Below are 288,358 nucleotides of genomic sequence, written 5' to 3' on the forward strand. Positions count from 1 at the left end.
ATCATCATCAACTCACACGACCACCCTTTTTACTCACAAACTCTTCGTTAGCTCAACACTATAAGTTTTAGGGTATTGGCACCCGTCTAGGAGGGGAGTAATCTTATACGACATGTCACCATGCAGCCAAAACAAAGCAGAGGTAAACCAAGGCAGCCCCAGTCAAAAAGTGAATGAAAAAGCTCATTTGGAATAGTGCAAGAGAAGGCAAGCTCAGAAAAAAATATGAGGGATCTCCAACTACTTTGGTGAGGTCCTCTCAAGGATGAGGGAGGTCCTATCAAGGATGAAGGATGCTCTCTCGAGGATGACGGAAAGCACCAAAGATTCTAGTAAGGTGCTCAGAAAGGATGGATATAAGCACCAAATATTCTAGCAAGGCTTTGTCGAGGATGAAGGAGAGCCTTCAAGGGCTCTAGCAAGGAAAGTGTGAGGTGCAATGTAATTCATTTTATCAGCGTGCCAAATGGATATCGGTAAAGGGATAAGGCAACTTGAAGGGAATAAGGAAAAGCCATGTTAAGAGCACATGGTAGGGCAAGAGGACGGATCTGTCTAACACCATGGTCAATTTCAAAAATAGATCCATCCACCAGCCATTCTCCAATCATGGATTTTTCCGACACAATCTTCAATTTCAAGGATAGATCCACCCACCGTCACCATTAGTGAGGGACCAGGCCCAACACGGTCTTCAATTTCAAGGGCCGATCCATCTAGCACCATCCCCCACACGAGCTTGTATACAAACTCAAAAACGTTATCCAGCTACAATCATCCCACCTTTCAACTACTACCCATCAATGCCATGGGATTGTCACTAGGCTAGGAGGGGGGTAATGTTAACCTCAATGCAAGAAGAAAGCATAAAAAGTGGAAGAGCACAAGTGAGGACCTAAAAGAGGTGGACAGGAAGAAAATAGAACACAACCAAAAAAGTAAGAAGAGAAACGGCCAAAAGCACAAGGGCAGCCTCAAAAGCTAAGTCAAAGGCAAAATCACATTTTTAAATGCAAGGCGCCCCAAAAACTTTTTGTAAAAGAGTGTCAGGCTCCCTCTTGTGAAAATTGTAAACGTAGATGGACGGTAGAAAGAAAGCTAGAAAGATAGGAGGACAAGGGAAAAAAGGGCCTAGGCCATAAATAGCCACATAAAGAAAGGGAATAAGAGGATGACCGCCCAAAAGGGATTTGGGGTTTTGTATATAAAGTTAAAAAGTGAATGAGGAGCTCATTCTTTGGTGTGTGGTAAAGCGGATTGATATTCTTCTCTCTTTCTTGCTTCCTTGTGTATGCTTGAGAGAGGGAGTGTGAGAGTGTAAGGGTGAGGGATCAAGGAGAAGTAGCTCTCTATCATCTCCTATCTTCTTCTCTTGTCTTGTCTTGTGCATGGCTATGGAGGATGGAGCTTGAAGGTGGATACTTAAGGTTTCTTGAGCTCGCATCACGAATCGTCACTACAAGTAATTGGGCAATTAGCGACGCCGATTAGCGACGGCGGATATCGACGTCGCTATTGGCGTCGCTATTTGCGTCTCTATTGGCATCGCTATTTGCGTCGCATTTAGCGATGCCAATAGCGACGCCGCAGGAAAAAAAGCCCGGTCGAAACCCGAGCGTCGTTTTCATTTCTTTTGCTTCGACTTTTGAGAGCAAGAGCGAGGGAGGGAGCGAAGGCTTTGTGAGAGAAGAAGAGGAAGAAGACTTGCTACCACCGCCGCCGCCGCCACTGCCGTTGTTCGCGAAGGAGAGGAGGAGCCCTCATTGTAAAGAGAAGCCGCCCCACGCTCCCCATATCTCATTGGTGAGTCTCCCTCTCTCTTTCTTTTGCTTGTTGAAGGTTTAAATCGTTCTCTTTTGCTTGTTTAGGAGAGGAAATGAAAGAGAAGGAGAGGGAGAGGGAGAGAGAGGGAGAGAAAGAGAGGGAGAGGGAGAGGGAGAGTGCATTCTCTCTCTCTCTCTCCCTTTTGCTTGTTTAATGTTTAAATTACTTTCTTTTTTGCTTGTTTAGGAGAGGAAACGAGAGAGTAAGAGAGAAAGAGAGGGAGAGGGAGAAAGAAAGAAAGAAAGAAAGTTATATTAATGTCTTCTAAATACCAAAACTAGCCAATGAGACAAACTGTGGTACAACTGATGAGGTCCAGCTATCCAAAATAAAAGTGCTGAATGAAAAGCTAAAAACTGGAAACTGAAAATACGGTGCTGTGAGTGTGATAAGATAATAGACTTATTGATAATGGTATGCAATGTACTTTGCCATGGGCCACGTACATTGGTAACTCTTTAAGATGGCTTAAAAATGGTCAATTCCTTCATAATGTCCAAGTAGGGGATCTAATTGTGATATGCATAATTCATTGTTTTTGTATTAACTTTATAGGCATGCCAAATTAGAAATCATGCCAACTAGTCAACGGAAGGACTAAAAGAAAATGATACCCTAGCTAATGGTCATTAAGATACTTCATCAAAATGAACCCAAAAGTATTGTTATAGAAGAAGAAACCCTTAAATTGAGTATAGGATAATTTCTCTCAGGTCTTATGACTATGAGTAGAATTGATTGAAATAAATTTTATTACTATAGTTATTAAATTTCATAGATGGCGCGCATTAATTTTAAAATGGATTACTTATACTCAAAGCCGAGATATAACAAATAATTATCTACTGGGACAAACAAATCCTTGAGCATGATACAAGGCCGAGATATAACATCGGAATATCTCTCAACTACTATATACAATGCAAGATTTATGGTCAACTTGCAACTTGACATACATCTCCATAAAGCTATCCATTTAAGCCTCGTTTGCTGTAATGTAGATAAGATGGAAAACGAAGAAGGTCTTATTGTTCAAGACCGCGAGACGTATCTTAATCAGCGTGTCCCATGTCCTTGCTCTCAATGCAAGTTGGCAATTAGACGAAAACGCCGATTGTCTATAGAACACGTACGATGATTTGGCGAGTTTCAATCTGAGATCATTGATCAGGCGATTGCGGATTTTCAGCAAACGGTAATTTGAAGTTAATATTAATCATGCATTGTACTCTCAAGCTAATTGAAAACCATACACAATAAGATTGGGTCTTGTTGGCAAATTTTCTATCCAGGGGGGTGATGTCTCGACCCAAGGGGGAGTGCACCCTTTGCGGCCAATTAGAAGAGTTCCTGGACGTGCAATGGATGGATTGCAGGAGCCAATCGACCACTCGCAAGGCCCATCTATACTGTCAATGCCAGAGGAGACAAACAACCTTCCCGACCTGCCTACAATCTTGGAGCCTGAGATGGAGGCAATGATAGATGCATTGATTCCCATGGATGTTGAGACATCTGACCCGCTTAGAGAGGAAGCATCCATACCATTATATGATGGGTGCCGAGTATCTCGGTTGAAGACATTGCTTGCACTCTTAAGTGTGCAAGCAAAATACGGTTGGAGCGATACGAGTGTGACTGAGTTATTCAGGTACCTTGCACACAGGCTTCATTGTTTTTTTTTTAACAGTATTATTGCAAACATTTGTGTTTTTTTAAGGTGTGTTATGATTTTTTTCAGGTTATTGAAATATCATATATTGCCACTTGCAAATACCATGCCTGAGTCTCGTGATGATACACGACATGTTTTACGGAGGCTTGGCATGGACTACAATAACATCCATGCATGTATCAATGACTGCATATTGTTTCGAGATGAATACGAGACTATGGAGACATGTCCAAAGTGTGGTGCTCATAGGTATCGACAGGACTTGCAAGGGCAAACCATCCCTCAAAAATTTCTCAGACACTTTCCGCTCATCCCCCGCATAAACCACATGTTTCGCATGTCTGCCATGGCAAGCTTGACAACGTGGCATGTGCAGAATAGGTCCACGGATGGAGTTCAACGAATATCAGCGGATTCGCGTGCATGGAGCCACATTGACTCTACCTTCCTAGGCTTTGCGCGAGAGCCAAGGAATCTTCCGCTCGGTCTCGCCATGGATGGTGTGAACCCATTCGGTCTATGCTCGACTTCTTACAGTGTGTGGCCTATAGTGCTTGTCAACTACAACATCCCTCCATGGCTTTCTACGAAGAAAGGACATCTCATCCTTAGCTTGCTTATCTCGGGCCGCTACAAAGTTAAAAATATGGACGTGTATCTTCGTCCATTAGTCGATGAGCTTAAGATTTTGTGGGAGGAGGGGGTCACGGTGCAAGATATGAGCAGGCGCGATGGTCGACGGTCAGCCAACATTCGAGCCATTCTCATGTGGACGATGCATGACTTTCCGGGATTGGGAGAGTGCTCAGGTGAGCAGACCTTTGTTCTCGCTGGTAATATCTATATTTTATTTCATTCAATCAAGTATTCACTAGGTCGTGGATTGCCTTACAGGTCTAGTTACCTCAGGTTATCATGCATGTCCATTGTGTGGGCCACAGTTAGACTCCCGACGGTCACGAACCATGAAGAAGATGGTATATCAAGGACACGCCGCTTTCTTGCCGGAGGATCATGAACTCAGGGAAGGTTTTCTTGGACGACCTCCAGCACGTATGAACGCTGCAAGCTGGTATGAGCTGAAAATGGTAAACCCAGAATCACATCCAAATGGAATGCGACGATTCTTAGTTTTCTACGAGTTGCCATATTGGACCCACTTACAGGTCAACCACTTGTTGGATCCCATGCATATTTTCAAAAATGTGGGCAGCTTGCTATGGGACCACATCACAGGAAAGAGAGACACTATAGGGTCACGAATGGATTTAAAGGAGGTAGGTAAGATGGAGGCGCTTTGGCCACAGTCGAGTGCTGAAGGGGGAGTGCAGCTTCCTCGCGCTCCCTGGGTTTTGTCTACCAAAGAAGAGCGCATTGTGAAGCAAGTAATCAAGTCTATCCACACTCCGACGGGTATGATGCGTTCTCTCAGGTCCGCATTTTCTAAATATGACCAAATGCCTGGGCTAAAATCCCATGATTGACATAAGATATGTCAGGTTTGTGAACAGAATGGATTGTAATTAGCGTGGGCATTTTGCAATTTGAAAAGTGGCCATTATTCATAATGCTTTCTCATTTGTGGCAGTTTGTCCTACCGATCGCGATCGCAGGATGCCTTACTCCAGAAATTTGCGGGGCCATTTACAAGTTGTCAACTTTGGTGCAATGGATCTCAAAGAAAGAGATTAAGACATGCTCTATTGAATCCGCAAGGCGGGGAGCAGTTGAGATGGTCTGTCTCTTTGAGAAATACCTGCCCACTAGCATGCTCACAATACAAGTTCACCTTCTTGTGCATCTTGTGGACGAAGTGGAGATTGCTGGACCTGTCCATACGCGATGGATGTTCTTCTTGGAGCGCTTCATGAAAACCCTGAAAGGCTTTGTGCGACAACGAGCTCGTCCAGAAGGTAGCATGGCAGAAGGTTGGTTGGTGTCAGAGGCGTTAGCGCATATCTCATAATGGCTACCAACAGTGGAACCAGACAATGAAATGCTATGGACGCTGAAGGACGATGATAGGCTGACTGGAGATGTGGTGGTTGGAAATGGGGTAGAAAAAATAATGGATGCCTCAATGGAAGAGAAGGTGAATCGCTTTTGTATGTTGCACCATGCCTCCATGGAGACGTGGCTCGCCAAGTACCAAATTGCAAGGCAAGATCGAGAGGAAGCGCGAGCTGAATTCCGACGCAGTACGCGTCACCGACCGATTTGATATCCCAAAGGCATGGAGGAGATGCCGCGGTTTATGTCAACACGATGGTTGCATGGAGCCTTGACCGCAACATCCAGCGAAGGGACAGAGGTCTCAATGGAGGAGTGGGAGTTCTTGAGGGGATGTAGTCCAAAGGTAATGAGGGGTTTAGAATGTGCCGTATCTAAATTTGCTTGCTACATCTAATTTGAGTGTTTCAATGTGCAGTACAAAATATATAGTGCAGCGTGGTTGCGCGGACGACATTTTTGGGTGGAGCGTATTGACAAAATGCGCTCCACAATGGATTGTGGTGTCATTTCAAGGTTTGAGCAAGAGAGCCGGCGACGAGCAACGGATCCGAACACGGTTGTGGATGAGATGGAGTATTTTGGGAACTTGCAAAGTATTATTACGCAGGATTACCGTAGCTTCTCCATGATACTATTCTATGTGCAGTGGTTCAAAGTGATACTTGGAGGAGCTGGAGTAACAGATCGACGAGGTCCATCTGGATTTCTCAAAATAGATTTCGAAAAAAAATGGACGGATTTGCGTGACACCTTTGTGTTGCCGGCCCATTGTGAACAGGTACAAACAGTCATTTGCTTGCTAATTGTAATACAACATGGTTTATGTCACAATGGTTTGAACTCGCTTTGTAAGTGTTTGTGAACAGGTAATCTTCTATCCAAACCCTCGACAACCTTGATGGTGGTATGTTATACCTTCAACTCCTCGAGGTGCGAGAGTGTATGATCAAAGCGATGTTCCAGTCCTAGATGAAGAAAATATGCAAATAGAGGGATCGATATTACAAGGGGTGGAGGCCACCGCAAGCTTGGAGCCTGCATCGGCTAACAATGATGGAAATACAGAAGTCGTAGAATTTTTTTAGAACGAGGCAGACTCGTTCTTTTGTGGTAACATGTCTATCGACCTTCCAGTGTATGCAGAGTTGTGTCAGGAGATTAACATGGGACCATAGAATACTTCATTCTTGGAGAATTGTATTACTCAATTCGTTGTTTAGATCTTCCATAAAGATAGATAAGATATGCATTTTATGAGGGATTTTTCAAAAATGATTTATATTAATGTGCTTTGTATAGTTTAAATTGATTATTCTAACATCATTTTTTATCTGTGTAGGTATCGACATTTTCAGGATGAGTCGAGGGATGAGTGATGAGGAGTTTCAGGACATGATGGCACGCATGTCTCCAAATCAGCTCGCGAGATTCAGAGAGATGGCAGATCAGGAGCTGTCTCGTTCATCGCCAGGGCGCTCTTCTAGATCAGCTTCAGCACGATCAGATGCTTCAGCTTCGAGCAGACGATCTCGATGCTCGCGACTTGGGCCAGAGGGAGGGACTGCGACTGCAGAAGGATCAGGGGGGTGCTGTTGTGGAGACATGGACGTGGTGTCTCAGTCTCGTCGTTCAGCTGGAGCTGCGTCACCTCCAGGATTTGTCACACCTGTGGGGACGTCCACTCCAGTTACTCCGGCTTTTGCGCAGCCATTGGCAGATGGCACGCCTTTTGGTGGCACTCCTTTTGGTGGCACCCCCTTTGATGGCACCCCTTTGAGTGGCACTCCGGGAGAGGGTACCCCCATCGGTACACCGGATGTACAGGGGTCTCCTGGATATGCCTAGGAGCGTGGACGGAGATGGGAGAGGGCCCATCTTAGGCATACTCCTAGGGGTTATGGATACCTAGTGGATAGCAGGTCAGGAGCCATCATCATGAATGATGAGGGGAGGAGGGTGATGGCTCGCATAAGGGAGTTGTGCCAACAAGTTTTTCGGCACAACGTCCTGGATCATTGGAGGAACATACTGGAGGGGAGCAAGGACTACATAGTAGCATCCTTGCACGAGGAGTTCCCGGTGCCAGCCGTAGTAGATAGATTCTCTATGGGTCGGATGATGGATTGCATGCGTGCATACATGTCACATAGACGATCCAACGCACGCAAGGCAATCAAGAGTGGGGCTCCAAAGCCCGAGTGGTTAGATGCAGATGACTGGCGCCGACTGAGGGAGGAGGCTACAGATTCGCCAGGACGTTGGAGCCAGTAGCAGCAAGAGGCAGCGAGGCCACGAATCGAGGCTGGATTGATGCATCATCTTGGGAGTGGCGGCCACATGACATATTTGGAGGACTTTGTAAGTTTCTCTTTTGTTTTGCTTATTTGTTTTTTTGAGATATTCTTTGTACTGACAATCATGTTTCTAACAGTTAGCATTTTGTTTTCTTTGCAGCACTCCATTACAAATCGTGATCCACAAGGCCTTGAGACTCGATATGCAGAGAGGCACGGTCTCAGGGCATTGATCGACCGATTGTATAGACGCGGCGGCCCTGTAAGTCACTCATCTTTCTTGTCCGTAGTTACAATGAGATATTTGAATGCATTATTGTATGGTGGATTGATATGTTGTTTCTTTTTCTGCAAAATCCGTTTGATGCTCCTTTGCAGCGGGACGAGCTTTCGGGGGACGAGGATTTGTAGCTCGCCCTTGGATCCTTAGAGCTCACACACCTTTAGTTTTTAGCCGCCTGATCTATGTAGACATTTTCTATGTATTAGTGATATCGTTTCATGATTGTACCAATTGCATTTTATGCGATCATGTATTTATTTCATGTATCAGTTTTATGATTTCAGTATACATTCTTTTTGTTTGCAAACGCTTTGTATGCAGCAGTGCAGAAACTATTTTGTATGGCTCTCATACAGCACACAGTGCTATATGTGGCAGGGCAGCTTGCTACCCTGCCACAAATTTTTTTTTTCTCTGTTACCGTCGCTATTTGTGTCGCAAATTTACTGCTCGCGTCGCTATTGGCGTCGCTATAAGCGTCGCAAATTCTCTGTAACCGTCGCTATAGCGACGCCTATAGCGACGGTTCTATGGCGTGTCAATAACGACGCTTTTTGCGACGACGGGGGAAAATTTTGTTATTTGTATTTTCGTCACTTTAAACGTCGCTATAAGGTCTATATCTTGTAGTGCGTGAAGCTACAAGTGTGCTTGAGGGAGGAGGCAACTCATTTGGGCATCAAGGTAACCTCACTATACCTCAATAGGATTGAAGGTGCATCGGCTAGGTGAGAGATAGCCATAGATGTTCGCTTGAAATGCTTGAAAAAATAAGCGGTCTGTGGGTCTTAGAAATTGAGCATGAGCTCACCTATACACCCCCTACAAAGTAACCTCTCAATATGAAGGTTGGTCCAAACTCTCCAAAAGGCGAAAAAGCTAATCCCCCTTGGAAAAGAGACCCACAACTAGCCTTGGGGGAGGTCTAGGATGCTTTCCTTTATCATGTTGCAAACTTAGTACATTAGGATTTTGATTCAATTTAATCAGCTTCCTAAGTGCATCAAGTTAAACTTGTAAGCACTATTATAAGCACAATCAATTGTCTCTCAAGCAATATTTCTACACAAATAGGGAGGTAATTAGAGTAAGATCTTAACCTAGTGGCAATTCTTTCCAACTTGGTCCTCTTCCTAGCTTCTAGGATTTCTCCTAGTTTCCTTTCTGATTTTCCTTTTCTAATTCTCCTTTTTGAGATCTAAATTTTGATTACTCTTTCTTCATTGGATGTTTCCTTGGTTATCATTAGTCCTTGTTCGCAATCTTGCACATAACCCTTATTTAAGGTTACTTATTCTTGACTATTTTCTTTCGACTTCTATAGGTTGGGAGATATTTAAAATTTTTCCTAATTTGTGGAATTACGTTAGAACCTTGGAATCACAATTGTTCCTCTTGAAAGATACATGAATCAATAAGGCTAGTATTTTCCTTAGGAATTTTAGATTTCTATTTTTCTCAAATGAGAATTATATCATCCTTTTTGTTGCTTCATGACTTAGGGTTTTTATTTTGATTTGATCTGGATACCCTAGGTTCTAATAGTTACATACTCAATTTATTAACTTCTAATGACTTTGTATGCAATTTAATAATATTTGACTTAATCTTAATAGTGGTGAAATTTTGTCTAAAGAGGATACTTCCAATCAATAATTTTAATTACCTACTTTAATTATATTGAATTACTTTATATGGTTTATAAATACTAGGAAAAACTATTTTTAAAATAATTTTATATATTAGTGACTTTAAAAATACAAAAAGAAATTATTAATACAATTTTTTTTGCTTTTTCTATAGCTAAATAAATAATCTTAATGTATTTTCACTTTTTCTTGTAGCTAAAGAAATATACTTGATGCAAGTTCTTACTTTCTAATTCTCACTAAAAATTGTTGTAGCTTTTACTAATGATCCTTCTTGAGTAAACAACCGATTTCCTTGATGCACTTTATTTATATGTAGCTAGAGATAATTTATTCAATGCATTATAATGCCGTGCAATTTATCCTACCTTTCGAAATTTAAAATTCTAAATTAACAACCCTTATTTGTTCTAATATTTCTTTCTTGTTAGATTTCCATTAAGCTATAACTTCTTCGCTAAATAATTAACTCTTTTACTTAGATTCTTATTCATATATTAATAAATGATCATTTATTTGTGGACTTGGTTTTGTGTTGCATGTGACAACATATTGACCATGTTCATGATCATATTCGAAACTCCCACATTTCAGAATACTGTCTCCTTCGAAGGTATCACGAGTAGGGAGTCTGTGTATGCTATTGTTGAATTTGATGGTCTTGATCAGGAGTCTTGAATGGCTATTGCGTAATACCACAATAGGGTGAAATTATCATAGACTGAGGAGTACATCTTGGGATTGTTGATGATGGCATCCTCTTGCTCTTTTTCGTCTCACTTTTTGTCTCCTTCTTTCACTCCTTATGTCTCTCTTCTCCTCCTCTTCTCTTCTTCTCCACCTTTTCTCTTCTTCCTTTGTCTCTCTTCTCCTCCTCTTCTCTTTTTCTCCACCTCTTCTCTTCTTCTTCACCACCACCACCACCACCACCACCACCACCACCACCACTACTACTACTACTACTACTACTACTTCTTCTTCTTCTTCTTCTTCTTCTTCTTCTTCTTCTTCTTCTTCTTCTTCTTCTTCTTCTTCTTCTTCTTCTTCTTCTTCTTCTTCTTCTTCTTCTTCTTCTTCTTCTTCTTCTTCTTCTTCTTCTTCTTCTTCTTCTTCTTCTTCTTCTTCTTCTCTCTCTCTCTCTCTCTTTCTCTCTCTCTCTCTTAGCAATGAGTGGGTGAAAGGAAAAAGAGCCATTAGCCTAAGCTAAGACTAACCTACTATAGGCTAATATTTATTAGTTTTAATGAAGATATCTTCTTATTGAGAGCTGGCATGGTTTACCTAGGAATAAATGCATTGTGGTAGATTTGTTGATGCTTGTCATGTATTTGAGAAAGGTGACGATTACAGTGATTTCAAGGAGGATTGCACAGTATGGCAGCAATAGTGCCTTTGTCATCTTCTTCTTTTTTCCTCCTATTTTTTTCCTTATTAAGGTTACACTTTATTTCTTTCACTCCTCTCTTATAAGCCTTGTTCGCATGGTTTGGGGTACTACATCCTCTCCCCCTTTAGAGGAATTGGGATGTTTTCATCTTGAGGGAACTTAGGATTGTGGATTTTAGCATAAGCGAAAATCATAGAGCTTGTGGGTTAAGACTCATTAATGCTTCTATTATGCTACTTTGACAACCTACAATACTTGAAATTTAAGAGTATATGGGCAAGATAGAATATTCACTATAAAGCAATTCTTATTGTAAGAATGGGGTTTGCTACATCTCATGAAGCACTTTCTAGGATTTTATTCAATCCTAGTCCTTTATTACAAAAGACACTAGGAATGTTGTTTACATAGGGTGTCCTCCTCCATCCACGTGGCATTCTCCTCAGGATAGACTTTCCATTGGATGAGATATTTCTTAATGGTTTTGCTTCTAAGGATGCATTCTCTTACATCCATTATTCTATCACGTTGAAGCTCAAGGACTCCTTGGCTTGGCATTATACCTTGTTGATCATCAAGAACATGATCAGGATTGGGTGCATACCTTTTTACAAGGCTAATATGAAATACATTGTGAACTTTTAGATGTTTGGAAAGTTGTGTAGCTTATAAGCATTGAGTTCCAAACACTCAAGAGTCTTGTTACCCCAAGTATAAAGAACCCTTGTTAGGACACACACGAATAAAAACTATGTCTCCTTCTTTGAAGACCCATCCTTGACTTCCTAGATTGGCATATGCGTTTTGTCAATCCTTGGCAACTTGGATATCATGTCTAATAGCCTTAAATTGTTCACCCATCTCTTCCAACATATTCCTGGAAGCTTCTACTTTTAGGGTAGGGACAAAAATGCTTAGTGGGGTAAGGCATTCTTGTCCATACAAATCTTGGATGGGATGATCTAGATGTTTTTTTAAAAAAAATCACCAAAGTTAGGTATTATATCCAATGCTTAGGTTTGTTAAAGTAGTAAGTTATAAATATGCCTTTTGATGACTTAGTTGACTCATTCAGTTTTCCCATTAGTTTGAGGATGATAGGTGATACTGAAATAAAGTTGATTATCAATGGCCTCAAATAAACTCTTCCAAAAATGAGAAGTGTAAAGAGAATCACGATCACATATGATCCTTGTAGTCTAAAGATTTCCTTCACAAAGATCCTCGTAATATCTGAAGCCTTGTAGTTGGTTTTAATTAGCATAAGATGAGTAACCTTAGTTAGTATATCCACAACTAATAAGATTGAATTGTGTCCTCCTTGCACAAAGGGTAATCCAACTATAAAATCCATGCAAATAAATTTCCTCTTCATTTGTGGGATGTAAAGTGGTTTGAGCTTTCCTAGCATCTTAATACACTTAGCCTTTGCAACTCAAGCATTCACTGACATATTTAAGCACATCTCCTTTGAGCTATTTCCAATGAAAGATTCATCTTATAGTGTTTATAATCTTTGCATAGCCACGATGTCATAAGAAAGGAGAATCATGGCTTCCTAAAGTATCTTCTTTTTTAGGTCATGACTTCTTGGGATACACAGTCTCATCTTGAAGTAGACAAGTCCTCCTTCTATAGAGAATTTCAAGTACCTGAGCTTTAACTTATGGCCTATCTCCCTGGATATGACTTCTTTTATCATCTATTGATACCTTGAATCCTTACCCACTTCCTCCCTACCCATTTTTATGATTGGACTACTAGGCATTAACACCATTGCTATTAGAGATATTTCCTTAGAGGATTCTTCTAAGATAAGGGTGTTGAGAAATGCTTTGTGGCTTAGAGCATCCACAATAGAATTTTCCTTAATTGGCCTATACTTGATCTCAAAGTCATACTCCTGCAAGACTTCAATCAATTGTCGTTGTCTCATGTTTAGGTCTAGTTGAATAAAGATCCACTTGAGACTCTTAGGACTGATGACTAAGGTGAACTTACTACCAAGAAAATAGTGTCTCCATATTTTGAGAGCACAAATTATATTAAGTAGCTCTAGATCATGGGTAGCATAGTTTTTCTCATGAATCTTTAGCTCCTAGAAGAATAGGTTGTTAGATGGCCTTCTTCCATGAGCACACAAACCTAACACAAGAGAGCTTGTATCGATGAAAACTTCAAAATTTTAGTTCAAGTTGGGTAGTTCTAGAATAGGAGTTGCGATTAACCTCCATTTAAGCCTTTCAAAGATAGATTGTTCAATGGGAGTCAATACAATGGCAATTTTCTTCTTGAGTAAATCAGTTAAGGATGCATAATCAAGGCACAGTCCTTGATAAAAATAATGTAACATCCTATCAAACCCAGCAAACTTTAGACTTCCCTAATTGTCATTGGGGGTGCCCAGTCTTCTACATCTTTAACTTTGGGAGGGTCTACCATGATCCCTTTGATAGAGACTATAGATCTATGGTACTCAATGTGCCTCTTAAAGAAGGCACATATCTTCTTCTTAGCATAAAGCTTATGCATCCTCATTATTTCAAGGAAAAATCATTTATGATCTTCATCGCTCTTTAAGTAGGTTAGGATGTAATCAAATAAGACAATAACTAAGTCATCAAGATAGGTCCAAAAGATATCTTGCATCAACCTATTAAAGGTTGTGGGTGCATTGGTTAATTGAAAAGACATCACAATGAATTTGTAATGGTCGTACCTTGTGTTAAATGTAGTTTTTGGAATGTATTCTTCTTTGATCCTTATCTGATAATAGCTTAATCTTAGATCAAATTTTGAGAAGATCCTTGCATCTTAAAGATGGTTAAGTGACTTGTCTATCCTCATAATTGGATATGTTCTTGATTGTCACCTTGTTTAGCCCATGGTAGTTGTTGGGAGCTCACCCTCAACTGCCAAGACCCACGGACCGCTTATTGTTCATGCATTTCAAGCTAAGCACTAATGGCTACCTCTCACATAGCCAATGCGCTATCCCCCTCTAAGAGTATAGTGAGCTTACCTCTATGTTGGATTGAGTATCCTCATCCTTCAAGCACACCAATAGCTCCACGATTCTTGATGCGAGCTCAAGCCTCCACCTTTAAGCTCCATCCTCCATAGTTGTGTGACATGAGATAAGAGAAGAGAAGAGAAGAGAAGAGAAGAAGAAGAGAGGAGATAATGGAGAGCTTTTTCTCCTTGATCCCTCACCCTCACACACTCACTCCCTCACACTCCCTCTCTCAAGCACACACAAGTAAGCAAGACGGAGAGAAGAAGAGAAGAAGACAAGTCCACTTTGCCACACACCAAAGAATGAGCTCTTCATTCACTTTTTAACTTTATATACAAAACCCTAAATCCCTCTTGGACAGTCATCCCCTTTTTAACATGGCCGGCCCTATTTCCCATTGTCCTCCTATCTTCCTAGCTTCCTTCCTATCACCCATCGGCCTTTACAATTTGCATAGGAGGGAGCCTAGCACTTTTTTATAATAGTTTTAAGGATGCCTTGTATTTAAAAATGTGTTTTTACCTTTGAATTAGGTGCCTTACATTTAAAAATGCGCTTTTGCCTTTGAATTGATTTTTAAGGCCTTCCCCCTTATGCCTTTAGCTGTTCTCCATCCTATTTCTTCTATTGCATCCACATTCTTGACTTTTTTTTCTTCGATCTCAAACTAGGGTTAACATTACCCCCTCCTAGATGAGTGCCAGTCCCATGGTACTTGTGGGGCTTTTCTTATGAGGGCTTGGTGCTTGGAAGGGTGGTTGTCGAGGTGATGATGGACCTTGTGTGGGTGGGTATTGGGTGAGAAGTTTGGCAAATGATTGTGTTGTTAGAGGCCTAAGATATGTTGCATGGATGGTAGGGCCTCTAATGTTGGTGCAGCATCCGTCATTACCTGAAAGAGAAGAAGTGCACTATACTTAGGGGGTGTGTCTACCTTAATGTGTGGTGAATTGTGCTTGTGTAAGTGGAACTGGGAGCTGGGTCTTACCATAGGTAAGACTAGGTGGTGTCTCACACTTGAGGACCCTGTTCGTGTATAAGGGATATGCGGTGGGTGCGACTTAGGGAGATAGGTCTAACTGTAGCGAGTGTGACCTCCCTAGGTATGTCCTACCCTTGATGTTCCCTAAGCATGTACATTGGGGAATCAAAAGGGCTAGGGGCTTAGGGACAGAGCCAACCGCCAGACTCAAGCCACTAGATATACCTAACTTGAGAACCCCTAGATGCAGTGCTTGTGGCCTATGTGAAGTGAGGTGGTCTAACTGCTTGCTTATGAGATGCTTTTCTTTCCTCTTTTTTTTTTCTTTTTTGGAATTAGATAGTCATGATGCGAGCTAGTCTTTGTCATCTAAGTGGGGTGGAGATGGAGGCCTATGAGATTTATTCAAGAATTGCCTACTCTACAAGTACCTTTTGAGGTTCAAGCGGACTTGCAAAGTGATAGTAGAAAGAAATGGATGATTGCAATGCGTAAAGCGGCTATCATTCATAACTTCGAGAAGGGAAAAGCAAAATGAAGGGAGAAGAGTAGCTCGCATCATCAATTGAGTCATGGCATAGATATCTATGGCATTGGGATCAAATAGAGGGGTTAAAGGCCACATTATTGTGGAGTGGGATCTTGTCTGAGTAGTATTCTAAGTAGTCTAAGGTAATTACATGTAGTGATGAAAGTAGGGTTGGGGCAAGAGAAGAATTCATCTACAAAGTGGACTATAGAGTCATACAAATATTTGGATGTGAAGACAAGGGCCTCTTCAAGTTTAGTACAATTCACATTGTAGTTTATAGGAAAGTCATATCGATCGTGGACATTGGTGTCAAAATCCACCCCTACTCCTCGAGGGTATAGCATGAACATTGGGTTGTTTTTCTCGAAGGACAGGATGTTATAAAAAGCCATCCAAGTGTCCATATTCACATCATAGATGTGCCTTCTCCATGTGGGTTGGCACTTGTAGCCAAGCACAGATCTAGGCACTTCAAAAACTTTATTCTGCCAAAATTGGGAAACTTCTGTGCCCCATAAGGTGGGGTTCTACTCTCTTTCAACCAGCCATTTCTCCCCGAGCCTGCTTCTGATATTAATCACTTCTTCCACCACCTTGATTGGCAAAACCCTACGCAAGTTGGCGGGGAATTGGAAACTAAGATCAAAGGGGTTTCTAGGAGTTTCCTATTGTCCCCAGATTATCAGGTCCGAGTGAAAGCTTGTTGGGAAGTCGTCCTAGCTTGGTGGCATAGGTGAATATGGACCTACAACTGGTTTAGCAGTCAGTCTCCTCCATGCTTCCTCTACCATTTTCTTCCTCTTTTCTCTAAGTGTAGCCTTTCTTTCTATGGAGGTGTCTGCTTGTTGCTGGTCTTTTGGCCGTGGTGGGAAAGGAGGCTGTGGGACTAGTTTCTCTTCTTAAGGTCCCAACTCAAAGCTTGGTCTAGCCCCTTCTCCTTGTTGGTCTCCTTGTATTTCTCTCTCTGTGAACCCTAGTTCAAGCATGCTTGCAATAGGTATCTTAACTGCTCTTCAAGGGTTAAGCTAACTCCCACGAGTTGCAGTGGCATTTACATGCCTACTCACAAGGGCCTGCATCATGCAATCCCTAGCATTTTCTTTATGGTGTCAATGGCATGTCCTTCCTCTATCTAAGTGATTTCCAGCAAGGTGTTAAGGAAGGTGCATTGCTGGGTTTCAAAGCCCACTTGGGTGGCCTTTGCTCTATTCTTAGCTAGAACTTTATCATTTTCAACTTGAGCCAGACGACACTTTCATGGGATTCCTTGCCCATGGTTTAAAAATGAGACTTTTATCTTTTACATGTATCACTTAATCAGACATGCTACATAAAGACTTGCCTAGTGCAATAAATCTTAAACACCTAAGTCCACCAGTTTATGACATGGTGTTAGTACACATGATAATTCAAGTGACTTAGTGAGGTACCATAGGCTGTGTTTTCATTGAGCATATGATATTCTTGTGCAATCATGACATTCAAAGTTTACAAGTGTTTTGATAAGAAGATTCGCAAAGAGGTTAAATTTGATTAAGTTGGATAAGTATAAGACATTGTATATGGTGTAACCCTTGCCTATATGACTTAGTCGTGACCTTCATGAAGTGCAAGATGAAGCCCACTTTTTCTATCACATTTTACGGGTTGGGACAAGCTAAAATAGGGTGCAAGCTGAGAGAGATGGAAGGAGCTCATAGACTACCACACAAAGGGAGATGGAGGCATAAGACCACAAAGGAGGATCAAGCCATCAAGGGGCTGCAACACTTGGCATGTAAGTGCATCTTATTTCCATACATTTGTTGCTTCCATTGCCATAAGTGGCTTCCCAAAAGAGGGCTAAATTGTTTATTTAAGGGCATTCTTGAAGAAGGTTTATTCTTGACTTGTGTATTCATCTATATGTTGAGTATGATCTCTCATGCCAAGAGAGGAATCAAATTTTCTCTCTTGAGTACTTCAAGTGTTAATTGAGGACTGCTATTGGCTGTCCAAAGCTATAATTTGAAGGACTGAAGCTCATCTTCTTGCATTCTCATCTAGACATCACACCAAGGGGCTCATTCTTGCTCCTGGAAGCTAACTGCAATCTACCATTGAGAAGCTTGAAGAGAGGAGTATCAAGAAACCTTCTTAACTTGATTATGTAATGAAAGTGGGATGAAATAGGCAACCCAAACAAAGTATTGTGGGAAGCCGCACATATCCTTCTCTTCTTGAAGATTCATGATCAATTATTGGACTTACTTGACAATGATAAGCTTGATGCAAGTTGACATTGCATAAGAATTGTGAAAGGGGTATCGAGAGAGCATCTTGATTGCTCTATGTACATGCTTGGGGCTGAAATAGGTAGCCAATAACAAAGTGGACAAGGGTAGTAGGATCTCCTTCTTCTCTCCTACTTCTACATGCTTATTGCAAGCTACCTATTGCTTGTTACGTGCTCTTGAATATAGGGGTTGTTTTTGTACTTTATCAAAGTGTCTTCTTGGAAGGTTGATGCCATGTATATGGACTGAAATAGGCAGCCCACACAGTGATTTTGTGGACAATAGGTTCTTTTTCTTCTCTATTGCTTCATACGGTGTGTTAGACAATTGTATTTGGTTGATCTATGCACTCCGTGTGATAAGGGAAGTTTATGCTATCATCAAAGGTGAATCTCAAAAGACATTTGGGCTGATTAAAGGATGATATCTTCAGCCATAATTAGAGAATTAGCAATAGTAGTGATCTTTTGATTTATTTCTTGCCCTACAGAAGACGTCTTGACAAGATATGCAAGTCTTATGTGCCCCTATGGCAGGACAATGCTTGTAGATCATTCATAGATGCTTTGAGTTGGATTAAGAGGAGCATTTTCTCTTTATTTCTTGGCTATAATAACCTAACCTTATCAAGAAATCTATTTGAAGCTTTCTTGAAGCAAGTCTCTTTTGCTCTATAAGCCTTGTAATTGACTCATAATCTTTTGTCCCTATCATTCTACATTGAATGTAATCATGCAAAGTTGATTCATGCTTTGGCATCATGTATGATTGATGGGATGCAAAGTTGTTTAAGATACATGGTAGCTTATTGTACTTGAATACATATTTTGTGATTACTCTTACAGTCAATAAAACAAGCTTGATTTGAGTTAGATCTTACGAGGTAATGCTCTTGTGATCATTGCTAAGTACATGCAATCAAAAGCTCTATTAAAATATTTGAGAACTTGGCTTGAAACCTTCAACCCTTCTCTTATCTCTATCATCTCCAAACTCTAAGCTATTGAGGCCCCATACATTCTTCTCTCTCAAACCCCTGTGGTTGACCTTCAACCCTACATGCTCTGACAATGTGCCAAGGTTTTGACTCTTCTCTCATTGTGGTTTGCCTAGGATTTTTCTCTTTTCTTAATTTCCTCAAGGCTTTCCCCTTGCCTCTGATCTAGTACAATTAGCCTGTACTCTTGATCTTCAATATCTCTTTTCAATATCTATTGATCCTCCTACTCTGAGGTTGCTTCCTGTTTCAAGTTTTCTATTTCTGTGTGTAATCTAAGGGTTTGCTCTTTTCTATATGTTTTTGGTGTTGCCATGACATCCCTGAGATTTGCCATTTCTGCCTGTAGTTCTTTACATAACTCTCCCAGCTCCGTAGTGTTTTTCTACATCCTCATGAAGTTCTGTTTTTCTTTGGCCTAGTCTTGCCTCCCAGTATCCTTCTTGTCCTTCCTTTGCTCTGAGCTCTTCTCTATATCATATATTTCCTTTTGGCACATGGCCACCTGTCTGGTCTTCTCCAACAGCTGAAAGATAGTCACTGACTCCTTCTCAGCTTCCAACTCAACCACTATTATTTTCTTCTCCTCCTTATCTTTCTGTAACTATGAGAGCAGCTCTTTGACATACTCATCGTATTAGTAGTTGACGTCATTGTTGTAGGGATGGGAGTCATGGGAGGTTTCCACTTTCCATCGTTTTGGATCTTGTCTTGACTCGGCGTCTACTGTTGTTGGTCTCCTTTTCCCAGCAATTGTGGTTTCCACGCTCTTTCCCTGTGTTAGTTCCTTATTGACAAAGTATTACACCCAAGCCATGAGATTGCTAATATCTACAATGGCCAAGGTGCCTTGAGTAGATGTTGCTGCTATGGTGGTGGGTATCAAGAGGGGTGGGATGGGGTCGATAGGGGTCTTGCCCTTGCCCTTAGTCACTACAGATGGTGTCATTTCTGGTACATGTGCACTCAATCCAGGCCTTCATCTCTTCGCAGGCCCAAGGCATCCAACTCTTCTTGCCTGCTTGTTGTTCGATGAGCTAGCGTGCAGCTAGCGTGATGCCCTCCTCTTCCCTTCTCTTCCATTCCTCCTCCTTTTCATTAGCCTTTCTTTTTCTCTCCTCTTCAGCTCTTTTTGATTCTTCTTCCAATCTCTCAAAGTCTTCTTTCTCTTTCTTCTTCCTTTCCTCTGCCTCTTTCTTCAACTCTTTCTTAGATTTTTGCAAGTCTACCTTCTCCTTTTTCTTCCTTTCTTCTTCTTGCTTCTCATGCATCATCTTTTTCTTATGTTTTTTTTGTTTTCTTTTGCTAGAATGGGCTTCTGGTTCTCCCTCCTCCTCCTCCTCCTCACTAACTGTTCTCATTCATGATGGGGAGATGACCTTCTAGGTGTTTTATAAGCTCTTTTCTCTCCATCATGTGCCTCCTTTACTACTTCTTGGATGAGAGCATCCAAAATTTCCCCATATTTGATCAACGAGGATTTCGACGACGGTTTCTTTCTCTCAGCTCCCTTTGATGTCAGGGATTCTCCACTAGCCAACTTGCTTCCTGAGGCTAGTGCCTTGGCAGATTGATTGATGGTTTTTTGCACATAGCCATTCTAGTCTTTTTCATCCAATGTGTGAGATGCCAAGCTCTCTAGCGTGGACACACTAATTCTATGCATGAGGGAGTTGTATCTTTGGTTGGAGAAGAGGGAATGGAAAACTTTTTCCTACATTCTGACTTTTGGGTGTCGGGGATGTCTTGAATGCTTACGCCATCATTTGTCAAGACTTGATTCTTCTTTATGTTCAACATGGCATAAACGTCTCACTTCTATCTCCTTTCCACCTTGGATTATAGACCTAGTGCCTTCTCCTCCAAGTTCTCACTGAGTTGAATCTAGACTTGCTTAGCTCCTTCTCCCCACCCCATAGTCACTGTTCCACACATTCCCTGTCAGGATTGTCGGTCCCCAAAAATTCCACACATTTGGTGTGGTCAGGCTCCTATCCAAATTTCTAAAGGTACTTGGCTAGGTTGCAATGCTCCACAACCCTTTTGGTAGCCTCCTTCTTAACCACCACCTCTTCAATATTGTGAATACTTCGGAACTTGAGCTAGTTATAGGTGTGATTTTCAAGGGAAAGGCCATACTTTTCTCTTTTCTCATCCATGAATGAAAGATGGTGGGAATGATCCTATTGTACTACCATCTTCAACTCCTATCATGAAACCATGGTTCACCATTAGCGTTCTTAAGACACTTTCTTGCTAGAAGATAAGCATGAGCTAATCATGCTTTTATGGAAAGAAGAACATGAGTAAGTAGAAAAAGAGAATTTTCCCTTGAGCAGTTCTATTAATTTCCAATCTATTTTTGGACGTTGATTGAGACTTTCAAATTTTCCTTATGTATTTGATTCACCTTAGATATTGGATCTCACTTTACTTTACCTTACCCCCTCCCCCCTTGGGAATGAGAAGAATCATTCCTAGTATTAGAGGTTAAGAGGTCAAGGGCATTCAACACATGTTCTTGCTACTTTACTTCCGCATGAGCCAAGCATAGAAATTTGCATTTCATTCTAGATCAGCGTAGTGGTCCATGTCGAAAGGATGGATGCCTACTTGAGTGATGTAGATGAGAGCATCCATGAGGAAGTCATGGGAGTCTACTCGACTAGCAATGTGTAACTCCTCCTCACCGTCAAAATTAGATCTAAATACGGGTGGGTCAGAAGGTGCTCTTCTAGGGGTTGGTTACGAATGATGGTCAATACCTTGTATGAGAGGTTGGAGCTATATAAGTGGGATTATACTCCGAGGTTTTGATGGCACATCATTGCTCACCATTAGTCATGATTTGGTTGCCCTCTAGCTCCCATTGAAGTCAGAGAGCATACCATTTCCTCAAGAAAGAGGAGTCATTGTCTATGAGCTGTTTTAACTCCTCGATTTCTTGGTCAATGTGGTAGCAAAGGACAATTCTCTTATCATAAGACGTAATGAGGCATTGCTTTCGTGCGTGTTCTTTGGAGATCTTGTTGAATGCTGAAATGATTAGATTTTTTTGACTGCTTTTTTGTTGTTTTTGAAGTCTGAATGGTTGATTTTGATGGATTTTGAGTGATGATTAGTTATTTTGGAGATGTTTGAAACTGTTTTTGGATGATATTGATCATGTTTTGGATCTCAGTAGAAATATGAAGCTTTGCTATGTTTTGGTAGGTTCTGTTGAGATTCTAATTGGTTATGATACCTTCTATTTAGCTTCTATTTTGTTCGGATTTTCTTTTGTGTGAAGTATGGATTGATGATTGATGAAGGTTGAGGTCTTTTGAAATCTTATTGAATATTTTTTGATAGTTTGGAATGGTTTTAGTATGAGCTATGAGGATCTACTATTCTCTCTTGACCTTTTGTAACCCTATGTAACCTTTTGTAGAGCCTCTGTCTCTGCTTTGTCTCTGCTCTGTTTCTGTTCTGTTCTATAGTTCTTCCGTAAGTGTTTTCTAAATTTTGTAAAGGATGAATCTAAGTTCAAAAGAGCTAAAACAAATGGAAGAAGTACCTATTGAAGACCGAAGAGTAGACTGAAGTGACAGAGACATAAGTGAGCTATGAAGAGAAACTGTATTGGCTCTGGTGCCCTTTCATACCTCCCATGCCTCTTGGGAGGTGCATCCACAACCTAAGAATGATTATTATGAGTTATTATTGAGTATTTTAGTGAGGAGAGGATGTACTATTGATTGAGAGAGAGAGAGAGAGAGTCAGAGATAGCCAATTCTATCAAAACAATGTATCTATCTATGAGAGATTGAGAGAGAAAAATATGAAGACAATGAAGATGAATACTATGTGATTATTTACTTTCAAAAGTGGTGTTTTCTTTTATGTTCCTTGTTCTATTGATAGATTTTATGAAGATGTTGAAGATTATGGTTGATTCTATCAAATCCATAGGAGATATCTACTATGACATTGTGTGAAGATTTGTTCTTTTCCTTATTGTAATTCTCTAAAGGATGAAATAAAAGATTGTTGATATCACAATATTTTCTTGCAGTAGAAACCTCTTTTCCTTGGTGTTCCTCTTGGGACTCCATGTTTTTGGTGCGTAGCCAAGGAAACTTGCCATAAACAAGCATCAGAAGAGACTGAAAATGAAGGAAATGGCATTTAAACCAAGAAGAGGAGAATTCAATGGATGCTTGCAAAGTTTCTTCTTCCATTGAAGAGTTGGAGATTCTTATTACCAAAGCCACTTTCTACAAGAAGTTTATCCCACAATGGCGGAAACATATTATCATCATGATGCAAACTCTATGTGGTGGACTATTTCCTCTTCCTGTTGAAGCAACAAAGACGTGCATCTTGGTGGCAAATTATTTGGGAACAAACTGAAGAGTATAAATAGAGAGAATGACCATCCATGGAAGATTTGGCATTCATTGAGAAGTTTCCAAACATCATCAAGTGGGATATCATGAAGAAGCTTCAGGAGTCGTGGTCTGTGGAGGTTCACAAAAATAAGAAAGATAAGAGTTGGAGTTTGTCTGTGGATGCTCAACAGCAAGATATGTGGGATGCTTGGTGCACTGACAACCTCCTGTTTGTTCAATTAGCAACCCACTGGAAGTTGGTAGACATAGTGTTTTTCACAATATACTCTTTTGAAACCAAAGAAGAATGAGTTTTGATACTTTCAGAACGGAATATCTCCCTCTTTGTAGTGGTTTGAAAGATGAATTCAGAAATGTTGAAAAGAAGGAAGTAGAAGAGATGTTGGCAAGAGAATTCTCCAGAGACTGAAGCCCCTCTTTGATTCTTTTTTGTTGAGTACAGACCAACTGATTAATACCAACCCCTTAATGAATGACGCAATTAAGAGGCAAGCACTAGAACAAGTCTAGAGGTACGTGAGAAGAGAGAAGGCAAGAATCAAGGCTGAGAACGAGCTTGCACATCAGGAGCCTCCTTTGACGCCCTAAAAGAACTCTTTACAGAAGTCCCCGTGGTGACTCAAGGTCCTCTTCCTAGTCAGATTCGTCTTGGAAATATTGATGACAGGCCAATAAATGTAGTCCCATTTCCAATTTTATAAGGGAGAGTACCATGAAGACCCCGATTTTCATGTAGCAAAATTTATGGTAGCATGTGTGGCAAACAATTCCAGAACACCTAAGCATTGGTTAGCAATATTTCCTTCAACTTTCAAGGGCACGGCGTTTCAATGGTATAAGAGACAGATAACATGAACTTTTGGCACATGGGATGAAGTTGGCCTTCCTCACTAAATTTAGACGTGAAGATTTTGAAGAGCGGATGCAAGAGGAGTTCATGAACCTAAATCAGTCCTATAGAGAAAGAGTAGAAGCTTATGTTTCACGAATAGAATCCATCCTGAAGAGATGGACCAACCATCATTTGGATGAAGGCATCCAGAAAGGAGTGTTCCTCAGAGGCCTACAACTGGAAGTTCACAAGTTCGTGGAATTGTACCCAAAAACCAACCATTCTTGGAACCTTCTATTCATACTATTTGAAGAAGAACCATATAGAGGATATCTGCTCTTTGAAAGAGATGCACGAATGAAGACACAAAGGTGAAAATGCAAGATTCAACTTGGTAGAATCCAAAATGACAATGCAAGACATTAGACCAAAGCCTAGGGAGTTTGGTCCTAATTTCGATCCAAGGAGGTTTCCCTCTCAAAGTTACAGAGGATGATAGTCTGAGATCAGAGGTGGAATGTTATAGATGTGGAGAAAAGTGTCATATCTCCCCAAATTGTCCAAACTCTAGAAGATCTGTGGATTACAAGCCCTTATGCAGCTGATGAAAAGAAGAAGGCCATACTACAAAAGATTGTCCAAGTCTAGCCCCCATGAAATCTACTTTTGATACCCAACAAAAGACCCAAGAACATGCTTCCAATTTGGTGGAATTAGAATGGCTACAATAATGCAAGCAAAGAAGGGAGAACCCGTAGTTCCAAAAGAGAACGTTCCTTCTACAAATACTGTGAAATTCAACCTTCCTCGAGAAAACCAGAACAATGCAATCCATAGTAAGGAAGTACATAGCACTATAGAGCCATAGAAAGCTACAGAGGTAGAAGCAGAGATAGGACCACAGGTCCAAGAAATAGAGGATGCGGAAGTATCTCCTCATGATGAAGAAGCACAGATGTTGTTGCTCCTAGAAGAAAAAGGAAAAATAAAAGTGGGCGTGGCCCCATTTCCTAGTCGATTGGAAAAGCTTGTGGATCATATCAAAGAGTATGATTTGGTCAAAGACCTAGACACCTTTAAACCAAACCTAACATTATTATGATAGTTGTTGATGCTATCTCCCAGCTGTCGAAAGAGATTTAAAATCATATTGACAAGAAGGCACGGCCTAAGGATTACTTGCCCAACAACAACAAAGTCCAACAGATCCTTAGAACTCGCAAAGGAAGTGGATATGGCTAACACCTTCCTAGATCCTGGAACCCCAGAGACTAGTGTATGGATAGAAGGATGCTTTATTTCAGATGCATTGATTGATGGAGGCTCATCAGTAAACATAATGAGGGATGTGAAAATGAAGGATCTAGGTTTGCAAGGAATTCAACCTGCACAGTGGCTTATCATATTGGCAAACCAAAGCAGAATTAAACGGTTGGGCATCCTCCCATACATAAAAACAACCCTGGCCGGAAGAGACAACCCTAGCCGAAAGAGACCCTGGCCGGAAGAGACTATTGGCTGATATATTTGGTGGTCAAACCAAATTCTTATGGGACCTCATACCCTCTGCTCTTAGGAAGACCTTGACTTTTTGAAGCAAGAGCCAGGACAGACTGGTTCAAAGGCACCCTAACCCTAGGTAGAGGACCCAATAAAGTGGTGTTCAAATTGTATGGATCGCAAAAAGACAATGGATCCACATCCATTGAAGTCATAACAAACTCCTCCAATGAAGTGATAGATGGTACATTAGGAGACGAAGAGGCTATTAAACAAATCTTTCCTAAGAAAAGAGAGGCACAGTCCCTAATAGTGGGCAATGTAAGCCAATTACCAAGAGAAGCAAAGTCTTTGTCCATGGGAGAATACCTCCTGCTTCAATTTGAATTGAATTATGAAATCACCTATGATAGCGAGATAGAAGCATGGATGTACTGTTCTCCCTGTTACATGGCAGTTGTAAAGACAGAAGCAGAGTCAAAGACAAGGACAGAGCCAGAGATAGAGACAGAAGCAGAAGCATACGCAAAGATGGAGGACATATTCTTCTCTTATAGAGCCTCCAGTGAAAGAGAATGAAATTGATGAGGAAGAAAAGAAGCAGGTTGTGGAAGTGCAGTTGAAGAAGTTCCTCTGGTAGCAGATGATCTTATTGATGCCCCTACAGAGACCTCAGAGGCCAAGGATCTCAAGGTGTTGGATGGAATGACTAGGGTTCCATTTGGATTGACCAATGGACCACAAAGTATGCAGAATCTGCATAAACAATGGATCAAGGATATAAAAATTAAGTTTATCAATGGCTCCTATCGCCCTCACCACTTATTTTGGAGAAAAGATGATAATGATGCCCCTTGTTTACAGAAGCCAAATCCATCAGAGCCACAGATTATAGAAGGTCTATGCTATATGACATTCCTAGATGAATCCTTTGAAGATGAATCCCTAAGTCCACAAGAAATCACCACTCACACAGAAGCAAACAAAGCTCTGATACCCTTCCAGCAATCGCAAAAGACAAATGATTCATTTGTTCTGAAGGAGGACACTGGTTCTAGTGGAATATCAGACGATGACACTACTCCCTTAAAGGAGTTAGACCTCTATCCAGAAGCAATCCGTGGAACATTTATCCACGAAGTGAAAGTGAAAGGCAAGTGATGTTCCTGGATACTAACGGTACTGAATGTCACCTGAAAGTGGATCTCAATCTTCCAGAAGAAGAACTAGTGTTCTTGCAAGACCTACTAAAGGAGAACTTAAACGTGTTTTCTTGGTCATATAAAGATCTAAAGGGGATTGATCCCATAGTATACCAACACCACATCGATCTAGAGCCTCATGCCAAACTAATGAGGTAGAGACAAAGACGTATGAATCCCAATTATTCTGCTCTAATGAAGGCTGAATTATTGAAGCTCCTTGAAGCAGAGCTCATTTATCCCGTGGCTAATAGTGAATGGGTTTCGCCCATTGTGGTCATACCCAAGAAGAACAGGAAACTTCAAATATGTGTGGACTTTCAAAAGCTCAACTTGAAGACAAAGAAGGATCATTTCTCTATCCCTTTCACAGACCAATTGTTGGACACAATGGCTGGCCATGAGTTGTATTCCCTCTTGGATGGATTCAGCGGATATAACCAAGTCCAAATCATAGCGGAGGACCAATCCAAAACAACCTTCACAACAGAATGAGGAACCTATGCTTAAAAGTGATGCCGTTTGGGATCTATAATGCTCCTATCACCTTCCAACGAGTAATGATGGCTGCCTTCCAAAACCATCTGCATGATCTCATTGAGGTGTATCTCGATGACTTTTGTGTCTATAGCCTAATCCGTGAGCATTGGGGACACCTAGAGCAATGTTTTGAACAATGCCGAGATTATGGAATCTCTCTCAATCTTGACAAATGTATCTTTGGCATCTCACCAGGAGTTCTTCTAGGCCATATTGTCTCTACACAAGGGATTGCAACAGACCTGCCGAAGATTGAGAAGATTGTTGCCTTGATAGCACCAACAAACCTTAAGCAATTGAGAGGATTTCTTAGCCATGTGGCCTACTTACAGAAGATTTATTGCACATTTTGCAACCAAGGCAGCCCCTCTGCACAAGCTCCTAAGGAAAGATGCAGATTTCCTTGGATTGATGATTGCAAAGAAGCCTTTAATACCCTAAACAGTTTCTTATCAGAGTACCCATCCTGCAACCTCTTGATTGGACAAATGAGTTCCATGTGCACATAGATGCATCAGTTGAAGGGCCAGGTGATGTCTTATGTCAAAAGGGCCGTTCTAAATTAGATCAACCAATCTATTATGCAAGTCAGAAAATAACTGACCGAGAGTGAAACTACACAGTGACAAAGCTTGAGTGCTTAGCAATGGTGTTTGCACTGGAGAAGTTTCGACACTATCTATTGTCAACGCATTTCAGGTTCTACATGGATCATGGAGCCCTATCTTTCATTATGAACAATGTACATGTCAAAGGACGACTGATGAGATGGTTGCTCCTATTCCAGGAGTTTGATTTTGAAGTGGTTACTAAGCCTGGCCGTTCTCGTGTCCTAGCCGATGATCTATCACAAATCCCTCAAACTGCAAAAGAGGAACAAGATGATCCAAACCTTCCTGATGCTTCCTTGTTTCTAGTTGACACTGTTACTCCATGGTACGTAGACATAGCCAACCTCTTGGCAACTCAACAATATCCCCCTGGCATTTCAAGTGGTGAGAAGAAGAAGCTTCTGTTGAAATCAGCCCCCTACACCTTGCTAAGCGGTGCACTGTACAAGAAAGGAAAATATGAAGTGTTGTGAAGATGTGTTGTAGGAGACAAGATCGGGATTACTCTTAAGGCTTGTCATGACGAACCATGTGGTGGACGCTTTGCAGGAGAAGCAACAGCCATAAAGGCTTTGTTAGCGGGATACTGGTGGCCAACCCTCCACAAGGATGCATATGAATACTGCAAGAGATGCGATACTTGTTAGTGAATGGGAAAACCCACCAAGACCATTGCCATGCCACTGCAACCTATTCTTCCCCTAAAGCCATTCGAGAAGTAGGGGACTGATTTTGTGGGTCCCATTGATCCTCCTACCAAATGGAAGCAAAACAAATACATCCTGATATGTACGGATTATGTCACAAACTGGTGTGAAGCTAAACCTCTAAAGCGAGATGATGGTAATAGCATAGCCCTGTTCATGTAGGAGAATATTATCACCCATTTTGGCAGTCTCCTCGAGATGGCCAGTTAGACAAAGGTACTCATTTTCTTAACAAGATCATGGAAGAGTTGACGGAACTGTATAAGATCTGCCATCGCAAGTCCACACCCTATTACCCCAGAGCCAATGGCCAAGTTGAAGTCACCAATCACATCCTTTGCTCGATCCTGACAAGGATGATTGCTACACATCGTCGCGATTGGGATGATCGACTTACAGAGGCCCTCTATGCATACAGAACCTCTTATAATGCAGCTACATGACAAACTCCTTTTCAATTGGTGTATGGCACATAAGTTGTCTTTCCTGTTGAGCTGGAGTTGCCCTCGTTCCGAGTGGCAGTTAAAGAACACCTCAGAGATGATGAGTCCCTCCAACGCCACCTATTGCATTTGGAATGTTTGAATGAGATTCGGCAGATGGCCCTACAATGCATAGAAACCACTCAAGCGCGATGCAAGGCCTATCATGACAACTTCATCAAGCACAAGGAGTTCAAAGAAGATGATCTTGTCCTGGCCTATGATTCACAATTTGGGAAGTTTCCTAGAAAGCTTCAATAATGTTGGATGGGCCCCTATAAGGTGCTTGCTGTCTATCCCAATAGCTCTGTCCAAGTGCAATCCATTGATGCCTCTAATGATCCCTTTCTTATCAATGGCTATCGCCTGAAGAAGTAATTCCCTCCTCCCTAGGGATCCTAACAATCATAGTTGACACACCCTTTCCCTTGTGGGTGTTACACTATCCTCCTCCTTATACTTCTGATAGCCCTTATGATCTTCCTCAGGAGGAGGTCTCATTGTGCTAGCCCCTCCCAAGTACCTCCCATCCTTACTATGTTCTCCTCTCATCTAATCCAGTTGATCTAGCAGTGGTAATGTGGATGATCCTGCCACATGGTATTTCTACCATACTCTTTATTTTTTTTATCGATTAAAAAGAAAAAAAACAAATAAATTATTATGGGAGAAAAGGAAGCAATTTCCTATCATAGCACGCCTCGTTCCAAGAAAAGGTGGCAAACACCCTTGCATGGGAAGCTGGCTATGGAAAAGGTGGTAACACCCAGTAGTCTAGAAAGTTGATCTATCAGTTGACATCTCCAGGACCTAGTTCCGAAGCTGCCTCCCTTGATATGATGTGTCTTGCGCCTCTCTGCTAAGCGTTTGACGGGGTCTTCTAGCAGACGATATGTTCTATATCTGATACACAATTCCAATCTATTGGCTACCTCCCTGGGTATGCCTCTTCATCAACAGATGAAGTGATCTTCATCGACAATCCCCCTTGAGTGATGTGAGTTTTCATCCTAACCAGATGGGGATGTGAGTATGGTCTACCCTCTATATCTATCAGTGAGCGTGAGACACAGGGTGGGGTGAGTGACCAGTCCTTTCCCTTCAATTCAATTGAGAGGTGCAAGGTGTGAATGGTGCAAGGTGCCTCTTAATGCACAAAACACAATCTGTTTTTGTGCATTGTACTACAAGGCTCCCTAGCTTTCCTTCTCGCACCGTATGCCGGCACAAGGTGGGATGCACAATTGCACCATCAATTGCATACAAGGTATATAACAATTCTACACAAGTGAATGTGAGGATTACATCAATGGGTGTAAAGAATGGGATGCCCTTTGTATATTTCAACAGAGTGTAAGACAGAGGGTGAGCTGAGTGTGATTGGTGTTTCTCCTAAATCAATTCCAAGTGGTAAGGTTGAGAGACGTTACAACAATTGGAGTCAGGTACGTTTCTATTTCCCTATGCATACATGGGACGGGTCTTTGCCATCGTCACAAGACATGTCACCATGTTTTCTGCACACCGCACTATAAGGCTCCTTAGCCTTCCTGCTTGAACCTATGCTAGATGGGTAGAATGCACGAATGCACCATCAAATGTGCACAGTGGCATACTCCCTCCCAATCAATTTCTCATTGTTGAGTTCTATGCCGACCATGAGTTATGGGATTTCATGATTATTTATTGAGCAATGTGTGTCATGTTGAGATGACAAGCTCAACGCATACGGACATTAATGATGGACTGCCTGGTTAGATGGTTCCACACGTCTAAACTTAGTACGTCGGTGGTCATTATGACTCTCACATGGCCACTCACTCATTACTTATTATATTCATGTTGTTACACCTATTTACAGCTGGCATAGTTATAGTGCCAGTCGACTAGTGTAGTCGGTTATGCATTGTTTCACTTAGTAGGCCACTTTTCTTTATGTTGTATCTTATTTATACTTTGTGTACATTGTAAAGTGTGTGGAAAAAGAAGAAGAAACCAACAAGAAAAAGTTTTGGCCTCCATCTCTCTTCTTGTCTCTTGAGTGAGCTTCTCCTTGTGCATTCTGTGTGTGTTTGGCGCAACAGCTCAAGCAAGTCCCCCCATCACGCAATTCTTGACATGGTATCAGAGCCACGCCACTAAGAGAGGCTGATTTCGAAGGCTGAAGTGAAGAAGAAGAAGCAAGGTTCGAGCAAGCAAGCCACGAGTAAGAAGCTCTCCCATCCTTCCACTCTCCCTCTTGGATAGTGCCTGTGGAGGCACCGGAAGCAGGGTCGAGCAAAAATCTCAGATTGCTATGAGATTTGGTGTGCGAGTAAAGCATTCTATATTCTGAAAATGAGCCCTTTAGGATTTCCCTGCAGTTATTTTGGGCATCTGAAGCCGTTTTAGGCCCCGTTTTAGAGCCACAAGGTTGCAGACAACAGTTGCAGGATACACCGTGATCTTGGCTGTATTGACCGAAAGTGGGTGCACATGTTACATATTGCGAATATGTAATTTTTGAGGTGTTTGTAGGAAACAAACATAAGGTTTATCTATAAACAGGTTGCAGATTACACGTACTGTTGAGCAATCAGTGAAAAAGGTTGCTTGGTGTATTACTGTGTACGTATTGTGGAAGATTGCAAAAGACTAGCTTGTTATGTTGTATCCTTTTTTGTGATAATGGCAAAGAACAATGGAAATCCCATTATTGAGAAGCTCGACAAGAACAACTATCCTTCATGGAAGTTCCGTGTGACGAACTTCCTCATTAGAAAGGGCGTTTATGAGTTTGTCTCAGGTGAAGAAAAGGAGCCAAAGCTGGGTATCCCTCTGACTGCAAATGAGTTAAAAGCATAGAAAGAGTGGAATGCAAAAGACAAAAAGGTGATGTACTGGCTATCTAGAGTAATTGATAATACTATGCTGGGACATATCAGGAATGCAGAAACTTCACATGCAACTTGGACAATTTTTGAGAGCATGTTTTCAGTAAATACAAAGGCACGAAAGATTCAACTCAAGCAAGAGTTGAATGCCTTGAAGAAAGGGAAAATGTCTGTCAATGAGTATGTGTTGAAGGTGAGGAGAACTGCAGATACTTTAGCAGCGATTGATGCAATACTGGATGATGATGATTTGGTTTCATCCACTCTAAGTACCCTTAAGAATGAGAAGGCATGGAAATCATTTGTTACTTCAGTATATGTACGGAAGCCATATCCAAATTTTGATGAGCTGATCTCTCTCATGATTACTGAAGAGATCAATATGCAGGGTGATTCATCTAAGAGAAATGGTGAACAGGTCCAAGAATTTTACTCAAGTTCAGGAAGGGGATGTAATAGATCCTCTTCGAGAGGTCATGGTATAGGACGTGCTGGCGATAACCAACAAAACAGGTTCAATCAACAGTTTGGTGAAATGCAAGTTTCTGGAGGCAGGGGGAGCTTTAGAGGAAGAGGTGGATGGCATAACAGAGGTTCTAGCAACTGTGGTATTGTATGTCACTACTGTGGCAGAAATAGGTCATATTGCAGCCCAATGTTATGCCAAGAAAGATGATATTCGCAATGGTAAGTTGCAGCAAAGAAACTATGCATTGTCTTCACGATAGAATGAAGACAAAAATGAACGTCTATTTGTTATGCAGCATATGCTGAATGCTGTTACAGGAAAGGAAACACATTATGATGTTTGCTATGTTGATTTAGGTGCATCCAATCATATGACCAGCCATGCAGAATGGTTTGGAGAGTTGTAGGATTTGCAAAATACAGGTTACGTGCAGACGGGTGATGATTCATGCCACCCAATTTCACACATTGGAAAATTTCCCTTGTCCTTGCATGATGGTAAGATAAAGAGTCTTGCAGATGTATTACATGTGCCATCTATTACAAAGAACTTGGTGTCAGTAGGTCGGATGGTAGAGCAAGGGCTGCAAGTCAGATTTAATGTAAAGGGCTGCTTTGTAGAAGACTTCAATGACAACTGCAGGTTGGTTGCAAAGGGAAGTAGAGTTGGAAATATGTTTACTCTGGATGTTGGAATTCCTACCATGAATGCTGCTATGTATGCTAAAGGAAAAGGCGTTGTTGCAGATATTGACACTTGGCACAAATGCATTGGACATGCAAATGTACAAAGGCTGAAATTAATGCAGTCCAAAGGGTTGTTTGCCTACATTTAGAATTGTAAAATTTCATAAGGTATGCGAAGCATGTCGATTTGGTAAGCAGGCAAGACAACCCTTTTCACATGATAGAGATGTAGGCAGAAATATCCTTGATGTTGTGCATACAGATATTTGGGGGCCTACACAAAATGTATCTCTTGGAGGCAGTTCATACTTTGTCACATTCATTGATGATTGTTCTAGAAGGCTGTGGGCATATTTTATGAAGGAAAAGAGTGAAGCGTTTGAGCACTTTAGACCTTTCAAGGCTGCAGTTGAAAGAGAAACATGCTTGAAAGTAAAGTGCTCAAGGTCCGATGGAGGGGGAGAGTACCTCTCGAATGAGTTCAGTGATTTTCAAAGGTCTCATGGGATAAAGAGACAGTTCACATGCAGGTATACCCCACAGCAAAATGGGGTTGCAGAAAGGAAAAGCAGGCATATTGCAGAAGTTGCACGCGCCTTGATAGCTGAAAAGAATATGCCTAAGCATTTTTGGTCTGAGGCTCTTCATACTGCTATTTATATTATGAACAGAACTCCCACAGTTGTAGTTCATGGTATGACCCCGGAAGAATGTTTTACAAGTAAGAAGCCTGATGTCTCACACTTGAAAGTGTTTTGTTGTATTGCATATGTTCATGTGCCAAATGAGTTGCGGAAGAAACTAGATCCAAAGGCTGAAAAGTGTGTCTTTATTGGATACTCTTTAGAGTAGAAAGGGTATCGCTATTATAACCCTATCACATGTAAGTTCAGAGTGAGCAGGGATGTCATCTTTGATGAAATGAGTAGTTGGTATGCATCTAGTGGTGATGCATTGGATGATAATGATGATCATTACACTCATGTGCAGGATGAAAAGTAAGAATCACGAACTCTTAGTGGACCTAGTAGCACTATAGATAAAGACAAAGGAAATAATAAAGTGTCAGATGGCATTGATGCAGTTCTTGATGGAGACTCCAGTGGCTCAGAGAGCTTGGATGATAAGCTTGGTATTTCTTCTGTCAAGAAACCAAGTGTACAAAGAGCTCATAGTAATGTAAAGGCTCCATTGAGTGATCCGGTGGTACGCAGATCTAGCAGGGTCAGATACCCTATTAAAAAATTTGGTTTTGAAGGTTATGTAGCTCACCATTATGCTTATATGGTGAAACTAGTTGAGGATGTTGAGCCCACATGTTTTGAGGAGGCTGTTGGTCATGCTCATTGGGATGTAGCAATGGATGAGGAGATGGCTGCATTAAAGGCCAATAATACTTGGGATCTAGTATCATTGCCGAAGGGCAAGAAAGCTATTGGATGTAAGTGGGTTTATAAGATTAAGCACAATGCAGATGGTTCTATTAGTAGGTACAAAGCTAGGCTGGTTGCAAAAGGCTATGCCCAGACATATGGCATAGATTATGAAGAAACCTTCAGTCCAATTGCCAGGATGGCAATTGTCAGATATGTGATTGCTTTGGCAGGAGCCAAAGGTTGAAGGTTATAGCAAATGGATGTGAAGAATGCCTTCTTGCATGGTGATTTGTAGGAAGAAGTGTATATGGATCAGCTAGCAGGTTATGAAGATTTAGAGCATCCCACATATGTGTGCAGGTTGAAGAAGGTGCTCTATGGGCTCAAGCAAGCACCTAGAGCATGGTCTGACAAGATCAAAGAGTATCTTGTCAATATTGGCTTTTATGTTTCTGATGCTGATCACTCACTTTATGTGAGAAAGGGAGATGCAGGTTTGGTCATCATAGTCATCTATGTGGATGACTTGATTATTACAGGTGATAGTGATAGTGGGATTGCTGAAGTCAAGGACTTTTTGAAGAAGAAGTTTGAGATGAAGGACTTAGGTGAGCTAAGGTACTTCCTTGGCATTGAGGTGATCAGATGTGATGATGGTATATGGCTGTCTCAAAGACAGTATGGCTTGGATATGTTGTCCAAGTATGGTATGACAGCATGCAAACCACTTTCAGTCCCATTGGAGCGGAATGTAAAGTTGAGTGCTGATGTTGGGGATGAGATAGAAGACCCTACTATGTTTAGGACGATAGTGGGGAGTTTGATCTACATGACAATTACAAGGCCAGACTTGAGCTGTGTTGTTGGTCTTGTGAGTCAGTTTATGCAAGTTCTTAGAAAGCCACATTTGGATGCAGTCATACGCATTTTGAGATATGTGAAGTCCACATTACATTACGGACTTTTCTATGAGGCAAGTACAGATGTACAGGTGTTTGGATACACAGATGTAGATTGGGCTGGTAGTATGTCTGATAGAAGATCTACCAGTGGATACATGTTCTCTCTTGGTAGTGCAGCAGTTACTTGGAGTAGCAAAAAGCAATCTACAGGTGCTTTGTCGAGTACAAAGGCTGAGTATAGAGGTGATGCTGTTGCAGCATGTGAGGTAGTATGGCTGCAAAAGTTATTGGCTGATTTAAATGTGCAGGTGGAAGGTCCAGTTGTCATTTATTGTGACAACATGAGCAATATACAGTTGGCTAGGAACCATATACGAAATAGGCCAAGTGTTCCTAACTCTACCTTTCTGTTTGCAAGTGCATGTTATGTCTTAAGTGTGGGGACGCTAGTGTCTAGTTGGTTGACAAGTTTGTAGCTGTGTCGATCAATCAACCCTAATCAGTAAGGTCTTAAGTGTGCAGACGTGTCCATGCCTGTCTGCTGTGCATACCCCCTGCATATGTTGTTACCCAATAATGCATGTCTACCATGTACTAGTTCTGCCCTAAAGGGGTCCCTTCCTCACCCACCCACCCTCGTACCCCCTGTCATCGAGGCCGTTTCCCTTGTGGTTGCTTTTATTGCGTAAATTTTCCCTTTTCTATGTGAGCATACCCTACATTCACCAAAATTCTAATCCAATCTTGTAGTCTTTTTTGTCCCTTTGAATGATACACTTTTTCTTTTTACATCCCCATGTTCCGGATTACCGTTTTTGTGTTATTCATTTTTGAAGCTTTTCCCTCACAATTGGATGTATTTCCATGCGAACACGTCCTTATTGCTTCAGAACAGTGATCTAACATACCAGCCTTGTCCTATGATTTCACTTGGATATTCTTTATTTTAGTCACTTGTCATTCTGCCATATGGTTTGTCCGTAATTATTTTTTGTGTGGTTTCGTGCCTTTTTCGCGTACGTTTTTAACTTTTTTCCATGTGAACCTACCCTATTCTCCTCAGAATTCAATTTTGACTAAATAGCCTTGTCCGGCCCCCTTCCTGCCCAATTCTCCTTTTCCCTTTGCCATGTTTCACCCTCTGGATTTTTTGTTATTAATTTTTATTGGTGTTTTTGAGCTCCATTTTTTGGTTTTTTCCATGTGAACACCTCTTAATCCCATCCAAACTGAGATTTAATGTGACCGCCCTGAAGATTATATATGTTCTAACATTTTTCCTTTTTACTACCCTTCATTCCGATGCACGAATCATTCAATATTAATTTTTAAATTTCGTTTCAGGGTTGATTTTTTGGTTTTCTCCACGTGAACGGGTCTTATCTTCGTCGGAACTATGTTCTGACATGATAGGCCTTTTTGGCATGACTTTTCTCACACTTTTTCTTTTTCTCATGTTTCATTTTGGCGAACAACTTTTTTGATATTAATTGTCGTCCTGTGAACATCCTGTCGTGTTCTCAGACACCCCATTGCCCTTTTCCGTTGTTTTCCCCTCCACTCTCGGCACCTTTTTCCTTCTTACCACATTGTGTTCCAACTCATGATTTGCATGTTATTAAATTTTCTGTGTTTTGCCGTGTCCCTGCGCACCTCGCCTCGCGTGTGAACGCGTATGTTTTTGCTTTTACGTGCCTTGTGACACCCCTGTGGCATCCGCGCCTTCCCTGTCACCGTCCGGTCCCCCGTTGCTTCCCGTCACCGTCCGGTCCCCCGTTGCTTCTCGTCACTCTTCTTTTATTTTTTATTTTTTATTAAAAAAAACCCATTAACACTTTTAAAAAACACCTAAAACCCTTAAAATTTTATTAAAAATTAATTAAAATTTAATTTAAAATAAAAAATAGCTAAAAATTTCCTCACTAAATTGGAAATTTTATGGTTTATCTTACTGGTTATAATACAAAGAATTAATTGCAGAAAATTTAAATCCTTCACAATTCATTGAAAATTGAGGAAAAATCCATAAAAATCCAAGTTAAATGCAAAAAAATCATTGAAATTTCCATTAATGCATTTGACTACTTTTGGAATATTTTAGAAGCTAAAAACACCTTGACACATAATTACCCTATTATTTTAAGGTCAAAATGCTAAAACTTTTACCTAAATTCATAGAAATTTCATTTTAAATTCCAAAAAAATGCCAAAATTTTACTAAAAAATATAGATCCATTGTTGAAGTTTAATGGTTTAATTCTCACTCAAGGTTGATTGCAAAAAGCTAGTTATTAATTTTTTTAAAAAAAAACCATAATAAATTAAACATTTAAAAAACACATAAATAATAATAATAATGATAATAACACCTAAATACTAATCTGAATTAACTAAACCAAATATGACCCTACTAACCTCGCCTTCATATTTCTTTTTTTTAAAGAATAAGGTGTTTCATTTTTTTAAAGTAGTGACTTTTGCTTTTTTGTTGGACTCATTGCATCTTGGGATCCATCCGTGCACCCTCAATCTCTTGCATACACACCCCTGCCAGGTATTTATATTTCTTACTTTTTTTTTCACCCCTTAACCACGGTTAATTGTTAAAATAAACTTAAATCACCCACTTTTCCTTGCGTACTCGCGCCAAACACACATTTTTCTAAACAATTAAAAATAAACCAACCATTCAATTAGCACGCGCTTCGTGCGCTACAGACACATCTATGTTTATTAAAAATGAGCCTGCCATCACAAGTGCACTCACTATACAAAAAGTGCTATACACACTTAATTTTTAATCAATGAATATCCATATTTTAGATTGCACATTAGCTTTACATGCTTTCAAACTTGATTTAATTGGCTCAATTTGCAGCCCATAGGTAGTTGCATCAATTGCCACATAGCCATTCTTTACAGCTAAATCTTCTAATCTTTTCTTCATTCCACCATTGCCAAATTTTGGCTCCAGTGGAAGATCAATTTTGACCGCATGAATTTTTCCGTCTTTCCAAAAGTTTAGCTTTTGTGCTTCAGCCTCATGGAAGGCAAAACACTCCCTCTTGTCATATTGTTGGCTGTCACACCAAATACAACGCCTCTTAAAGCCTTCTCTCATGGGTCTTTGAGTTGATGCTCGTCCTCACTCTTCGACTTTGACATCCAGCTTCTCTACTTTGGAACTAATTTTTGTAAGATTCAGATGAAGGTCACGCATGCTTTTAATGAGTTCATCCATTACATCATTTTTAGAAGGAACAGAAGAAGAAAGAGTTGGTTGATTAGTCAAAGGAATGGGGGATTTTGAAGGTGGAACAAGCTCCATCAATGGAGTTGTTGAAGTTGAAGTAGAGCCTAATCTTACTCGCATCCGCTCTCTTCAAGTAATCATGTTAATTGCATCAGTAACATCCGTCCATACAGTCTTGACTCATGATTCGGAGGTAGCATCTTCTAGGCAATCATCAAGCTCCTCTTGTAGAATGGGATCTATAGCCTTAAGGAATAACTCAATCTTCTGACCTTCCATACTTTGTTGGTCTTCAGCATCAAGTTGTCCAAATTTACTTTCAAACTCATGGTATAGAGCTGTTGCAACTAAACCTTTGTTGGGTTTTTCAACCCATTCAATGAAACTTTTCTTCGTCATAAGGCCAGAGTCTTCTAAGAATAATTCTTCGCTTAGGGCTTTTTTGAATGCATTCCAATCCACATCTTGTTGGAAAAGACCATGGATTCTTTCTTGAAGACCATGCTTGGCTAGTCTGGCAAAATAATGGCTCCATGCATGTTGCGGTACACCAAAGAAGAGTATTTTCTCAATATACAAACGAATGAAAACAGAGACATTTTGACCATTAAATTGTTTTAATTCATGCCCAACTTCTTCTAGGGCCTTAATAGCTGTGGAATCAATCTTCTCTTCTTCTTGCTTTTGTTGTTGTTGTTGTAACATTTGGATTTATTGTTGTTGAGTGTGTTGCAGTATGTGCACCAATTGTTGTAGAGTATCTCTTGAAGAGTCCCCCATCTTGGAGTTCTCTTACACCGACCTTCATGTTAGGTTCACTAATGTCGTAGCGCGTAGGGTTGAAGGTCACCATACGGGTTTGGCAAGAGAAGAATGTATGGGGGTTCAAGAGCTTAGACTCCAGAGATGGTAGAGATAAGAGAAGGGTTGAAGGTTTCAAGCCAAGCTCTTGAAGATAAGAGACAATAGGCAGGGTGTAGGTAGATTCAAGGAGAGGAGTATATGGAAGAGAAGGGGTTGGAAGAGATTGAAGATGTAGAAGAATACTCCCAAAAAGAATTAGAAAATATAGAAGAATACTAACATAGATGAAGCCTGTCAGTTTCTTTCAGCATTATGAGAAAATATAACTCTAATAGACAAAAACGTGTACAAAATAATACATTCCTCTATGTTGCTTAGATAGACAATCTGATGCTTTCAATGGCTCTGAAAGGGGGGCAAAATACCAAGACACCTGGCTAGAATCCTGCCAGATCACTCCTTCTTCATCTCCCACTTTCAGAGTGCTGTTCATTGCCTGAAAATAACGATCGCACGTCACGTGATTTTGCTAATCTCTTTTTTTTACATAAAATCCTCTCAAATTGGCTGAAAGCTACATGCTTTCTTTTACATGTCCTCCTAATCTAGAAGTTATCTATAGTTTTATGGATTTTTACAAGAGATAATATCTAGAATATCAAAAATTGACTAAAAACTTGTCCAAAAAAATCTAATATTGATGCCAGGAGGCATATTCCACGGTGGATTCCGCGAGGTTTTACGGTGGATTCCGTAAACTTAGATGACCGGGCCTCATACGCAAAGAAGATTCTTTGTGCGAGAAGTTGATGGGGACGCCTGTCCTTTTCGGGCGTTTCATTAATTTAGTGTGTACATGGGTGATTCCATAGCGGGTGATTCCGCAAAATGCATATTAAAATTAATAAACGTTTATGAGTTTAGAGTGCGCACTCGTAATAAATTAAGGTTAGGATTTATTTCTAACCAGTTGATTTATTTATGTAGCTGAAGACTGCTAGGTATTCACTTTTGTCGGTTTAATTGTGTTATTTTACTAACGATTGTGAATGCTTCAGTTGATGTGTAGAGATAGCAGCAGTGGCGGAGGAAAGCATTGGAGTCTAGCGGGTTTTCGATCTTTGGACTATATTTTGATAGGCGCCACGCCTATATTTTGTTATGTCTATAGAGACATCGATTATTTATTATTATTTTGAATGCGCTTATGCGCCTGGATATATTATTTCTATTTGGACATTGAGATTGGGCGTGCCAAACTCTATGGGCACCGTCCATTAGCTTTATTTTCCTATTTTTGGTAGAAAGCAAACTCAAAAGCTAAAAGCTTATCATATTTTTGTAATTGGGCTATTTTTGAGCATAAAGATTGGAAATATACATTAAATACATGCTTTGTGAAGCGCTCACACAAGGCATGGGGGAGATTGAACCCAATTTGTCTCTTGTCTCATGTCGTGCTTGCTTTACATGGGTTTTTGTGCTAAAAAGTAGAGTACTTTGTTCTTGGGAACCTTTGGGAATTCACCACGCGAGCTATCTGCAACCGATCTGCGCACCAAATATTTTGAGTCATGGACACTAATATCAATGCCTAAAGTGGCATTGGCTCTCTAAATCTAAAAGGAAGCCACACTCTAGATTTTTTTAACACGGTATGCTTGTAGTGGTACGACACCACCCAAATAGAGGTGCTTGAAATAGCAAATACCAACTTAGACTAGAGCAGAAACCAAATTCAACACCTTAATGAGCAATTGGTCCAGTCACGTTCTTCTTCACAAAGCCCTATTGTGCGGCCACTTCATTCTTTAATCCCTGTGGACTTGGTAGTTCTCTAGAGGCAGGCCACATTATGTTCATTGTTTCAAGCTAAAGTGGAAAGATTGCAGTCCAAAATGGATTTATTATGGTCTACATTTGAGCAATTTCAAGAGTATGTTCCTCCCAACCATTTCTTTTTTGTCCACTATCATTGCAGAAGTTAGCATTCTATATTAAGCTCTCAACAATGGATCTACCTCTTCCAGAGGATGGTTGAAGTGGAGCCTAGTCTTCTGATTTGTTGACAGAAGTTGTCTATATGGTCTTTGAATATTTTGTGACGTTGGATACAATGCTGATGTCTTATATGTATCTAGGAGGTAATCTATTAATTATAAATGATGTATATCTATCTTGTTATGTAGGGGATGTGGTCTTACAAGTTGCCTTTTATATCAACCATTTGGAGTTGAGGATAGATGAAATGTTCCAGTGCTATTCTTCTAAAGTGGTTGTTTTCCCTGACACTTTATGGCATTCAATGATTGATTATGTAGTCCTGAACCAATGACAGAATAGAGCCTCTACTCATATGTAGAACACTAACCAACTGAGGGTGGATCTTTTAGCTTATCTTTCTAAGAACCATCCATTTGATTCATCCTTCTTTGATGCCTACCATCGACGATCTATTTTAGGTCCCTTTGTTCCTAGCTTATTTTATTATCAACAAATGGTCCATTGCTTTTTCCCTTTATCAATCTAGCTTAGCAACCATCTTACCTCTCCTTTTCCAACCTTAGGGTGCTCCTCAAATTCCAATCTTTACCTATTATTCTTTCATTGAAGATCGAGTTTTTTCCCCTTCTCCACCTTGTCCTTCCCCATCTATTCATATACCTTCTACTTTTTCTAATTATTAATTAACACCTTTCTTAATTGATTGGCCTAAATTTTCAACTAATCCTTCTTTAGCTTATTCCTCATTTTATGATTTTGCCTACCCATCTCTTCGTGCACTTTTACTCATTCCTCTTCCATCTCCTACCACTTCTATTTCTCAACCCCCTCAGTTGGTTAGTGGTTATGAAGGATTTGATTAGCAGATTCCAAGAAGAAGAGGATGGAGCTCAACTAATTCTCTTACAGGACCACAAATTAATTGGCCATTAATTTTAGGGGACTGGACAATTGCTAGTCAAGCATACCAAAATTATCTCCATTTTTTCCAACAATATTCACAATCTCTAGATCCTTCAATGAAATTGACAGCCCATTTTGCTTGGTCCTTAGTATATATGCATAGGCATTCCCATAACAATAAAAAGGCCATTCCCAAGCTTTGTATGAATGTCAATGTGAACATTGATTCCCAACAACTAGATGTCCTATATTTCATGCCCTTTGTCTACCTAGCAGATACCTTGTCTTGCGGATGTGCTGCCTTCAATTCTTTCAGAATCCTCCAAAATCTTTTGTAGATGAATCCTTATCCATGGATCGTTTTCGTAATCATCAAGCTTTCAAAAGGGATCATCTTCACTGATACCCTGGATGTATCTTTTATGCTTCTTAATGCTATATCTCTCTTTTAGAGGTTCCATTCAGATGGTTGTTTTGTGTTTGTGATGTATTAATTTTTATGTGATGAGTTCGTTGTCGAAGGGTTTGTGAAGGCAATGTCGCAACAATGTCGTAACCACAGGGGACCTTGATTAATTTTAGGATAGAAGATCAATCATACAAATAAGCAAGATGAGTGGATTTGTGAGCAATAATAGATTTGCCAAGCTTCCAATGAGACTGCCACAATGGCTGCCACTCAAGACGATATCAAAAAGTGCCAGTTGCAGCTCAAGTAAATATAACTATTCTCTACCAAGAAGTCACAATACCTTAATTTTAAAGATGCAACACAGACGGAAATAGCTACACTTGAGTCAGATCATGTGCCAACCAAGATGCCTGCACGCAATCATCTGAAGGTCCATGTGCATTGAGCTCAAGAAGAAGATAAAACTTTTTATCTCACAGGAGTCCGAGATCCACTTTGATAGACTCACAGTGGTGGTTCAACCAATTTGTTTATTAACATGTGATCATGTCATCACCTTCACCTTTTGCATGAAGACGGATCATGCAACTTGTGTTTCCGACGAGTTGCAGCCTGATCCGTCTTCATGCAAAAGGTGAAGGTGATGACATGATCACATGTTAATAAACAAATTGGTCGAACCACCACTATGAGTCTATCAAAGTGGATCTCGGACTCCTATGAGATAAAAAGTTTTATCTTCTTCTTGAGCTCAATGCACATGGACCTTCAGATGATTGCGTGCAGGCATCTTGGTTGGCACATGATCTGACTCAAGTGTAGCTATTTCCGTCTGTGTTGCATCTTTAAAATTAAGGTATTGTGACTTCTTGGTAGAGAATAGTTATATTTACTTGAGCTGCAACTGGCACTTTTTGATATCGTCTTGAGTGGCAGCCATTGTGGCAGTCTCATTGGAAGCTTGGCAAATCTATTATTGCTCACAAATCCACTCATCTTGCTTATTTGTATGATTGATCTTCTATCCTGAAATTAATCAAGGTCCCCTGTGGTTACGACATTGTTGCGACATTGCCTTCACAAACCCTTCGACATATTTGGTGAACCCGACGTGAAAGCGTCGCAGAAATTTCAGGATGGGAGACACTTCAGCCTCTATTTCAGCTTCCTCTACAACTCCAGCTGCCTCTACTTCAGCTCCCTCAATGACTGCTGCGTCAAGTACTTCAACGGAGGATCTAAAACAGATTTTGCAGAATATGTCCATGTATATGCAGCTCCAAAATCAGCAAACACAAATGTATATGCAGCAGCAACAACAATTGCATCAACAACAGTTGTCTCAGCAAAGGCAACTCTATTCGGAGCAGGAGAATGCAAACAGCGCGACTAAGGCTATTGAAGCAGTTGAGAGTGAGAAGAAGCTATTTGATGGGCGTAATGTTTCAGCATATTTGAAGACATATGAGATCAAGATGGGGTTTTTTGGAGTTCCTGCTGGACTTATGAGTAAGTACTTCCTTCGTCTTGTCACACCTGCTTTGAGGACAAAGGTGACTGATTTATTTATTCAAAATACACATTGGCAAGATTTTAAGAAGGCTTTAAAAGAAGAATACTTCCTTGAGGACTTTGGTATGGCTACTCGGCAGTCATTCCGAGAGTGGGTCTACATGCCAAACAAAGGTCTTGCTGCTTCGGAGTTGATTCGAGAATTTGAGGAAAGGTATAGTCAGCTTGATGCCATTGAACAAAGAGCATTGGATGTTGAAAAAGTTGAGCTTTTCTTGCAAGCTGCAGATCCTGCTCTTCAAGAAGAATTGGGTGAGCTTCTTGAAGATCGCACGAAGCCTATGGGTCTTAAAACTGATTGGCAGGATGCTCAGGATGCAGTCTCGACATTGACCAAGAGGAGAATATGGAAGACTCGCCTACAGAATGGTTCCATGACACCTACACCATCATCTGCTCCTATGCCTACTTCTATCCCTGTTATTTCTTCTCCTCCTCAGCCAGTTTCTTGGCCTATGCCAGTGCCTACTGTTTCTACTCCACCTATTCCTCCTGTTCCACGACCGATGCCTACACCTTCTGCTCCAAAACCATCCGCTCCATCGGTGCCTATACTTCTCTTGATGACATAATCAAAGGTATCACAGATTTGACACGAGTCAGTCAAAGCGGAGTTGGTGGGTAAGTTGAAGGAGCAGTTTGCTTCAACTGCGCCTGCTACTTCTTCTAGTGCTCCTATTGCACCTAGGAGTGCTCCTAGTGCACCTAGGAGAGATCGGAGATGTATTTGGTGTGATAGTACGGAGCATCAGCATTGCAGGGATTGTGACTCTTTCCAGGATGCAAGGAGGCAGAATTTGGTATATTGGGGGCAAGATGGTAAGATTTGGTTGACTGAGACAAGAGCTCCACTTGCTACCAACTTTGGTAAAGGTGTAATGAAGAAGTTAGTGGAGGACATGGCTGCGCGTACTTCTTATGTGACGGCTAGAGGTGATGCTTCTGCATATGGAGTAGAGATTGAGAAGGGATCGGAGACTCAGTCCGCACTATGGACTTATGCTATGGAGACTGCAAACAAGGGAAAAATTCAGCAAACTGTTTTGACTAGCGCAGGCTCTAGCATCAGATCAGAGACAGGTTGGGACTCGCCTGTTGACAGGTATTCTATTTATGCTTATTTGGCTAAATCTCATGGTGCAGATGTATTTGTTGAGGAGAAGCGTAAGAGGGATGAAGAAAATCCAAGTGCAGCTAAGAAGACTAGAGGGGGTGAGTTTGTTACTCCACCTACTGCAGGACCGTCTTCAAGACCAGGGCCAGATTGACAGATGGAGGATGCTCAAAAGAGAGAAAAGAGGCAAGAGCCTAGAGAGAGAAAGCAGCCAGGATTTAGATTGATGTCCGACATTGAGACATCAACAGACATGAAGAAAATCTTTAATGATAAGATACTTGGCAGTGAGGTGACTTTCACTATTTCTGAGATTTTGGGCATCTCAAAAAGAGAGTTTCAGGATCAGTTTCAGGAGGTCCTGAAGAGGAAAAGACATGCATTGGCTACCACTGACACACAGGGAGTTTTGATTGGAGAGTTGGATGAGGATGATGATGAGGTTATGGTTGATAATGCTTCTGTTTTGCCGCAGGTAGAGAAGAGGGTTCAGCCTATGCATTATGCTGAAATTGATGAGCCTGTTTTGATACCGCGTAGTCACTTTTCGCGGAGCCATTGGGCTAGGGCAACTACAGAGACGATGGTAAAGATTGGAGAGAAACAGGTGCCTTATGTTGCATTGGTTGATCATGGTTCAGAGATTAATCTCATTATTCGTGGAGTTTATGAGAGTAACAGATGGCCTATGGATGTAGAGCATGGGTGGCGTATGAGAACCGCCAATAACACTGCAGGTGATTTATATGCTGCTTGCCCTAGTGTCAGGGTTTCTATTGGTGATGTAGAGGAGGATTTTCATTTCTTTGTGCAGGATTCATGCTCTTATCCCATAATTCTTGGTCAGCCATTCATTACAGAGATGCGCATGGAGACAAAGGTCATGGATGATGGATCTGCTTATGCACGGATTCGCAGTAAAGATGGTATGAGAGCAGTTCAGTTTATGACTGTATGTGTGAACCATGTTAGAAACAGAGATACTCTCAGAGATGCACCCTTACCCACTATGAGGGATTCGGGTTTTCATTAGGTACCGCCGTTTCGCGAGACGACGGTGGTACAGAGGAGAGGAGATTGGAGTTCTCGCCTCCTGGCAGCAGTGTTTTCTCCTCCGGTTATGTTGGGATTTCAGCAAACAGTTCGATGAGCTATCAGAAGACTTCTAGATTGTCTAGAGCTGCCAGGCAGTATATATGCAGGAAGGAGAAAAATTTGAAATATGCAGGAATTTTGGAGGATGATGAGCACATAGATGGTATGTATGACAGTGTGATTTGTACAGATACGATGACAGAGATGGGAGATATGCTGAAAACTGATATGCTGAATTGTCATGGTAATGTATTAGTGCAATCCCTGGACATGTTTCATGAAATTGCAGATTTTATGTCACAGATTGAGTCAGAGGCTGAGGTAACTCAGCAAAGAGTGTTGAGTGCTGAAGAAAATCAGCAAAAAGAGTTTCCAGCTGGTTATGATCAGCTTTCAGAGAGACAGAGGGCTGAAAATTTTCAGCCAACAGAGTTTACTGCTGAAATATTTCAGCATTCAGAGTTTGGGGCTGTTTCTATGCAGTCCATAGAGCAGAGGGCTGAGAATATTCAGCCATTGGAATGCAGAATTGCTGATTTACAGCAAGGTTTATGTAATGCAGAAGAGCATAATGAAGCCAGGGTTGACACGAAATACAAAACTGTGGATAAGAAGGTGAAGCCGGTTGCTGTACCACTTCCACCTGACAGTGATCAGCAAATAGAGAGGGCTGCTAAACAGCAAATTTTGAGGAATCCGGAGCATATTGGTCATAAATTTTCAGCAGAGACACTTGCTGAATTGAAAATTGGAAATGGTGATTTCTTGTTACCCATGGAGAAGCAATGCTTTCAGGAGATGCTTGAGCGTCATGGAAGGGGATTTGCTTTTGTCCCACATGAGATTGGATGTGTGAATCCTAATATTGTTGCTCCTATGGTCATCTTTACTATTCCTCATATTCCATGGAATCTCCGACCTATTCCAGTACCTAAAGCACACTTGCCAAAGCTGATTGATTTATTGAATGAGAAAATCAGGATGGGAATCCTTGAGCCTTCATCTGCACCATAGTCAAACAGATGGTTTACAGTTCCAAAGAAGAATGGTACTCTTCGATTTATTCAGGACATGCAGCCAGTGAACAGAGTTACTATCAGGAATGTTGGTATTGGTCCAGTTGTGGATGAGTTTGCAGAGGCATTTGCTGGACGTGCCATCTATTCTTTGGGTGATTTGTATTCAGGTTATGATCAGTTTCAGCTGGCTTTGGAAAGCAGGGACATAACCACCATGAGAACCCCTATTGGGCTTGTCAGGATGTGTACCTTGCCTCAAGGTGCCACTAATTCTGTCGCGCATATGATGAATGCCATGCATAAGGTCCTTCGTGATTACATACCTCAGCTTACTATGCCTTTCTTGGATGATGTGCCCATTAAGGGGTGTGCAGAAGAAGAGAAGAATGAGAGCCTAAATGAGCAGGGATGCAGGTACTTTGTGGCTGATCATATTTCAGCATGTGAGAAGATTTTGGCCAGGTTAGAAGAAGTGAACTTGACACTTTCAGGGCAAAAATCTGTTTTTGGAGTGAATGAGGTTGTCATTGTTGGGCATATGTGTGGATATTATGGCAGGAAACCCTCACCTGATAAGGTGAATGCTATAGGCAAGATTGCAGAGTATTGTTCTACCACTTCTGAGGTACGGAGATTCATTGGTGCTTGTGTGTTTTATATGATTTGGATACCTCATTTTGCACACATTGCAGATTATTTGTATCAGCTGCTTCGAAAGGGGCAGAAATTTTATTGGGATGAGAGCCACACTAGAGCCATGCGGAAATTGAAGAAGTTATTGCAGAATGCTCCTACTCTTAGAAAAGCGGATTATAATTGTGATAGGCCTATTGTATTGACAGTTGACACTAGTCCAATTAGCATAGGTTGGGCTGTGGGTCAAGATGATGCAGATGGAAATAGGTATGCTATTCGGTTTGGGGCGAAAGTTCTAAACGAGAGACAGAGGAGATATCCGCAAATCAAGAGGGAGTTATTGGGGATTGTCACGGCTCTCAAATGTGACAAGGAGTACTTTATTGGGGCTTCAGTTGTGGTAGAGACAGATTGCTTGCCATTGATTGGTATGATTACGAGTTGCTCTACTCCGGATATAGCCATGTTGAGATGGATTGCATACATCAAGTCATTAAATCCGGAATTTAAACACATAGCAGGGAAGGATAATCCAGTGGCAGATATGTTGTCTAGAGCCCGGTATGATGATGAGGAGACTCTACTTGCAGAAGAGGATGATGCAGAAATTTTAGCCACTATGGTTGATCATGTTTGTCATGTCTTTGATATTATGGCTTTTACAGAAGAACTTTATGTTGGAGATTGGTTGCAGATTGGCAGGTACCTTAGTACACTAAGCAAAAGAGATTAATGGACAGATGAAGAGTTTAAGAAGATCAGAAGGAAAGCCTATGGTTATTTTCTCAAGGATGGATTTCTTTGGAAGCATCCGAAGAAAAGAGGCGGATTACCTTTGCGGGTTGTCTGCAATCGAGAGACACAGTTACAGGTGATGAGGGAGTTTCATGAGAGTCCTTGGGCTGGTCATAGAGGAGTATGGGCTACTTATGAGACAATCAGGGAGAAATATTGGTGGAAAGGCATGTACAGAGATGTTTCTCACTTTGTTGAGACTTGCAGAGACTGCCAGATGTATTCAGTAGTGCGTCATAGAGATGAGCTTCATCCGACTTATCCGCTATGCATTCATTATAAGTGGGTAGTTGATTTGGTTACCATGCCTATGGGTCTATGGCAGATGAGATACATTGTTTTGGCTAGAGAGGATCTTACCAATCATGTTGAGGGCAGATCTTTGAGAACGAAGGCCACTAGTGCAGTGTGTAAGTTCTTATTGGAGGAAATTTTCTGCAGGTATGGTTGTGTGGGTAAGATCACTGCGGATCGTGGTGAATTGGATGCAGATGAGGCTAGAGAGTTTTTCTCTCAACTAGGAATCAAATTGGCTCTAACCATAGCATACAATCCAGAGGGAAATGGGAAGAGTGAAAGAGGGCATCCGCCAATAGTGAAAGCATTAGCCAAAGCATGCAGAGGACGGATTGGAGAATGGCCAAGACTTCTACCATTTGCTTTGTGGGCTGATCGTACGACTCATAGTGTTACCACAGGATATATGCCTGCAGAGTTGATGTATGGTCAGAAACCTGTTATGCCGATTGAGACTTGTGCTTTGACTTGGTCAGTTTTACCTTGGCAGGAGGATTTGACAAGAGAGGAGCTCTTAGCTCTTCGGATTCGACAGTTGGAGAGGAGACCTGAGGATATTCAGCTAGCTATTGACAGGTTGAAAGTTGCTAGACTAAGGAACAAGGACAGGTTTGATAGCAGGCATCGCTTGCAGCCTAGAGCAATAGAAGAGGGAGATTGGGTATTGGTCTTTGATAGCAGCCTTGAAAATCAGCATACTGCACTTCGGAAGATGGTGAAAAGATGGTTTGGGCCATACATAGTTAGACATGTTTTTGATAATGCAACATATGAGCTGACTGAATTGGATGGGACAGTGCTTAGAGTGCCTATTGCTGGAAAAAGAATCAAGATTTTCAAGAAAAGAGATGATGAGGATTATGCATTGGAAGAATTTTCAAGAGAAGAGCAACGACAAGAAACTCCAATAGAAGGGACAGATGATATGGCTGAAAATCTTGTTGATCTACCGGAAATGCATAACGAAGAGATTGATTTGTTTGTGGATCTTGATGATAATGATCATGGGTAGTTGGCCCATCCAGAGGATGCGCAGGATTAGAGGGGGTGGATGTCGTATTGCTGCATATTTGAGGTGTGAAAACCACCCAAAAGTTGTGCATGAGATTTGTTACTTTGTACATACTTAGTTGTTATGTTTGCTCTTTCATTCTATGCCGAAGATGGAGAAGAATAAGGAATTTGGTAGACTGGTAACTTGAGATGCAATCTCATGGGCTACACTTATTTCAAGATATGCCGATTATGGAACTTTGCGAGGGAGGAGAGTTGTTGGATCGCATTCTCTCACAGGGCGGAAGATACTCTGAGGAGGATGCAAAGGTTATTGTGGTGCAAATTTTGAACATAGTATCCTTCTGCCACTTGCAAGGTGTTGTTCATCAGGGTCTGAAGCCAGAGAATTTTCTTTTCACAACGAAGGATGAAGCTGCATCAATGAAGGCTATTGATTTTGGTCAATCGGTTTTTGCCAAGCCAGAGGAGAGACTTAATGACATCATGGGAAGTGCCTACTATGTTGCACCTCATACAGCACAGAGGCTGATGTTTGGGAGCATTGGAGTTATTACTTATATTCTTCTTTGTGGAAGTCGGCTTTTTTAGGGGGCTTGCACTGAGTCGGGGATATTTCGGGCTGAAGAGAGCTTTATGGGCTGTTTTTTGCTTTTTCGGAGGACCTTAGCTTGGAAAGGGGGCTTAATCAGAAAATAGGAAAATGACGAACAGGGCATAGGAAAAACAGAGGATTCGGTGGTGCAGAAAAAAATTGGGCAATGGTGGCTAATGAATCGATCTGGGGGAGAAGAGGGACGGTACTCTGCGGGTTGAAGAAAAGAAAGGAATGATTGTGTTTTCAAAAATTTGGGGAAAATCAGAAGGTGAAAGGAGGAGCGATTCGGTTCCTTAAGAGATCAGGCCATAGTGAAAAACGAAAGAAAAATTCAATATACAGGCTTCTGGAGGGAGCGACTCGGCTTAGATCACTCCTCTCACATTGCTCCTCTCACACGCCCGCGCAGTTCGACATGTTCAGACAATACTTTTGTTTTTACTGATCAATCGATGGGAGAAGACTACGAGAAGAAAGGATTGAAGAGGAAGCTGAAACTGAAGCCGAAGCCGAAGTTAACGAAGCCTGCAGACAACGTAGGAGGATGCACTTCGAAACCACAGCATGGCAGAAGGTGACAATGTCAAAGCTGATGCCGAAGCAGGAGGAGTAGAAGAAGTTTGTGCTCGGGTGATGATTCATCAGTCCTGACTAAAAGAGGACGAAAGGAAGCACAACGTGGACACTACTGCGATAGAGAGTCGATGAAAGTTGGTGACGAAGAAGGAAGAAAAGCTGAGGTATGAAGAAGGGATGTATGTCGAGTCTCCTGTGATGTAAAAAGCGCTGACCTGCTCTCCCACCCTTGCCTCTCAGAAGCTGCCCCGCCTACATGAACATTGATGCTTAAATGAAGACGATTCCACGGAGTCGAATTGGTTCTCTATGTGACCATTGATTATGTAGAAATCTAACTCTCTGGATAGCTTCTCTTTTGTAATTGTAGCAAAGGATGATGATGATGAAGAGCACCGTCACAGTGTCTGAGGCATTCTGCATTAAAGGAAGGGCCACTTTGCTGCATAGAACATTTGCAAGGACCGGTGGTGGTTCATAAGGAAGTGAAGTAACAAAAACTCAAATCTATGGAAGTGGATAGTAAAAACAGTTCAGTTCCACAAACTTCTTCGTTCGTATTGCTAGTGACTACAGGCTGCAACTTGTCGGAAACACAAGTTGCATGATCCGTCTTCATGCAAAAGGTGAAGGTGATGACATGATCACATGTTAATAAACAAATTGGTCGAACCACCACTGTGAGTCTATCAAAGTGGATCTTGGACTCCTGTGAGATAAAAAGTTTTATCTTCTTCTTGAGCTCAATGCACATGGACCTTCAGATGATTGCGTGCAGGCATCTTGGTTGGCACATGATCTGACTCAAGTGTAGCTATTTCCGTCTGTGTTGCATCTTTAAAATTAAGGTATTGTGACTTCTTGGTAGAGAATAGTTATATTTACTTGAGCTGCAACTGGCACTTTTTGATATCGTCTTGAGTGGCAGCCATTGTGGCAGTCTCATTGGAAGCTTGGCAAATCTATTATTGCTCACAAATCCACTCATCTTGCTTATTTGTATGATTGATCTTCTATCCTGAAATTAATCAAGGTCCCCAGTGGTTACGACATTGTTGCGACATTGCCTTCACAAACCCTTCGACAACGTACGGGAGAAAGTTGGTGTTAGGGCCTTGTAGACTCATAATTTATATGCAAGAAATTTGGCATAGTGCCGTGGCAAGTTTTGTGCCTTGTTCAATTTTGGGGGCTCCAACTCTGACATTGGTAGCCGTATTGTGGCATTTGGACCCTAGCCCCTCCCAACAACTTCACCTTCTTCCCCACAAACCCTCAGGCCACTATTGCGATGAATGCCTTGTTATTGATTTCATAGCTCAGGAGTTGGGATTTCCTTAATTAAATGCATATTTGCAATCTATGGGATTGGATTTCAAGACAGGGGCCTTCTAGAGTTGACGAGTGCTTCATCACCTGGACTGCCTAGGGGTTTAAGTGGACCTCTCTCCAAGTGCACCAATTCTTGGTGGGGGACTTAGAAGTATTGATATTTTGAGCTCAACACTTGTTGGAGAGGCTCCTTCCTCCAATGGAAGTGTTCTTGGAAGTAGCTCTAGAACAAGTATTCATCGTGCAAGCAACTCAGGCTTGATGCCAGCTATTCTACTGTGCATGTTCATGTAGCTCTTATGATAGCCTTGAACATGGCTGAGGCTTTGACTCAGAACCCTCCTCAAGTTTGGACACCTCCTCAATCAGCTGTGGAAACCCAAAGATTGGAGGAGCTTACCTTGAAGAAATCCCAAAATTCGATTCCGGTGACTCCAACTCTACCTAAGGCAATGAGTTTGGTGGATAAGAAAAAATACAAGTCTTTGTGGCTAGTTGATTCAGGGATGAAAATTCTCATCAGGTCAAGCTCTATTGAGATGAATTCTTCTCACCGACCTTTTATCCTTGGTAGACCATATACTCCCAAAACTCCCCGAGGGAAGCTACTATTATGGAAGTCTAATAAAGATGGTGTAACAGTTTCAGCAACCCCAAAAACTGACCAGAGTAATGGTTCGCAAGTAAGTTCACATGGAGTTGCAAATGCTAACACATAGGTAACAAATGCTATGGGAATATGAAGCCAGGGTCAATGGAGAAACTTACAAGATCAAAGACAATGAAGAGCAAGTGGGATGCTACATCTGGAGTAAGATTAAAAGATATTACATAAGATAAATGGATTTCTATAAAAGCCCCAAACAAAAGTGATTTTTTCAATGCCCTTAGAAAATAAAAAGCAACCACTAATAGGAATGCTTCCTTGAGTGCCAATAAAGCCAACTCATCAATTCAAACAAAGGCAGATGCAGTGAGCATAAGCTGCGGAACTAAAACTGTAATACATAATGAGGCTACTGCTAACCTATGCCATGGCTCTAATGTGAAAGAAAATGTAAGAACACAGGCTGCTCTCTCTAGCTAGATCTCAATCGTGATCCACAATAACATTTATTTAAATGGCAATCCAGTGAATGGGTCTATGATGAATGAAACAATTGGTTCATTGAAGGGGTCTTTGGATGATGAATGCCGATAGGAGATTAGTACATGTGTTCCTTTACCTGTAGACTCAGAGGAAGAGGTAGCAGCTTTTATGTGGTCTCTTGGTGCCTGGGAAGAGAACACTGAAGGTAGTGAGTTGATAGATAGGATGACGACAAAGATGATGAGCAAGATGGCGACTTTGATGATGTAGGTGAAAAGGGCATCATATCAAGCGTTTTAGCTTTTAAAAGTTATCCATTAAAGCTTAAGATTTAAATGCTTAGCCTTAATGTTTTAAAAGACAAACATATTAAAAAAGGATTCATTTTTTTTAGAGGCCAAAATAAAAAAACCCAACATCAAAGTAGAAGAGAATATCTATAAAAGGGAGGTAGTAGGAGAGCCTTGCATCGCCATATTGAGGGAGGGGGGGGGTCACCTTATAGAACATGTAATATACCATGTGAGTTCCATCCACTTGATTCTCCTCAAGTTAATTCGAAGGTACGCAAGTCAATGGGCAGCTATGTAATAGATCCTTGAAACATCCATCCATCTCCGTTCCACGTACACAGGTGATGGATTGTAGATATGATCTAGGATGTTCATCATTTCAACCCTTTGTCGATAATCTAGGGAATGCATCGCAGTCATAAACATGACTCGGAACACTAAGAACCTGTTCCATGCTCCATAATTCTGCAAGACAACATCGAAAGTAAGGAAATGTTCGAAACAGCAATATTTGCTTTACTTCATCTTATTAAGATTTCTTAAAAATAAATCCTTTGTTGGTTTGCTCTGATACCAACTGTAACGTGTCCACCTATTCCCTTCAGGACACATCTTAGCAGTCCATCGGAAAGGGGATCTAGAAAGCTCTGCTTAGCACTCTCATGGAATGTCACGGGGTTTGCGATCTAGGACTTTCCACATCTGCCACGTAGCGGAAGTATTTTGGCCGTTCCCACTTTAGGACCAACCTGAATCAGGGTTTTCCCTAACGGGCATTTCCTAAACAGCAACCAACGTCGAACTACTTTACGCAGAAATGCTAGGGCCGAAGCAGATTCACGTTGCACTTGGTTTAAGGAGAATGGGAAATGAGAGGGATGCAAGGCTCGACCTCTCTGCCATAAGGCATAGTCCCATTCCGTTCCCCTAAGACATCATAAATCGGGATTATTATAACTTAGACTCTAGGTTAGCGCCCTTGCTGTTCGTGTCCTTTGAAACGATCTTCTTGCTGTCCATCATGATTGAGAAAATTTCCTGGCCAACTAGGACCACCCATTTGTAGGACGGACCCATGGCCACATCCACTGCACTTTCCTCAAGTTCTTTTAGTTATCTAATTACCTACCACATTTAGTTGGACATGAATCAATTAGCTTCCTTAATTAGCCTGTTAGGCACCGGTTCCTTCACGTAATCATAGCACTTGACATAGAAAAGCAATGTCAAACAAGTTCTTTTTCAACAAGTTATCATATTTATCTTTGAAATACATTTATAAAGTCCAACCTATAGGCTTATCCATAATCCGTCCGAAGGCTATATAGCAATCCACAGGGATTACTAATCCAAGATTCTACCCGTAGACTAGTATGCGGGCCCCGAGATCCAATTGCGAGTCACGTTGGCCTCTTATGCAGGGCCCGGAAGGCGAGGGATTTATGGCCAGAGCCCCCCTTGGCACCCAAGCATCCTCTTGCTCTAAGTAGCGCTCAACGGAGAGACCTCTCGCGGCGTGTTCGATCCACCTTCCCAGCACGGTTAACAACCCCCTTGGTTAGGGTCAGGCAGACAGTCGGGGGTAACTAAAGCTGCCTCTCCCTTCAGGCCTTCAACCTGAAGCATTAGATATCTTTTCATCCATTAATTCTTTGAGCAAACAAAGAAAACAATGCTCTCTAAACTATTACAAGCACAATCATTTCCAGTGGTCGTTATTTTGGCCAACTGCTAAGGAGTGAATCCTTCTTTCCGAATGCATCTAGCACTCGATCCAGGTTCAATTGCGACTTGGCAAGATCCCCATGGGTTTGTTTGTTAACCCTTATATCCTTGGGTTAGGGTCATACCCTATTAACCCAACTTAACCAATACCTTAAGTTTTATTAGCAGTAACTATGTTATTCCAAATTAGTGATTGGCCTTTTGCTTCCAAGCAATTATCTAATCCCCTCATCTTGGTCACTTTTTCCAAGAAAGGTGCTATGTCAGGATGACTACTCATCCTCTTGCAAGATAAACTTGCGCAAGAATCTGCCAATCTCATTCCAAGGAATTGGCCATTCCCTTGTGATCAAATCACAAGATCATGCGACTCTGCAACTTGTTGCACAAGTGTCGCATCTAGTTCATGGGACTATTTTACCCATCAAATGACGTCTTCTAATCACAAAATCATGATTAGATAGGAAATAGGGTTAGGGTGTCTTCATAACAATCCGTTCCTAATTGCACTAGGCTGACATTGTCGGTCCTAGGGCTCCGAATTCAACCCAAGTTTCATCTTTTTAGCAAGCAATCCTTAGGGTAGAAACCCTCGATCGTTTCTCGCAAGTATGTCCTACTGTCCCTACATTCCATGAATGTGGGCAGATCTTTTAGGGTATGAGAGTTTTAGCTCAGCAATAAGAGTGACTAGGTCATGTCCTCAACGTGCTAAATCCTAGTTAGCTCTTGGATATGTTGCATCGATTTAGCCATTCCTAAGCGAGTCCCTCGCATTTTAGATGTTTAGGTTAAACCAATTTACTTGTCTATTCTTGAAGATATTTACAATACCATTTTCGTAATCACATGATTCATTGCCTATGTATGAGTAGATTTACAAACCGTAACTTTTTTGGTTAAGATCAAACCATATGTTAAGTTATGGCATAATTCCTATTGATCCTTCTATAACATGCAATCAAGATTCGTGCTACTAAGCTTTAGGGTTTTATGTTTAAAACGAACCATGCATCCTTTTTCTAGTTTCATTTCTGAATGAATTATTTGCATGTGGAATTTACATAACCATTCGTAACTACTTACGTAATTGATTGAGATTTATGTCAATTTCCTAGAGATTAATCTACTTCATGCAGCCCTAGAGTCATTTCCATGCCTAGCAAATTCCTACGGTTATTAGCAACCTTCTTTAATGAATCATTTCGAAGAAAAGTTGTCTAATAATGCGACATGCGATTTATTCTTTCCATGCCTAATCGAAGTGTACTACCATAATTTCGATTTGTAAAGATGATCATTAGTTGATCTAAATTTGTTACTTTGCAATGCATATAAACAAATTACTAAGAGTGCATAGACGTCTTATGTCCTTTCATTCGTTTCTTTTGAAAAATACAAATGACTGATTCCTTGATTGTGAGTTATTTTCTCTAAGATAGCCAATGTTTTTAATCGTAAAGGTGCATCTTACTTTCGTGAATTAACCATGCATAATTACGATATTATGATGTAAATCAAAAATAGGAAGAAAACCTGGACTTGTGGATTCGGTGAAATGTCCACATGGATTTTAGGAGATTATCCTCCTGCAGTTGCGCCTTGTGCCTTTTTAGGGGCCATCGCATATTCGATCTTCTCGCCTTGGTCACAGACTTATGATCTTGGCCAGTCTCCTTCACACACGAAGCTCCCTTTGTGATTCGACTTCCTTGACTGATTGCTCCGTCCTTCGGAATCTGGCTTTAGAAGGCCTTATAGGCTTGTGGGAGTTGCAATAGGAAAGATGGTTTTTGATCCGGCGGTTAAAGTGAACTTGAGGAGAATCAATGAAAAGAGGGTTTACAACTTGCTAATACGGCTTGAGTGGGAATGTCATGGGAGTCTTTAAAGAAATTGTGGGGGAAATCCATGGAAATGGCTTTGTGGAAATGCTGAGGAGAAGTACTCAATTTCCGAGGATGCAAGGGAAAAGGGTGCTTAAGTCCCCGATTTGTAAAAAACCCGCTTTGTAGGGGCAATGGAAAAGGGTCCACGGGAAGGGGGTTTAAAACCTAGCGTAATGTGAGCTTATGGGGGATGTAAGGGGAGGAAAATCCATGGAAGGGGAGTTTAGATTGACTTGGGTGGAAACCCCATGGGAAGGGAGTGCTTAAATCTCAGAGGGGGGGGTTATAAAAACCCACTTGAGAGGCAATAGGAAAGGGGTTTTAAGAAACACGGGGGTTAAAAGTTGCCAAAAAAAGGGATTTGTATGGAACCACATGGGAAGGGGGGGTTTTAAATGGACTTGGTTGAATGAAAAAGGGGGAAAATCCACGGAAGGGGGGTTTAAAGATCGCTTGTGAAGGGGGCTTATGAAAGTCCCCTTAGAAGCTTTTTGAAGCTTCTGTAGGCGTGGAGAAGCCATGTGGAGGAAAGGAGATGATTTTTAATGGCAGCATGTTGGCAGTCAGGGCCGAAATGATGGAAGCAGCAACATTTTTGTCATCCGACGGCAGCGTTTTGTCCTTCTCCACTCCACGACGAACTTCGGCAGCCTCACGACCCTCTCTGCTTCTCCTCAACAGTCTTCAGCAAACTTACGACTCTCTCCTTCCGCCTTTCAGTTCCCCCTCTCCACCCCATAGTGATGGTTTTTATAGCAAGAGGGATAGGTACCTCCCCTCCCCCATGCGGCCTGATGCATGACCTATCCCCTTCCACGAGCTCCAACAAACCAGCTTAGTCATCCGCGCCTACTCCCTCTCCTCCAGCACAGCCTTCGACTGGATAAAGAAGGGATAATTAAAGAAAAATTTTCCATAAAATATATCCTTATCCTCTTGATCTCCTCCCAAGAGGAGGTTCATATGAGGATATTCGGTTTATTTTTCTTTGGTCTTGTTTATGCGAATGGAGATTGTACAATTGCATTGTCCGTATATTCAATGCCGTCATGGTCATTGCGTGAGACTCACGTGTGTACGTAATATTTTTTAGTAGGAAATATTACACTCATGTTGTCACAATAAATGGAAACTGGACCTTCCACCTGCACATTTAAATCAGCCAATAACTTTTGCAGCCATGCTACCTCACATGCTGCAATAGCAGCACCTCTATACTCAGTCTCTGTACTCGACAAAGCAACTGTAGATTGCTTTTTGCTGCTCCAAGTAACTGCTGCACTACCAAGAGAGAACATATATCTACTGGTAGATCTTCTATCAGATATACTACCAGCCCAATCTGCATCTATGTATCCAAACACCTATACATCTATACCTATCTCATAGAAAAGTTCGTAATGTAATGTGGACTTCACATATCTCAATATGCGTCTGACTGCATCCAAATGTGGCTTTCTAGGTACTTGCATAAACTGACTCACAAGACCAACAGCGTAGCTCAAGTCTGGCCTTGTAATGGTCATGTAGATCAAACTCCCCACTATCCTCCTGAACATAGTAGGGTCTTCTATCTCATCCCCAACATCAGCACTCAACTTTACATTCTGCTCCAACGGGACTAAAAGTGGTTTGCATGCTATCATACCATACTTGGACAACATATCCAAGCCATACTGTCTTTGGGACAACCATATACCATCATCACATCTGATCACCTCAATACCAAGGAAGTACCTTAGCTCACCTAAATCCTTCATCTCAAACTTCTTCTTCAAAAAGTCCTTGACTTCAACAATCCCACTATCACTATCACCTATAATAATCAAGTTATCCATATAGATGACTATGATGTCCAAACCTGCATCTCCCTTTCTCACATAAAGTGAGTGATGAGCATCAGAAACATAAAAGCAAATATTGACAAGATACTCTTTGATCTTGTCAGACCATGCTCTAGGTGCTTTCTTGAGCCCATAGAGTGCCTTCTTCAACCTGTACACATACATGGGATGCTCTAAATCTTCATAACCTGCTAGCTAATCCATATACACTTCTTCCTCCAAATCACTATGCAAGAAGGTATTCTTCACATCCATTTGCTGCAACCTCCAACCTTTGGCTGCTACCAAAGCAATCACACATCTGGCAGTTGCCATCCTAGCAATTGGACTGAAGGTTTCTTCATAATCTATGCCATATGTTTGGGCATAGTTTTTTGCAACCAACCTAGCTTTGTACCTACTAATAGAACCATCTACATTGTGCTTAATCTTATAAACCCACTTGCATCCAATAGCTTTCTTGCCCTTCGGTAATGATACTAGATCCCAAGTCTTATCGACCTCTAATGCAGCCATCTCATCATCCATTGCCGCATCCCAATGAGCATGACCAATAACCTCCTCAAAACATGTGGGCTCAACATCCTCAATCACTTTCACCATATAAGCATAATGGTGAGCTGCATAACCTTCAAAACCAAATCTGTTAATAGGGTATCTCACCCTGCTAGACCTGCGTACCACTGGATCACTCAATGGAGTCTTTGCATTGACGCGTGCTCTCTGCACACGTGGAGTCCTCACTGAAGGAATACCAAGCTCATCATCCAAGCTCTCTGAGCCACTAGAGTCTCCATCAAGAACTGCATCAATGCCATCTGACACTTTATTCTTTCCTTTGTCTTTACTTGTAGTGCTACTAGATGCACGTGAAGATGTAGAGCTACTCCTTAGTCTCCCAGACCAAGGACTATCAGATGATGTCTCTGGTCCACTAAGAGTCTGTGATTCTTGCTTTTCAGCCTGCACATGAGTGTCATGATCATCATCATCATCCAATGCATCACCACTAGATGCGTACCAACTGCTCATTTCATCAAAGATGATATCCTTGCTTACTCTGAACTTACATGTGACAGGGTTATAACAACGATACCCTTTTTGCTCTAAAGAGTATCCAACAAAGACACACTTTTCAGCCTTTGGATCCAATTTCTTCTGCAACTCATCTGGCACATAAACATATGAAATACAGCCAAACACTTTCAAGTGTGAGACATCAGGCTTTTTACCTGTAAAACATTCTTCAGGGGTCATACCATGAACTGCAGGTGTGGGAGTTCTATTCATAATATAAAAAATAGTATGAATAGCCTCATACAAAAAATGCTTAGGTATATTCAAGGCGCGTGCAACTTCTACAATATGCCTGTTTTTCCTTTCTGCAACCCCATTTTGCTGTGGGGTATACCTGCATGTAAACTGTCTCTTTATCCCATGAGACCTCAGTCTTGATAGTTCTAAAGTGCTCAAACGCTTCACTATTTTCCTTCATAAAATATACCCACAGCTTTCTAGAACAATCATCAATGAATGTGATAAAGTATGAATTGCCTCCAAGAGATACATTTTGTGTAGGCTCCCAAATATTTGTATGCACAACATTAAGGATATTTTTGCTTATATCTCTGTCATGTGAAAAGGGTTGTCTTGCCTGCTTACCAAACTGACATGCTTCGGATACCTTATGAAATTTTGCAATTCTAAATGTAGGCAAACCTGTAACAACCCTTTGGACTGCATTAATTTCAGCCTTTGTACATTTACATGTCCAATGCGTTTGTGCCAAATTTCAATATCTACAACAACACCTTTTCCTTTAGCATACATAACAACATTCATAGTAGGAATTTCAGCATCTAGAATAAACATATGTCTAACTCTACTTCCAACCAACGAGCACTTGTCATTGAAATCTTCTACAAAGTAGCCCTTTGCATTAAATCTGACTTGCAGCCCTTGGTCTACTGAACTGACACCAAGTTCTTTGTAATAGATGGCACATATAATACATTTGAAAGACTCTTTGTGTTACCATCATGAAAAGTACAAGGGAACTTTTCCAATGTGTGAAATTGGGTGGCATGAATCATCACCTGTCTGCACATAACCTGTATTTTGCAAATCCTACAACTCTCCAAACCATTCTGCATGGTTGGTCATATGATTGGATGCACTTGAATCAATATACCAAACATCATCATGTGTTCCCTTTCCTGTAATAGCATTCAACATATGCTGCATAACAAACAAACGTTCATTTTTGTCTTCATTCTGTCTCGTGAAGACAATGCATAGTTTCCTTGCTCCAACTTACCATTGTGAATATCATCTTTCTTAGCATAAAATTGGGTTGCAATATGACCTGTTTTTCCACAGTAGTGACACACAATACCAAAGTTGTTAAAACCTCTATTCTGCCATCCACCTCTTCCTCTAAAGCTCCCCCTACCTCTAAAGTTACCACGACCTCCTGAAACCTACATATCACCAAATTGTTGATTCAATCTATTTTGCTGGTTGTCACTACCGCGTCCTGTACCACGGCCTCTTGAAGAGGACCTACCACGTCCCCTTCTAGAGTAGAAAGCTTGGACCTGTTCACCACTTTTTTCAGATGTCTCACTCTGCATGTTGATCTCTTTAGTGATCATAAGGGAGACCAACTCATCGAAATCTGGAAATGACTTTCTGACATATATGAAAGTTACAAAAGACTTCCAAGCCTTTTCATTGTTAAGTCCACCCAAGGTAGATGACACCAAATCGTCATCATCGAGCATTGCATCAATCGCTGCCAAGGCATCTACAATGCTCCTTACCTTCAGTGCATACTCATTGATAGACATCTTCCCTTTCTTCAATGTATTCAACTCTTGCTTAAGTTGAATCTTTCGTGCCTTTGTATTTACGAAAAACATACTTTCAAGTATGGTCCAAGCTGCATATGAATTCTCTGCATTTCTAATATGTCCCAGCATATTATTGTCAATTACTATAGACAGCCAATACATGACCTTTTTGTCTTTTGCATTCCATTCCTTCCCTGCTTTTGCCTCTTCTGCAGTTGGAGGATCACTCACCTCCAACTCTTTTTCTTCACCTGAAACAAACTCGTAGAGGTCTTTTCCAATAAGGAAGTTCGTGACACGGAACTTCCATGAAGGGTATTTGTTCTTGTCGAGTTTCTCAATGATGGGGTTTCCACTATTCTCTGCCATTATCACAAAACTAATACTAAACAACAAGCAAATCTTCTGCAACCCTCGACCTGTAGTGCACATCAATATACCAGACAGCCTTTTTCACTATTTTCTCAACAATACATGCAATTTGCAGCTAGTTTGTAGATAAAACTTGTGTTTATTCGCTGGTAAACACCTTTGAACTTACAGATTTGAAATCTGCAACCTATGCACCTGTATACGACAGACATAGCTGAAATTGCAGGATACCTCGAACTACTGTCCATAACCTTGCGAGTCTAAAACGGGGCCTAAAATGACCACGGATGGCCAAAATAGCACCGGGCAAGCCCTATAGGGCTTATCTGCGGAATACATAGCACTCTTCGCGTACACCAAATCTCATTGAAATCTGATATTTTTGCTCTGCCCTGCTTTCGGTGCCTCCACAAGCACTATCCAAGAGAAGAAGTAGAGAATGGAATAGCTTCTTACCCGTTGCTTGCTTGCTTGAATCCTTGGATCCTCTCCTTCGCTTTAGCCTTCAAAACCAGCCTCATTCAGTGGTGCAACTCTGATACCATGTCATGAATCGCGTGGTGGGGGGACTTCTCAAGATGCTATGCTGAACACACACATAATGCACAAGGAGAAGCTCACTCAAGAGACAAGAAGAGAGATGGAGGCCAAAAAGTTTTCTTGTTGGTTTCTTCTTCTTCTTCCACACATGTTACAATGTACACAAAGTATAGATAAGATACGACATAAAGGAAAGTGGCCTATTAAGTCAAACAATGCATGACCGACTACACTAGTCGACTGGCGCTATAACTATGCCAGCTGTAAATAGGTGTAACAACTTGAATATAATAAGTAATGAGTCACTAGTCTTGTGAGAGTCATAATGACCACCGATGTGCTAAGTGTAGATGTGTGGACCCATCTAACCAGGCGGTCCATCATTAATGTATGCATGTGTTGAGCTTGTCATCTCAACAGCCAATCCTTCCTGAAGGTCATGTGAGAAGATGCTCCGCTATCCACGATCCAAGGCTTCTCCTAAGTGGAAGAAGATAGGGATGTATCCTCCTCAACAAAGACATGCACAAAGGCAGACTCCGTCGTGGTGGGGGCTGCCTTTGAGTCCTTCTCCTTAGGCTTCAGATGAGGGTATTTTTGTCAACACTTCTATGACTTTGCTTCCATTATTCATTGCCTTTAGAACCCTCAATCACAAAGAAAGCTTTGTTTGAACTATTATGCTTTAGGCTTCAGTTGCAGCAATCTTACTAGGACATAGCTCAGTGGCAGCAGCCGATGCTGTTGTGGAAATTGGATCTATTGTCAATAAACTTGTTGCAAACAAGGTTTAACTTCCACTGTTGCACTTCATTCTATGCCATTTCCAATCCTATTGCTCATAGATCCAAGTACCAATGGGGAACTTGCACCTTTGATGGCAAGCCACACTATAACCTACAGCAGCAGTTCTTACAAAATGAAAGCCATTCTCGAATGTGTGCACAGGTGACAACTTAACAACATAGGAACATGCATTGACTGAAATGAAGATTGTATAAGTAGGAAATTTTATATAAGAAATGCTCAAAAGTCAAGGTAACTCTCAAAATTGTGAGTATATGTGTTGTGGTAGTTGGGCTCCCATATGCTAAAGTGGCACCAAAGAAAGCATCATTGTGCCCTGAAATGACTGAGACACTCTGATGTTTGTTCAAAACCTTGGTTCAATTTGCAAAACTCTGGTTTTTAACAACTTTTAATGAGTATGGTGGTTGATGTGTTTGATTTAGTCTCTTGTTTGTGATTTTCATCATCCTAATTGTATGGAAACTCATTTTCTTTAGATTCTAGTATTCCCTTCCACATCTTGTTTGTGGAAGGAATGGTTTCTTTATATTTTAGTGCTCCCTTACACATCTTTTTTGTGGAAGGAAGGCTTTAACAAATACTATTTCTGTGCTGTTGGGAGGGTTTGTGGTCTATGTGTGTTTTACACTCATTGGATAACTTTGTTGAGAAATATTGAGTGAAAGTTCATGCTATGCCAACAACTTAGTGTACAAGTTGGCCACATGTTTTCTCAAAGAGATTTCTTCATCTTGCTAAGTTCTTAGTATTTGACGTCTTTGGTTCTATTGAATATTTATACACCCCCTTACACTCAAGTAATTTCGTTCCTTGGTGCAGTGGTGATGAAGAAGAAGAAGAAGAAGGGGAGATTAATGAATTTGAATCTGGATTTGGGAATGAGATTGTTGTTGATACTTTTCCAGTAGTTGCTCCAGAAAAGCATGAGAAACTTGAGGGTGTGGAGATGATGGCCTTTGGATGCCCAAGGATGAAGAAACTAAAAAGACTAAAGGCTGTGCTTTTATAGAGTATACAACGCCTCAGGTCTAGCTAGACTCTCAGATGTGAATGCCAATTTGTGGATTGTTGTTTGACTTTTGTTTGTGTGGTATACATAGAAGTCGAGGTTTGGATCATACATTTGGTCTTTAAACTTATAATTCATACAATTTTCATGCTTTCAGGAGGCTCAATTAGCTAGAGAACAAACTAATGGCTACAAATTGGATAAGTCCTATGTTTTTGTAGTGAACATGTTTGATGAATTTGACAAGTATATAAAAGTGCCAGATGAATGGGCACTCCTAGGGTCTGCATGTAGCTACTCTTGCAGGTGCATCTGTACCATTCTAGACTGCTTAGGTATGATCTCATCCTTATTTACGTGTATGCAATAAACTATTTTAACTTGGCTAACAGATGAACAAGGTCAAGACCAGTTTGCCATTTGGTTTGGATCATGGACTGAAGTTTATTGGAATGATGCCAAATTCGGGAAACCCAACCCTGTTTACCACCATTCTGTAAAATGATTTTATGCAGTTTAGATAGTTGTAGCAGAAGAACATGTTGTATATTGAAAATTGGCTTTTGCAATAGTTTTGGACACAGAGATTTGTGCAATGGTCTCCCCTTGGGTCTTACCTTGCCACAATTCATAGACAGTGCCTATATGGGGTGGTGCCTAGACCTTTAACCGAATAGTGTGATACATTAGTCCTCAAGTATGACTCATCTTCTCTAGTTTATGGTTTGTAAGTTGGAAATGTTTTTGAATATGAATGTTGGATCTTGTATCAAATTTGTGATTTGCTCTTTCAGGTTAGGCCGATTGACTTCTCTCCAAGAGAGAAATATATTGTGACATATAGTAGTCATGAACCAAGCAACCCCAGAGACACACATGTTATTGATGAGTTTTATTTGTTCTTTGGAAAATGGCATGCACAAGTGTTTACTGATGTCTAGATATGTTTATCTAGAGGGTAACACTTAATATTTATGATGTGAGAACAAGGAAAGTGCTTAGAGAATTTAAGGGAAGTACAGATGATTTTGCAACTAGTGGAATAGGGGGTGCAACAAGTGTCTCTTGGCCAGTGTTTAGGTATAGTTATTATCTACTTATTCCTTTTTTATTTGTTATCATTTTAAGTTAACTGAGATTAATGGAGTCTTTCTTTTTGCTGCAGATGGGTGGGAAGCAGATATGATAAGTATTTTGCTCGGATAGGCAAGAATGCAATGAGTGTGTATGAGACTGAGATCATGGGTCTTCTTGATAAGAAATCTTTGAGAGTAGATAATGTCGTGGACTTTAGTTGGTCCGCCACAGACTCTATCCTGGCTTTATTTGTTCCTGAAGGAAATGGAGGAAATCATCCTGCTAAAGTGAGTGCATTTGGCCTTATGCTAAACTTTCATAAGATGGATTGTTTCTAGAAGTCATAATTGTTTATTGTGCCTTCCTATTATGAATGGTAGTTTTTTGTGCTATGCACCATTTTTTTCTTCAAGCTCATTGCTACTCTATTAAGCTGGGTGTCCCCTTTATCTTTAGCATTGAAAATAGTGTAGTTTTGGAGTGTCTCGAATGGAGTTGCTACTTTAACTGGCTCTTGCATAACTTGACAGGTAAGTCTAGTGCAAATGCCCAGTAGGGAGGAGCTTAGACAAAAGAACTTGTTCAACGTTAGTGATTGCAAAATGTACTAGCAAAGCAAAAGAACTTGTTCAACGTTAGTGATTGCAAAATGTACTAGCAAAGCAATGGGAAGTATTTGGTTGTGAAAGAAGATAGGTACACAAAAACAAAAAAGAGTACGTACACTAGATTTGAACTGTTCAAAATCTAGGAGAAAGACATTCCAATTCTCTAGTTTTGGAACTGGAAAACAAAAATGACAAAATTATTGCATTTTCATGGGAGCCTAAAGGTCAGAGATTTGCCATCATTCACGGAGATGGACCTATGCTAGATGTTACATTCTTCTCTATGAAAAGTCCAAAAAGTGTGGGGCGAGTAACAAAGTTGACAACTTTGAAGGATAAGCAAGCAAATGCCCTTTATTGGTCTCCAATTGGGCGATTTATCATTTTGGCTAGACTGAAGGTGTACAATGGGCGGTTAGAGTTCTACAATATTGATGAATTGGAAACAATGGCCACAACTAACCACTTCATGGCCACAGATGTAGATTGGGATCCAACATGAAGGTAATGATTTTTAGAACTCTCATGGTTCTAGTTCACAGGATATAGGAAAATATAGTAGATTATAGAACAATTACCATTTACTTCTAAGTAGTGTGATCTATAATCTTTGCATTTACTTGTAATCAGGTTTGTGTCAATGTTAGTCACATCTACACATCAAATTGAGAATGGTTACAATATCTGGTCTTTTAGTGGAAAATTGCTTTATCAACTTCCTATGGATAGGTTTTTCTAGGTAAGGAGAATGGGTTGAATTTATCTAGCTGACTTGTACCTCTTCGAGTAGTACATTATGTGTTACCATTTATTGGAAGCTAGTGTTTGGATTTAACAAATATGTGCAGTGCAAATTGGAGTTGACCTAAATTGATATGAAGTTTTAAGTGTTGCCAGAGCAGTATGGGTTGAATTTGTACTTCTTGACTTATGAACGGAGTAGTGGATTACGTGTTTTCATCTAACAGAATCTGGTGTTTAGAATTAAAAGATATATGCAATGCAAATTGGAGTTGAGAGGAATTGTTATGGAGTTTTAAGTGTTTGGAAGTTGTTGTTTGGAAGTAATAGTTATACGCAGTAAAAATTGGAGTTGACATGAATTACTATTGAGTTTTAAGTGTGGCCTATTCTTGCATGCAGTGCTTATGGCATCCTCGCCCTCCATCACTACTTAGTGCCGAGAAAGAGGAAGAGATAGATAAGAATCTGAAAAATTACAACAAAAAGTATGAAATTGATGATGAAAGTCCCTCACTTGCGATAAGTGCAACAGACCTGGAGCATAGAAGGAAGATATAAGATGAATGGAAGGCTTGGGCCACTGAATGGAAGTATCTTCACAAGGAAGAAAACCCTCTGCGGATGGAGCTACGTGATGGTGATGCTAGTGATGAGGAGGAGGAACTTGAAGTTGAAGAGGAGGAAGTTGAAGATATCTTGAACATTGATGAAGAAATAGTGCCCTTTGGTTTTGAACAACTAGACTGATCGGCGTAGATTTCATCAACAAATGCTCTTCTTTGTCGATAATTTTCCTCCAAAATGAGGTTTGTTACTACATCAGTCAAGTTGAATGTTTGAAAGGGGGTAGAATTTGTGGTGTTTGTTTTTTTATTCTTTATCGAACATACTGATCCTCAACAAAGTCCGTGGTTCTTGTCCAGGGTATGTTAAAATCTTACTTGTCAAAACAAAATTCATCATGCACTTGGTGCCTAGTGTTTCAATATTGGTATTAGCAAAATCATAGTTCAAGTTAAAGCAGCAGCTTGCTACCTCCTGGCCTTGATTCACATATTCGAGCAAATCTAACTATAGTACATTGCATAAGCATAATATGTAATATTAGAGGAGTACAAAAGAAAGAATTGGAGATCTAATAACTAGGGATTCTGTATTGTCATAACGATGCTAGTTGTCTAACAAGGACTGACTTAATTTTTAGTATCAATAGCCTACAATTGGGTGGTCGAGGTAATTTGAGTACTGTTACTACTCTTGACATTTATAGTTGCTACCAAAAGTAGCACAAAATTACTTATTGCTAGATAATTACCCACTTCCCCATTGATGTAGAGATGCATCCTTTCTATTTTTCTATTTAGGCCTTGATTTTTCCAAGAATCACTTGAAACCTTCCACTCAATACTACCTATTTCAAATGAGCATACTATTTAGCTAACTTGTAGAGATTTGCTTTTGTTTTTCATTCACAAGGATGATATTAGTCTTCCCCAAAATGCAACTTGAGGACTCGAGTCTTGGCTATGCCAACAATTGAGCTATAAAGCTCGAAGTAGTAGTTCGGTAATCGAACTAGATAGTCTATACTATCCTCATATCTTTGTAGACTTCTTTACTTATTAATGCTAGCATTTTTGTAGCAAACATGTTGAATTGAAAGGGATCAATTAGGAAGGGAGAACCGTTTGATTAACTAGAAAAGTAAATTTATTTATGTTTCAAAGATGGATTTGTGACAAAAGAAAATAAGAATGGGGCTAAGTGTTATTCTTGCCATGTTGATACCTTAAAAGGAGATGATTTTTGCACATATCCATTTGGACAAATGCATGTTGAGGCATAGAGAATAGATCTACAACCATCTTGCAAAAAATAGTGAGCTCTTTGGATCATGTATCCTGATAGGATTAGAAAAACTCCATAGGCTCATTGTTTATGGCAAGAGCTTTTTTTGATGACTGTGAAGGACTATATATATTAATTGGCTTTTGAAAGTGAACGTTTTTCCAAGATCAAGTTTCAATATTCTCTAGGGTCAAATCTAATTCATTTGAATAGAGGAGGTGTGGGTGTTAGACCTAATTGTCTAGACATACAGTTAAACATTGATTTTACATAGGACTTGAGCTTTAGTAACTAATGTTTTGCCTACGCACTTGGATGCAAACTTTGTCACACAGTTTAGCTCCAAGTTTTATGGTTTGTTGTTGTGGTCCTTTCCACACATTCCCTTAACAAAATTGCATCAATGGCTACACGTTGTCAAAGAGTTTATTGTTTATAATATAAATCATGGGATTCTTATGAACACAGAAGAACTTCACTAGGAGTTATATGAGGAATTTGCACACAAAATTCAGTCATTGTTACCCAATAACCAACTTAGTTACATAAGTTCTCTTGTATTTAGCATATAATTTTCAATTGTACCATGTATATTGATGAAAAATAAGTCTATGGGAACCTACAACTTGGACAATTGGAAGTAATTGACAGTCTGCAGGATCAATCACATTGATTCAAGTGCAAAAATATGGTTAGAACTCAAGAAAAATGCCAAAAGCCCACTAGGTTCACGGGGGAGCTGAAGTAATAGACTAATGTGACCACCAAGTGACCTGAGTAGGTCAAAAAGTGACCTGGGCCTGAGCAGGAAGCAGCCCGCATTTTTTGGCACAAAATGCAGGCTGCACAGCCTGACTACAACTGGAGAGAGCTGAAGCCATGGTGCATGCTTTGGAGCATGCAAACTGGAGATTAACAGGGGCTGAAGATGAAGATGCAAACAAGGTGAGAGCTCCACTTATCTATCCATTTGGTCTGACGAAAATCCATGGTATGACAGTCTATAAAAGGGGAAAATCTGAGAGAAAAGTATTCAGCCTGCTCTTATGTACGTCTTCTCTCATTTTGTCTACCTTATTCATAGTCCAATGAAGCCCAACTTGTACCCAAGTACTTGAGTGACTTTGGGGCAAGCAAAGGGTGAGGATTTTGAAGGTGTATGGGCTATTATGGGCTAAAATAACCAGTCATAAACAAGGCAACCCACTGTTCTTGTCCATTCTTATGAGAAAACAAGAGATTTATGTGGTTGTAATAGAAGAAAATGACCTCTTTTCTTCAGGACTTTACTCATTAATGATTAGAGGAGCTTATTCATGAGTTTATGCACTCTTTTTGAGCTTGATTATGGGCTGCAATTTTTTGTTTTAAAACAGGGCTGAAGTTAAAATTATGCTCCTTCAATGCATTTCATGTTCCATTGGCCCAAATCTTGAATGTATTTGAAGTTTACCAACATAATAATTTTTTCCTAGAGTTGAAATCCATCTATGAACTTGAGATAAAAGCCATTAGTGCTTGAATTTGATATTCATATTTGGATTAAGAATTTGAGTATATCCTTTATGTTATGGATTATGTATCCAAAAGCATTTGATGCAATCAAGATAGAGTTATTTATTCCATTCATGTATGCTAAATACATAGAAAAGCTTGACTTCTTCTTCCACATCTAAATCATTTCTAAGCCCTGGATCTTGTCAAACTCCAATCTTTTTCCCTTTCCCGAAGTGTGAATCCCATACTCCTCTTCCGCACTAAGCCCCGGTGGTAGACCTTCAAACCTTAACACGACGACAGTGGTGAACCCGACGTGAAAGTCCATGGAAGAAGAAGACCAATGGGAGAGTCATCAAGTTTGGGAGGAGATGCCTTACAACAGTTGGTTCGTCTGATGCAAGAAATCCAACAACAACAATTGCAATTTCAGTAGCAGTTGCAATTGCAACAACAATGGAGACAAGAAGAAGAGCAGATTGATGCTGCTACCATTAAAGCTTTGGAAGCAGTTGGGCAAGAGATCAAGCAATTTAATGGGCAAAATGTGTCCTCTTTTATCCGCCTCTATACTGACAAGATGGTCTTATTTGGAGTTCCTCAACATGCCTCGAGTCGTTATTTTGCCCGTCTGGCTATGCATGGTCTCCAAGACCGAATTCATGGTCTTTTCCAAAAAGACGCAGGATGGTCCGTGTTCAAGAAGGCTCTTCGAGAAGAATTTTTTCTTGAAGATTCTGGCCTTATGACAAAGAAAGTTTTCACTGAATGGGTCGAAAGGCCCAATAAGGGTCTAACCGCCCACTGCTCTTCATCGAGAATTTGAAAGAAAATTTGCTCAACTAGATCCTGACGATCAACAAGGTATGGAAAGCCAGAAGATTGAATTATTTCTAAAAGCTGCAGATTCTTCTCTTCAAGAGAAGCTAACTGATCGACTTGAAGATCTTAACTCTGAGATGGGATTGAAGACTGCTTGGAGTGATGTCACTGAAGTAGTTAATATGATTGCTCGAAGAGAGCGGTTGCGCCTGAGATGGGGAACAACCCCTGCATCAACTGAATCCATGAAGGAGCCTATTCTAGTTTCTCGACCTCCTGCCTCTATGGCCGAGCAACCAAGAAATTTTGATGTTCCATCTCCAAAGAAGGATGTCATGGACGAGCTAATTAAAAGCATGCGGGATCTCCATCTTAATCTAATGGAGATTAATTCTAAAGTGGAAATGCTTGATGTAAAAGTGGAAGAAAGGGGACGGGTCAACTGCCCAAAGGCCTGTACGAGAAGGCTTCAAAAGACGTTGTATCTGGTGTGATAGCCTACAGCATGACAAGAGGGAGTGTGGTTCATGAAGCTGAAGCACAAAAATTAGTCTTTTGGAAGGATGGTAAAATTCATGCAACCGAAATCGGGCTTCCTCTTGAGCCAAACTTCAGCAATGGTGGCATGAAGAAAAGATTGGAGGACTTGGCAACAAGAACAACCTATGTAGCTGTTGATGCAGCAACCTATGGGCTGCAAATTGAGTCAACTAATGAAATTGTTAAAGCATGTAAAACTAATGCAAAATCTAAAGTGTGGATGCAGGCCTTGGATCACATGCAGCAAGGTAAGGCAACCAAAGATGATTTAACCATTGCCAGTCAATGCATCCGAGGAAGAACCGGTTGGACCGAGCCTGTTGATTCATTTTTAGCCTTTGCCTGGTTAGCTGAAATTAATAATCATGAAGCCATGATAGAAGAAAAGAGAAGAAGAGATGAAGATGTTGCTAGTCCTTCTTCTTCAGGGCTAACTAAACATGTGACAAGAAGCAAACCAGACTAGCAGAAGGCTATTGAAAATCCTTCACCGCCAAAGCTTGATATGGGAGATGCCCCTCAACCAAAGAAGACAGAAGGAAAAAGAAAAAACAAACATCCCAGTTACAAGTTGCAGTCAGACATAGAGACCGCAACGGATCTTAAATGGATCCTAGAAGAAAGGATTCTTGGAAGTAGAATTGAATTTACATTAGGTGAAATTCTCAGAATTGCGAGGATTTCATGATGTAATAATTGATGTAATTAAATGAAAAAGACAATATGTTGGTGAGGAAACTGAAGAATCTGTGCATGCTTTTTTGCAAGCACTTCATGTGTATTTGCAGGATGAAGAGAAGCTGAAAACTCAAGGGATTCAATTGCAATCAAAGAATTGATTGCATCCATAGAAGCCAAAGATGAAGACATTTATGAAGCAGAAACTAAAGAAGCCATTATGGTGGGGACTTCTCAATCTAAAGTGCAGCCTATGCTTAAGAAAGAAGCTCATCTTCACAACATGCAAGAAGAAAGTGATGCTCACTTTATTCCTAGTAGTCACTAGTCCCATACCCATTGGGCAAGGGCGACTACTGAAACCGTTGTTAAGATCAGAGAAAAAGAGACTCCATGCATTGCCTTATAGACCATGGCTCGAAGATTAATGTCATGTCAAGAAGTCTCTACGAGAATGGCAGATGGCCCATTGATGTGGACCCAGGATGGCGCATGAAGGCAGCCAATAACTCTTCTGGTGATCTTTATGCAGCATGTCCTTATGTACAAGTTACTATTGGTAATGTAAAAGATGAATTTCATTTCTTTGTTCAAGATTCCTGCAGCTATCCTATCATTCTTGGACAACCATTTATTTCCGAGTCTCATTTAGAGACAAAGGCCCCTGATGATGGTTCATCATATGCTCGAATAAGAAGTAAGGATAATGACAAAGCTGTCCAATTCCTAATTGTTTGTGTAAATCACCATCGGAATAGGGATCGATTGAGAGATCATCCTGTTCCTCCTAATGCCTGAGAATTTAAGGGTTTTCGGGTAGCGCTGCTATAAGTGGAGGCTATGGCAGTGCATCATGTCATAAAAAATTACCTCCACATAAAAATGAGGCAAGGCCAAAAGCTGACTTGCAGGCTTTTACAACCAATAGTGTGGGATGTTATAAAAAGTTTTCAGCCATGAATAGGGCTGAAAGAAAGTATTTGTGTCATATGGAACAAGAGCTGAAGCAAATTGATGTTTTACTTAAAGATGAAGAAATTTTAGGGCTATTTTAGAGGCTGAATTATAATGATACAATGGCTGAAATTTATACAGCCGTTCATGTAGAAAATCAAGCTGAAAATCAGTCCATACAGGTATGTACATTGGATATGTATGACATAATTCAAGAATTTGTAGATTATGAAGCTTTTGGACAGCGAGACAAGGATGAAGTAAGAGTAGAAACAAAGTATAAAACAGTTGATAAAAAGGTCAAGCCTGGTGGCTACTCCTCAACCACCTGAAAGCGAAGGACTGGCAGAAAGGGTATCCAAATAGCCAAGCCTTTGAGATCCTAAAGATATTGGTCACCAATTTACAGCACAAAGTCTACAAAAGCTGAAAATTGGTGAAGACTCTTTCCTCTTGCCAGCTGAAAAGCAAATCTTCATGCAGATGTATTAAGTTTGCGAAGAACTTGCTTCAGATTCTTGGCATAGGCCTGGACATTCTCATTTGGCTCTTGGCATGTTACATTCAAGACATGCAACCAATATTGTCCACCCCTCTCACGAGCAAACTCTCTAGAGAAGGTTGTGAAGAATTAGTCAGTGCTAGTTATGGTTCCAGCATCTAGACCATGATGCCATACTCTTATCCTTCCTTTTAACGTCATATTGAAGAACATCATTAGGTGTCCTTCATCTTGGATTCGATAGTTGAACATGAGCATTTGAAACTCCTTAATATGGAGTTCTCCATCTTCTTTTGTAACCCATGGAAAATGGGAAAAGGTGCTCCTAATTCTGGTAAATCTGGTTTCCCTACTGGAAATGCGATGGATTGTGCCATGGCTACAACCGGATTGACAACAGGAGTTTATGTAGGCAAAACTACACCCCCACTTGAAGTGGGTTGATTCACTGGAAGTGGAGAAGTGCTAAGACTTCCACTTGCACTCAAAGGGCTGCTTAGGACATTTAGGTTATTAGAGCCACTACCGCTTATGTGTAGTGGGCTACTTCTTTTAGGGGAATAACGCATTACAATCTCCAACCGTCCTCTAGCCCTCTCAGCACGTTTTGCTTTTTGTATTTCGGCTTGACAGTTCTTATCAGAGGACATAAACCAACTATTTGGTCCCTAGAAACCCTAGATTTGGAACCACAACTTGTTGGCAACTCCCAATAGATGCACCACTGATGGGACCTAAATGGTCCAACACTAGCTATGGCACTAGTCAGGCCTTATGCACAAAATAGACAATCCCACCACACGGCCTCGTGGGCGAGGAGAGTCTGTAATACACCGATGTACACTAAATAGACTTAATTATGTGTTTGTAGCTGATATGTAGTCCAATATTTACCTTCCCTTCTCCTCAGAGGAGAGATCCCATAATATGTAGGCATAGTGCCTCGTCACACAAACATCAGGAAGCTCCCCTTGGCTGATTGCCGCGGCTCCACTACGACTCTCCTACACCTCGGGGATTTGCCCCAAGATGTGTTGCTTCAACATAAAAGACATAACACACAAAATCCACTCTTTTATTGTTTTGCATGATCCAAGAATATATAAATCCTCACCAAACAGTCCCAAGGAAAGCGTACAACTCACCTACAGCAAAGGCTCCTTTTCACTCAGCATGTAAGTCATGTCCTGGGAAGACAATTGCCATGCAATCCAGGACTGATACCATGTCACCTGTCATACATAGTGCATAAGATCCTTGTGCACAAACAATACTTATCCAATCAACATTTTGTGATGTGGAAAAACAACCCTTTCATCATTTTCACTAAACATATGCTTAGATGTATGGAGACTAGTACCGATTTCTTGTGCTACTAGCCCCTTAAACTAAATTATCGCAATTCTAAATGGAATGCACAATCAAATGTTTCAAAATTTCAAACCCTCTCAGCCCTCTTAATCTCTTAACCTCACCCTTTCCCTCTAACATGTAGGTTATGCTGCATTGCATAGGTATAGGGTATTATTTTATATGTATTTTTCACATTTAAAAAAAACATAAACTATGATACATAAACAAAGCTGAACTGAAGCCAAAATTTATGCCTCAGCTTTTTTATACAACCACAACCATGAATCATAATTTTTTAGATTTTTATAACGCAAAAATTCTATTTTTTTTCCAATTTTAGCTATTTTTCTCTATTTATTTGTGCATAAAAATAGATTGTTTTGTGATTTATGATTAGTGAATGATTATGATAGTACCTGAAAGATGTTTTGTCTTAGAATTTTATCCCATGCGCATCTCTTTTCCCCACCCGAAACCAATAAAACCTTCATTTTTACACTAAAAATACACTTTTTGGGCCATAATTTAATTGTTGCGACTATTTATTATTATGGATCTACAATTTTTTTATACAGAACCTTTAATCATAATGAAAAAAATATCCAAACAAATTTTTTTTCCATATGAATTCCATTTCAACCATCAAACATCAACAAGAAGCAAATTTCATTTGTAAAAATGAGGCATACCACTTATTTGTGTGTTGCGTGTTTTGTAATTAATTTATTTGGGTTGCCAGTGGACCGATTAGCAGCAAATCTTCAATGCTAAACGTCTCCACTCAGCCTCCTCTTGATCTTGGAGCAATCCGGTCTCCACTCATTCTTTGGGAGCATGTCTTGTGTATCTCTCTCGTACTCCCAAAGAATGATTCATATTGATATAGAGTTAGTATATATAGGTGAGACCCAAGTCAAGTGAGAGATGATATATATAGTTGTAGCATCCCCACTCAAACAAAGGTCTATGGCTGCGAGTGAAAAAAACCCTTGGGGAGAACAAGGGAAAAACCCGAGCCCCTACACATACCTACGATACAAAAATGATTTACTATAAAGTTTTCTTGAATACAATGATACATGCCTCAATCAGTGAGACAAGAACTTGGAGCAATACCAAGTTCATGTCTTAATGAGCTAAAGCGAGCTTCACTAAGAGCTTTTGTGAAGATGTCTGCAACCATTTGATCACTGGGACAATGCTCCACCATAATGGAACCTTTCTTGACTTCATGTCGAACATAATGATAATGAATAGCAATATGCTTTGATTTACTATGTTGTATATAGTCTTTGGTAAGACTAATAGCACTTTGGTTATCGCATCGAAGAGGTGTACTAGATGATGAAGGATGTCCCAAATTTGCAAGTAGTTGTCGAAGCCAAACTAGCTCGCGAGCTACTAATGATGCAGCAACATATTCGGCTTCAGTTGTAGAAACCGCAACACATCGTTGTTTCTTGCTGGACCAAGAAACCAAACATCCATTTACAAAGAAACAATTCCCACTTGTAGATTGCATGGATAAGCGTGAATTTGCCCAATCAGCGTCTGTATATCCAATAAGGTCAAGAGAAGTTGAAGAAGATAAAGAAGAATCCTCTCGACGACGATAAATAAGACCAAATTCCTTAGTACCCTTGAGGTACTTAAGAATACGTTTTGCAGCACTCCAATGAATAGTGGAAGGGGAAGAAAGATACTGTCCCAAAAAGTTAGCTGCAAATAAAATTTCTGGTCTTGTGTTTAAACCAATAAATTGAAGACAACCAACAAGATTAGCAAAAGGTTGATGAATGGCTGATTCTTCATTGCGTGTTGTAGATGTACCCTTGGTAAAGCTTGAAAGAATGGGAGTGTTAGCAGAGTGCGCATTTGTTAACCCAAACTTCTTAACAATATCATTAATAAACTTTGTCTGGCGAAGAAGAAGAATGCCTTGTTGTCGGTGTCGTTGAACTTGAATACCCAAACAAGAATGTATCTCACCAAGATCCACCATTTCAAATGCAATCGATAAAAGCTTCTTCATAGCATCCAAGAAAGCAATATTATTTGACACAAGAATAGTATCATCAACATATAGAGCAAGAATAATAAAATATTTGTCCTCCCTTTTGATGTAAAGATTTGGGTCAGCAAAACATGCAACAAAACCTTTAGATGTGAGGAATTGATCAATCTTAATATACCAAGCACGAGAGGCTTGCTTCAATCCATATAATGCACGATGAAGCTGACATACAAGATGCTCCTTTCCTGCAATCATAAAACCTTCAGGTTGCTCCATATAGATTTCTTCTTCAAGATCTCCATTGAGAAAAGCCGTTTTAACATCCATTTGGTGAATTTCTAGATCAAATAGTGTTGCAAAAGCCAAAATCATACGAACAGTTGTGGAGTGTACAACGGGAGAAAATGTTTCTTGATAATCTACTCCTGCAATCTGTGAGTAACCTTTTGCAACAAGTCGTGCTTTGAACTTATCAAACAAGCCATCAGCTTTGGTCTTGGTTTTATAAACCCATTTACATTTGATAGGAACACGATTTGGAGGGAGTTCAGTAAGAATCCATGTACCTTTGGAGATTAAAGAATCGTACTCAGCTTGCATAGCTTCTTGCCATTTATCCCTTTGAGACGAATTGATAGCTTCCATATACGATATTGGATCCTCTTGGACAGACATAGCATCATCAAAGACGTCATATTCAATAGAATAGAATCCATGCTCTATCTCAATAGGAAGATCAACATAGATCTCCAAATTTTCATCAATCTTCTTTGGAGGTGAAGGAGGTTTATGATCATCAGAATTAGTAGAATCACAAAGCAAGTAAGGAAATGCACTAAGCAAAGATTGTGTATCATCTGAAACATCTGACGACCATGTGCCACCCATAGTCTTCTCATCAAATATAGCATCACGACTAATGATAACCTTTTGAGAAGAAGGATCATAAAATTTGTAACCTTTGGAATGATCTGAATGACCAAGAAAAATAACCTTCAAACCTGGAGGATCCAACTTATGTCGAGTGTCCTTGGGCACATGAATATAAGCAATGCAGCCAAATGTGCGAAAGTGAGAGACTGAAGGTGTCTTCCCTGTCCAAATTGTTATAGGAATTTTACCAGCAGGTGCAGTAGCTCGCAGACCTCGCACATCCAGACGCACTCGTGGCGGGAGGCGAACTTTGACAGCCGTGAGGACGTCCTTCTCAAAGAGGTTGAGGGTGTACCAGGGGAGGCTTGCGAGGAACCAGGTAACAACGACTAAACTTTCCAATATCAGGAATAGTACTGTTGCTCTTTCACGCTTGAAAAGCACTAAAGATAGAAAATAATAAACGTTCTTTTCTCTATCTCATCGTTGCTAATGTTTTCCGTCCATTATTTTAGATAGGGCTTGATAATTTTGGACTGTCTATCATACGACACAGGAAACACAATGAAAAATACGGTATCTATTAAAAACTCCTTACTGCAACCGCATCCTTTGCTTTCATCATAGTCACCATATTCTGTTAGCACTAGTGGATTCGCATCTAGGTATGCTTTACGCTTGTCTTCACGCGACTGAAATAGCACCCCTTTGTTTTAATAGCAAAGGTTGTCACACGAAAAACATAGGATTAGTTTTCCTTTCTTTTGTCCTTGAAATACTTTGTATCATGTCATACTTTACGTTGGTTGCCCCAAGTAGCGTTGATTGTGTGACTATCTTGACAATTTTCAAGAAAAAAGCTTTATTAAAATTAGATTTTCAAAAGGCTACAATCTATTATTATTTTGAGTCTTATCATGATCGTAGAAGAATTACATTTTGTGGATGCTTTAACTCTTGATTTATGTTTATCAAAGCTTCAAAGCTTTAGAAAGTCTTGTCCGTTTAAATATGTGGTTCTTGAATATGTATGTGGTAATGGTTTATGATTTTGTTTTCACAATTTCAAATATTATGCTTTCTTGATGAGATTTGGTGTTTGAAATTTGTAAATGTGCACGACAGTTTGCCTTAGCTATGATTATGAAATTTTGTGCAAGTTTTGATCAAACATATATCTATGTTTCACAAATTTTTGAGCTTCTCATTGTTTGTCTTGATATATTCTTGTCTCTATGTGTTGGATATATAACCTTGTCTCATTGTTTGTCTCCATATATTATTGTTTCTATAATTTCATCTTGCAAGGTAAGCTAGTAATTTTATCATCATTATTTCGTCTTGTAAGGCAAGCCTATCATTAATTTTCTATCATTTCTATATTTTTAATATGATTTCACCATTTAGGCTATAAGTGGCTTGAATAATTTCCCTCTATATTCCAGCTAACCAGCTACTAGTAATCTAGCTTATGTTTCGTTCTATATTCAACTAATGATAATCAAGCTACTGTTTGGTTCCAGCCAATGTTCATCTATTCTAACTAATAAGCTTCTAGGTGATATTTTGTTTTCTAGTTGCATTTTCACTTGCACAGTTTAGGCTACTAGTAGCTTATCTCTTCTAGCTATGTTTTATTTTGTTTTGTACTATAGCTAATGAGTTCATTTCACTCTTTTAGGATCTTCTAGTAAGCCTATTTTGTCCTAGTAAGCTTATTTTATCATATTAATATTTCATTTATTTCAGCTAAGGAAATAATGATCTAGCTAACATTTTTGTCTTGATATTTTATTTGATGATATTCTAATTTGTTTAGTTTATATTCTCGCTAATGATGCTCCAACAATTGTTTCATATTCATATATTATTCTAGCTAATGATGTTCCAGCAGATGTTTCATTTTGATATCTCATTTCATTTATATTCCAACTGATCATATTTTGTTTATGTTTTGTCTTATTTTATGTTTCAACTAATGGGCTAATGATATTCTAGTTGATGATCTGTTTTCTAGCAAATGTTTTGTCTTGATATTATGTTTCCAACTGATGATCTTTGGTTGATGAATTGGATAGAGTAGAAATTGGGAAGATGCTGATCTACCAAGAGAGAAGCCAACAGAGAGGCATACTAGTCAATTGTCTTACAGGCTAAACCTAACTGTGATAGATATTGCAATATTAGATGTGATTAATGAACTAGAATGATAGATATTGTGCATGTGATCAATAAAGCTTCTAGTGAGAGCTATATACTAATCCAACCAATGTTGGAAGGCCAAGAAATATATACTTTTATGTGAATTTTATGCTAAGTAGAAATGGCATGGTACTAGGGACAAGAATTTGTTCTCGATGTGGCAAAAGAGCAATTGGAAGGAGATCTTGTCGGGGAAAGCCAACAAGATTCCCTCCTCAATAAGAAATGTTTTGAGCTGATGGGATGATATTTCATTTCATTCTTATTCCAGCTGTTGAAATGTTCAAGCTGATGTTTCATTATTATTCCAGCTGTTGAGTTGTTCCAGCTGATGTTTCATTCCTTATTCTAGCTGTTGAGTTATTCCAGCTCATGTTTCGTTCCTTATTATTCCAGTTGTTGAGTTGTTCAAGCTGATGTTTCGTTCTTAATTGTAGCTAGTTGTTGAGTTATTCCAAACTATGTTTCATTCTTTATTCTTCTTTATTCTAGCTCTTGAGTTGTTCCAGCTAGTGCTTCATTCTTTTCATTTTCTATTATAATGTTTATCTATTCTAGCTTATGATATACGAGCTGATGTTTCATTGTTTCCAGTTGTTGTTCATCTATTCCAACTATGTTTTGCTGGTCCCAGTTGTGTTTTGTTCTTTCCTGCTGATGTTTGTCTATTTTCAGCTGATTCGTCTGTTCAAGCTTATGTTTATTCTACTTGATATTTTATCTATTCTAGCTAAGGAGCTGATTTTGCAGCTAATGTTTCCATCTTGATAATGCTCATCTCGTCTGATAATGCTCATCTCATCCATTCTTCTTTCCATTTTCTGGTGGTATGCCAGCTGCTACTTCATATATTCTAGCTGATGAGCTGATGAAATTTTTGTTGTATATTCTAGCTGTTGAGTTGATTTATGACATTGTGATTGTGTTTTAATGTTGATATAACATTTCCTATTAATTTTTTGATGTCACAGATTATGTTGCATAGCTGATTATATCCACACTCAAGATAAAGTAATTTCATAGCCCTTTATCTCCTTCGATTCCTTCATCTATTGTAATTCAAGAGTGATGTAGCTCATTTGATGCCTATGAATAGGCTCTTATAAGTTCAACTTTGTAATTTTATATTTTGAATATTAATATAACGATAGGCCTATATAGAGCTATGGGTTTTTCCCTTGAGCCCCCAAGGGTTTTTTTATCCATAGTAAGGGACCTTTATTTGAGCGGGGATGCTAGCTATATATAGTGTTAGCTATATATAGTTTGTCTATATATAGCGTGCCCCACGTCCCCTCTATATATTCCTATCATGTGTGCTCAGTTGACACACTTCTGGGGTTCCACTTCCAGTTTCTCGTGTCTCTCTTCTCGTCTCTCTTCCTCCGTTCCTCGTCTCCCTCGCGCACTGTTCAACAGTTATAGGCAAACTCAGCCAGATGTAACCATGAGTCCCAAGCATTCTGCACATCATAACAGAAATGCCTCAAGTAAGTTTCTAGCCACTTGTTAACCCTCTCTATCTAGCCATCAGTCTGTGGATGGTAAGCAATGGAAGGGGCTAATTGAATGCCCATAGAGCTGAAGATTGCTAGCCAAAATTTGCTCATGAATTTAGCAACCCGGTCATGCACAATGACCTGTGGTAAGCCACGTAATTTGAAAACATGTTCCATGAATTGGCTAGCTACTTGAGAAGCATTATAATGAGTCTTTGTAGGAATGAAATGGGCTGCCTTGGTGAGTCTATCCACAACTACATAGATGCCATTCCACCCCTTCTTGGTCATCGGTAGGCCAGTTGTGAAGTCCATAGTAATGTGTGTCCATTTGCCTTTGGGCATAGACAATGGCTATAATAAACCTGCTGGTTTTAAGGTGTTGTCCTCGTTTTGTTGACATGGTAGGTAGCTCAAGACAAAATCTTTTACATCCTTCCATAGGCCCTTCCAATGAAAGCTTTTAGCGATTTTGTCATAAGTTTTAAATATGCCCAAGTGACCAGCTGTAGGTGAAGAATGCATCTCTTGCATGATCTTTTGCTTGAATGGAGAAGAGTATGGGATGGAAATCTTGCCCTGAAACCATAAGAGACTGTTCTTAAGCTGATATGGAGAGTTTTCTTCTACATGCCCTTGCTGTAAAAATATGGCTAAAATCAGCATCTAACAAATAGGCCTCCTGAAGTTCTTCTATCCAATCAGTATGAAGTTCCATGATGGCTGAAACTTTACAAGCCCACATTCTAGACAATGAATCAACAACTACATTGTCTTTTCCCAGTGTATGTGTAATGTCAAAGTCATAGTTCTGCAATGTAGCTACCCATCTGTGTTGTTTAGGGGTAAGATTAGATTAAGAGAGGAAGTATTTGAGGACCCTATGGTCGCTCTTGACCCTAAATCTACTGCCATACAAGTAGTGGTGCCATTTCTTAATGGAATGAAGGATGGCTAGCATTTCTTGGTCATCTCATTTTCAATAAGTTTGTGACTCTCAAATGCTATAAACCCATGCTCCTGTAACAATACAGCCCCTATGCCTCTGCCACTGGCATCACACTGAATAGTAAATTCTTTCAAAAAATCTGGGCAAACCAAGATGGGCACCAAGGTAAGCAATTCTTTGAGCTGATTAAAGCTCTTATCAGCTCTACTACATCCCAGAAAAAGGCCTCTTTCTTAAGCCTATCCGTCAAGGGAGCTACAATAGTGGCATAATGCCTAGTGAATCTGCGATAGAATGATGAGAGACCAAGAAATCCTCTAAGTGAAGTGGTATATGCAGGTGTGGGCCAGTCTTTTATACACTGCACTTTCTTAGGATCAGCCCTAATTCCATCTTCACTAACAATGTGTCCCAAGTATTCCACCTTCGTCTGCATGAAAGAACATTTTGTCTCCTTGGCAAAGAGTCTATGCAGCCTCAATACATCAAACACCTGCCTCATGTGCCAAAGGTGATACTCCAGTGATCTACTATAGATGAGGATGTCATCAAAGAAGACCAACACAAATCTAAAAAGAAAGGGCGGTAGTATTTTTTTCATTAAGCTCTGAAAGGTGGCCGATGCATTAATTAAGCCGAAAGGCATGACCAAGAAATGATAAAGCCCACGATCAGTCCGAAATGTTGTTTTGACCTCATCCCATGCCCTCATGCAGATCTGGTGATAGCCTGATCTCAAATCTATCTTTGTAAAGTACTTAGCCCCCTTGAGTTCATCCAGCAAGTCGTCTATGCGTGGAATAGGGTACATGTTCTTCATGGTGATCTTGTTAAGATCCTTGTAGTCTATGTACATCCTGAAAGATCCATCCTTCTTCTTTACCAATAACATAGGGGAAGCATATGGTGAAGAACTGCGCTCAATGAATCCCATGTCCAATAATTCTTTGACTTGTTTGGCAACTTCTTCTCTTTCACACCTAGACAATCTGTAAGGTGTCTTGTTCGCAGGCTTTGATTGAGGCACCAGATCTATGGGATAATCAACCATCCCATTAGGGGCTAGTGTTGTAGGTACTTGGAAGAGGTCCTTGTACTCTTCTAAAAGAGTTTTCAATGTTGAATTCTTTACTGTTTTAGTGGACCAATCTGAATTTTCTTTATTTAACTGCAATACAAAGATTTGGGACTATTTCTTGAACTCTTTCTTGAGTTGTTTGTTGGTAATGAGCTGAAATTCACTATCATTTTGAATTCCCTGCAAGTGAATGAGTTGTCCCGCACTGACAAACTACATATATAGTAAGGAAAATTCCATGGTTATAGTGCCCAAAGTTTTCAGCCAATCACAATCCAAGACAACATCTATAGGCCCCATTTCCAATGCAATTAAATCCAATTGCTGTCCAAAATTTTCAGTAAGCTGAATGTGAACAGCAGGGCATACTTGTGTGTTAATTTATTCATCCCCATTGGCAACTTGCACCTTCAACGGCTACTGTATGTAATATTCCCGTTTGAAAAATATTGCTAGTCCGACTTTCCACAGCCCGCGTGAAACTCATGCAAAGGTTAATTCCGGCATTGGAGTTACCAGCAGTGCAATGTATAAACCGTACACGAGGAATCATGTTCTCCCCATTGGCAAATCGGGACCGAGGTTCAAAAGCCACATAGCCACAGGTGAACTCCCTCTTGGGAGGAGGTCAAGAGGACAATGTTGAGATAAAATTATTGCAAATTTTTTTATTTACCTTCCCTAGCCGGATGCGTGGTTGAGGGAAGGGGATGGGCTATTAAGGGCAACATGAGGAGGTGGGGGAAGGATGCCATGCAAGGGGACCACGTGGGGGGGAGATTCCCTCTCCCCCAGACTATAAAAACCCCCCTTAGGGGGGGTAGGAGAGGCATGAGTGGAGGAAGAGGCTGTCAAACTGCGCCAGACTATGGAGGGCTCGACGCTGCCATTGGAGACGTGTGTGGAGGAAGGAGGAGTGGAGCAACGAGTCGCCGTGCTACACCATGAAGGGGAATGTGGAAGGAAGCAAAGGAAGGGAGAAGCAGTAGATTTCGTGCGTGGAGGAGGAAGGAGCTGCCATCGTGTTGGAGGGAACCGCCACCTGTGGATGCCACCAGCTCCGCCAAAGCTGCCAACGCTGCCATCTTCTGACAAGGGAATCTTTCCCCTTGATGTCATTACCACCATTTTCCCTTTTTGCCACGACAATCATCATTCCCCCCTTTTCCCACGTAGCCATGCACAGCTCCCTGAAGCTTCTTAGAAGCTTCTGAGGGGGCTTCTCTAAGCTCCCTTTCCATTGGATTTCCCCCATAAAGTCCATTTTACCCTGAGATCTAAGCCCCCTTCCTATTGAATCCTCAAAAATGCCATTTTCACCCCCGGGCTTCGAAGAGGAAGCCTATAAGGCCTTCCTACCAAATATCCCTTAAGCACCTAGGCTCGGTTCCTTGTAGTGAAGAAAAGGGGTTTCTCTAAGCCCTTCCCACTCGATTTCCCCCATAAGCCATCCCTATTTTTTCCCCCCAGGTCTTGTAGAGAAGAGGAGGATTTCCTTAAACCCCCTGTCCACAAGATCTTTACCCTCGAAATTTTTATAAGAAGGAGAAGTTCATTAATCCCCATTTCCGTAAGGCCCCATAAAGCCATTCCTAGTTGGAATTTCAAGGAGAAGAACATATCTCAAGCCGCCTTTTCCGCAAGGCCTTCACAAGATCCCTTCACAAAATCCCTCTTTTCCGAAAGGAAGAAGGCCCAAGCTCCGAACCCTAAGGCCTTCCAAAGCCAAATTCCGCCAATCGGTACTTCTATCAAGGTGCCGTACCTCAAAGGGATTTGCGCGTACGAGGGCGACGGGCCAAGATCATAAGACTGCAAGCCAAGGCAAGAAGTTCGAAATCTATGAAGGCTAACCAGAAGTCGAATTCACGATGGCCCCTAAAAAGTCACAAGGCGCAACCATAGGAGGATCATCTCCTAATATTCATGTGGACATTTCACCGAACCCACAAGTCCAGGTTTTCTTCCTATTTTTGATTTATGCCAAAGTATTGCAATGATGCATGGTTAATTCATGGAATTAGGAGGCACTTATGCTTGTCAAATCTACCTAGTTTGATGTGAATGAATTACACTGGCTACCTAATTTGATGCTTGGTTTTAACAAGAAAAGTTAGGGATTGCGAATCTAGAGGAAATGAATCGTGTGCTTACGTGAATTATGACGTAATGCAACTAGTTTTTCCCCTCTTTGATCAAGACAATATCTTTAGGAATAGTTCGTCCTTGTCGTAAGACAAGTAAACTGGAATTACCCAAAACACCTAAACCGCAAAGGATTCGCATAGGATGGTTAAATTGATACAATATACTCCAAATGCTAACTAGGGTTTAGCATGTTAAGGACTTGACCTAGTTTCTCACTTGTTGCCAAGTCGAAACCCTCATACCCAAGGGTCCTTCCCACATTCACGGAATGTAGGGACAATTGGACGTACTTGTAAGAAACGATCTAGGGTTTCTACCCTAAGGATCATTGGTTCAAAAGATGAAATTCGAATTGAGTTGGAACCCCTAGGACCAAACGTTGTCAACCTAGTGCAATTGGGAATGGGTTGGAACCCCTACGATCGAACGTTGTCGGCCTAGTGCAATTGGGAATGGGTTGGACATGAAGTCACCCTAAACCCTATTTCTTATCTAATCATGATTCCGTGATTAGAAGACGCCGTTCAATGGGTGAAATTATCCCATGGAATAGATACGACACTTGTGCAACAAGTTGCAACGTCGCATGATCTTGTGGATTGATCATAAGAGAATGGCCAATTCCTCGGAATGAGAATGGCAGATTCTTGCGCAAGTTTAACTTGCAAGAGGATGAGTAGTCATCATGTTATATCACCTTTCTTGGAAAAAGTTGCCAATATAAGGGAATTAGATATTTGCTTGGAAGCAAAGGACCAATCAATAATTTGGAGCAACATAGTCACCATGATTTACTGTTAATAGAACCTAAGGTATTGGTTAAGTTGGGTTAATAGGGTACGGTCCTAACCCAAGGACATAAGGGTTAACAAACAAACCCTTGGGGATCTTGCCAAGTCACAATTGATCTCGGATCGAATGCTGGATGCATTCGGAGAGAAGGATTCACTCCTTAGCAGTTGGCAAAAAATAACGACCACTAGATATGATTGTGCTTGTAACAGTTTAGAGAGCACGGTTTGCTTTGTTTGCTTTGTTTGCTCAAGGAACTAAAGGATGAAAAGATATCTAATGCTTCAGGTTGAAGGCCTGAAGGGAGAGGCAGTCTCAGTTACCCCCGACTATCTGCCTGACCCTAACCAAGGGGGTTGTTAGCTGCGTCGGGAAGGTGGACCAAACCCACCGTGTGAGGTCTCTCCGTTGAGCACTACTTGGAGCAAGAGGACGCTTGGGTGCTAGGGGGGCTTTGGCCGTAAACCCCTCACCTTCCGGGCCGTGCACAAGAGGCCAACGTGACTGGAGATTTGATCTCGAGGCCCGCATACTAGTCTACGGGCGGAATCTTGGATTAGTAATCCCTATGGATTGCTAGATAGCCTTCGAGCTGATTATGGATAGCCTTCGGAGGATTATGGATAAGCCTGCGGGCTAGACTTTATGAATGTATTCCAAAGATAAACATGATAACCTGTTGAAAATGAACTTGTTTGACACTGTTTTTCTATGCCAAGTGCTAAGATTTCGTGAAGGAACCAGTGTCTAACTAGCTAATTAAGGAAGCTGCTTGATGCATGTCCAACTAAATGTGGTAGGTAATTAGACAACTAAAACAACTTGAGGAAAGTGCGGTGGATGTGGCCATGGGTCCGTCCTATAGATGGGTGGTCCCCGTTGGCTGGGAACTTTTCTCAATCATAAAGGACAGCAAGGAGATATTCTTAAAGAAAATTAATAGCAAGGGCGCTGGCCTAGAGTCCAGGTTATAATAATCTCGGTTTACGCTGTCTTAGGGGAACGGAATGGGACTATGCCTTATGGCAGAGAGGTCGAGCCTTGCATCCCTCTCGTTTTCCATTCTCCTTGAACCAAGTGCAGCATGAATCCGCTTCGGCCCTAGAGTTTCTACGTAAAGTAGTTCGCTCGGGGTTTGACACTAGTCGCCGTTTAGGAAATGACCATTAGGGGAAACCCTGATTCAGGTCCTAAGTGGGAATGGCTAGAATACTTCCGCTACATGGCAGACGCGGAAAGTCCTAGATCGCAAACCCTGTAACATTCCATGGGAGTGCCGGGCGGAGCTTTCTAGACCTCCTTTCTGATGGACTGCTAAGACATGTCCTAACGGGAACAGGTGGACACGTTACACTGTAAATCAGTGGGAAAACACTTCAGCCTGTCCATGACTGCTTTGTTAATGAAACTATGAGTGCTACCACTGTCCACAAGTATAAACACATCCTTTCCATGAAATTTTCCCTTAATACACAATGTATTAGGGCTTTTGGATCCTTTCCAAGCATCCATTGATATGGTATAAGCATGGCACCATGTATTTCAGCATGTGATTCAATCTTTCTAGTCATACCTTGTGATAAATGGCCACCGGGGTCAAAAGGAAAAGAGTCAACAGGATCAAAGAACTCTTCTTGACCAAACTCTTCATCAGCATCATCTGTTTTAGCAGTCATCATAAAAGCATGTGTATCCTCAGGGTCCTCTTCTGAGTCCTCAAATACCAACATGCTGTGAACCCTTGCCTTAGCATTTCTAAAAGCACATTTTGAGGCATGATCAACTGTATACTTCTCGCCACACTTGAAACAAAGCCCTTTTTCCTTTCTTTCTTTATACAAATCCATGGGAATGGACTTTGGACTACCAAAGGCTGAAGCATTTTTATTTCTGTTCTCCCCTTGCCTATTATCCATTCTTGGACTATTTGCTGTCCTTAAATTGCCTTGTGGTCTTGAGGCATTAAAAGTGGGGTATGTGGGGATTTTTGGAGTGTTGAATGGTATGTTGCCACCACTATAGCTGGTCTCAAACTGCCCCGGCCTTACAACACCTCTTTGCTATCCAAAATATGACTGCATGTGTCCTCTTTATTGCCCAAACACTGGCTGAGATGCCCCTCTGTTGAGTGTTGAAATGACTTGTTTTTTGGCTGATTTTTGTTGTTTTTGAGAGCTGAATGGTTGATTTTATGAGATGATTGATTGATTTGGAAGTGGTTTGAGAGTGTTTTGGATGATAATGATTGTGTTTTGGAAGATCATGATGTTTGTTGGTGGTTCTGTGATGTTCTGATAGGTTCTGAATGGTTCTGTATACCTTCTGTTTTGGTCTGTTTTGGTCTGTTTTGTTCTGATTATCTTCTGTAAGGAGGGATGGAGTATTGATTGATGAAGATTGAGATCTTGTGAAAGCTTATTGAATGGTTTGTGAGAGTTTGGAATGGTTTGAGAATGAGTTATGTGGTTTTGATGACCTTCTGTAACCTTTTGTAGGTCTTCTGTAGAGCTTCTGTCTCTGTTCTGTTCTGTACTGTAGCTGTTCTGGTATTGTTCTGTAGACTGTTCTGTATGCTTCTATATGTGTTCTGTGGAATGTATGTGTGACTTTGAGAAAGTTTTCTAACCTTGGAAAGAGGTGAATACAAGTACAAAAGAGCTGAAAGAAGTAGCTGCCAAAGACTCAAGTGAAGACTAGAGTGAAGTGACAGTAGTGAGCTATGAAAGGACACTGTAGTGGCTCTGGTGACTCTTCATATCAGACATACCTCTTGGGAGGGGTATCCACGACCTAAGAAGGATTATTGAGAGTGAATTTTGAGAGATTGTAGTGAGGACATAATGTATTATTGATGGAGAGAGAGAGAGAGAGTCAGAGATAGCCAATTCTACTGAAATAGAGTGATTGTATATGAAAGATTGAGAGAGAAAACTATGAAGATATTGAAGATGAATACTATGTGATGTATTTCCATTCAAAGATGGTGTATTCCTTTGCTTTCTTTGTTCTATTGATGGATTTTATGAAGATATTGAAGAATATGGTTGATTCTATTAAAAACCGTGGGAGATCTACATGATGTTGCATGAAGATTTGTTGAGCCTGGTGTTCTTTTCTTCATTGTGATCATATGAAACATGATAAACAAGCTTGTTGATGTTACAAGATATATTTTCTTGCAAGAGAATTCCTTTTTCTTTGGTGTTCCTCTTGGGGCTCCATGTTTTTGGTGCGCAGCCGGGGAAACTTGCCATCAACAAGCACCAGAAGAGGCTGAAAATGAAAGAAATGGCATTGCCAAGAAGAGAAGAACTCAATGGATGTTTGTAAAGTTCCTTGTTCCACTGAAGAGTTGGAATTTCTCATAATCAAAGCCACTTTCCATAAGAAGTTCATCCCACAATGGTGGAAACACATCACCATCATGATGCATGCTCTATGTGGTGGACAGTTTCCTCTTCCTATTGAAGCAGCAGAAACTTGCATCTTGGTGGCAAACTGTTTGGGAACAAACTGAAGAGCAGAAACAGAGAGAATAACCATCCATGGAAGATTTGGCATTCATTGAGAAGTTTCCAGACAACATCAAGTGGGAGATTGTGAAGAGGCTTCAGGAGTCTTGGTCTGTAGAGGTTCACAGGGACAAGAAGGAAAAGAGTTGGAATTTGTTCGTGGATGCTCAACAGCAAGATACATGGGATGCTTGGTGTACTGATAATCTTCTGTTTGTTCAATTAGCAACCCACTGGAAGTTGGTAGACAGAGTGTTTTTCACAACATACACTATTGAAACCATCAGAAGCTGGCATTACTATGATGATGGCACCACCACAATGCTCAGACGTATGCATTTTGACACCTTCAGAACCGAATACCTTCCTCTGTGCAATGGCATGAAAGAAGAATTCAGGGACGTTGAAAAGAAAGAAGTAGAAAAAATGTTGGCAAGAGAATCCTCCAGAGACTGAAGCCTTCTGTTAACCCTCTGTGGAGCACTAACAACCTAGTGGAGCCAACCCCCTGATGAATGACGCAATAAAGAGGCAAGCGTTAGAACGAGTCCAGAGGTACGTGAGAAGAGAGAAAGCAAAAATCAAGGCTGAGAACGAGCTAGCAGCAAAAGCCGCCTTTGACGCCCTTGCGGAACTCTTTAAGAAGTCCAAATGGCACATCAAGCCCTTCCTCCTCCTGCTGGAGGTCCACTTCCAAGCCAGATCCGTCCTGGAAATATTGATGACAAACCAGCGAATGTAGTCCCATTGCCAGTTTTTAAGGGAGAGTACAATGAAGACCCCGATCTTCATATAGCAGAGTTTATGGTAGCGTGTGTGGCTAACAATGCCAGAACCCCTAAGCATTGGTTAGCGATATTCCCCACCACTTTCAAGGGTGCGGCGTTTCAGTGGTATGAGAGACAGGCAGCAAGAACTTTTGGCACATGGGATGACCTGAAGTTGGCCTTCCTCACTAAATTCAGGCGTGAAGGTTTTGAAGAGCGGATGAGAGAGAAATTTATGAACCTAAGTCAGTCTTCTGGAGAAAGAGTAGAAGCTTATGTCTCACGAATGGAATCCATCCTGAAGAGATGGACTAATCATAATCTAGATGATGGCATTCAAAAGGGGGTGTTTCTCAGAGGATTACAACCAGAAGTCCGTAAGTTTGTGGAGCTGCAAAGACCAGCCACACTGCAAGCTGCAATAGAAGGTGCAAGACTGTACGATGAAGTGGAAGCTAGATTAGCGATGAATACAGGAAGAGGAGTCCTACCTCCTCTGATGCCAGGAATGATGTATTCACCAAATGCAGTCCCAGGGACTGTTCCCTACCCCTACCAACAGATGTCCCCAGTATCACAGTACAGTGCACCAAATCCACAGTGGCCACAATCCATGCCTCAAATGGTGGTTCAACCACAACAACAATGGTCCCAACCAATTTCCTCAATGCCAAATCAAGAGCAACAGTGGAACCCTACCAATTGGAGCCAACAGCCAACAGTTCAAACAGGAGCTCTGAATCAGACCCAGAACAGAGATCCCTCTGTATCAGCCCAACCCGTTTATGCAGTGATTACAGAAACTCCTCAAAACCCTCCTGCCAGTACGTCAGGAGAAGAAAGCTTGAAGGACTACTTATCTAACTCAGTTGCAAACATAAAAAAGGAGTTGATGGATGTGATTACAGAGCAACTAGAGACGTTGAAAGTGAATACCGTGAGCATATCCAACGTTGCAGGAGCAGGAAGAGATGTGATGCGGTCAAATACTTAGTGTGGTAAGTGTCATCAAGCAGGCCATTTAGCCACTGAATGTACACGAAAACCAACTATCCCTGGAGCCTTGTGTTCCTACTGTTTGTGGAAGAACCATACAGATGACGTTTGCTCTCTGAAGGAGATGCATGATAGGAGAAGGAAGGAAGAAGACACAAGATTCAACTTGTTAGAATCCAAAATGACAACACAGGATATTGGACCCAAGCCTAGAGAGTTTGGTCCTAATTTCGGACCCAGAAGATTTCCCTCTCAAAGTTACAGAGGAAGACAATCTGGCGGTGGTCAGAGATCAAAAGTGGAATGTTACAGATGCGGAGAAAAGGGACACATTTCACCAAATTGTGCAAATCCTCGAAGGTCAGTGGATTACAAGCCCTTATGCAGTCGATGCAAAGGAGAAGGCCACACTGCAAAGGACTGTCCAAGCCCAGTCCCAGTGAAAAACAGTGCTACTGATAGTCCGTCCAAGGCCCAAGAGCCTACCTCCAATTTGGTGGAATTGGAAGTTGCTGCCATCACGCGTGCAAAGCAGAAGGAACCACCTATCCAGAAAGAAAATAACCCTCCTGCCAGAACAGTGAAGTTCAATCTTCCACCAGAAGAACAGAATAGAACAGAGCCTAACAGTGCCGTACAGAGCACTACAGTGCCACAGAGAGTGACAGAGACAGTTACAGAGACAGGACCAGAGGTCGAGGAGACAGAAGAGGAGGAAGTGCCACAAGTGGCAGAAGAAGTTCCTGTAATTCCTCTGTTGGAAGAAAGAGGGAAAATGAAAATGGGTGTTGCCCCATTCCCTAACCGGTTAGAGAAGCCAGTGGATCCTATTAAGGAATACGATCTAGTTAGAGATCTAGATACCTTTAGACCAAACCTCACATTCCGACAATTATTGATGTTGTCTCCCAGTTGCCGAAAAAGGTTCAAAAGTATACTGACAAGAAGACATGGTTTAAGGATTGCTCCCTCAACAGCAACAAAGTCCAACAAGGCTTCAGAGCCCGTACAAGAAGTGGATGTGGCTAATGCTTTCATAGATCCGGGTACTCCAGAGACTGGCGTATGGATAGAAGGCTACTTTATTTCAAATGCACTGATTGATGATGGTTCATCAGTAAACATTATGACGGATGTTACAATGAAGGATCTAGGCCTACAAGGTGTGCAACCCACCCAATGGCTCATCAGACTGGCGGATCAGAGTAGAATCAAGCCTTTGGGCATTCTTCCATATGTGAAGACTACAATGGCTGGAAAAGATTATTGGCTAACCTATTTGGTGGTGAAGCCAAACTCTTATGGTACATCCTATCCTCTGTTATTGGGCAGACCATGGCTTTTTGAAGCCCGAGCAAGGACGGATTGGTTCAAAGGAACCTTGACCTTGGGTAGAGGACCCAACAAAGTGGTGCTGAAACTGTATGGTTCTCAAAAAGGACATGGATCCACCTCCTTGGAATTATCTTCTGACTCCCCTAATGAGGCTACAGATGGAACATCATCAGACGAAGATGCTGTCAAACAGATCCTTCCCAAGAAAACAATGGCACATTCCTTAACAGTGGATATTGTAAGCCGACTTCCAAAAGATGCAAAGCCATTATCAATGGGTGAATACTTCCTGCCTGAACCAGGAATGACTTCTGAAATCACTTCTGACAGTGAGATAGAAGCATGGATGTACTGCTCTCCCTGTTATATGGCCATAGCAGAGACAGAGATAGAGACAGGAGAGGAAACAGAGAATCTGTTCTTCTGTTACAGAGCTCCTACAAAAGCAAAAATAGAAGCAGAAGCAGAAGCAGAAGTAGAGACAGAAACAGAAGAGGATGGATATGATATGGACGAAGAAGATTATGAAAGTGAGACGGAAGAGTCTATCCCACTTGAAGAGGATACATTTGAGGGAGAAGTTCCAGAAGCATCAGAAGCCGACGAGCTCATGCTATGGGACAGCATGGTGATGGTACCATTTGGTCTGGTAAATGGATCTTCTCATATGCAAAACCTTTATAAGAAAGGGATTAAGAAGAACAAGTCATCTTTCAAGAGTGGCTCCTGTCGTCCTAACCCATCCTTGCCAAAGAAAGATGATGATGATGCACCGTGCCAACAAGCACCACTCTGACAAACCCAACCGGCATCAGAGGGTCCCTGTTATGTGACGTTCCTGGATGTATCATCAGAAGATGAGTCTTCAAGCCAAGAGGTAATTAGTTTTGAAACCAAACCCGAAACAGCTCTGATCCCATTTCAACGTCTTAAAGAGAAACCTAAGTCTCCACCAAAAGAAGAAATTGGTTCTAGTGGGACATCAGAAGAGGACACCACTCCCTTGAAGGAGTCGGATCTGTATCTAGAAGCAGTCCGTGGGACCTTCATCCATGAAGTAGAAGGTGAAAGGCAGTTAACTTTTGTGGATGCAGAAGGCACAGAACACCACTTGAAGGTGGGTAGCAGTCTCCCAGAAGAGGAGTTGTCAACCTTGTACAACTTGTTGAAAGAAAATTTGGACGTATTTGCATGGTCCTACAAAGACCTAAAGGGGATTGATCCCACAATATGTCAACATCATATTGACTTGGAGCCTGATGCCAAGCCAGTACGGCAACGACAGAGGCGAATGAACCCGAATTATTCCACATTGGTGAAAGCGGAGCTGCTGAAGCTTCTGGAAGCCGAGTTCATCTATCCAGTGGCAAATAGTGAATGGGTTTCACCCATCGTGGTTGTACCCAAGAAGAATGGAAAATTGCGAATATGTGTGGATTTCCGAAAGCTTAATTCCAAGACAAAGAAGGATCACTTTCCTATTCCTTTCACAGACCAACTGTTGGACACAGTGGCAGGACATGAACTTTATTCCCTTCTGGATGGATTCAGTGGATACAACCAAGTCCAAATCGCAGAAGAAGACCAATCCAAAACAACCTTCACCACAGAATGGGGGACCTACGCTTACCGAGTGATGCCATTTGGGCACTGCAATGCCCCTGCTACTTTCCAGCGAGTCATGATGGCTGCATTTCAAAATCATCTGCACGACTTCATTGAGGTATATTTGGATGACTTCTGTATCTATAGTTTGATCCGTGAACACTGGGAACACCTGGAACAATGCTTTGACCGATGCTGGGAGTATGGGATTTCCCTCAACCCCGACAAATGCATCTTTGGGGTTTCTTCTGGAGTCCTATTGGGCCACATTGTCTCTGCACAAGGGATATCAACAGACCCTGCAAAGATCGAAAAGATCACAGCTCTGACAGCACCCACCAACCTCAAACAGTTGAGGGGATTCCTAGGCCATGTGGGTTACTATAGAAGGTTCATAGCCCATTTTGCAACAAAGGCAACCTCCTTGCACAAGCTTCTGAGGAAAGATGCAGAGTTTACTTGGACGGAAGAATGTGACAAAGCCTTTCACACTCTGAAGCAGTGTCTGATAGAGGCACCCATTCTGCAACCTCCTGATTGGACGAAAGAGTTCCATGTACACACTGATGCATCAATTGAAGGTTTAGGTGCTGTCCTGTGCCAAAAGGGTTCCTCGAAGTTGGATCAACCGATCTATTATGCAAGCCGAAAAGTCACTGATAGGGAACGGAACTACACAGTGACAGAGTTGGAGTGCTTGGCAATGGTGTTTGCCTTGGAAAAGTTTCGCCATTACCTCCTATCTACCCACTTTAAATTTTATGTGGATCATGAGGCCCTATCCTTCTTGATGAAAAAAGCAGATGTGAAAGGACGAATGATGAGATGGCTCCTTCTATTTCAGGAGTTCGACTTTGAGGTGATTACTAAGCTTGGTCGTTCCCATGTTCTGGCTGATCATCTGTCGCGTATCCCACAAACTGCAGATGAGGAGCAGGATGATCCAGACCTCCCTGATGCTTCCCTATTCTTGGTAGAAACTGTAACTCCCTGGTATGCAGACATTGCCAATCTGCTGGCAACCCAACAGTATCCTCCTGGTACTTCTAGTCGGGAAAAGAAGAAGCTTATGCTAGAATCAGCCCCCTACACCCTGCTAGGTGGCGCTCTGTACAAGAAAGGCAAAGATGAAGTGCTCAGAAGATGTGTTGCAGGAAATGAGATTGGGATTGTTCTGAAGGCTTGCCATGACGAGCCATGTGGAGGTCACTTTGCAGGAGAAGCTACAGCCAGGAAGGCTCTGCTAGCAGGATATTGGTGGCCTACCATTCACAAGGATGCCTATGATTACTGTAAAAGATGTGATGCTTGTCAAAGAATGGGGAAACCCACGAAGACAAGTGCCATGCCACTGCAACCTATCCTTCCGTTGAAGCCGTTTGAGAAGTGGGGCATCGACTTCGTAGATCTGATCGATCCTCCTACCAGAAGGAAACAGAACCGATACATCCTCGTATGTACGGATTATGTCACAAAGTGGTGTGAAGCTAAAGCCTTAAAGCGGGACGATGGTAACAGCGTGGCCCTGTTCATGTACGAGAATATCATCACCCGTTTTGGCAGTCCCTTAGAGCTGGTAAGTGATAGAGGCACTCATTTTCTCAACAAAGTCATGGAAGAATTGACAGAGTTGCATAAGATCCGCCATCGCAAGTCCACTCCTTATTACCCCAGAGCCAACGGCCAAGTCGAAGTCACCAATCGCATCCTCTACTCGATTCTGACAAGAACAATTGCCGCACATCGTCGTGATTGGGACGATCGACTTACAGAGGCCCTCTGGGCATATAGAACCTCCCATAAAGCAGCAACAGGACAGACACCCTTCCAGCTGGTGTATGGTACAGAAGCTGTTTTTCCTGTTGAATTGGAACTACCCTCTTTGAGAGTGGCTATCAAAGAGCGTTTGGGGGACGATGATTCATTGCAACGCCGTCTCCTGCACCTGGACTGTTTGGACGAAATTCGCAGGATGGCTCTACAATGCATGGAAGCCACGCAAGCTTGACGTAAGGCTTATCATGATAGCTTCATCAAGCACAAGGAGTTCAAAGAAGGTGATTTGGTCCTAGCCTATGATTCACGATTTGGCAAGTTTCCTGGCAAGCTCCAGCAGTGGTGGATGGGCCCCTATAAGGTACTTGCCGTCAACCCTAATGGTTCTGTCCAAGTGCAGACCGTTGATGCCTCTGATGATCCCTTTCTGATCAATGGATATCGCCTGAAGAAGTACTTCCCTCCTTGGGGATCTTGACAATTACGGTCAGTTAATCCTTTCCCTCGTTGGCGCGGCACTGTACTTCTTATGATGCTACTTCTGATAATTGTTCTTCAATCATTCTTGATGAAGTGGACGCAACCCTCTGTCCCCTCAAACCCCCCTTCCAGCCTTGATATCTTATCCTCTATTTTCCACCAGCATTAGTGGCGAGGTTGGTTCTGACAAATGGTAGTTCTACCATTCCCTTGCTCAATTCGAAAAAAAAAAGAAAAAGAAAAGAAAAGAAAGAAAAAGAAAAAGAAAAACAAAACATATCGGTCAAGGGAGAAAAGGACTTAGGTCCCTGTCATGCCGACCTATTCTTCGAGAAAAGGTGGAAACACCCTCAGGAATAGGGGAAAACAAGAAAAAGGGAAAAAAAAGAAGAAGAAGAAAAAAACAAACAAACAAATCTATTATGAGAGAAAAGGAAGCAATTCCCTGTCATAGCAGGCCTCGTTCCAGGAAAAGGTGGTAAACACCCTTGGGCGAGAAGCTGGCTGTGGAAAAGGTGGTAAAACCCAGCAGTCCAGAAAGTGGATTCATTAATTGATATCCCTAGGATCCAATTCCGACGCTACCTCCCTTGGTACGCTGTGTCCTGGGTCTCTTTGCAAAGTGACTACCTGTCCTCTAGGAGATGACATGTTCCTGTCCAACACAACGTTCAATTTGATGGCTACCTCCCTGGGTATGCCTCTTCAACAACTGATGACACAATCTTCATCGACAAACAATCGAGTGATGTGAGCTTTCATCCTAACCGGATGGGGAAGTGAGTAAGGTTGCCCTCTTGTATCTATCACCAGAGAGTGAGACAGAGGGTGGGGCGAGAGACCAGTCTTTTCCCTTCAAATCAAATGAGAGGAGAGAAGTGTGAATGAAGTGTTGCACGCACGGGATGGGCCTCTCAATGCACAAAGCACAATTTGTTTCTGCGCACTGCACCATAAGGCTCCCTTGCCTTCCTTCTTGCACCATATGCCGGTACAAGGTGGGATGCACAGTTGCACCATCAAATGTGCACAAGGCATATAACCTTTGCACAAGTGATCGTGAGGATTACATCAATGGGTTTCAGGAAAAGGCTGCCCTCTGATATCTATCAACAGAGAGTGAGACAGAGGGTGGGTTGAGTGTGACTAGAGTTTCTTCAATCAAATACCGAGAGGTGAGATTGAGGGACGTTACGACACTTGGAGTCAGGTATGTTTCCGTTTCCCTGTGCACCCACAGGATGGGTCTTTGCCGTCCTCATAAGCCACGTCACCCTGTTCTGTACACTGCACCATAAGGCTCCCTTGCCTTCCTTCTTGCACTTATGCCAGACGGGTTGGACGCACTACTGCACCAACAACTGTGCACCCGGGCATACTCTTTCTACACCATTTTCCCCCTTGTCGATTTTTCAATCGGGTACGAGATATGGGTTTCAATCCTTATTCCTTGAGTGATATTAGTCATGGGGCGAGTGACTGTTCTTTCATTCCAATTGAGTGACTGTGAGTTGAGTGTAGTATTCCTCATCATTGATGGATTTCCTGCGATTCCTTCCATCAGCTACCTCCCTGGGTGCTGCCGCGTGGTCCCTTCCATGACGGACGCGTGTTGAGAAGATGCCTTGATACCTCCTGCAATCGACAACCACACTGGACGTACCATCGACACTCAACCTTGCTTCTTGATGAGACGGGCCAAGTTTTTCTAACCCTACACCTTCTGTTTCTTCCTGATAGTCATGTTTTAAGTGTGGGGACGTTAGTGGATGGTGTGTGGCGTGGTCCTAGGTCCCTGTTGCTCGGTTAACCCTATCCGTTCAGGTCTTAAGTGTGGGGACGCGTCCCTGCGCGTTTACATTGCATACCCTTTTGCATATGCCTTGCCCTGTTCATGCATGTAGGCCATGCCTTACTTTTACCTTGCTGGGTCCCTTCCCACCCACCCGGTTATGTTCCACCCACCCTTGGGGCTCTTCCCTTGTAGTTTTCCTTCATTCCCTGATTTTGAGGTCCTACTATGTGAATGTACCCTACGTTCACCGAAGCCCAAATCCAACCTTATAGCCCTGTTCCTCCCGTTGAACTGACCATTTTTTCTTTTTACCTACCCCTCTTCCGGTGCACGGTTTTCGAGTTATTAATTTTTGAAGCATTTTGCGCAAATTAGCCGGTTCTCCATGTGAACATGCTTTGCTTGCTCCGGAACCATGATCTGACATCATAGCCCTGCCATCCACTTTTCCCCTGACATTTTTCCTTTTTCCTTTGCGTCATTCCGATACACGGTTTGTCCGTTATTAATTTTCCGATTTTTTTCACGACTTTTTCATGCGTATTTTTGACATTTTTCCATGTGAACCTGCCTTGTTTGCATCGGAATTCCAATTTGATTTGACAGCCGTGTCCCTTATTCCTTCCCCCTTCTTTTTCCTTTTTCCTCCACCCTCTTTTGACTTCCGGATTTTTACTTATTAATTTTTAAATGTGTTTTCGGGAGTATTTTTGGTGTTTTTCGCATGTGAACCCTTCCTATTTCCACCAACACTGCGTTTTAACATGATAATCATGTGTCCCCCCTTCATGCGGACATTTTTCCTTCTTACTGCATGTCATTCCGGTGAACGCTTCGTCGGATATTAATTTTCGATCCCATTTTTGGGTTTGTTTTTTGGGTTTTTCCCATGTGAACGCATCTTATCTCAGTCGGAATTATGTTTTGATGAGATAGGATTGTTGGGCACATCTTTTTGCATGGTTTTCCTTTTTTCTCCACCTCGTTCCGATGCACGGATCTTTCGATATTAATTTTTAATTGCGGTTTTTGGTTCGTTTTTTGGGTTTTTTGTATGTGCCCGCCCTTTATACATCCCGGAATCTCCATCATATATTTTTCTTGTTTTCCCCCTGTCGTCCTGCCCACTTTTTGTTTTTACGCTATTTCGTTTTGACGTCCGGATTTGGGGTTATTAATTTTTCTTTATTTTTACGTGTACTCGCACGCCCGTTTTGCGCGTGAACGCGCCCTTTTTCGATTTTACGCGTCTCCACGTGCCCCGGTCGTGTCCGCATGACCCGTACCGTCATCCGAGCGTCATTTCAATCCTGTCCTGGCAAATTTTTTTACCCCGCCCCGCGCACGTGCGCGGGACGGGGGTACGCGTCCCTTTCTTTGGGCACCCCATACCCCACCCTGCCCACCCCTATTCCCCTACCCATCCCCATGGGCCCCCTTCCCTATTTCCCCCACCCCTATTCCCCTACCCATCCCCATGGGCCCCCTTCCCTAGTACCCCCACCCCTTGTCCCTGCCCACCCTTTCCTCCTTCTTCCTCCTCCCCTCCTCCTCCATTTACCCTCCTCCTCCATTTCTCCTCTCCCTGCCTCCTCCCCTTCTGGTCCTTTCTCCTCCCTCCCCTCCTTCTTCTCCCTCTTCCCCTCCCCGTCCACTGCAGTCCAGCGCCGAGCCCCTGCCCCTTCGTCGTCGCGCCGCCGAGCCCTTGCCCCTTCATCGCAGCTCCAGCCCCTGCCCCTCGCCGTCAGCGCCTCCGCCGTCACCTTCCAAAACCACCACCACCGCTACCCCACCTCCTCTTCTGCGGCGGATGGACTGACGTCCCGCCCCTCCGCCATCCCCGGCACCGGCCACGGCCACCGCGCCTGCCTCTGCGACCCGGAGCGCCGGCCCTACCGCTAGGACTGGCGTGACGACCCGCACCTTGACGGTGGTACTGCGGCTGCGGCCTCTTGTGGCCGCCCCTCTTCAGCCTCTCCCGCCACTAAATTGCTCCACCAGTTCGACACCTAGCCGCCGCCGCCGCTCCTTGGCCGTGCCACTGCCCGCCGCCGCCATCCACCTCCCCTTCCTCCTACACCTCCACCTCTAACCACCTCCTCCACTAACCATACTAAGGTTAGTCACTAATCTTGGTTAGTTAATCACTAACCTTAGTTAATCCCACTTAACTAACATTAGTTCCCTCTAACTTAGCTCTAGTTAACCACTAATTAACTTAACCCTAGTTAGTTGGTTACTAACCCTAGTTAGTTAACTTAACTCACTCTAGTTAGTTGCAACTAACCCTAGTTACCATCCCCCTAACCCTAACCCTAACCCTAACTAGGATCCCACTAACCCTAACCCTAACCCACCTTAGGTTACCTAACCCCCTTTAGGTTAGTTTCTACTAACTGGACTAATTTGACTTATCTACCCTGACTAACCTAACCTGACTTGACTTCCTCTGACTAACATAACTTACCCAGACTAACCAGACTTAACTGACTTACTTCTAACTGCCTTATCTGATTAACATGATTTATGTGATTTAATTAATTTTTAACTTAATTTTTCCGTTAAAAAAATTCAAAAAAAATTCTAAAAATTCCCTTTGCTTTTTGCCAATTTTTGGGAGTTTTTCCGTTGGAAATTACCTACCCTAAAATTTCTGAAAATTAGATATTTCCTAATTAATCCCCTAAATTGCCTATAAATGTAGAAAATTCATTTAAAAAATCGTAAACAATTCTAAAAAATTTCTCAAAAATTCTAAAAAAATTTCCCCTCACCTCCCTTGCTTCTTTTCCATTTATTCACCCATAAATAATCACAACTTAAAATAAAATAAAATAAAATAAAATACAAATAACAAACCAACACAAACCAAATCCACATATCCGCTAAGGTGTTGTCGTTGTTTCGTCAGTGGTCTTTACTTTTCCTTTACTGGATTCACTTCTTTTGGGAGACTCTTCCGTGCGCATTTCTGCATTACATACACACCCCTTCCAGGTATTTATTTTATGTGCTTTATTTATTTTCATTTCCCCCTTAATCACAAATTAATTGTTACAATGAACTCTTAATTCACCCACAGTTTTCACGCGCATTTGCGCTAAACACACATACTTTTTAATTAAAATAAAAGCGCCGTTCACTTAGCACGCGCTACGTGCGCTACAGAGGCACTTTTAAATTTTAATTAAAATGAACCAGCCGTCACATGAGCACGCGCTGGCAAAAAAACGCTCCACATCACCTTAATTTGTAATCAATGAACTTGCATTTAGAGACCCAGTCGGGTATCGAAGTCGGGATTCGAATAAAAGCACCGTTTTAACCTAATAATTGGTAATTAAATTTATAATAAGAAACCGCCGTTTTCTTGCTAAGGTTTATCACCTAATAAAAATTCACCCATTCTTAATAATTTATTAAAATAAACCCTTCATTAAATTAATTCCCCTCACTGCACTTAATTCCCCTTTTTAATGAACCGTTTCGTGGGATGGGTATGTGCAGTCCTTAGAGTTCTATCAACGATGTAGTATTGATATGTGTCAGATGTGGTATTGTTTTGGTTTCTAGTCTTTGTTACGGTTACGAGTACGGTATGCAGTTTTTTCTTTTCTTGCCTGATACGGGGTTCAGGGTGTTTGTCTGATGCATCGCATGAATCTTTCGGTCGCATATGTCTCAAGGTCATGTCAAATTTTTTCTAGGATGTGGTTTGCTTGGGGTTAGTTGGTTGTGTCACGTTTTATTGGTTATTCTCTTATCCTTGGTTTTTTGTCTGTTGCTTTGCAGGCATTCTCCTTGATTGTCTGTGTTTGTGGTGTGTGTGTAACCATCTGAATGGCGCCTTCTCATGCTCCTCCCCCTATCCAGTACGTCCCATTAGTTAGTAGGGATTACTCTTCTCTACTTACTTTTGAGCCTCTCACGAAGGCGGGCCTCGCTGCTTTTGTGGCTACTCCTTTTCCCCTGCTTCCAGAGGATCCGTCGATATGTGATGAGTTCTTGGCCTCTTATAGCAAGAAGACAGGCGTAGTCCAAGGAATTTCTATGACTTTGACATCTCGAGGCTTAGGGAAGGCTCTGTCTCTACCCTTCAAAGGTGAACCTTTTGTGACCACTCGTCAGCTCTTCTCTAATGAAGAGATTCTAAAGCTGTTGCAAAAGCAGACAAGGGAAATCCTTGATGTTAAGAAGGTGATAAACTCTTCCGGAGTTTCCTTTTCTATGATCACTGATTCCGTATGGAAGACGATCTGTCAGTTCCTTCAGGACAGGTTTATGCCTGCCAAAACGCCATCCCACTATTTGTCCAAAGAGCTTTTTACAGCTTCCAGGATGGTGCTGAAAGGAGTTGCTATTGATTGGAGCACTTACCTCCTTACTAAAATGGATCAGCATTTTGTCAAAGTCACCAGGGGTAATGTTACCAATGTCACATATGGATCATATTTGTCTGCCTTCTTGACCTATTCAGGTTTACAGAAGACTATGCCTCCACCACCTCCATCAGATCCAGTACCTCCTCCTCCACCTTCAGAAGAGTCAGAACCCATTGACATAGAGGATGATGATTCTCCTCCTCCCCTGGTCATTCAGCGCAAACGCTTGAAGAGGGTAGTGGATAAAGCTCCTTCCGTACTTCCTTCAGTACCTATCCCTGCTACTTCTGGCAGTGAACTCCCTGGGTATCTCACTTGCAATAACCTGTTCAGAGCACATCGAGAAGGCTCATTGGAGATATCAGTTCCCTCCCTGAACAGTCTAGTTTCAGGAGATGCCATTCCTTTCCTCTGCAAGGATATTCAAAGTTCCATTGAGTTTTCCGTGACAGCCTGTGTTCAACAGTTGTATGCGTCCTTTTATGAAGAGCTCATGCAGTCTAAGGACCAGTTGCATAAGGCAACATTTGAGTTAGCTTCTGCTAAGGATACCCTAGCAGATTTATTTAAGCAAATGGAATAGCAAACCCAACTGGTGGCCACCCAAAGCGATGAGATTTCTTCATTGAAGACCCAGTTACTCGAGGCTCAATCCCAGGTTACTAGCCTTTCAGAGGAGAAGGAGAGGATGTCCAGAGAAGCGAAGGAATTCCAAGCTATCTTAGATGACAAGCTTTCAGCTTTACAGATTGCTAATGACACAGTGGCCAACCAAGCCTCCCAAATCCAGCAGTTGCAAGATCAACTTGCAAAGTCCTGCCATGTTCCTCCAAGCCCTAATGTTCCTTTGATTCCTTCTCTTTCACAGTAGGACTTGGCTGCTCTTCAGAGACAGGCTACTTTGTGCCCTCTATTCCAAGATAAAGTGGAAAGATTGCAGTCCAGAATGGACTTATTATGGTCTACATTTGAGCAGTTTCAGGAATATGTTCTACCAGACCATTCTTTCTTTGTCCACTACCACTTACAGAAGTTGGTCTTCTACATGAAGCTTTCCACGATGGATTTACCTTTTCCAGAGGATGGCTAGAGTGGGGCTTGGTCTGGTGAGTTGTTGACAGAGGTAGTCAGGATGGTGTTTGAAGATTCTGTCACGCCAGATACCATGTTGATGTCATACATGTATCTACGAGGAGACTTGTTAATTCCAGATGAGGTAGATATGGCATGGTATGTGGGGGATGTGGTCTTACAGGTTGTTTTGTATGTCAATCATTTGGAGTTGCGCATAGCTGACATGTTCCAGAGTTATTCCTCCAAAGTGGCTGACTGTCATGATAATTCGTGGCATCCCATGATTGATTCGGTGGTCCTCAATCAAAGACAAAACACAGCTCCTACCTTTGCCCAGAGTCCTAATCAACTGAGGATGGATCTCTTAGCCTATCTTTCAAGACATAATCCATTTGATGCTCCCTTCTTTGATGCCTATCATCGACGATCTCTTCTGGGACCTTCTGTTCCTACCCTCCTCTGTTACCAACAAATGGCTCACCGCTATGCTATATATCTTTCCCTTTGTCAATCTAATTCCACAATTATTTTACCCCTTCTTTTCCAACCTTCATCTTTTCCTCAAATTTCCATTTTCACTTACTGTTCCTTTATTGAGGATAGGGTATTTTCCCCTTCTCCGCCCTGTTCTTCTCCATCCATTAATGTACCCTCCACATTTCCTATTTATCAGTTAACACCCTTCCTTAGTGATTCCTTACAAATTTCTGCCACTCCTTCTTTAACCTTTTCTTCCTTTTATGATTTTTCCTATCCTTCCCTTCATCCACTTTCCCTTATTCCACTACCCTCTCCTAACACTTCTATATCTCAACCACCTCAGTTGGTTAGTGACTGTGACAGGTTTGATAATCAGATTTCTAGAAGAAGGGGATGGAGTTCGGATGATTGCCTTACAGGACCACAGATCAATTGGCCAGTAATTCCAGGAGAATGGACAGCTTCCAGTCAAGCTTATCAAAACTATGTTTATTTTGCTCAGCAGTATTCACAGTCTGCAGATCCCTCAGTGAGATTAACTGCTCACTTTGCTTGGTACCTGGTATATATGCATAGGCACTCTCATAATGATTCCAAGCCTATTCCAAAGTTGTGCATGAATGTCAATGTAAGCATTGATTCCCAACAGCTGTACATATTGTATTTTCATGCCCTTTGTTTGCCTAGCAGATACCTGGTCCTGTTGGAAAGGATGTGCTGTCTCTAATTTTTTCAAAATCCTCCTAAAAACTTTGTAGATGAATCCTTATCTATGGATCGTTTCCAACAACATCAATCTTTTAAGAGGGATCATCTTCATTGATACCTTTCCAATGTATGGTGGAAGCTTTTAATGAAAAACTCTATTTTTGAAGGAGTCATTCAGATGGTTGTGTTGTGTATTAGTATTTGTGTTGTGAGTTTATTTATGTAATACGAATGTGGTGGTTTCCTATTGGATTTCGTGTACGAGCTACGTTTTGGAGAATTGTGGTGATGGGGTCGTGGATGCGGAATTGAAGCAGATGCAGATGAAGAAGAAGCAAATTTTTATATCCTTTACAAATTTGTTGTGATTTTTAGTTTGATAAGAGGTGTTAATGTATAAAGAGTTTTCCTTTCTTTGTATTTTTATATCAGAAACATGTTATAAGTTGGGGTCGTGGTGGATGGATTCTTTTTTAGAAGATCATTGAAGATCAAAGTTGAGCTTTTCAATGCACTTGTATTCCCTTTTTCCTGGGTCGCGAGGACGCTTCCTTATTAAGTGTGGGGATATGTTGAGTGTTGAAATGACTTGTTTTTTGGCTGATTTTTGTTGTTTTTGAGAGCTGAATGGTTGATTTTATGAGATGATTGATTGATTTGGAAGTGATTTGAGAGTGTTTTGGATGATAATGATTGTGTTTTGGAAGATCGTGATGTTTGTTGGTGGTTCTGTGATGTTCTGATAGGTTCTGAATGGTTCTGTATACCTTCTGTTTTGCTCTATTTTGGTCTGTTTTGTTCTGATTGTCTTCTGTAAGGAGGGATGGAGTATTGATTGATGAAGATTGAGATCTTGTGAAAGCTTATTGAATGGTTTGTGAGAGTTTGGAATGGTTTGAGAATGAGTTATGTGGTTTTGATGACCTTCTGTAACCTTTTGTAGGTCTTCTGTAGAGCTTCTGTCTCTGTTCTGTTCTGTACTGTAGCTGTTCTGGTATTGTTCTGTAGACTGTTCTGTATGCTTCTATATGTGTTCTGTGGAATGTATGTGTGACTTTGAGAAAGTTTTCTAACCTTGGAAAGAGGTGAATACAAGTACAAAAGAGCTGAAAGAAGTAGCTGCCAAAGACTCAAGTGAAGACTAGAGTGAAGTGACAGTAGTGAGCTATGAAAGGACACTGTAGTGGCTCTGGTGACTCTTCATATCAGACATACCTCTTGGGAGGGGTATCCACGACCTAAGAAGGATTATTGAGAGTGAATTTTGAGAGATTGTAGTGAGGACATAATGTATTATTGATGGAGAGAGAGAGAGAGAGTCAGAGATAGCCAATTCTACTGAAATAGAGTGATTGTATATGAAAGATTGAGAGAGAAAACTATGAAGATATTGAAGATGAATACTATGTGATGTATTTCCATTCAAAGATGGTGTATTCCTTTGCTTTCTTTGTTCTATTGATGGATTTTATGAAGATATTGAAGAATATGGTTGATTCTATTAAAAACCGTGGGAGATCTACATGATGCTGCATGAAGATTTGTTGTGCCTGGTGTTCTTTTCTTCATTGTGATCATATGAAACATGATAAACAAGCTTGTTGATGTTACAAGATAGATTTTCTTGCAAGAGAATTCCTTTTTCTTTGGTGTTCCTCTTGGGGATCCACCCTCTTTGTTGTCCATACTAAAATGAAGCATCCCGAAGATACTTGCGAGAGTACCTCTCAGCCAATTCAATAGCTTTGAACAAATCCCATGGGTTTTGAGCTAAAACATCAGCCGAGAGTTGGGGATCTAGCCCACACATACTTGTGTAACTTGGCATCATCACTAATCGACTCAACATACATGATAAGGTTGAGGAACTGATTTGTGTATTCTCTAACAGCAAGACCACACTGTTCAAGGCTATACTATCGGCGGGCAAGCTTTTCTTTCTCCACTAGTGACACAAATACTTGCACCATGAGTGCCTTGAATGATTCCCATGAGTTCACTTGCTAATTTTCTCTTTTAATGTACCTCCACCATGTATGTGCAAATCCTTCCAAATGGATTGCTGCAAAATGGATCTTTTGGTCATCATTACAGGGCAAGATGTCATAATAATCCTCAAGCTTGGAGAGCCACTCTTCAAGTTTAGCTGGGGATGATGACTGAACATTGAATTTTGAGAAGATAATCTTGTCTCTCATCTCTCTTTCATGATTAGGTGGCCGTCCCACATATCCAAACTGAGGCTGATCCATGTGGATACCCAAAAATCAACCATTGTTAGAGAAATTTCTGCCAAAAGATGGCTGAACTCTCATAGATGGTATGGGCCCTCGTGATGACTGAAAATTGCCCCTCATTGCATTGTTCATGGGCTCCTCCTGTCTATGTGAAGGCTCTCCCTATTCAAAAGTGCTGTTAGGGATGCCCACTCTCCCCAAAATGCCTTGAGAGTTCATATTCGTTGCATTCACTGGTGGGCTCACTCGTTTAGCATGCATACCCGATCTATCTTCATGTTCCTTCCCTTTCATTTGGAATTCCATCCACTTAGTGAGCTGGCCAGAAAGGGTGTCCATAGTAGTCTTCATTCGACCAATGCCTTCCATCAATTCTCTATGCCTCTCAGCATGCCTTGTCTCATGCGAATTGAGGGTGTTAGTGAGTGCACTGAGGCTGTCCATGTCATGAGAATAATCTTCATCTTCACCTTAGGGTTAGTTTCAATCCTCGAGACACGTGCATCCATTATTTGTTGCTGAAGGTCATCATTTGCCTTATTCCCTACCATGGTTAGGTGTAGTCCCGTTAGACCACCTGTCACTGTTTTGCTCATAACTTGAGCTAGGAAGCTCGGATTGACCTAATTTTTTGTTCAAATCGGAGCCAAGGATTCCCTCTTCAAAAATGAGCATAAGCATGTGCTCGCAGATTTTATACAAAAAATTCTATAATAAGAAAAGTACTGATGTATTGTACAGTCCAACACCTTGTCTACACCTGTAGGAGACCTGTTTTAACCTATAAGTATCTTGTGGATTCCAAATAGAGTTCCAAAACTGATCAAAGCCCTTAGTAGAAACTGTGGCACTCTGCAAGACTTGCACCTCAATTCCTAGAAGTAGGTATACCTTTGTAAATGCAAGCAAATTGCTTACAGCACCCTGTGAGGGTTAAGAAAGGGGTTGCAATGGATCAACTTGTCAATGCATGACTGAAGGGTCATCCCACGTGGCATAATACATTGCCCAGTCATCCAAATTCACTATTTGTAGCCTTATTCCAGAACTGAGCATTTCATAAGCATCTCTTAGCACAATTCCCCATGCATACGCATCTCTTATACATCCCAAGCATTGTATTCATTGCCATTGACTGCATATGTGTTCTCATGTCTGCAAATACATCCTCAATAGAAATTTCCATACATTTGCAGCCAATAATACATCCATACATCAATTCCAAGTCAATATCTCAGTTCTTCAAGTGGGTATCTGCACCCACAAGCAACTTTGGGCTCTGAATCATTGGGAGTTGGGCAAAGTTTCCCCCGGGCCGGGTTGTGAACCCCTTCAGGGTCTTTGGTGGCGAGGGGGGGTCACCCCTCTTTTTTCTTGCCACCTCACCTAACATCAGGATTTTTCCCAGAATATACATGGCAGACATTTATTAATTAAGCAATCAACATGCTATGTAGGGTGGCGTGGAAGTAATTCTTTTCATGAGGTGCATGGAATTGAGTTGGGAATAAGGAGAGAGCTTACCAAATAGTGACTCACTGTTAACTCACCTCATTTACAATGGATTTCAGATATTAATATTTGGTCAAGCAATCATCACAAGTCAAGAGGTTAGGGTGAGGCAATCAGTAAATAATAGTGAGAATTTTCAGCATAAAATGGATCATTCTGAATGCAAGGAAGCCTAAGAGAGGATTGAAATTAAATTGGCAGCATGTAAGCATTGAAATCTTGAAGAAAATTCATGATTGACTACTTGAATCTCTTCCAACAATAGGCTTTTTAGGCTTAGCAAGAGGATGAAATTAGAAGAGAGCTCAAGAGTCAATTACCTCTTTGATTGGTGAAGATGGGCTGAGAATTAATGGCTAATGTCCCATGATTGCTCTCCAATGCTCCCATTAGCTCCATGATGACAACTTCAGCCAAGAATTGAGTCTTCAAGCTTGATTCTTCAATGGGAGAATGAAAGGTTGAACTTCAGTAGTTCTCAACATGCCTTGAAGGTCATAGAAGAAGAATGCCCCAAAATCTCACTGCATAATGCCTTCCCGTGCTCCAAAGCTCTTCCAATTGGGTAAAAAAGATCCATTGATGGCTAGGAGTCCAATCTTGAAGCCCCGGGACCCAATCTTGAAGAGAAATTGAAGAAATTGAAGGTCGTGATCTATGGCTATGGCTGCCCCAAATGTCCAAATGTCCAACTTGCATTCTTGCCTCCATCTTTAAGTATAGGCTTCTTGATGCTTGCTTCTTCAAAGATTCCTATAGGCACAAGTTCTTGGGACCAAGGAAGGCAAAAGCCCTCAAGAATAAGTGAGTTTTGAAGGAGAATCCATGGCTATCCATGGGTTGCACCTATTAGGGTTTCAAAGGTTGAGTAAAGTCCTTTAATAAAATCCAAGAAGATGAGAAGGTGGCCTCAGACTTGCAAGAACCAATTGTTAGATGGTGGGGAAGAAGTCCAAGATGAAGAAGAAGATGAAAACAAAATGACCCTAGTCTGATCAGGTTTCAGCCCCTAAATGTGCACCGAAATTTACATGCTACTTTCTGGGGGGAAAAGGGAGGGTCAAACCAGTCCCCGGACAGCTTGAATTGATGGCTAGGATCCTTGTGAGGCTCTAGAAGAGTGATGAAGATCACTAGGGTTGAGGTTGAGAAGATCCATGGTGTTTCTCCTCCATGGGAGCTTGGTAGGAGCTTGAGAATGAGGAGAGAGAAGACTCCATGTGAAAAGTAACCAAGACTAACTCTTCCCTACTTCTTGTGACCACTGTTTATAAAAATTTACCTTCAAATTTGGCCCAGAATGACCCACGACTTGCTAAATGTGGTGTTCTAGCCTCCAACTTGGTCCAAGGACTCCATTAATGCTCCTGACCTGTCCTCTTGGTTCATGACCTATAGCTCCTCAGTGCTCCTTCATTTTTGTGCTTCTCACTGTGTACCTGAAGCTTCTTGGATTTTTAAACTGAAAAGGATGGTAACTGAGCATGTAAGGTAACTAAATGGATCAGAACTAGAGCTCTGATACCACTTGTCGTGAAGAGGACAGAATAGAGAGAAGAAGAGGAGAGAGTGTGTGTGTAGAAGAGAGAGAAAGGCTATAGGAAGAGAGTGAAAGAGAGTGACGAGGAGAGATAAAGACTAGAAAAAGAGAGAGAAAGACAGAAAGAGAGACAAAGAAGCCATGAGAGCTTAGAGAAGGAGATGAAGATGAAAGGAGACTTGTATTATAATATGATGATCAAAAATCAAGTCCCTAACACCTTATATACCAGCTAATGTAGCTACTATTTCTCCATTATTAAAACCCCCTCTCTTACACTCCATGCCATATTTATAATATTAAAGTGAATCTTACTTTGCCCAAAGATAAGTCCTTTATAATCACTCTTTTCAAAAAAGAGTTTGAGTTAACTGAATCAGTGGTTATAATCAGTTACACAACCTACAACTATTGAGAGCCATAAAATATTTCTAAAATATTTGCAATATATATCCTAGAGTCTTAAATATCAATAAACATTTATAAAGAGGATGTACGCATGCCTTTAGAATAAATGGCGGTGTGTCTTATTTGAAGAAGTATTTGGAATAAATTGTGCTTGTCTCAGGAATATCCAATTCATTTTGCTCTACACGTCAATTGTCAAAAATTCAAAAAATCATGTTAGAAAAATAATTAACTGAATCAATGCAACTAGCCATAATAAATCAATTAACAATTTAAATTCCATAAAATAATCATTTCGTGTAGGCATTAACACTTGAGATATGAATAGTGTGGCATCATCCACGTACGATTTCATCCGCATTGATACCTACACGTCTCATCCCCGAAAAGGAAGGGCATCCCCATCAGCATTTCTCCCAAGATTTGTCCTTAGGAACATGTCTCGCGTTAATGAAGAACCATTTAAGGCACTCATCCCATCTATGTGCACACAAGGGAGAACCATCAAAGGCACCCATCCCCTCATGAAGGTCCCTCTTGGCAATAGGTTTATTGCCTAGACTTTCTCCATCCCACTTCACAATGGAAGGTCTTAGCCATTCCCACAAGAATTGACTTGAATTTTGGGTTCATTCCCATGAGAATCGACCTAAATTTTGGGTTCTAAGTAAACTAAGATCTCCTATTTGGGTTAACTAACATTGATATTTGAGCAACTTCTTATGCTAGATTACCTGAAGTTGACTCTTATCACATTCCATTCAAGGAGAGTGAGAAACAAGGTGGAATGTGAGTACATCGACCCCTCTTCCCGCTGTAAGGCAAATTCTCACTCCGTTCCCCTAAAATGATACAAATTCAAGGTTCTAATTTATTCTATGGATCAATATTTCCTATACTATAATGCATAGAGTTCGTCAAAAAGCTCTCAGATTATTGAGACCACCGTACCTTAGGGCGGATTCATTAAGAATCATGCCCTTTCACTTCCCTTAGGTGGTAAGTTTAATTATCTACTTACCTAATACATTTAATGTATACACATAAAATCAACTTTCTTAATTTAATCATTTTAATCATAGATTTCATTCACGTAATTTAAATCACAATATAAAAACAATAAAAAGAATCATTTAGAAAGCAACTTCTTATTTACTAAAGATTCTTATACAAGTATTCACCTTCCACCCATATGGATGAACGACATGAATACCTTGATTTTTCCAAGATTCTCAGGAAGTCCTTTTGGAATCGCACAAGGGTTTTGATGATTCCAAAGTGTCTAGGAGTTTATTGGCCAAAGCTTGTCTAGCATCCTCTATTTCTCTTAACCAAGAACCCCTTGTCAAACTCAGCATAAGAAGAAAGTAGAAAAAGTGAAAAAGTGCAAGTCATGACCTAAAAGAGGTGGTCTAGAAGGAAATTAGGCACCACAGAAGAAGTAGGAAGGGAAATGGCCAAAAGCGCAAGGATAGCCTTAAAAGCTAAGTCAAAGGTAAAAGCACACTTTTAAATGCAAGGCGTCCCTAAAAATTTTTGTAAAAGGGCAGCAAGCTCCCTCGTGTGCAAATTGTAAATGTAGATGGCCGGTAGAAAGAAGCTAGGAAGAAAGGAGGACAAGAGAAAAAAGGGCCTAGCCCTGTAAAAAAAGGGAATAAGGGGATGATTGTCCAAAAGGGATTAAGGGTTTTGTATATAAATTTGAAAAGTGAATGAGGAGCTCATTCTTTGGTGTGTGGCAAATTGGACTGATATTCTTCTCTTCTTCTCTCCTTCTTGCTTGCTTGTGTGTGCTTGAGAGAGGGAGTGTGAGAGAGTGAGTGTGTGAGGGTGAGGGATCAAGGAGAAAAAGCTCTCCATCATCTCCTCTCTTCTTCTCTTCTTATCTTCTCTTGTCTTGTGTGCGACTATGGAAAGTGGAGCTTGAAGGTGGAGGCTTGAGCTTGCTTAAGCTTGCATCATGAACGTGGAGCTAAGGGGTGTGCTTGAGGGATGAGGCAACTTGTTTGGACATCAAGGTAAGCTCACTACACCCTCGTAGGATCAAAGGTGCATTGGTTAGGTGAGGGATAGCCATAGGTGTTTGCTTAAAATGCTTGAAATAATAAGTGGTCCTTGGGTCTTGGCAATAGAGAATAAGCTCACCTCTACATCTTGGCTCCATTGTTGGGACCAATGGATTCAAGCTTGATCACTTGTGTGTCTCAAATCGAGTGATGAAGTAAGGGTTTCATTCCCGAATCAGAGCTTGAGATAGGTGGGAGGTTTTGGGTTTTTAATCTTGGCAACAAGTATTTTGGTTTTTTGATGATTAGGCAAGTAGGAGTAAGCATTGCAATTTTTTGTTTTTTATTTTTGTTGCATGTGGAGTAGGTTAGGACCGCACAATTGAAGGAAAAATATTTTGGTTTTTTGTTATTGAATAGGCCCAAATAGGGCACAAACAGGGAGAAAAATGGGAAGAAAGAGTGCTTGGAGGTGTTAGAATTGCACAAGGAGTAATCGGGTAGATTAAGGTTGAGTCTAGCAAGGATTTAAGACCTTGGGAGGCAAAGAGAGACCTCATTTTCAAGTTGTGCAATAGAGAGAGAGAGAGAGAGAGAGAGAGAGAGAGAGAGAGAGCTTGTGTAGAACTTCGTGCTTTCAGTGAATCGATCGAAGGCCACAGGAGTTTATTGCTTGGATCAAATGTGTAGAAGCCTTTCTATACATCTAACCTTAGATCCTAGAGAATCTTGCTTGTAGGCATAGCCAAAAATCCATGGCAGGAAGTGATTTTCATTCCCGCGGCTTATGTGCCAGTGGAATCGGATGCAATCCGTAGGCATCTGATTCCCAAAATTGGATACTCAGATACTCTGGGTTCATCCGATTCCTAGAATTGGATGGCCCACAATTGAACTAATCAAAATTGGACCACTTGAACTCGGACCATCCGATCAACCGATCAAACCAACTAGAATCAAACACCTCAATAATCAGACCACTACTATGTGTCCGATCATGAGGATTGGACACTCGGACTTAGCCTTGTCTGATTTTTTAAATCGAACAGTCATACAACACTGTTTGATTCCTAGAATCAGACACACTTGAATTGGACCAACCTGACCTATCCGATTGGACACACCATGTTCGATTTCCAAAATTGAATAGCCTAGAATTAGACATGAAAATTAGACCATACAGAATCGAATACATGTCGAATCTAATGTCTAATTTCTGAAATTGGACACTGCAAAATCAAACTCTGCAAAACCAGACCAAATTTTGGCACATCAAAAAGGAAAATTTTAGTGTATCCGCGATGACAAAGAGTGCAATCTGTAATAAAGAATTCAGTGCAAGCCTTACATGTAAATCTAACCCTAGAAATCATAGCCAAATGGCCAAGCGTAGTGCTGATACTTGTATTAGTATATTCGACACGACTAGAGCCGTAGCTAACCAGCAGACCCCATTTGACCCTAATCAAGGTGAATGACATAGTAGAGACCCTAGAGACCACAGAAAATGGCTAGGAATTGATCCTAGAGTCCCATTAGGCCAAGCAGGTAGATGAGAGTGTGAGAGCTAGAATCATCATCTTCTATTTGCACCCACATTGTTTTCCAACACTTGAAGTGTGAAAGCTTGATTTTTCATAGTGCATGGAAGAGAGCACACACACCGAGTGAGTTTAATTGAGGACCGTTTGTAAATAATAAGGAACTCACTCAGACTTAACAATCTGAACAGACCAACTAGTAGAACAAGACCCTAAAACGTAGCCGAGTGATCAAGAATCCCAAGGATAGTACCAGTGTGGAAGTGACCTAGGAGTCAGACACTACAAGGACTGACACCACTGAAGGAGTGGATCTATAGTACTTAATCAATCTCATCAACAACCTCGTGGAGCATGAGACTGCAAATATGGCAGAGTCATGCACTAACCACAGACATGGCGAAGAGCTTGACCTAGGCAGTTTTCCAATGACAAAAATCGAGCAACTAGTCGCCAATTATAATCTAAAGACATAAATATACCACCACGGTAGGACAACCAAGGATATCATAGCGGACCTCAAAGAGGAGAGGAGACTAGCATGAGAAGCTTTGTAGGACATAGTGACCTACAATTAGGAGAACATTAAGCCAGAAGCTTGTGGTAGAGCATAAAAATGTATGAGATTTGATGAGTGCTAGCCCTAGTAAGCAGAAATAGGACATGCCATGATGCAGAGAGGAAAAGATCTCTAGAAGGTGATCTCACGTTGAGCAAGCTTCTTACAAAGCAACTGTTAGATAACTCATCAGCAAAGCAAAGGGTCACTACAATGGCAATCTCATTGCTTGTAGGATTTTAGGAGTTAACCAGGACTCTAAGAGCCAATCAAGAATCCTTGTCATGGCTAAGCAATTAGATAAGTACCAACCAAACAATGACCCACATAGTTTTGTAGTTTAGTTTGAGCAGGTCTCTGAGGCCAATGGTCTTACCGATCTTACTTTGCGGTCTTAAGATTTGCTCTATGCTTAGGAGATAAGAGTAGGACCTGGTACACGATTCTGGACGTTGCTGAGTGAACTGACTTTAACAACCTCAACCGTCCTTTCATCAAGAGATTCTTCGAGCCTGGGTACTCTGATAACCTTCTAGTATAGCTGATGTGTTGAACAGTGCACGAGGGAGACAAGGAACAAAGGAAGAGTGAGGAGAAGAGAGACACGAGACACTGGAAGTGGAACCCAAGAAGTGTGTCAACTGAGCACACATGATAGGAATATATAGAGGGGACCTGGGGCACTATATATAGTCTGTACACAGCGACGAGACCTACACGAAAATCCTAAAACGAAACCTTGACAGTGCACCGTGCACTGAATCAAAGCCTGTGTGTAGCAGTAGACCCCGCGGGTCAGGCCATGGCTGTGTTTCGGAAGACAATGGAAAAAACCCAAAGCACACTGTTCCTGAAAACAATGGCGAAACCCTAAAGCATGCTCGAAAGCGGGCGTCATGGAGTCAACAGCAGTAGCAGCATGCAAAGGATGCTGCTGGAGCGAAGCCATTATTTCTTCGGTTGAGTTGATCTGAGGTGAGGCGAGATGAGGGTGCTGTTGACATGGATGAGGTCGCGAAGCCATAGGAAAGCCACGGCAGAGTGTGTGAGGTCACCATCATGAGCACTATAATGACCACCGCCATGAGCATCATCATGATAAGGCCCAAGTTGGAGGATCTGGATAGCCATGGCGCTGGGAAGGTGAGGGGGGCGACGGAAAAAGGAAGCCCCGGTCCTCATATAGAGGAACAAGGTAGTGGGGCCAAGAACTCGTCCTCCAACAGCAGCGGCAGCAAGCCAGGCCTTCAGCTCTGATACCATGTTGAACAATGCATGAGGGAGACGAGGAACATAGGAAGAGTGAGGAGAAGAGAGAGACGAGACACCAGAAGTGGAACCCCAGAAGTGTTTCAACTGAGTACACATGATAGGAATATATAGAGGGGACCTGGGGTGCTATATATAGACAGACTATATATAGCTAACATGATGAATGTCAAGCAAAAAGATAAGGAGGACATAAGAGACTACATCACCAACATGTGGAGTCTCTTCAAGAGAATCCCAACTGGTGAATGACCCACTGAAAGAGTTGTCTCTATAGTCTTCATCAATGGGATACACAGTGAGGAACTCTACAAGGCCTTGGCAGGCAATTTAAGCTTGCAGCAATATGCACTAGCTAGGGTCTTTGACAAGGCAACCAAAGTGGAAAACTAGCTCAAAGAGAGAAGCTCCAAGAGCTCGTGATCTCAGAGGACACAAATACTAGAAACTCTGAGAGAATTTCAATGTCAAGTGAAAGATCACGCCCAAGTACTCAGGATAAAGACAAGGGCACAGCTAGCAGAGATAAAGATCGAGCTAGCCAAATTACGAGAAATGAAGAGATGACCAATACACCCTCATGTCCAATGCATGTATTGTAGCTAAAACCACTTGCCAGTCCAGTATCAACACCTGAGGTCCTGCCAAGTGCAATAGGTTTGGTCACGATACCTTGCATTGCAGGCTACTGAGGATACTCACGTACTCACAACCATACAGATAGTCCTACCTAGTGAATATGCCACAATACTTTTTTAGGAGGGGAGCCCCATTGGCTCTCCTAGCACCTAATGATGCCAAACCAACCATTCCTAGGATGGAGATAAACCCCATAGACATACCTAAACCACATGGACCCTATGTGACCCATCCGTCGAGCGATGCTCCAGTCCACTATGTGGAGGAGCCGAATGACAAAGAGCCTTATGTGCACCCCTACGTGTCATATGACGAAGAGGGCAATATAATCCTTATAGATTTTACCAACGTGTACCAATGATGGCGTTAGGTAGAGGTAGAGGTAGAGGCTTTTGAGGGCAAACCCAAGAACCAATCTTTGTTGGACTTGTGGACACCCAGGACATATCTCCTCATGCTACCCTGAACGAAAGTAGGCTAATCATTGATCTTAAATGCCCGAAGCATGGAATCACTCACCTGTTTGTCAAATGCTTGAGATGAAGACCACCCGCTAGTGCAACAAACGAGCCATGTGTACCATTGGGGTTGTTTGAAGTTGAGACATTTAACAGAGAGGACACACCCATCCCATTGCATGTCATGACCCGCACACACAGTTAAAACAGGCTAGCATATCACTACCTATACCCAGCAACTTGGATGCAGCCTCAATTAAAAAGAAAAGTCGTACGAAAAGGAGAAAGAAAGTTGGCACAAAGTTGATGCTAAAAATAGAGAGTGCCATGACGCTACCTATTGGAAAAGATAGACATAGAGGCAAAAACATGAGCTCCAAAGAGAACTGAGAAGGGGAGTGCGAAGGTCGGGGAGTACAATGCCAACTTGAGGCCATCAAAAAGGTCAAGGAGTGGGTGAAAAAAGTTGAGGAGCACCTGAAGGATGCTAAGCCCATATTGGAAGATGAGATTGACAATCTCTCAAGCATAAGCACACCAGCCTCATCTCCACGACCAAAGTCAAAGGACGTGATCGTATCACAAGTAGTGTCACTTAAATAGAATCTACATGCTACGGCCTAGCAAATCAGTTGAGACCATTGGCCATGAAACATAGAGTTAGGAGAAATGCAAGCAGCTAATGACCTCCTCACTATGCTAGTGACCACCTTGGTGAGTGTAAGCCTGAGAGATTTGCTTAAGCACCATCCAATGCTATGGAAAGAGCTAAATTAGTGGGTTGAAGGGCCAATGGATCAAGGGGCATCTGATCTACAAGATCACAACATGGTAACTTAGATACCCACTTTGACGCTGCATTCGGTGCCCAAGTCCTTGCACGTCAATGCTTTTTGGGAAGGCACCGAAAGGTATGTAGTCTTATTGGTCCTAAATCTAGGTGACACCATGAGGAAGGGAATTGTAGTTATGAGAGTAGAAGTTAGTATACTGAGCCATGCAGTGCTCTAGGATTGGGAAACCTGCCTATTGAGAATACTAGGTTCAATGTCACCCTAGCCAATGGAATGAAAGTGCAGCCATTTGGAGTATTAAAGAACTGGCCATTGAAGATTTCACGTATGGAGTTCCTGGTTGACTTTATAGTCATGAAGGGAGTGGACTATGACATCCTATTAGGTCAGCCCTGGATGCACAATGCATGGGTCGTAGAAGACTGGGGTAATAGTCTAATCTTCTCAGGCAATCCAACTGAGGAAGTAAAAGTAGAGATGATCACATTGGGAGACCACATCAGTTGACTTGGATGACATCTCCACCATTCTGAAAGGTGGCCCGCATATTAGGAAATCTTACAAGGCACTCACCAAGTACATCCCTTGTCCAGAGGATGAGCAAGATTGGATGCATGTGCTAGCCACGATTCATCTACCATTCTTGAAGAGTCAGAAGTATGAGCAAGCTGCTAAGGCAATTTTTTAGCCTAGTGACATGCCCTTAGTACCAACCTAAATGACGACAATGAGCTCTCATAGACAATCAAACCCTATTAAGGTGGGAGTGGCCACCATCATGGAAATTGAAGATGAAGATGAGATAGTGGTGGCACCTGCATTCCTATGCTTATTAGTGACTGACCAAAAGACACACATCTTTGATGCACTCATGGATGAGGGAGCTGACTATAACATCCTTACACACACAATCATTAGACCCTCATTGGTCAACCCCAACTATAGCCTACCAACATTAAACTCAATCCATTTGGAGGACAGTCCTACTCACTACTTGAGAAGTGTAGAATAACGGTCTCTATTGAGACTTAAAGTTTACCTGTGAACTATGTGATGCCTAGCACTGCCCAATCGCTAGTAAGGAATCGTTGCTAGGATGTGCATTCAAGAAAAAATCACTACAAGGTTGACTATGACTTGCAATGCATTCACCCTACCATTGGCAATGTTAAGATAGTAACAGATTTCAACAAGGGTAGCACAGCTCCAGCGAAGCCTACAAAGCTAGCGATAGAGAAACCTACTACCAAGCCTAAGGAGAGGGATCATGATTGGTCATAACCCACCAAACCTCAATGCTAGCAAACTACAAAAATCAAAGCTAAGGCCCAGAAACCATAGCTCAAGTGGATTGATGGGACCAAAAATGGGCCGGCACTGGCTATGACACTAGTAGCTGGACCTCATGCACACAATTTACAACTACACCACTGCATGGCCTCATGGCCAGGAGTGTCTATAATAACTAAATGCACACTAGAAACATCTAATATTGCGTTTGTAGCTGGATAAGAGTCCAACGGCACCTTCCCCAAACCCCTCAAAGGGGGTATCCCACACATATTGGCAATAAGTGCCATCGACTGATTGTTGTGGCCCCACTGTAGCTTTCCTACATCTTGGGGACTGGCCCCTCGATGTTGCTTTTATATATAAACACATTCGCACAAGACTCCTCTTTTTTTTTCAGCAAGATCTAGGAGATACCATGTTTCCTCGTCACTAATAATTTCCCCCAAGAAACGAACGACTAACCTACAACAAGGGGAATCTCACCTTCTGAAGTGTGGGTCAACTTGATACCATATGTATGATCAATGCAATAGTGGATGTCTCATTGTACACAAACATTTATGTTTCAAAATCAACCTATGTACTAGTATGCAAACAATCTTTTCATGAATTCCAACTAATACGTATATGCTTCATTGCAAGAATCTAGCACCAAGGCAAACCTTGTGCTACTAGATCCCTTGTTTCTAAATAGACAGATTCCTAAATGCTATGCATAGAAATAGCAATCATAATTTGTATTATTTCAGCCCTCAAACTATTGCACAAATTCCTCATCCCCCTCACCGTTTAAGTTTTGCTTCGTTGCATAGGTGTATGGAGGTTTTTTGTCATGTTTTAATATATAAAAAGCAATAAATCATGCACTGTAACAAAAATATAGGGTAAATTGAGGCCAAAACTCATGCTTTGCCACTACCATACACCCACAACCACTTATTATATTTTTTCGTATTTTTTTAAGGCGTATTTTTATTTTTTTTCTTATTTTTTTTATTTTTCTTTATTTTTTCAATAAAAATTTTGATATATTTTCAAAGATGTGGCTCTTGATTCTTAGAACAACAGAAATATAGATTTTATTGGCATTTTATCCCATGTGTATTGATTTATCCCACCCGAAAACACCAAAAACTTCATTTTTCTCAAAAAACCGTGTTTTATGGGTTTCTAAAAATGATTTTCAACATTTTGACTTTATTTTTTCATTATGTGAGCATAGAACAAATAGTAAACAACATGTCTACCAGTTTTCACTCCATAAGAACAACATTGGCTCAATCAAATATTTTAAAAAATAAAATTTCTTTATAAAATAGAATTACTAGTTTTTTCCTTGTTTGCAGGTTTTAAAATCTAATGCCAGATTGTAGATCAGCCTTTTTTCAAGGGTTAGTTCACCTCGAGATAGCCAACTCTACCCCTCTATCGATTCGGGAGTGATCCGATACTATGCCGGACAAGCGTTCACCACCCGATTCTCTTCTTGATTCTTCCCACATGAATTGCCTCTTGGAAGAGAGAAAGGGAGGAGAGAGAAATACTTGGTTTTTTTTCTTCATCTTCAGGTAGCCATCTCACACACAAAGACCAGCGATTGGAATCGTAGAGAAGAGGGAAATCATGTATGCAATCTGTTGGAGGGGGTGCATTGAAGCTCCACAAGCCCCCTCCAACAAATCGTTGCCTCATCCATGGCATTCATTTCTTGCTAGTGCCGAAAAAAATGGCCCCCTCCCCCATGAAATTAATTTTAATTAGGGGCCCCCAAAGGGAGCCCCCAAAGGTCACACCCTTTGGGATAAAGTCTTTTTCCACTTGATATCCTTTGGGTCTTGGCCTCCCGGGCATCCCCATTTCCACGTTCGGTGTGTCTGAATTATGATCTGAAAATTCCTAGGCATCCATCTCCAAGTCGCGCATTGCCAAGCATCTCCAGATATCCCATCTCACAGTCAACAATTTATGAAAAATTCCCAACTGCCGCTCAGTGGGTCTTTAAAGCACTTTTGGACATTACCTCTTAAGATCATATTGGTTGCAGCTGTTGCCTTCGAAGAAATCTATTTTTTTCCTAAATTTTGGATTTTTTTTGCTATTTTTAAGCACTTATTACCATTAGAAATCATTTGTCGTTGGCGATCACGGGATAGGGCGACTCAGCCCATCAAATCCCACAAACAGATTTGCACAAAACCAACCAAAGGAAGCATCAAGTTGATACAAAATAGATACACAACAAAACACATCACAGCTCTCATCCTACCCCTTGACAAAACTAAGGCATGAAATCCACGAGGAGTAGCCCTAGCATAATCTGATAAAAAGCCTGAAGCTAGTCACTAACCTGCTACCCCAACACATCCAAGCTTAAAAGAACTATCAAAGAGGTCATCCTAAGTGGTGGCCTGAACTACCTACCTCGACAACTCAACTAGGAGCTCCTAGTAGGTGAGGACTCATATAGCCTGAGCAAAAAATATTATCTTTTAGCACATTGGTCCTTTAGCTTCTTATTTTCCATATTCGAGCTTGTAAAAAAAAGGGAGCTAAGCGTAGTGACCTAAGGAGAACAAGGCATTGGCCTCAGGTCCTGTCTTGGTATCCAAGAACCTACCAAGCCCTTGCGAGGCGACACTTAATCATTTTTTCATGCTCACTTTTATTTTCACTTCAACCTGTTTTATTCTTATTTTTCCAGCTAGATGCCACCCCTAGGAAGACAAGGCATTGGTCTCGGGTCTGACTCGTCCCTAGGAACCTACCAGGCCTTCTCAAGGTGATAAACAACTGCTCAAGGATTTTTCTTTCTCCCTTTTTCTATCTTTTATAGGGATCAGAACCCCTTTTTACACACCTTCGTATATGTATTTTGAGCTATATTCAGAACTTGTTCTTCTCTTGATATTTAAGTGCATGCTTCTCTAACTACCTCACAGAAACTCCTAGAATGGCCACCTAGCAGGTCAGTAGAACACGGTCACTAGAACTCCCTTAAAAAATAGGTCTTTCAATGTGTGAGAATGCCTTTACAGGAGGCAACAACTACTCAGACCTCCCACAGACATACATAATCTAAACCTGGGACTTCATGCCTCAATTTCCGGTCCCCAACAAGCAAAAAGAAAGTATCCCTTTACACATCTATCGTTATTTGCTTAAGGGAAAAACAAATTGGAAAGGGAACAAAACCACCTAGAATGGCCACAAGAAGCTCATCCGCAGCAAAGTCTCCCTCCAGTGACTTCATCAACCTGTATGATACAATCACTAAAACAACAAACCATTAAACGTACCTGCATCAAACAGACATAGGGCCCTCTTGGCCTAAAGAAATAGCACATTTGTACTACAAACTAACTGGCCCACTTGGCCTAAAGAAATCAAACATTAAAACCTTAAAACAACCTGCCCTCTTGGCCTAAATAAATCGAACAAACTAGATCATATAGATCCCTCCTTGGAAGAAGGCATATGCAAAAATACAATCTATTCCAAGGGGAAAATTTGGGCTCTCAGCCCTAAACTAAATGCATCATACCTCCTACATATATAGCAAGAGGCATATGCATAACATGTCATCTGACCAACCTATGGGTCCAAGATAATAGTGGTAGATGGGTCTTGGCTACTCTTCGCATTACCCATATCAACCATCTCCTGCCATATAACGTGTGGCCTGATAACATTTTCCACAAACGACCAGGTCATGTCTCATTATCAAGAGCAACATCCAGACTAGGACCACACTTGAAGAAGAGGTCCTCTTCATAAGAAAAATTAGCTAGTGAATCCACAAATTGATTTCAAGAAAAACAACCAGGTCCTGTCTCATTATCAAGAGCAACATCCGGACTAGGACCAGACTTGAAGAAGAGGTCCTCTTCGTAAGAAAAATTAGCTAGTGAATCCACAAACTGATTTCAAGAATGTGGAACCAGCTGAAGAGATACACTCTCAAATTCATCAAGTAGGGTTATAGGAGTTCGATGATACATATGAAGGATAGGATTCGAGACTGTATATGTCTCATTGAGTTGATTTAAGATCAGCTGGGAATCCCCTTTTACCAACAACTGCTGAATACCACCTTTCTTGGCAATATTCAGTCCCATAATCAAGGCTTTATACTGTTAGATATGATCAATGCCCCACCCTCATTAGGTGCTACCAATGATTCATGGTGCTCAAAGTTGTAAGGCCCCCATTATGAGGAGAAGCCAAATGTGAGCCCGGACATTGGTTGAGTCCTGACTTGTATATCAGATGAGGTCTATGTGACCGGATGGCAAAAAGGTGACTATTGTGGGTCTAATCTTTGGGTTAGACGGAGTGGTTAAGCTGGTAGCAACTTGAGGCACATTGCATTGAGTTGCGTGGTAAGGGAGTTAAAAGGGGCCCGATGGTAAAGGGAATATTCCCTGGCCGACTAGTGGAGGCTCATATGGTAGGTCGGTCAGCAGGCCGACCTAACGACCTTCGCGGGATATAAAAGCTAAACCCTTTCGCAGCCATCTTACACTCATCTTTCACCCAGTCAGATTTGTTGTTCCAACTAGCCTTAAACTCTTCACCTATCTTCTGTCTAGATCGCCATCTAAGCTTCACACAGTGGAAGCGCACGGGTGGACAGAGCCATCTTTGTATCAGTTGTTTGGAGTTAAAGAATTTACTGATTCCCCTCTTATCTGTTGTGTACTCTCTATCTCTTTCTCAGATTCTGTTTGCTGCGCCGTGTAATATTTTACATGGTATCAGAGCCCAGGGGGCTCTAGAGATCGGAGAGTGTGCAAGAGGCAAAGGCTTCAACAGCCAAGAGAAACGATGTCGACTTCGGGAAGCAGTTCTGGAGCATCAGGAAGCGGTGCAGGAGGTGGTATTGCTGTACCGGCTATTCAAACACTGAGGATTCGTCCACCAACCTTCAGCGAAGGCAAGTTAGATGGTACAAACTACACCTTGTGGAAGTTCAAAATTACAACTATCCTTGATTCTTATGAGCTTCTGGAGACTGTGCTGGGGACTGACGCAGAACCACAGCCTACCCCCGACCCATCAAATCCTAGTGTGATGATTCCTCCGAATGCAGATCTTCTACGATCTTGGAAACGAAGGAACGCAGATGCATTGTGTGCCTTAGTTACAAGCTGTTCTGACAGTGTTTTGACTCTGATTCAGCATACAACCAAAGCATCAGAGGCTTGGAATGTACTAAGGAGTCAGTATGAAACACGAAACCAAACAAGGATTCAAAACTTGGAGAATCAACTAGCAGCGGAGAAGTTTGCTGAAGGAGAGACGGTTGAAGCATTCATCACTCGGATTAAGAATCTGCACGACCAGATGGCTGGCGCTGGGATACAAAAGACTAGCGAAGAGCTAGCTCGGAGGTGTCTTCGGATTTGTCCACAAAAGTTTGATAGACTAGTAACTGCCCTTAATACTCAGGTGAGACCTCAAGCTTTGACTTTTGAGGAGTTTTGTGCATTATTAATGGAGGAGGAGTTGAGGCTGAAAGCCCGAGAAGGAAGCAACAATGGAGATGCTGCATTCTCTGCCAATGCAAAAGGCAAAGCCGTTTCCTCCACCAAAAATGATGGTGACAAAAAAAAGAAGGGCGGCAAGAAGAAGTTTCAAGGAGAGTGCTTCTACTGTAAGAAAAAAGGACATGCAATTGCAGATTGTCGTGTCAAGAAGGCAAATGAAAAGAATGGTACCCTTAAAAGTAAAGGGAAAGAGACAGCCAATACGGCTGAAGCAGAGCTGGAATTATTCATGGCGACCATTGAGGAAGTGTGCTCCTCGGCGCAAGAAGAATCTACCACTGACTCTTGGGTGTTGGATAGTGGGGCCTCCCGTCACATGACCAACAAGAAAGGTCTATACAGTTCTATGCAGCCTCTACAAGAATCCATCACTGTGACGGTTGGAAATGATGCTAAATGCCCTGCTGTGGGCACAGGTACTATTTCTTTTGTTGCTGCAAATGGTGAAGTCAAAAAGCTTTCAAATGTGTTGTATGTTCCCGAAATCAGGAGAAATCTCTTATCAGTTGCTGCCATAACTGATCTTGGTCATGAAGTGAGGTTCAAGAAGACAGGTGCAGAAATTATTGATAGTGCTGGCACAATTGTTGGCAAAGGAGAAAGAAGGAACAACTTGTATGAGCTAAGTGCTCTTACAGCCACCGCTGGAGTGGGCACAAGTAAGCTTTGGCATGAAAGGTTTGGACACATCGGATTTGCAGTATTGAAGGAGATGCAAAAGCAAGGTATGGTTGCTCACCTACCTACAATAACTGAATTGAAGGAACCATGTGAAGCTTGTATGATGGGCAAGCAACAAAGAAAGGTATTTCCACAAGAAAGCAAGAATAGAGCACAGGCTTCTCTAGAGTTGGTGCATGCTGACTTGTGTGGTAAGATGCCTACACAGGCCTTGGGGGGATCTTCTTATTTTATGTTGATTGTCGACGACTACCGTAGGAAGATGTGGGTGTACTTCCTTCGTGATAAGGCTCAAGCTTTTGGTAAGTTTAAAGAATGGCTAATACTTGTTGAGAATGAAACAGGGAAAAGTGTGAAGAAATTTAGAATAGATGGTGGTGGTGAGTTCAACTCAAAGGAGTTTGAAGGCTTTTGCAAGAGCAAAGGGATCAAGCGTCAATTGACGACGCCTCACACACCTCAGTAGAATGGTGTTGTGGAACGCAGGAATCGCACCATTGTGGAGATGGCAAGATGCATGCTAAAGGGCAAGGGATTGCCTAACCATTTTTGGGCTGAAGCTGTTAATACTGCAGTCTACATTCTAAATCGGAGCTATACAAAGGCTCTCAAGGGAAAAACACCTCATGAGGCTTACACTGGTAAGAAACCATCTGTTTCACATTTCAGAATTTTTGGATGTGAATGTTATGCACATTTTCCAGATGAGAAGAGAAACAAGTTACAACCAAAAAGCAGAAAATGTATCTTCTTGGGTTATAGTGATGAGCAGAAGGCTTACAAGTTATATGACCAAGAGGCAAAGAAGATCATCGCGAGTTGTGATGTGGTGTTCAAGGAGGAGCCGCATACAGTGGAGGAGGAGAAGGCAAGTTCTTCCACTTTATCATCAAGCGAAGAAGTAGTCCATTATGAACCTGTCTCGAGAGCTATCCCTATCCTTAAGGAGGAGGAAGCATCATCTTCAGATGATGAGGAAAAAGTTCACCAACCTGACATCACCCCACCAGAAAAGCCATTGCCGCGCTGGGTGAAGCAACTCTATGACCACAATAATCCTATGCCTGCATCTGTTGAGGAGAAGGCAGACGGACCAAGGAGGTCTCAGAGAATAGAGGAGCAAAGGAGGGCTTTTGCTCACATAGTCAATATGGCCTTGATGGTTGAGATTATGAGAGAAGTAAAGGAGCCAACTGACTTAGAAGAAACACTTGCAGATCCATCATGGAAGGATGCTATGCAGGCGGAGTATGACAGCATAATGAAGAATGACACTTGGGAGCTAGTGGATCAACCAGCAAAGCGGAAGGTTATTGGCACCAAGTGGATCTGGAAGGTAAAGTACAAGGCTGATGGTACCTTAGAAAAGTACAAAGCTAGACTGGTTGCCCAAGGATTTTCACAAGTTGAAGGGTTTGATTTTCAAGAGTCATTTTTCCCAACTGCCAGAATGACCACTATTCGCACAGTACTTGCAGTGGCTGCCCACAAGAAGTGGCCAATGTACCAAATGGATGTTAAGTCAGCGTTCTTAAATGGTGACCTCAAGGAGGAGGTGTACGTGGCTCAGCCACCAGGGTTTGAGGCCCCCCATTCTGAGAACAAAGTGTGTAAACTGAAGAAGGCATTGTATGGGCTGAAACAAGCCCCAGAGCATGGTACCAGCGGATAGATAGGTTCTTTTTAAACCTAAACTTCAAAAGATGTGCCTCAGATGCTAACTTGTATGTTTACAGGGATGGTAAAAAGTCTGTAGTGATTGTCCTATATGTGGACGACCTTCTTATTACAGGTGACTGTGAAGATATGATCAACCAAACTCGAAAGGCTTTGAGTTCTGAGTTTGAAATGACAGACTTGGGCTTGCTGCACTATTGTTTGGGGATTGAAGTCTGGCAAGAGCCAGGAAAGATCTTCATCTCTCAGAAGAAGTATGCATGGGAGATCTTGAAGGCATTTGGCATGACCGAGTGCAAGGAGATAGCTACACCTATGGAGGTGAATGCAAAGTTATCCGTCGAGGATACATCAGCATTAGCAGACATTGGGAGGTATAGGAGGTTGGTCGGCAGTCTGATCTACTTGTGTAACACCAGACCAGATATCAGTTTTGCTGTTGGTGTTTTGAGCAGGTTCTCAAACAAACCTCATGAGAGTCATTGGAAGGCTCGGATGCGGTGTCGTAGAGTTCACGCAAGGGCTGCAGAACACGGGGTTCTAGATACAGCAATGGAAGAGACTACCAAGAAGAAACTTTGAAATGTTGATGCCAAAATACATTATATTCTTTGTCAAGAGAGTTACACGAGGATCAGAAAACAAAACTGAAGCATCTTACAAACTGTTTAGCATTCCGGTGTATATTCTCATTCTCTAATAATCCAGAGTAAAAGTGCTGATTTCTGAAGTTACTCAACTAGTTGTGGATGCTGAACCTGTTGATGGAAATTCCCCTCTGATATTTCACCCATGTGACTAGAAACATAATTCTGCATATATTTGTTGCTCTGTCAATCAGCAGGGAGAGAACATTCATGTACCTTTGACAGCTCCCGACCTCACCTTGATGCTCCCAAAGACAAGATAAACATAAGGAAGGGTTTGTTCAGGGCATAAATGAAAAAAAAATGCGTCTCTTGGAACAGAATTAGTACATGAACAAAGCCCAGAAAATCACAATCAGACTGATGATTTAAAAACGTTTTCATTTTGGGCCTGACTCTCTACAAATCGGCTTATTGTAGCTATGAAAGCTCGTGGAATAGGCTCTTTAAGTATGCCCTTAAATAATAACCAGAATACTGCCCACATGCTTTTGACACTTGAAGGTTTGAAGTTACGGCATAACTCGGAAGGAAAGACTGAGAGAGGCTTTGCTACACTGCATGATTAGTTATAATCTTCTCGATGATAGCTTGAATAAATTGGAATAAGTCCCAGCTTTGTCTATGGAAAACTGTTTGGAGCGCAGACTTTCAACCACATGGATCTCAATAGCAGGTAGCTCGAGTTACTTGTAGAGGCAACATCTTCGTCATCAACAAAAGCTACCTCATGAGGCTCTGCATCAGATAATACCACCAAATCTGGATTTTCTCGCAAATATTTTGCCCACTTCTGCATATCCAGATAGTTCTCTTTTTTCTTCTTGAGCTCCTCAAGGCTTTTGATCACATCGCCATAGGTGGCAGGGTGAGGAACCTTCACCTTTGCAAAAGATGTGAGGACATCAAGAGAGAATGTAATCTTCTCTCGCTCCTTGCTTTTGATAGGTGCTGCCGCTTTGCTATATCGCAAAAGTGAATCCCAATCTAAGACTCGTTTTCTGGTGGTGCTTCTACTGAGGTTGTTTCAACTGCAGCCTTCGGTTTACTGGATTTAGGTCGCTTTACTTTCCTCGGCCTAACACAGAACAGAAATTCTTGCATCTTCTGGGAGCTACCCTTTTGACGGCCTCCTTTCTGGTGTCCGCCTTTTTGTTGGACTCCTTGATTCAGCTGGTTACAGATTTTCCTAACTCTCTTTTGCTCTACCAGCCATCTTAGCATACTTTTCAAACGTGTCTTACTTGGAATACGTGTGCTAGTTTCCAGCATTTATCGGCAGTTTGAGGTCCATGCTGCGTCAGGAGAGCTTCGATGATTTTCATGGGACGCTGGGGGAAATTAACTGAGCAGAACAACCTCGCACTAAGTGCTGTGGGAGGTTCGTACTGCTACTTCAGGAGATCTTGGATGGAACGATCACGGGCCTCGACCCAGGACCATAGCCTCCCTCCAATTCTTCGTGCCAACATCTCTCTACCCCAAAACAGCCTGCTTTTTCCCTCCAAAAGCGGTTTAAAACCCAAAAATAGGTTTCCCCTCTTCATCCTTGAATAACCTCTTTCACCTTTAGCTTTGTGATGGGTGATCTACGCACAAACTACGACTTCGGCCTTGAAGATTGGATGGCAAAGTACTCCCTCGGTGCTTCACTAGCGCTTTGCTCGCTTCAGAACTTTTGACAGACTTCCTTCAACTCTATGTGATGGGAACTTTTGAACTAAGATGATCGCTTCCACAAAACCTTCCTTTGATTCCTTTGAGTTCATAATTCCCTGCACTTTTCTTAGAGATGATCATTGAAATTATCAGCTTGATAATGTCCTTTGGCATCAGTTTTTCATATTTTTCTAATACACACACATCATGCATCCAAACAAAATCATACACATGCACTAAGGGAATATATACTTTGGATGCGAATTATTAAAATGCATCACACAAACAATGAATCACACGCAGAAATTAACACAAATGCACAACAAAAGAAATGGAGGTGTATACGACTCGGATGCGTAGCAACACGACATCCACCCCCTCTAAACCTGCGCATCCTCCGGATGTGCCAACTATCCAAAATCATTCAAGTTCACAAACAGGTCAAGTCCATCTTCTGTTTCTAGTAGACCTCTTTCTCGATCAGCTTCATCATCTATGCTCTCTGTTTCTTCTGCTTGTCTTTCTTCTACCTGCTCTTCTTCTGTCAATGCTTCAAGTGCATATTCTTCATCTTCTCTTCTCTTGAAAATCTTGACTCGTTTTCCAGCAATAGGTACCCTCAATTTTGTTCCATCTAACTCAGCCAGCTCATAGGTACCATTGTCAAAAACCTGCTTCACTTCATATGGTCCAAACCATCTTTGAACCATTTTTCTCATACTACTATGCTGATTTTCTAGACTACTGTCGTAGACTAGAACCCAATCTCCTTCTTTTATGGCTCTAGGCCTCAAGCGATGCCTTAAATCAAACCTGTCCTTATTTCTGAGACGGGCTGCCTTCAAACGATCAACAGCTAGCTGCACATCTTCTGTCCTTCTCTCTAGTTGACGAATCCGAAGGGCTAACAGCTCTTCCCTTGATAAATTCTCATGCCACGGAAGAACACTCCAAGTGAGAGCACAAATTTCAGTAGGCATGACAGGTTTTTGCCCATACATCAACTCCGCAGGCATGTATCCAGTAGTCACACTATGTGTAGAGCAATCAGCCCACAATGCAAAAGGTAGTAATCTCGGCCAATCTCCAATCCGACCTCTACAAGCTTTTGCTAATGCTTTAACTATTGGCGGATGTCCTCTTTCACTTTTGCCATTTCCTTCTGGATTATAGGCAGTAGTAAGAGCCAATTTAATCCCAAGTCGTGAGAAGAATTCTCTAGTTTCATCAGCATCTAGCTCTCCACGATCAGCTGTAATCTTGCCTATACATCCATACCTGCAAAATATTTCTTCCAACAAGAATTTACATACTGTAGTGGTGGTCTTCGTCCGCAACGGTTTACCTTCAACATAGTTTGTAAGATCCTCCCTAGCCAAGACAAGATATCTCATCTGCCAAAGTCCCACTGGCAAAGTAACCAAGTCTACCACCCACTTGTAATGCATACATAGTGGATAAGTCGGATGCAGCTCATCACGATGTCGCACTAAAGAGTAAAGCTGGCAGTCCCTGCAAGTCTCCACAAAGTGAGAAACATCTTTATACATCCCTTTCCACCACTATCTTTCTTTGATTTTCTCATAGGTAGCCCACACACCTCTATGTCCAGCCCATGAGCTCTCATGAAACTCTTGCATAATCTGTATTTGCATCGCTACATCACAAACTACTCTCAAGGGCAAGCCTCCTCTCTTTCTTGGATGCTTCCAAAGAAAACCATCTTTCAAGAAATACCCATAAGCCTTCCTTCTGATTTTCTTAAATTCATCATCTGTCCAATCAGCTCTTCGAGTCAATGAACTTAGATATTGTCCAATTTGCAGCCATTCATCAACATAAAGTTCTTCAATAAAGGCTTCAACAGTAGATACATGACAATCATGAATAAGGACAGAAGCAGCAAACTCTGTCTCATCATCTTCTGCAAGCATTGACTCCTCATCCTCATATCTCGCTCTAGAAAGCATGTCAGCAACTGGATTATCTTTTCCTGCTATGTGTCGAAATTCTGGACTCAATGATTTGATATAGGCAATCCACCGAAGCATCGCTATATCTGGAGTCGAGCAACTAGTAATCATGCCAAGCAAAGGCAAACAATCTGTTTCCACAATAACTGAAGCTCCAATAAAATATCCTTTGTCACACTTCAGTGCAGTGACTACTCCCCACAATTCTCTTTTAATCTGCGGATATCTCCTTTGTCGCTCATTAAGAACTTTAGCTCCAAAGCGGATTGCATATCTATTTCCATCAGCATCATCCTGTCCCACAACCCAACCTATGCCAATAGGGCTAGTATCAACTGTCAACATGATCGGCCGTCCACATTGATAATCCGCCTTGCGTAGAGTAGGAGCTGATTGCAACAGCTTCTTGAGCTTACGCATGGCTTTTGAATGCTTCTCATCCCAATGAAATTTCTGCCCCTTTCGAAGCAGCTGATAGAGAACATCTGCAATATGAGCAAAATGAGGAATCCAAATCATATAAAATACACAAGCTCCCACAAATCTCCGCACCTCTGAAGTAGTCGAGCAATACTCTGCAATCCTGTTTATGGCGTCCACCTTTGCAAGAGAAGGTTTTCTGCCATAATATCCAACCATATGCCCAACTATGATGACTTCATTAACAACAAAGACAGATTTCAGCCCTGAAAGTGTCAAATTTACCTCCTCTAATCGTGTCAATATTTGCTCACAAGCAATCAAGTGGTCAGCCACAAACTATCTACATCCACGCAAATCAAGACTTTCATTCTTTTCTTCTTCTGCACAACCCTTAATAGGCACATCATCTAGAAAAGGCATGGTATACTGCGGAATATAGTCTCGAAGAACTCTATGCATAGCATTCATCATATGAGCAACTGAGTTTGTAGCACCTTGAGGCAAGGTACACATCCTTACAAGACCAATAGGTGTCCGCATAGTAGTAATATCCCTGCTTTCCAAGGCAAGCTGAAACTGATCATAACCTGAATACAAGTCACCTGGGGAATAGATGGCTCATCCTGCAAAAGGCTCAGCAAATTCATCCACAACTGGACCTGTTCCCACATTCCTGATTGTCACTTTGTTCACGGGCTGCATATCCTGAATAAATCTCAAAGTACCATTCTTCTTTGGTACAGTAAACCACCTGTTAGAATAGGGTGCAGAAGAGGGTTCCAAAATCCCCATTTTAATCTTCTCATTCAGCAACTCTATCAGCTTTGGCAAGTGTGCTTTAGGCACAGCTATAGGGCGTATATTCCATGGTACATGAGGAACAGTGAAGATGACCATAGGTGCAACCAATTCGGGACTAATATAGCCAATTTCATGTGGAAAGAAAGCAAATGCCTTACCATGACGTCCAAGCATCTCTCTAAAACATTCTTTTTCCACTGGAAGCAAAAAATCCTCATTTCCAATCTTCAATTCTGCAAGAGTTTCAACTGTAAACTTATGTCCAATATTTGTAGGATCCCTCAACATAGGCTGCTTCATAGCTTTTTCAATCTGTTCATCACTATCAGAAGGAAGCGGGCCTGCAACCGGCTTAACCTTCTTATCAACTGTTTTATATTTTGTGTCAACCTTGGCATCATTCAAGCACTCTTTTCTTTGCTGCAATTTCTGCAAATTTTCAGCATCTTTCAACTCTGTTGGCTGAAAATTTTCAGCCTTTAGCTCTATGGACTGCATGGGTGCAGCCTGAAACTCTTTATGCAGAAATTTTTCTGCATTCAACACTGTTGGCTGAATGAATTCAGCCCTTGGCTCTATGGACTGCATAGATGCGTCCTGAAACTCTGTATGCAGAAATTTTTCTGCATTCAACTCTGTTGGCTGAATGAATTCAGCCCTCTGCAATTCTATTAGCTGATCAAGATCAGCCATAAATTCAGTTTGCTGAGTTTTCTCAGCCTCTAACTCTGTTTGCAGCATAAAACCAGAAATTTCCTGAAACATATCCAAGGTTTGCACAGGTATGATCTTTGAACCCTTGCATACATCAGTTTTCAGCATTGCTCTCATCTCAAACAATGTATCTGCATAAGACATCCCTTCATACAATCCATCCACATGCTCTTCTGCTTGCAAAATACCTGCATTCTTCAACTCTTTCTCCTTACGACCAATGTACTGCCTGGCAGCTCTAGGCAAATTTGAAATTTTCTGATAACTCACTGAACTATCTGAAGTAAACCCAACAAAGTTATTGGAGAAAGACTGGCTGCCAGGAGGCGAGATCTCCTCTTTTCTCCGCTTCGTACCACTGGCGTCTCGCAAGACAGCGGTACCTAATGAAAATCCAACTCCTTCGCAGGTAGTGGTGCCTCACGCAAGGAGTCCCTGTTTCTCGGATGATTTACCCCAACAGTCATAAACTGAACAGCTCGCATACCATCTTTACTGCGTATCCGCGCATAAGCTGATCCATCATCCATCACTTTTGTTTTCATTCTTGCTTCTGTAATGAAAGGCTGTCCAAGAATAATCGGATAAGAGCATGAATCCTGAACAAAGCAATGATAATCCTCTTCAACATTACCAATAGAAATTCTGATACTCGGACAAGCAGCATACATATCACCAGAAGTATTATTGACGGCTCTCATGCGCCAGCCATGCTCTGCATCCATAGGCCACTTGCCACTCTCACAAACACCTCGAGCAATAAGATTAATCTCAGAACCATGATCAACTAAAGCAATCAAGGGAATTTGTTTCTCTCCAATCCTTACCATTGTCTCAGTGGTTGCTCTAGCCCAATGACTTCGTGAAAAATGGCTGCGAGGAATGAGAATAGGGGTTTCATCATCTTCATACTGCATAGGCTGCACTATTTTCTCCAATTGCGGATTAACAGAAGCATTCTCAACCATCACTGCATCATCATGCTCTTCCCCAAGAGCTCCATGCCACAATCCTTGTAAAGCAGGTCCTTCCATCGCATGTCGTTTCCTCCGCAAAAGATCCTGCATCTGATCCTGTATTTCTCTTCTAGCAATCCCAAGAGCCTCTCCAACAGTAAAAGTGACTTCACTATTCAAAATTCTTTCATGAAAAATCTTACTCATATCCGTTTGCATATCAAGGTCTGACAAGAGCTTGAATCCTGGCTCTTTTCTTGGTTTCTTCTTTTCCTTCTGCTTGTCTCCCATTGGTTGATCGGAACCTGTTTGAGTTGGAGAATTTGACATAGGTGGAGCTGTAACAGGTGGTGAAACAAAGTCACCCCCTCTAGTCTTTTTGGAGGAGCTAGGACCCTCCTCATCTCTTCTTCTCTTTTCCTCAACCATGGCATCTAAACCCTGCGTTTTAGCCATATAAGCAAAAATAGAATACCTGTCAACAGGAGAATCCCATCCTGTTTCTCCTCGGATGCTAGAGCCCACACAAGTCATAGTAGAAGTTTGAACTTTCCCTCTTCTCGCTATCTCCAAGGCAGAAGACCATAAAGCAGAGTCTCCATCAGATTTCTGCTCAAGCTGGACTCCAAAAGCTGAAGCATCTCCTCTAACACTCACATAAGCTGATCGCACAGCCATATAATCAACAAGCTTCTTCATACCTCCCTTACCAAAGTTCGTGTCAAGAGGAGTGCCAGTCTCTGTCAGCCATATCTTCCCATCTTGTCCCCAGAACACTACATTCTTCTTACGTGCTTCTTGAAAAGCATCACAATCTCTGCAGTGTTGGTGCTCTGTACTATCACACCAAATACATCGTCGCCCTTTTCTTTGACCAGCTGGAAAAGCAGTCACTGGAACAGGTGCTACAGCAGGTACTGACATAAGTTGCTCCTTTAACTTACCAACTTCAGCTTTGACTGCTTCAATCGTCAAATCCGCCAAGCCTTTAATAACATCATCTACAGATAAGGGCACTAGAGCAGCAGGAACTGGTGGATTCATAGCAGGAGGAGTAGGCTTAGGCAAAGAAGTTGCAGCAGGGGTAGAAGAAGAAGTCTCCAAGGATTTTTCAGGAACTGATCCTGTATTTCGATGCAATCTTACTCTCCTGCGCTGCTTCTTAACAAGAGCATTCACAGCATCAATGACATGTCTCCACTCAGTCTTTAAACCTGAATCAGTAGCTTGATCTTCCAAAAGATCATCCAACTTTTCCTGTAAATCAGCATCTGCAGCTTGCAAAAATAACTCCACTTTCTGCATCTCCAAAGCTTGCTGTTCAGTCCCATCCAACTGATCATAACGGCTTTCAAACTCTCGCAGAAGAGCGGTAACAGAAAGTCCCTTATTAGGCATAGAAACCCATGTTAAAAAATTCCTGCGATTCATAAGACCTGTATCCTCCAGGAAATATTCATCTTTTAATGCCTTTTTAAATTCAGCCCAACCTGCATGTGCCTCCTGAATTTCTGCAATTCGACCTTCAAGAGCGCGCACCACGATCCGCAAGAAGTAGCGGCTCCAAACATCTTGAGAAACCCCAAAAAACTTCATCTTTTCTTCATACAAATGCAGGTAAGTTGACACTTGCTGGCCATTAAACTGCTTCATCTCCTGTTGGACAGCTTTCAAGGCATCCATAGCATCACTGTCTCGTTTTGCATGAGCTTGTTGCTGCATATACATGGTAAATGACTGAAACAGGTTCTTCATGACATTATCATCTGTCATCTCTTCTTGTGAGTCTCCCATCTTGCTGATGACGCAGCACTTTCACGTCGGGTTCACCAGAAATGTCGTAGAGTTCACGCAAGGGCTGCAGAACACGGGGTTCTAGATACAGCAATGGAAGAGACTACCAAGAAGAAACTTTGAAATGTTGATGCCAAAATACATTATATTCTTTGTCAAGAGAGTTACACGAGGATCAGAAAACAAAACTGAAGCATCTTACAAACTGTTTAGCATTCCGGTGTATATTCTCATTCTCTAATAATCCAGAGTAAAAGTGCTGATTTCTGAAGTTACTCAACTAGTTGTGGATGCTGAACCTGTTGATGGAAATTCCCCTCTGATATTTCACCCATGTGACTAGAAACATAATTCTGCATATATTTGTTGCTCTGTCAATCAGCAGGGAGAGAACATTCATGTACCTCTGACAGCTCCCGACCTCACCTTGATGCTCCCAAAGACAAGATAAACATAAGGAAGGGTTTGTTCAGGGCATAAATGAAAAAAAAATGCGTCTCTTGGAATAGAATTAGTACATGAACAAAGCCCAGAAAATCACAATCAGACTGATGATTTAAAAACGTTTTCATTTTGGGCCTGACTCTCTACAAATCGGCTTATTGTAGCTATGAAAGCTCGTGGAATAGGCTCTTTAAGTATGCCCTTAAATAATAACCAGAATACTGCCCACATGCTTTTGACACTTGAAGGTTTGAATTTACGGCATAACTCGGAAGGAAAGACTGAGAGAGGCTCTGCTACACTACATGATTAGTTATAATCTTCTCGATGATAGCTTGAATAAATTGGAATAAGTCCCAGCTTTGTCTATGGAAAACTATTTGGAGCACAGACTTTCAACCACATGGATCTCAATAGCAGGTAGCTCGAGTTACTTGTAGAGGCAACATCTTCGTCATCAACAGAAGCTACCTCATGAGGCTCTGCATCAGATAATACCACCAAATCTGGATTTTCTCGCAAATATTTTGCCCACTTCTGCATATCCAGATAGTTCTCTTTTTTCTTCTTGAACTCCTCAAGGCTTTTGATCACATCGCCATAGGTGGCAGGGTGAGGAACCTTCACCTTTGCAAAAGATGTGAGGACATCAAGAGAGAATGTAATCTTCTCTCGCTCCTTGCTTTTGATAGGTGCTGCCGCTTTGCTATATCGCAAAAGTGAATCCCAATCTAAGACTCGTTTTCTGGTGGTGCTTCTACTGAGGTTGTTTCAACTGCAGCCTTCGGTTTACTGGATTTAGGTCGCTTTACTTTCCTCGGCCTAACACATAACAAAATTCTTGCATCTTCTGGGAGCTACCCTTTTGACGGCCTCCTTTCTGGTGTCCGCCTTTTTGTTGGACTCCTTGATTCAGCTGGTTACAGATTTTCCTAACTCTCTTTTGCTCTACCAGCCATCTTAGCATACTCTTCAAACGTGTCTTACTTGGAATACGTGTGCTAGTTTCCAGCATTTATCGGCAGTTTGAGGTCCATGCTGCGTCAGGAGAGCTTCGATGATTTTCGTGGGACGCTGGGGGAAATTAACTGAGCAGAACGACCTCGCACTAAGTGCTGTGGGAGGTTCGTACTGCTGCTTCAGGAGATCTTGGATGGAACGATCACGGGCCTCGACCCAGGACCATAGCCTCCCTCCAATTCTTCGTGCCAACATCTCTCTACCCCAAAACAGCCTGCTTTTTCCCTCCAAAAGCGGTTTAAAACCCAAAAATAGGTTTCCCCTCTTCATCCTTGAATAACCTCTTTCACCTTTAGCTTTGTGATGGGTGATCTACGCACAAACTGCGACTTCGGCCTTGAAGATTGGATGGCAAAGTACTCCCTCGGTGCTTCACTAGCGCTTTGCTCGCTTCAGAACTTTTGACAGACTTCCTTCAACTCTATGTGATGGGAACTTTTGAACTAAGATGATTGCTTCCACAAAACCTTCCTTTGATTCCTTTGAGTTCATAATTCCCTGCACTTTTCTTAGAGATGATCATTGAAATTATCAGCTTGATAATGTCCTTTGGCATCAGTTTTTCATATTTTTCTAATACACACACATCATGCATCCAAACAAAATCATACACATGCACTAAGGGAATATATACTTTGGATGCGGATTATTAAAATGCATCACACAAATAATGAATCACACGCAGAAATTAACACAAATGCACAACAAAATAAATGGAGGTGTATACGACTCGGATGCGCAGCAACAACGACAGCGGGTGCTCAGATACTTGAAGAAAACTCTTGACTATGGTATCACATACAGTTTCGGAACTTCTCTTGTGGGGAACTTTGACTCAGATTGGGCAGGAGACATTGATTCTAGGAAGTCAGTTTCTGGTTATTGTTTCTCTTTGGGTTCAGGAATTTTCTCTTGGATTAGTAAGAAGCAACCAACAGTGGCATTGTCTTCTACCGAAGTAGAGTACAAGGCAGCTTGTTTTGCTGCATATGGGAGTGCAGGATGAAGAACCAACTGTGCTGAGATGTGACAATCAGAAATTGCATCGCTATTGCCAAAAATCCAATGTTTCATGCACGCACCAAACATATAGAGATCCAGTATCACTATGTGTGTGATTTGATGGAGGATGGGATAGTGGAATTGGTCTACTGTCCAACAGAGGAGAATGGAGCAGATATCTTCACCAAAGCACTTACGAAGGATCTGCTTCAAGTTCATCTTCAGAGACTCGGCATTGGGCCAAGGAGATAGTTCACCTATGGGTGGACATTGAGGGGGGGTGTTAGATATGATCAATGCCCCACCCTCATTAGGTGCTACCAATGATCCATGGTGCTTAAAGTTGTAAGGCCCCCATTATGAGGAGAAGCCAAATGTGAGCCCGGACATTGGTTGAGTCCTGACTTGTATATCAGATGAGATCTATGTGACCGAATGGCAAAAAGGTGACTATTGTGGGTCTAATCTTTGGGTTAGACGGAGTGGTTAAGCTGGTAGCAACTCGAGGCACATTGCATTGAGTTGCGTGGTAAGGGAGTTAAAAGGGGCCCGATGGTAAAGGGAATATTCCCTGGCCGACTAGTGGAGGCTCATATGGTAGGTCGGTCAGCAGGCCAACCTAACGACCTTCGCGGGATATAAAAGCTAAACCCTTTCGCAGCCATCTTACACTCATCTTTCACCCAGTCAGATTTGTTGTTCCAACTAGCCTTAAACTCTTCACCTATCTTCTGTCTAGATCGCCATCTAAGCTTCACACAGTGGAAGCGCACGGGTGGACAGAGCCATCTTTGTATCAGTTGTTTGGAGTTAAAGAATTTACTGATTCCCCTCTTATCTGTTGTGTACTCTCTATCTCTTTCTCAGATTCTGTTCGCTGCGCCGTGTAATATTTTACATATACTCCACCATGTTGTTAGTGAATCCTACCCCGAGATAAGCAGCTACTTTCATTGTAACTCTGCATCAAGGATCTCGGATAACTACTCTAACAATCCCTTTTTTATTAGGGCCCCTGGATGCCCCATCAAAGTATAATGTGTATGTCCAAAATGGGTTTATACAGCCTACCATCCTCTACTCGTAGTTATGATAATCAAAGTTTAGCATGTTCAAAGGATGGAATTTGGGCTCCATCCCACCCTCGTCATTAAAGACTATAGTGACGCTTGTCAAAATTTGGAAACAGTGATAACAGAAGACCTTAATCTCCCAAACGAATGTCCTGTCATCTTGCTCAGTCACTTTATAGCCTTTACTCCACCAGATGAGCTTTTCCTGATGATATCGATGCTCTAAGTATGGATGCTCCAAATAAGGGATCAGTTGATCCATAAATCTCTATCACTGTTTCCTTACAGATGTCTGATCAATCGCGCATAGACTTGCAAGGCACTTATGTCATTAGTGTAGTTAGAAATAATAAGGTTTGATCTTATTAAGATTAACCTTATTCTTAAAATCCACACCCTCAAGATTTACTAATAATGTTGTGGATTTATTCTTCTCGATCCTGACAATCTTATAAGGATGGTCCCATTTAGGCTCCAGCTTTCTTGGAAATATTTCTCTACACGCATCATAGTACAACACTAGTTGCCCTTTCTTAAAAGTGTATTTCTTTGCTTTTAGATCATGGAGCTACTTCATCCGACACTTGGTCACCTCCTGATGTAGCAAGCTCTACAATTTAATCTCATTGAGGTGTGCCAAAGTCATAAAGTGCTCTAAGAGGGAATCCCCGTCACCCAAAGAATGATTGATCGCAAATCTTATCGTCAGTAACTCAATCTCTAGAGGTAGGATGCACTCCTCTCCATATACTAACTTGAATGGGGTGTGACCAGTAGCTCATTTGAATGTTGTATTGTATGCCCATACTACCACTTACAACTTTTTGTCCCAATCTCGTTTCTTTTCCGATACTACCTTAGACATAATGCCCACAAGCTGCTTGTTGGTACTCTTGACATGCCCATTGGCTTGTGGGTTATAGGGGTTTTTTTTATTGTGCTTGATGTGGCAAGCCTCAATCAATCTTTTTATCACTTTGTTCAGAAAATATGTCCCCCGGTCTGATACTGTTTCTTTTGGTGGACCAAATCGACATACTATTTGCTCTAATAAGAAACTTGCGGTTTCCTTTCATCATCTTTCTGTGTTGCACGTGCTTTTGACCACTTAGTAAAATAATCAGTCGCTATGATAATATATATTTTCTGTGTAGTGGACAACGGAGTAGTAGGGCCCAGAAAGTTGATCCCCCAATGGAAGAATTGCCATAATAGGAGTGAGTGGTCACTTCCTATTCTCTCAGCTATCATGTCTTGGCAGATGTCACATCTTTTAACATACTCGAATGCATCCTAGAAGATGGCCGATCACCAATATTCTGCCCTCAAGGCTTTTTGCGCAGTTAGCCGCCCAACAAAATGACCTCTACAAGTATAGTCATGGCACTCTTCTAAGACAAAAGGGACCTCGTCAGGCATTATGCATCAACAGTAGATATCATCTACCCCTTGCCAATACAATGTGCCTATGATTACTATGAATTTTAAAGCCTGTTTCTTGATCTTTCACTTTTCTGACTTTGATAGACCAACTCTAGTCTCTCCCATCGACAAATAATGCATTATCACTGCATACTAGGAGGGAATAGATGTCGTGTCAATATTGAACAATGAGTCCTAGTCACTGCCTTCAGCCAGAGCTTCCTTTGGATCCCCAAAGTCCAAAAGGCACTCTACGATACCTTGCAACCTGGGTAGCTTGCTCTTAACCTCATAGTAAAATTGCTGCAAAGTGATTAACCACTTTGCAAAACGGTCGGGCGATTGTAGCTTATTCATCAACAGTCATAGCCCTTTTGCCTTCCTATAAAGAACAATCTTCTTATAAAGGATATAGTGCCTGAACTTTTTAGTCGCAAAGACCATTGCAAGGCACAACTTTTTCATATAAGTATAATTAATTTTGGATAAACAAATAGTTGAAGGATAACAGATTTGTCAATGGCAACGTTCTTTCTGCCAAAGCATTTATGAACTCTCAATAATATCCAATTGATAAACAGAAAGTTATGGACTTATTTAGGGGTGTGTGGCAGACTCATGGAGACTATAGCTTTGATCTTTTCAAGATCCGTCGCAATCCCTATCGAGCTAACTACATGGCCCAATAGGAGCCCATAAGGTATGCCAAAAACACACTTCCTCGAATTGAGAGCTATGCAAAATTGTCTGCATCGCTCAAAACATTTTCGTAAGAAAATCAATTATCTTTCTCTCACAATGGTTGCCCCTAAATCCTCAGTAAATACCTTCAGCTCCTCAGGGGAAATGTAACCAAAGGTCTTATGGGCAGTTCGTTGCCAAGAACCAGGCACATTGCATAGACCAAATGCCATCACATGATACGCAAAGGTCTCAAAGATTGTTATGAACGTCATTTTGAGCTTATCCTCTTCTGCAATCACCATATGATTATAGCCTACAAAATAGTCCATGAATGAATGTATCTCCCTACCCGCCAACTGATCCAGAATCTGGTCGATAAAGGGCAGTGGGTAGTAATCCTTAATTGTTTGCTTGTTCAACTCTTGACAGTCCACACACAATTGGATTTGATTATTTTTCTTCTTCTTGATCACACCTAGTGAACACCATTCAGTGTGCTGCTCAGGGAAGATCAAGCCCGCTTTCCGTAATTTCTGTAACTCTTCAAACAGCCCATCCCGCAACTCAAATGGCATATACTTGACTTTCTGTTGCACAGGACGGCTTCTTTCCTTCAACATAATTGTATGGACAGCGAGACTAGGAGGAATGCCCCTAAGTTCATCGTAACTCCAAGCAAAAATATTGCAAAACTCTTGGATCAAAGTGACATAATCCTCCCGTTCCTTCGCACTAAACATGGAACCTAGCTTTATTGGCCGCTCATTGTCTGGCGTACCAAGGTCTAGCTCGATAACATCCGTGTCTCTTATTCGATCTTGATCTTCTAATGGCTCATTCAACGTTATTTGATAGACGTCTTATGTGGTTGATCACTCTTTGGGTTCATCAGTCTCAACGACGTCTCACTTGCAGACACATCTTCCATTGTCTCTAACTCTGTAGAAGATAGGGAAGCTCACTCACTTTGAGGTGATTCAGGATATGCATCAACTACCACACGTCTAGCACCTCTGCCAAAAATCAATCTACCAGCGGGTATATCTACTTGACAGTATGCTTGCAAAATCCAAGGTCGACCAAGCAATACTTGGTAACTCGAATGCCCTGTAAATCAGATTACGCTAAAGCCCAACATGCTTTCTATGTTGGCAACTGTCACGTGGACTTTAGTAATGTAGCTCTCCGGCTGTCTCAGACTATCCTCATCCATTCTAAGGATTGTGGAGGAATCTTTCTGAATCGCAAGGCCCAACCTCTCCATCAATTTAGAACTCATAATATTAATCGAGGATCCTAGGTTGACGATAGCATTATCCACTAGAATCTCATCGACATAGGTTGCAACCCTTGGGTAGTGCTTTTTGGCATGTTCAAACCATTCATTCCCTACCTGCACTATTCCCAAGGGTTCTATGATATAACCCTATGCAAGATCTTTCTAAATTCTTTGCGTACTCTTGGCAATAGGTTGATTAGCTACAAGAGATTCACGTCTGGTTTAACATCACAAAGGGAGCTAGCTAAATCAAATTCGTGATAATTCACTAAAGCTCACTTCTTGCACAAAACCATCCCCTCTTTAAGACGATGTCACATCGCATAGGGTTGAAGGTCACCACATGGGTTTGGCAAGAGAAGAATATATGGGGATTCAAGAGCTTAGACTCCATAGATGGTAGAGATAAGAGAAGGGTTGAAGGTTTCAAGCCAAGTTCTTGAAGATAAGAGATAGCAGGGTGAAGTTAGAATTAGGGAGAGGAGTAGACGGAAGAGAGGAGTAGACGGAAGAGAAGGGGTTTGAAGAAATTGAAAATGTAGAAGAATACTAAAAAAAAGAATTAGAAAATGTAGAAGAATACTAACAAAGATGAAGCCTGTCAGATTCTTTCAGCATTATGAGAAGATATAAGTCTAATAGACAAAAACGTGTACAAAATAATACCTTCCTCTATGATGCTCAAATTGCCAATCCGATGCTTCCATTGGCTCCAAAAGGGGGGTTAAATACCAGGACACTTAGCCATAATTTTGCTAGATCGCTCCTTCTTCATCTTCCACTTTGGAGTGCTGTTCATTGCGTGAAAACAGTGATCGTGCATCACATGATTTCATCAATCTCTCTTTTTACATAAAATCCTCTCAAATTGGCTACAAGATACATGCTTTCTTTTACATGTCATCCTAATCTAGAAGTTGTCTATAGTTTTATGGATTTTTACAGGAGATAATATCTAAAATATCAAAAATTGACTAAAAACTTATCCAAAAAAATCTAATATTTTGAACCATGGACAATAACACTAATGCCTAAAGTGGCATTGGCTCTCTAAATCTTAAAGGAAGCCACACACTAGATTTCTTTACACAGTGTGCGCGTAGCATTAAGACAACGCTGCACCGGCTTTATTGTCTCTTTTTTAACTCTCACCTTTTTTCTCGACACCTCTTTATCTCTCTTGGCGTCAGCCTTACTCTCTACGGGCTTCAAAGGTCCCCCTTCTGTCAAGATTGTGGGAGAGAAGGAAGGAGTCTCACTTGCAGCTTTCTTGCTTGCACAATGGGGAAATACACACAAAGGTGGAGGCTAAAAACAGTTTTCCTCTTCTTAGTTGTGTAAGCCAAAAGAACTCTCATACAAAGAAATAGAAGAACCCTATATATGGGTCTCAAACCAAACTCAACTAACTAAGGTGGCATACTAACTAAGCCACGAACTAGAGTAGATAAGGATAGCTGTCATGTAGCTATTATTCATGGGCGGTGTACCAACCGCGTCTGCAACTGACAAGTCGGTGACATAAATACACAACGGTCACCCTAGCGTATCACGAGTGGAGCTCGATATCGCAACACTCCCCCTCGAGCTCAATCCCAATTCTTGCACACCAAGTAGGTCTCTGAACTTGCGCAACTTCTCTGCACCCAATGCCTTCGTGAATATGACAGCTACCTAATCCTCTGTGCTGACATAAACTAGATCAATAAGACCTAGTAAAACCCTCTCTCGCACATAGTGATAATGCACCTCAATGTGCTTTGTTCTAGCATGATAGACTGGGTTATTTGCCAAGTGTATACTACTCATGTTGTCACAATAAATGACAACTGGCCCATCTGTAGACTGATGCATATCATAAAGTAGCTTATGCAACCAAGCTACCTCACATGCAGCCATTGCTGCACCCCTGCACTCAGCCTCTGTGCTCGACAAGGCAACTGTAGGCTGTTTCTTGCTGCTCCAAGTGACTGCAGCACTCCCAAAAGAGAACACATATCCACTGGTAGATCGTCTATCAGAAATACTACCATCCCAATCAGCATCAGTGTATCCATGCAACTGTATCTGAACCCCAGTCTCATAAAATAGTCCATACTACAATGTGGACTTCACATACCTGAGTATGCGTCTAGCCGCATCCAAATGTGGTTTCCTTGGAGCCTGCATAAACTGACTTACCAATCCAACAACATAGCTCAAATCTGGCCTGGTAATAGTCATATAAATCAAACTTCCTACTATGCGTCTATACATAGTAGGGTCTTCTAGAAGCCCACCTGCATCTGTGCTCAGCTTCACATTCTACTCCAAAGGAACTGAAATAGGCTTACAGCCTGTCATCCCATTTTTGGACAGCATGTCCAATCCATACTGCCTCTACAAGAGCTGTATCCCACTTGGTGATCTAATCACCTCAATGCCCAAGAAATAATGCAGCTCTCCCAAATCCTTCATCTCAAACTTCTGATTCAATAGCATTTTCACATGAAGGATATCTTCATCACTGTCACCTGTCATAATCAAATCATCAACATAAATGACAAGTAGCATAATACCTTTCTCTATTTTTCTCACATAAAGTGAGAAATCTGCCTTGGAAAGCTGAAAGCCAATAGTGACAAGATACTGTCCTATCTTGTCAGACCATGCTCTAGGTGCTTGCTTCAAGCCATACAAGGATTTCTTCAACCTGCAAACAAACTCAAGATGAACATCATGCACATAACCTGGTGGCTACTCCATATAGACCTCTTCTTGCAAATCACCATGCAAGAAGGCATTCTTTACATCCATCTGATGTAAAGACCATCCCTTTGATGCAGCCATAGCAATAACTGCTCTTACGGTTTCCATCCTTGCAACCGGACTGAATGTTTCTTCATAGTCAATGCCATATGTTTGTGCATACCCGTTGACTACTAATCTTGCCTTGTATCTGTTCACAGAACCATCTGCATTGTGCTTCACCTTATAAACCCACTTACAGCCAATTGCATTTTTACCTTTAGGCAAAGGTACCAATTCCCATGTAGCATTTGCTTCCAAGGCATCCATTTCTTCATCCATGGCTTTCTCCCATTTTTCTTTTCCCATGGCTTGCTCAAAAGAAGTGGGTTCTGGTTCTTGTATCACTTTGACCATATATGCATAGTGAATGGCTGTAAATCCATCATATTTCAGCCTATCCACAGGATACCTAGCTCTCGTAGACCTGCGCAAAGTAGGTTCACTCTCAGGTGCTCTCAAAACATCCATGGTCTTCCTTACTCTAGGTGTAACAATAGAAGGAATACCCAACTCATCATCAATGCTCTGTTTTGAGCCACTGGATTCACCATCCACATAAGAGTGACCTGCATTCACATCAAACATGGGCTGATCAACCTTCTCTTTTCCTTTTCGTGATACCTGCATACCACTATTTGCATTACTTTGAGAAGATTCTCCTGATCTCAATCTGCCTGTCCATGGCGAAGAATGTGAACCACTGCTAGAGGACGCTCCAGGTCCACTAATATTTTGTGACTGCTGCTGTGAATTCTGTGCATCTATATCATCAATCACATTTACTGGTTTATACCAGCTACTCATCTCATCAAAAACAACATCTCTGCTCACTGTAAACTTACGAGTAGAAGGGTTATAGCATCTATACCCTTTTTGCTGCAGAGAGTAACCAATAAAGATGCACTTCTCAGCTTTTGGATCCAACTTGGATCTCAACTCATCTGGCACATGTACATAGGCAATGCAACAAAAAATTTTCAAATGAGAAATATCTGGTTTCCTACCAGTATACCTCTCCTCTGGAGTCATTCCATGTATTGCTGCAGTGGGAGTCCTGTTCATTATGTAGACTGCTGTAGCAACTACTTCAGCCCAATAAAAATCTCGCAAGTCTTTTTCATTGAGCATGGCACGAGATATCTCTCCAATATGCCTGTTTTTCCTTTCTGCAATTCCATTTTGTTGTGGGGTATGACTGCATGAATATTGCTGCTTTATGCCATGCTCCTGCAGGAACCTTGCAAACTCATTTGAGAGGTACTCTCCCCCTCCATCTGACCTTAGGCATTTTATCTGCATGCCTGTTTCTTTTTCAACCATAGCTTTAAGAGTTTTGAAGTGCCCAAAAACTTCACTTTTCTTTTTCATAAAATACACCCAAACTTTTCTGCTATAGTCATCAATAAAAGTGACAAAATAATGATAGCCTCCAAGAGATGCAGCTTTAGTAGTCCACACATCAGAGTGGATTAATTCCAATGGCTTCTCACTCTCTTGAACATGTCTAGGAAATGGTTTCCTTGCCTGTTTTCCAAACTGACAGGCTTCACATACCTTATGCATTTCTGCAACCTTGAATTTGGGCAATCCTGCAACAATATTTTGGGCCTGCATTGATTTAAGTCGTTGTACATTAACATGACCAATGCGTTTATGCCAGATATCAATATCTGCAACTACACCGGTCCCATGTGCAAACATTGTTGCACTCAATTCAGGCATGTTTGCATCCAACGTAAACATTCTGCCCTTCTTCTTTCCTTTTGCTATCAAGCGACCTTTATTTTTCATATCCTCAACAAAGCATCCATGAGGATTAAATCTAACCTGCAAGCCCTGCTCAACCATTTGACCAACAGAAACCAGATTCTTCGTGATATTCGGGACATGAAATACATCGGACAGGTATTTCTTTTTCCCATCCTGCATAGACAAATGAATTTTTCCAATCTGCACAATAGGATGTGCAGTATCATCACCAGTCTCCACAAATCGTGGTTTTTCCATTTTCCTTGCATCCTCCATCCATTCTGCATGACTTGTCATGTGGTTTGATGCACCTGAGTCAACATACCATACATCATTGCTTTCTTCTGCACTTGTCACAGAATTGTTCATGTGATGCACCATAAACAAATGCTCATTTCTGTCATCACCCTGTCTACTAGAAGATGCATAATTCCCTTGTTGCAGTTTTCCATTCATGATGTCATTCTGCTTTTTATAGTAGTCTTTAGCCATATGACCCATTTTACCACAGTAGTAGCATTCAACATTACTGTTTGCATTTTGGCCTCTTTGCCATCCACCACGACCTCTTTGGCTCCCCCTGCCTCTAGAGTTACCACGTCCTCCTCCATAGGACTGGTTTTCTTGAGTTTACTGCATATTCTGATTTCTACCTTGGCCTCCTCTACCTCTGCCTCTACCTCTTCCAGCATTTGAGTAGAAGACAATTTCTTTTGAAGTTCCTCCTGAAGAAGATGCACCACCATTTCTCTGCTCCTCAGAAAATAGAAGAGCAATCAACTCCTCAAAATCAGGAAATCTTTCACGGACGGAAATGGATGTTCGGAACTGTGCATAATCCTTTCCTTGACCATTCAAGGTCACTGAGACTAAATCATCATCTTCCACTGGCGACCCAATGGAAGCAAGTGCATCTACAATCTTCTTCACCTTCATGTGGTAGTCATTGATGCTCATACTTTCTCTTTGCACATTGTGCAACTCTTGCTTGAGCTGCATTTTCCTGGCTTGCGTATTTGTGCTATACATTTTTGACAAAGTATCCCATGCCTCCTTTGGCGTACTTGCATCTTGAATATGCACAATCATAGAGTCTGAAATGTTGATAGACAGCCAGTACATAACTTTCCTGGCTCTCTCATGCCATGCTTTAAATGCATGCATTTGCTGTTGATTGGGAACATCAGGAAGAACTGGTTCTTCTTCATTTCGTGCAACAAATTCCCAATATCCTTTTCCCATAAGGAAATTCGTCATTCTAAACTTCCATGCTTGGAAGTTGTTCTTGTCAAGCTTTTCAGTGACAATCTGTGAGAGAGAATCAGACGCCATTATAGAACACTGCAAAAAATTCTGTCACTGCAAAGAACACAGCTTCAGCCTCACAAAGGAAAATCTGCAAAACTGACGAAAGTGGTATTTGACCACACAGTCACTTCCTAGTGACGATTTTGCATCAACAGGCAACAGGGATGATTCTGTAACTCCCAATGTCTCTGCGCACAAGCATACGATGCAATTTCTACAGTAACTTTTCACTGACCTGTAGAATAGTGGTTGCACAGCATAAAACTGGGCCTTTTCCTAAGTGCCTGCAGAAAACTTCCGCCTCCAAAACAGGCCCCGAAATGGCCTCAAATAAAAAAAACAAGGTCGCCAAGGGCTAAAGGCCTCTCCCGCAGCATATACTACCCTCTTGCTTCACCACGAAGGGCGTCTCAACCTGAGACAATACACTCTTGCACTTTCTGGCTGTGCTTCCTGCAGAGATCTGCTCCCAAAATAGAAAATGAAAGCAACACTGCTCCTCTTACCAGAACACCGCGAGCTTGGCTTGCTTTCTTGAGCTCCTTACCACAAAAAAGGCTCTGATACCATGTCAAGATTGTGGGAGAGAAGGAAGGAGTCTCATTTGTAGCTTTCTTGCTTGCACAATGGGGGAATACACACAAAGATGGAGGCTGAAAACAGTTTTCCTCTTCTTAGTTGTGTAAGCCAAAGGAACTCTCATACAAAGAAATAGAAGAACCCTATATATGGGTCTCAAACCAAACTCAACTAACTAAGGTGGCATACTAACTGAGCCACGAACTAGAGTAGATAAGGATTGCTGTCATGTAGCTATTATTCATGGGCGGTGTACCAACCGCGTCTGCAACTGACAAGTCGGTGACATAAATACACAACGGTCACCCTGGCGTATCACGAGTGGAGCTCGATATCTCAACACCTTCCTCGTCAAGATTTAGAACTTCGTTCCTTTATCATCCTGCCTAGGGTTTCTGTCGACAGGTTTTACATTATCTTTGTCGCCTTCTCTATTTTTCTTGGCCTCTTGTTACGGCACGCAAGCTAGAAGCTTCTGTCCCATTAATGTACACAGCCTCGATGAGGCTCACCCCACTACCACCTCGCTATTCTTTGAAAATAACCTTACCCCTTTGGAGTATTTGTTTCGGCCCATCATCCTACTAAAAATTGTTCCCTTGCGCACGATGATTAACAGGCCCTGGTTTTGCCGATTGCCTTGCTGGAGGGAATTGATCTTGCTCCAATAAGTGGCTGCTAAATGGCCAGACTTTCCGCAAATGTCGGACTTGACATTTGGGCAATTGCATGGATAATGTTTCATATCCATGTAGTGCTTCATCATGTCCTTGACTTCGCTAAGGACATTTGATGAACTCGACTCATAGCCCTAATCGTCTACCTATCGGGTCCCTTGGCCGCATAATTTGATTAGGCATTGGTTGCATTGGTTGCTAACCCATAGGAATGATGTTAGGGTTCATAGCTTGGCCTTCCACATTTGGAGGCATCTGACTAGCCATAGGCATAGTCACACTAGGCGGAGCTGGCAATAAAGGCACATTTGGCACCATGTTCCCTCTCCCATTATGGTTGGCCATCCCTATCCCTTGGCTTCCACTGCCATTGATCGGTTGCAAATTATTTTTCAACGCTAGACCCATATTCGAATTGGTTTGAGAAGCATAGGCCGCTTGCGGTTGGGATTCTATTTCTTGCGCTCGTCTATTGGCAATGTCTATATCCATCAAGGTGACACTACTCAACTGCAGTTGGATGTTAAAATCAAGACGATGCAAGAAGTATTGTAACTGGGCAGCAGGTGGGATAGGGATAGAGGCATCCAATTGACGAAAAAACTCTTTGATTTTCTTGGCATATGCTCATATATCTTCATGCGGTTCTTGGCGTGTAAAATTCAACACGAGTAGCCCATATTGGCCACCCCTCTCAAGGGAGTTTGGCTTCATAAAATAAGTCCACAGTGATTATGGTACCAACCTCAAGGCCGTGATACCATGTAGAGGTCCTTCCCTTCAAGGTCATGTTGAAGAACATCATTAGATGCCCTTCCTCTTGGATGCAGAAATTAAAGCTTTTGGAACTCTCTTATATGAAGCTCCGCATCCTCTTCCACTAACCCATTAAAAATGGATAGGGAAAAACCTAAGGCTGGCAAATCTGTCATTCCCACAGGGATTGCAATAGGTTGGGCCATGGCAATGATCAGATTTGCTAACAGAATCGGGACATGCAAAGTTGTCACACCACTCGAAGTGGGCAAATTAATTGGGAGGGGAAAAGTACTAGAACTTCCACCTCGTGACAGACTTTGATTCAGGCTAAGGTTACTAAGACCTCGCCCTTGAATAGGTTCAGGACTACTCCTTTTAGGAGAATAATGCATATTGATTTTGGCTCTTCGTCTAGTTCTCTTGGCTCTCTCGCATTTTTGGAGTTTGGCTTGATGGATCTCTTCAAAGGAAATCAACCAACAAGTAGGTCCCCAGAGACCCTATATTCAAAAACCACCACTTTGAGGTAGCTCTCGACAAATGCACCACTAATGGGACAAAAAATGGATTGGCACTAGCTATGACACTAGCCAGACCTCATGCACACAACAAATAACTCCAGCACCACACGGCCTCACGGTCAAGAGTGTCTATAATAACTAAATGCACACTAGATACATCTAATATTGCGTTTGTAGCTAGATAAGATTCCAATGACACCTTCCCCAAAACGCCTCAAAGGAGGTATCCCACACATATTGGTAATAAGTGCCACGTATCACAGACATAGGAGGCATCCCATTGATTGATTGTCGTGGCCCCATTGTAGCTCTCCTACATCTTGGGGATTGGCCCCTCAATGCTCTACTCTTACATATAAACAAAGTTGCACAAGACTCATCTTTTCTTTCAACGAGATCCATGAGATACCATGTTTTCTCACCAATAATTTTCCCCAAGAAATGAACAGCTAACCTACGGCAAGTGAAATCTCACCCTCTCAAGCATGGGTCAACTATAATTCAAAAAATTGCTATGCATTTCCAAGAGTTGATACCATGTGTATGATCAATGCAATAGTGGATGTCTCATTGTGCACAAACAGTTATGTTTCGAAATCAGTCTATGTGCTAGTATGCAAACAGTCTTTTCATGAATTCCAACTAATACACATATGCTTCGTTGCAAGAATCTAGTACCAAGGTGAACCTTGTGCTACTAGATTTCTTGTTTCCAAATAGTATATTTCCTAAATGCTATGCATAAAAAATTTAATTAGAATTTGTATTTTTTAAACCCTCAAACTGTTGCACAAAATCCTCCTCCCCCTCACCGTTTAAGTTTTACTTCGTTGCATAGGTGTATAGAGGTTGTTTTATCATGGTTTAATGTATAAAAAGCAATAAATCATGCATTATGACAAAACGATAGGGCAAACTAAGGCCAAACCTCATGCTTTGCCACTACCATACATCCACAACCACTTATTATATTTTTTCATATTTTTCTAAGGCATATTCCTATTTTTCTCTATTTTTCCAATAAAAATTTTGATATATTTTCAAAGTTGTGGCTCTTGATTCTTAGAACAACAAAAATTTAGATTTTATTGGCATTTTATCCCATGTGTATTGGTTTATCCCACCCGAAAATACCAAAAACCCCACATTTTTCTCATAAAAACCATGTTTTACGGGTTTCTCAAAATTATTTCCAGCATTTTGACTTCATGTTTTCTGATTTTTTCACTATACAAGCATAAAGAAGACAATAAACAACATGTCTACCAATTTTCACTCCATAAGAACAACATTGGCTCAATCAAATATTTAAAAAATAATTTTCCTTTATAAAATAGACTTACCTATTTTTTCCTTCTTTGCGGGTTTTAAAATCTGATGCGGGATTGCAGATCAGGCCTCATTCAAGATTTAGCCCATCTCTGGACAGCCAACTCTAGTGCTCCATCGATTCAAGAGTGATCCGGTACCATGCCGGACAAGTGCTCACCACCCAATTCTCTTCTTGATTCTTCCCACGTGAATTGCCTCTTGGAAGAGAGAGAGGGAGGAGAGAGAAATACTAGTTTTTGTTCTTCATCTTCAGCCAGTCATCTCACGTGTGAAGACTGGTGATTGGAAGTGTAGAAAAGAGGAAAATCATGCATACAATCTGTTTTTGGGGGGGGGGGAGGGGATAATGCTTTGAAGCTCCACAAGCCCCCTCCAACAAATCATCACCTCATCCATGGCATTCATTTCCTGCCTATGCCGAAAAAAATGGACCCTCCCCCACGAAATCAATTTTAATTACGGGCCCTTCCCCAAAGGTCACACCCTTTAGGCTAAAGTATTTTCCCACTTGACATCCTTTGGGTCTTGGCCTCCCGGGCATCCCCATTTCCATATTCAATGTCCGAATTATGATCTGAAAATTCCTGGGCATCCTTCTCAAAGTCCCCCACTATTGGGCATCTCCAGAAGTCCTATTTGACAATCAAAAAATTTATCAAAATTCCCCAATCGCCGCTCGGTGGGTCTTTAAAGCCATTTTGGGAATTGCCGCTTCAAATCGTATTGGTTGCAGGTATCGCCTTCAACAAAGTCTATTTTTTCCCTAAAATTTGGAATTTTTGGCTATTTTTAAGCACTTCTCAGTGTCAAAAATCATCTTTCATGGATGTCTAAGCAAAAAGGCCCACCTCCTAAAAGCAAGCACACACTACCTCGCAACGCCTAGAAAATCACACCCAAGAGCTAGGAGGCCACAGAATAAGCGATATAGACAAAGACAAATGGTCAAGCCACTATGGGTTCCCAAGACCTTGTTGCAAGCACATGGCTATTACAAGGGCATTGCCTGGATATGGGTGCTTAAAGTCAAAAATTTCAAGGGCATTACTCAAGTGCCACCCTCAAACCCATCCATGTGAGATAGAATAACATTTAAGGAAGAAAAGCCCTAAGAGATCCTTATACTCGAGCCTACAGAGCCTAGAGATACTAAACCCATAGTGCCCAAGATCACTAAGTCGTCGGTGCTACAACAAGTCCATCGACCAAAACTGCAGCCAACTCCCATTGACTCAACCACGCCCAAAAAGCTTGGTGACCCAATCACTATTCAAGTTGACTGTAGCATATCCTCTAAGCTGCACGCCCCACCCATGGTCCATAAGGATGAATCCCAAGGACCCACCTAAGGATCAGCCGCCGCTAGAAGCTTCCTTGTCTAGCTCGTCTTGATCCTACCCGGCGATAGGTCTTAAACCATCCTACGAATGGCAATCGATCCTCACATTCGCTAAAGACCTAGCTGAAAACACAAGAGATGACCTAGTCACTTGTGTCAAGGGCTTAGATACCACTTTCACTCTACTTGCTAAGAGCTATGAGCGCTTAGACCTAGGTCTACTTGACCCATCCTTAGTATTGGAAGTTCACGCCATGCCATGCACCTAGGAAGAATACGAATTCGTGATGGTAAAAACCCCCATAGTCATAGAGGAATTGATCATTGATGCCAAGATATCTCAAGACCAAGCCCCTAAACAATGGTTGATCACCTCCTATAGCAAGAGTAGAGTTATTGCCAAGCTAGTTGAGAATGACTCACCCTTCTTATGCAAGTGATATGCCCACAAACTCTAGTGGGAACAAGAATGCTACTAGATCATGACCGATGCTAAGTGCAATGATGTGCCATTAAGACCTCTGAGTATGATTCCACTTCTGTAGCTCCAACCTCTTATCAGGAGTTGACTACCATTTGTGACAGACCCCTAGAAGAGCACCACCCATACTTAGAACAAATTTCGACGGAGGAAGAGTTACACATTGCTAGCAGGATCAACTCCGGTGACATCCTCATGGATGTTCTCACCTATCTCACTCAAGTAGGCATCCATCCTTTTGACATGGACCGCTATGCTAATCTTGAATACAATCCAAACTTCTATGATTGGCTCATGCAAAAGTGAAACACCACAAGCCAATGTTGAATGCCTTTGACCCCTCAAACCTTAATGCTAGGAAGGATTCTAGGGCAAGGTGGAATCAAACATATGAACAAGTAAGGTGAATGAAATGCACAAATGAAGCCTCCATCAATGACGAAGAGCAGAAGAGAGTGGATAAAAATCAACTCATGATTGATGAAAAGTCATAATTTTTTTTGGAATGAGTAGGCTACTTGAAGGAAAAGATGCTCTTCTTGTAATTAAGCATGCTAATTTTCCATAGAAAGCATAATTAATTCCTACTCAACTTTTTGCAACAAATTACCTTGACGACACTAATTGTGAACTATGGCATTATGACAAATACCCACTATAGTAGGCCAAGATAAAAGCAGCAAACTCCCATTCTCATAAGAAGAGTAGGTGAAGTACAGCCTCTCATTGGAGATGAGGGCTTATAATCAATTCAAATTCAGGTATCTCCTGAATCTAGAAGACATAGTCGTAGAAAAACTAGCCATCTAGCAACTGGTGAAGCAGCGGAAGCTTCAGAAGTACATGGAGGTAGTTGGTCAAGCCATCAACTATGAGAAGCGTACTGAGTTCCTTCAGACCTTTAACAAAAATTGGGACACTGTCATGGTGCACCTAGAAAATAAAGCTCGCCAAGTAGAAATCGAATTGAGCCCTGAGCTGGTACAGAAAGTAGTGGGCCTACCAAACAAAGTGGCGAGATGGCCAAAATGAGATGTGTACAACATGCTAGGGATAGACAAAGTGATAGTGCACACCAATGACAATATCGACCTAGCTGACATCCCCAATCTATCTAGAGGTTCAAATCCAGGCCAAAATGGTACACGCTCTATTTTCCAATCAATGGTATAATGCATTGATGAGCAAAATCAATGTACCAATGCTAGAGAGTATTGATGCCCGGTCCTTCAACGAGGTAAACCTCAATGGCTTCATGAGGAAGACAATAGAGATGTCAACAAAAGGATTAGCCATCGGTGGAAGATGTGCAAGGGGAGAGTCCTTGGCCTCCAAAGCCAAAAAATCGTTGTTGCATGGGATTCGCGTGGGGGGGTTTGTGAAGTCGCTTGCCATAGGGATGCTTTGAGATGGGAGAACTCAACATAAAATAAATATCCAAAAGAGTTTAGTTTCAATTTGAATGAGACAATAAATTCTTGAATTAAGTTATAGGCAAGATACATGTTCAAAAGACTTTTGGATATGATCAAATTCAATCTGAGAAAGAAAAGAAGAAGGTGGAATCCAGGAAGGCGAGAAGTACAAAGTTCAAACTCAAAAGCCACTTCAAGGAACTCGATGACTACCTTCAAAATAGGCGAGAAGCTTAAAGCTCAAGCTTCATAGGCGAATCAATGGCAGAAACTTCAATGTAGGTGAGGGGCTTAAAGCTCGACCTCAAGCCTTCTCTCCAAATTCGATGGCAATCTTCAAAGAAGGCAAGGGATACAAGCTCCACCTCTAGCCTTTCACACTTGATTTGATGGCCTATATCTTCAAATTTATTGGCAAAGCTTTGAATAAGATCTACTCCACCTCAAGCCTATTCTCCCAAATTCGAAGCGAGATCTTCAAGGAGGTGAGGGATTCAAGCTCAACCTCTAGCCTCTCTCCCTTTATTTGATGGCAAGATCAAAGAGGGCAAGGGATACAATCTCAACCTCAAGTCACTCCCATATAAGGTCTTCAAGGAAAGATCAAGGAGGGTGTTGTGATAACCTATGTCAATTTACTTACTTGTCATATTACCTAGATAATTACCCATATGATCCTGGTGGGAATCATGCTGCAAGTGGTAAACAAGTTGGCACATGTCAGAGGATGTGCAGGTTTGGGAGGGGACAGATGTTGTGACACTGCACGTCCACCACTGCAAACCTGAGGGCAGAGTTTTTCACCATCCTGGAAGAATTTGCAGGGGTAGATAAAGTTGGGATTGAAACTTGAGCTAGTTGCTACTCCCTTCTAGTCATCTTGTTTTGTAGGTCTTTTAAGCTCTTTAAAATATCCTCCATTATATCTTCAACAGTCGGTTTTGCAGATGGTCTGACAATGGCAGCATGAATAGGAATAGGAATAGGCATAAGCATAGAAATAGACACACAAGGCTGAGGAATAAGAGAAGTAGTGGATGGAGCGACATGAGAAGTAGGAGAAGTCATGGTAGGAGAAGACATCGCTAATGGTGACTGCATTCCATTATGCAAGTGAGCCTTCCATTTCCGCCTCTTTGTCAGTGTAGAAATTGCATCGACAGCATCGTGCCAATCCATCTTCAATCCCAGAGGCTGTGTATGGTCTTCAAGCAACTCTCCCAACACATCCTGAAGTGTAGGATCAGCCTCCTACAAGAATAACTCCACTTTCTTTGAGTTCAGAGCTCTTTGCTCTAGTGCATCCAACTAGTTGTATCATTCTTCAAACTCTCACAACAACTCAGAAGCAACAAGTCCTTTGTTGGGCTAATAGATGCACTCTTTGAATGTCTTTCACATAGAAATACCATAATCCTCCAGAAAATATTCACATTTGAGCACTTTCTTGAAAACATTCGAGTTAGAGTCTTGCACAAATAAATCTAACACTTTAACTGGCAGAGCAGACGTGGCAAGCCGTAAGAAATAGTTGCTCCAATTGGATGAAACTCCAAAAAAGTGTATGTGGCTTTCAAAGGATTTAAGGTAGACTGAAACATTCCGGCCATCAAATAATTTGCGCTCACTAACCACAACCTCAATTGCCTGGGTTGCAACATGTGTATGCTCTTGTTCTTGATGCAACACTCGTTGTTGATCCAATTGCTACTAATGTAACTGATGTTCCTGCTGCTGCATAGATAACTACATCAATTGATTTTGCATGACAATGGCTGAAGAAAGAGTTTGAAATAATGTGTTTATCTCATCAATCGATGAAGAAGATGGATTATTCAAAGAGTCTTCCATCTCGATGATCAAAAGCGATGCTTTTAGGTCGAGTTCACCAGATGTCACACAGGATTCGCGCGGGGGCTTGTGAAAGTTGCTCGCCACAGGGACACTTTAAGATGGGAGAACTTAACATACAAAATTTATCCAGAAGATTTTAGTTTCAAGTTGAATGAGAAAAATAAATTCTTGAATTAAGATATAGGCAAGATACTCAAAAGACTTTCAAATTAGATCAAAAGAGTTATGGGAAAGACAAGGATGAATTCTCAATCTAAGAGAAGAGAAGAAGGTGGGATGTCCGATTTTATGGAAATAATTTCAAGGCAAGGAGCATCAAGCTCAAAGTCAAGCCACTCTCGTAGAAATGATGATGAGAATTCGGAAGAGGGCAAGGAGCTCATAGCTCGTTGACTTGGAAGCCCCCTTCATGGAACTTGATGGGGATCTTCAAAAGTAGGCAAAAAGCTTAAAACTTAACTCAACCTGCATAGGTGACTCGATGGTGGAAACTTCAATGTAAGAGAGGGGCTTAAAGCTTGACCTCAAGCCTCTCTCCCTTGAATTGATGGCCCTAAGGCTCTCATAGTCTCCCCTTTATATAGTTTTTCCTTCTACATCTTCACATGTTGTGTTTTTCTTTACCCAAAAAACCAAAGGCTTTGTAAATTTAAAAAGACATTAAAGTTTCTGTTTTTAAAGCTTATGATTTTAAAAAAACCTTATGCGCTGAGTACGTTTAAGATTTTTTGCCACCCTTCCTCAAATCAAGGCTAATGGCAATCAATCCACACGGTGATCTCCTGCCCGACTTTCTTCAGCTGCTCTAAAAGAACCAAACCACCTGTTATGCCCAAGTCAGTTGTTGGTAGATATCCTTTGCCATTTTGTAGTGTCACAAAGTAGCCCACGAGCATCACATCCTTGATTCAGTCATCGTTAATGACGTTATGTGATCTGCGTTTCAGAATGCCATCATCATTCGGACAGTTCGTCATATCTGCCTCATCAACTTCGATGGCCATCTTCACATTGTCATCTTGCATGTAGAATATGTCTTGTATTCTGCCGATCAGTCCGTCACCCTGCGATTCCTCTCGGCTCTCAAGGAACAGTTCATTCCAATAATACAGGGTGTCTTGTTCTGTTAGCATGGATGGGAGCTTTAGTCGAAACTCGTCCAAACAAGGAATGCAGAAAGACAGTCGAGCCCCTCTTTCAATCTTTTTTTTTTTAAAGATCAGTATATCGCACTTCACCCTTCTTGGCTACCTCCGTCTAGTGCTTGATTCCCAGCTTCACATCCTATCGTACGTAGCACATTGAACTTATATCTCTCAGTTGAGATGAGTAGAAAATCTTGTAGTTCTCCCGGCGGTCTAAACAGCTCGAGTGTTGCGACACGACCCTATATCGGTACATCCAAAACAGCAATAGTCGGTTTGGAGCATCCAAATAGAAATTTCATACCCAGTACCTGTAACTCTTCTAAACGAATATTAAAAGATTCTTTCAACCATCCTTTGTTGTCAATCGGTATAAGCTCGAGAACAAGCCATCATAGAGATGCAACCCTATCAACCTCCAATTAGTATCAATGATGCCAATCTTACATTTGTTTGTTGGTCTTCCAATGCCGTAAGAAACATCTCCCATAGCTCTGCTGACACGCTTTCCTCTGTTGCAATAGCATCATTGTATTCTCAAGGTTCCCGACGTGATTTGCTTTAAATTGCTCATCTGACTTATATTTGTTGTCAAGAATAGACACCTCTGTAATCTTTTGATCTATCTCTCCTTTTAGATTGTTGAAACTGCTTAGTTGACCCTCTGTCCATAACAACTCTTCTTGTGATTATATTTGGCTCGTACAAATAGCTCTTTTTCCTATTTTGGCTTTTAGATACACATGATAAGGTAGTGAACTAAAAATAAACTTCCCGTTTGCATTCGATACAGTACGACATAAGGCTTTCTCATCAAATGGTGAATCTTGATGGTCTTCAAGACATACATGCTTTAATGTTGTACAATGTGCCCTAGCAAGAAAATAGAACCGCGTGCTCAATCATTCATGATTTGAAGAGGACATGCAAAATTGATTCCATGGTATGCAACCAATCAAACGATGATCCACACAAAAATTATAAATGCACTGAAAAGAATGTACCTAGCCTATCTACGTGTGCTCGTGCATCATGTAGAATGAAAACAAAAAGACACACACAACGAAAAATAAATTTCTAATGATGCTGACTAATATGTTCAAAATCTTATGGCAAAAAGCTCTGCCCTCAGGTTTGCAATGGTGGACCCATAGTGTCATGACATCTTCGTCCTCAAAGGCCTCCACCATTGGCTTCGGAGCAATCTTGACAGCCATCATAAGAGAAGCACTAGGGAAAGCACAAGATGGCAAGGTAGTTGGTGAGATGTTGAATAGGTCCCTTCCACACCGAGGATAGGAGCAATCTAGTGAAAGGACTGTGAGTGAGGACAAAGGAGAGCAGAAAGCACAATTTGGCCAAGGAAGAGCCAAGAAGTCAAAGAAAGAGACTCTGCAGAAGAAGGCCAAAGAAGAGAGGGAGAAGAATGAGAAAATAGATCTACACAAAGCACAAAGCAAGTTCAAAAGCACGAAAGAACGACGAAAGAAAGAAGAAAGAGATGAGCAAAGAGAATAAAAGAGGAATTCAAAAGCGCTAAGGACGAGAGAAAGAAAAGAGCTGAGGAGGAAGAAATGAGTTCAAGAAGAAGGAGGAAGAAGACATAGCTCTCGCTATATCCACCTCTCAGTGGAGCAACCTTCAAGACAAGAGGAGTTGGTAGCCATGACCCCACCTCAACACGAAGGTCCAAGCACCAGCTTTAAGGCACCCAAAGACATGCCGCCCCTAGTGATTGAGAGAAAGGGCACCCTGTCACTACACCCAACCAAGACTCCTCTACCATGGTAGATGCTAGCAATCCATTGGCATGGGTGCAGTTCGTGGTCAACAAAGAAGCAACTCAAGGCTCAAGTGCAAGAACCCCTGTGATGGGAGTAAGAAGACAGCATCTGCAAACATGGAATCTAGACAAAACCTCAAACGGTCGAAGATAAAGGCGTCTACAACTAATGGTCCCTCTGCACTGCCATTGTTCACAACCTATGATTCCTATGTGTAGACACTCTTGTCACAACTGGAATGGGCAAAGGAAGACAAGAAGATAGCCATCACTGAGCTTGAGGCCGAAAAGGAGACGATGGAAAAATCTCAATTAGAGAGAACCCATCATGTGGCCATCTATCAAAGAGAGATCAAGGAGCTAAAAGCAAAGCTCGAGACCAAAGGAGGAGAAGACGAGAGATGGCAAACAAAACTCATGGGGAAAACACATAGCGTCATGAGCCTACAATGCAATTTTAATGAGTTGGTGGCGATGTACAAGGATTTACAAAAAGAAAATGAAAAAATCTGAGATGTCGCAGAGCAGTTAACATCAATAGAAGAAGAGAGAAGCCGATGGCACCAAAAGCATATAGCAAATATAGAACAAAGGCTGTTGGCCTTGGGGCTTGAATAACAACAATGTTGAGATATCGAGCTCCACTCGTGATACGCCAGGGTGACCGTTGTATATTTATGTCACGGACTTGTCAGTTGCAGACGCGGTTGGTACACCGCCCATGAATAATAGCTACATGATAGCTATCCTTATCTACTCTAGTTCGTGGCTCAGTTAGTATGCCACCTTAGTTAGTTGAGTTTGGTTTGAGACCCATATATAGGGTTCTTCTATTTCTTTGTACTTGAGTTCTTTTGGCTTACACAACTAAGAAGAGGAAAACTGTTTTCAGCCTCCACCCTTGTGTGTCTTCCCCCATTGTGCAAGCAAGAAAGCTTCAAGCGAGACTCCTTCCTTCTCTCCCACAATCGTGACAAACAACACCAAGAAAGAGAAATTGAAGAACAAGAAAAGAGGGTAAGGGCATTAGCCTACAGGCACAACGAAAGCCTGGAAGAAATAAAGAAAAAAACAGATGATTGGGTGAACAAGAGTGAAGAAAAAGTGAGCACCTTAGTGAGCTAACTAGCCCTTGTAGAATGCAACAAGGTGCTAGAAGAGAGTAGGGAAGAGACTGCACAAGTGACCTTGGAAGCCCAACAACGCACCTTCCTCTGCACTCTCTTGGATACTATACAATTTGAGGAAGAGGAGGCCATTGAGTCCTTAAAGAAAAAGCTAGAGATCACCAGCAGGGCTTTAAGGCACGGGCTACATAACCAAATGCAAATTGTAGGGCCCACAAAGAAGTAAATCCACTAGAGCATAGGGGAGAAACGATGCGAAGACTGAGTGAAGACACAGGGCCAACTTTTGAAAGGGGGCAGCAAGCAGAGGCTCGTTAAAGGGAGGTTTTTACCACAAAGATGCCCCCACCACTCTTTTTGACCTCTAATGCTGGCCAATATATCTATTCTATGGTTGGATCAATGTGTGGCAAAAAGAAACATACGAACATCCATGTCACTGCACCTAGGGGTTCTCAAGCTAGGTGCTTTCGGTGGCCTCAGTCTGCCGGCTCTATCTCTAACCCCTAAGTTCATTTTTAATCCTCACATTACGCTTAGGGCACATGAAGGGTAGGATATATCAAGGGAGGTCACACTTGCCTATGGTTAGACTTGTCTCCCTAAGTCATGCATGGCACCCATAACGATACAGGGATTGGGTCCTCAAGTGTGGGACAATACCTAGGCTCAACCCAACTCCCAGTTCTACTAGCATGAGCACAATGTAGCACACAGTAAAGCACACGCAACCCCATGTAGTGTACCTTCTTTTCTTTTCAGGTACAAACAAAGACTACAACCCACCAACTTCGGATGCCCCATCATCCATGCAATACATTCTTGGCCCCCACCACCACAATCAGTTAATCAACCTCACCAATCCCCACAAGCCCCATCATCATCGACTCACACGACCACCCTTTTTACTCACAAACTCTTCGTTAGCTCAACACTATAAGTTTTAGGGTATTGGCACCCGTCTAGGAGGGGAGTAATCTTATACGACATGTCACCATGCAGCCAAAACAAAGCAGAGGTAAATCAAGGCAGCCCCAGTCAAAAAGTGAATGAAAAAGCTCATTTGGAATAGTGCAAGAGAAGGCAAGCTCAGAAAAAAATATGAGGGATCTCCAACTACTTTGGCGAGGTCCTCTCAAGGATGAGGGAGGTCCTATCAAGGATGAAGGATGCTCTCTCGAGGATGACGGAAAGCACCAAAGATTCTAGTAAGGTGCTCAGAAAGGATGGATATAAGCACCAAATATTCTAGCAAGGCTTTGTCGAGGATGAAGGAGAGCCTTCAAGGGCTCTAGCAAGGAAAGCGTGAGGTGCAATGTAATTCATTTTATCAGTGTGCCAAATGGATATCGATAAAGGGATAAGGCAACTTGAAGGGAATAAGGAAAAGCCATGTTAAGAGCACATGGTAGGGCAAGAGGACGGATCTGTCTAACACCATGGTCAATTTCAAAAATAGATCCATCCACCAGCCATTCTCCAATCATGGATTTTTCCGACACAATCTTCAATTTCAAGGATAGATCCACCCACCATCACCATTAGTGAGGGACCAGGCCCAACACGGTCTTCAATTTCAAGGGCCGATCCATCTAGCACCATCCCCCACACGAGCTTGTATACAAACTCAAAAACGTTATCCAGCTACAATCATCCCACCTTTCAACTACTACCCATCAATGCCATGGGATTGGCACTAGGCTAGGAGGGGGGTAATGTTAACCTCAATGCAAGAAGAAAGCATAAAAAGTGGAAGGGCGCAAGTGAGGACCTAAAAGAGGTGGACAGGAAGAAAATAGAACACAGCCAAAAAAGCAAGAAGAGAAACGGTCAAAAGCACAAGGGCAGCCTCAAAAGCTAAGTCAAAGGCAAAATCACATTTTTAAATGCAAGGCGCCCCAAAAACTTTTTGTAAAAGAGTGTCAGGCTCCCTCCTATGAAAATTGTAAACGTAGATGGACGGTAGAAAGAAAGCTAGAAAGATAGGAGGACAAGGGAAAAAAGGGCCTAGGCCATGAACAGCCACATAAAAAAAGGGAATAAGAGGATGACCGCCCAAAAGGGATTTGGGGTTTTGTATATAAAGTTAAAAAGTGAATGAGGAGCTCATTCTTTGGTGTGTGGTAAAGCGGATTGCTATTCTTCTCTCTTTCTTGCTTCATTGTGTATGCTTGAGAGAGGGAGTGTGAGAGTGTAAGGGTGAGGGATCAAGGAGAAGTAGCTCTCTATCATCTCCTCTCTTCTTCTCTTGTCTTGTCTTGTGCATGGCTATGGAGGATGGAGCTTGAAGGTGGATACTTAAGATTTCTTGAGCTCGCATCACGAATCGTCACTACAAGGAATTGGGCAATTAGCGACGCCGATTAGCGACGGCGGATATCGACGTCACTATTGGCGTCGCTATTTGCGTCTCTATTGGCATCGCTATTTGCGTCACATTTAGCGATGCCAATAGCGATGCCGCAGGAAAAAAAGCCCGGCCGAAACCCGAGCATCGTTTTCATTTCTTTTGCTTCGACTTTTGAGAGCGAGAGTGAGGGAGAGAGCGAAGGCTTTGTGAGAGAAGAAGAGGAAGAAGACTTGCTGCCGCCGCCGCCGCCGCCACCGCCGTTGTTCGCGAAGGAGAGGAGGAGCCCTCATTGCAAAGAGAAGCAGCCCCACGATCGCCATATCTCATTGGTAAGTCTCCCTCTCTCTTTTTTTTGCTTGTTGAAGGTTTAAATCGTTCTCTTTTGCTTGTTTAGGAGAGGAAATGAAAGAGAAGGAGAGGGAGAGGGGGAGAGAGGGAGAGAAAGAGAGGGAGAGGGAGAGGGAGAGTTCCTTCTCTCTCTCTCTCTCCCTTTTGCTTGTTTAATGCTTAAATTACTTTCTTTTTTGCTTGTTTAGGAGAGGAAACGAGAGAGTAAGAGAGAAAGAGAGGGAGAGGGAGAGGGAGAGGGAGAGAAAGAGAAAGAGAAAGAGAAATAAAGGGAGAGGGAGAGGGAGGGGGAGGAAATGAGAGAGGGAAAGAAAGAGAAAGAGAGGGAGAAGGAGGGAGAGTGCATTCTCTCTCTCCCTCTCCCTTTTGCTTATTTAATGTTTAAATCACTTTTTTTTTGCTTGTTTAGGAGAGGAAATGAGAGAGAAAGAGAGCGAGAGGGAGAGGGAGGGGAAGGAAATGAGAGAGGGATAGAAAGAGAAAGAGAGGGAGAGTGCATTGTATCTCTCCCTCTCCCTTTTGCTTGGAGGATGTTTAAATCACTTTATTTTTTGCTTGTTTAGGAAATGAGAGAGAAAGAGAGATAGAGAGGGAGAGGGAGAAAAAGAGAAAGAGAGGGAGAGGGAGAGGGAGGGGAAGGAAATGAGAGAGGGAGAGAAAGAGAACGAGAGGGAGAGGGAGAGGTGAGAGAAAGAGAGGGAGGGGGAGAGAGAGGGAGAGAAAGAGAGGGAGAGGGAGGGGAAGGAAATTTAAGATAATAGACTTATTGATAATGGTATGCAATATGCTTTGCCATGGGCCACGTACATTGGTAACTCTTTAAGATGGCTTAAAAATGGTCAATTCCTTCATAATGTCCAAGTAGGGGATCTAATTGTGATATGCATAATTCATTGTTTTTGTATTAACTTTATAGGCATGCCAAATTAGAAATCATGCCAACTAGTCAACGGAAGGACTAAAAGAAAATGATACCCTAGCTAATGGTCATTAAGGTACTTCATCAAAATGAACCCAAAAGTATTGTTATAGAAGAAGAAACCCTTAAATTGAGTATAGGATAATTTCTCTCAGGTCTTATGACTATGAGTAGAATTGATTGAGATAAATTTTATTACTATAGTTATTAAATTTCATAGATGGCGCGCATTAATTTTAAAATGGATTACTTATACTCAAAGCCAAGATATAACAAATAATTATCTACCGGGACAAACAAATCCTTGAGCATGATACAAGGCCGAGATATAACATCGGAATATCTCTCAACTACTATATACAATGCAAGATTTCTAGTCAACTTGCAACTTGACGTACATCTCCATAAAGCTATCCATTTAAGCCTCGTTTGTTGTAATGTAGATAAGATGGAAAACGAAGAAGGTCTTATTGTTCAAGACCGTGAGACGTATCTTAATCAGCGTGTCCCATGTCCTTGCTCTCAATGCAAGTTGGCAATTAGACGAAAACGCCGATTGTCTATAGAACACGTACGGCGATTTGGCGAGTTTCAATCTGAGATCATTGATCACGCGATTGCGGATTTTCGGCAAACGGTAATTTGAAGTTAATATTAATCATGCATTGTACTCTCAAGCTAATTGAAAACCATACACAATAAGATTGGGTCTTGTTGGCAAATTTTCTATCCAGGGAGGTGATGTCTCGACCCAAGGGGGAGTGCACCCTTTGCGGCCAATTAGAAGAGTTCGTGGACGTGCAATGGATGGATTGCAGGAGCCAATCAACCACTCGCAAGGCCCATCTATACTGTCAATGCCAGAGGAGACAAACAACCTTCCCGACCTGCCTACAATCTTGGAGCCTGAGATGGAGGCAATGATCGATGCATTGATTCCCATGGATGTTGAGACATCTGACCCGCTTAGAGAGGAAGCATCCATACCATTATATGATGGGTGCCGAGTATCTCGGTTGAAGACATTGCTTGCACTCTAAGTGTGCAAGCAAAATACGGTGGGAGCGATACGAGTGTGACTGAGTTATTCAGGTACCTTGCACACAGGCTTCATTGTTTTTTTTTAAACAGTATTATTGCAAACATTTGTGTTTTTTAAAGGTGTGTTATGATTTTTTTCAGGTTATTGAAATATCATATATTGCCACTTGCAAATACTATGCCTGAGTCTCGTGATGATACACGACATGTTTTACGGAAGCTTGGCATGGACTACAATAACATCCATGCATGTATCAACGACTGCATATTGTTTCGAGATGAATACGAGACTATGGAGACATGTCCAAAGTGTGGTGCTCACAGGTATCGACAGGACTTGCAAGGGTAAACCATCCCTCAAAAAGTTCTCAGACACTTTCCGCTCATCCCCCGCATAAACCACATGTTTCGCACGTCTGCCATGGCAAGCTTGACAATGTGGCATATGCAGAATAGGTCCACGGATGGAGTTCAACGAATATCAGGGGATTCGCGCGCATGGAGCCACATTGACTCTACCTTCCCAGGCTTTGCACGAGAGCCAAGGAATCTTCGGCTTGGTCTCGCCATGGATGGTGTGAACCCATTCGGTCTCACTCGACTTCTTACAGTGTGTGGCCTATAGTGCTTGTCAACTACAACATCCCTCCATGGCTTTCTACGAAGAAAAGACATCTCATCCTTAGCTTGCTCATCCCGGGCCGCTACAAAGTTAAAAATATGGACGTGTATCTTCGTCCATTAGTCGATGAGCTTAAGATTTTGTGGGAGGAGGGGGTCACAGTGCAAGATATGAGCATGCGCGATGGTCGACGGTCAGCCAACATTCGAGCCATTCTCATGTGGACGATGCATGACTTTCCGGGATTGGGAGAGTGCTCAGGTGAGCAGACCTTTGTTCTCGCTGGTAATATCTATATTTTATTTCATTCAATCAAGTATTCACTAGGTCGTGGATCACCTTATAGGTCTGGTTACCTCAGGTTATCATGCATGTCCATTGTGTGGGCCACAGTTAGACTCCCGACGGTCACGAACCATGAAGAAGATGGTATATCAAGGACACGCCGCTTTCTTGTTGGAGGATCATGAACTCAGGGAAGGTTTTCTTGGACGACCTCCAGTACGTATGAACGCTGCAAGCTGGTATGAGCTGAAAATGGTAAACCCGGAATCACATCCAAATGGAATGCGACGGTTCTCAGTTTTCTACGAGTTGCCATATTGGACCCACTTACAGGTCAACCACTTGTTGGATCCTATGCATATTTTCAAAAATGTGGGCAGCTTGCTATGGGACCACATCACAGGAAAGAGAGACACTATAGGGTCACGAATGGATTTAAAGGAGGTAGGTAAGATGGAGGCGCTTTGGCCATAGTCGAGTGCTGAAGGGGGAGTGCAGCTTCCTCGCGCTCCCTGGGTTTTGTCTACCAAAGAAGAGCGCATTGTGAAGCAAGTAATCAAGTCTATCCGCACTCCGACAGGTATGATGCGTTCTCTCAGGTCCGCATTTTCTAAATATGACCAAATGTCTGGGCTAAAATCCCATGATTGGCATAAGATATGTCAGGTTTGTGAAAAAAATGGATTGTAATTAGGGTGGGCATTTTGCAATTTGAAAAGTGGCCATTATTCATAATGCTTTCTCAGTTGTGGCAGTTTGTCCTACCGATCGCGATTGCAGGATGCCTTACTCTAGAAATTCGCGGGGCCATTTACAAGTTGTCGACTTTGGTGCAATGGATCTCACAGAAAGAGATTAAGACGTGCTCTATTTAATCTGCAAGGCGGGGAGCAATTGAGATGGTCTGTCTCTTTGAGAAATACCTGCCCACTAGCATGCTCATGATACAAGTTCACCTTCTTGTGCATCTTGTGGACGAAGTGGAGATTGCTGACCTGTCCATACACGATGGATGTTCTTCCTGCAGCGCTTCATGAAAACCCTGAAAGGCTTTGTGCGACAACGAGCTCGTCTAGAAGATAGCATGGCGGAAGGTTGGTTGGTATCAGAGGCGTTAGTGCATATCTCACAATGGCTACCAACGGTGGAACCAGACAATGAAATGCTATGGACGCTGAAGGACGATGATAGGCTGACTAGAGATGTGGTGGTTGGAAATGGGGTAGAAAAAAGAATGGATGCCTCAATGGAAGAGAAGGTGAATCACTTTTGTATGTTGCACCATGCCTCCATGGAGACATGGCTCGCCAAGTACCAGATTGCAAGGCAAGATGGAGAGGAAGCGCGAGTTGAATTCCGACGCACTACGCGTCACCGACCGATTTGATATCCCGAAGGCATGGAGGAGATGCCATGGTTTATGTCAACACGATGGTTGCATGGAGCCTTGACCGCAGCATCCAGCAAAGGGACAGAGGTCTCAATGGAGGAGTGGGAGTTCGTGAGGGGATGTAGTCCAAAGGTAATGAGGAGTTTAGAATGTGTCGTATCTAAATTTGCTTGCTACATCTAATTTGAGTGTTTCAATGTGCAGTACAAAATATATAGTGCAGCGTGGTTGCGCGGACGGCATTTTCGGGTGGAGCGTATTGACAAAATGCGCTCCACAATGGATTGTGGTGTCATGGCAAGGTTTGAGCAAGAGAGCCGGCGACGAGCAACGGATCCGAACACGGTTGTGGATGAGATGGAGTATTTTGGGAACTTGCAAAGTATTATTACGCTGGATTACCGTAGCTTCTCCATGATACTATTCTATGTGCAGTGGTTCAAAGTGATACTTGGAGAAGCTGGAGCAACAGATCGACGAGGTCCATCTGGATTTCTCAAAATAGATTCCGAAAAAAAATGGACGGATTTGCGTGACACCTTTGTGTTGTCGGCCCATTGTGAACAGGTACAAACAATCATTTGCTTGCTAATTGTAATACGACATGATTTATGTCACAATGGTTTGAACTCGCTTTGTAAGTGTTTGTGAATAGGTAATCTTCTATCCAAACCCCCGACAGCCTTGATGGTGGTATGTTATACCTTCAACTCCTCAAGGTGCGAGAGTGTATGATCAAAGCAATGTTCCAGTCATAGATGAAGAAAATATGCAAATAGAGGGATCGATATTACAAGGGGTGGAGGCCACCGCAAGCTTGGAGCCCGCATCGGCTAACAATGATGGAAATACAGAAGTTGTAGAATTTTTTTAGAACGAGGCAGACTCGTTCTTTTGTGGTAACATGTCTATCAACCTTCCAGTGTATGCAGAGTTGTGTCAGGAGATTAACATGGGACCATAGAATACTTCATTCTTGGAGAATTGTATTACTCAATTTGTTGTTTAGATCTTCCATAAAGGTAGATAAGATATGCATTTTATGAGGGATTTTTCAAAAATTATTTATATTAATGTGCTTTGTATAGTTTAAATTGATTATTCTAACATCATTTTTTATCTGTGTAGGTATCGACATTTTCAGGATGAGTCGAGGGATGAGTGATGAGGAGTTTCAGGACATGATGGCACGCATGTCTCCAGATCAGCTCGCGAGATTCAGAGAGATGGCAAATCAAGAGCTGTCTCGTTTATCGTCAGGGCGCTCTGCTAGATCAGCTTCCACCACAAGGGAATGGGGCAATAGCGACGCCGATTAGCGACAGCGGATGTCGGCGTCGCAATTGGCGTCGCTATATGCGTCGCATTTGCGACGCAAATAGCGACGCATATGCGACGCAAATAGCGACGCATATAGCGACGCCGCAGGGAAAAAAAGCGCGGACGAAACCAGAGCGCCGTTTTCATTTTGTTTTCTTCGCCTTTTGAGAGCGAGAGCGAGGGAGAGAGCGAGGGAGAGAGCCAAGGCTTTGTGGGAGAAGAGGAGGAAGAGACTTGCCGCCGCCGCCGCCGCCGCCACCGCCACCGTCGTTGTTCGTGAAGGAGAGGAGGAGCCCTCGTTGCAAAGAGAAGCCGCCCACGCTCGCCATATCTCATTGGTGAGTCTCCCTCTCTCTTTCTTTTACTTGTTGAAGGTTTAAATCGTTCTCTTTTGTTTGTTTAGGAGAGGAAATGAAAGAGAAGGAGAGGGAGAGGGAGAGAGAGGGAGAGAAAGAGAGGGAGAGTGCATTCTCTCTCTCCCTTTTGCTTGTTTAATGTTTAAATTACTTTCTTCTTTGCTTGTTTAGGAGAGGAAACGAGAGAGTAAGAGAGAGGGAGAGGGAGAGGGAAAGAAAGAGAAAGAGAAATAGAGGGAGAGGGAGAGGGAGGGGGAGGAAATAGGAGAGGGAGAGAAAGAGAAAGAGAGGGAGAAGGAGGGAGAGTGCATTCTCTCTCTCCCTCCCTCTCCCTTTTGCTTGTTTAATGTTTGAATCACTTTATTTTTTACTTGTTTAGGAGAGGAAATGAGAGAGAAAGAGAGTGAGAGGGAGAGGAAGGGAAAGGAAATGAGAGAGGGATAGAAAGAGAAAGAGAGGGAGAGTGCATTGTATCTCTCTCTCTCTCCCTTTTGCTTGGAGGATGTTTAAATCACTTTATTTTTTGCTTGTTTAGGAAATGAGAGAGAAAGAGAGATAGAGAGGGAGAGGGAAAAAAAGAGAAAGAGAGGGAGAGGGAGAGGAAGAGGGAGAGGGAGGGGGAGGGGAAGGAAATGAGGGAGGGAGAGGGAGAGGGAGAGGGAGAGGGAGGGGGAGGGAGGAAATGAGAGAGGGAGAGAAAGAGAACGAGAGGGAGAGGGAGAGGGTGAGGGTGAGAGAAAGAGAGGAAGAGAGGGAGAGGGAGAGAAAGAGAGGGAGAGGGAGAGAAAGAGAGGGAGAGGGAAGGGAAGAAAATTTAAGATAATATACGTATTGATAATGGTATGCAATGTGCTTTGCATACGGCCACGTACTTCATCAAAATGAACCCAAAATTATTGTTATAGAAAAAGAAACCCTTAAATTGAGTATAGGATAATTTCTCTCAGGTCTTATGACTATGAGTAGAATTGTTTGAAATAAATTTTATTACTATAGTTATAAAATTTCATAGATGGCGCGCATTAATTTTAAAATGGATTACTTATACTCAAAGCCGAGATATAACAAAAAATTATCTACCGGGACCAACAAATCGTTGAGTATGATACAAGGCCGAGATATAACATCGGAAAATCTCTCGACTACTATATACAATGCAAGGTTTATGGTCAACTTGCAACTTGACGTACATCTCCATAAAGCTATCCATTTAAGCCTTGTTTGCTGTAATGTAGATAAGATGGCAAACGAAGAAGGTCCTATTGTTCAAGACCGCGAGTCGTATCTTAATCAGCGTGTCCCATGTCCTTGCTCTCAATGCAAGTTGGCAATTAGACGAAAACGCCGATTGTCTATAGAACACGTACGACGATTTGGCGAGTTTCAATCTGAGATCATTGATCAGGCGATTGCAGACTTTCAGCAAACGGTAATTTGAAGTTAGTATTTTTCATGCATTGTACTCTCAAGCTAATTGAAAACCATACACAATAAGATTGGGTCTTGTTGGTAAATTTTGTATCCAGGGGGGTGATGTCTCGACCCAAGGGGGAGTGCACCCTTTGCGGCCAATTAGAAGAGTTCGTGGACGTGCGATGGATGGATTGCAGGAGCCAATCGACCACTCGCAAGGCCCATCTATACCGTTAATGCCGGAAGGCTTTGTGCGACAACGAGCTCGTCCGGAAGGTAGCATGGCGGAAGGTTGGTTGGTGTCAGAGGCGTTAGTGCATATCTCACAATGGCTACCAACGGTGGAACCAGACAATGAAATGCTATGGACGCTGAAGGACGATGACATGCTGACTGGAGATGTGGTGGTTGGAAATGGGGTAGAAAAAAGAATGGATGCCTCAATGGAAGAGAAGGTGAATCGCTTTTGTATGTTGCACCATGCCTCCATGGAGACGTGGCTCGCCAAGTACCAGATTGCAAGGCAAGATCGAGAGGAAGCACGAGCCGAATTCCGACGCAGTACGCGTCACCGACCGATTCGATATCCCGAAGGCATGGAGGAGATGCCGCGGTTTATGTCAACACGATGGTTGCATGGAGCCTTGACCGCAGCATCCAGCGAAGGGACAGAGGTCTCAATGGAGGAGTGGGAGTTCTCGAGGGGATGTAGTCCAAAGATAATGAGGGGTTTAGAATGTGTCGTATCTAAATTTGCTTGCTACATCTAATTTGAGTGTTTCAATGTGCAGTACAAAATATATAGTGCAGCGTGGTCGCGCGGACGGCATTTTCGGGTGGAGCGTATTGACAAAATGCGCTCCACAATGGACTGTGGTGTCATGGCAAGGTTTGAGCAAGAGAGCTGGCGACGAGCAACGGATCCGAACACGGTTGTGGATGAGATGGAGTATTTTGGGAATTTGCAAAGTATTATTACGGTGGATTACCGTAGCTTCTCCATGATACTATTCGACGTGCAGTGGTTCAAAGTGGTACTTGGAGGAGTTGGCGCAACAGTTCGACGAGGTCCATCTGGATTTCTCGAAATAGATTCCGAAAAAAAATGGATGGATTTGTGCGACACCTTTGTGTTGCCGGCCCATTGTGAACAGGTGCAACTAGGCATTTGCTTGCTAATTGTAATACGACATGGTTTATGTCACAATGGTTTGAAGACGGTTTGTAAGTGTTTGTGAACAGGTAATCTTCTATCCAAATCCCCGACAACCTCGATGGTGGTATGTTATACCTTCAACTCCTCGAGGTGCGAGAGTATACGATCAAAGCGATGTTCCAGGCATAGATGAAGAAAATATGCAAATAGAGGGATCGAAATTACAAGGGGTGGAGGCCACCGCAAGCTTGGAGCCTGCATCGGCTAACAATGATGGAAATACAGAAGTCGTAGAATTTTTTGAGAACGAGACAGACTCGTTGTTTTGTGGTGACATGTCTATCGACCTTCCAGTGTATGCAGAGTTGTGTCAGGAGATTAACATGGGACCATAGAATACTTCATTCTTGGAGAATTGTATTACTCAATTCGTTGTTTAGATCTTCCATAAAGGTAGATAAGATATGCATTTTAAGAGGTATTTTTCAAAAATGATTTTATTAATGTGCTTTGTATAGTTTAAATTGATTATTCTAACATTATTTTTTATTTGTGCAGGTATCGACATTTTTAGGATGAGTCGAGGGATGAGCGATGAGGAGTTTCAGGAGATGATGGCACGTATGTCTCCAGATCAGCTCGCGAGATTCAGAGAGATAGTAGATCAGGAGCTATCTCGTTCTTTGTCAGGACGCTCTGCTAGATCAGCTTCGGCGCGATCAGATGCTTCAGCTTCGAGTAGACGATCTCGACGCTCGCGACTTGGGCCAGAGGGAGGGACTGCGACTGCAGGAGGATCAGGGGGGTGCTGCTGTGGAGACACGGACGCGGTGTCTCCGTCTCGTCGTTCAGCTGGAGCTCGGTCACCGCCAGGATTTGTCACACCTGTGGGGACGTCCACTCCAGTTACTCCGGCTTTTGCGCAGCCGTCGGCAGATGTCACGCCTTTTGGTGGCACTCCTTTTGGTGGCACCCCCTCTGGTGGCACTCCTTTTGGTGGCACACCCTCTGGCGGCACCCCTTTGTCTGGCACTCCGGGAGAGGGTACCCCCGTCGGTACACCGGATGTTCAGGGATCTCCTGGATATGCCCAGGAGCGTGGACGGAGATGGGAGAGGGCCCATACACGGCACACTCCTAGGGATTATGGATACCTAGTGGATGGCAGGTCAGGAGCCATTATCATGAATGATGAGGGGAGGAGGGTGATGGCTCGCATGAGGAAGTTGTGCCAACAAGTTTTTCGGCACAACGTCCTAGATCATTGGAGGAACATACCGGAGGGGAGCAAGGAGTACATAGTAGCATCCTTGCACGAGGAGTTCCTGGTGCCAGCCGCAGTGGATAGATTCTCTACGGGCTGGATGATGGATTGCATGCGTGCATACATGTCACATAGATGATCCGACGCACGCAAGGCAGTTAAGAGTGGGGCTCCAAAGCCCGGGTGGTTAGATGCAGACGACTGGCACCGACTGAGGGAGGAGGCTACAAATTCGCCAGGACGTTGGAGTCAGCAGCGGGAGGCGGTGAGGGCACGAATCGAGGCCGGATCGGTACATCATCTTGGGAGTGGCGGCCACATGACATATTTGGAGGACTTTGTAAGATTCTCTTTTGTCTTGCTTATTTGTTTTTTTGAGATATTCTTTGTACTGACAATCATGTTTCTAACAGTTAGCATTTTGTTTTCTTTGCAGCACTCCATTACAAATCGCTATCCGCAAGGCCTTGAGACTCGATATGCGGAGAGGCACGGTCTCACATCATTGATCGACCGATTGTATAGACGCGGCGGCCCAGTAAGTCACTCATCTTTCTTGTCCGTAGTTACCATGAGATATTTGAATGCATTATTGTATGGTGGATTGATATGTTGTTTCTTTTTCTACAGAATCCGTTTGATGCTCCTTTACAGCGGGAAGAGCTTTCGGGGGATGACGATTTGTAGCTCGCCCTTGGATCCTTAGAGCTCACATACCTTTAGTTTTTAGTCGCCCGATCTATGTAGACATTTTCTATGTATTAGTGATATTGTTTTATGATTGTACCAATCGCATTTTATGCGATATCATGTATTTATTTCATCCATCAGTTTTATGATTTCAGTATACATTCTTTTTGTTTGCAAACGCTTTGTATGAAGCAGTGCAGAAACTATTTTGTATGGCTCTCATACAGCACACAGTGCTATATGTGGCTGCCCTGCCACAAATTTTTTTTTTCTCTGTTACCGTCGCTATTTGCGTCGCAAATTTACTGCACGCGTCGCTATTGCCGTCGCTATCAGCGTCGCAAATTTACTGTAACCGTCGCTATATGCGTCGCTATATATGCGACGCATATAGCGACGGTTATAGCGGTTGCTATATGCGTCGCTATATATGCGACGCATATAGCAACGGTTATAGCGACGATTCTATGGCGTCGTTAATAACGACGCTTTTTGCGACGACGGGGGCAAATTTTGTTGTTTGTATTTTCGTCGCTTTAAACGTCGCTATAAGGTCTATATCTTGTAGTGTTTAGCGCGATCAGATGCTTCAGCTTCGAGCAGACGATCTCGACGCTCGCGACTTGGGCCAGAGGGAGGGACTGCGACTGCAGGAGGATCAGGGGGGTGCTGCTGTGGAGACATGGAAGTGGTGTCTCCATCTCGTCGTTCAGCTGGAGCTACGTCACCTCTAGGATTTGTCACACCTGTGGAGACGTCCACTCCAGTTACTCCGGCTTTTGTGCAGCCGTCGGCAGATGGCATCTCTTTTGGTGGCACTATTTTTTGTGGCACCCCCTTTGGTGGCACCCCTTTGAGTGGCACTCCGGGAGAGGGTACCCCTGTCGGTACACCGGATGTACAGGGGTCTCCTGGATATGCCCAGGAGCGTGGACAGAGATGGGAGAGGGCCCATCTTAGGCATACTCCTAAGGGTTATGGATACCTAGTGGATAGCAGGTCAGGAGCCATCATCATGAATGATGAGGGGAGGAGGGTGATGGCTCGCATGAGGGAGTTGTGCCAACAAGTTTTTCGGCACAACGTCCTGGATCATTGGAGGAACATACTGGAGGGGAGCAAGGACTACATAGTAGCATCCTTGCACGAGGAGTTCTTGGTGCTAGCCGCAGTAGATAGATTCTCTACGGGCTGGATGATGGATTGCATGCGTGCATACATATCACATAGACGATCCAACGCATGCAAGGCAATCAAGAGTGGGGCTCCAAAGCCCGAGTGGTTAGATGTAGACGACTGGCGCCGACTAAGGGAGGAGGCTACAGATTCGCCAGGACGTTGGAGCCAGCAGTAGCAGGAGGCGGCGAGGGCACGAATCGAGGCCGGATTGGTGTATCATCTTGGGAGTGGCGGCCACAGGACATATTTGGAGGACTTTGTAAGTTTCTCTTTTGTTTTGCTTATTTGTTTTTTTTAGATATTCTTTGTACTAACAATCATGTTTCTAACAGTTAGCATTTTGTTTTCTTTGTAGCACTCCATTACAAATCGCGATCCGCAAGGCCTTGAGACTCGATATGCAGAGAGGCACGGTCTCAAGGCATTGATCGACTGATTGTATAGACGCGGCGGCCCTGTAAGTCACTCATCTTTCTTGTCCGTAGTTACCATGAGATATTTGAATGCATTATTGTATGGTGGATTGATATGTTGTTTCTTTTTCTGCAAAATCTGTTTGATGCTCCTTTGCAGCGGGACGAGCTTTCGGGGGACGAGGATTTGTAGCTCGCCCTTGGATCCTTAGAGCTCATACACCTTTAGTTTTTAGCCGCCTGATCTATGTAGACATTTTCTATATATTAGTGACATCGTTTCATGATTGTACCAATTGCATTTTATGCGATCATGTATTTATTTCATGTATCAGTTTTATGATTTCAGTATACATTCTTTTTGTTTGCAAACGCTTTGTATGCAGCAGTGCAGAAAGCTGCCCTGCCACAATTTTTTTTTTCTCTGTTACCGTCGCTATTTGTGTCACAAATTTACTGCTCGCATCGCTATTGGCATCGCTATAAGCGTCGCCAATTGTCTGTAACCGTCGCTATAGCGACGCCTATAGCGACGCATATAACGACGGTTCTATGGCGTCGTCAATAACGACACTTTTTGCGACGACGGGGGCAAATTTTGTTATTTGTATTTTCGTCACTTTAAACGTTGCTATAAGGTCTATATCTTGTAGTGAGTGAAGCTACAAGTGTGCTTGAGGGAGGAGGCAACTCATTTGGGCATCAAGGTAACCTTATTATACCTCAATAGGATTGAAGGTGCATCAGCTAGGTGAGAGATAGCCATAGATGTTCTTTTGAAATGCTTGAAAGAATAAGCGGTCTGTGGGTCTTAGAAATTGAGCATAAGCTCACCTATACACCCCCTACAAAGTAACCTCTCAATATGAAGGTTGGTCCAAACTCTCCAAAAGGCGAAAAAGCTAATCCCCCTTGGAAAAGAGACCCACAACTAGCCTTGGGGGAGGTCTAGGATGCTTTCCTTTATCATGTTGCAAACTTAGAACATTAGGATTTTGATTCAATTTAATCAGCTTCCTAAGTGCATCAAGTTAAACTTGTATGTACTATTATAAGCACAATCAATTGTCTCTCAAGCAATATTTCTACACAAATAGGGAGGTAATTAGAGTAAGATCTTAACCTAGTGGCAATTCTTTCCAACTTGGTCCTCTTTCTAGCTTCTAGGATTTCTCCTAGTTTCCTTTCTGATTTTCCTTTTCTAATTCTCCTTTTTGAGATCTAAATTTTGATTACTCTTTCTTCATTGGATGTTTCCTTGGTTATCATTAGTCCTTGTTCGCAATCTTGCACATAACCCTTATTTAAGGTTACTTATTCTTGACTATTTTCTTTCGACTTCTATAGGTTGGGAGATATTTAAAAATTTTCCTAATTTGTGGAATTACGTTAGAACCTTGGAATCACAATTGTTCCTCTTGAAAGATACATGAATCAATAAGGCTAGTATTTTCCTTAAGAATTTTAGATTTCTATTTTTCTCAAATGAGAATTATATCATCCTTTTTGTTGCTTCATGACTTAGGGTTTTTATTTTGATTTGATTTGGATACCCTAGGTTCTAATAGTTACATACTCAATTTATTAACTTCTAATGACTTTGTATGCAATTTAATAATATTTGACTTAATCTTAATAGTGGTGAAATTTTGTCTAAAGAGGATACTTCCAATCAATAATTTTAATTACCTACTTTAATTATATTGAATTACTTTATATGGTTTATAAATACTAGGAAAAATTATTTTTAAAATAATGTTATATATTAGTGACTTTAAAAATACAAAAAGAAATTATTAATACAATTTTTTTTGCTTTTTCTATAGCTAAAGAAATAATCTTAATGTATTTTCACTTTTTCTTGTAGCTAAAGAAATATACTTGATGCAAGTTCTTACTTTCTAATTCTCACTAAAAATTGTTGTAGATTTTACTAATGATCCTTCTTGAGTAAACAACCGATTTCCTTGATGCACTTTATTTATATGTAGCTAGAGATAATTTATTCAATGCATTATAATGCCGTGCAATTTATCCTACCTTTCGAAATTTAAAATTCTAAATTAATAACCCTTATTTGTTCTAATATTTCTTTCTTGTTAGATTTCCATTAAGCTATAACTTCTTCGCTGAATAATTAACTCTTTTACTTAGATTCTTATTCATATATTAATAAATGATCATTTATTTGTGGACTTGGTTTTGTGTTGCATGTGACAACATATTGACCATGTTCATGATCATATTCGAAACTCCCACATTTCAGAATATTGTCTCCTTCGAAGGTATCACGAGTAGGGAGTCCGTGTATGCTATTGTTGAATTTGATGGTCTTGATGAGGAGTCTTGAATGGCTATTGCGTAATACCACAATAGGGTGAAATTATCATAGACCGAGGAGTACATCTTGGGATTTTTGATGATGGCATCCTCTTGCTCTTTTTCGTCTCACTTTTTGTCTCCTTCTTTCACTCCTTATGTCTCTCTTCTCCTCCTCTTCTCTTCTTCTCCACCTTTTCTCTTCTTCCTTTGTCTCTCTTCTCCTCCTCTTCTCTTTTTCTCCACCTCTTCTCTTCTTCTTCACCACCACCACCACCACCACCACCACCACCACCACCACCACCACCACCACCACCACCACCACCACCACCACCACCACCACCACCACCACCACCACCACTACTACTACTACTACTACTACTTCTTCTTCTTCTTCTTCTTCTTCTTCTTCTTCTTCTTCTTCTCTCTCTCTCTCTCTCTCTCTCTCTCTCTCTCTCTCTCTCTCTCTCTCTCTCAGCAATGAGTGGGTGAAAGGAGAAAGAGCCATTAGCCTAAGCTACGGCTAATCTACTATAGGCTAATATTTATTGGTTTTAATGAAGATATCTTCTTATTGAGAGCTGGCATGGTTTACCTAGGAATAAATGCATTGTGGTAGATTTGCTGATGCTTGTCATGTATTTGAGAAAGGCGACGATTACAGTGATTTCAAGGAGGATTGCACAGTATGGCAACAATAGTGACTTTGTCATCTTCTTCTTTTTTCCTCCTATTTTTTTCCTTATTAAGGTTACACTTTATTTCTTTCACTCCTCTCCTATAAGCCTTGTTCGCATGGTTTGGGGTACTACATCCTCTCCCCCTTTAGAGTAATTGGGATGTTTTCATCTTGAGAGAACTTAGGATTGTGGATTTTAGAATAAGTGAAAATCATAGAGCCTGTGGGTTAAGACTCATTAATGCTTCTGTTATGCTACTTTGACAACCTAGAATACTTGAAATTTAAGAGTATATGGGCAAGATATAATAGTCATTATAAAGCAATTCTTATTGTAAGAATGGGGTTTGCTACATCTCATGAAGCACTTTCTAGGATTTTATTCAATCCTAGTCCTTTATTACAAAAGAAACTAGGAATGTTGTTTACATAGGGTGTCCTCCTCCATCCACGTGGCATTCTCCTCAGGATAGACTTTCCATTGGATGAGATATTTCTTAATGGTTTTGCTTCTAAGGATGCATTCTCTTACATCCATTATTCTATCACGTTGAAGCTCAAGGACTCCTTGGCTTGGCATTATACCTTGTTGATCATCAAGAACATGATCAGGATTGGGTGCATACCTTTTTACAAGGCTAATATGAAATACATTGTGAACTTTTAGATGTTTGAAGCTTATAAGCATTGAGTCCCAAACACTCAAGAGTCTTGTTACCCCAAGTATAAAGAACCCTTGTTAGGACACACACGAATAAAAACTATGTCTCCTTCTTTGAAGACCCATCCTTGACTTCCTAGATTGGCATATGCGTTTTGTCAATCCTTGGAAACTTGGATATCATGTCTAATAGCCTTAAATTGTTCACCCATCTCTTCCAGCATATTCCTGGAAGCTTCTACTTTTAGGGTAGGGACAAAAATGCTTAGTGGGGTAAGGCATTCTTGTCCATACAAATCTTGGATGGGATGATCTAGATGTTTTTTTTTTAAATTTCACCAAAGTTAGGTATTATATCCAATGCTTAGGTTTGTTAAAGTAGTAAGTTATAAATATGCCTTTTGATGACTTAGTTGACTCATTCAGTTTTCCCATTAGTTTGAGGATGATAGGTGATACTGAAATAAAGTTGATTACCAATGGCCTCAAATAAACTCTTCCAAAAATGAGAAGTGTAAAGAGAATCACGATCACATATGATCCTTGTAGTCTAAAGATTTCCTTCACAAAGATCCTTGATATATCTGAAGCCTTGTAGTTGGTTTTAATTAGCATAAGATGAGTAACCTTAGTTAGTATATCCACAACTAATAAGATTGAATTGTGTCCTCCTTGCACAAAGGGTAATTCAACTATAAAATCCATGCTAATAAATTTCCTCTTCATTTGTGGGATGTAAAGTGGTTTGAGCTTTCCTAGCATCTTAATACACTTAGCCTTTGCAACTAAAGCATTCACTGACATATTTAAGCACATCTCCTTTGAGCTATTTCCAATGAAAGATTCATCTTATAGTGTTTATAATCTTTGCATAGCCATGATGTCATAAGAAAGGAGAATCATGGCTTCCTAAAGTATCTTCTTTTTGAGGTCATGACTTCTTGGGATGCACAGTCTCATCTTGAAGTAGACAAGTCCTCCTTCTATACAGAATTTCAAGTACCTGAGCTTTAACTTATGGCCTATGTCCTTGGATATGACTTCTTTTATCATCTATTGATACCTTGGATCCTTACCCACTTCCTCCCTACCCATTTTTATGATTGGACTACTAGGCATTAACACCATTGCTATTAGAGATATTTCCTTAGAGGGTTCTTCTAAGATAAGGGTGTTGAGAAATGCTTTGTGGCTTAGAGCATCCACAATAGAATTTTCCTTATTTGGCCTATACTTGATCTCAAAGTCATACTCTTGCAAGACTTCAATCAATTGTCGTTGTCTCATGTTTAGGTCTAGTTGAATAAAGATCCACTTGAGACTCTTAGGACTGATGACTAAGGTGAACTTACTACCAAGAAAATAGTGTCTCCATATTTTGAGAGCACAAATTATATTAAGTAGCTCTAGATCATGGGTAGCATAGTTTTTCTCATGAATCTTTAGCTCCTAGAAGAATAGGTTGTTAGATGGCCTTCTTCCATGAGCACACCAACCTAACACAAGAGAGCTTGTATCGATGAAAACTTCAAAATTTTAGTTCAAGTTGGGTAGTTTTAGAATAGGAGTTGCGATTAACCTCCATTTAAGCCTTTCAAAGATAGATTGTTCAATGGGAGTCAATACAATGGCAGTTTTCTTCTTGAGTAAATAAGTTAAGGATGCATAATCAAGGCACAGTCCTTGATAAAAATAATGTAACATCCTATCAAACCCAGCAAACTTCAGACTTCCCTAATTGTCATTGGGGGTGCCCAGTCTTGTACATCTTTAACTTTGGGAGGGTCTACCATGATCCCTTTGATAGAGACTATACATCTATGGTACTCAATGTGCCTCTTAAAGAAGGCACATATCTTCTTCTTAGCATAAAGCTTATGCATCCTCATTATTTCAAGGAAAAATCATCAAATTTGTGATTTATGATCTTCATCCCTCTTTAAGTAGGTTAGGATGTAATCAAATAAGACAATAACTAAGTCATCAAGATAGGTCCAAAAGATATCTTGCATCAACCTATTAAAGGTTGTGGGTGCATTGGTTAATTGAAAAGACATCACAATGAATTTGTAATGGTCGTACCTTGTGTTAAATGTAGTTTTTGGAATGTATTCTTCTTTGATCCTTATCTGATAATAGCTTAATCTTAGATCAAATTTTGAGAAGATCCTTGCACCTTAAAGATGGCTAAGTGACTTGTCTATCCTCATAATTGGATATGTTCTTGATTGTCACCTTGTTTAGCCCATGGTAGTTGTTGGGAGCTTACCCTCAACTGCCAAGACCCACGGACCGCTTATTGTTCATGCATTTCAAGCCAAGCACTAATGGCTACCTCTCACATAGCCAATGCGCTATCCCCCTCTAAGAGTATAGTGAGCTTACCTCTATGTTGGATCGAGTATCCTCATCCTTCAAGCACACCAGTAGCTCCATGATTCTTGATGCGAGCTCAAGCCTCCACCTTTAAGCTCCATCCTCCATAGTTGTGTGACATGAGATAAGAGAAGAGAAGAGAAGAGAAGAGAAGAGAAGAGAAGAGAAAAAGAAGAGAGGAGATAATGGAGAGATTTTTCTCCTTGATCCCTCACCCTCACACACTCACTCCCTCACACTCCCTCTCTCAAGCACACACAAGCAAGCAAGACGGAGAGCAGAAGAGAAGAAGACAAGTCCACTTTGCCACACACCAAAGAATGAGCTCTTCATTCACTTTTTAACTTTATATACAAAACCCTAAATCCCTCTTGGACAGTCATCCCCTTTTTAACATGGCCGGCCCTATTTCCCATTGTCCTCCTATCTTCCTAGCTTCCTTCCTATCGCCCATCGGCCTTTACAATTTGCATAGGAGGGAGCCTAGCACTTTTTTATAATAGTTTTAAGGATGCCTTGCATTTAAAAATGTGTTTTTACCTTTGAATTAGGTGCCTTACATTTAAAAATGCGCTTTTGTCTTTGAATTGATTTTTAAGGCCTTCCCCCTTATGCCTTTAGCTGTTCTCCATCCTACTTCTTCTGTTGCATCCACATTCTTGACTTTTTTTTCTTTGATCTCAAACTAGGGTTAACATTACCCCCTCCTAGATGAGTGCCAGTCCCATGGTACTTGTGGAGCTTTTCTTATGAGGGCTTGGTTCTTGGAAGGGTGGTTGTCGAGGTGATGATGGACCTTGTGTGGGTGGGTATTGGGTGAGAAGTTTGGCAAATGATTGTGTTGTTAGAGGCCTAAGATATGTTGCATGGATGGTAGGACCTCTAATGTTGGTGCAGCATCCGTCATTACCTGAAAGAGAAGAAGTGCACTATACTTAGGGCGTGTGTCTACCTTAATGTGTGGTGAATTGTGCTTGTGTAAGTGGAACTGGGAGCTGGGTCTTACCATAGGTAAGACTAGGTGGTGTCTCACACTTGAGGACCCTGTTCGTGTATAAGGGATATGCGGTGGGTGTGGCTTAGGGAGATAGGTCTAACTGTAGCGAGTGTGACCTCCCTAGGTATGTCCTACCCTTGATGTTCCCTAAGCATGTATAGTGGGGAATCAAAAGGGCTAGGGGCTTAGGGACAGAGCCAACCGCCAGACTGAAGCCACTAGATATACCTAACTTGAGAACCCCTAGATGCAGTGCTTGTGGCCTATGTGAAGTGAGGTGGTCTAACTGCTTGCTTATGAGATGCTTCTCTTTCCTCTTTGTTTTTTCTTTTTTGGAATTAGATAGTCATGATGAGAGCTAGTCTTTGTCATCTAAGTGGGGTGGAGATGGAGGCCTATGAGATTTATTCAAGAATTGCCTACTCTACAAGTACCTTTTGAGGTTCAAGCGGACTTGCAAAGTGATAGTAGAAAGAAATGGATGATTGCAATGCGTAAAGCGGCTATCATTCATAACTTCAAGAAGGGAAAAGCAAAATGAAGGGAGAAGAGTAGCTCGCATCATCAATTGAGTCATGGCATAGATATCTATGGCATTGGGATCAAATAGAGGGGTTCAAGGCCACATTATTGTGGAGTGGGATCTTGTCTAAGTAGTATTCTAAGTAGTCTAAGGTAATTACATGTAGTGATGAAAGTAGGGTTGGGGCAAGAGAAGAATTCATCTATAAAGTGGACTATAGAGTCATACAAATATTTGGATGTGAAGACAAGGGCCTCTTCAAGTTTAGTACAATTCACATTGTAGTTTATAGGAAAGTCATATTGATCGTGGACATTGGTGTCAAAATCCACCCCTACTCCTCGAGGGTATGGCATGAACATTGGGTTGTTTTTCTCGAAGGACAGGATGTTATAAAAAGCCATCCAAGTGTCCATATTCACATCATAGATGTGCCTTCTCCATGTGGGTTGGCACTTGTAGCCAAGCACAGATCTAGGCACTTCAAAAACTTTATTCTGCCAAAATTGGGAAACTTCTGTGCCCCATAAGGTGGGGTTCTACTCTCTTTCAACCAGCCATTTCTCCCCGAGCTTGCTTCTGATATTAATCACTTCTTCCACCACCTTGATTGGCAAAACCCTATGCAAGTTGGCGGGGAATTGGAAACTAAGATCAAAGGGGTTTCTAGCAGCTTCCTATTGTCCCCAGATTATCAGGTCCGAGTGAAAGCTTGTTGGGAAGTCGTCCTGGCTTGGTGGCATAGGTGAAAAGTGTGTCTTTATTGGATACTCTTTAGAGTAGAAAGGGTATCGCTATTATAACCCTATCACATGTAAGTTCAGAGTGAGCAGGGATGTCATCTTTGATGAAATGAGTAGTTGGTATGCATCTAGTGGTGATGCATTGGATGATAATGATGATCATGACACTCATGTGCAGGATGAAAAGTAAAAATCACGGACTCTTAGTGGACCTAGTAGCACTATAGATAAAGACAAAGGAAATAATAAAGTGTCAGATGGCATTGATGCAGTTCTTGATGGAGACTCCAGTGGCTCAGAGAGCTTGGATGATAAGCTTGGTATTTCTTCTGTCAAGAAACCAAGTGTACAGAGAGCTCATAGTAATGTAAAGGCTCCATTGAGTGATCCGGTGGTACGCAGATCTAGCAGGGTAAGATACCCTATTAAAAAATTTGGTTTTGAAGGTTATGTAGCTCACCATTATGCTTATATGGTGAAACTAGTTGAGGATGTTGAGCCCACATGTTTTGAGGAGGCTGTTGGTCATGCTCATTGGGATGTAGCAATGGATGAGGAGATGGCTGCATTAAAGGCCAATAATACTTGGGATCTAGTATCATTGCCGAAGGGCAAGAAAGCTATTGGATGTAAGTGGGTTTATAAGATTAAGCACAATGCAGATGGTTCTATTAGTAGGTACAAAGCTAGGCTGGTTGCAAAAGGCTATGCCCAGACATATGGCATAGATTATGAAGAAACCTTCAGTCCAATTGCCAGGATGGCAATTGTCAGATATGTGATTGCTTTGGCAGCAGCCAAAGGTTGGAGGTTGTAGCAAATGGATGTGAAGAATGCCTTCTTGCATGGTGATTTGCAGGCAGAAGTGTATATGGATCAGCTAGCAGGTTATGAAGATTTAGAGCATCCCACATATGTGTGTAGGTTGAAGAAGGTGCTCTATGGGCTCAAGCAAACACCTAGAGCATGGTCTGACAAGGTCAAAGAGTATCTTGTCAATATTTGCTTTTATGTTTCTGATGCTGATCACTCACTTTATGTGAGAAAGGGAGATGCAGGTTTGGTCATCATAGTCATCTATGTGGATGACTTGATTATTACAGGTGATAGTGATAGTGGGATTGCTGAAGTCAAGGACTTTTTGAAGAAGAAGTTTGAGATGAAGGATTTAGGTGAGCTAAGGTACTTCCTTGGCATTGAGGTGATCAGATGTGATGATGGTATATGGATGTCCCAAAGACAGTATGGCTTGGATATGTTGTCCAAGTATGGTATGACAGCATGCAAACCACTTTCAGTCCCATTGGAGTGGAATGTAAAGTTGAGTGCTGATGTTGGGGATGAGATAGAAGACCCTACTATGTTCAGGAGGATAGTGGGGAGTTTGATCTACACGACAATTACAAGGCCAGACTTGAGCTGTGTTGTTGGTCTTGTGAGTTAGTTTATGCAAGTACTTAGAAAGCCACATTTGGATGCAGTCATACGCATTTTGAGATATGTGAAGTCCACATTACATTACGGACTTTTCTATGAGGCAGGTATAGATGTACAGGTGTTTGGATACACAGATGTAGATTGGGCTGGTAGTATGTCTGATAGAAGATCTACCAGTGGATACATGTTCTCTCTTGGTAGTGCAGCAGTTACTTGGAGTAGCAAAAAGCAATCTGCAGGTGCTTTGTCGAGTACACAGGTTGAGTATAGAGGTGATGCTATTGCAACATGTAAGGTAGTATGGCTGCAAAAGTTATTGGCTGATTTATATGTGCAGGTGGAAGGTCCAGTTGTCATTTATTGTGACAACATGAGCAATATACAGTTGGCTAGGAACCATATACAAAATAGGCCAAGTGTTCCTAACTCTACCTTTCTGTTTGCAAGTGCATGTTATGTCTTAAGTGTGGGGATGCTAGTGTCTAGCTGCTTGACAAGTTCGTAGCTGTGTCGATCAATCAACCCTAATCAGTAAGGTCTTAAGTGTGCAGACACGTCCATGCCCGTCTGCTGTGCATACCCCCTGCATATGTTGTTACCCAATAATGCATGTCTACCATGTACTAGTTCTGCCTTAAAGGGGTCCCTTCCTCACCACCCACCCTCGTACCCCCTGTCGTCGAGGCCGTTTCCCTTGTGGTTGCTTTTATTGCGTAAATTTTCCCTTTTCTATGTGAGCATACCCTACATTCACCAAAATTCTGATCCAATCTTGTAGTCTTTTTTGTCCCTTTGAATGATACACTTTTTCTTTTTACATCCCCATGTTCCGGATTACCGTTTTTGTGTTATTCATTTTTGAAGCTTTTCCCTCACAATTGGATGTATTTCCATGCGAACACGTCCTTATTGCTTCAGAACGGTGATCTAACATACCAGCCTTGTCCTATGATTTCACTTGGATATTCTTTATTTTAGTCACTTGTCATTCTGCCATACGGTTTGTCCGTAATTATTTTTTGTGTGGTTTCGTGCCTTTTTCGCGTCGTTTTTAACTTTTTTCCATGTGAACCTACCCTATTCTCCTCAGAATTCAATTTTGACTAAATAGCCTTGTCCGGCCCCCTTCCTGCCCAATTCTCCTTTTCCCTCTGCCATGTTTCACCCTCTGGATTTTTTGTTATTAATTTTTATTGGTGTTTTTTAGCTCCATTTTTTGGTTTTTTCCATGTGAACACCTCTTAATCCCATCCGAACTGAGATTTAATGTGACCGCCCTGAAGATTATATATGTTCTAACATTTTTCCTTTTTACTACCCTTCATTCCGGTGCACGAATCATTCAATATTAATTTTTAAATTTCGTTTCAAGGTTGATTTTTTGGTTTTCTCCACGTGAACGGGTCTTATCTTCGTCGGAACTATGTTCTGACATGATAGGCCTTTTTGGCATGACTTTTCTCACACTTTTTCTTTTTCTCATGTTTCATTTTGGCGAAGAGCTTTTTTGATATTAATTGTCATCCTGTGAACATCCTGTCGTGTTCTCAGACACCCCATTGCCCTTTTTCGTTGTTTTCCCCTCCACTCACGGCACCTTTTTCCTTCTTACCACATTGTGTTCCAACTCATGATTTGCATGTTATTAAATTTTCTGTGTTTTGTCGTGTCCCTGCGCACCTCGCCTCGCGTGTGAACGCGTATGTTTTTGCTTTTACGTGCCTTGTGACACCCCCGTGGCATCCGCACCTTCCCTGTCACCGTCCGGTCCCCCGTTGCTTCTCGTCACTCTTCTTTTATTTTTTATTTTTTATTTAAAAAAACCCATTAACACTTTAAAAAAACACCTAAAACCCTTAAAATTTTATTAAAAATTAATTAAAAATAAAAAATAGCTACAAATTCCCTCACTAAATTGGGAAATTTTATGGTTTATCTTACTAGTTATAATACAGAGAATTAATTGCAGAAAATTTAAATCCTTCACAATTCATTGAAAATTGAGGAAAAATCCATAAAAATCCAAGTTAAATGCAAAAAAATCATTGAAATTTCCATCAATGCATTTGACTACTTTTGGAATATTTTAGAAGCTGAAAACACCTTGACACATGATTACCCTATTATTTTAAGGTCAAAATGCTAAAACTTTTACCTAAATTCAAAGAAATTTCATTTTAAATTCCAAAAAAATGCCAAAAATTTACTAAAAAATATAGATCCATTGTTGAAGTTTAATGGTTTAATTCTCACTCAAGGTTGATTGCAAAAAGCTAGTTATTAAATTTGTTTTAAAAAAACCATAATAAATTAAACATTTAAAAAACACATAAATAAGAATAATAATGATAATAACACCTAAATACTAATCTGAATTAACTAAACCAAATATGACCCTACTAACCTCGCCTTCATATTTCTTTTTTTAAAAGAATAAGGTGCTTCAGTTTCTTTAAGTAGTGACTTTTGCTTTTTTGTTGGACTCATTGCATCTTGGGATCCATCCGTGCACCCTCAGTCTCTTGCATACACACCCCTGCCAGGTATTTATATTTCTTACTTTTTTTCTAACCCCTTAACCACGGTTAATTATTAAAATAAACTTAAATCACCCACTTTTCCTTGCGTACTCGCGCCAAACACACATTTTTCTAAACAATTAAAAATAAACCAACCGTTCACTTAGCACGCGCTTCGTGCGCTACAGACACAGCTAAGTTTATTAAAAATGAGCCTGCCATCACAAGTGCACTCACTATACAAAAAGTGCTATACACACTTAATTTTTAATCAATGAATATCCATATTTTAGATTACACATTAGCTTTACATGCTTTCAAACTTGATTTAATTGGCTCAATTTGCAGCCCATAGGTAGTTGCATCAATTGCCGCATAGCCATTCTTTACAGCTGAATCTTCTAATCTTTTCTTCATTCCACCATTGCCAAATTTTGGCTCCAGTGGAAGATCAATTTTGACCGCATGAATTTTTTCGTCTTTCCAAAAGTTTAGCTTCTGTGCTTCAGCCTCATGGAAGGCAAAACACTCCCTCTTGTCGTATTGTTGGATGTCACACCAAATACAACGCCTCTTAAAGCCTTCTCTCATGGGTCTTTGAGTTGATGCTCGTCCTCACTCTTCGACTTTGACATCCAGCTTCTCTACTTTGGAACTAATTTTTGTAAGATTTAGATGAAGGTCATGCATGCTTTTAATGAGTTCATCCATTACATCATTTTTAGAAGGAACAGAAGAAGAAAGAGTTGGTTGATTAGTCAAAGGAATGGGGGATTTTGAAGGTGGAACAAGCTCCATCAATGGAGTTGTTGAAGTTGAAGTAGAGCCTAATCTTAGTCGCATCCGCTCTCTTCAAGTAATCATGTTAATTGCATCAGTAACATCCGTCCATACAGTCTTGACTCATGATTCGGAGGTAGTATCTTCTAGGCAATCATCAAGCTCCTCTTGTCGAATGGGATCTACAGCCTTAAGGAATAACTCAATCTTCTGACCTTCCATACTTTGTTGGTCTTCAGCATCAAGTTGTCCAAATTTACTTTCAAACTCATGGTATAGAGCTGCTGCAACTAAACCTTTGTTGGGTTTTTCAACCCATTCAATGAAACTTTTCTTCATCATAAGGCCAGAGTCTTCTAAGAATAATTCTTCACTTAGGGCTTTTTTGAATGGATTCCAATCCGCATCTTGTTGGAAAAGACCATGGATTCTTTCTTGAAGACCATGCTTGGCTAGTTTGGCAAAATAATGGCTCCATGCATGTTGCGTTACACCAAAGAAGAGCATTTTCTCAATATACAAACGAATGAAAACAGAGACATTTTGACCATTAAATTGTTTTAATTCATGCCCAACTTCTTCTAGGGCCTTAATAGCTGTGAAATCAATATTCTCTTCTTCTTGCTTTTGTTGTTGTTGTTGTAACATTTGGATTTACTGTTGTTGAGTGTGTTGCAGTATGTGCACCAATTGTTGTAGAGTATCTCTTGAAGAGTCCCCCATCTTGGAGTTCTCTTACACCGACCTTCATGTCAGGTTCACTAATGTCGTAGCGTGTAGGGTTGAAGGTCACCATAGGGGTTTGGCAAGAGAAGAATGTATGGGGGTTCAAGAGCTTAGACTCCAAAGATAGTAGAGATAAGAGAAGGGTTGAAGGTTTCAAGCCAAGCTCTTGAAGATAAGAGACAATAGGCAGGGTGTAGGTAGATTCAAGGAGAGGAGTATATGGAAGAGAAGGGGTTGGAAGAGATTGAAGATGTAGAAGAATACTCCCAAAAAGAATTAGAAAATATAGAAGAATACTAACATAGATGAAGCCTGTCAGTTTCTTTCAGCATTATGAGAAAATATAACTCTAATAGACAAAAACGTGTACAAAATAATACATTCCTCTATGTTGCTTAGATAGACAATCTGATGCTTTCAATGGCTCTGAAAGGGGGGCAAAATACCAAGACACCTGGCCAGAATCCTGCCAGATCACTCCTTCTTCATCTCCCACTTTCGGAGTGCTGTTCATTGCTTGAAAATAACGATCGCACGTCACGTGATTTTGCTAATCTCTTTTTTTACATAAAATCCTCTCAAATTGGCTGAAAGCTACATGCTTTCTTTTACATGTCCTCCTAATCTAGAAGTTATCTATAGTTTTATGGATTTTTACAAGAGATAATATCTAGAATATCAAAAATTGACTAAAAACTTGTCCAAAAAAATCTAATATTTTGAGTCATGGACACTAATATCAATGCCTAAAGTGGCATTGGCTCTCTAAATCTAAAAGGAAGCCACACTCTAGATTTTTTTTACACGGTATGCTTGTAGTGGTATGACACCACCCAAACAGAGGTGCTTGAAATAGCAAATACCAACTTAGACTAGAGCAGAAACCAAATTCAACACCTTAATGAGCAACTGGTCCAGTCATGTTCTTCTTCACAAAGCCCTATTGTGCGGCCAGTTCATTCTTTAATCCCTGTGGACTTGGTAGTTCTCTAGAGGCAGGCCACATTATGTTCATTGTTTCAAGCTAAAGTGGAAAGATTGCAGTCCAAAATGGATTTATTATGGTCTACATTTGAGCAATTTCAAGAGTATGTTCCTCCCAACCATTTCTTTTTTGTCCACTATCATTGCAGAAGTTAGCATTCTATATTAAGCTCTCAACAATGGATCTACCTCTTCCAGAGGATGGTTGGAGTGGAGCCTAGTCTTCTGATTTGTTGACAGAAGTTGTCTGTATGGTCTTTGAATATTTTGTGACGTTGGATACAATGCTGATGTCTTATATGTATCTAGGAGGTAATCTATTAATTCTAAATGATGTATATCTATCTTGGTATGTAGGGGATGTGGTCTTACAAGTTGCCTTTTATATCAATCATTTGGAGTTGAGGATAGATGAAATGTTCCAGTGCTATTCTTCTAAAGTGGTTGTTTTCCCTGACACTTTATGGCATTCAATGATTGATTATGTAGTCCTGAACCAATGACAGAATACAGCCTCTACTCATATGTAGAACACTAACCAACTGAGGGTGAATCTTTTAGCTTATCTTTCTAAGAACCGTCCATTTGATTCATCCTTCTTTGATGCCTACCATCGACGATCTATTTTAGGTCCCTTTGTTCCTAGCTTATTTTATTATCAACAAATGGTCCATTGCTTTTTCCCTTTATCAATCTAGCTTAGCAACCATCTTACCTCTCCTTTTCCAACCTCAGGGTGCTCCTCAAATTCCAATCTTTACCTATTGTTCTTTCATTGAAGATCGAGTTTTTTCCCCTTCTCCACCTTGTCCTTCCCCGTCTATTCATATACCTTCTACTTTTTCTAATTATTAATTAACACCTTTCTTAATTGATTTGCCTAAATTTTCAGCTAATCCTTCTTTAGCTTATTCCTCATTTTATGATTTTGCCTACCCATCTCTTCATGCTCTTTTACTCATTCCTCTTCCATCTCCTACCACTTCTATTTCTCAACCCCCTCAGTTGGTTAGTGGATATGAAGGATTTGATTAGCAGATTCCAAGAAGAAGAGGATGGAGCTCAACTAATTCTCTTATGGGACCACAAATTAATTGGCCATTAATTTTAGGGGACTAGACAATTGCTAGTCAAGCATACCAAAATTATCTCCATTTTTTCCAACAATATTCACAATCTCTAGATCCTTCAATGAAATTGACAGCCCATTTTGCTTGGTCCTTAGTATATATGCATAGGCATTCCCATAACAATAAAAATGCCATTCCCAAGCTTTGTATGAATGTCAATGTGAACATTGATTCCCAACAACTAGATGTCCTATATTTCATGCCCTTTGTCTACCTAGCAGATACCTTGTCTTGCGGATGTGCTGCCTTCAATTCTTTCAGAATCCTCCAAAATCTTTTGTAGATGAATCCTTATCCATGGATCGTTTTCGTAATCATCAAGCTTTCAAAAGGGATCATCTTCACTGAAACCCTGGATGTATCTTTTATGCTTCTTAATGCTATATCTCTCTTTTGGAGGTGCCATTCAGATGGTTGTTTTGTGTTTGTGATGTATTAATTTTTATGTGATGAATTCGTGCTGGTTGAATAATTTGTTCGAGAGCTCTCTTTTCGACTATTGACACTGAGGGTGATGGTGGATGAAAAGCCTACAATGCAAAGCTGAAGAACCTCTTATATCCTTTACAAATTTGTCATGAATTTCTATTATTTATAAGATGTGTTAATGTATAATAGTGTTTTCCTTTAGTTATACTCTTTCTTAGATACAGGTGACAAAGGTGGGGTCGTGGTGGGGTGATTATTGAAGACAAAAGACCAAATTAAGCTCTTTATTGACCTTGTATTCTTATTTTCCTTCGGTCGCAAGAATGATGCCTTTATAAGTGTGGGGATATGTTGAATGCTGAAATGACTAGATTTTTTAAAGTGATTTTTTGTTGTTTTTGAAGTTTGAATGATTGATTTTGATGGATTTTTAGTGATTATTAGTTGTTTTGGAAATGTTTGAAAGTGTTTTTGCATGATATTGATCATATTTTAGAATGTCATGATGATTCTCAGTAGAAATATGAAACTTTCTGATGTTCTGGTAGGTTCTGTTGAGGTTTTGATTGGTTCTAATACCTTCTATTTTATTCTGATTTTCTTTTGTATGAAGTATGGATTGATGATTGATGAAGGTTGAGGTCTTTCAAAGCTTATTGAACAGTTTTTGATAGTTTGGAATGGTTTTAGTATGAGTTATGAGGATATCTTGTTCTCTGTTGATCTTTTGTAACCCTTTGTAAACCTTTTGTAGAGCCTCTGTCTCTGCTTTGTTTCTGTTCTATTCTGTAGATCTTCTATAAGTATTCTGTGGAATGAGGGTGTGACTTTGGAAAATTTTTCTAACTTTTGGGAAGGATGAATCTAATTTCAAAAGAGCTAAAACAAATGGAAGAAGTAGCTATTGAAGAGACTGAAGAGCAGACTGAAGTGACAAAGACAGAAGTGCGCTATGAAGAGACATTGTAGTGGCTCTGGTGCCCTTTTATACCTCCCATGCCTCTTGGGAGGTGCATCCACGATCTAAGAATGATTATTATGAGTTATTATTGAGTATTGTAGTGAGGAGAGGATGTACTATTGATTAAGAGAGAGAGTCAGAGATAGACAATTCTATCAAAACAATGTATCTATCTATGAGAGATTGAGAGAGAAAAATATGAAGACAATGAAGATGAATATTATGTGATTATTTCCATTCAAAAGTGGTGTGTTTTTTTATGTTCCTTGTTCTATTGATGGATTTTAAGAAGATGTTGAAGATTATGGTTGATTCTATCAAATCCATGGAAGATATTTACTATGATGCTATGTGAAGGTTTGTTATTTTCCTTGTTGTGGTTCTCTAAAGGATGAAATAAAAGCTTGTTGATAACCTAAATCCACAACTTGTCGTAGCTTTTAGCAAGTGTCATAAGGGTAGCATCTAAGCATCTAAGGCAAGAAACCAAGTCCTCCCCTGTATTCTCTGCTAAGTTTGCAGCCAAGGTTAGAATTGATCTCTACTCATAAGTGCGTCTAAGGCCGATCGGTGGTTGGGGTTTGACCAAGCTAGATAGTTCAGCAGATGATTGTTGCACCTTGGGTTGCTCGTGAGGTTGTGGCTTAACCTCTTGTTCAATGAGTGTGGTTGGATCTACGGGTATCATGCTATTATATGCTTTTGAGGCCTTAAGGGCACAAGTGGGATTAGATTGAGGCAGCTTGTGAGTAGCGGGTTTCAAATTTTGTCAATAGCTCGGTTTAGGCTCTCCTAGCCTAGGCTTTTGAGATTCTATGTGTTTCACAACCTTAGTCTCTTGTGGCATGTTGCCTGATTTATCTTAATGCTTTGGGTGGTCAAGCTTTAGGGTGATGTTTAAGTAGTGCCCATGGCCATCTTGGCTTGAGGTACCCATATCCATGTATTACCCTTATAATAGCCTTGAGCTTGCAAAAAGGTCTTGGAGGCCCATCGCAACTTGATCATTTGTCAATGTTGGTAGTTTCATCTCAGTCTTCTAGGTTTTGAGTGCCAATTCTTAGCCTTGCGGGGTCATTGAAGTCTACTACTAGGTGGCGGGCCTTGATGTTTAGGTATCCATTGAGTCTTTGGTTCATGCATCTCAGATTTGGCTTTAGTGATTTACATGTCTTGAGGTTTTGTGGGTTGTGACGGTGTCATGATGCTACGCGTCCACCACTACAAACCTCAGGGTGGAGTTTTTTGCTAGGATTTTGATCTCATTAGTCAACCTCGTTGTGTGTGTCTTTTTGTTTGTATTTCTGCATGATGCACGAGCACATAGAGTTATGCTAGGCACATTCTCTTTAGTGCATTCATAATTTTTGTGTGGACATTGTTTGATTGGTTGCATATCGTAGATTTGACATTGCATTTGATCTCAAATCACGAAGTTCTATTCAAATCATATTTTTGTTAGGGCACATTGCATGGAAGAACATGTTCATATGAAGAGAATGTCCCTTTTGAAGATTCCAAGGATGAGTACACCATGCAAGAGAAGACTCATGAAGGAAATTCAAAATTGGGATAAAGGGATATTTGGAACATCAAAGTGCTTTGGTACTAAGTGGAGGATCCTGAAGTAATGATCATCAATTTCGGTGGCTATTGGTCAATGACTATGGGAGTTTGTTCTCCACGATTGCTTGCCAAGCATAGACTTATGTGGAGAAGATATGATATGTGGAAAGAAGCAAATAGTCATGCATGTTACCGATGGAGCGTATCAGATCAGAGTACAAAAATAAGAACACTGTCAGATAGTCACATCATCATCATCATAATGCACGTACGGGAGAAAGTTGGTGTTAGGGCCTTGTAGACTCATAATTTATATGCAAGAAATTTGGCATAGTGCCATGGCAAGTTTTGTGCCTTGTTCAATTTTGGGGGCTCCAACTCTGACATTGGTGGCCGTAGTGGCATTTGGACCCTAGCCCCTCCCAACAACTTCACCTTCTTCCCCACAAACCCTCAGGCCACTATTGCGATGAATGCCTTGTTATTGATTTCATAGCTCAGGAGTTGGGATTTCCTTAATTAAATGCATATTTGCAATATATGGGATTGGATTTCAAGACAGGGGCCTTCTAGGGTTGACGAGTGCTTCATCACCTGGACTGCCTGGGGGTTTAAGTGGACCTCTCTCCAACTGCACCAATTCTTGGTGGGGGACTTGGAAATATTGATATTTTGAGCTCAACACTTGTTGGAGAGGCTCCTTCCTCCAATGGAAGTGTTCTTGGAAGTAGCTCTAGAACAAGTATTCATCGTGCAAGCAACTCAGGCTTGATGCCAGCTATTCTACTGTGCATGTTCATGTAGCTCTTATGATAGCCTTGAACATGGCTGAGGCTTTGACTCAGAACCCTCCTCAAGTTTGGACACCTCCTCAACCAGCTGTGGAAACCCAAAGATTGGAGGAGCTTGCCTTGAAGAAATCCCAAAATTCGATTCCGGTGACTCCAACTCTACCTAAGGCAATGAGTTTGGTGGATAAGAAAAAACACAAGTCTTTGTGGCTAGTTGATTCAGGGATGAAAATTCTCATCAGGTCAAGCTCTATTGAGATGAATTCTTCTCACCGACCTTTTATCCTTGGTGGACCATATACTCCCAAAACTCCCCGAGGGAAGCTACTATTATGGAAGTCTAATAAAGATGGTGTAACAGTTTCAGCAACCCCAAAAACTGACCAGAGTAATGGTTCGCAAGTAAGTTCACATGGAGTTGCAAATGCTAACACATAGGTAACAAATGCTATGGGAATATGAAGCCAGGGTCAATGGAGAAACTTACAAGATCAAAGACAATGAAGAGCAAGTGGGATGCTACATCTGGAGTAAGATTAAAAGATATTACATAAGATAAATGGATTTCTATAAAAGCCCCAAACAAAAGTGATTTTTTCAATGCCCTTAGAAAAAAAAAAGCAACCACTAATAGGAATGCTTCCTTGAGTGCCAATAAAGCCAACTCATCAATTCAAACAAAGGCAGATGCAGTGAGCATAAGCTGCGGAACTGAAACTGTAATACATAATGAGGCTACTGCTAACCTATGCCATGGCTCTGATGTGAAAGAAAATGTAAGAACACAGGCTGCTCTCTCTAGCTAGATCTCAATCGTGATCCACAATACCATTTATTTAAATGGCAATCGAGTGAATGGGTCTATGATGAATGAAACAATTGGTTCATTGAAGGGGTCTTTGGATGGTGAATGCCGATAGGAGATTAGTACATGTGTTCCTTTACCTGTAGACTCGGAGGAAGAGGTAGCAGCTTTTATGTGGTCTCTTGGTGCCTGGGAAGAGAACACTGAAGGTAGTGAGTTGATAGATAGGATGACGACAAAGATGATGAGCAAGATGGCGACTTTGATGATGTAGGTGAAAAGGGCATCATATCAAGCGTTTTAGCTTTTAAAAGTTATTCATTAAAGCTTAAGATTTAAATGCTTAGCCTTAATGTTTTAAAAGACAAACATATTAAAAAAGGATTCATTTTTTTTAGAGGCCAAAAGGAAAAAACCCAACATCAAAGTAGAAGAGAATATCTATAAAAGGGAGGTAGTAGGAGAGCCTTGCATCGCCATATCGAGGGAGGGGGGGGGTCACCTTATAGAACATGTAATATACCATGTGAGTTCCATCCACTTGATTCTCCTCAAGTTAATTCGAAGGTACGCAAGTCGATGGGCAGCTATGTAATAGATCCCTGAAACATCCATCCATCTCCGTTCCACGTACACAGGTGATGGATTGTAGATATGATCTAGGATGTTCATCATTTCAACCCTTTTTCGATAATCCAGGGAATGCATCGCAGTCATAAACATGATTCGGAACACTAAGAACCTGTTCCATGCTCCATAATTCTGCAAGACAACATCGAAAGTAAGGAAATGTTCGAAATAGCAACATTTGCTTTACTTCATCTTATTAAGATTTCTTAAAAATAAATCCTTTGTTGGTTCGCTCTAATACCAACTGTAACATGTCCACCTATTCCCTTCAGGACACATCTTAGCAGTCCATCGGAAAGGAGATCTAGAAAGCTCTGCTTGGCACTCTCATGGAATGTCACGGGGTTTGCGATCTAGGACTTTCCACATCTGCCACGTAGCGGAAGTATTCTGGCCGTTCCCACTTTAGGACTAACCTGAATCAGGGTTTTCCCTAATGGTCATTTCCTAAACAGGAACCAACGTCTGCGAACTACTTTACGCAGAAATGCCAGGGCCGAAGCAGATTCACGCTGCACTTGGTTTAAGGAGAATGGAAAATGAGAGGGATGCAAGGCTCGACCTCTCTGCCATAAGGCATAGTCCCATTCCATTCCCCTAAGACATCATAAATCGGGATTATTATAACTTAGACTCTAGGTTAGCGCCCTTGCTGTTCGTGTCCTTTGAAATGATCTTCTTGTTGTCCATCATGATTGAGAAAATTTCTCGGCCAACCGGGACCACCCATCTGTAGGACGGACCCATGGCCACATCCACTGCACTTTCCTCAAGTTGTTTTAGTTATCTAATTACCTACCACATTTAGTTGGACATGCATCAATTAGCTTCCTTAATTAGCCTGTTAGGCACCGGTTCCTTCACGTAATCATAGCACTTGACATAGAAAAGCAAGGTCAAACAAGTTCTTTTTCAACAAGTTATCATATTTATCTTTGAAATACATTTATAAAGTCCAACCTATAGGCTTATCCATAATCCGTCTGAAGGCTATATAGCAATCCACAGGGATTATTAATCCAAGATTCTGCCCGTAGACTAGTATGCGGGCCCCGAGATCCAATCGCGAGTCACGTTGGCCTCTTGTGCAGGGCCCGGAAGGCGAGGGATTTACGGCCAGAGCCCCCCTTGGCACCCAAGAAACCTCTTTCTCTAAGTAGCGCTCAACGGAGAGACCTCTCGTGGCATGTTCGGTCCACCTTCCCAGCACGGTTAACAACCCCCTTGGTTAGGGTCAGGCAGAGAGTCGAGGGTAACTAAAGCTGCCTCTCCCTTTAGGCCTTCAACCTGAAGCATTAGATATCTTTTCATCCATTAATTCTTTGAGCAAACAAAGAAAACAATGCCCTCTAAACTATTACAAGCACAATCATTTCCAGTGGTCGTTATTTTGGCCAACTGCTAAGGAGTGAATCCTTCTTTCCAAATGCGTCCAGCACTCGATCCAGGTTCAATTGCGACTTGGCAAGATCCCCACGGGTTTGTTTGTTAACCCTTATATCCTTGGGTTAGGGTCATACCCTATTAATCCAACTTAACCAATACCTTAAGTTTTATTAGCAGTAACTATGTTATTCCAAATTACTGATTGGCCTTTTGCTTCCAAGCAATTATCTAATCCCCTTATCTTGGTCACTTTTTCCAAGAAAGGTGCTATGTCAGGATGACTACTCATCCTCTTGCAAGATAAACTTGCGCAAGAATCTTCCAATCTCATTCCAAGGAATTGGCCATTCCCTTGTGATCAAATCACAAGATCATGCGACTCTGCAACTTGTTGCACAAGTGTCGCATCTAGTTCATGGGACTATTTTACCCATCAAACGACGTCTTCTAATCACAGAATCATGATTAGATAGGAAATAGGGTTAGGGTGTCTTCATAACAATTCGTTCCTAATTGCACTAGGCTGACATTGTCGGTCCTAGGGCTCAGAATTCAACCCAAGTTTCATCTTTTTAGCGAGCAATCCTTAGGGTAGAAACCCTCGATCATTTCTCGCAAGTATGTCCTACTGTCCCTACATTCCATGAATGTGGGCAGGTCTTTTAGGGTATGAGAGTTTTAGCTCGGCAATAAGAGTGACTAGGTCATGTCCTCAACGTGCTAAATCCTAGTTAGCTCTTGGATATGTTGCATCGATTTAACCATTCCTAAGCGAGTCCCTCGCATTTTAGATGTTTAGGTTAAACCAATTTTCTTGTCTATTCTTGAAGATATTTACAATACCATTTTTGTAATCACATGATTCATTGCCTATATATGAGTAGATTTACAAACCCTAACTTTTTTGGTTAAGATCAAAGCATATGTTAAGTTATGGCATAATTCCTATTGATCCTTCTATAACATGCAATCAAGATTCATGCTACTAAGCTTTAGGGTTTTATGTTTAAAACGAACCATGCATCCTTTTTCTAGTTTCATTTCTGAATGAATTATTTGCATGTGGAATTTACATAACCATTCATAACTACTTACGTAATTGATTGAGATTTATGTCAATTTCCTAGAGATTAATCTACTTCATGCAGCCCTAGAGTCATTTCCATGCCTAGCAAATTCCTACTGTTATTAGCAACCTTCTTTAAAGAGTCATTTCGAAGAAAAGTTGTCTAATAATGCGACATGCGATTTATTCTTTCCATGCCTAATTGAAGTGTACTACCATAATTTCGATTTGTAAAGATGATCATTAGTTGATCTAAATTTGTTACTTTGCAATGCATATAAACAAATTACTAAGAGTGCATAGACGTCTTATGTCCTTTCATTCGTTTCTTTTGAAAAATACAAATGACTGATTCCTTGATTGTGAGTTATTTTCTCTAAGATAGCCAATGTTTTTAATCGTAAAGGTGCATCTTACTTTCGTGAATTAACCATGCATAATTACGATATTATGATGTAAATCAAAAATAGGAAGAAAACCTGGACTTGTGGATTTGGTGAAATGTCCACATGGATTTTAGGAGATGATCCTCCTGCAGTTGCGCTTTGTGCCTTTTTAGGGGCCATTGCGTATTCGATCTTCTCGCCTTGGTCACAGACTTATGATCTTGGCCCGTCTCCTTCACACACGAAGCTCCCTTTGTGATTCGACTTCCTTGACTGATTGCTCCGTCCTTCGGAATCTGGCTTTAGAAGGCCTTATAGGCTTGTGGGAGTTGCAATAGGAAAGATGGTTTTTGATCCGGCGGTTAAAGTGAACTTGAGGAGAATCAATGAAAAGAGGGTTTACAACTTGCTAATACGGCTTGAGTGGGAATGTCATGGGAGTCTTTAAAGAAATTTTGGGGGAAATCCATGGAAATGGCTTTGTGGAAATGCTGAGGAGAAGTACTCAATTTCCGAGGATGCAAGGGAAAAGGGTGCTTAAGTCCCCGGTTTGTAAAAAACCCGCTTTGTAGGGGCAATGGAAAAGGGTCCACGGGAAGGGGGTTTAAAACCTAGCCTAATGTGAGCTTACGGGGGATGTAAGGGGAGGAAAATCCATGGAAGGGGAGTTTAGATTGACTTGGGTGGAAACCCCATGGGAAGGGAGTGCTTAAATCTCAGAGGGGGGGGGGGGTTATAAAAACCCACTTGAGAGGCAATAGGAAAGGGGTTTTAAGAAACACGGGGGTTAAAAGTGGCCAAAAAAAGGGATTTGTATGGAACCACATGGGAAGGGGGGTTTTAAATAGACTTGGTGGAATGAAAAAGGGGGAAAATCCACGGAAGGGGGGTTTTAAAGATCGCTTGTGAAGGGGGCTTATGAAAGTCCCCTTAGAAGCTTTTTGAAGCTTCTGTAGGCGTGGAGAAGCCATGTGGAGGAAAGGAGATGATTTTTAATGGCAGCGTGTTGGCAGTCAGGGCCGAAATGATGGAAGCAGCAGCATTTTTGTCATCCGGCGGCAGCGTTTTGTCCTTCTCCACTCCACGACAGACTTCAGCAGCCTCACGACCCTCTCTGCTTCTCCTCAACAGTCTTCAGCAAACTTACGACTCTCTCCTTCCGCCTTTTAGTTTCCCCTCTCCACCCTATAGTGATGGTTTTTATAGCAAGAGGGATAGGTACCTCCCCTCCCCCACGCGGCCTGATGCATGACCTATCCCCTTCCACGAGCTCCAGCAAACCAGCTTAGTCATCCGCGCCTACTCCCTCTCCTCCAGCACAGCCTTCGACTGGATAAAGAAGGGATAATTAAAGAAAAATTTTCCATAAAATTTATCCTTATCCTCTTGATCTCCTCCCAAGAGGAGGTTCATATGAGGATATTCGGTTTCTTTTTCTTTGGTCTTGTTTATGCAAATGGAGATTGTACAATTGCATTGTCCGTATATTCAATGCCGTCATGGTCATTGCGTGAGACTCACGTGTGTATGTAATATTTTTCAGTAGGAAATATTACACTCATGTTGTCACAATAAATGGAAACTGGACCTTCCACCTGCACATTTAAATCAGCCAATAACTTTTGCAGCCATACTACCTCACATGTTGCAACAGTAGCACCTCTATACTCAGTCTCTGTACTCGACAAAGCAACTGTAGATTGCTTTTTGCTGCTCCAAGTAACTGCTGCACTACCAAGAGAGAACATATATCTACTGGTAGATCTTCTATCAGATATACTACCAGCCCAATCTGCATCTGTGTATCCAAACAAGTATTCATCTATACCTATCCCATAGAAAAGTTCGTAATGTAATGTGGACTTCACATATCTCAATATGCGTCTGACTGCATCCAAATGTGGCTTTCTAGGTACTTGCATAAACTGACTCACAAGACCAACGGCGTAGCTCAAGTCTGGCCTTGTAATGGTCATGTAGATCAAACTCCCCACTATCCTCCTGAACATAGTAGGGTCTTCTATCTCATCCCCAACATCAGCACTCAACTTTACATTCTGCTCTAACGAGACTAAAAGTGGTTCGCATGCTATCATACCATACTTGGACAACATATCCAAGCCATACTGTCTTTGGGACAACCATATACCATCATCACATCTGATCACCTCAATGCCAAGGAAGTACCTTAGCTCACCTAAATCCTTCATCTCAAACTTCTTCTTCAAAAAGTCCTTGACTTCAACAATCCCACTATCACTATCACCTATAATAATCAAGTTATCCATATAGATGACTATGATGTCCAAACCTGCATCTCCCTTTCTCACATAAAGTGAGTGATGAGCATCAGAAACGTAAAAGCAAATATTGACAAGATACTCTTTGATCTTGTCAGACCATGCTCTAGGTGCTTTCTTGAGCCCATAGAGTGCCTTCTTCAACCTGTACACATACGTGGGATGCTCTAAATCTTCATAACCTGCTAGCTAATCCATTTACACTTCTTCCTCCAAATCACCATGCAAGAAGAAATTCTTCACATCCATTTGCTGCAACCTCCAACCTTTGGCTGCTGCCAAAGCAATCACACATCTGGCAGTTGCTATCCTAGCAATTGGACTGAAGGTTTCTTCATAATCTATGCCATATGTTTGGGCATAGCTTTTTGCAACCAACCTAGCTTTGTACATACTAATAGAACCATCTGCATTGTGCTTAATCTTATAAACCCACTTACATCCAATAGCTTTCTTGCCCTTCGGTAATGATACTAGATCCCAAGTCTTATCGACCTCTAATGCAGCCATCTCATCATCCATTGCTGCATCCCAATGAGCATGACCAATAACCTCCTCAAAACATGTGGGCTCAACATCCTCAATCACTTTCACCATATAAGCATAATGGTGAGCTGCATAACCTTCAAAACCAAATCTGTTAATAGGGTATCTCACCCTGCTGGACCTGCGTACCACTAGATCACTCAATGGAGTCTTTGCATTGACACGTGCTCTCTGCACACGTGGAGTCCTCACTGAAGGAATACCAAGCTCATCATCCAAGCTCTCTGAGCCACTAGAGTCTCCATCAAGAACTGCATCAATGCCATCTGACACTTTATTCTTTCCTTTGTCTTTACCTATAGTGCTACTAGATGCACGTGAAGATGTAGAGCTACTCCTTAGTCTCCCAGACCAAGGACTATCAGATGATGTCTCCGGTCCACTAAGAGTCTGTGATTCTTGCTTTTCAGCCTGCACATGAGTGTCATGATCATCATCATCATCCAATGCATCACCACTAGATGCATACCAACTGCTCATTTCATCAAAGATGATATCCTTGCTTACTCTGAACTTATATGTGACAGGGTTATAACAACGATACCCTTTTTTCTCTAAAGAGTATCCAACAAAGACACACTTTTCAGCCTTTGGATCCAATTTCTTCTGCAACTCATATGGCACATAAACATATAAAATACAGCCAAACACTTTCAAGTGTGAGACATCAGGCTTTTTACCTGTAAAACATTCTTCAGGGGTCATACCATGAACTGCAGCTGTGGGAGTTCTATTCATAATATAAACAATAGTATGAATAGCCTCAGATAAAAAATGCTTAGGTATATTCTTTTCAACCATCAAGGCGCGTGCAACTTCTACAATATGCCTGTTTTTCCTTTCTGCAACCCCATTTTGCTGTGGGGTATACCTGCATGTAAACTATCTCTTTATCCCATGAGACCTCAGCCTTGATAGTTCTAAAGTGCTCAAATGCTTCACTATTTTCCTTCATAAAATATACCCACAGCTTTCTAGAACAATCATCAATAAATGTGACAAAGTATGAATTGCCTCCAAGAGATACATTTTGTGTAGGCCCCCAAATATTTGTATGCACAACATCAAGGATATTTTTGCTTATATCTCTGTCATGTGAAAAGGGTTGTCTTGCCTGCTTACCAAACTAACATGCTTCGCATACCTTATGAAATTTTGCAATTCTAAATGTAGGCAAACCTGTAACAACCCTTTGGACTGCATTAATTTCAGCCTTTGTACATTTGCATGTCCAATGCGTTTGTGCCAAATTTCAATATCTGCAACAACACCTTTTCCTTTAGCATACATAACAACATTCATAGTAGGAATTCCAGCATCCAGAATAAACATATGTCTAACTCTACTTCCAACCAACCAGCACTTGTCATTGAAGTCTTCTACAAAGTAGCCCTTTGCATTAAATCTGACTTGCAGCCCTTGGTCTACCGACTGACACCAAGTTCTTTGTAATAGATGGCACATATAATACATTTGAAAGACTCTTTGTCTTACCATCATGAAAAGGACAAGGGAACTTTTCCAATGTGTGAAATTGGGTGGCATGAATCATCACCTGTCTGCACATAACCTGTATTTTGCAAATCCTACAACTCTCCAAACCATTCTGCATGGTTGGTCATATGATTGGATGCAGTTGAATCAATATACCAAACATCATCATGTGTTCCCTTTCCTGTAACAGCATTCAACATATGCTACATAACAAACAAACGTTCATTTTTGTCTTCATTCTGTCTCGTGAAGACAATGCATAGTTTCCTTGCTCCAACTTACCATTGTGAATATCATCTTTCTTAGCATAAAATTGGGTTGCAATATGACCTGTTTTGCCACAGTAGTGACACACAATACCAAAGTTGTTAGAACCTCTATTCTGCCATCCACCTCTTCCTCTAAAGCTCCCCCTACCTCTAAAGTTACCACGACCTCCTGAAACCTACATATCACCAAATTGTTGATTCAATCTGTTTTGCTGGTTGTCACTACCACGTCCTGTACCATGGCCTCTTGAAGAGGACCTGCCACGTCTCCTTCTGGAGTAGAAAGCTTGGACATGTTCACCACTTTTTTCAGATGTCTCACTCTGCATGTTGATCTCTTTAGTGATCATAAGGGAGACCAACTCATCGAAATCTGGAAATGGCTTTCTGACATATATGGAAGTTACAAAATACTTCCAAGCCTTTTCATTGTTAAGTCCACCCAAGGTAGATGACACCAAATCATCATCATCAGGCATTGCATCAATCACTGCCAAGGCATCTACAATGCTCCTTACCTTCAGTGCATACTCATTGATAGACATCTTCCCTTTCTTCAATGTATTCAACTCTTGCTTAAGTTGAATCTTTCGTGCCTTTGTATTTACGAAAAACATACTTTCAAGTATGGTCCAAGCTGCATATGAATTCTCTACATTTCTAATATGTCCTAGCATATTATTGTCAATTACTATAGACAGCCAATACATGACCTTTTTGTCTTTTGCATTCCATTCCTTCCGTGCCTTTGCCTCTTCTGCAGTTGGAGGATCACTCACCTCCAACTCTTTTTCTTCACCTGAAACAAACTCGTAGAGGCCTCTTCCAATAAGGAAGTTCGTGACACGGAACTTCCATGAAGGGTATTTGTTCTTGTCAAGCTTCTCAATGATGGGGTTTCCACTATTCTCTGCCATTATCACAAAACTAATACTAAACAACAAGCAAATCTTCAGCAACCCTCGACCTGTAGTGCACATCAATATACCAGACAGCCTTTTTCACTATTTTCTCAACAATACATGGAATTTGCAGCTAGTTTGTAGATAAAACTTGTGTTTATTTGCTGGTAAACACCTTTGAACTTACAGATTTGAAATCTGCAATCTATGCACTTGTATACGACAGACATAGCTGAAATTGCAGGATACCTCGAACTACTATCCGTAACCTTGCGAGTCTAAAATGGGGCCTGAAATGACCACGGATGGCCAAAATAGCATCAGGCAAGCCCTATAGGGCTTAACTGCGGAATACATAGCACTCTTCGCGTACACCAAATCTCATTGAAATCTGATATTTTTGCTCTGCCCTGCTTTCGGTGCCTCCACAAGCACTATCCAAGAGAAGAAGTAGAGAATCGAATAGCTTCTTACTCGTTGCTTGCTTGCTTGAATCCTTGGATCCTCTCCTTCACTTTAGCCTTCAAAACCAGCCTCACTCAGTGGTGCAACTCTGATACCATGTCATGAATCGCGTGGTGGGGGGACTTCTCAAGATGCTGTGCTGAACACACACATAATGCACAAGGAGAAGCTCACTCAAGAGATAAGAAGAGAGATGGAGGCCAAAAAGTTTTCTTGCTGGTTTCTTCTTCTTCTTCCACACACGTTACAATGTACACAAAGTATAGATAAGATACAACATAAAGGAAAGTGGCCTATTAAGTCAAACAATGCATGACCGACTACACTAGTCGACTGGCGCTATAACTATGCCAGCTGTAAATAGGTGTAATAACTTGAATATAATAAGTAATGAGTCACTGGCCTTGTGAGAGTCATAATGACCACCGATGTGCTAAGTGTAGATGTGTGGACCCATCTAACCAGGCGGTCCATCATTAATGTATGCATGTGTTGAGCTTGTCATCTCAACAGCCAATCCTTCCTAAAGGTCATGTGAGAAGATGCTCCGCTATCCACGATCCAAGGCTTCTCCTAAGTGGAAGAAGATAGGGATGTATCCTCCTCAACAAAGACATGCACAAAGGCAGACTCCGTCGTGGTGGGGGCTACCTTTGAGTCCTTCTCCTTAGGCTTCAGATGAGGGTATTTTTGTCAACACTTCTCCTTAGGATGAGTGGCCTTTCGACAGTGTGGGCATTTGGGCTTCTCCTTCACATCCTACTTGTCCTTAGCTCTTTCTAAATACATTCACAAGGCGGTCATAAATACATTCACAAGGAAGGCTTGGAATGACACGTGTCCCCCTCTGAAAGCTTCTTTCTTATAATAATAATAATAATAATAATAGAAGATTAACAAGGCTCTCAGAGAACACCTAGAGACTACTAATAAATGGAGAAGTGGTCAGATATCTCAAGTGGTACCATTGCAAAGGTCTGAATGGGTGTTAAGAAATTTGGTCTGCCCATGTGTCATGACTAAAAGTGCCTCACATATAATTTCACTATTATGAAAATCTGGAGGAAAATAAAAGAACACAAAGAATGTGTAAACCTAAAATTTGCTCAAAGAGCCAAGCTTCAAACTCTTCTTCCTTAGATTTTTTGTCTTGGGTTGGAGCCTGGAGGGCCTATCGTCCCCCTCTCTATGTTGTTCCTCTGAGCTCAAGGATATGGTGTAGCTCATCGAGTCGCTGCAGGCTCCCCATCACCTCGCCCCCTGACCTGCAGGAGGATCGCATCTAGCTTAACATCAATTTCTCCCAAGTCAACCTCAACGACATTATCTTACCCTCTGATGAATATTTAGGGATCAAGAGGTGCGCGTTGCTATTTTTTTCTTGATGCCAAATGTTTTCTTGAAACACTTGGATGTTTTTAACATTTCCTACGTGTAGGAAATGTGCAACCATGTGCATGAGCACTCTAGCTCTAGTTATGTGTGGGCTTTTCTTGTTGGATTTACTTTTAAGTTGAATTGCTTAAATACAGTCTACTGCCATTTGGGCTTTCGAAGGCCAGTTTCAAAGGGCCACAAATAGCAGCTTGCTAAAGGTTCTTGATGCCCCTAAGTAGCATGGCAGTCAACAATAGGCAAGAGAAAGGGCAAGATATGCAAGATGAATACTTAGGAAAGGAATACTAATGAAAGAGGTCCTAGCTAGGCATGTGCACTTCTATTAAACATGTGCCAAATTCTTATCCTTGCTATGTAGTAAGAACTGTTGTTGTAGGTTATAGTGTGGCTTTCCATCAAAGGTGCAAGTTCCCCATTGGTACTTGGATCTATGAGCAATAGGATTGGAAATGGCATAGAATGAAGTGCAACAGTGGAAGTTAAACCTAGTTTGCAACAAGTTTATTGACAATAGATCCAATTTCCACAACAGCATCGGCTGCTGCCACTGAGCTATGTTCGAGTAAGATTGCTGCAACTGAAGCGTAAAGCATAATAGTTCAAAGAAAGCTTTCTTTGTGATTGAGGGTTCTGAAGGCAATGAATAATGGAAGCAAAGTCATAGAACATGCAAAATGAAAGCCATTCTCGAATGTGTGCACAGGTGACAACTTAACAACATAGGAACATGCATTGACTGAAATGAAGATTGTATAAGTAGGAATCTTTATATAAGAAATGCTCAAAAGTCAAGGTAACTCTCAAAATTGTGAGTATATGTGTTGTGGTGGTTGGGCTCCCATATGCTAAAGTGGCACCAAAGAAAACATCATTGTGCCCTGAAATGACTGAGACACTCTGATGTTTGTCCAAAACCTTGGTTCAATTTGCAAAACTCTGGTTTTTAACAACTTTTAATGAGTATGGTGGTTGATATGTTTGATTTAGTCTCTTGTTTGTGATTTTCATCATCCTAATTGTATGGAAACTCATTTTCTTTAGATTCTAGTATTCCCTTCCACATCTTGTTTGTGGAAGGAATGGTTTCTTTATATTTTAGTGCTCCCTTACACATCTTTTTTGTGGAAGGAAGGCTTTAACAAATACTATTTCTATGCTGTTGGGAGGGTTTGTGGTCTATGTGTGTTTTACACTCCTTGGATAACTTTGTTGAGAAATATTGAGTGAAAGTTCATGCTATGCCAACAACTTAGTGTACAAGTTGGCCGCATGTTTTCTTAGAGAGATTTCTTCATCTTGCTAAGTTCTTAGTATTTGACGTCTTTGGTTCTATTGAATATTTATACACCCCCTTACACTCAAGTAATTTCGTTCCTTGGTGCAGTGGTGATGATGAAGAAGAAGAAGAAGGGGAGATTAATGAATTTGAATCTGGATTTGGGAATGAGATTGTTGTTGATACTTTTCCAGTAGTTGCTCCAGAAAAGCATGAGAAACTTGAGGGTGTGGTTTGGAAGACTTTTGGTAAAATTGGAGTTATTAGAGATCATGGCCTTTGGATGCCCAAGGATGAAGAAACTAAAAAGACTAAAGGCCATGCTTTTATAGAGTATACAATGCCTCAGGTCTAGCTGGACTCTCAGATGTGAATGCCAATTTGTGGATTGTTGTTTGATTTCTGTTTGTGTGGTATACATAGAAGTCGAGGTTTGGATCATACATTTGGTCTTTAAACTTATAATTCATACAATTTTCATGCTTTCAGGAGGCTCAATTAGCTAGAGAACAAACTAATGGCTACAAATTGGATAAGTCCTATGTTTTTGTAGTCAACATCTTTGATGAATTTGACAAGTATATAAAAGTGCCAGATGAATGGGCACTCCTAGGGTCTGCATGTAGCTACTCTTGCAGGTGCATCTGTACCATTCTAGACTGCTTAGGTATGATCTCATCCTTATTTACGTGTATGCAATAAACTATTTTAACTTGGCTAACAGATGAACAAGGTCAATACCAATTTGCCATTTGGTTTGGATCATGGACTGAAGTTTATTGGAATGATGCCAAATTCGGGAAACCCAACCCTGTTTACCACCATTCTGTAAGTTGATTTTATGCAGTTTAGATAGTTGTAGCAGAAGAACATGTTGTATATTGACAATTGGATTTTGCAATAGTTTTGGACACAGAGATTTGTGCAATGGTCTCCCCTTGGGTCTTACCTTGCCACAATTCATAGACAGTGCCTATATGGGGTGGTGCCTAGACCTTTAACCGAATAGTGTGATACATTAGTCCTCAAGTATGACTCATCTTCTCTAGTTTATGGTTTGTAAGTTGGAAATGTTTTTGAATATGAATGTTGGCTCTTGTATCAAATTTGTGATTTGCTCTTTCAGGTTAGGCCGATTGACTTCTCTCCAAGAGAGAAATATATTGTGACATATAGTAGTCATGAACCAAGCAACCCCAGAGACACACATGTTATTGATGAGTTTTATTTGTTCTTTGGAAAATGGCATGCACAAGTGTTTACTGATGTCTAGATATGTTTATCCAGAGGGTAACACTTAATATTTATGATGTGAGAACAAGGAAAGTGCTTAGAGAATTTAAGGGAAGTGCAGATGATTTTGCAACTACTGGAATAGGGGGTGCAACAAGTGTCTCTTGGCCAGTGTTTAGGTATAGTTATTATCTACTTATTCTTTTTTTCTTTGTTATCATTTTAAGTTAACTGAGATTAATGGAGTCTTTCTTTTTGCTGCAGATGGGTGGGAAGCAGATATGATAAGTATTTTGCTCGGATAGGCAAGAATGCAATGAGTGTGTATGAGACTGAGATCATGGGTCTTCTTGATAAGAAATCTTTGAGAGTAGACAATGTCGTGGACTTTAGTTGGTCCGCCACAGACTCTATCATGGCTTTATTTGTTCCTGAAGGAAAAGGAGGAAATCATCTTGCTAAAGTGAGTGCATTTGGCCTTATGCTAAACTTTCATAAGATGGATTGTTTCTAGAAGTCATAATTGTTTATTGTGCCTTCCTATTATGAATGGTAGTTTTTTGTGCTATGCACCATTTTTTTCTTCAAGCTCATTGCTACTCTATTAAGCTGGGTGTCCCCTTTATCTTTAGCATTGACAATAGTGTAGTTTTGGAGTGTCTCGAATGGAGTTGCTACTTTAACTGGCTCTTGCATAACTTGACAGGTAAGTCTAGTGCAAATGCCCAGTAGGGAGGAGCTTAGACAAAAGAACTTGTTCAACGTTAGTGATTGCAAAATGTACTAGCAAAGCAATGGGAAGTATTTGGTTGTGAAAGAAGATAGGTACACAAAAACAAAAAAGAGTACGTACACTAGATTTGAACTGTTCAAAATCTAGGAGAAAGACATTCCAATTCTCTAGTTTTGGAATTGGAAAACAAAAATGACAAAATTATTGCATTTTCATGGGAGCCTAAAGGTCAGAGATTTGCCATCATTCACGGAGATGGACCTAGGCTAGATGTTACATTCTTCTCTATGAAAAGTCCAGAAAGTGTGGGGCGAGTAACAAAGTTGACAACTTTGAAGGATAAGCAAGCAAATGCCCTTTATTGGTCTCCAATTGGGCGATTTATCGTTTTGGCTAGACTGAAGGTGTACAATGGGCAGTTAGAGTTCTACAATATTGATGAATTGGAAACAATGGCCACAACTAACCACTTCATGGCCACAGATGTAGATTGGGATCCAACATGAAGGTAATGATTTTTAGAACTCTCATGGTTCTAGTTCACAGGATATAGGAAAATGTAGTAGTTTATAGAACAATTACCATTTACTTCTAAGTAGTGTGATCTATAATCTTTGCATTTACTTGTAATCAGGTTTGTGTCAATGTTAGTCACATCTATACATCAAATTGAGAATGGTTACAATATCTGGTCTTTTAGTGGAAAATTGCTTTATCAACTTCCTATGGATAGGTTTTTCTAGGTAAGGAGAATGGGTTGAATTTATCTAGCTGACTTGTACCTCTTCGAGTAGTACATTATGTGTTACCATTTATTGGAAGCTAGTGTTTGGATTTAACAAATATGTGCAGTGCAAATTGGAGTTGACCTAAATTGATATGAAGTTTTAAGTGTTGCCAGAGCAGTATGGGTTGAATTTGTACTTGTTGACTTATGAACGGAGTAGTGGATTACGTGTTTTCATCTAACAGAATTTGGTGTTTAGAATTAAAAGATATATGCAATGCAAATTGGAGTTGAGAGGAATTGTTATGGAGTTTTAAGTGTTTGGAAGTTGTTGTTTGGAAGTAATAGTTATACGCAGTAAAAATTGGAGTTGACATGAATTACTATTGAGTTTTAAGTGTGGCCTATTCTTGCATGCAGTGCTTATGGCATCCTCGCCCTCCATCACTACTTAGTGCCGAGAAAGAGGAAGAGATAGATAAGAATCTGAAAAATTACAACAAAAAGTATGAAATTGATGATGACAGTCCCTCACTTGCGATAAGTGCAACAGACCTGGAGCATAGAAGGAAGATATAAGATGAATGGAAGGCTTGGGCCGCTGAATGGAAGTATCTTCACAAGGAAGAAAACCCTCTACGGATGGAGCTACGTGATGGTGATGCTAGTGATGAGGAGGAGGAACTTGAAGTTGAGGAGGGGGAAGTTGAAGATATCTTGAACATTGATGAAGAAATAGTGCCCTTTGGTTTTGAACAACTAGACTGATCGGCGTAGATTTCATCAACAAATGCTCTTCTTTGTCAATAATTTTCCTCCAAAATGAGGTTTGTTACTACATCAGTCAAGTTGAATGTTTGAAAGGGGGTAGAATTTGTGGTGTTTGTTTTTTTATTCTTTATCGAACATACTGATCCTCAACAAAGTCCATGGTTCTTGTCCAGGGTATGTTAAAATCTTACTTGTCAAAACAAAATTCATCATGCACTTGGTGCCTAGTGTTTCAATATTGGTATTAGCAAAATCATAGTTCAAGTTAAAGCAACAGCTTGCTACCTCCTGGCCTTGATTCACATATTCGAGCAAATCTAACTATAGTACATTGCATAAGCATAATATGTAATATTAGAGGAGTACAAAAGAAAGAATTGGAGATCTAATAACTAGGGATTCTGTATTGTCATAACGATGCTAGTTGTCTAACAAGGACTAACTTAATTTTTAGTATTAATAGCCTACAATTGGGTGGTGGAGGTAATTTGAGTACTGTTACTACTCTTGACATTTATAGTTGCTACCAAAAGTAGCACAAAATTACTTATTGCTAGATAATTACCCACTTCCCCATTGATGTAGAGATGCATCCTTTCTATTTTTCTATTTAGGCCTTGATTTTTCCAAGAATCACTTGAAACCTTCCACTCAATACTACCTATTTCAAATGAGCATACTATTTAGCTAACTTGTAGAGATTTGCTTTTGTTTTTCATTCACAAGGATGATATTAGTCTTCCCCAAAATGCAACTTGAGGACTCGAGTCTTGGCTATGCCAACCATTGAGCTATAAAGCTCGAAGTAGTAGTTTGGTAATCGAACTAGATAGTCTATACTATCCTCATATCTTTGTAGACTTCTTTACTTATTAATGCTAGCATTTTTGTAGCAAACATGTTGAATTGAAAGGGATCAATTAGGAAGGGATAACTGTTTGATTACCTAGAAAAGTAAATTTATTTATGTTTCAAAGATGGATTTGTGACAAAAGAAAATAAGAATGGGACTAAGTGTTATTCTTGCCATGTTGATACCTTAAAAGGAGATGATTTTTGCACATATCCATTTGGACAAATGCATGTTGAGGCATAGAGAATAGATCTACAACCATCTTGCAAAAAATAGTGAGCTCTTTGGATCATGTATCCTGATAGGATTAGAAAAACTCCATAGGCTCATTGTTTATGGCAAGAGCTTTTTTTGATGACTGTGAAGGACTATATATATTAATTGGCTTTTGAAAGTGAACGTTTTTCCAAGATCAAGTTTCAATATTCTCTAGGGTCAAATCTAATTCATTTGAATAGAGGAGGTGTGGGTGTTAGACCTAATTGTCTAGACATACAGTTAAACATTGATTTTACATAGGACTTGAGCTTTAGTAACTAATGTTTTGCCTACGCACTTGGATGCAAACTTTGTCACACAGTTTAGCTCCAAGTTTTATGGTTTGTTGTTGTGGTCCTTTCCACACATTCCTTTAACAAAATTGCATCAATGGCTACACGTTGTCAAAGAGTTTATTGTTTATAATAAAAATCATGGGATTCTTATGAACACAGAAGAACTTCACTAGGAGTTATATGAGGAATTTGCACACAAAATTCAGTCATTGTTACCCAATAACCAACTTAGTTACATAAGTTCTCTTGTATTTAGCATATTATTTTCAATTGTACCATGTATATTGATGAAAAATAAGTCTATGGGAACCTACAACTTGGTCAACTGGAAGTAATTGACAGTCTGGAGGATAAATCACATTGATTCAAGTGCAAAAATATGGTTAGAACTCAAGAAAAATGCCAAAAGTCCACTAGGTTCACGGGGGAGCTGAAGTAATAGACTAATGTGATCACCAAGTGACCTGAGTAGGTCAAAAAGTGACCTGTGCCTGAGCAGGACGCAGCTCGCATTTTTTGGCACAAAATGCGGGCTGCACAGCCTGACTACAACTGGAGAGAGCTGAAGCCATGGTGCATGCTTTGGAGCATGCAAACTGGAGATTAACAGGGACTGAAGATGAAGATGCAAACAAGGTGAGAGCTCCACTTATCTATCCATTTGGTTTGACGAAAATGCATGGTATGACAGTCTATAAAAGGGGAAAATCTGAGAGAAAAGTATTCAACCTGCTCTTATGTACGTCTTCTCTCATTTTGTCTACCTTATTCATAGTCCAATGAAGCCCAACTTGTACCCAAGTACTTGAGTGACTTTGGGGCAAGCAAAGGGTGAGGATTTTGAAGGTGTATGGGCTGTTATGGGCTGAAATAACCAGTCATAAACAAGAAAACCCACTGTTCTTGTCCATTCTTATGAGCAAACAAGAGATTTATGTGGTTGTAATAGAAGAAAATGACCTCTTTTCTTCAGGACTTGACTCATTAATGATTAGAGGAGCTTATTCATGAGTTTATGCACTCTTTTTGAGCTTGATTATGGGCTGCAATTTTCTGTTTTAAAACAAGGCTGAAGTTAAAATTATGCTCCTTCAATGCATTTCATGTTCCATTGGCCCAAATCTTGAATGTATTTGAAGTCTACCAACATAATACTTGTTTCCTAGAGTTGAAATCCATCTATGAACTTGAGATAAAAGCCATTAGTGCTTGAATTTGATATTCATATATGGATTAAGAATTTGAGTATATCCTTTATGTTATGGATTATGTATCCAAAAGCATTTGATGCAATCAAGATAGAGTTATTTATTCCATTCATGTATGCTAAATACATAGAAAAGCTTGACTTCTTCTTCCACATCTAAATCATTTCTAAACCTTGGATCTTGTCAAACTCCAATCTTTTTCCCTTTCCCGAAGTGTGAATCCCATACTCCTCTTCCGCACTAAGCCCCGGTGGTAGACCTTCAAACCTTAACACGACGACAGTGGTGAACCCGACGTGAAAGTCCACGGAAGAAGAAGACCAATGGGAGAGTCATCAAGTTTGGGAGGAGATGCCTTACAACAGTTGGTTCGTCTGATGCAAGAAATCCAACAACAACAATTGCAATTTCAGCAATAGTTGCAATTGCAACAACAATGGAGACAAGAAGAAGAGCAAATTGATGCTACTACCATTAAAGCTTTGGAAGCAGTTGGGCAAGAGCTCAAGCAATTTAATGGGCAAAATGTGTCCTCTTTTATCCACCTCTATACTGTCAAGATGGTCTTATTTGGAGTTCCTCAACATGCCTGGAGCCGTTATTTTGCCCGTCTGGCTATGCATGGTCTCCAAGACCGAATTCATGGTCTTTTCCAAAAAGACGCGGGATGGTCCGTGTTCAAGAAGGCTCTTCGAGAAGAATTTTTTCTTGAAGATTCTGTCCTTATGACAAAGAAAGTTTTCATTGAATGGGTCGAAAGGCCCAATAAGGGTCTAACCGCCACTGCTCTTCATCGAGAATTTGAAAGAAAATTTGCTCAACTAGATCCTGACGATCAACAAGGTATGGAAAGCTAGAAGATTGAATTATTTCTAAAAGCTGTAGATTCTTCTCTTTAAGAGAAGCTAACTGATCGACTTGAAGATCTTGACTCTGAGATGGGATTGAAGACTGCTTGGAGTGATGTCACTGAAGTAGTTAATATGATTGCTCGAAGAGAGCGGTTGCGCCTGAGATGGGGAACAACCCCTGCATCAACTGAATCCATGAAGGAGCCTGTTCCAGTTTCTCGACCTCCTGTCTCTATGGCCGAGCAACCAAGAAATTCTGATGTTCCATCTCCAAAGAAGGATGTCATGGATGAGCTAATTAAAAGCATGCGGGATCTCCATCTTAATCTAATGGAGATTAATTCTAAAGTGGAAAGGCTTGATGTAAAAGTGGAAGAAAGGGGACGGGTCAACTGCCCAAAGGCCTATACGAGAAGGCTTCAAAAGACGTTGTATCTGGTGTGATAGCCTACAGCATGACAAGAGGGAGTGCAGTGCTTTTCGTGAAGCTGAAGCACAAAAATTAGTCTTTTGGAAGGATGGTAAAATTCATGCAACCGAAATCGGACTTCCTCTTGAGCCAAACTTCGGCAATGGTGGCATGAAGAAAAGATTGGAGGATTTGGCAACAAGAACAACCTATGTAGCTGTTGATGCAGCAACCTATGGGCTGCAAATTGAGCCAACTAATGAAATTGTTAAAGCATGTAAAACTAATGCAAAATCTAAAGTGTGGATGCAGGCCTTGGATCACATGCAGCAAGGTAAGGCAACCAAAGATGATTTAACCATTGCCAGTCAATGCATCCGAGGAAGAACCGGTTGGACCGAGCCTGTTGATTCATTTTCAACCTTTGCCTGGTTAGCTGAAATTAATAATCATGAAGCCATGATAGAAGAAAAGAGAAGAAGAGATGAAGATGTTGCCAGTCCTTCTTCTTCAGGGCCAACTAAACGTGTGACAAGAAGCAAACCAGACTAGCAGAAGGCTACTGAAAATCCTTCACCGCCAGAGCTTGATATGGGAGATGCCCCTCAACCAAAGAAGACAGAAGGAAAAAGAAAAAACAAACATCCCAGTTACAAGTTGCAGTCAGACATAGAGACCGCAACGGATCTTAAATGGATCCTAGAAGAAAGGATTCTTGGAAGTAGAATTGAATTTACATTAGGTGAAATTCTCAAAATTGCGAGGATTTCATGATGTAATAATTTATGTAATTAAATGAAAAAGACAATATGTTGGTGAGGAAATTGAAGAATCTGTGCATGCTTTTTTGCAAGCACTTCATGTGTATTTGCAGGATGAAGAGAAGCTGAAAACTCAAGGGATTCGATTGGAGGAAATCAAAGAATTGATTGCATCCATAGAAGCCAAAGATGAAGACATTTATGAAGCAGAAACTGAAGAAGCCATTATGGTGGGGACTTCTCAATCTAAAGTGCAGCCTATGCTTAAGAAAGAAGCTCATCTTCACAACATGCAAGAAGAAAGTGATGCTCACTTTATTCCTAGTAGTCACTAGTCCCATACCCATTGGGCAAGGGCGACTACTGAAACCGTTGTTAAGATTAGAGAAAAAGAGACTCCATGCATTGCCTTATAGACCATGGCTCGAAGATTAATGTCATGTCAAGAAGTCTCTACGAGAATGGCGGATGGCCCATTGATGTGGACCCAGGATGGCGCATGAAGGCAGCCAATAACTCTTCTGGTGATCTTTATGCAGCATGCCCTTATGTACAAGTTACTATTGGTAATGTAAAAGATGAATTTCATTTCTTTGTTCAAGATTCCTGCAGCTATCCTATCATTCTTGGACAACCATTTATTTTCGAGTCTCATTTAGAGACAAAGGCCCCTGATGATGGTTCATCATATGCTCGAATAAGAAGTAAGGATAATGACAAAGCTGTCCAATTCCTAACTGTTTGTGTAAATCACCATCGGAATAGGGATCGATTGAGAGATCATCCTGTTCCTCCTAATGCTCGAGAATTTAAGGGTTTTCGGGTAGCGCTGCTATAAGTGGAGGCTATGGCAGTGCATCATGTCATAAAAAATTACCTCCACATAAAAATGAGGCAAGGCCAAAAGTTGACTTGCAGGCTTTTACAACCAATAGTGTGGGATGTTATAAGCAGTTTTCAGCCATGAATAGGGCTGAAAGAAAGTATTTGTGTCATATGGAACAAGAGCTGAAGCAAATTGATGTTTTACTTAAAGATGAAGAAATTTTAGGGCTATTTTAGAGTCTGAATTATAATGATACAATGGCTGAAATTTATACAGCCGTTCATGTAGAAAATCAAGCTGAAAATCAGTCCATACAGGTATGTACATTGGATATGTATGACATAATTCAAGAATTTGTAGATTATGAAGCTTTTGGACAGCCAGACAAGGATGAAGTAAGAGTAGAAACAAAGTATAAAACAGTTGATAAAAAGGTCAAGCCTGGTGGCTACTCCTCTACCACCTGAAAGCAAAGGACTGGCAAAAAGGGTATCCAAACAGCCAAGCCTTTGAGATCCTAAAGATATTGGTCACCAATTTACAGCACAAAGTCTACAAAAGCTGAAAATTGGTGAAGACTCTTTCCTCTTGCCAGCTGAAAAGCAAATCTTCATGCAGATGTTAAAGAATCATGGTAAAGCTTTTTCATTTCAGCCACATGAAATTGGCTGTGTGGATCCAAGCATTGTGGCACCAATGGTGATTTTTATGGTCCCACACGTTCTTTGGAATCTTAAACCAATTCTGGTACCAAGGGCTCATTTGCCTAAGTTATTGGAACTTCTAAATGAAAAGATAAAAATGCAAATATTGGAGCCATCCTCAGCTCCATATTCCAACCGATGGTTTACCATGCCTAAGAAGAATGGATCTTTGCGATTCATTCAAGATTTGCAGCATGTCAATAAAGTCACTATTAGAAATGTTGGATCAGGGCTAATTGTTGATGAATTTGCTGAAGCTTTTGCAGGTAAAGCAATCTATTCGATGGGAGATTTATATTCAGGCTATGACCAATTTCAACTTGCTTTGGAAAGCTGAGACATCACCACAATGAAGACGCCTCTTGGCTTAGTCCGCATGTGTACTCTACCTCAAGGGGCTACGAATTCAGTAGCTCACATGATGAATGCCATGCATAAAGTATTGAGGGATTATATTCCTCAATTAACTCTTCCTTTCCTTGATGATGTTCCAATCAAAGGATGTGAAGTTCATGAGAAGAATGAAGAACTCAATGAACTTGGATGTCGCAAGTTTGTTTCTGATCATATTAATGATTGTGCTCAAATCTTGTCTAAATTAGAAGAAGTCCATCTTACTCTTTCAGGTGCTAAATTTGTTTTTGGAGTTGAAGAAGTTCTTGTGGTAGGGCATATGTGTGGTCCATATGGCCGAAAGCCTTCTCCATCCAAAATTGATGCTATCAACAAAATGCAGGAAATATGTACAAATGTTTCAGAGGTGAGAAGATTTCTTGGCATATGTGTCTTCTACCTTATTTGGATACCACATTTTTCTCATGTTGTTGAAAGTTTTTATCAACTGCTAAGAAAAGGCCAAAGGTTAATATGGGAGAAAGAACATACTCAAGCTATTCGGAAATTGAAGAAATTGCTGATTTCAGCCCCCACCTTAAAAAGGGCTAATTACTCTAATGGACAGCCTATTATACTCACAGTGGACACAAGTCCTATTGGAATAGGATGGGAAGTTGGTCAAGACAACCTTGAAGGCAACAGATATGCAATTCCCTTTGGAGCGAAGGTTCTTAATGAACGACAAAGAAGGTATGCTCAAATTAAAAGAGAGCTTTGGGGAGTAGCAACTGCATTGAAATGCGACCGGGAGTACTTCATGGGTGCACATGTAATAGTTAAAACAGATTGCCTTCCACTTTTGGGCATGATTGCCAACTGTTCCACTCCCAACATAGCTATGCTAAGATGGATAGCTTATATTAAATCCTTAAATCTTGATTTGAAACATATTGCAGGAAGAGATAATCTAGTTGCTGACATGCTTTCGCGTGCCAGATATAAGGATGAAGAAGAAATGATGGATGAAGAAGAATCAGAGTCTATAAATGATGCTGTAAATGCAGGTACAAATTTGAAAACAGCAAGTACAGTTGAATCTAATGATGATTCAGTAGTCAAAAATGCAGGTACAACAATAATTACAGCAAGTACAACAGGTTCAATTGCTAGAACAAATTGTACATTAGCAAGGAAGTATGAAACAACCAAAGAAGGACAGTGGGCAGCTAGTAGACATCATACTCAATGTTTTGTTATGGTTTGTTCACACTATAAAGAGGAATATTATGTAGATGAATGGCTAAAAATTGGCCAATTTTTGAGCACTATGACAAAGATGGAAGATTGGTCCAATGAAGAGTTCAAGAGAATTAAGAGAAAAGCTTATAGCTTTTTCCTTAAAGATGGTTACCTTTGGAGGCATGTGAAAAAGAAAGGAAGGGCGTCTGTTCGTGTCTTAGGAGACAAAAAGACTCAAAGACAGGTCATGCAAGAATTTCATGAAAGCCTATTGGCTGGTCATAGAGGCATATGGGGCACTTTTGCCAAAATAAAAGAGAAGTGTCAAATATACTCTATGGTTAAGCATAGAGATGGGCTTCAGCCTACCTATCATTTATCCATTCACTATAGATGGGTTATTGATTTAGTAACCATGCCTATAGGAATTTGGAACATGAGATATCTAGTACTTGCTAGAGAAGATCTCACAAATCAAGTGGAAGGAAAAGCCTTGACAACAAAGTCTACTCAAGCTGTTTGTAGATTTTTACTTGAAGAAGTATTTTGCAGGTATGGATGTGTTGCTAAAGTAACTGCTGATAGAGAAGAATTTGATACTGATGAGGCTCACCATTTCTTTGCTCAATTGGGAATTAAGCTATCTCTTACATCAGCCTACAACCCTGAAGGCAATGGTAAGAGCAAAAGAGGTCATCAACCAATTCTTAAAGATTTAGCAAAATCATGCAAAGGAAAGATGAGGGAATGGCCTAGAATGCTACCATTCGCATTATGGGCTGATAGAACTACCCATAGTGCAATGACATGTTATATGCCGGTTGAACTAATATATGGACAGCCACCTATTATGCCTTTCGAATAGTCCATTGTCACATGGAGTATCTTACCATGGGATGAAGGCATGAATAGAGAAGAGTTGCTAACTCTGCGCATAAGGCAACTTGAAAGAAGGCCAGAAGATGTTAAGACAGCCACCATTGAAAGGCTGAAAACAGCAAGATTAAAGAATAAGAAGAGGTTTGACAAGCATCATTGTCCAAGAGCTATTCAAGAGAATGATTGGGTACTTGTCTATGATAGTAGCCTGGACAATCAATATAGTGCTCATAGAAAGTTAGTCAAGCGATGGTTTGGACCATATGTTGTAAAAGTAGTACATAATAATGCTACTTACTCTTTGGCTGAAATGGATGGGACCATGATAAAAATACCAATAGCCAAGAAACGAATCAAGCTCTTCAAATGAAGAGAATCTTCAACTTATGAGCTTGATGACTTAGATATGAGCCCGCTACTTGAAGACAAGCAGGAAGAAAAAGACTTAGAGGATGAAGACGAAGATATATCAGAAGAAGACTCTCCTTAACCTGTAATCTTATGAAATGGCACATGCCGGAGGATGTGTAGGTTAGGAGGGGGTGAATGTCAAAGAGTTTATTGTTCATAATATAAATCATGGGATTCTTATGAACACAGAAGAACTTCACCAGGAGTTTTATGAGGAATTTGCACACAAAATTTAGATGCTACCCAATAGCCAACTTAGTTACATAAGTTCTCTTGTATTTAGCATATAATTTTCAGTTGTACCATGTATATTGATGAAAAATAAGTCTATGGGAACCTACAACTTGGTTATCTGGAAGTAATTGACAGTCTACAGGATAAATCACATTGATTCAAGTGTAAAAATACATTTAGAACTCAAGAAAAATACCAAAAGTTCACTAGGTTCATGGGGGACTTGAAGTAATAGACTAATGTGACCAATAAGTGACTTGAGTAGGTCAAAAAGTGACCTAGGCCTGAGCAGGAAGCAGCCCACATTTTTCGACACAAAATACGGGCTGCACAGCCTGGCTACAACTGGAGAGAGCTGAAGCCATGGTGCATGATTTGGAGCATGCAAACTGGAGATTAACAGGGGCTGAAGATGAAGATGCAAACAAGGTGAGAGCTCCACTTATCTGTCCATTTGGTATGATGAAAATGCATGGTATGACAGTCTATAAAAGGGGAAAATCTGAGAGAAAAGTATTTAGCCTGCTCTTATGTATGTATTCTCTCATTTTGTCTACCTTATTCATGGTCCAATGAAGCCCGACTTGTACCCAAGTACTTGAGTGAATTTGGGACAAGCAAAGGGTGAGGATTTTGAAGGTGTATGGGTTGTTATGGGCTAAAATAACCAGTCATAAATAGGGCAGCCCACTGTTCTTGTCCGTTCTTATGAGCAAACAAGAGATTTATGTGGTTGTAATAGAATAAAATGACCTCTTTTCTTCATGACTTTACTCATAATGATTAGAGGAACTTATTCATGAGTTTATGCACTCTTTTTGAGCTTGATTATGGGCTGGAATTTTCTATTTTAAAATAGGGCTGAAGTTAAAATTATGCCCCTTCAATGCATTTCATGTTCCATTGGCCCAAATCTTGAATGTATTTGAAGTCTACCAACATAATACTTGTTTCCTAGAGTTGAAATCTATCTATGAACTTGAGATAAAAGCCATTAGTGCTTTGGATTAAGAATCTGAGTATATCCTTTATGTTATGGATTATGTATCCAAAAGCATTTGATGCAATCAAGATAGAGTTATTTATTCCATTCATGTATGCTAAATACATAGAAAAGCTTGACTTCTTCTTCCACATCTAAATCATTTCTAAACCCCGGATTTTGTCAAACTCCAATCTTTTTCCCTTTCCCGAAGTGTGAATCCCATACTCCTCTTCCGCACTAAGCCCTGGTGGTAGACCCTCAAACCTTAACACGACGACAACGTGGTTATTTTAGTTCCATGCAACCTTCTAGCCATTTAGTTATAGGGCTAGCCAACTACTCAAATTTAAAATCAATCCATTTGCAACTCATAGCCCTAAGTTATGGCCTATGGCTAATTGATATCCTTCTTAAATCAATCATGGATAAGGTGTAAATTGAGTTTTTTATTTGCAAGGATCCAACAAATTAATTAGGTCTCTATCTAAGGCAAGTGCCATTAATTTTTTTAATATGAGTGTATATTTTTTGCATATGAGAAGTTACTAAATTATTTTTGCTTTGTATTTGGTTATAGGGTTGATCATTCATTGCTTCATGAACTCGCATGAAGGTCTTTGATTATGGGTCTAGCGAGAAGAAACTTTTGAGTTATGTCCGATTTATGGGTTGATTCCACATATAATGCAATACAACAAGAGATTACACAAGATAAGCTTATATATGGTCCCTTTAATTTCATAACTGAAGATGAAGATGATTATAGTAAAGGTTGCATCCTAAACCCAATACAAGAAGAATGTTGGCATGTAGAAAATGTCAAGTTTACTAGTATAAAGAGAGATTTAAGCATGGCAGATAAGGTTGGGGATTATCATTGTTGAAGATGAGACATCCATCAAACGTCGCATAAAGTGAGCTTAATAGATCTAATGTCTTGTAGTTTGCAATGATTTTTACTTTCACTCATGTAAAGGAAGTTTGTAAGATATTGAAAGTTAAAGCTAGCTTTTATTTATGCAGGTGGAATGCAAAGGATGGCACTCTTAATGGATTCTATGGAAGTAAAGGAGAACATCAACAATGCCTTACAAATGATACAATTATTGTGGGAGAGGGATCATAGGGTTATAATAAGATAGTGGGTGCCTTTCAAAATCATGTGGTGGGAGATTATGCAAGACTTTTGATAGTAAACCCACTTCATGAGAGCCTTCCATGACTAGCTTTGGTAGTGCAAGTCACATGTAATCACTTTGATAGTGTTTTGATTAGAAATCAATGGAATCTTGTGGAGTGTTTATGGAGTGCAAAGCTAAAGGATACAATAGGTCCAATAATTGGGCATGCTTTAAATGGAGATACTAGACAATGCAAGCTCATGCTTGAAGATTACCTTGGAAAGCATAGAGACCTTAATTAGTGTGGATGGAAATTAAAAAGGAGAATTATGGATGGGCATGTGTATGGTTTACACAATCAAGACTTTGTACATTGTGAAAGAAAGCTTGTTAGTCCACTTGATAGTCCTACTTGACAACTTTTGATTGGTAAAGTAAGGAACACAAGCTACAGTATGGAGATATACAAAGAAATGATCGTCAAAATTGGGCAGCTACCCAAAGGATTGCAAGTAGACAAGTGCAATGTTGTATGAGACAATTATAAAAGAAAGAGAGAAATATGCAAGGAAATGTGGCATATTTACATATTGTGGCTGATTACATTGATGTTTTCTTATATCATATCTAGACTTGAAGGATCGTGGAATGATGTCAGCTAAGGTTAGTTTCAAGATTTGGAGGTTGTGGATACATAGACATGCAATGTACAACTTGAATTTAATTTCATAAGTAGAGAGGCCTACACAGATATTCAACTTTCATGCCATTTTGTTGTGCCTCTCATAAAGGTTTTTTGTGACTTTTATCCTACTCTCAAGTGTTCATTACATCTCACTGGATCAAATGCAGCTAAATTTTATTTCAATAAAATTGGAGGTATAGTGGGACAAGACTGAGCCTTTGACTTTGGAGATTTGTTGCATAGTGTTGGTACTTTGAATAAGATTGCTATGCATGAATGTAGTTCAGATGGGCTAGTTTTCTCAAGGGCTCATAAAAAACAAGAGCATACTTTGAAATGCTTGAATAAAAAAGATGGAATTATAGAAGTAGATTTAGGCAACTATGAATGTGTGTCTTTAGATGATGTAATAGTGGATGCCTTGAAAGAGGACTTGCATCAAGCACAAATTTTGTGTTAGTCATTGGGATTGAAACCTAGCAAAGTAGATAACTTGAATTGGTGGTTACGCCCTTGGGAGGATATAGATTTGACATGGTCAAAAATAGATGTTGAGATGGGGGAGGCTGATGAGTATAATGACGTTGCACAACCAAGCAGTGATGACCAGCAATTATAAGAGGTTTCAGATGGGGATGATGAGATCATTGCTCCTAGTGATGAGCAGCAATTACAAGAGGTTTCAGATGGGGATGATGAGATCATTGCTCCTAGTGAGATTCAACATGAAATCAATGGGCTCTTGGAGGAAGTTCATGACTCATGCACTATTGCAAAGAGACAGAAGATCAACCCAATGGTAGAAGTTGATGGAAAATTATATCTTAAAGTCCACATTGGTTAGCCAATTGAATAGGAATTCAACATTGTCAAAAGATCGATTGACAAGAGTGAGGAAAGGTGTCTATTTCATTCACGAATCAAAATCGCAATCATAAAAAAGAAATGTGAATTTCTTTGGGATAGGTTGTGATTGTGCGGTATACTTTGTGTGTGACATGCAAGATGAAGGTAGTAGCAAGCATCCAAAGAGAGATGGAAAAGCCACAAACTTAAATAAAATGGATAAGTTTCGTGGCACATGGTATCTTGGTTGAGTCCAAAAGATGAGGAAGAAAGTAGGATGTAGATATGTGAATTATAAACGGGACTTTGATTTAACAAATCAATCTCAAGGGATAGAAGTTCAACTTGGTTGGTACCAGAGGGTGAAAGGACAACGTATGTTTACATATGACTTAACTGACTTGAATATGAGTGCTCTAGAATCAATCATCGCATTGGAAAATTTAACATACAATGAATCAAATGACACATACCAACTAGATGAGAATGATTATAAGTTATTTAATGACTTTCTCAAGTGCACTGAGTAATCATTTTCATGCTTAAAGTAAGTGATTTTAATTTATTAATAAGCTTTGTATTGTCTTTCTAAATAAGGTCATTACCTTTATTGTAGTGTCTTCTTTCTTGTAGGTAATGGACGTTTAAGCTAGAACTTGGCAAGGGTGGACTATAATTTTTGTAGCTGAAGTATTGCAACCAAAGAGTTCTTTTGAGATCTCTTCAAACTCATATGGCAACGTGCTACATTGATAGAAGTATATTTTTGTAGCTAAATTATGAAGGTGATGTATCACTATTGCACAATGGTTGAAATATGGTACATCTACTGTAAGTAATATCTAATCTTTTTCTTTTGATTTTAGTTATGCCATGCACTTTGCACGCATTGTTGATGTGTGAGTGCTTGACGCAAGGGAATTTGCTTTTGTTTTGATTTTAGACCAATTTTGTGGCGTTTTGATCTTTTGGGATTCTCAAGTAGCATAATGCATGGGGATGGCTAGTCATGGAAGCAATGAAGTCAACATACTTATGTATTATTCTTTTTTATAGTATATAGCATTTATCATGCTACACAATCCAAATGTATAAGACATGCTTTGGACATGTGGATCTTGGAGTCTTTTGCTTATAGCCCTATGTTATAGTGCTATTGTAAAAGTTTCATAATATTAACATCATGTTCGGATATCCATCTTGGATCATTGTGATAATTCCATGGCTAAAATATTGTAGTATCATGTTTTAATTTGAATTGTACAAAAGGGGCCATGAAAATGCACATTTGATACGAATTTTAGATTTACATAGGGGATATAACTATTACCCTCAAAATTCACAAAAGGGGTATATAAAATGGTGAAAATATTTTAAAAAGGGGTATTAAAAGTATCTTGAACACATGTTATATAGAGGGCTTCTATAAGATGACCCCCCTCCCCCCCCAAGATCGCCATCAAGTTCTATGGAAGTGGCTACTGAGTTTGAGCTATGAGCTCCTTGCCCTACTTGAAGATATCGCCATCAAGTTCTATGGGAGTGGCTATTGAGTGTGACCTATGAGCTCCTCACCATCCTTTAAGATATCACCATCAATTTCTGTTGAGTATGAGCTAAGAGCTCTTGGCCCTCCTCGAAGATCTCTCCATCAAGTCCTCCCATTCCACCTTTTTCTCTTCTCTCTTAGATCGAGACTATGACCTTAAATTCTTGTTGGCTAGTGATCCTTTGCTTTCCTTAAAGAGATATGGCAAATTTCTCTTCAATGGCTTCATCTTCTTTGCTACCCGTCTCTTGTTGACGGCAGAAGTTGAGAGAAAGTTCATAAGAAGAGGAGGAAATCATACTAGTTAGCGGCATCATATCAATGAACAATTTGTCATCACAAGATTCATCTCAAGCTATTCATATGTCTTTTGATCATATCTTTCAACTCCCCTTGACCACCAAGAGTCTTTTGAACATGTATCTTGACCATACCTTTAATCAATGAGTACGCTTTCACATTTGTCTTGTATCTAAACTTTTTCTTTTGGGTAATTATCTTGTGTTGAGTACTCTTCATCATTCTTTACTCCCATCTCACAAAGCATCCCTGCAACGGTGAGTGACTTTTATGAACTCCCGTGTTTTTTCCATTCAACATCTGGTGAACCCAATGTGAAAGCATCACTTCTGATTATCAAGAAGGGAGATCCACCTTCTTCATCAACTGCTTTTTCCTTTTTTATCAATGAGATGGAGACTTTGCTGCAAACTCTTTCTTCATCCATTATGATGCTGAATTAGCAGATGTAGTTATCTATGCAGCAACAGTAGTTACATCAACAACAGTTGGATCAACGACTATTGCATCAAGAATAGGAGCATATGCTTGGTGCAACCAAGGCAATCGAGGCTGTGGTTAATGAGCCAAAATTATTTGATAGCTAGAATGTTTCAACATACATTACAGCCTTTGAAATCCAGATGCACTTCTTCAAAGTTCTGACCAACAGGAGCAACTATTTCTTACGACTTGTCACACCTGCTTTGCGGATTAGGGTGATGAATTTGTTTGTATAGGACTCTAGCTGGGATTCTTTCAAGAAAGCGCCTAAAGGTGAACATTTTCTAGAGGATTATGGTATTACTACATGGAAGACATTTAGAGAGTGGATTTATCAGCCCAACAAAGGACTTGTTGCTTTTGAGTTGTAGCATGTTGGAACCTAAAACAGGTACTGGATATAGGCACTAGCTGGGCCTCTATAACTCTCAACCCACATAGCCTTCCAGCCAGGAGCGTCCAAGGGACACACTACCCTAATCTCTACTATAGATATTGCATTCGTAGTAGAACGTAGTCCAACGATTCCCTTCCTTAATCCTCAGAGGGAGATCCTATACATCTTGGTATAATATACCAATGTAATATAAACATAAAGGAGGCACCCCTCTGGCTTAATGTCGTGGTCTTACTGCAACTCTCCTACACTGAGAGGATTGGCCCCTCGATGCGCTGCTCTAACATAAAGAACATACGAACAATATCCACTCCTATATATTTTGAACGATCTAGGAGATTTGATATTTCCTTACCAAGCTTGTCCCAAGAAACCGTTCATCTACCCTACAACTCGGGTTTTATTACACATTCCATGTAGGTCAACACTTGGAAAACAATTACAGTGCGTCCAGGTTTGATACCATGTTATGCTCGATGTAAATGTGGATGACCATTGTGCTCAAGAATTTTATCATTAAAAACAAGCTAGGTAAAGTGTTAAAATAACCCTTCAATGATTTTCCAACTAATCGTACATGCCGCATTGCTAAATACTAGCACCAAATTTCTTTGTGCTACTAGTCTCCTTAATTCAAATGATAATTTGTCCTATATGTTGTGCATAGACAAATAAATCAGAATTTGAACAATTTTGAATCACTAACCACTTTCACAAACCCTCTTTTCCCCTATCATTTAAGTTTTGCACTCGTTGGGTGGATATAGGGTTTATTTTTATGTAATTTTTCATATAAAAATCAATAAAAACATACTATAATATAGAAAAAAGGCTTGAGTGAGACTCAATACTCATGCTCCAACCTTGTTATATGCTCACAAACATGAAATGTATTTTTATCTAATTTTTTAAGATGAAAAAACTTAATTCTCTCTTATTTTTTCTATTTTTCATATTTATTTCTCCATAAAAACAAGATATTTCAGAATTATGAGTTCTTACTAATCAAGCACACTCAACATCATTTTCATATCAATTTTTATCCCATATGACTCCAAAACACTCAATAGAAATCCCAAATTCCATTATTTTCATAAAAATCGCGACTTACAAGTTTTGTTATTTTGTGGAAAATTATTATATCATTTTATTTTCTAGTTTTATTTCATATTTTAGAGAGAATGAAACATGATAAATCAAGAACAAACAATCAAACACTTTTTCCAATCATTTTTCATAAAATAAAATAATCACTCACTTACGGATAGAAATCGTGATTTCGAGGCTCGTATCTCGTAGATGGGAGGCCGTTGATGCTTCTTCTTTGCTGCTGATTTACTCTTTCAGCTTGATCTAGGTCTTCCATTTCTTTAACATCATCATTTGGTCTGAATTTGTCATCACAATCCTCCCCCTTCTCTCTTGAATTGATGCATACGAACAATCACTAAGAGGAGAGAGGAGACAGAAGAGAGAAAGACTAGAAAATCAAAATTTTAAATCCTCCATAAAAATCAGCCAAATTACACTCATCTCCTTCCTCTCTCTGTCCTAATCGAGAATCTCTCTCTCTCCAAATGGATGAGGGATCAAGCAATACCGATGAGATTTCGAAGGGGCAAAAAAACATTTGTGCCTCCCCCCCCTTTTCGTCAGTTTTTCCAATTAGTTTGGCTTCTTTTAAGCCTAAGGTTATTAATCTTTAAAATAATCGGTTTATTTTTTTTGTATTCACACTATTGTCTCACAAGTGGATATTTTGATCTCGGATTCGAGATCCGTCTAGACAGGTGGCTTCGCAGCATCAAAATCTATAAACTTAGCCTTTGTCATGCACTTCTTGACTCCCAGATCCAGTAGCTGGTTTATAATGCCAAACCTTGCGGGGATTAAATGGGGGGTCAAAAGACCTCTATTGACAAACCGAGACTTGCATTGGATTTCTAACGTCGAAATGCATCTAGGAAAACTCTAGCTCATTGGCCATCTATCACCATTTGAATTTTCATGAAAATTTGGTCTTCGGTCCATCCCAAGTACTTTTTGCTCCAAAAATGGCCTCAAATGCTTCAAGCACAGCTTAGAAGCGGCTATTAAAATCCATCTCTCATTGTGACCACACGGCGATAGGGCGACTCAACTCGTCAAATCCCATGAATAGATCTGCACATGCCTAACCATAAAGGGCATCAAACTGATACAAAAAATTATACTAAAGAAAGCACAAAAACAGCTTTCACCCTACCCCCTAATAGAACCAAGCCATGAAATCCACAAGGGATAGGCCCAACATAACCTAACAGAAACCTAGAGTGAGTTTCTAACCAAGTGCTCGAACATGGACTGGCTAAAAACCTATCAAAGAGATCATCCTAGTGGTGGTCTAAGCTACATACCTAACTTAGGACAACTGGACCAAGACCTCCCTACTAGGTGAGGACTCCTATAGCTTGGTCATCATATTCTTCTTGTAACACATTTTCCGTTCATGGTTTCATACTTGGGTGTGTAAAAAGGAGGAAGCTGAGCATAACACTACCCAAGGAGAACAAGGCATCGGCCTCAAGTTCTATCTCGCTACTTAAGAACCTACCAAGCTCTCGTGAGGCGACACTTAATCCTTTTTTAACACTCACTTTTATTTTCGCTCCAACGTTCCTTTCTTTTCTTTTCAGCTAGCCCTAGGAAGACAAGGCATCGGCTACCACAGATTGACTCATCCCCAAGAACCTACCAGGCCTTCACAAGGTGATAATTAACTACTTCTAGGAATTTTTTCATTTTTCTTTTTCTTTTCGTAGTGAGGGGTTAGAACCCCTTTTTACACACCTATGTCATTTGTAGTTTTAGAGAACTTTGGAACTTTCTCTTCTTTGATATTTAGGTAGGCTTCTCTAACTGCCTCACGCTAACAAGGACTCCTAAGCCAACTGCCTAGCAAGCATGCAAAACAAGGTCATAAGGGCTACCCTATAGCACATGTCTTTATCACCTGACAATGTCTTAATAGGAGGTAGACAACTACTTATATCTCCCCTAGATATACCTAACCAAACCCTAGGACTTCATGCCTTGATTGCCGGTCCCCAACAAATGAAAAGAAATTAACCCCTACATACACATATAACATTATCTACTTAAGGGAAAAAGACTTTAAAAAGGGATGAAACCACCTGGAATGGCCACAAGAAGCTTCTCTGGAGCAAAGGCTCCCTCCAATGACTTCGTCAACCCATGTGATGCGACCACTAAAACAAAAAAACATTAAACTTACTTGCACCAAACAAACATATGGCCCTCTTAGCCTAGAGAAATATCACATTTCACATCTAACAAAACTAGCCTTGTTGGCCTAAAATAATAAATCATTTAAACACGACAAAAACCAACCCTCTTGACCTAAGGAAATCAAATATTAAAACCCTAAAAAACCCTGGCCCTCCTGGCCTAGCGAAATTTAAAAAAATAACTCATATATATATATATATATATATATATATATATATATATATATATATATATATATATATATATATATATATATATATATATATATATATATATATATATTCTCTTGTAAAATATTATTAATATATAACAAGATGCTCCATCCCAAGGAGGAAATAGGGCTCTTGCCCTAAATTAAATGCATCAGATTGTGACCCATGCTTCTTGCATAAATAGCAAGAGGTGTACGCATAACATGTTGTTTGACCAACCTATGGCTCCAAGATAGCAAAGGCAAATGGGTCTTGGACACTCTTTGCATTACCTATACTAACCATCACTTTCCATATAAGGCATTTTCAAATAAAAGCCCCCATAATCGACCGGGTCCTATCTCATCATTAATATAAATATCCAAACTAAGACCACAGTTGAAGAAAATGCCTTCTTCATAAGCAAAGTTTGCTAGAAAATCGGCAAACTGATTCCAATAACATGGAACCAGCTGAAGAGACACTCGCTCAAACCCATCGAGTAGGGTCATAGCAGTGTGATAATACATAGAAATAATGGGATTTCGTACTGTGTAAGTCCCATTTAGTTGGTTCAATACCAATTGTGAATCCCCCTGTACTAACAATTGACGAATACAGCTCTTCTTAGCAATATTCATGCCCATGATGAAAGCTTTGTATTTGGCCATGTTATTGGTAAATCCAACCCTGAGATAAATAGCTAATTTCATCACAACTCTACATCAGGGATCTCTAATAACTACCCCTCTACTCTCTTTCTTGTTGGGACCCCTGGACGCTGTCGGAGGGGTTTTTGTCGAAAGGTTTAATCCACCGGGGATCAGAAGTAGACATAGGAGATGAAAGAGAAGATAGAGAATACCCAAGTGGTAAACACTACAAAAAAAAATCACAATGAATTGAATCAATATGTATTGAAAGAACCTGGAATCTTCGCACTACTCAGAAGTAATCTTCAGGCATTATATCTCTTGGAGCTTCTTCTTAGAATAAAACGTGCATAAAAATTACAGCTCCTTCTCTACTACTCAGAACCCAAATCTGATGGCTCAGTTGGCTCCGAAAGGGGGGTCAAACTACAGGATACCTGCTCACGGATCTTCCAGATCACTCATTCTTCTTTTAGTTCAATCTGCAGTTTTCAGCCTGTTTACAGCGATCGCGACACACACGATTTTTTCAATCTGTCTTTTTTATGAAAAATCTTCTAACTGGCTAAAAAACTAACTTGCTTTTTGTATGCCATCCTAATCTAGAAGCTTTTCTAACTTTTTCAGATTTTTACAATAAATAATATCAAATATATGCTAAAATCATCCAAAAATCCAGTATTTTTGGATAATCCATTCAACTCACACTAATACTAATGACTCAGATCACATTGACTCTCTTGATTAATAAGAAGTTGGATGATGATGCATTCCATGCTTTTTCACATTGTGTTCGCATAGCATCACGACATCCACCCCCTCTAAACCTGCACATCCTCCGGTATGTGCCAAAATCCTAGTTGTCACCGCATTCTGAGTCCTCCTCATCCTCTGCAACCATATCCTTTGCTTCTTTATCTTCCATATCTTCTTGGCTAGCCCTTATATCATGGCCACTATTTTCTTCCAATTCTGGCAACTCATAGGCAATAGATTCGTGCCTTTTGAATAATTTATTATTTTCCCTACTATCAAAAGTCTTATGGATGTCCCATCTAGCTCATTTAATGCATAAGTAGCATTATTAAACACCCATCTTACCACATAGGGTCCAACCCATCTTTTGGAAACTTTATGCACGGCACTATGCTGGTTGTCTAAACTACTATCATAAACCAATACCCAATCCCCATCTTGTATGGTTCTTGGCCTCAATCTATGTCTTTTGTTAAACGGTTTCTTGTTCTGTATCCTTGCTGCCCTTAACTTTGCAATTGCTGCCTCTATGTCTTCTGACTTTCTTTCCAACTGTCTAATGTGCAAGGCCAACAACTCCTCTCGATTCAACTCCTCTTCCCAAGGTAGCACACTCCATGTGACTGTCATCTCTTCTATCGGCATGATAGGTTTTTGACCATACATCAATTCAGTAGGCATATATCCTGTAACGGCACTATGAGTTGTTTTGTCATCCCACAAAGCATAAGGGAGCAATCATGGCCACTCTTTTACCTTCTCTCCACATGCTTTTGCCAATGCCTTCACAATAGGTGGATGACCTCTTTCACTTTTGCCATTTCCTTCAGGGTTATAGGCTGAAGTTAAAGCAAGATTTATCCCCAACCGTGTAAAGAAATCATGAGCTTCATTTGCATCCAACTCACCTGTATTTGCTGTAATTTTTTCGACATAGCCATACCGACAAAAGATCTCTTCTAAGAGAAAAGTACATATGGCATTTGTCATCTTAGTATGTAGAGCTCTCCCTTCCACTTGATTAGTCAAGTCTTTACGAGCAAGCACAAGGTACCTCATTTGCCAAAGACCTGTAGGCATTGTGACCAAATCCACCACCCACTTCAAATGAAGAGACAATGGATACCTGGGTTGCAATCCATCCCGATGTCTCACAGTTGAATACATTTGACAAGTCGTACATGTTTTGAGAAAGTGGGCAACATCCTTATACATACCCTGCTACCAATATCTTTCTTTGATCTTTGTAAAAGTACCCAAACACCTCTATGACCAGTCCATAAGCTTTCATGAAGTTCTTGCATAAAAGTTACTTGTGAAGCTCTATCACCCAAAACTTGCAATGGCATACCATGTTTCTTTTTAGCATGTTTCCATAAGTATCCATCTTTTAAGAAAAATCCATAGGCTTTCCTCTTGATCTTCTTAAACTCCTCATTTGACCATTCATCTCTCTTTGTTAATATACTGAGATATTGACCAATTCTCAGCCACTCTCCTCCATATTTGTCTTCCAAAAACACTTCTGTATAAGATACAAAACATCTAAAGTGTCTTCTCTTTGTTGTCCAAGCTTTTGTTAATGCTGTAGCAACACCTTGCATTGCTAAATTCACTCTTGCAACATCATTTTCAGCCATAAGAAAGTCATCTTCTTCCTCCTCATCCATCAACCCATCTTCATTCTCATAACGTGCTCGAGATAACATGTTTGTCACTGGGTTATTTCTTCCTGCAATATGCTGAAGTTCAGCATTCAAAGATTTGATGTATGCAATCCACCAGTGTCGAAGGATTTGAGAAAGCAAAGTCGCGACCACAGAGTACCTTGACTAATTCCAGGATAGAAGATCAATCAAGCGAGATTATGATTCAATTTGAAAGAAGGAAGCTAATGCCTCTTCTCTTTCAAACCTCTTTCTTAACAACTTGCAACATGATGGTTGTGTTGGGTCTTCATCATCATCATCCAAGTTTTCAATATCAGTCAAGTGTAGATACCACTTTTGAAGCAACTAGTCAGTTTTTGTGGACTTCTGCACTAAGTTTTGATACCCCAATGGAAATAGAGACTGGAAAGACGAAAACAGATAACTCTGAACTCAAAGGAGGTGGATAGACATGGGTTTTAGAGACTTTATGTAACTATGGCAGGCTGCTGGAATATCTGGTGTCATGCTTCATCCTATTGGTTCTTTCTACTTTGGCACAACTTTTTGTTCAGCCTGTAAGTGGACCTGTGGAGGGCATTATTCCACTCATACATAAAAGCTTCTCCCAGAAAGCTTTACAAACAGGTAACCTGTCCTCATCTTTAAGTGATTTTTGAGAATCTCAAATTGATGGTGGTACAAGTGCTGGTGCAAGGATTACTGGAGCTTGACATATAGGACCTCTTTGTCCTTGTCCATAAGGTTAATTTTAGTATTACTCAAGTTAATAATCATCCATATGCAAATACTTGGTTGCCTATTGGTATGCGTCTCCGTCGTAACCATAAGCACCTTCGTAATCTGCATAGCCATAAGCTCCACCAAAATCTGTTGTCTGGTGAGCATGGTCACTACCAGCTGAGACAGATCCAACTCGCCAATCTTTTACTCGCGACTTTTGAGATGATCGGAAACATGGAGAAAGTGACACACATGTCTCTGGCGATTTTTCCCGTAGATAGTCTTGACAAACAACATCATATTCCCTCTCCCCACTTGCAGGTGTGTGATGGGCATATCGACACTCTCCTTCTTCAACAACTTCTTTTCTATCAGCACTGATCAGTAATGATTAAGGGGGCTAATTTAAGCAAAACACGCATACTGACTTGCTGCTTATAAATCAACGCCTTCTGTGCTACCTACTTGCTACCTGTAAATCAACGCACTCTATGCTACCTGCATCCGAATCAAATCTGGTGGGTGTCATGCACACATCATTGTACGTCGCTAGAAAAAGAAGTGGATGAAGAGATGATGCTGCTCTTGCATATATATATGCCAAAGATGCTACTGCTTCTTATATAGCTCCAAACCCCTCTTCACTATACTACACACACAGAACAAAAATGCAAACACGACGACTAAGTATGCTAAGTATGTACAAAATATCAACTCCCACACACACAACTTTTGGGTGGATTTCACACCTCGGATGCGCAGCAATATGACATCGGAGCATAGCAATGTCCGGAATAGCACAACTAGTTATCATACCCAATACTAGCAAATAATCGGTCTCAATGACTACATGAGCAACCATATAATACTCCTTATCACATTTAAGGGCTGTCACAATTCCCCATAATTCTCTTTTTACCTATGGATATCTTCTCTATCGTTCAATCAACACTTTTGCACCAAAGCGCATTGCATATCTTTGCCCTTCCTCATCATCTTGCCCAATTTCCCATCCAATCCCAATTGGGCTTGTATCAATAGTAATAATGATAGGATTTCCATGTGAATAGTCAACCTTTCTCAACGTAGGAGCAAATTTTAAGAGTTGCTTCAATTTCTTCATTACTTTCTGATGCTTCCTTTCCCAATGAAATTTCTGACCTTTCCTTAGAAGCTGATAAAGAGCATTGGCTACATGTGCAAAGTGAGGAATCCATATCAAATAGAACATACATGCACCCAAGAATCTACGCACCTCTGATACATTCATGCATACATCTCACATTCTATCAATTCCATCTATTTTTGCTGGTGATGGCCTTCGCGCATAAGGCCCACACATATGCCCAACAATCAAAACCTCTTCAACTCCAAAGACAAACTTTTGTCCACAAAGAGTTAAATGCACCTCTTGTAGACGTGTCAAAATCCTCTCACAATCCACAATATGGTCTACAACAAACTTTCTACATCCATGAGCATCCATTTCTTCATTCTTTTCATCCACTACACATCCTTTGATTGGCACATCATCCAAGAAGGGCATAGTCAATTGTGGTATAAAATCCCTGAGTACCCTATTCATAGAATTTTTCATGTGTGCCACTAGGTTTGTTGCACCCTGTGGGAGAGTACACATTCGTACTAACCCCAAAGGAGTCTTCATGGATGTGATATCCCTACTTTTAATTGCAAGCTAAAATTGATCATAACCCTAGTAAAGATCACCCAAAGAATAGATCGCTCTGCCTGCAAAATCCTCTGCAAATTCATCAATCATAGGACCTGCACCCACATTTCTTATGGTCACTTTATTGACCGGTTGCATGTCTTGAATAAATCTCAAAGCCCCATTCTTTTTGGGCACAGCAAACCAACAATTTGAGTAGGGGGCTAAAGAAGGCTCCAAGATCTTCATGCAAATCTTTTCATTTAGCAAATCCATCAACTTTGGCAAGTAAGCTTTAGGCACTGGAATAGGCCTCAAGTTCCACGGTACATGTGGCACAATAAATATGACCATATGAGAGACAACATTTGGATCCACACAACCTATTTCACTTGGCTGAAATGTAAATGCCTTCCCATGTCTAGCCAACATCCGCATAAAATAGTGTCTCTGAGCAGGCAAAAGAAACCCTTCTACTCCAACTTTCAATTCCTTTAATGTTTCAGATGTAAATTGATGACCTATATCTTTAGGATCCCGTAAGTTTGGCTGCCTTGACACTTTTTCATACATACCCTCACTCTCTGGTGGAAGTGGCAAAGTAATTGGTTTCACCTTTTTGTCAATTGTCTTATACTTTGTCTGCACAAGTGCTTCAACCCATTGTAATCCTTCATGTTGAGCAAACAATGCTATAACATCATACATATCCAAAGAACATACTGACAACACTTTGTTTTCAACCTCATTTCCTGCATGTATAGTTGCTGAAATTTTAACCATAGTGTCAGTAATATTCAACTCATAAAAGATGCCTGAAATGCCATCATTTTCAACTAGCATCCCCAATGCTCTCAATTTCTTAATAGCCTGTTTCATAAATATGCGTTCAGCCCTACACATAGCTTCCATAGGCTTAAACCAACATGAACTGTTTGCTGTAAACTGAGAATTACCAATAGTAAATACATGCTTCATTTCATCAAAAGGCGAGTACACCCTCTGAACAGCACTACTGTAGCCCCACTTTACAACAGTGCTTAATGAAATTCTAGGTCTTTGAATTCCCTTGCATTCGGAATCAAAGGAGACTCTCAAAGCATATCCCGATTTCTAGGACGATTAACACAAACAATAAGAAATTGGACTGCTTTTCTCCCATCCTTACTTTTGATGCTTGCATAAGCAAAACCATCATCAAGCACCTTTGTTTCCATACACACACCTATAATATAGGGCTGTCCCAAAATCACTGCATATGAGGAATTATCTTGCACAAAGAAGTGTTGCTCTTCCTATACATCACCAATCATAACTTTTACATTAGGACGTGCAGCATAGAGCTCCCCTGAAGAATTATTTGCAGCCCTCATTTGCCAATCATGATCAGTGTCTACAAGCCATGCACAATTTTTATACAATCCACACTCAATGACATTTATCTCAGACCCATGGTCAAGTAAAGCAACACAAGGAGTTTCACACTCCCCTATTTTCACTAGCATTTCAGTGGTAGGTCTAGCCCAATGATTTCTTGTGTAGTGACTTCGAGGAATAAATCCTAGAGTCTCTTCTCCATATTGTTGCATTTGCCTTACTCCATCATGCATATTGCTACAAGACAATGCATTTTCAGCCACTTTCTTATCTTTTCCACATGATGTCCATTGATTAGTAGCATCCTACATAGACAATCCTGTACTTACTTCATGCTCATATTCAGCCTGAATACCCAACAAACCAGTTTCCTCTTCAAATTGCAACAATGGTACTAGTAGTGGTATCACCAAGAAACCGATGCTTCCTTTTAATTATGTCAATGATATCATCATGAAATTCTTGCTTGGCAATGCCAAGCACCTCTCCCAAGGTAAATTCCACTCGACTATTTAAGATCTGTTCTTTAAGAACCTTCTTAAGATCTGTGGCTGTCTCAATGTCAAATTGCAACTTATATCTTGGCTGCTTGCCCTTCTTTTTGCCCTCTTGTTTGTTATCGTGTTTTTGCTCTTGACTAACCTCTTCCGTAACATGCTTGAGAGGTGGCTGATTTGTTGATTTAGGCTGATCCACACTTCTTCTTGTTATTCTTTTAGATGTCCCTGCAATATCTTCATCTCTTTTTCGTTTTTCTTCCACAAGTACATCCGTGTTTTGTACCTTTGCTAAATATGCATACACTGAATATGCATCTACCAGTGATTCCCAACCAGTTATGCCACGAATGTCTTGCCCTGCATGAGACATTTCACTATCAGTGACCTGTCTCTTTTCAGCTGCATGTAAAGCATGTGTCCATATTTTAGCCTTTGGACCAACCATCACTTTGCCATGCATTCTATCCAACTATAGACCAAAAGTAGAATCATGTACCGCCGCATAAGCATTTCAGACATCCAAGTCTTCCAATAACTTTTGCATACCTCCCTTTTCAAAATTCAAAGGAAGAGGCAATCACATTTCTTGTGCATGGATCTTGCCATCTTTCCAAGAGGTAAGCTATCATGCCAAGGCCTCCTAATAGGTAGCACAATCCTTTCTCTCGTGCTGTAAACTGTCACACCACATCCATCTTTTTCCAGGCTTAGGGGTTGCCGCCGTCTCCTTTCCTCTTGTCCTTTTTCGTCCAATTTTGCAACCTTCAATTGAAGATCCCACATCCCTTTGACAAATTCATCCAAGACATCTTCCCTAACAGAGGGAACAATAGTAGGTACAACCATAGGGTTAGCCACAGAAGCGGGTGGCTTACTGGATACTTTAGTTGTTTTGCCTATAACAGTGGGCAAGCTAGAACATACAATCTTTCCCTTCTTCTATGCTTCTTCACAAGCACAGTAACAGCTTCCTTGACATGTCTCCACTCTATTTTCAAACCTGTCTCTATAGTCTAATCCTCTAGCAAATCATCAAGCTTCTCCTGAAGCTCAGGATCAGCTGCCTGTAGAAACAATTCAATTTTTTGACTTGCAAGAGCTTGCTGTTCTGCAAGATCCAACTGCTCGAATCGACTTTCAAATTCTCTTAATAATTCTATAGCCACAAGACCCTTATTGGGTTGTATAACCCACTCTTGAAAAGTCTTGCGCATAATCAAACTGGTATCCTCAATATAAAATTCTTCCATGAGTGTCTTCTTGAAGGCTACCCAGTCAGCATCCTGCAAGTATAATTCAGTAATCCGTGCTTTCAGTTCATGAACAGTAACACGTACAAAATACTGGCTCCATGAAGATTGATTCACTCCAAAGAATTCCATCTTCTGAGCATAGGTATGTACATATGCAGATACATTCCTGCCATTGAATAACTTCACCTCACACTCAACTGCTTGCAAAGCATTCATCACAACACTTTCTGTTTGAGCTGAAGTTTGCATCACCTGTTGTTGTTGTTGTACCTGCATAAGCATATTTATATTTTGCACCAACTGTTGTAAAACATCACTGGAGATTGTATTCGAAGGTTCTCCCATCTTATCTTTCCTTCTTCTGTGACGACCTTTCACATTGGGTTCACCAATGTCGGAGGGGGTTTTTGTCGAAATGTTGAATCCACCAGGGATCAAAAGTTGAAGGAAGTAGAGATAGGAGATGGAAGAGAAGATAGAGAATACCCAAGTGGTAAACACTACAAAAACAAATCACAATGAATTGAATCAATATGTATTGAAAGAACCTGGAATCTTTGCACTACTCATAAACAATGTCCAGGTATTAGATCTCCTAGAGCTTCTTCGTAGAATAAAACGTGCATAAAAATTACAGCTCCTTCTCTGCTGCTCAGAACCCAAATCTCATGGCTCCATTGGCTTTGAAAGGGAAGTAAAATTGTAGGACATATGCTCATGGATCTCCCAAATCACTCCTTCTTCTTATTTTAGTTCAATCTGTAGTTTTCAGCCTGTTTACAATGATCGTGATGTGTGCGATTTCGTCAATCTGTCTTTTTTATTAAAAATCTCCTAACTAGCTGAAAAAGCTGCTTGCTTTTTGCATTCCATCCTAATCTAGAAGCTTTTCTAACTTTTTTGGATTTTTACAAAAAATAATATCAAATATAGGCGAAAACTATCCAAAAATATAGTATTTTTGGATAATCCATGCAAGTCACACTAATATTAATGACTCAGATCACATTGACTCTCTTGATTAATAAAAAGTCGGATGATGATGCATTCCATGCTTTTTCACACTGTGTCCGCATAGCATTACGACAATGCTCCATCAAAGTACATTGTGTACATCCACAAGGGGTTAACATAGCCAACTATCGTCACCTCTACTCATAATTATGATAGTCAAAATTTAGGATATTCAAAGGATATATTGAAGGCTCCATCCCACCTTCTTCATTAAATATAATACGAATGCTTGTCTGAATTCGTAAGCAGTGAAATGACAAAAGACTTTGATTTTCCAAAAAAATGATCAATCCTCTTGCTCGATCACTTTATTTCCTTTACACCACCAAATAAGCTTTTCCTGATGATATTTCTACTCCAAGTATAGGTATTCCAAATAAGGAATAAGCCCCATCAACCAATATTTTCTCTTGTAGGTTTCTGATTAACCCCGCATTGACCTACAAGGCATTTACTTCATTAGTTCATTTAGAGATAATAAGGTTTAATCTAATTAAGATTAATCGTAATTTTAAATTCCACTCCCTCAAGATCAGCGAGTAATGCCATGGACTTATTTTTCCCTATTCTTACGATCTTGTAGGGACCATCCCATTTGGGCTCAAGTTTTCCTGGAAACAGTTCTCTACGTGCGTCATAATATAGAACTAACTATCCCTTCTTAAATATATTTCTTTGCTTTTAAATCATGCAACTACATTCGACGCTTAGCCACTTCTTGGCACAATAGACTCTGTAATCTAAGCTCATCCAAGTGGGCCAGAGTCGTAAAGCGCCCAAAGAGGGCATCCTTGTCACCCAAAGAATGATTGATTGTGAATCTTATAGTCGAAAACTCTATCTCTAAGGGCAAAACATACTCCTCCCCATAGACTAGCTTGGTGTGGCTAGTGGCTTGTTTAAACATCATGTTATATGCCCACATTGCCACATATAATTTCTTATCCCAATCTCACTTTTTTTCGGACACTATTTTTGATAGAATACCAACAACCTACTTGATAGTGCTTTCAACTTTCCAATTTACTTGTGGGTTACAATGAGTTGTCTTATTTTCCTTAATTTTCCATGCTTTAGTCATGCTTTTAATCACCTTGTTTAGGAAACGGGGTTCCATGATCTGATAGTAATTCTTTTGGTAGACCAAAACGGCATATAATCTGCTCTAGTAGGAAACTAGTAGTCTCTTTTGCGCCATCCTTCCTCATCACTCATGCTTCTAACCATTTTATAAAATAATCACTCGCCACTATAATATATCTCTTCTATGTAGAAGATGACGAGGTAATAAGACCCACTAAATTTATGCCCCACTTCTCGAATGGAAGTATAGCAATAATTGGAGTAAGTGGTCACTTTCTATTCTCCCTATTGTCATGTCATTGACAAGTATCGTATCTCCATACAAATCTTAATTGGAGTATCTTGGAAAATGGATAGACACCAATATCCGACTCTTAAAGCTTTTTGGGTAGTCAGTCATCCAACAAAATGCCCTCCACAAGCAGAGTCATGGCACTCTTCCAAAATAAGTAGAACCTCATAAAGCATCACACATCGGTGATAGATATCATCAACCCCCTATTGATATAATGTTCCTGCAATCAAAGAAAATTTCAAAGCTTGCTGTCTAATTTTCCTCTTTTATGATTTCAATAGACCGCTCCAACCTCTTGTGTTGATAGGTAATGTGTGATAGCAGCATACCAAGATGGGATAGAGGCCATATCAATTTTAAACATTTTCTCGATATCACTTCCTTCAACTAAAGTCTCTTTCAACTCCCCAAAATCCACAAGGCATTCCACAATACCCCGCATCTTTGGTGGCTTACGTCTTCTAATCTCATATTCAAATTCATGCAAAGTGATTAACCACTTTGCTAAATGATCTGATAGCTATGGCTTTGTTCATCAGCAATCTAAGTCCCTCCGCCTTCATATAAAAAAGCTACAATCTCATAGACAATGTAGTGCCCGAATCTTTTAGTCGAAAATACCATTGCAAGGCACAACTTCTCCATGTAGGTATAGTTGATTTCTTATATGCCCAACTTCTGATTAGCAAAAGCGATCAAGTGATACTATTTTTTCTCCCAGATTTGGGATAAATAGTAGCTGATACTATGCATAGTGGTTGCTAAAAATATGTAGAATACTTTGCCCCTTTTAGGTGCTTTTAAAACTAGTGCTTTTACTAGCTCCTGTTTCACATCATTAAAATCTACCTTATAAGGGTTACTCCATACAAATAGACAACTAAAGGATAATAGATTTGTTAGTGACAATATTCTTTCTGCTAGGGCATTTATGAACCTCCAGTAGTACCCTAGATATGATAGAAAACGATGTACTTCTTTTGGAGTGCGTGGCAGACTCATGGTGACTATAACCTTGATCTTTTCAGGGTCAGTCATCCCTACTTAACTAACCATATGGCCTAGTAATAGCCCATAAGGCACCCAAAGACGTACTTCTGTGGGTTAAGAGCTATGCAAAATTATCTAGTGCTCAAAACACTTCCTTAAAATAATCGACTACCTTTCTCTTATGGTGGTTTTCCCTAGGTCATCGATAAATACTTTCAACTCTTTTGGGGAGATGTCACAAAAGGTCATGTCTACTATTCATTGCCATGAGCCAAATGCATTGCATAAACCAAAGGCCATTAGATGGTATGCAAAGGTACATAAGATAGTAATGAAATTTGTTGTCAGCTTATCTTCTTCTACAATTTCCATCTAGTTGTATCTCACAAAGTAGTCCATACATGAATATATCTCCCTACTTACTAACTAGTCTGAAATTTTATCAATAAAGGGCGACTGGTAGTAGTCCTTAATTGTCTACTTATTCAGCTCTCTAAAGTCTCAAATTTGATTATTTTTCTTTTTCTTGATAACAACAGGTGAACACCATTTAGTGTGCTGAACAAGGAAGATCAAACCAGCTTGCAATTTTTGTAACTCCTCAAATAGCCAGTCTCTTAGTTCGAAAGGCATACACCTTACTTTTTTTGATGCACAAGACGACTACCTTCCTTAAGAGGAATTGTATGAACAACTAGGCTGGGAGGAACACCTCTCAGCTCGTCAGAACTCTAGGCAAAGATGTCATGAATCTCTTGGATAAGGGACACATAGTCCTCCCTTTCTTCCACACTGAGCATTTACCCTAATTTAATTGGCCGTGAATCATTTGGCATACCAAGATCCATCTCAATCACATCCATGTCTCTTATTCAATCTTGAGCTTCTATTGGCTCATTCAGAGTTATTTGATAGATGTCCTCTATAGTGGACCCTTCTTTGGATTCATCACTCAATGACGTCTCACTAGCAAATACATCTTCTAATGTCTCTAATTCCATAGAGAATAGAGGAGCTCTCTCTCTTTGAGGAAACTCAGGGTAAGCATCGACTACCACACAATTAGCACCTTTGCTAAATATCAATCGATTAGCAGGTATATCCATTTAACAATCGGATTGCAAGATCCATGGCCTTCCTAACAATACTTGATCTCTTGGCCACCCTGCGAATCTAATACCCCTAAAGTCCCCAATGCATTGTACACTAGTAATGGTCACAAGGACTTTGATAATATAACCTTCACCTTGTTTCACTACGAGGATATGAGGGTATAGCGACGGCCATTTGCGACGAGAAATAGCGGTGTTGCTATTTGCGTCGCTATTACGCAAATAGCGATGGTACTCAGACAAAAAAAACACGGGCCGAACTTAAGCGTGTTCTTTTGCACGCATTCACGAAAGAGAGAGCGAAAGGGAGAGCGAGCATCTTGCATTTGAGAGGGAGAGAAAGAGAGAAAGAGGGAGAAAGAAGGCTTCTCACCGCTGCTACCGCCGTCGTGAAGAGGAGATGCAAACCCTTCTTCGAGCCTTTACGGAGAGTGCATTGTCCATTTTTGCTTTGCTTTTGTGTTTTCTCTCTCTCTTTTACTTGTTTTTGGTATAATTCATGTGTATTGAGAAAGGGAGAGGAAATGAGAGAGAACGAGAGGGAGAGGGAGAGGGAGAGGGAGGAAATGGGAGAGGGAGAGGGAGAGAGAGGAAATGAGAGAGGGAGAGGGAGAGGGACATCAAACATAATAGGGAAATGAGAGAGGGACAGGGACAGGGAGAGGGAGGGAGATAGAAACATTAAACATAGTAGGGAAAGAGAGAAAGAGAGGTAGAGGGAGAGGGAGGGAGAGAGAAAGAGAGGGGGAGGGAGAGGAAATGAGAGAGGGAGAGGAAGAGAGAAAAAACATTAACCATAATAGGGAAAGGGAGAAAGAGAGGAGAAGGGAGAGGGAGAGGGAGGGAGAGGAGACAGAAAAAGAAATGAGAGAGGGGGAGGAGAGAGAAAAAACATTAAACATAATAGGGAAAGAGAGAAATAGAGGGAGAGGAAATGAGAGAGAAAGAGGAAGAGAGAAAAGGAAATGAGAGAGGGAGAGGAAAGAGAAAAAACATTAAACATAATAGGGAAAGAGAGAAAGAGAGGATGAGGGTGAGGAAGGGAGAGGAAATGAGAGAGGGAGAGGAGAGAGAAAAAAATGAGAGAAGGAGAGGAAAAAAATGAGAGAATGAGAAAAAACATTAATAGGGAAAGAGAGAAAGAGAGGGTGAGGGTGAGGGTGAGGGTGAGGGAGGGAGAAGAAATGAGAGAGGGAGAGGAAGAGAGCAAAAGGAAATGAGAGAGGGAGAGGAGAGAGAAAAATAGAGAAAAAACATTAAACGTAACATGGAAAGAGAGAAATCGAGGGAGAGGGTGAGTGAGGGAGAGGAAATGAGAGAGGGAGAGAAAAAGAGAAAAGCAAATGAGAGAGGGAGAGGAGTGAAAAAAAGAGAGAGGGAGAGGAGAGAGAAAAAAGAGAAAAAACATTAAACCTAATAGGGAAAGAGAGAAAGAGAGGGAGAGGGTGAAGGAGGGAGAGGAAATGAGAGAGAAAGATGAGAGAGAAAAAGAGAGAAAAAACATTAAACCTAATAGGGAAAGAGAGAAAGAGAGGGAGAGAGTGAAGGAGGGAGAGGAAGAGAGAAAATGAAATGAGAGAGGGAGAGGAGAGAGAAAAAACATTAAACATAATAGGGAAAGAGAGAAAGAGAGGGTGAGGGTGAGGAAGGGAGAGGAAATGAGAGAGGGAGAGAAAGAGAGAAAAGGAAATGAGAGAGGGAGAGGAGAGAGAAAAAGAGAAAAAACACATTAAACCTACTAGGAAAAGAGAGAAAGAGAGGGTGAGGGTGAGGGAGGGAGAGAAAAGAGAAAAGGAGAGGGAGAGGAGAGAGAAAAAAAGAGAGAGGGAGAGGAGAGAGAAAAACATAGAAAAAGAGAGAAAAAAACATTAAACCTAATAGGGAAAGAGAGAAAGGGAGGGAGAGGGTGAGGGAGGGAGAGGAAACGAGAGAGGGAGAGAAAGAGAGAAAAGAAAATGAGAGAGAGAGAAAAAGAGAGAAAAAACATTAAACCTAATAGGGAAAGAGAGAAAGAGAGGAAGAGGGTGAGGGAGGGAGAGGAAATGAGAGAGGGAGAGGAGAGAGAAAAAACATTAAACATAATAGGGAAAGAGAGAAAGAGAGGGAGAGGGTGAGGGAGGGCGAAGAAATAAGAGAGGGATAGAAAGAGAGAAAAGGTAATGAGAGAGGGAGAGGAGAGAGAAAAAGAGAAAAAACATTAAACCTGATAGGGAAAGAGAGAAAGAGAGGGAGAGGATGAGGAAGGGAGAGGAAATGAGAGAGGGAGAGGAAGAGAGAAAAGGAAATTGATTGTTGTTGTTTATTGTTGTAGTAGTAGTAGTTGTAGTTTTTTTTCTTTTCTTGTTTATTGTTGTTTAGTTTTCTTGTTTTTTTTTTTTTTGTAGTAGTAGTAGTAGTAGTTTTTTCTTCTTTTCTTATTTATTGTTGTTGTAGTAGTAGGTAGTAGTAGTTATTGTGGTTTTTTCTCTTTTCTTTTCTTGTTTATTATATTGGTAGTGGTAGTGCTAGTCATGGTTATGGTTATGGCCATGGTCATTGGTTTTTCTTCTTTTCTTCTTTATTATAGTGATAGTGGTCGTGGTCGTAGTCATGGTCGTAGTCGTGGTCATGGTCATGGTCGTAGTCGTGGTCATGGTCATGGTCATGGTCGTGGTCGTGGTCATGATCATAGTCATGGTCGTGGTCATGGTCATGGTTATGGTTGTGGTCGTGGTCGTAGTCGTGGTCATGGTTGTGGTCGTGGTAGTGGTAGTGGTAGTGATAGTGGTAGTGGCAGTCGTGCTTGTGGTCGTGACTATTGTTTTTTCTTCTTTTCTTGTTTATTATACTAGTAGTGGTAGTGGTAGTGGTGGTCGTGGCCGTGATCGTGGTCATGGTCGTAGTGGTAGTGGTAGTCATGATCGTGGTCATGGTCGTGGTCATCGTCATAGTCATAGTCATGGTTGTAGTCATGGTCATGGTCATGATCGTGGTCGTAGTCATGGTCGTGGTCGTGGTCATGGTCGTAGTCATAGTTGTAGTCGTAGTCGTAGTCATAGTCGTAGTCGTAGTCATAGTTGTAGTCGTAGTCATAGTCGTAGTCGTAGTTGTAGTTGTGGTTGTGGTCATGGTCGTGGTCGTGGTCATGGTCATGATTATGATCGTTAAAGAAAATAAGAGAGGGGGAGGAAGAGAAAAGAAGAAGGAACGAGAGAGAGGAAATAAACATACAGCATAATAAAGAAAGAGAAAAAGAGAGAGAGATGGAAGGAGAGGAGATAATGAATAAATAAAAAACAAAGAGAGAGTGGTGGCAAGGTCCAGTTACCACAAGATGGGAAACACTCCGATATATATACGTTAATTTGTGGGTGGGTGGGTGGGTGGAGACTTTACATACGTCAATTTTTGCTAAGTTACAAGAGAAAAAATCCCTTCTCAAACAATTTAAGAAAGAAAAAAAGAATGATAGCAAAAACAAATTGTTTGTTGTAACATAGATAACATGGAAAACGACAAAGGTCTTGTTGTTCAAGATCACGAGGCGTATCGTAATCAGCGTGTCCCATGTCCTTGCTCTCAATGCAAGCTAGCAATTAGACAAAAACATCGATTTTCTACAGAACACATACGATGCTTCGGCGAGTTTCGATCTGAGATCATTGATGATCAGGTGATCTTGCATTTTCAGAAAATGGTAAGAAAAGTTAATATCAATCATGCATTGTACTCGCAAGCTAATTGAATACCATATACAAGAAGATTGGGTGTGGCTGGCAAATTTTCTATCCAGGAAGGTAACGTCTCATCCCAAGGAGGAGTGCATCCTTTGTGGCCAATTAAAAGAGTTTGTGGGTGTGTGATGGATGGAGTTCTTGAGCCAATCCACCACTTGAAAGGTACCACCCAATCTATACCGTCGATACCAGAGGAGACAGACAATCTTCCAGATCTACCTACAATCTTGGAGCCTGAGATGGAGGGAATGATCGATGCATTGATTCCCATGGATGTCGATACTTTTGATCTTCTTAGAGAGGAAGCATCCATACCATTATATGATGGGTGCCGAGTATCTCACCTGAAGACACTGCTTGCAATCCTAAGTGTGCAAGTAAAATACAAGTGGAGCGATGCGAGTGTGACCAAGTTGTTCAGGTACCTTGTACGTATGCTTCATTAATTTCTTTTCGATAGTATCATTAAAAACATTTGTGCTTTTTCAAGGTGTTTTATGATTTTTTTTAGGTTACTGAAATATCATAAATTACCACTTGCCTGAGTCTCGTGATGATGCACGATATGTTTTACGAAATCTTGGCATGGACTACAACAACATCCATGCATGTATCAACGATTGCATACTGTTTTGAGAAGAATACGAGACTATGGAGACATGTCCAAAGTGTGGTACTCATAGGTATCGAGAGGACTTGCGAGGGCAAACCATCCCTCAAAAAGTTCTTAGACACTTTTCGCTTATCCCTCGCATAAACCACATGTTTTTTACATCTGGCAGGGCAACCTTGACAATGTGGAATGTACAGAATAGGTCCATAGATGGAGTTCAACGAATATCAGCAGATTCACATGTATGGAGCCACATTGACTCTACCTTCCCAGCCTTTTCCTAAGAGGCAAGGAATCTTTAGCTCGGTCTTACAATGGATGGATTGAACCCATTCAGTCTGCACTCAACTTCTTATAGTGTGTGGCCTATAGTCCTTGTAAATTACAATATCCCTCCAAGGCTTTCTACAAAGAAAGGACATGTCATCCTTAGCTTACTCGTCCTCGGCCGCTACAAAGTCAAAAATATGGATGTGTATCTTCATCCATTAGTCGATGAGCTTAAGATTTTGTGGCAAGAGGGGGTCACCATGCAAGATATGAGCAAGCACGATGGTCGACGATCTGCCAATATTTGAGCCATTCTCATGTAGACGATGCATGACTTTCCGGGATTCGAAGAGAGCTCAGGTAAATAGGTTTCCATTCACATTGGTAATATCTATCATAGCTCGTTCAAGTTTGTATTCACCAAATAGAGATGTTGGAACAGGTTTGGTTACCTCAGGTTATCATGCATGTCCATTGTGCGGGCCACATTAAACTCCCGAAGGTCACGAACCATGAAGAAGATGGTATATCAAGGACATGCCGCTTTCTTGCTAGAGGGTCATGAACTCAAGGAAGGTTTTCTTGGACGATCTCCAACACTTATGAATGCCGCAAGCTGATACGAGCTGAAAATGGTCCACGAGGAGTCACATCCAAATGGAATGCGATGGTTCTCAGTTTTCTACGAGTTGCCATATTGGACCCACTTATAGATCAACCACTTGTTGGATCCCATGCATATTTTCAAGAATGTGGGCAGCTTGCTATGGGACCACATCACATGAAAGAGAGACACTACTATAGGGGCACAAATGGATTTGAAGGAGGTAGGCAAAATGGAGGCATTTTGGCTGTAGTGTCGAGTGTTGATGGTCACGTGCAGCTACCTTGCACTCCTTGGGTTTTGTCCACTAAAGAAGAGTGCATTGTGAAGCAAATAGTCAAGTCTATCCGCACTCCAATGGGTATGATGTGTTCTCTCAGGTTTGCATTTTCTAAAGATGACCAATTATTAGGGCTAAAATCCCATGACTGGCATAAGACATGTCAGGTTGGTACTACGAATGGATTGTAATTGGCTTGTGCATTTTGCTATTTGGAGTGTAGCCATTGTTCATAATGCTTTCTCATTTGTGGCAGTTTGTACTACTGATCGCTATTACAGGATACCTTACTCTAGAAATACGCGGGGCCATTTACAGGTTGTCGAATATGGATCTCATAGAAGGAGATTAAGATGTCCTCTATTGAATCTGCAAGGTGGGGAGCAGTGGAGACGGTCTGTCTCTTTGAGAAATACCTGCCTACTAGCATGCTCATGATACAAATCCACCTTCTTGTGCATCTTTAGATGAAGTGGAGATTGCTGGACCTGTCCATACGCGATGGATGTTCTTCTTGGAGCACTTCATGAAAATCCTAAAAGGCTTTGTGCGACAACGAGCTCGGCTAAAAGATAGCATGGCTGAAGGTTGGTTGGTGTCTGAGGCACTAATGCATATTTCACAATGGCTACCAACAGTGGATCCAGATAACAAAATGCTATGGTAGCTAAAGGACGATGATAGATTGACCGGAGATGTGGTGGTTGGAAATGGGGTAGAAAAAAGAATGGATGATGCAATGGAGGAGAAGGTGTATTGCTTTGTATGTTACACCATCCCTCTATGGAGATGTGGCTCACCAGGTACCAGCAAGCTAGGCAAGATCGAGAGGAAGCGTGATCTGAATTTCGATGTAGTACGCGCCATCGACCAATTCGATATCCTGAGGGTATGGAGGAGATGCCGCGGTTCATGTCAACGTGATGGTTTCATGGAGCTTTGACTATAGTGTCTCACGAAGAGGCGGAGGTCTCAATCGAGGAGTGGAAATTCACGAGGGGATGTAGTCCAAAGGTGACGACATGTTTAGGATTTGTCGTATCTATATTTTATATGCAACAACAAAGTTGAGTGTTTCAATGTACAATACAAAATATATAGTGGAGTGTGGCCGGACGGCATTTTCGCGTGGAGTGTATTGACAAAATACGCTCTAGAATGGACTGTGGTATCATGGCAAGGTTCGAGCAAGAGAGCCGACGACGAGCAACGGATCCAAACCCAGTTATAGATGAGATGGAGTATTTTGGAAACTTGCAAAGTATTGTTACAGTGGATTACCATAGCTTCTTCATGATACTATTCGATGTGCAGTGGTTCAAAGTGGTACTTGAAGGAGCTGGAGCAACAGTTTGACAAGGCCCATCTGGATTTCTAAAAATAGATTCCAAAAAAAATTACGAATTTGCACGACATCTTGTGTTGCCGGCCCATTGTGAACAAGTGCATAAACTCATTTGTTTGTTAATTGTATTACGACATGGTACATATCACAATAGTTTAATCTCTCTTGTACGTGTTTGTGAACAGGTAATCTTCTATCCAAACCCCCGACAACCTCGATGGTAGTATGTTATACCTTTAGCTCCCCAAAGTGCAAGAGTATATCATCAAAGTGATGTTCCGAACATAGATGAGAACAATATGCAAATATAGGGGTCGATATTGCAAGGGGTGGAGGCCACTGAAAGCTTGGAGCATATAGAGGAGCCAGTATCGGGTAACAATGATGGAAATACAAGAGTCCAATAATTCTTTGAGAACGAGGTGGACTCATCCTTTTGTGGTGACATGTCTATCAACCTTTCAGTGTATGCGGAGTTGTGTCAGGAGATTGACATGGGACCGTAGGATACTTCATACTTGGAGCATCCACTTACTCAATTACTAGAGGCCAAAGTGGTCCATCATCTTGGGAGTGGCGGCCACAAAACATATCTGGAGGACTTTGTAAGTTTTTCTTTTGTTTTGCTTTTTTTTTTTGCAATATCCTTTGTACTCACAATCATGTTTCTAAAATTTAGTCTTTTGTTTTCTTTGCAGCACTCCATTACAAATCATGATCCGATTGGCCTTGAGACTCGATATGCAGAGAGGCATGGTCTCACTGCATTGATCAACCGATTGTATAGACGCGGGGCCTTGTAAGTCACTCATCTTTCTTGTCTGTAGTTACCATATTTAATTAGAATGCATTATTGTATGGTGGACTGATGTATAGTTGTTTCTTTTTTTGCAAAGTCCGTTTGATGCTCCTTTGCGGCGGGACAAGCTTTTGGATGGCGAGGATGTATAGCTCGCCCTTGGATCCCTAGAGCTCACACACCCTTCTTTTTTGGTTACCTGATCTGTGTAGACATTTTCTATGTAGTAGTGATATCTTGCCATGATTGTACCAGACGCTTTCATTATGCGATCATGTATTTATTTCATGTATCAGTGTTATGTTTTAAGTACACTTTGTTTTTGTTTATATGAGCATTGTACAGAGTGCATGAACTATTTTGTATGGCCCAAATAAAGCACACATTGCTACCATAATTTTTTTTCCCTGCTATCGTTGTTATTAGTGTCGTAAAATTACCTACACTCGTCGTTATTTGCATCGTTATTAGCGTTGCAGAGCGTCATTATCAACATCATTATTTGCATCGGTATCAGCATCACAAATGCGACACTGATATCGATGCAAATATAGTGACACTGATAACGACACTAATACCGATTGTTCTATGGCATCGTCAATAACGACGCTTTTTGCGAGGACGGGGGCAAATTTCTTTATTTACATTTTCGTTGCTTTTAACGGTGGTATAAGGCCTATATCTTGTAGTGTCTTAAATTGTCATCAGTCATTTGTAGAATTGTGGAGGTGCCTTTTTGGATTGTTGGACCTAGCCTCTTTATCAATTTTGAACTCATGATGTTAATAGATGATCCTGTATCTACAATAGCATGATCCACTAGTATTCCATCAATGTAGGCTACAACTCGTGGGCAATGTTTTTCAGCATGCTCCCACCAATCATCTCCTACTCGCGCTATGCTCAAAGGTTCCACAATATACCCAGTAGAAAGGATATTTTTAAATTCCTTGTGCACTCTTGGAGAGAGCTTAATCAACTGCAAGAGATTCATGTCTGGCTTAACTTCACAAAGAGATCTTGCTAAATCGAATTCGTGATAATTCACTAAAGCTCTCTTCTCTCTCTAGACCATTCTCTCTTTTGGTTGTTGAACTGGCTTTGGTGCTTCCTTCTTAGCTTTTTCCTTTCTCCTTGGTAATTCTTTATCTTTCTTGGCGTCACTTTTACTCTCTATGGGTTTTAAAGCTCCCCCTTCCATGTTGGGGTTAAGGACTTGCGTCCCTTTGTCGTCTTGCTTAGGGTTCCCATCGACAGGCTTTACATTATCTTTTTTTTTTCTCTACCCTTTTGACCTCTCATAAAATGGCCTGTAGATTGAAAGCTTCAATGTCATTTACTCGTACAGCCTCAATGACGCTAACTCCACTACCACTGGCATGTCCTCTACAGTAGCCTTACCTCTTTGAAGTATTTGTTTCATCCCATCACCTTGCTGAAGATTGTTCCCTTGAGCACAGTTGCCTACTACCTTGTTGGAGAGAGCTAATCTTACTCCAACAAGTGGTAGCCAAATGGCCAGACTTCCCACATATGTCGCATTTGACATTTGGACGATTTCTAGGGTAGTGCTAGTAGCCACACCATTTACAATTAAAGCTTGAGGGTGCACCCTCTCCAAGGCATCTACTTCCTATCAAATTGTGTTTTTTTAAAAGGAAATTAACATCAATGGCTATTTTTTGATATTGTTCGAAAATCATGTCAGTGTAGTGCTTCATCATATCCTTAGCTTTGCTTAGGACATTCGATGCACTTAACTCATAGCTATGCTCATCATTCCATTGGCCTAACAATTTGATTGGGCATTGGTTGCTAACTCACAGGAACAACATTAGGGTTCAATGCTTGGCCTCCAACATTTGGTAGAGCCATCTGACTAGCCATAGACATAGTCACACTGGGAGGAGCTGGCAATAAAGGTACATTTTGGACTATGCTTTCTCTAACATTCAGGTTAGTCATAGCTATCCCTTAGCTTCTATTTCCATTGGTCAATGCCAAATTATTTTCTGAAGCTAGACCCATATTAAGATTGGTTCGAGAGGCATAGGCCGCTTGTAGTCGGGATTCTACTTCTTGTGCCCATCTAATGGTAGTGTCCACATCCACTAAAGTGACACTACTCAACTACATATGAATGTTTAAATCCAGACCATGTAAAAAATATTACAATTGGGCAGTTGTAGGGATAGGGATAGAGGCTTGCAATTTGTGAAAGACCTCTTTTAACTTCTTGGCATATGCTCCGATATCCTTATATGGCTCTTGACGTGTCACATTTAGTACACCTAGCCAATATTGACCACCCTTTTAGGGAAAACTCCCTTCAAAAGGCATCAAAAATTAAATCAATAATGATTACGGTTTCAGTTTCTTGGCCATGATACCATATGGCAGCTCTTCTTTTGAGAGTGATGTTAAAGAACATCATTAAATGTCCTTCATCTTGGATATGACAATTGAACATCAACTTTTGGAACTCCCTAATGTGAAGCTCCGCATCTTCCTCCATTAACCCATTAAAGATGGATAGGGGGAACCTAAAGCTGGCAAATCCACCATTCCAATAGGTATAACAATTGGTTGTGCCGCCATGGTAACAACCAGATTTGCTATAGGAGTTTGAACAACCAAGATTATAGCTCCACTCAAAGTGAAGGGATTGATTAGAGGGGGGAAGAACTAGAGCTTTCTCCCCCTAATGGACTATGTGCTGAACTAGGGTTATTAAAACCCCGCCCTTGCAAAGATATTGGGTCACTCTTTTGCGGAGAATATCTTCTAATTATCTCAGCTCGCCTTCTAGCTCAATCAACCCTTTCTTGCTTTTGGAGCTCCACTTGACGATCTTGTGAGTCTAGCTCACTGATTTCTGACATGTACTAGAGAATAGGTTCGAATCGACCAAGGCATGGAAACCACCACTTGTAGGCAACTCCCAAAAAATGCACCACCTATCAGGACCTAAAACGGGCCTGACACTAGCTATAGAGACTAGCCAAGAGCCTCTATAACTCTCAAGACAACCCCACATGGCCTCGCGGCTAGGAGCGTCCAAGAGACACACTGCCATAAATGCTACTATAGATATTGCATTTGTACTAGAACATAGTCCAATGATTTCCCTTCCTTACTCCTCATAGAGAGATCCCATACATCTTGGTATAATATACCAATGAAATACAAACATCATGGGAGGCACCCCTCCACCTAAATGTCATGGCCTCACTGCAGCTCTCCTACACCAAGAGGATTGGCCCCTTGATGTGCTGCTCTGACATAAAGAGCATATGAACAATATCCACTCTTGTATATTTTGAATGATCCAAGAGATTTGATCTTTCCTTACCAAGCATGCCCCAAAAAACTCTTCATCTATCCTACAGCTCGGGTTTCCTTACATACTCCACATAGATCACCGTTTGGAAAACAATTGCAGTGCGTCTAGGTTTGATACCATGTTATGCTCAATGCAAATATGGATGACCATTGTGCTCAAGAATTTTATCATTAAAAACCAGCTAGGTGAAGTGCAAAAACAACCCTTCAATGATTTTCTAACTAATCGTACATGCGGCATTGCTAGAGACTAGCATCGAATTTCTTCGTGCTATTAGTCTCCTTAATTCAAATGATAATCCTTTCTATATGTTGTGCATAGACAAAAAAATTAGAATTTGAATCATTTTCAGCCACTAAACACTTTCACAAACCCTCTTCCCCCTGCCTATTTAGGTTTTGCATTTGTTAGGTAGGTGGAGGGTTCATTTTTATGTAATTTTTCATATAAAATTTGATAAAAACATACTATAACATAGAAACAAGGCTTGAATGAGGCTCAATCCACATGCTTCAGTCTCGTTATACGCTCACAAACATGAAATATATTTTTCTCTTTTTTCAAAGGCAAAAAAACTAATTTTTCTCTATTTTTATTTCAAAATTATGAATTCTTACCGATCAAGGACACTCAACATCATTTTTATATCAAATTTTATCCCATATGACCCAAAACACTCAATAAAAATCCCAAATTCCATTATTTTCATAAAAACCGCAACTTACGGGTTTTGTGTGTTTTCCAAAAAAATATTATATCATTGTATTTTTTGGTTTTCTTTCATATTTCAGAAAGAATGCAACATGAGAAATCAAGAACAAACAAAATCAAACACTTTCTCCAATCATTTTTCATAAAACAAAAGAACCGCTCACTTATGCATAGATACCGCGATTTCAAGGCTCGTATCTCGTAGATGAGAGGCCTTTGATGCTTCTTCTTTTCCATTGACGCACTCTCTTAGTCCGATCTACATCCTCCATTGCTCCAGCATCATCATTTCGTTTGGATTCATCATCACAATCATTTCCCTTCTCTCTTGAATTGATGCATATGAACAGCCACTAAGAGGAGAGAGGAGAGATGAGAGAGAAGAGAGAAAGACTAGAAAATTAGATTTTTAAATCCTCCATAAAATTCAGTCAAATTACAGTCCTCTCCTTCCTCTCTTTGTCCTGATCAAGAATCTCTCTCTCTCTCTCTCTCTCTCTCTCTCTCTCTCTCTCTCTCTCTCTCTCTCTCTCTCTCTCTCTCTCTCTCTCTCTCTCTCTCTCTCTCTCTCTCTCTCTCTCTCTCTCTCTCTCTCTCTCTCTCCCCCCCCAAATGGATGAGGGATCAAGCAGTACCGATGAGATTTGGAAGGGGCGCAAAAAAATTTGTGCCCCCTCCCTCTCCCCCTATTTGTTAGTTTTTCTAATTTGTTTGGTTTCTTTTAAGCCTAAGGTTATTAATATTTAAAATAACCAATTCATCTTTTGTGTTCACAGTGTCCCGCAAGTGGATATTTTGATTTCGGGTGGGCAGACTGACTCAGATTTGAGATCCATCTAGACAGGTAGCTTCGCAGCATCAAAATATATAAACTTGGCCTTCATCGCACACTTTTTAGCTTTTGGATCTAGTAGCTAGTTTATAATGCCAAACCTTGCAGGGATTAAATGGGGGGTCAAACGACCTCTGACTGACGAATAGAGACTTACATTGGATTCCTGACATCAAAATGCATTTAGGAAAACCTTGTGGGGATTAAATGGGGGGTCAAACGACCTTCGATTGACAAATGGAGACTTGCATTGGATTCCTGACATCAAAATGCATCTAGGAAAACTCTAGCTTGGACATCTTCCATAGTTTGATTTTTCATGAAAATTTGGTCCTTGGCTCTTCCCAAGCACTTTTTGCTCCAAAAACAGCCTCAAATGCTTCAAGCACGGCTCAAAAAATCCAGCTCTCATTGTAGGATTTTAAAGAGTGATACAACTAGTGGGATGCACTAGAGCAAAGAGCTCTAAACTCGGAGAAAGTGGAGTTTTTCTTACAGGCGGTTAATCATGCACTTCAAGATGAGTTGGGAGAGTTGCTAGAGGACCATACGTGACCTATGGGATTGAAGATGGATTGACAAGATGCTGTCAATGCGGTCTCTACTCTGACAAAGAGGCCGAGATGAAAGGCTTTCTTGTAGAACGGAATGCGGTCACCACCAGCGATGTCTTCTCCTACCACAACTTCTACTACTTCTCCTATTGCACCATCCACTACTTCTCCTATTTCTCATTATTGTGGCCCATTCAGAGGATATGTAGGTTTGGAGGGGGCGAATGTGGTGACGCTGCATATCCACCACTGCAAACCTAAGGGCAAACTTTTTTGCTAGGATTTTGATCTCATTAGTCAGCATCATTAGGAATTTATTTTCCGCTATGTGTGTCTTTTTTTTTTGCATTTTTGCATGCCGCATGAGCACATGTAGTTAGGCTAGACACATTCTCTTCAATGCATTCATAAATTTTGTGTGGACATTGTTTGATTGGTTGCAAATCATGAATTTGACATTGCATTTGATCTTGAATCACGAAGTTCTATTCCAAGGCATATTTTTGTTAGAGCACATTGCATGGAAGAACAAGTTCATATGAAGAGAATATCCCTTTTGAAGATTCCAAGTATGAGTACACCATGCAAGAGAAGATGGATGAAGGAAATTCAATATTGGGATAAAGGGATATTTGAAACATCAAAGTGCTTTGGTACTAAGTGGAGGAGCCTGAAGTAATGATCATCAATTTCAATGGCTATTGGTCAATGGCTATGGAGTTTGTTCTCTAGGGTTGCTTGCCAAGCATAAACTTGTGTGGAGAATATATGATTTATGAAAAGAAGCAGATAGTAATGTATGTTGCCGATGGAGCATGTCAGATTAGAGTACAAAAATAAGAACACTACCAGACAATCATCATCATCATCATAACGTACATACGGGAGAAAGCTGGTGTCATGCTCTTGTAGACTCATAATTTATATGCTGGGAATTTGGCACAGTGCCATGGCAAGTTTCCTGCCTTGTTCAATTTTGGGGGCTCCAACTCTAACATTGGTGGTCTTGTTGTGGCATTTGGACCCTACCCCCTCCCAACAACATCACCTTCTTTCACAAACCCTTGGACCGCTATTGCGATGGTCACCTTGTTATTGCCAAAGGGAGACAAAGTCCACAAGGAACAACAAGACAACATGGAGAGAGTTACTAATGAAAAGGAGAATGATTAACAATCTCAAAAGCAAGAGTGAGAGGACAATCAGTGAGCAAGCATGCTCAAATCCATGGTTAGTGAAAACAGTTTCACAAAACAATTGTGATGCTTGTGATGCTGTTAAAGTTTTCTTACATGGAATGAAATATACTTATTTACTAAACCTATCTACTACTGTCCAAATCATATCATGGTTAGATTTAGTATTAGGTAAACCAGTAATAAAATCCATAGAAATTTGTTCCCATGGTCTTGATGGAATAGACAAAGGCATAAGTAATCCATACTGTTTACCATGATGTCTCGTAACTCTTTGACAAATCAAACATTCAGAAACAAAGTTAGATACATCAGTGCCCATATGCGGCCAATAAAAATCTTCAGTTAATGTACGTAAAGTAGATATGATACCTCTATGACCTTGATATGGGGGACAATGAATCTCATTCAAAACAAAAGATCTGAATGGAACTGTAACACATAATCTCTTTTCATAAAACATGAATCCATCATTATAAGATAGTGAATCAATAGGAATCCAGTTATTTCCAACCAATTTATTCCAATCAGCATGAAAAGTAATATCCCGATGATAAGTATCTTTCATAGGAATTAAAGAATCAAATGATATAATAGAAATATTATGAATGGCAGGTCTTCTACTTAATGCTCAGCCACTACATTTTCTTTACCGGGTTGATATTGAATAATCGGATGAAAACTCTGAATAAAGGCTACCCATTTGATATGTCGGTCAAATATTTGAGGTTGGCTAAGTAAATGTCTAATACTTTGTTGATCGGTCTTAATCATAAATTCAGAATCCATTAAGTAGTGTTTCCATTGTCTTAAAGCTTGTACTACAGCTAATAAATCTTTATCATATGTGGAATATTTATGTTCGGAGGGTTTCAATTTACAACTAGAATAGGCTATAGGATGATTGTCCTGCATAAGTACGGCTCCTATTCCAGATCCGCTAGCATCAGTCACTACTAAAAATAATGGTCTATTAAAATCAGGCAGTTGTAATACAAGAGCATGGGTTAATGCATGTTTCAATAAGTCAAAGGATTTCTGTTGATTATCGGACCAATGATAAACAATACCTTTCTTCAAAATTTTGGTCAAAGGCAAAGCAAGTAATGAAAAATTACGCACAATCTTCTTGTAGAAACTAGCAAGACCTAGGAATGATCGTAACTCATGTACATTTTTAGGTATAGGCCAATTCAATATTGCTTTTATTTTCTTAGGGTCAACCTTAATACCATCAAATGATACAATATGACCTAAATATGCAATTTCTGTTTTAAAGAACTCACTCTTTTTCAGATTAGCATACAGTTGATTATCTTTTAATAATTGGAAAACCAATGACAAATGCTCATAATGTTCTTTCTGATTTCAACTAAACAACAAAATATCATCAAAGAAGACAATTACACAATACTAATATTTCAAAAATATACGATTCATCATTCTACTAAATGTAGCAGGTGCATTAGTCAATCCAAATGGCATCACTAAAAATTCATAATGACCAAACTATGTCCTAAATGCAGTCTTGAATATGTCTGACTTATCTAGTCTCACCTGATGATAACCAGATTTAAGGTCTATTTTACTAAATATAGCAAATCCTTGCAGTTTTTCCATGAGGTCATCAACTCTAGGAATTGGATACCTATTCTTTACTGTGATCTTATTTAATGCTCGATAGTCAATGCACATACGATAGGTATTATTCTTTTTCTTGACTAACAGAACAGGTGCACCAAATGGAGAACTACTAGGTCTAATCAATCCTCTATTTAGTAATTCCTCAACTTGACTTTGAATTTCTTTTTGCTCTATCTGGTTATGCCTATATGGTGCTTTACAAGGTGGTTGTGAACTAGGAATCAAATCTATTTTATGGTCTTCTGGACGTGAAGGAGGTAAACCAAGTGGTAGATCTTCGGTAAAACAATCTTGAAAATGTGCAAGAAATTCTTTATGCCTAGGATGCATATGATTTTCTTTAACTTGCAGTTCATTCACCCAAATGAGATAGGATTTACTACTTTTGCGTAATGCACGTTTAGCTTGAGTATGCGAAAGCAGTGGAAAAGCATTAGATGCATGCATACCATACAATGTAATATGTTTTCCTTGAAATTGAATATTAATTGAATGCGTGGAATAATCTATATCTCGGTTATGCTGATGATGCCAAGGCATACCTAAAATAATGTCACTCGACTGTACTGGTACAACTAGAAAATTTCTTCTTTCAGTGTATTGACCAATTTGAATCTCTAAGTCATGCACTTCCTGTGTACCATTATACCTAGTGCCTAAGAATGCGGCTTTAATGCGATAATGCGTAGGTACAGTCTGTAACTTCAATTCTTTTACTAGCTTTGCTGAAATAAAATCATGAGTACTACCGTCATCATGCAAAATAATCTTTTCCTTTCCATGCACTAAACATTTCATAGTCAATAAAGAATGTAGAGTTGGCATACCTGGTAAAGGATCCGAAGGAGTAGTAGTGTCATCCTCATCTTCCATGAAATCAGGCATATCTTCATGTTCATCTTCTTCCATTGCTCCAAGATAGTTGATATGGGCAGGTGGCTTCTTTGAATGGCAATTTGCTCCTAGATGTCCAGGCTGGTGGCATTTATAACACACTATAGGTTTGGCTTTGGTTACATTGTTTGCAATGGCAGGAAGTCTAGGAATATTAGGATTTGGCTGTGGAATAGGCTTGGGGTTTTGGTTGGTATTGGATGGTAAAGCAGGTGGTTTTGCCCAAATTTTACAGAAAGATGATGAAGAGAAACGACCTTGATTAAATCTTCTAAAATTTGAGTTGAATTGCTTAGATCCATAGTTACCATTGGCTTGGAATTGCTGTGGACGTCTGTCTCTACCTCGCAGCTTGTCTTCAGTGTTGTGAGCTAATGAAATTGCGTCTTCAAGAGTAGCAGGCTTGAACATGTTAACTTCAGCGTAGTAATGCCCAAGGAGTCCATACATATACTTGTGCTTGTGTGTCGCTTCAGGTACGTCTTCAAGCATGCGTAACTGGAGTAATGCATTCCAAAAATGCTCTGTGTACTGAGGAATAGGCTCATGATCCTGTTGCTAAAGAAGGTCCCATTGCTTTATGGCTTTCTCATGAAATTGTGGAGGAAGGAATTTTTGCATAAACTTCTTCTTGAAATTCTCCTAGGTAGCGGGACAATCTATACTCTTGCGTACCACAGTCCACCAAAGAGATGCTCTATCCACTAAATGATTAGTGACACACTTGATTTTATCTTTTTCTGCATAGGTTTCCTCATGAAAATAGTCATCAAACTGACTAATGAATGCAAGAATAGTTTTTCCCTCTCGAGTGCCATTGAAAGTACGGAATTTGAAATTTCTTTTACTTATCTTTGATTCCTTGCGGATGGTTTGAGCTTCGAGAGTCGCGTTGATGGTACGTCGAATAATGTCTTCAGATTGAGGTTCCTCTTTGTCGGTAGTTGATCTTTGTAAATTAGCCGATTGAACTTGCAATGCTTGCCTAGCCCGTCGTTCTTCATCCAATTGCATCATAATTAAGTCCAGCTTTTGCTCCATCGTAGGTTCAGGTAGATCGCCTTCAGCCATTAAATCATCCATATGTGGTTCCATCATCCTGTAAAACTCAAAAGACCTCTCACTCTCAAAATCAAGTTAGCGGGATGAGCGTAGCTCAAGTTCGGGAATACAAGGCTTATATATTTTTGGGTGTGGCTTTCACAATCTTCGTCTTCGACTATTGTGGGATTTGTAATTTTTGAAAAATCTGCTCTGCGTGTACTGAAAATGCTTCAGCAAACCTGCGTATATGTAGAGTACCTTGCAATGAACAACTTTGCAGTTAGAGTTTCTGCGCAGGAACAACCCTTCTATGAGTTTTGAACAGAGGTCAGTTTTGACTCCAGTTGACTTGTCTAACTTGCAGAGTACCAGACTTATGTGACTTGCAGAGTTTGTAGACTTGCAGAACTTAGTTGCTTTGTCTGACTTGAAGAACTTGACTTGAAAGAACTTGCAGAATTTGATTGCTCTGGTGTGACCTGTGACTTAAATGTCTTAGATTAGTAGTGTAGCTTAAGGCTTAATAAGCCCAATTTGATTTTGAGGTATCGCGGCATGTTATCGTCGCGTTTGAAGACGGTGAGAAGATACTGACGCTGCCGGAGATGGAATTTATGTTATTAAGCTTATTAAAGCTTAATACTAAGCTTTATAGTCTTTGAGTTTTAAGCTTTTAAGCTTATAGACATTGAAACTTATCTCTGGTTCTTGACGACTTGAAGAAGAAGAGATAGGAGTGGTCCTCCGCCTCTGCCAACTGGTCCTTCACAGTCTGATGATGGAAACAGGGGTTCTTGATCGCCAGGAATCCACCCGTATCGACCGTTCGCGACGAGATTGACCGTAGAGCTCGATCCTTCCAGGAGCTCCGCCTTCGCACAAGATGGATAGCGATTGGAAGCTCTTGATCTCAGCTTCGCTCTAATACCACTGGTGCATAGATCGGATGCTGTACGCTCGTGTAGTGATTGATTGCCGGAAGGTCCCAAAGAACAATAGAACTCTACTTTTTGCACAAAATTCAATGTAAAAAGCATGAACGACATGAACAAGAGACCAATTGGGTGCAATCTCACCCCATGCCTTGTGTGAGCACTCCACAAAGCATGTATTTTATGTATTAATCATCTTCAAGCTCAAATAATAGCCCAAATTACAAAATAGCAAGCTTTTAGCTTTTGAGTTTGCTTTGGCACAAAATAGAAATAAAGCTAATGGGCGGTGCCCAAAGAGTCAAGCATACCCAATACAATGTCCAAATACAAATAACATAATCATGTGCCCATGCGCATACAAAATAATAAACAAATATCCAACACCTCAATAAATAGGCGCGACAAAATATAGGCGCCATGCCTAAGGTATGCGCCCATCAAAATATAAATGATAAATCGAATACTCGATATTCTTCAATGCTTTCCTCTGCCACTGCTACTATCTCTACACTTCAACTGAAGCATTCACAATCGTTAGTAAAATAATACAATTAAACCGATAAAAGTGAATACCTAGCAATCTTCAGCTACATAAATAAATCAACTAGTTAGAAATCAATCCTAACCTTAATTTATTACGAGTGCACACTCTAAACTCATAAACGTTTATTAATTTAATATGCATTTTGTGGAATCACCCATGTACACACTAAATTCATGAAACGCCTGAAAAGGATAGGCGTCCCCATCAACTTCTCGCACAAAGAATCCACTTTGTGTATGAGCCCCGGTCATCAAAGTTTAGGGAATCCACCGTAAAACCTCACGGAATCCACCGTGGCACGGAATCCACCATGAAATATGCCTCCTGGCATCAATGCCATGACACCAAAGCCTAGCACTGGCTTATGAGTAGAGGAGCAATGTGTTCCCCTAATCTTAATTGGTTGAACCTCACAGAAACTCTCCTTGCTAGGGTTTGGAAAGCTAGAACAACAAATGAGTTGCCTCAACAGGAGCCACTAGAGATGGTTTAGGAATAAGGACCTGATTCTAAATCAGATCAACAAAAGAAAGAACGAGTACCGGAACCAAGCCCCCTCCTTGGCCACATGTACATTGTAACATGCCCGCCTTGAATGGGAAACGAGAGGGATGCGCCGCTCAACTTCTTTGCCCGTAGGGCATAGTCCTATTCTGGTCCCGTAAAATGGCATGAATCAGATTCTAACCTAACAATATCTAAAGGTCAAACAAAAACCTTGTGAGAAGCCTTCTAGTTCTCTAGGACCACCCTGCCATAGGACGGACCTATCAGGGTTCCGCCACCTGCTTCCCTCAATAGGCGTTCTTTAGTTATCTAATTAGGTCCTACCACACTTATGTGTGACATTAAAATCAGCTTATTTAATTAGGCCTTTTAGGGAAACAAGGTTCGTTCACGTAATCTTATGGCATTGACACAAAAATAATTTAGACAAGTTTCTTGGATGTAAACTTGATATTAGCATTTTAAGTGAGATACAATCTTGTCCAAAAAGGATGATTCCCGAATCCATGAAGATGTATCTTATTTCCTTCAAGTTTCCACCCTTGCACTAGTAACAAGGCCTCAAGAAACCATCTCGAGTCATGTAGATCATTTGAGTAGGGCCCAAAGGTAGGGAATTTATAGCCAGAGCCCCCCTTGGAATCCAAGCATCCTCCTACGTTCAAACTAACCCATGGAGAGACCTCTCATGGCGGGTTTGGTCCATGTTCCCATCACGATTATCTAGAACACCCTTGGATAGGGTTGGTGGCCAGCAGGGGGTGGTTTGGCGTGCCCTCCATGAGTTCAACTTGATTCATTATACCAATTTCTTTTGTGAGTTCAGGGTCATACATTCCTTTCACAAATGGTATTCCTATATTTACAAGCACAAACAGTAGTGAAGGTGAGTGCTTGGGACATCTGCTAAGGTGGAGTGCCCATCTTTGAGTGGTTAGCGTTCACCCTTCTTGGGTACTCTTGGCGACAGTTGCCATAAGCTTCTAAGGGATAAAGAATACCCCTTGTTTTGAACTCATTCCTATGTGATAGGAGTGAGCAACATGCCATTGGATTTGTATCCGTTAGTTTTTGAATGGTAGTTTCCCTAATTTGCTAGCCTTTAGTCGAAGGTTCTTATCTTAGGGATACGACACTCAAGTTTTCTTGTATTGGCATCGAGTTGTATCATGGTTAAAGTTGATATCTCCAAGGGTGTTTTGGATTTATCGCGACCAGTTGTAGGATAGAGACCAATGATTGGTTTACTTGGCTTGAATTATTTACAATTCAACCCTAATTAAGTCCAATTAAATCCTAGCCCCACGTATCATATAGGGTTTCACTTATCAAAGTGCCTTAAACAATTAAGTTTATCAATTCATATGCACATCTTATATCTGTCTTTTAAGATGAATTTCTAACATATAGTGCAATTGAAACTCTTCATGATGCCATGTAAATCTAGATGCGAGTCCTTCCTAAGCTGATGATGCAATGCAGCTCTTCTATTTTTGGAAATTAATTTTAATGCATTTATGAAAATCATAAATAGTGATTTATATTTCTCTTTGTGTGAGGAACATGAAATCATCATGCCTAATGCAAATGCGAGCTACTTCTTTTTAAAGGTTTATAGGAGCCTAATACTTGGCCTGGTATTGCAACAACCCATAGATACTTAACCGTTTCGTGGCAACTCATGATCATCATGGACTTGATTCAAGCCTTTACACCTACCTTTTGAGTTATGCAAATTTTGCGATGCAAAAGTATGATTTCTTTCTAATAATGAATATTCTTTACCGTCCCGTTCATAGGGATTGACATCGTAATGGTATCTGGTTCTAAAATGTCAAATTAGTGTTTATACTCGATAACCCATTTTTCACTTTCTTTTACCTCTCAAGCATGCCAATGCTAGTGAATAAATCCAATGCTCTACGAACACAATCAATAAAGTCCTTGATTTCAGTGTGTACCAATGTGTAATCTTTTGTGCAAATTATTCATTCTATAACATGCTAGAGTGCAATAAAAAGCAATTCCTAACATGATTTTGTAATACAACCTAGTTGGTAGTTAGCTATCATAGATTTTTGCATGAATACTCCTCCCTACCTAAAGTAGTCGATCTATGTTTTAAAAGATTCCTACCAGAGTCAGATTTATGGAATGCACTTGGTTACCAAGTGTCGTTGTTCCTTGCGCCATAGCTCCATTGGTTGATGCAGGATTCACACTTGATTGGACCTTACTTCTCTTGAAAGGCATCGTATAGTTCGGCCTTTCCTTCATGGATACACACACAATTTAGAAAGGAGTTGACTCCTCGTAAGGGAAAACGGATGTGGGAACCCTCTCAAAGAGGGGGGGCGAGAGGAAGCTTGAAAGCTTCCAAGGAGATTCCCCCTTTCTCTCTCTCCCTCTTCTCTCTCTCTCTCTCTCTCTCTCTCTCTCTCTCTCTCTCTCTCTCTCTCTCTCTCTCTCTCTCTCTCTCTCTCTCTCTCTCTCTCTCTCTCTCTCTCTCTCTCTCTCTCTCTCAGCCAGACAACAACATGGGAGAATAATGATAATAATGTGCTTCTTCTCTCGCCTAAGGGGGGGATTTTATAGTAGTATTGGGGGGAGGGGGGGAGAGGGGGGAATGGCATGGCATGGAGGCCCCCCTCCTTTACTTCATCAAGGCAACCAGGTGGACGGCCGCTATGTAGAATACGGTGCAGGGGGAGAGAAGGGATGGTCATGTCACTCGTGCCTTCCTCCCCAACCTCATCGCCAGTGATGTCCTCTCATCCCTTCTTAGTGTTGACAACCATTGTAGCTCCCCCTCCCTCCACCAACTAGCAGCACCGATTGGAGGGCATTAAAATTAAAAAAACTTTCATTTAATTAATGAAAGGGGGGCTTTTATGGTCACAGGAGGGGGAGATATTACATACATTAAGAATCAACCAAAATGGCTACATGCAAAGCCATGCTTTTCTTAGAAAATCTCTTAGGTTGCCTCGACATGTAGCTATATTGAAGAGCATCAATATGATGTTTAGTGCACTCCCTCCCAATGTATCTCCAAAAAAAAGGGAAATTTTTAAAAAGAGAAAAGAAAAAGCAAAGAAAAAACCCACAAAAAGTAAAAGGAAAGGAACAATGAGCTTTCCCATGTAATATTAGAGTGCCACAAACACTGTACCTAGGGCAACTTAGATGCATCCGCAGTGGTCTAGGTTAGCCAGCTTCATGCCTAGCCCCCTAGCCCCTTTTCTTCCCCCACTTCACACTTAGAACTCATCAAGGGGGGCAGGACACACCTAGGGAGGTCACACTCTAGACTTGTCTTCCTAAATCACACCGACAACACTTCCCCTATACACAAACTGGGTTCTCAAGTGCAGGCTCAAGTGTCGGAAAATACCACAGGCTTCCCTAAGGTTTGATCCAACTCCCAATTTTACTCTCATGGACAGTGTGCACTGCAGAGTGAGGTAGACACACCCCCAGGTGGTGCACTTATTTTTTGTTTTTCAAGTATACTCAACAATTGTGATCAACCACCCATATCAAAGCCCCCCACTACCCAATCAAATTTATTCTTGGTCTTCGCAATCTCTCATCCAATTTTGATGCTTCTTCTCCTTGTCCAATCTCCATAAAGCTCCATCTCCGACCCACATATGGTAACCCTTCAAGCACTCAAGCCCTCATCAACAAAGTCCACAAGTGTCATGTGATTGGCACTCGACTAAAAGGGGGGTAAGGTTAACCCTAGTGCAAAGAAATAAAAAATAAAATTTAAAAGACATAGGGCAAAGTGGAAAGGGTAGCCCTTGACCTAATAAATAAGAGGGAAAAATGCCAAAAACACAAGGACAATCTTAAAATTTTAGGGCAAGTGTAAAAGAAAAAATGCACATTTTAAATATAAAAAAAGAAATAAAATTCTCTTTTTTGTAAAAATGGAGCCAATAATTAATATACGACTCTTTAATGCCTTCATGACTTTTCAATATGAAAATATATTAGAATCATTCTCATTATTGCTTCTTAAAAGGGCGGAAGTTAAAAAATGATATAAAATGACGTACACATCATATTTTAAGATTATTTTTTACCAAGAGATAAATTTTTGACTCGAGAGTTTCCTTGTAAATTTTTATTATTTTTAGACAAGAATATGCCCATTTTTGGGCATTTCTTCATTTCCTCTCAAAGGTCTAGTTTTGTCTGAAATTTTGTGTACTCTTCTCCTTCCCTCCAGAATATGGTTTCTTGCATACGAATTCTTCTAAAGCAATACTTAGTATTATCTACAACACTCTCTACCCTGCTACAAGCAATCTCCCTCCTCAGTACTGTGCTATAAGATATAGTCCTCTTCAACACACTATACTGGTTGTTTAATCTTTAAGTGTCAATTGAGAGAGAGAGAGAGAGAGAGAGAGGGGGGGGAGGGAAGAGGGAGAAGGAAGGGGGGAAGAGAGACGAATGTGTGAGATAAACTAGGAAAATGTGATAGAGTGATAGAGAGTAAATTAGGGTAGAAGATAAGATGATGTTATTGTTCTCCACTAGCCAAGCTTTTGTATAAATGTGTTTAAATATCTTTGATCAATTCTTCTTGAGAGAGAGAGAGAAAGAGAGAGAGAGAGAGAGCATATTTTGGATAGAACAGAAAATAAGATTGGATGTTGATTAGAGGTAGATTAAATGCTAAGATTACAAAAAAATTAGGGGTTGATTAGGATCTTTCATGACTAAAATCAAGAGAAAGAGACAAGATCCAACTGGGTAGAAATGAACACATATATAGTGAATCAAAGAGGTGTAATTGTGTGATTTGAGCCAATCTAGAATTAGTTGCATGCTACTCGATTGATGCTAACCTGCTGCTCCTAGATATTTAGACATACTTGCTATTGATCAGAAAATTGGCATCGACTCCTTAGCTTACTATTAATCAAAGGGGTGTAATTGTGTAATGTTAAAATTGGCATATATTTTCTTTACAAGATGCAAGTGCAGGATGTACCAAGAGAAAGAGAGATATTCACTTTCAATTGGAGGATAAATATGCACCAATGTTCAAAAGAACTACAGAAAGGGATGATGCAATAAGATACAAAATGCAACAAGAAAGAAATGTAGGGAAAAAAAGTGTGGACCTTTGGGTTGATGGGTGCATTTATCCACCCGATCCAATCACTCAAAAAAATGAAGGATTGTATGGATACACATGCAGGCTTGTCACACAAGGATTAGTAGGGGTTCATCAAGCCTTGACAAATATGCAGAGAAGATTTCAAGGGAATATGCAGTCTTTGATGGAAAAGGATAAATTATTGGCTGAGAAGGATAGGGAGAACCAGAGCCTATAACAAGCAATGTCTGTCATTGAAGATGTTATGCAGGCTACACATGTGCAAAATATGGAGTTACAATCTAAATTTATGGACTTGGAGAAGGAGAATCGAAACATAAAGAGAAAGCTCACAAAATTTTTGGAGGTTGGGCCCACTTTAAAAACCAAAGAAGCATGTCAGCGCATCTGATTGGTTAAACCAAGTCACCAATTAACCAAACGAAGTGGACAATATCATAGATGGATATATACTCAATCTACTACAATGAGAAATATGTTCCCTCATGCAGAGAATGATACAATTGCCAAAGTCCTAAGCAAGGATATGGTAAAAAATGCATTAGAAAATCATAAATTCAGGGACATTGTAGATGGTGTCACAAGTGAACATCTTAGGGATGTGAGCAACTTGTTTACTGCTACATATGCTCAGGGGTTATGTGACAAGGTGGGAATGAGTTCTGAGTCATATAGTATGCTCTATCAACAATTGGATATAGGATTTAAGCAAGATTCAAAACTAAGCGATTAATGTCTCTACCAAAACCATTTCACGTGAAAAAGGCTCGAAAACAACTAAATGAGAAAGTTTTAGAACTAATTGGTGAGCCAACGCATCTGGAAAATACACACATATTGAAGTATGGTTCCAAAGAAGTTGCATTTGTATTGAATGTATCCAACAAATTTTTATTGGATATATGTAGGGTTCAAATTGCTATGGTCAAGTTCTACAATATCAATATGGAAGAATGTAGAGGCAAGCTTAAGTTTGTCCTCAAACTTGATGAGAGGGGAAAAAACTTGAACATGTGAGTATAACACTTATGAATCGAGCATTGGATCCCAACATCGATGAAAACCATCCCTTATACTTTAGTGTACAGTCACAGAATGAAATATGGTGGCTTGCAGCATTTGAAGTATCAAAGGAGGACCATGAAATACTTAAAGTTTTTTATAACCTCACTAATATACCCAGTGTTATTCAATAGCAGAATAATGGAGTAATTTTACACATAGAGGGGTTTGGGGACTATCAAGTTGAATGGTATCTTGCAAGTGATTTAAAAACATTGAAGTGTATGTTTGGTTTATCAAATGCAATGAATGCAAAATTTATGTGCATATACTGCATGCAAACTAGGAAGAAAGGGAAAGATAGAAAGAAAGAATAGCTTGCCAAGGTAGGACAACAAGGTGCTCTAACACGTGATCAAAAAGTCATGAGAAATGGAATGCTAGTTCCAGTGGATCCAAACTCGTGTCCTATTTTGGAAATACCACTAACAAGGGTTCCCCTTTGCACATTGCATTGTTTGGTTAGAATAATTGAGAAGTTAGTATATGAATAGATATGCTTTGCATACAAGATGTAGCCTGTGTTAAAAGCTGATACTACATGCAAGAAGGTAAAACAAATCCTCTCTGAAGTTGGATTGTACAGGGGCCAAGTAGAAATAAAAAAGAACGAGAAAAAATCAGGAAAGAGTGGAAATATCCCTTGTAAACCATGCTTTGGTGGACCCAAGACTAGGAAGTTTATATCTCCACCTCGAGATGAGAAAGGCAATATACTTGTAAAACGACCAGAGAAGTATGAAGCATGGAAAAAGTTGCACCTTGTTGTTCCAGATTGGAGCAATGGGGGACGAACGAGGATTGCTAAGGCAGAAGTGTGGATACACCTAGATAGATTAGCGACTCTCTTACAAAATTTGAGGTTTAGGGATGGTGATGCCAATACATTTAAAGAGATAGTTGTTAAATTTCATAAGTCCATAGTGGAGGCATGGACTACAAATAGTATAACACACTACATGGTCAATATTGTCACCATTACAAAAAAATATCATCATTTGGAATTATTTTGTGTTTCTAATATCTCTTCTTGTGCAGCATATACTTAAAGCACATGGTCCATACTTTGCAGATCAAGGAAGTTTGGTAGTATGATCAACTCAAGGCATGGAACGATCTCATTGGCAAGCTCGTTGTGCTTTTCAAAAGGCAACTGATCATGGAGGTGGCATCAATGATTCCAATTCTATGAGGCAATTATTACAATGGTGGTATAGGAGACTAGAGATACGATACGAGGAAAAAGAAAAGAAGTCTAAATCCTCTCAAGCATAATTTATAAGTCGGGCAATATATGAAGTGAGAAAAGCAAGATATGAAAATAGCACAACTAGACAACACCACACAGAATGGTTGGCAACCCAAGAGAGAGATGGCAAGAAATGGAGACCTAGATAAAGATAATACTTTTGATGCATTTAGAGTCCACAAGAGAGCATAGGTACCCAAGATATGACACATCAATACTCCTATCTTTAACATGAGATGTCTTGCAAATTTTGTTTAAAATTTCAAAGGTTTGTCACTATGTTTTTCAAAGTCAGTTTCGAACTATGTTTTTCAATTTTAAAGTTCATTTACACTACATTAAGTTTAAAAGTTTCGTACTTAAGTTAAGTCTCTTCTTTCATTTTTTCTCATTACTCTTCACTCTACCCTCCACCTTTCTATCCTTCATTATCAAAACCATGGCACATTCCAAGCTTGCTATCAAGAAGGCGCCTGCAAGAGCAAGAGCTCAATACCCTTCTGAATCTAGTGAGCATACTGTGAGTGACAAAGGTCCCTTTTGGTGGCCGACAATGGTGTCCCTACTGCAGCTAATAATGGTGGTGCTACTATGTCCAACAATGGTGGCCCTAGTGTGGTCAATAATGATGGTTGGCCATTGTCCAGAAATGGTGGTCCACGTGCTCCAATTACTCCACCTCCCACTACTGCTCCAGTTGGTAATACACGTACTCCAACACATAAGAAACAAAGATGGAGACTAGGCACAGCTAGGCTACGTGAGATAAGGAAATTCTAGAAGAGTGCCGACTTGATTATTCCTAAGGCACCATTCTCTAGGTTGGTGCGAGAAATACTCCAAGATCTGTAGTTAGGGCGTCATCACAATTTCTTTTCAAGGAACCAGGCAAGGAATGTGGAGCGATGGTCAAGCCAAGCCTTGCTTGCTCTCCAAGAAGCAACTGAAAGTTACTTGATTGATCTAATGGGTGATTCTCAAGTTTTAGCCATTCATGCCTGACGTACCACTATTAAGCCCATAGATATGGTTCTTGTTCGTGGGATCCGCAACAACAAGGATGCATTTAATCTTAATGTCAACAATATGCTTTGAGAAGCTACCTTGTAATTGGATATATGTTTTTAGCTCAAATTTGGTTGTAGATTGTAAGGAGCTTAGTTTTGGTTTATCTTTCCAGTAGATCTTCAAGTATTTGATAGTAGTGGTTTACAAAATGGAGCTAAATTTTGCCTAGCTCTAGTTGTACTTCGTGCAATGCACTATCTACCATGTATTTCATGGTTTCATAATGTCAAATCTGATATTTGTTATTCTATTTTGCCATGATTTGCATTGTGCATATTTCCAAGTTTCTAATTTTGAAAGTAGTTTTGTTAAGGATAAATTCAATGCGCAATCATGCACACATCAGCGATCAATTGTGCATGGGCCGATGCACTATATCTTTATTGTATTTAGCCATTTGGCAACACTATATACGATATGCAATATTTCATTTAACCCATGACTTATTTTACATGAATTTTTAAGTTTCTAATATTTCACGTAGTTTGGTTGACAACACATTTAGTATGTAGTTGTATGCACTCGATGCGGTGGTGAGTTTTTCTGTTATCAGTGAAGTATAATCCAATTAATGCATTTTTAAAAAATGATTGAACTATCAATTTTATAAATCAAAATCTAGTGAAACTTCACCCACATTCCGGGCATCATAAAAACTCATGGATATTTAAAAATTGGCCCCATCAAAAGTCTCTAGGATACCTGTCCGGAGGTTGGCATCCTCTGGACAGGTGTCCTAGAGACTTCTAATGAGGCCTTTTTTTTTGTAGTTGATGTACCCTAAAGGAATCCATAGGTAAAATTTCACGTCAATCAGATCATTGGTCATATTTTTCCAAAGCCTCAATACATTAATTGAGATTTAAGGGTTTTTTGAAAGTTCTACTTTAAGTTTAAAGTTTCACCTCATTTTACACATTTCACTTTTGAGTTTTGGGTTTTCTCTCCTAGAAGACATGGCACGCACCAAGCAAGCAGCCCGAAGACACCTCCTAGAAATCCTATGCAAAGGCCACCTCCCCTAGCTCCACCACCACCACCACCACGCCAGCATCGTAAGCATCGATGGAAGCCAGGTACACTGGCTCTTTGTGAGATTTGCCATTACCAAAAGACCACGCACCTCTTGAGACCAAAGGCTCCATTCCAGAAGCTAGTGCATGAGATTATGGACGGTATACTCATTAAGAACAACAGGAGGCACTTCCTAGATGGAACACACTTGCAACAACCCAATCACTGGACTGCCCAAGTCCTCCTTGCACTACAAAAAGCTATCGAAGCTTACGTCATCGACTTGTTCAGAGACTTCGTCTATGCAATAGTATATGCAAGGAGAGTCACTGTCGCCGATAGGGATTTGCGGATCGTAAGGTTATTCTGGCGATGGAAGGATAGTCCTCATGGAGATCAACAACGATAGGGGTGTACTACCAAAACATATACGGAATGTAGCTTTCAAAGAGATTTTGTAAAACCTTGGTTGTAATGGATGCCATGTAAAATGTTATGAATATAAATACAATTTTTTTGACACGTCTTATTTTTGTTTATTCACTTATTACTTATTTTATTTATATCTTTGAGTTATAGTTACATGTGTTCAAACGAATACATATTGCGCATGAACTTGATAAAGCACTACATATTAAATTTAGGATACAAATTGTGTTGCATGTAAATATGATAAATAAACGTAATATTCAAGTAAAAAACAATAATAAACGATGCATATGACAAACTACGTTGCACACAAATCCAACAAATATCAGTTTTCATTACTTAAAGAGAAGATTACAAATTACATTACATTGGTGATGAGATATCATTTAGTACTAAGTACATCTACTCTCTCCTAGGCTTCTTTGAGCTAGACTCTCCATAGTCAGAGCTATTCTTGATCATAGGCAACAACACGTTTTGCCCTAGTAGTTCCTACCTAATGACATTGGGGTCTTCAACACCAGCAACCATGCCACGGGCCACCATCATTGGAAAAAAGTGGCCCAGACCTAGTACTAGAGAATAAGTAGAGGAGCTTCGAATGTCGAAGCAATACTACTTTCTCCAAGGTAGAGTACATTGGGATGGTCTTAAAGGGCCCAACCTTTGTTAGTGCCCTCAACTTCAAGAAGTTCTCAGGAAAAGCCGAAGAGCATGTCTTATGGAATACAAAAATTTCGCTCACAAGCTGGTTGATATACTCCTTCAATGCCGAGTCCTATACCCTTCCTTGGCTACTAGATTGGCCACCTTGTCTAGATGAAAATTCATCTATATAGACAATGTCCTGCATCACACAAGTTCAGTGTCAAACTCACTATGCATGAAGTGTGGTAAAGATATATACATCTAATTTGCGTCAAAATTTACTAGTAGGCCCTCTAGGGCATGGGGAGTGTGCACATCAAATTTTACCAGGATCGGGCCCCCACAGCTGCCCTGGACGCGTCCCCATGCCCTAGAGGTCCTACTAGTAAATTTTGATGCAAATCCGATAACATTACCTTCTTTGCATCATCTATCTATTGTTGTAATGGAGCATCTAGTTCTGGTCCTGTAGCTGGGCCACCCTCGTCTCTCTCTTGGGAAGGTACTACGTAGTCGGGTCGAGGTCAAATGCTTTCTTGCAATCGCTCGAACTCCTCACATGTGAGATCTCATACTGTGGCGCCACATTCTCAATCTTCTCTTAGATGCTCACAATGGCAGAGATGTCATCGACACTGGTGCCATCATATCGAGCCACCTCATCAACATGTGTTGGCACATCTTGTATATCAAAATCTATAAAATCATCAGGTGTATCATGCACCATGATACAATATAGCTCTTCTTCCCTTAGCTCCAAAATTTCTAGTGCATCCTACATAATTAAATATTCCACCCCCTCGATGATAATAGCATGGAGAGAAGTAAGGGGTGGCTCATCGCCTGTCGGCATCTCAACAAGGCAAGGAGGTGGGTGCATAATGGCTAAGGTTTGTGTTGCCTCTACTCTCAGATCGAGTGTGATCTCCTCAAGCTCCCTCTCAAAATACTCTAGCTATGGTCAAGAGGGTGTTTCGATGTCTTCTTCACTATCCTCTTGCACCTCAGTGCACAAAACATATATGGCAAATGCTGCATTGCGCTCAATGAGATCCATTGTGGCATGGTCTTGGGATGATGTGGGCACTGCTCTAGCACGGAGATACCGCCCCACATGCACGAGGGCTCGATTTATTACCTTTGCATGGCTTGATCCAGCACGTAAACTATATAGGAAATCTATGGGGACCCATCTGAGAGCAGAGTTTGGAATAGAGCAGAGTTCAAAATAGAGCAGGTGAGAGGGTTTGCCACATCAAAAAACGATGCCATTATACTAGAGCTAGGACTAGAGCTAGGGTCTACAGTGGAAAGCGAGCTCTCTAGACTCAAGGTCGCGCAAAACCTAGGGTATATCTGGTCTCCTATGTGTGCGTAGCATGTGGAGCTAATCCATGTGGTGAAGGCAAGAGTGGTAGCCATGGCACACAAAGAGAGAAGGGAGGAGAGCACAAGTGTAGGGAATTAGAGAATGAAAGTGAAAATGAGTTTGAAGTTATAGCTTTTATGTATCTAGGGTTTTAAATAAAGGTTCTTTTTGAACACTACAGTTTCAAATTAAAACTCTTACCTTAGTTTCTTTATTTCAATACTTTAAAGTAATCGTTAAAATTACTCATATAGACAAATGCTTTGTTCTACATTATTATAGCCTCCAATATACTTGGATCGTTGAGTATATGCAAGTCCAACTATAGAAAATATAGAAATTTTTTAAGAAAAAAAATATGAAAGACCTTCAAAATCCCTTGGATCCAATTTAATAGTTAATTTTAAGAAATAAGTAAAAGAGATGAGCTATAATATATCATTATGCAAAGACAATATTGCATAGGTTATAGAACTCCAATGTGCAATTTAATTATGATTTTAACCAGCACGATTGACTAATTACAGTATGTATTATCGCATGCTTGGATCATAGTAAACTAAGATTGTCTAAATTGAAAGTACTCAAAAGTTTAAAAATAGTTTATATTCGTTCTTTATATTAAAAAATTTACAAGGATTCCACTATCTCAAGGATATGTGGAGAAGCACATTGTTTACATGTGATGGATTGCTCACTAGAAATCCTAACCTTTCTATTATCTAACTTGAAATACAAGTTACAGAGGGGCTCATTGGACATTAATTGGATTTCTTGTCTCAGAAAAGAAATGGGCCAATGGCTCTCTGCATTGACCACAAAAGGATTATGACCATTCCACAAGATAACCACATCTATAAGAGCTATATGTGTCTCATCTCGGGTATCTTGATCCAAGCTTATCCACTCCCCTCGCAAAAGTTGCCATCTTTTATATCAAAAGAGAATGCAGAGAGTTTGTCTAATGATGAAATACATGTAATAAAAACAAAAATAATGGTAAGTAAATGCAAATAACACAATAATTCATCTAAGCAAGACCTATGTCAATCAAATCAAGGCATTTAAAGTAGTAAAAAAGATTTACATGAATTTCATATCAGATTGGTTAACCCTGCATTCAATCATCTCATCAAAATGTGTCTTTTGACTTGCCAAGACTCACCCAATAGCTGACTCATTCATTCCTCGAATGGACACTTACATTAATAAGTAATCTTTGTTTTCTTCAGAACATCACATGAACCAAACAAATGTGCAAACAATGAGAATGAAATAAACCAACTAAGATGCACATCTTTGGAGCCTCTGGTGGGTTTCATAGCACTATTGATGTCAGATTTTATCTTGGACTTACATGCTCTTGACAACTCTAAGCTACCAATCAACCATTCACCACTAGATAGTGGCGACAATGGGACATGCTGTAATCTCTGGCTTTCTACTACAGATAATGAATTATAAAAAAAGATATTTTGAGTTGCAAGTTGACTTGAAAAGTTATTATCATAGATCAAAGAACATATGTCTTCATGCCAAACATGTATCTTGCCGCTTAAACATTTCACATTCCGCCATTCATGCAAAGTTGATGGACATAGAGATGTTAGTAAAACAAGATTGAATTAGAACACTGCAAAGATTTTTAAAAATAACTGTGATGCAAAAGAATAAACAATGATAAAATTTAAAAACTTATTGTTTTGTTTATAATTTTCCATGTAGTTCTTGTTGTGAACGGAGATTTGTTTGTATGTATAAACATGTTGGATCAACACTTTTGTTACTGTACTTGTTCCATTGAACACTTTTCTAAACTCTAAAATTCTACCTTTCAAATGTTTACTAGGGTTCGCAACATCCTTACCCCTCACCTTGAAACTCCCTCGAATACTTGGGTGCATCAAAATCCAATCAAACTTATAGTACTTATCACAAATCCAATTACCGACACTATCTTTCCTATTGAAAACCTCCACTACAAGTATGTTACTGATGTTTTTCCTCTGTGAAGACATCTATAGTAATCAAATACAAAAGCTACCTATCAATGCATGTATAATTTGTAAATGTTCTCTCCAAAAGAAATGAAATTTAAATGGAGCAATTTTTAAAAAACATTGTACTTGCAATTCTTTTCACAAAGAAGCCCAAAGATGTTGAACAAGAAGTTGACTTATAACAAGACCATTGTTCCTACTGACAAATTCCTAGAGTACAAAAACAAAAGAAATATCGAGTCAAAGCACACATATAACTTACATAGGCTTTGTCCAAATGAGTTGAAACTTAACCATGGAGCAACAGAAAAAAGTTGCAATATACATGTGGCTCTCTTTGCAAAGAAGCCCAAAGATATTGAAGAAGTTGAGTTTTTAAAAAATCATTGTTCTCCACCCTCAAAGACTCTAGGGATAAAAAAAACAAAGGAAAACTCAATATGCATATAGCTTGCATACATTTTATCCAAATGAGATAAACTTTAATCATGGAGCAGCAAAAAAACAAGACAACATACTTGTAACTTTTTACGAAGAAACCGTAAGATGTTGAAAAAGAAGTTGAGTGTTCAAAAGATCATTGTTCTTGACTGTAAGAGACTCCTAGAGTACCAAAACAAAAGAAATTACATATTAGAGAATGCACATAACTTGCACAGGTTTTGTCAAAACAAGATAAAACTTTAGCATAGAACATCCATGGAAGAGAACGATAGACCTGTAAAGTTTTGTGAAGAAAATCTTAGAGCTTTCGTAGAACAAGCTCTGCTCTCATAAAACGTGCAAAACTCACTCTGTGTTTGTGTAGAGGAAATGAAATTTCACAGGGTTACAGATAGGGCAAGCAACAATGAGGCTGTAAGATTTCATCAGGAAGAAAGAAGAAGTGAGGAAAGAGATATGATGAATTTGAGATCTGCCTAAGAAAGAGGGGAAAACTGAAAAGGGGAGAAATGAAAAGTTAAACATTAAAAAACAAGAAAATAAAAATTTGAGTCACAAACTTCCAGGAAGTGTAAGCATTGTATTCCCCACATTTTCCCTTATTTTATTACTGAGGGAAGATTTGGGCCAAGATATGGCTAGAAGATTCATTACATAAATCTGGAATCCCAGCTCTCTCATTGGTTAGGCCTATATTTCTTTATTCACTCCTTAAGGGGCAAAAAAGAGAGTCCATATTTCTCCTAATGAAAAGAGGACCTAGGATAAAATGGCCGGGCATGTAGGGATGGGTGTCCAAAGCAGATTAGGGTTAGGATTTTGTATAAAAGGAAAAAAGTGAATGAAGAAGCTCATTCTTGTGTGTGGCCAAAAGTAACTCTCCTCCTCCTCCTCTTCTTTTTCTTCTTCTTCTTCTTCTTCTTCTTGCCCTTACTTGCTTGTGCGTGTGCTTGAGAGAGGGAGTGTGAGTGTGAGGGAGTGAGTATATGAGGGTAAGGACCATAGTGGAGAAGCTCTCCATTTTCTACTCTCTTCTTCTTCTTCTTCTTCTCTTGTCTCATGCACTCAACAATGGAGCATGGAGCTTGGAGATTGAGGATTGGGAGCTTGCTTAAAGCTTGCACTTGTATCGTGGAGCTACCAAAGTGCTTGAGGTAAGAGGCAACTCGATCAAGCATGAAGCTAAGCTCACTACACTCATAGGTATGAGAGTGCATATGGCTATGTGAGAGGTAGCCATTGCACTTGGCTTGAAACAATAAGTAGTCCATGGGTCTTGGTGTTTGAGCGAAAGCTCCCACAATAAGCACAAATATTGTTGAGGATTGAGAAAGAGGCAAGGAGACTGAGATTCATGATGGATTCCAAAAGAAACATCTCAAATATAAAACACTTGATTGCGACTATGATGTGCCCATTCCACATGTACAATTTGGTAAAAGCAAAGATTAGACTAGTATAACTAGTAGCATAAACTACTTGAATAGCATGATTTACTTGAAGAGGAACATTATGTGATTGCATTCTAATGAAGGATAATTGTGGATTGTATCTTCTTTTACAAAGTATCTAGAAAAAATATTTTTGATTTTTTAGGTTTTTTTTAAGAAAAGAAAGATTATTTTGGTAAAGAGATGGTTTCCTAGTCAAGATAAATTGACTAATTCTTATGGAATATTGAAAATGAATGTTTATCTTGATGTTATGTGAAAAAGAAATGTTCTCCTAGATGATGATAGATTGATTTCTTGATTGTATATTTGTATAAAAAAGGATTTATAGTTATATGCTAGACCTCCCCCAAGGTTAGTAGCAAGATTCCTTCACCAAGGAGTTATATGGGTTGGAGGCTAGGACCAACCCTAGATGCGAGAGGTTTTTGTATAGGGAGGACATTAGCCTAAGAGGTGTCAAGGGTGCTAGGGGGACTCTCACCTTAGATCCCTTGGATTTTTCAAGGATAGGCCTAATCCATATGAGCCCAATATGGACTTTTTAAAGTCCTTGATGATAGATCAAGGTGGATTGGTGGATCATGTACCATGAGATTTGGATAAAGTCCAGATTAAGGGACAAAATAAAAGGGTAGATGGTGTTTCACCTTGGAGAAGCTTGATTAAAAATATTCTTATTTCGCAACTAGTTTCAAAAGAGTGTTTGATATTGTCTTTATGTTGTGTATTAATTTACTTGAACCTCGCATTGGTTCTATGATGGATCAAGCTGCTCTACAGAATTGACACAACTCTAGAGTTCGGTTAGAAAAATGCCAAATGCTTGACTACCTACCATATTATCTTAGATCAAGATTAATGCCATTTTAGGAGACTAGAGTTAAGACGCTATCCTACAGATAGAGCAATTTATAGGTATCACTCCTCGTTTCTCACTCAATATAAACCAAGTACAGCATTAATATGCTTTATTAAAGAGACTTGCAAATGCAATTGCTCAAAGAAAGATGTTAAATAATCTTTTGGGTGACCCTAGTATAGATTTACAAACCCCAATTGAGGTGGATCCTTATTGGTTACAACTAGAATCTTCCATCGTCAAGTGGACTCAAGCAAACCTATGTGACAAACCTCGTGTTATTCTAACGAGTAGTGGGTGACATTAGTTAGGATTATCTCTTCATGGGCTACTAAAATCATGTAATTGAAGAGTCATTTGAGCGCATTACACGTTGTCCAACACTTTTGTATAAACTTAAAACTCCTTTAAAAAACTTTACATAGGTAGTTTTTTGTCGTTTAATTGTTGTGTGGTTGTTTGATTTATTATTTTGTAGTTGATTTTTTTGTATTTTTCTAATTCAAGAATTTTTTTTACCATATTGTTTGGATTTCTGAGTGTGAAAACTTGATAGCCTTGGTCAAGATTGCAGATTTCTAGACAGGTTGGAGCTAGAGTTTGTTGGTAGTTGTTGAACATCTTGAATAGATATAGTTTTTTGCTAATATTTTTGTACATTACAAGGATTATGGATTCACGAGTACTTTACATTACACTTATCAAATACACTGCAGTCAAGGGTGATTTCTTGATTTTATCAATTATTTCCATGCCATCATTCAACACTAGCATGGCATGATGCCACTATAGCTATATGTAGTGCATCTTAGATGCACACACACTTGAGAGGGTACCTTTCATTATGCACGTGTAGTTCTTTGCATACACGAGGGTTAGGATTTCATCACCAAATTAGAAATCGTTGGTTAAGTGGTAAAGGTAGTTGGGTGATTTTGAGGATCGTGAAGGACACCTCCAGTTGTGAGATGGGTTGTTATTTTGGTCAACATCTTGAGGACCATTGTTTTACTTGAGAGATTGTGAGATTTTGGGAGGGTGGAGAAGAGTAGAATATTTTTTTTCTTGATGAGTAATGAGAGGTAAGATTAACAATTGTAATTAAATCAAGGAATTGTTTTTGCATTTTGCATATTGCACACGCACGTGTAAATAGGCTAGGCACTATATTTTCTTGTGCATACATCTTTTCGTGTATAGCATTATTTGCAAGATTCCATGGGATGGATTCTTAGTCTTGCACCTTTTGAAATCATATCATATGAATGGTTGGGCATGACATACATTTTCAAAGCATACTCATTAGGACACAATGCCTAAACAAAGGCAAGTATATCTAAAGAAAATTAGTTTTCGAAGCCTCAAAGGGAGTGTATACCATGGTGGAGTTTATGGAAGGATGTGAGTGAAGGATTATGAAGGAGGTTTTAGTTTGGCATGAATACACACGAGACTCAATATCAAGTACAATGGCTATGGTGCATAGATCGGATGTTGTATGCTCGCGTAGTGAACGCCGGAAAGTCCCCAAGAACAAAAGAACTCTACTTTTTGCACAAAACTCAAGGTAGAAAGCATGCACGACATGAACAAGAGACCAATTGGGTGCAATCTCCCCCCATGCCTTGTGTGAGCGCTCCACAAAGCATGTATTTTATGTATTAATCATCTTCAAGCTCAAATAATAGCGCAAATTACAAAATAGAACGCTTTTGGCTTTTGAGTTTGCTTTAGTGCTAAATAGAAATAAAGCTAATGGGCGGGCGCCCAAGAAGTCAAGCATAGCCAATACAATGTCCAAATACAAATATCATAATCGTGCGCCCATGCACATACAAAATAATAAATAAATATCCAACGCCTTAATAAATAGGCACGATCAAATATAGGCGCCATGCCTAAAGTATGCGCCCATCAAAATATAAGTGATAACTCGAATACACGCTATCCTCCAATGCTTTCCTCCGCCACTGCTGCTATCTCTACACATCAACTAAAGCATTCACAATCGTTAGTAAAATAATACAATTAAACCGACAAAAGTGAATACCTAGCAGTCTTCAGCTACATAAATAAATCAACTGGTTAGAAATCAATCCTAACCTTAATTTATCACGAGTGCGCACTCTAAACTCATAAACATTTATTAATTTAATATGTATTTTGCGGAATCACTCGCTATGGAATCACCCATGTACACACTAAATTAATGAAACGCCCGAAAATGATAGGCGTCCCCATCAACTTCTCGCACAAATTAGAATCCACTTTGTGTATGAGCCCTAGTCAACAAAGTTTACGAAATCCACCGTAAAACCTCACAGAATCCACCATGGCATGGAATCCACCGTGAAATATGTCTCCTATCAACAAAGTTTACGGAATCCACCGTAAAACCTCACGGAATCCACTGTGAAATATGCCTCCTAGCATCAGTCTAGGAAATGACAAAGTTACTAGATCTTACTAGATATGATATCATCATTTGTGCAAGTGGTGATAGTGTGCTTGTGGAGATTCTTAATGTTTTTTTAGGAAGGCTAGATTGAGAGAGGGCAATCAAGATTCTCATTTGGTGTTATTTTAGCTAGCACATGAAATGGAATAGCAAAGATAGTGTTGAGTCATGGACATGAGCTTTGCAATGTGACAAATGCTACATTTGCAATTATTCGAGGTCACAAGCAAAACTTGGATGTTGCTAATGTTTGAGGGCCTTTCTCTGCTGATTTAGGGAGATATGAATAACATAGTGGAATCGCTCCGTCTCTAGCTTGACCTATAAGGAGAAATACACAGAGGTGTAGCCTTACATACAGTGAGACATTGAAACAGGCTCACAAAGCTCCAGTTTTTACCTCATCAGAAGTGCTGAGCTGAGGCGGGGGCGCTGGTGCCCGCAAGATATAGCCAAGGGCGAGGCGCTTCTGGTATTCTTGGCAGTGCGTCCATCCACAGTAGGGATGAGCATGGAAGGCCCCAGTACGTTCATTGACATCGACCAAGGCATGCCGCGTGCATTCGGGGCGGAGCTTGCAGATCTGGTCGGGCACAAGGCTGCGGTAGAAGGCTGAGAGCCATGCAAGGTATAAATGGCGGCGGGAGCACCATGCATGGTCGGGGTAGGCGGGTTTCGGAATTGCTCTTTTGATAAGTCTTCCCCTCAGTCGCCAAATCCTTTAATCTGCGATCTTTTCTTTCGTACAAATGCAACTCTCAAAGATCCGACACGAAATGATTGATGTCCGCAGTTAAATGCGCAGTGATGCCATGGTTTTGTGCAGCTTGTCTAGATGGTGAGACGAGGATGATGAGGGAGTGCTTGTCTAAATGGTAGGGCATGATTCTAGCCAGATTGTGAAGATACAAGCAACGGCCTGTTTCCAGCATGGCTTCGTGCAATGATCGTGAAGGGTGGCGATCAATAAGATAAAACAATTAAAAAGCTTTATGAAAAGCCTTGGGCTTTTCAAAAAACACACACACACACACACACTCATAACGTATATGTGAAACGTTCTACACAAGGGGGGAGAGGTTGGAAGAGAGGCTTTAGGGGCCCTTCCCTTGATTGCCATTCTTGTTTCTTATGTGAGGAGGGAGGAGGGTCACACACAAGCATATGGAGACTTATTTGAGATCATTCAATTTTTAAAAACCTAGTTGCTTGAGGTTCGATGTATTGTCGAAACTTCAAAAAATGTATAAATACTTTGTGCAATTGTTTTTTCAGAATTCACATTCTAAACATTGTTCAAGGTGTTAGATGCTTTACTTGGTACGTGTTTCCTATATCTTTAAGGCTACAAGAGGCATAGCTTTTTCGTTCGTTGTTGGTGTTCTGGTCATCAATTTTTGACATTTTCTTGTCAAGTAAAGTTATTTAGATAAAGTTAATTATTTCACCGGCACTCGTTGTCGTCTCATTTTTAGGTTGTGTGAGATACTTGTCTCTGATCACCACTTGTAAACAACATGGTATCAATGACCAAATTGTCAGATGGGAAAAAAACCATAGATTGATGGTATCATATGGATTTATTGGAATTTGAATACATAATAGGCTAAGACTAGTATTGCATGATCAAAGTAGTACAACAAAAGCATAATGGGCCCTAACCTACAAGTCCTAGAGTCTAACTTATCTCCTAGCTTTGAGATGAGAATATCTCTATTCCTTCAAGGGGGAGAAGATGTAATATATTGCCCCTCCATATGAATGATGATTTTAGAGGGTGTTTAAAGGATTAAAACCTTTGAAAATTATTTGAAAAGAAATATGGAAGTTGATGACATATGTTTGAGCTACCATCTTCTTGTACTAGTCAAAACTTCCCCCTCTTAAATCAAATGTTACATCAATGGCATCCTAGACTCACTAATCACCACAAAAATCTTATGACAAAGAACTACATGTAAAGTATCACTATGAGTGTGAGAGAGGCCATGTAAGTGATGGTGATGGGGAGGAATGAAAGATCAATAGGATTTATATAAGGCTATGTAAGCCTTAGCTTAAAACTTAATGGACTAGTCTTGTTTTTTATAGCGTGCTAGGGAGAAGAGAGAGGTAGGGGGAGAGAAGTAGAGGAAGAGAAGAAGAGAATAGAAATAGGGAGGAAGAGGAAGAATAGAAGATAGAGGAGATCAATAGGTAGAGAAAGAGAAAAAGAGGAAGAGAACAAAGGAATAGAGAAGTAGAAGAGAGAAGTAGAGAAAGAAGAGAGAGAGAGAGAGAGAGAGAGAGAGAGAGAGAATAGGAAGAGATAGAGAGAGAGCCATGGAGTGGGGAGAGAAAGAATAAGGGCACAGAGAAAAAGTGAGGCTAAGAGAGGGATGACAAAAGATAGATAGATAGAGAGGGAGAGAAAGAGAGGGAGAGAGGGAGAGAGAAAGAAGATAGAGAGCAAAGGAGAGAGATAAGAGATAGGGAGAGAGAGAGAGAGAGAGAGAGAGAGAGAGAGAGGGACAGAGGGAGGGAAAACATAGAGAGGAAGAGAGAGAGAAGGCCTCAAAACTCAAAGCATACAAGGAGCACAACCTAAAACCTTGGAGCTGAAGATATGCACAAATATTGCCAAGGATCAAGAGATAGCCAAGGAGCTTGAGATGCATGATGGTTCCAAGAGGGACACCTCAAATACAAAATACTAAATTGTGACCACACGCATCAGAAGCTTCAAGGTGCATCTAGAACGAACTTCTTGGATAGCATGATTTACTTCAAGAGAAATGTTATATGATTGCCCTCTAAAGAAAGATAATTGATAATTGTATCTTCTTTTGCAAAGTATCTAGAGGACATGGTTTTGGTTTGTTGAATTTTTCTTTTTAAGAAAAGGCTTATTGTTTTCGAAAAGAGATAGTTTTTCTAGTAAAGATCGGCTGACTAATTCTTATGGACTATTCAAAGAAAATATTCGGCTTGATATTATGGAAGAGAAACGTTCTCCTATTTGAGGATCATAGGCTGATCACTTGGTAGTGTAT

The 288,358-nt window shown here is 40.7% G+C and overlaps 2 pseudogenes; both read left to right on the forward strand.

Moving 5' to 3' along the window:
• Positions 1 to 50,648: 50,648 nt before the first annotated feature.
• Positions 50,649 to 68,523, forward strand: LOC148016449 (eukaryotic translation initiation factor 3 subunit B-like; annotated as a pseudogene).
• A 1,980-nt stretch (positions 68,524 to 70,503) lies between these two features.
• On the forward strand, positions 70,504 to 214,096 carry LOC148016450 (eukaryotic translation initiation factor 3 subunit B-like; annotated as a pseudogene).
• Positions 214,097 to 288,358: the final 74,262 nt, after the last annotated feature.

This window comes from Lygodium microphyllum, chromosome 23 (genome assembly GCF_053477565.2).
Source record: "Lygodium microphyllum isolate KBCC chromosome 23, Lygodium_microphyllum_v1.1.10, whole genome shotgun sequence".
NCBI classification, from domain to species: domain Eukaryota; kingdom Viridiplantae; phylum Streptophyta; class Polypodiopsida; order Schizaeales; family Lygodiaceae; genus Lygodium; species Lygodium microphyllum.